Genomic DNA, 262578 nt, shown 5'->3' with positions numbered 1-262578 from the left:
GTCCTCCAGGTTGGAATCGCAGCCGAAAATTGGCGTGATGGAGCACTTGTCCAGGTTGAAGGCAGGAGCTCGAAAGCTTGGGGATTTGTCTGCTGTTTAGTAGTCTCCTGTTAGTTGGTTGTCTCTAGTTTATGTAAATGACAACCCCGTGTCAATCCAGCATGAGCGCGTGACGCTCCGCGATGTGTAAACTGAACTCTATCTTGTTAATGCAATGAAGCGTAGCTCTTCTGGGTTTTCGAGAAAACAGTGCAATGGTAAGTTGAAGTGGTTGACCTTTTGCAGTGGGAACGCCGACGATGGGGCGCTGGGTGGAATCATATCAAGTTGTGGCATGATTTCAGGATGGAGCCGTACGTACCTGACGGTACAATCCGAATCCGTCGGCCAAATAAATTCCCCGGCGGTCACGCGCCACAAATTCCTTCCCGCGCGCCGCGGTGTGCAGTGAGTCGGTGACTGCTTAGCGGGCGGTCAGCGGCGGTGTACTATATGCTTCCACTGGCAGTTAGGTGAGGGCAGGCAAGGCATGTGCTCTCGCGGATAACACGGCTTCCAGCCTTCTCCAGGTCACAAGAAAGCGTTCATGCATGCAGGCATTGGACTTGTTCTCCAAGCACACGATCCACTTGGTCTAAGCGATCCGTTTATGCGCCGATCATCGTAGAACGTTAATCATGGAAGCTCATCAGCAAAACCGTGTGCACACGCTACCATCCTCGCAAAAAGAAAGAAAAATCCGATCAGATCGATCGGTACACTAAGCATGCAATTCCTGTTGGGATTCCACACCAACCGAGTGGCGATGCTGCTGCCATGATACATTTTTTTCTAGACAAAGTATGCTACCACGATGCTTGAAATCCGATGCTCTGATTATATATACTGAACTAATTAAGACATCTGATCCAAATAAAAGCTTTATTTTGGTGCACAGCACAACTGCGAAAACTTCGCTAAGTGAAAGGAGATGAGCATTCTGAATAATGAGAGAACAATGCAACTTTGTTTAGCGCAGACGTACTGCCGCAAGAGTGGTTTCAGGATGTCCGAAAATTTCTCTCCGTTCATTAGACTACTACTTTGCAAGTCAACATGTGGTGCGTAGCTACACACATCGCCTCCGTTCTCTTCGGGAGTTGCTGGGTACCAAAGAACATGCCAAAATCCGTGAACCAAGGGCCGGCAAAGTCAAATGCATATAAACATGGCCAGGTTTCAGGTCAGACTGCTTACCATAAATTAAAGCAGTCACCGAAAGCAACATGTGCCATGCGTGCTAGTACGCCGGAGCGTACACCTCTATACAATCCTGCAGGATGGCAGTAGATGGACTCCTATCCTTTTCTCCCAAAATGCATTGTCAGGGCAATTACTACACATCCTTTTCCTTCAGGAAGAAAAAGCAACGACAGAGTTACAGGAAGTAGAGCTCTGCATGCTGAACAAAGAAAATGATACAGGAGCATGTTGACCCTCCCTAGAATGGTGCTGCCAAGAGAGGCAGGCAGGGAGACTCCACTTCTGTTTACAACAATGTTCACTTTATTAGTGATTATTTTCGATTTCAATCGTACTTGTTCACGAGGACGACATAGAGTAAACTTAGGCATGAGCATGGCAATGGCTAATAAGTTCATACTCAACTTAAGTTGACAGGTTCACAGCTATCCAGCTCTGCTTGCTTCCGGTGTTGCTTGGGTCTTAGTGCGGTCGAGTTATACTTATACCTGATCGTGGGCCGTCCGACCCAATTAACCCGGCACCAAAATTTGCGACCTGCTCCAAAAATCCGAGCAGGGTATGGGCCAACTTTTTTACTCGAAATCCAACCCGATCCAACTCGAACCCAACCTGACCACGTGCCGGGTTGGGCTTAGGCAAAAAAACTGACCCGATGGCCGGGTCGGGTTCGGGCTGAAGAAAAAACATCATTTTTTTTACCTGACCCTAACATCGACCTAACCCGATAAATGATCTATGTCGAGGGGCACCTAGATGATCGCTTGCTGTCATGTTTAAGTTGAATTCAAACAACCCAATAAATGATCTATGTCAAGCAGTGTGCGGAATCAAATGGGTTGTGCTGGACGGCGGCATCGGCGGCTTGCTAGGCCCAGGCTATGCCGGCGTGCAGAACGCGCGCGTGGCGAAAGTGCGGGCACTGGACCGCGGACTATGAATATGGACCCTTGCCACCTGGGAGCAAACCAAGTGGATGGCTAGCAAGAAAGTCCAAAAAGTTTTTGACAAAGCCAAGGAACTTCGTGCAAGCATTTATTGACCTTGATAACCATGAACTTTTATACTTCTTCATGGGGTTGACTCTATTCGGAGTAGAGATAAGCATGGAATTAAAAGAGTCGTGACACAGGCACACAACTACTACCGGGGACATCTGGACTTCCTAAAGTACACAATTCAACGTTGTTTGTTGAGGCATGCGATGTGCCCAACCCGATTCTTCCTTCAAGTGTCCACATGGGCCAAGTGAAGCTGCTTTGCCTACAGAGAGTATGCCTGTGCCTATGATTTTTCATCCGGTTAAGTGATCTTGGGCACAGTGTTCTTTTCCTCCTTTGCCGATTGTCTACCTAATGCATAGGACTACCATAGTGGTTAGTGAATGTTGATCACCTTGTTTCCTTATATCGTAGTGGAGCGGCAAGATGTCAAGTTCGAGGAAGCTCCAAAGGCATGAGCTAGAGTTTGCTAGCCGGACCAGGAACGACAAGCCGTTTCATGATAAGCGCATTGGATCAAAAGCGAAACGCTGCTAAGTGAGGTTCATCATCAGAGATTGTTGAGCTAGTCTTCCATTGGCCTCCCTATACACTTGTGTTGTGTCTAATCTTCCCAACATTTGCTGGCTCTCCTATATCTCCCTATGTTTGCATCTGCCCAGTGTATGACTATGCCCATGGTGGTTAGTAAGATTGTAAGAACATTGAGATCATGTATGCTGATAATTGATTGCAATGCTCTTCATCACTACTACGGTTCTTTACCATTACTATCTTGCACATGATGCTACTGTATTTACTTCAAAATAGATAGTGGGCATTTTCAAATTACAATATTGTTGACTGTCGCGGCAGTCCTAATGCTTGCCTCGACGTGTGTTCTGTTCTGCAGCTTTTTCCTGCATTTGAAGTTTCTTTCCTAGTTGTGCGCCGTATGTTCATCGAGCTGTCTCCCACACACATCACGGAACGGCCTTGCCACTTTTGCCTGCCAGCAGCCATCACCGATTGGATTATTTCCTCTCACCAAAGACGCGACCGCTGCGGCTTCAGCACATCTCAACGATTCGCTTCTGGGTCGTTGGGCTCTTCTAAATCCACACTACCATGCGCGCATGCTAGACTTCCCCATCCTAGTTCGGATTTTCGTATTTCTCATGGTTCATTTAAATTGAGTGAACTGGTCTTTGCTGACATAATTCATGAGTACATCTACATATCTAGATAGAATTAGCTTTTCAGTTTTCACGATCTTTTTCTTATAATTTTTAGGAGATTGTTCTTGAAGACAATGGGTTAAGGTGCACCATCCGACAACCCTCCTCCATATTTCTCCGTTAGACAACTCTTCTAGTCTTTTCATTGGAGATGTCTCTAAGAGTCGTTAAATGATTTGGATAGGAAACGGAAATCAAATCTTTATTCAGGCAAGTTCCCCGATCCTCCTACCGCTGGTATGTATATATACTTTTGAAACTAACAATGTATACTTGAGAAGGTTCTAGAAGAATTTAAAAATAGCAATAGAGAGGAGTTTCCATGCTTCATGGTAAGATAAGAATTCTTTAGAATGAGATATTTAGCTTGGTTGGATAAGGATGGGAAAAATTCTAGAGTTGGATATTTTGCAAAGAAGAGTGTGGAAGTTACCACATGGCAATACTACACCACCTATGAGCACTTATAAATAGAGGTGCTCCCCTCCGCTCTTGCCATACCATGATATAAGAGGTCACAAATAGGAGGTGGTATGGTAGCCATGAAGTGTAGTTGTGTTATGATAGGGTAGTCACATAAAGAGTATAAAAAGTTTTATATTATACTAAGTTATTGAGAATAAAGAGTTGTGTTCTCTTGTATAGAGTTGGTCTCTTGTGTTTGTGTTGGTGTATAGGTGAATGTCTCGCCAGTGTAGTGTGAGGTATAGGATCTGCAGAAGGTGTAGAACCATACTACTTTGATATTTTTTCTCGGAAGCTGGTGTCAAGGTCAGCGGTATCGATTTCCCAACATATATTGTGTTTGATTTCTGACTCCACTAGTCCAATCGTCTAGAAGTATCTACCCAGACGGTGGCATCATCGATCCCAGGTTCGGCGAGCATATCCATGGAGTCCTCCTCGTGGGGCACGCCAAGGCTTGGCGAAGCTAGAGACAGGATCAACGCTCTCCTTGCTAACGATGTGTTGCTCGACATCGTGAAGCACATCTACTTGAGCATGACAGTGAGGGTCGCTGCCCTTGCTAGAAAATGGTGGCACATCCCTCGCTCGCTCTCCAACCCCAGAATCGACGTCTAAGACTTGATACCCCACGACGCTAGTGCTTACTCTCCAACCCTCCACACTGTTGATAGAATCATGATGGCGTACGTAGTAGCGGCGAAGTGGCTGCTGTCGTCGCCCCCTAGCGGACAACGCATGACCATCATCAAGACGATGTCTCTCGAATTCTACCTGGCGAACCCTCACCTCCACTCGATCGGTTGCGCCGTGGAAGGTACTGTCAGAAGTGGCAACATGGAGCGGCTTAGCTTCAAGATCTGGGTCGACAACGCATCACTATTATGTATCTTACATTCACAATTACTTTTAGTTTGTTTACCATTACATTTCTATCACCTAACACGTTAGCTGGTGTGCCTGTGTAATTAAGCAATCATTTCCAATTGTAATTTTTGTGAGGATTTCTAATAGTATTTTTTCCTATGCATTCCCGTCATATATGCGGTTTGAGCATACACGGAGGAAGACAAATAATGTGCCGTGGGAAACAACGTAGTTTGAACACCACAACTTGAGTCTACCGTAGATTGCAGGCTTTGCAGTAGAAAAGAAGATAATGCAATACATAAGGCTCATCATTCAGCGTGCTGCATGCTTGAAGAGGATTTGCTTGCTTGAGCAGCTCTCGTGTGAGAGTTGTGATGCCGTCAAGGTTCATAGTCCAAATTTCCAGTTCATGAAAGATACAGGAAGCTGGCTATGGAGAGGCTCACTGATGGCCTCTCCTCGCTATTGAAATAAGCATATGGTGCTAGGGGCCCGCTATTCCTATAAAAACGGCCATTACGTCAGCTCCACCGAATCATAAGTCAAGATGTCATTTTTCCTTTTGTTTTCATCACTCTAGTCTGCGAAGAATGAGCATGATATGCGACGATATGATATGGTCCAGAGCTCGCTCCAGCAAGGGATAATCTTCTGCAAAATCCAAATATTTTAAATAGCGAGCTATAGCATTTAGCTGCAGCACTAAAAAGATACTGATAAGGACATGACCAATGTATATTGTTGAAGTGGTAAGCAAGGGTGTGACCTAGTCAAGCAGTTAAGTGAAACTCCACGATGGTTATGTTTTGGAGCGGTAAACAAGGTGGGTCCCGCTGAGATAAAAAATCATCCTTCTCCAACCTCATGTGATTCTACCCGCGAGAGTTTTCCTCATCCTATCCTCACGAAGCGCACAGCCTCGCCGCGGCCGCCGCCCCTAAATCCTACAAAATTTCTCCATCCCAGCTCTCTAATCCAGGCTAGCAAATTATCTTCCTCAATCCCACGGCTTCCTTCGCGGTTCGCGTCTTCCCGGACCACTTGCTCTGATTGGAGGAGGGTCAGGAGGCCAGCCCAGGTAGTTGTCCCATTCAACTCCTACAATGCTTACTATCAGGCAGTAAGCTAGCATTTATTGCTTACTACATAATTTTTCACTATATTGTGGGTGCTCTAACACTGCTATAGCCGGCATAGCTCTAGCAATTATTCAGAACATTGTTAAAATTCAAACTGGAATTTCAAATCTTCGTTCGAATTTCCTTCTAGTCTCCCGGTCGACTTTCGAGGTTGCTAAATCAGCCTGTGCTCTAGCCTGTCGATTTTCGCGCTTGCTAAATCAGCACCGGTAGGGACGAAGCAGGCGCGCGGGGGGTTGTTGTTGAGGAAGACACCGATCGAGGACCGGGGCGCGACGCTGGCGGAGGAAGGATGGCATTATCAACCATAAGTTAGACAGATGATTTGGAGGCATTGACCTCAATCATTTGCTGAAGATAAAGCATGGATTTGATCCTTCACGCTTCAGTTCAGGCTTCAGAGACTCGTTGATTCAGAGACAGGCCCCTCCCGGTGTCAGCAGATAAGATACTGTACCCGGGCAACAACCAAATCATGCAGATCATATGCAACGATGTGGAATCAAGCAGATCTGCGCTAGGATCGGTAAATATTTAAAAAGCTGTGTAATAGTAATAGTTATAGTAATATGAGATCAATATAAAATAAGATGAGCAGTGCAGCTTATTACAAGAGACACATACTAATGCATGCTGCAGGTCACACTTATGGGCCAATACATATCAATATCATCATCAACGACTGATGACCAGACAAATTCCTCTGGATCATCCTCATCTCTAGAAGCTGGCCTTGATACCGTCCACCACCGCGGCGCCGACCCGGAAGGCCTTGGCGAGCACGTCGGTGGGCACATCGGGGGAGGCCCCGAAGAGGGTGCTGGGGATGAACTGCGTCCCGGGGAGCTGGCTGTTGAAGGCCGAGATGGCGGCGGCGGACACGTTGCCGGGGTTGCTCTGGAAGTGCACGAGGCCGCGCGGGAACACGAAGAGCTGGCCCGCGGAGATGGTCTTGGCGAAGAGAACGTTGGCGGTGGTGATGAAGCCCACGTCGAGGGTGCCGGCGAGGACGAAGATGATCTCGGAGGCGCGCGGGTGCGTGTGCGGCGGGTTGACCCCGCCGGGGGCGAAGTCGGTGCGGGAGAGCGAGACGCCCTGGGTGTTGAGCCCCGGGACCACCGTGACGTTGGCGTCCGTGACCACGGAGCCCACGGCCGGGACCTGGCCCGTGGCTCTGGTGCTGCCGCCGCCGTTTGGCGGGGGGAGTGCGAGGAGGTCGGAGAAGAAGTCGTCGGCCGTGGGGACCTCAATGCACGGGAACCCGTTCACCCTCACCCCGAGAAAAAGAGGGAGAACCTGTTCCGCCAGTGCTCCCGTTCCCGCCGTAGCTAGCCTTCCCGACGGCGATCTGAGCCGCGTTTACCTGCTGCTGCCTCACCCTTCGCTGGGGACCTGATATGCAGATCAGATTGGGATGAGAACGATAGAAGGCAACAAATAATAACAGACAAGAACGGAGAAGAAAGGGATAGGAAATCTCAAGTGGCAACAACATATATATATAGCTCAGCACGTCAACTCTTTGTTTGTCTCGCACTATTACTGATACTGGGACCCACCGTGTGTTTTTTTTCATTTCTTTGTTTTGTCGTTGCATTCCATCCGATTCTTGTTTTCTCCGGTTCCTTTATTTTATATATTCCTCCGTTCCAAATATTCCTTAAATAAATAGCTACGCGCACAGTCACGCAAGGCCTGGAGCTTACCGAGGTCGGCGACGCAGATGTCCTGGAGGGGGTCCGGGTCGGCGGCGAGCGCCGACGGTGCAGCGGCAAGGACTACAAGCCCCACTGCCACCGCGAACGCTCCAAGAAACAGGGGTGAGGAAGCCCGGGGCCATGGTCGGTCGATCGTGTTCCGCTCGCTCGCTCGCTAACGGACGATGGCGGTCGGTGGTTGCCGGATGCTGCTGGGCAGGCAGAGTGGAGCCCGCTACTTATAGAGCCGGTACGGTGATGCAGTCTGGGGGCGTGAGACGGGGAGAAAAGATGTGCTGGAAGCGGAGCCGGTGCGCGCCGCGTCAGTGCCTGATGCGGTGCAAGTACTTCCGGCTCAAGCAAAGCCACATGGAGGTGATGTGGGCAGCTCCTGGACGTGATCCGTATTAGTTTTGAGTTCTGCTCGTTTATTGTGCTTCTGTATGATCGATGGCGGTAGTAGTAGCTTATCTGGCATCAGTAACAGCAATTTGACAGTTTCTTCAGTTAATGCAGTTAGCTTATCTGAATTTGTTTTGAGAGCTTCAGTTCAGTTCAGCTTCCCAATTCAGCAGCTCATCGTGGGTTTAATTCCTTAGTCCTTGAAGTGTCACTTTCATGATCTAGTAATGCAACTGTTTATTCCGTCATTTAATCATTGCTTTCTCGCTTTGCATGGGCTGGTCAATGGAGTAGTTGATTAGCTTGCTCTGAAGATGAACTTGAGCTCCTGTGTTTAAGCTCATAGCTATTTTGCCTGGCAAGTTTGCTTGCTAGCTCTCTGTTTCATGCACGTGCTGGTTAGCTGCAGTAACTAAGAACATATTTTTTTGCAAGCCTGATGCTTTAAGATATATTCTTTTACCGTTTTTAGCAGCAGCTCGCACTTGTGCTTATGATTTGTGAAACGTTGCAACAGTGAATCCCAGTAGCTCAATATTTGTTTATTTGTTGCATTTGTCAGCAGAGAGCAAGCTAATTACTTCTCATTTGTTTATGTTGGCAGTAGCAATGATTCTAGCAATCTTTGTAGCTGGTATTGCTCGCTTAATATTTCAAAAGATTAAAGAGAGCTCCTGTTTTAATCGATAATTAGTGAGTAGCTTTTTCACTTTGCTTCCGCGGAGCTTTGAGAAATGTCTAACCTGTTTCTAGAGCGAGCTGGTCAGTATTTAGCTTATAGCACCTTTGAGAAAATTTTCAAAGGCTCACATGCACCTCACTTCGGGCGCCAATTCGATCCTTCAAATTGAGCGGCTGCGTGAAGAGATCACAGTGGCAAGGAGTTGCTGACTTGCTGTGTGATCACAGGGTCGGAGCCGGGAGAGTTCGTCGGCAAGAAAGGTTCCAGGAATTCAAAATAGGCTGTTATGCGGCTGTGGGGGCCTGTTATAACAAACAAATCATGTGATCAAACGGACGCGTTCCTGGAAGGAAAGGTCCGGTTTCTTATCTTGAACTGTGATTTTTTTTAATACTAATTATTACATTGTCTTTTCTCTAATACGCAGTAGAGCTGCATATCTTTATATATAAATAGAGAGGAAAAAGACTAACCCACTCCGTCTCACTAAAACAGAGGAGTTGCAGTACAAGATAAAATTACAAAATCACCAGAAAAAGGTAAACAAACACAATCCCAACAAGGCTACTTATGGTCTATTGGGAATGAAGGAATAGAAAACAGAGGAATGGGCAAAAAAATGTAAGAATACGATGAGTGTGTAGTAACAAAATAGAGGATTGGAAAAATACAGAAATAGATGAAAAGAGATGTTTGGAACACACAAGGTTAAAAAGAATATGTCATGATAAAAACATACTAGTTCATAATGATAGATTAGCTACATCATTTGTTTAACCTGCTGCACGGAGGCAGGGGGCTCTGAGTTGCCATCGCGTGGCCATGTTCAGCATGTTGATTTTTTCTCTTACAGAGTACTGTATCCTTATCTCTTCGTTGTTCTCATCCATGCAAGCATTCAGCGTTCTCTCATCTCGTAGCTATCTCCCATCGCTCTGCCTCATCTCTCTCCTCTGGTCAAAGAGTACGACCAGATCTTAGCTAGTTAGCCAGCTAGGGGAGGCCACGGTAGGGACTAGGGGAGCCATGGAGACTCGTCGGAAGGCGGCACATGCTGGCGGGAGGCAGTGGCCGGGCTGCTCGGGAGGGGTCGTCGGCGGGAGCAGCTCCCGGTGGATGCTTTTTCCTGCGTTTTGTGAAGGAGATAAAAACTTTCCTCTGGAATGGGAAGGTCCGATCCTTTGTTCCAAATGCCTATGACATCATCTAAATGTAGGAAGAAGAATCCTATGGAATCCCTTTGAAAATACTCCATTCCAAACAGGCCCTTAAGTTAGCCCCTCCATCCGACCTAAGCCCTGGATCCCTCGATTTTTCGAGCTCCAGCAAATTCCCAAATTATTACATTATTGTAAATTTGTGATTTCAGAATTTATTTTTATAAATCATGTATTAAAACTAGTATTAGAAAAGGAGTTTTGATTTTCGGTGGTCCTTCCAATGAAAACTGCTCGGATCTTAAAGCAAACTATTCATTAATTTTAAATATTTTCGTCATGGGTATTGTTTGGGCCCGGCCCTACCTTTGCCCAGACCAAGATTAACCCTATTTTTCGGATCCGCTATTGTTTCCATATCGCGCTCGTTCGTGTATAGCATGCGGATGGCCGGCGGCAGCGCTGTTCCTTGTTGTGTGCTGAGTTTGGAACTCGTGAGGGTCGGTGGGGATCCACGACAGCAGTGGCGCCCCGGCCCCCAAGCACGTCGTTGTCTCGTGCGAGTGCCGAGCTGAGTGCCCACCCACCGTCTAGCGGCCGGAGCTGGCCTGGCCTTTCTCTATACACTGCGTTGCCAATGGCGGCTTGGTTGGATGGCCATGGAACATGGAGCGTTTGCTCCAGCTCCCAACTGATAGATTCACTAGAAAAACATCAGATTTCTGTTACTTCGAAAGTCGATCCTTGACTGTATTCTCTTTCCAACACCGTTGAGAAAGATTTCTTAATCATCAGGTAGTAGCATGCTGCCATGCTGGTCCATCTTTCCGTTATTTCGAATCCCAATCCCAATCGTGAACTGGGCACGTGACAACAAGGAATGCAGCCGAAGCAATTGGGTGGGTAATGGGCCGTTTTGGTTTGGGCACGGGTAATGCTAGGCCCAAGCAATACCCATGATAAAAATAATTAATTTTAATGAATGCGAAAAGAGCATGTACCCCAATGGTTACAGGAGTCTTGGTAATATCTCAGGTTCTGGGTTTGACTCTCTGTGGGAGCGAATTTTCATCAAACTTCGAAGATGCTCATAGGGGTAGGGTTCGCGTAAATACGTTCATAGGGGTGAGGGTGTGTTTATTGTGAGTATCTGAGTTGTATAGATTGCTTCAAGATTCATGCAGTTTTTACGTAAAGGATCACTGGAGCAAAACTTGTGCGGAGAGAGGGTGCTGGCTGGACGGTCCTGTTCTTACACTACACCATTTTATTTTAAAAAAAATGCAGTGAGGATCTCAAAGAAATCTTTGTTTGACTGCAGGTATAAGAATTGGATTCTAGTAGAGTGCATGTATTATCAGCTCACACATACGTTAGCGTTTCTTCACCATGTCGCTCAGCTTCATTTCATGACTCCTCATCAGCTCCTTATACAAGGACGACTGTCCAAAGAACAGTTAGCTGGGAAGTAACTCGTCACCGGTCTCTGCTTTGTGGCTGTGCACAGCGAAGCTTTACGCTCCTACTAGGAAATGCTGAAGCATTGAGGATTAAGGAAATTAAGGTGAGACAGACTCTACAAGGAAGACCGACGCGGGCTCTATCAAGAACTTCAGAACTGTAAAAAAAAAGGAGCCACAAAATATTGGTTTTAATTTGTTTGTCATTTCGTCCTCGCTTCCGCTTAATATGATGTCATCTGATTCTGGAAATCGAGTGAGATCACATGCACAGTGAAATTCAGGAGAAAATCCTGAAAATGAAGGGTCAATGATCCTAGTGAAAAGGAACCAACGATGAGACTGGGATTGGACAGCTAGATAACCCCACGCCTCTACTTCCAATGAAATCTCTCTTTCTCAACCTACCTCTGATTGATACATGCATGTTTCCTAAATAAATGGAGGACCATCAAACAACAAATATTTACATTATTCAACATGTAATTCTTTATGTATTCCATGAGACTGACATGATTACTACGGGTAAAACATGCTTCAAGCAAGAGAGCACTTGATAAGGTGAGAAAAACCTATACGGAGATAAGAAACACAATTTTGTTGAATATACTCTTCTATTCTGGGAAGGATTTTAAACTAATGCTAAACTTCTAGTCTTAAGAAGAAGCTAAGTGATTACTCGTCATGAACATATCCAAATTGTCGCAAATATAGTTAATAATGCAACTTATGAAGGAAATTCTATTTATTTATGATTATAGGGTGAGTATGAAACTTCTTTATCTCGATGCATCCCCCTAAGCCTAAAGAGCCTGACATTTCTTCTAGAATGTACTTTATTTTCTTCCACTTATATAACTCATGCATTTTCTGATTACATAAATATTTTCTACATTGAGTTATGCACATTGTTCTTGATTTGATAATAGCCTACGTGGCAAATAATATGATTCATCAAGAAAACACATTAAATCTGCATAACTTCATGTTAAGTATGAACTCAAATAGTTGACATATATAGTTATTGAGAATTTACTGCTATTGTAAAATCATAATGTCGTTTTGGAAGTAGATGTGTTGATTTCAATTAGCTAAAATAATTTTTAGAGTTATTAGCATTTCTTCAAAAAATCATATGGTGCATTTTTTTCAACAAATAATGGACTTCATATCACACCCCTATGTAATTCTCACCCGTGAGAGCTTACTTTTTTCCACCACGGTGAGAGCTTATTCGGGCTTTGGGGTTTTTTTTCGAATACGCAGGAGATCTGTGCATCTTTGTATTAAGGTAGAAGAGTAGAGTTTACAACGCGTCACGACTTCATGCGCTCGCCCGCCTTAAGCTAGATTACACGTTGTAGCCCGGGCTAAGATAGGAATTACAAAGGCGATTACTCACTAGCTAAACAACCTAGTTTTACGATCGTCGGAGGAAGGCCTCCCGGTAGATCAGGCCGGGCTTTGGTTTTTATTGTGGGTGCATTGGCACCTAATACCTTCTACGTTACTACGCAGCTTCACCCCTAGGTAATTCTCGTTCGTCCAACACAGCAGCTTTGAGCGGTGCAGCAGGCGGTACGGCTGCCGCGAGCTGCGACTTTGGAGCATAGGTTATGGTATCCCTTGGAGTGGCAACTCTCTGATGCAGTAGGCAATGATATGCAACAACTGGTCACTCAAAGCTGATACCGATTGCTGGCTTGATGGCGAGTTTGGCAAGATCAGAGACCTACCTAGTGTGATGGTGAGTTGGTGCATATCCGATCGCCGGCGACATTGATGTAATCGATATCGTTGAAGTAGTAGATGACAATGTTGGCAAGATCACCGTCATCGAGTTTGCTAGTGCCTCCTTTGGCGTATTTAGTCGACTAAGAGCAGTCATGCAGACAGCATGTTGGGAAATCTCTCGTGATAGGCATAAGAACAAACAAGAAGAAATAAGTCTCTCACGTCATTAGCGTTTGTGAACGGAGGAAGGTGCCAGAGTCGGAGGGAACCGGCCGTCATCACAGCTAGATTCGATTGGCGCGGAGATAGGAAGACGGCTGGAAATGGAGGGGTTGGAGGGAGGAGTCCGAGGACTGACCGCGACGAGATAGGCTGAGATGTTAGCGTGGGAAGGAGGAAAAGTTGGAGTGCACCATGGAATCAAATGGCAGTGAGTCGAGGTTCTCTAGACGCCTGCCGGCTAGTTAGGTTGGGGGCTGCGAACGGGCCATCGAGCGCGATTCGAATTTTGATGTGGAGGAAACGAGAGGCGAGGAGGTGGCTATTCGCAGTCAAGTTTGTTTGTTACGTAAGCTAAGTCACTCACTTCTCACCCCGCCCCTCCGCGTCGCCCCCAGGCGACACGGGGGCGATTTTGCCTCGCCGCATGAGCCCCTCCCCTAGGTCGCCTCCGGCCGCCGCTGCCGCCGGCCAACCGGCCGGGTGGTGGCAGCAGTGGCCCGCTGGTGGGCCGAAGCCGGTCCAGTCCGCCCTCCTCCTTCCCTCCTCTTTCGCTTTCCCCTCACCTTCACAAGCCTTGACACCGCTGTTGTCTCTTGCCACCACTAGCCTCTGGCCGCCGCCGTCAAGGGCCTGCTAGGCGTCCCTTCGCCGGATCCGGGTCCCCACGGGCTGGATCTGGTCGAGGCGCCCCTCCTTCGGCTTTGTCGGCTGCCGATCGTGGCGTCACCACCGGCCGCCGCCGCGTGGGGCCTGTTGGGCGTCCCTTCGCCGGATCCGGGTCCCCCGGGGGCGGATTTGGTTGGGGTGCCCCTCCTTCGGCTTTGCCGCCTGCCGGTTGGCGGCGCAGGCGCCGCCGCCCATGCCATCGGCGCCTCGGTGCTGGGCCGGTCGCCCCCCGCACCGGTGTCCTCTCGCCTCCTGTTCGGGTGCGCGGTGCGGTGCGCCGCCGCCACCCTGGTTCTGCATCCCCTGTCCCCTCGCCCCCGGAGGGGGCATGCCTGGATGCGCCTCGGCTGCCATGCCCTAGCCCTATCGGGGGGCTTGGCCAGGGTGCCCTGCGGTGTGGTGCTGTGGCGGCGCTTTGGTGACACCCGACCGTTGCTTCGGCTCTAGGGAGAGAACGGAGTGTAGGTGAAAGCCTTAGGCCTGCTGACGGCGACACCCTCGGACACCGTTTACCTTCTTGAAGGCGTCATTCCTCCCCTTCTTCCCTCCCCTCCGGCGAGCTTTCCGGGTGAAAACCTTGACCACGTTGGTCGGATGACGAGGGCGCTAATGGCGTCGCTCCCTCCCCTTGAGGTGTCGTCTTGGAAGCTCTGCTGGATGTCGTGGCCGGGTCGTTGCTGGTATGTGGCCTCCCTGTTTCTTATCTGCTCCATCAAAATAAGCTCCACTCCACCAGCTCCACCTTTTAGCAGCTCCACTCTAATTTTTCTACGAAAACTTAGAGCTGATGTATGTGTTTGGGAGATTGTGGTGCTCCAGCTCCAGAAATATGAGAACTTGGTAGAAATAGTCTATTTTGCTCATGGTGGTTGGATGAAGGGTTGGTTTGTTTTTTTCTGCTACTGCAATACGCTACAGTAGCCGCACACTGTTCATTCCAAAAAACTAGCCCAGTAATGTTCCAATGTCATTGTTCAACCAAATAATGTTAAAGATTGCAATAATTATGATACAAAATCAATATTTTCATTACAAACTAATTCCAAGCGATAGAGAGTGATGTGGCCAACTTACCGTGAAAGGCATCCATAGTTGGGGCGTTGACCGCGGAAGTTGAACCATCGCGCGCCGCTTGTGGAACGGTATATTTGTTGTATCTTTCCGGTATTGTAGCAATAAAATTAGGATCATGATCAAATCGAGCAAAGTCTTCATCTTCACCTCCATGCTCACGAATGAAATTGTGAAGGATCATGGTAGCCACAACAATCATTTTTTGCTTGTACATGGGATATGTTAGAATCTTCCAAAGAGCAGGGGTCGGCGGCGGCGCGTTGGGGGAGGAGCAGGGGGTGGCGGCGGCGCTGGCTGGGGGGAGCAGGGGGCTGCGGGAGGGGGAGGGGGGGAGAGGCGACGGGATGAGGAAGGAGCAGGAGATCGATGGAACCGTTATGTTGTAACCAGTGGGTATGGTGGGTAATTACCTCGCAACTCCATGAGTTGGTACGAAACTAGTAATTTTGAAGCACCTCTTGAGGTACTCCACAAAAAATGTGGATCTGGCCCTCAACTCCATTTTTTTCTAGAGCTGGAGTTGGTGGAGTTGTACATATTGGATGGCAATTTTATAGAGTTGGTGGAGTGGAGCAATTTTTTATGGCGTGGAGTGCTCCTAGACATACCCATACTTCTAATACTTGAGCGCTAATAACTCAATTGGAATTTCTATCCATCCTCTAGGGTAAATATTCTGTGTTGTTTCTCACTCACTTTTCAAGGGTTTACCGGTGAACGTCAGCTGTCGGGGCTCCTGCTTCTTCCACCTTGCGCCGCTAGGTGGTGATGCATGCGCGGCTGTGTTGTCAGGTGCATTTCAGTTCCTGTTTCTGGGGGTGAGGGGCAGGATCTTCCGGACGAGGGTCAGGTGACGTAGTCACTGACTGGCGGGCCCAGGTACTGGACTGGCCCACATGTCGGCGACGACGTCACCGTAAAGTCGACGTCAGAGGAACTCGTTCCGATCTTCCCGCCGTCTGTTCAGTTCGCCGTCGCTCATCACCGAGACATTACCATAACACCTGAAGGCTGAACATAGAGGCACGAGCACTTGAAATAGACTTGTAATTCCTACGCTAGCTGACCAGGTAGATCGGACCGAAGGCCCCTCCCTTCCCACCCCGTTAGGTCACACGGGTGTCAAGGACGAAAGCCACGGCGTGTTGGCACGCATCGGCCGAACGGAATTCGATTGCCGGTCACCGTGGAATTTGTAGAAGAAGGTCGACATGGAAATTAAATTTTTGTTAAATGCACACTTAAAATATTTCAAAGTGCGCTTATTAAGAGGATGCGGTTTCTAATTTATCTTTTGCAAAGATCATATATGCACTATTTTTAAGGATTCTCTCCAAACCCCAACTCATGGGCTGATTTTCTTAACACGGCCCATTGAGTCGAGGCTTTCAAGCCTCCTTTGCAATCTTGGATCCGGTCCAACTAATTCACAAATAGCATGTGCGGCCACTATTCATCTCATCACTCTCTAGTAGAAGTTGGCCGAGGCCTGGTAGGTGCAGCCGAACTGCCAGTTCGCCGGCGCCACGTCGTACGCCACGACGGACCTGCCGTCGTCCGTCTGCACCTTGAACGACAGGCTCTGCCCGGTGACGTAGGCGCTGCTCTGCCAGTTCGCCCCCCAGTTGCGGCTCATCGGCAGCCAGTCCGTGGAGGAGCCCTTGATCCACGCCGCGGCCACCGCGCCGGCGCCGCCGACGTTGGTGACCAGCACGAGCTCGAAGTAGTCGTGACCGCTGATGCCGAACCTGACCCCGCCGGACCGCTGGCACGGAACCCGCCGGTAGTTCACGGGGACCACGCCGGCCTGGTACACGCCGATGGTCTCCCACGCCGGCTGCGACATGTCGAAGTGCTGCCGCGGCGAGTTGCACCACCCGCTGGGGTCGCCGTAGTTGGGCGGGCAGAAGTTGGTCGCCGTCACGGTCACCGACGGCGAACCCGGCTTGCAGTACTGCGTCCGCGACGCGTCGCAGGTGACCAGGAAGCACGCGCCGCAGGAGGCGCCGTCGCCGTAGAGCGCCGTGCTCAGCGCCGTCGTCTGCGTCCCGTACCCGGCGCTGTACAGGTTGCCGTACCCGCACGACCCGCCTGCGCAACGAGGACGCGCACGTCAATGCCACGAACGCGTGGGTCAGAGTTTCTTCAATTCAAAACGAAAATGGTCGCAGTAGAACGTTACCCATGGTGCCGGACGCGTCGCTCCCGCCGTAGAACGTCGCGGTGGCCGGCGTCCAGTACTGCTGCGCCACGGCGCCGTCGAGCCGGGCGGCGCACAGGCTCAGCAGCAAGAGCAGGATCGCCTTCTCCATCGTCCCTCAGGAAGACACTGCCTGCCTGGCAAGATCACTGATCACTTGCAAATTGCAATCCGTTGCGACTGCACAGGTCTTCTCTGCTACTACTACTTATAAGCCTGCAACTGCCGGCGAGCGAACGGTTGGCTGACGACGAGGTGACATGCACGCTGCATGTGGCCTCCCTGTTTCTTATCTGGTCAATCATGGGGTCACGGATCACGCTGATGCAGTAGTATACGTTGCTGCTGGTGGCTAATCATCCCTGAAGACAGGCAATGAACAATTAATTCAACCAAGGAATTATTTGTTTCGTTTGACACCAGGTGGTTGTTCTTCCTTGGAAGGGAGAGTTTCATCTCATGTGCTTACTTTGAAGCAGAACTCTGTCTCGTGCCCCCGTCGTTTTCGGGTGGCCGAATGGCCCTCAGTGAGATCAAGAAAGTATCTGAATCTGAACACGGTAAGCTTTGATGTTTGAGTAATTGATTCGTGTTTGTTTTGCCAATGATTCTTCGTTTCTTGCCATTGTTCATGCTTTCACTTCAACATTGTACAAGTATGTATTCCCTAAGTAAGAGTTCAGAAACGAAAAGATGCTCAGACACTTGTTTTTCTATATATTTACACCTTAAATTTCCGTTCAGTCATATAATTTATTTCCTTAGAAGATATGATTTTCGTTTGACCATCATGTTCCCAGCTGATTGGCAGAGTTTAATTTGACCTCGATCATTTGCTGGAGATAAGGATTTGCCATCGTTAATCGTGATCCTTCATGCTTAAGTTCAGACTAGATAATTCAGGCGCCACTCCCCCAGTGTTGCAGATAGGATACTACTAGTATACTGCGTACTCTAATCGGGAGACAACTAAATTACTAAACAATGCTTATCGATCATATGCGACATGATAAAATCAAGTACAGCGGTGACCAAATCATGCTAAGATGGTAGATTATAGAGGTAGTAGTTGTAGTAATATCATGTGGTTTATTACAAACAGAATCTCCCAAATGATTGGGCTAATAATATAGCCAACTTCTTTCTTTGCCCCCTTCTACAACTCAAATTTCTGTTCAACTGTATAATCTGTTTTGGGAAGGTTGCCATTATGAACCGTAAGTTAGCCAGATTATTTTGAGGCTTTGACCTCAATCATTTTCTGAAGATAAAGCATTGATTTGATCCTTCACGCTTCAGTTCAGGCTTCTGGGACTCGTTAATTCAGAGACAGGCCCCTCCCGGTGTCAGCAGATAAGATGCTCCACTCGGACAACAACCAAACCATGCAGATCATATGCAACGATGTCGAATCAAGCAGATCTGTGCTAGGATCGTCAGTAAACAATTAAAAAAAGTAAGTGCAATAGTAATATGAAATGGTTTACAAATGATTGAGCTAATAATATAAGATGAACAGAAAGTTCTCCATCAGGCCTGCAGCTTATTACAGAGAGGGACGCCTACAACCTCATTCTGCAGGTCACACTTAACCGACGATCATATCACACACAAACCCAACGACGCGTGCGATTGCATGGCACGCTCAATCACAAAGCAAACGAAGCAGCAGCAGCAGAATAATCCAACCAACCAATGCATATCAATCCCATCATCAACGGCTGATGGTCAGACCAAAACTAGTTTCTTCTGGGTCCTCAGCTCTTCTTGGGCGCGAACTTGGCCTTGATCTTGTCCACCTCCTCGGCTTCGATCTGGAACGCTTTGGCGAGCACCTCGTCGGGCACCTCGGGGGATGCCCCGAAAAGCGTCATGGCGATGGACTGCGTCCCGGGGAGCTGGCTGTTGAAGGCCGAGATGACGGCGGCGGGCTCGTCGCCGGCGTTCCTCTGGAAGTGCACGAGCCCGCGCGGGAACGCGAAGACGTCGCCCTGGGAGATGGTCCTGGCGACGAGCTTGTTGGCGGTGGTGAGGAAGCCCACGTCGAGGGTGCCGTAGAGGACGAAGACGAGCTCGGTGGCGCGTGGGTGCGTGTGCGGCGGGTTGAGCCCGCCGGGGGCGTAGTCGATGCGGGAGAGCGAGACGCCCAGGGTGTTGAGCCCCGGGACCTTCTCGACGTTGGCGCCCGTGACCACGGAGCCCATGGTGTTGTTGGTCGCGCCCGGCTTGGCCAGCACGCTGGAGAAAAAGTCATCGGCGGTGGCGTTCGCCTTGCACGGGAACCCGTTCACCTTCACCTCTGCACAAAGGCAAACGCAAACGCGGGCGTATCAGAGCCTCGCCGTGGCGTGGCGCGTCGCAGGTCGCAGCCGCGTGTGGAGGTCGTGATCGGGTCACATTCATTCAGTGTTGTGCAAGATGCCGGCCGGGTGAGCAGCAGCGGCAGAAATGGGCACATGGTATGTGGACGGAGCGAGGACCCATGCCATCGGCCATCGCCGTTGAGTCTTCAGTGGTAGATCAAGACACCCGGACGACGCTCTGGCAGACGCGGCCACACAGGCTCTGGTTCCTGACATGATATGATAATGGGTGGCGGCACGTGGAAACATCTGCTACTTGTGTGGCCTTACGCAAGAACCAGCTTGCTCGTGTAGGGTTGTGTGTGCCATCTAGTCTAGTAAAAAAAATGATCTGCAGGTGGCGGATCAATCCACTTGAAAGATGATGAATTTTTTAACTGAAAGGTGTTTCAAAAAAGAAGGTGTCACCACAAAAGCAGCGAATCTCGTAAAAACAAGATTGGAGCTTTATGTTCTTTTATTTCAGAAAACGATGTTGGAACCGAGAATCCATTGCTCTCTAGTCTCTACCCTCCCTGGACCGTTGGTGCTGAATTTCTCGCGCTAACCACCACCCAAGACGTGGATTCTATCCTACGCCAAAGCATCACAAAGGCGCGTACCCGTAGGCACTCGGTCGTTCGCCTTCAATGCGGAGCTGAGCAAACCCTGGCATCAATTTTGGGGTCTGAAAGAAAAAAATGCACCCATGCATTCAGCAAGCTCTGAACTTCATGCTGATGGCACGAACACCACGGGTATCTGTTCGATTCTCCATTTGGGTGGATTGTGATTCCATGCCTACCCTTCATTCTACAATGGTGTAGCACGCGCAAGGGGAAATAATTGAGTTGCTAGCTCTCATGCCTGTGTCTCTGCCCCTGAAAATCTGCACCGGGTATGGTCGCTGTGCACTAAACAGCTACGCGAACAAGTCTAAGTGTCGCGCAGAGATGTAGCGGCAAGGTGCTGGGCGAGGCCTGGAGCTTACCGGAGTTGAGGTCGGCGACGCAGAGGTCCTGGAGGTAGTCCGGGTCGCCGGCGAGCGCCAACGGCGCGGCGGCGAGGACTGCAAGCGCCACGGCGACCGCCGCTCCAAGAAACAGGGGCGAGCAAGAAGGCCGGGCCATGGTCGTGCACTCGTGCGCCGCTCGGAGCTCGCTCGCTCACGGAGTGACGGACTGTGGCCGGTCACCGCGGTTGGTTTCGTGGCCTGATGCTGCCGGGCAGGCGGAGCGGAGGTGGGCGGCTTTATAGCGGGCCGGGGGAGGCTGGGAGGGACTGAACTGCGGGAGTGAGACGGGGAGAAAAGATTCAGGGGATGTTTGGAACGTAGGAAAATCAAAGGAATTTCGTGGGAATTCAATCCAGAGGAAAGGAAAGTAAGATAGGTGTTTGGAATACAGGAAACCATCGTTCCTATCCTGAGGAAAGGAAACAATGTATGTGTATTTCACGGGAAAGAAATCCTTTGGTCCAAGCCAAGGGAATGAAACTCGCGCGCTCTCTCTCGGTCTGTCTCTCACACGAGCTCTCTGGTCCTCTCTCCCTCCCGCCATGGTTCCCCAGCCCTAGACAAGAAATTGGCGCGAATCCACCTAAAGATGGCGAATCAGCGGCCAAGTACCGCATGTGCTCAACGGAATCGCCCTCCTCTCCCTGGTCCCCTTCCATCCACGCTGGATTCGAGTGGTCAATCTGGAAGGGATGAAGAGATTTCTTCACAAGGAACAGGTAACAGATTAGATCCATGTTCTTATTCCCCTGCTCCATATCTTCAAGAAGAGGCCGGCCGGGTGAGACACAGGGTGGAATGGGAGGAGCGGTAGGAGGACTGGAGGAGAGATACGTGGCGCGCGCTGCCGATGGGGGCAACTTCGTCTCGAACGCGCGGCGTCGGCACCAGCCGGAGTCGGAGCTGCGGTCGCCATCATCGGCCTCGCTGAGACGGCGTACCGCGACGGCAGGGCCGTGACTCTTCCCCACGAGCAGCTCCTCCAGCTCCATCCCGAAGCCCCCGCGGCTCTTCCCCACGACGTAGGCTGATGAAGTCGTGGAACACCTCCCCGCCACTGTGCCGCTCCTCGCTGCCAGGGAGTGTCACCGGCCGGCCACCGCTTTACTATTCTTTGTACAGTTTATCTCTTTCAGAAGCTTTACTATTCTTTGTATGCTTTTAGTTCAGATACGTGTTTATCTTATTGGGCTATTATATGTTTCTGGTCAGGCACAAAAAATAAATCTGGTAGAGCAAACTGGAATCATCAAAGGATTGTTTATCTTATTGGGGTATTAAAAGATCATGATGTGCCTAGATACCGAACAAACAATGCATGGAGCAAGGAGGCATGGAAGAGTATTACAGCTCAGTTCAATACAAACTTTTCAACAGAGTTCACTGTATCTCAAGTAAAACAAAAGGAGCAGGATATGAAAAAGGAGTACCGAGTTGTAAAAGATTTGTCCGCAGAAAGTGGTTTTGGCTGGGATTCTGATAGGATGATGGTTACAGCACCAGATGACGTTTGGAAAACACTAGATTCACGTAGAAACAAAGAATCCCTTCTTCGGTGGCGAGACAAGTCATTTCCGTACTATGACGACCTGTTTGCTCTCTATGATGGTAAGTTGCAGTTTGTGAGTTTAAATCAGTTTTATTGACTGCACGCATTACTACTTGTATATATAATGGTTCATATCATTTATGCAGGAAGATATGCTGAAGGAAGAAACTGCCGTGGAATGGATCATTATGCAAACAGGGAAAAACAATCTGTAGGAGTAGCAGGAGCATCTACACCATCATTTGAGGTCCCTAACGTGCAATTCCATTCACCAGCACCTAGTATACGTGCTCCATGTGCATCATCATTGAATTTTGAATTTGAAGAAGGGGGAAGCAGGGATGAAACCAATTGGTTTGGTGCTGATGCATTTAGTCAATTCTCAGACCAAGTAAATAACTCAACATTTCTTGAGTCATTAGAAGGACCACAAGAACTACATCCTGCTGATCTTACATCTAGCTTAGACCATTGTCCAGAAACACCATGCATGAATTCCAGGCCATCTAGTTCTACTCCACAAGTACCAGATAAAAGGCGAGCAAAAAAGCAAAAAACCAACAGTACTAGTTCTGTCAATGATTTCCATGAGAGGTACCTAAGGCTAAAGAAAGAAGAGATTGATCGATTTACAGCTATTGAGGAGAAGAAAATGGAAGATCCATACAGCATCAAAAATTGTGTTTCAGCACTTGAGGGGATGGCTGAAGAACTCCTTATGGAAGAAATGATTAAAGCAGCAGACATTTTCAAAGATAACCCACCAGCCAGGGAAGTGTTTCTCTCATTTAGTACTGATCAGTTTCGACTGGGTTGGTTACGCAAACAACTTTAGTGACTATAACAAAGTTTAGACTAGCTTTTGCAACTAGGCAGGTACACGGCATGTTTATTTTGTGATATGCTGCTGTAGTACTAACTATTACAGCAATGGGTAGCTTGACTTTTGTAGAGTACTGACACAACAGTGCTCATAGTAGCAGAACTGATAATTAGTATGGTACAAATTTCAGAACTATCTCTACCTTTGACTTGATCGTCTTGTAATGTAATCTTCCCACATCCTCTTAGCTATGTCATCTCGCATGTCATTTCCTGCTTGGCGCACATTGTTGAACATCGGCACATCACTATTATAATGATCATCTCCTTGTGGTACTTGCATCATGTTCTGTTCATTGATATCTGTAGTGGCTTCTTGGGGCAGTGACAAATCCCCATTGTGTAACCGTATAAAATTGTGAGTTACACAACAAGCTACAGCAATGTCAACTTGTGTACTAATGTCATATAATGTGGCTGCTTTCAATATGGGATACCTTGTTTTTAGTATGCCAATAATTCTCTCTACATGATTTCTTAGCTGAGCATGTCGGAGGTTGAACAATTCCTTATAGTTCTGTGGTTTTTGTGCTGCTCTTCCCTGTTCTTGTAAATGATATCTTGTTCCGCGATACGGAGCGAGGAATTCTGGGGTGTTAGCATAACCTGCATCTACTAGATAAAATTTACCAGGTGGCACATTAAATCCATGGTTGAGTGCATCTTGGAGAACTCTTGCATCAGAGGCTGACCCCTCCCATCCAGCATGCACATGAACAAATTTTAGATCAAAGTCACAGGCCACCATGACGTTTTGTGAAAGCCCTTGTTTTCTGTTTCTATATGGCTCTTGTTGTCCAAATGGAATGGTCACAGGGATGTGAGTGCCATCTATTGCGCCAATGCAGTTCTGCACATATTATTCTAGAATTAGTATCATACTTAATTCAGAGTTTGTATTGCTATTGCAGTAAAAAAAATTACCTCAAAGTATGGAGAAAATTTTGGTTGTCTTAATATACGATGTGGATGTAGAGAAGGTGGACGTATATAGTTGCATGTCAATTGTGTTAGAGCATACAATACTGCTCCAAAGTGACGGCTAATTGTCTCTCCACTGTGCTGAAATTGATCTTGCAATGTTCGATTGCTAGCATTCTTTGACACTGCATATAGAAATATGCCTAGCTGTTCTTCTACCGATACATACCTTGAATCGGCAAGAAGATTACTTTCACGCATTCTTCTGGCTAATGCTTGAAATATCTCTCTCTCCATGTGGAATCTGTTTCTACACAAGATTTCATGGCCAGTCAGAGTTTCATGCACAAATGTGGCACCATCCCTACATGAAGTATGCACTGCTTGTTTTTGTGATGCTTGAGAAGAACTATCTTCTTGTAATGTGGGCCAAATGCAGAAGATGAACTCATCATCATTTTTGGATCTACGATGGTAGTTTGAATCCATGGGAAAAATTGTATTTGGTGTGCTGTCGGTGGGTGTGAGTGGCTGATGGCCTATATGATGGTGCATGTCGCATGAAGTGTGTCAATTATATAGGAAGAGGTGAGTGCAACGGCTAGTGCGGCAAGTGTACGCAGAACTGACATGCAACGGCTAGTGTACAAGCTAGCTTTTCCTTGACATGCAACGTTCATATGTGCAACGGCTAGCTTTTCCTTGATGTGCAACGGCTAGTGTATAAGTTCAAATATTATTAAACGTTTCCTGCAATCCAAACACCAAAAAATCTTGTTTCCTCTGTTTTCAATTCCTGTGGTTTCTTCACTTTCTCAATTCCTATGTTTTCTCTATTCCTGTACTTTTTCCTATTCCTGTGTTTTTCGTTCCTGTGTTCCAAACAGGGCCTCAGAGGCTGGAACTGGAAGCGGAGCCTGCGCGCCCGGCGTCAATGCGTGCTGCGTTGCAAGTACTTTCAGCTCAAGCAAAGCGACAATGGATGGAGGTGATGTGTGCGCCTCAGGCGGTTGGTGGTTCGTCACCAGGGCCCCCGGGGCACGCAGACCGGGTCGATCTCGATCTATGATAAGAAGTGACGGTGCAGCTCAGAGCGGTCGATCATCCATCGGTTTGTTCGTGGATTCACCGCCGTAACTACTACGAACTGCCTGTGAGAAGGCAAGCAGCAGCAAGAATTTCTCAGCTCATCGGGCAGCCGCGTGCAGGTCACAGTGGTAGGAACTAGGAAGTTGCTGCGTGATCACGGGATCGGAGCCGGGAGGCGAGAACCGAGAAGAAGACAGCGACGGCGGACCTTGCCGCTTGCTGCTCCGTCGATTCACGGCGATTGCAAGTTGTCGTAAACGTCAGGCATCAGAAATTCAGAATAGGGCCTTGTTTAGATACCTTCAAAATTCCAACTTTTTACACTCTTTCTCCATCACATCAATTTTGGGACACATAATGGAGCAGTAAATGTATGTAAAAAAATAACTAATTGCACAGTTTAATTGTACGTTACGAGACGAATTTTTTAAGCCTAGTTAGTCCATAATTAGATAAAATTTGTTAAATACAAACAAAAATGCTACAGTACCAAAAAAGTACCAAAAGTTATAAAAACTTGGAATCTAAACGGGGTCTAGGCTGAGAGCCTGTAACGCGGCTGTTGGGGCCTATTATAACAAACAAACTTTTTTGGAAAAGGCCCGTGGTCGATCCTGTGATGAAACGGACGTGTTCCTGTCTTGCTGAAAGGAAAGGCCCGGTTTTCTATCTTGAACTGGCGTGCAAGCACCCGTGCTGCACAAATTAAAGCTAAGAGAGGGTGATGGCTCTGGAGTCTGGACTGTCCCTGTTCTTACACTAAATCTTCTTTCTTCAGAAAAAAAAAATGCAGTGAGGATCTCAAAGCAATCTTAAGTTTTGTTTGACTGCCGGTATAAGAATTGGATACTAGCACAGTGCATGGATCATCAGCTCACACATACGTCAGCGTTTCTGCACCCTGTTGCTCAGCTTCATTTCATGACTAAATCCTCATCAGTAGCTGCTTGTACAAGGACGACACAAGATCTGCTCTCAGAGAAGACGGAAAAAAGTAACAGAAATACTGGTCACTGTGCATGCATGTCCTGACGCTGCCACGTACATCGCCGTCCTCTAGTTTCCACTTCACTTCACTTCAGTGGTTGGAGGAGGAGGACTGTCCATAGAACAGTTAGCTGGGAAGTCACTCGTCACTGATCTGCTTTATGGCTGTGCACAGCAAAGCTTTACGCTCCTACTAGAAAATGCTGAAGCATTGAGGACTAAGGAAAGGCGAGACAGGGACTCTACAAGAAAGACCGGCGGGCTCTATCAAACTGCACAAGAAAATGAGCCACAAAATCGTGGTTTTAATTTGTTTGTCATTTCGTCCTCGTTTCCGCAGAATATGCTGGCATCTGATTCAGAAAAGTGAGCGAGTGAGATCACAGGGCTGCTGGGTCAGGACTTAACAGGGAAAACGAAAGTGCAATGATCCTAGTGGAAAGGAACCGTCGATGAGACTGATGAGATGGGACAGCAAGATAACCCACCACCTACTTCCAAAGAAATCTCTCTCCCTCAACTACTACCTCCGATTGATCCGGGCATGTTTCCTGAATAAATGCAGGACCATCAAATAGTTAGAGCCAAGAGCATCATGGATCAGGCCATGGCCCAAGGCCCGTTACGACTTACGACTCTTGCACCCAATGGCTTGACCCGGAGGGGACCGGCCCACCCAGAAGATAAGTGGGCTTACCAAAATTGGGTAGGATACACACGCATCTTTGACAAGTCTTAACTAGTTCGTTGCTTCTTTTTTAAGAAAAGAAGAAGCATCCTTTCATAGAAGAAGAAGAAGAAGAGACAAGAGACATGGAAGAAAAAGAATAAATCAAGTGGTGCTAGTCTTCATCGTGAAACTTGTGTATTATGCAAGCACGCACAGTCCTTTTTCTCGTACAATTTAAATTCCTCGCAAAAAATAAGAATTTAATTTCGCAGCACTCTAATGACAAGCTAGTATAAGAACTTCCCTGTACCATATACAATTAATAAGCACGTTGGATTGGTTTGACGAGTACAGTATCTGCTCGTGCACATCGTCCCAACTACATCTCATATTCTTTCGCTGTAGCGACGTGCACTCATCGGGAGCTTCTAATGCAAATTGTTAGCAGCTGACATAACGGCCGTCCGCAAGACCCGCTCGCCTCCGCGTCATGCCCGCGCTCGCCACGCCTGCGTCGCTCGCGCTCACCATGAATGGCGCCTCGCGCTCCGCCTGCAATCCCGGCCGCAGTTGCAGCTCGGCTCTGTATATAAGCAATACTCTGGTGATCAATGATTCGTGCGGTCGATCCAACTCTCGTTCTCCTTCTCTCGGATTCTCACCTCTTTCATGGTATCAGTGACTGGACGATCACACCTGTTCGCGTCCTTCCGCTGCCATGGCTTCCTCGCCATCCCACTCTGATTCCTCCGTCTCCACCACCGGCGCCGTCGCCCTGCCCTCTGCCCTGCCCTCTGCTCCGGCCTCAGTGGTCCAGCAAGTGAACATCCGCTCCCACGTGCCTGTAGTTCTCGATCTCAATCAATCGAACTACAGCCAGTGGAGGTGCTTCCTCAACTCCGTCCTCGGCAAATTCAGCCTCGGGCCGCATGTCTTCTCGCCGCCGCCGACTGCCGACCGCGACGCCGAGTGGCTCCAGAATGAGCACAGCGTCGTCAACTGGCTCTACACAACGATCAACAAAAGCGTGACATCGTCTACAAGCCACACTCCTCCACCTACTCCATCTGGAACGACATCGAGGGCCTCTTCCGCGACAACCAGCTGCAGCGCGCCGTCTACCTCGAAGCCGAGTTCCGCACCCTGCAGCAAGGCGACTTGACCGTCACCGACTACACCGCCCGCCTGAAGACCCTCGCCGACAGACTTCGTGATCTCGGACAACCCGTCTCTGAACCCAGCCAGGTGCTCAACCTCCTTCACGGATTGCACCCTAAGTACCGCGACATCAAGCCTGTCATCACCTCCAAATTTCCTCCGCACACCTGCATGAGCGCTCGCTCATATCTCCTGTTGGAGGAACTCTGCGACAAGCACGACTCGGCGGCGGAGGCCGGCCAGGCGTACAACGCTGGCCACAACTCTTTCCCAAGCACCGGCACCATCGAGAACTCCGGCGGATCCGGCTCCTACCGCAACAAGCCGCGCCACAAGAAGCGCGGCTCCAGCTCCACCTCGGGCAGCAGCGGATCCGGATCGCGTGGAGGCAACGGCAAGACCGGCCAGACCGGCGGCGGCCAGCAGCAACAGGGTCCTCCCTCTGGTCAACCATGGGCCGCTAGCTACAACCCATGGACCGGACTTGTGCAAGCCTGGCCCATGCCCTTCCATGCGCCGGGAGCCGGCGTGCTGGGCCCGCGACTTCCATTCCAGCCGCAGTAGGCCATGACAGCCCAGCACCTGCCCAACAGCTCCGGCCTGCTACCTCCAGCGCCTCCAACCTGGGACCAGAATGCCTTCTTCAACGCGCTCTCTACCGCCGGCGCTCAGAACCAAGCTCCGCCAAGCTCCTCTGAATGGTACTTGGACACCGGTGCCTCCACGCACATGTCCAATAGCTCCGGTAATCTCCACACCCCCGTCCCAGCTCATCCCTCCACCTCTATCCCTGTTGGAAACGGTGCCAGGCTGGCTGTCTCTCACTCAGCCTCCACCTCCATTCCTACAAATTCCTCTCCCCTTCTCTTGAATAATGTTCTTGTTTCTAATTACCTTGTCAAGAATTTGGTCTCTGTTCGTAAGCTTACTTGAGATAATAATGTATCCATTAAATTTGATCCTCATGGCTTCTCTGTAAAGGATATTCCAACCCGCAAGATGACGCTTCGATGTGAAAGCACAGGCGACCTCTACTCCCTGCGCTTGCCTCCGCAGCTCGCTCTGAGTGCGTCCTCGGAGGTGGACCTCTGGCACTTGCGGTTTGGACATCCAAGGCATCATATTTTATCTCAGTTAGCTTTTGATTTCCACTGTAATAAGACACCGACATACCTGCCAATCATGCAGATTAGGCAAACATGTTAGGTTGCCGTTTACCTCCTCCACCACTGTTACTTTTCTTCCCTTCGAGATAATACATGCCGATGTTTGGACATCACCTGTGTTGAGCCTCTCCGGTTACAAATACTATCTCGTTCTTCGGGACGATTACACCCACTATGTATGGACGTTCCCCATGCAACAGAAATCCGATGTCCTCCTGATCCTCCGTGATTTTCACACTTACATTGGCACCCAGTTCGGGCTTCGTCTACTTGCTTTGCAGACAGATAACGGGCGTGAGTTCGACTCCACGGCGCTACGCTTGTTCCTGGCCAGCCACGGCTTTGCGTTCAGGCTGTCGTGCCCGTACGCCTCCCAGCAAAACGGGAAGGCCGAGCGGATACTGCGCACCGTCAACGACTTGCTGCGCACGATGCTCCTCCACAGCGGTGCCCCAGCTTCCTTCTGGGCCGAAGCACTGGCAACCGCAACCTACGTCATCAACCGGCGCCCATGTTGAGCCACCGGCACAAACATCCCATTTGAGCTGTTGTTTGGCGTCGCGCCCGACTACAGCACACTGCGCGTCTTCGGTGCCCTCTCCTTCCCCAACCTCTCGTCCACAACGACGCACAAGCTTTGCCCGCACTCCACCGCATGTGTCTTTCTCGGCTACCCGCCTGACCACCGCGGCTACAGATGCTACAACCTCGCCACAAAATGCGTCATCACATCCCGCCACGTGGTCTTTGACGAACACCAGTACCCGTTCTGTACTCCCCCGCCGGCGACACCTCCCCTAGCAGCAATCACGCCGTCACCAGTAGACGACGCAATGCCAGCAACCTGTGTCATTCCACCCCAACCGCGCCATCCGCGACATCGTGACCGTGCACCGCTGACGCCACACGAAGCTGCACCGCCGACCAGTGCCCACGACGTCGCGCCCTCCGGCGCCAACGATGCCACGTCGTCGGCAACGCCGCCACCGCCACGAACTCCTCCGCCCACACTGCAGACGTCTCCCCCACCCAAGGTTCGTCAACACCATATGGTCATGCGTGCACGAGCTGGAATTTCCAAGCCGAACCCAAAGTACGCGATGACGGTTACCACACCCACCATCTATCTGGTACCGACGTCGGTGCGCACCGCCTTAAAGGACCCTCACTGGCTCGCCGCCATGCAAGACGAACACAACGCTCTGCTCTGCAACCGGACCTGGATGCTGGTCGATCGTCCTCTGGGCGCACGGGTCATCTCCGGCAAATGGGTGTTCAAGCACAAGCTGAACACCGACGGCTCCCTCGAGCGATACAAGGCCCGATGGGTCATCAGAGGCTTCAATCAACGCCCCAGCGTCGATTTCGGCGAAACGTTCACTCCCGTTGTCAAACCGGCGACAATACGCACAGTGCTCACGATCATCGCCTCCAGACAGTGGCCGGCACATCAGCTGGACGTCTCCAACGCCTTCCTCCATGGCAACTTGAACGAGCGCGTCTACTGCCAACGGCCCACCGGCTTCACCGACCCTCAACGTCCCGACACCATATGCCTGCTGTCGCGCTCGCTCTACGGCCTCCGGCAAGCCCTGCGCGCATGGTTCACCAAGTTCTCCGAGTTCATAACATCCATCGGCTTCTCTCAATCCCGCTTGGACTCATCCCTGTTTGTGCTCCACTCCTCCACAGGCACAGCGTACCTCCTTCTGTATGTGGACGACATGGTTCTGTCGGCGTCATCCACAGGCCTCCTAGAACATATCGTGGCAAAGCTCAAGTCGGCCTTCGCCGTCAAGGACATGGGCAACCTCAAAGATATTTCCTCAGCATCGACGTCGGCGCACCGCGAATGGCTTCTACCTCTCCCAGGCCAACTATGTCGATGACCTCCTCGAGCGTGCTGGAATGTCGAACTGCAAGCCAGTCGCCACAGCCGACACAAGGCCCAAGACCTCAACGACTGACGGCAAGCTGATCGCCGACGCTAGCTTCTACCGCAGCATGGCTGGCGCACTACAATACCTTTTTTCACCGTCACACGACCCGACATCGCCTTCGCCGTTCAACAGACCTGCCTCCACATGCATTCACAACGGACGTCCACCTCGCCATGCTCAAACGCATCCTCCGCTACGTCAAGGGCACACCTACTCTCGGCATCGCCTCCGCGCCACTCCGTCTCCAGAGCTGACCGCGTACTCAGACGCGGACTAGGTGGGGTGCCCAGACACCAGACGCTCGACGTCGGGCTTTTGCGTGTTCTACGGCGACGCATTGATCTTCTGGTCATCCAAGAGACAAACAATGGTTTCCCGGTCTAGCGCCGAGGCCGAGTATTGAGGTGTTGCGAACGCCGTCGCAGAGTGCTCCTGGCTCCGACATCTCCTCGGCGAACTCCACTGCAGCGTCTCCAAGGCCACGATCGTTTTCTGTGACAACGTATCGACGGTCTACATGACTCGGAATCCAATCCACCACAAGCGCACGAAGCACATCGAACTTGACATACACTTCGTCTGAGAAAAGGTGGGCATAGGCGAGGTCCGCGTTGTCCAAGTGCCAAGCGCACGCCAGCTCACGGACGTGTCCACCAAGGGTCTGCCAACGGCCCTCTTCTCCGACTTCCGGAACAATCTCTGCGTCGACGTTGCCAACGCCGAGATTGAGGGGGGGTGTTAGCAGCTGACACAACGGCCGTCCGCGAGACCCGCTCGCCTCCGCGTCACGCTCACGTCGCTCGCACTCACCACGAACGTCGTTGCCCGCTCCGCACGACGCCTCGCGCTCTGCCTGCAATCCCGGCTGCAGTTGCAGCTCGGCTCTGTATATAAGTATATAAGCAACGCTCTGGTGATCAATGATTCATGCGGTCGATCCAACTCTCTTTCTCCTTCTCCTCTCGGATTCTCACCTCTTTCACAAATGACCACAGAGCACAAGTCATCCATCGATCACAACTGCAGACGGCTTCCAATGCGATCGTTGGGAGCTTCATTTAGCTCTCAGCGTCAAGAACACCGCATATTCTATCTTGTGGTGTATATCTTCCTGTCTTAGTTGCAGACATTTTATTTCTAGGTCAACTGATTTCTTTTTCTCCACTAGCAACTACATCTTTTTTTGCAAGACCAAGTGCATGCATACCACGGCAGGCTTCCCCTTTTCCTGAAAACAAGCGGATGCAACTCACTGAGAAACTCGATGATTTTGCCGTTATATCACGCAGAAAGTTAAAAAAAAAGAAACAAACGGAAGAACAATTATCTTAGAGCAGGCTGAATATGCTTGTTTGGACAAAAGAAAAATGAGGACTTGGTATACCAATTCTGTCAATGCATAATGCATCGCCTCTGCATCCCATACGAACATGCCTACTTGCAGAACTGAACAATCCCAGCTTAGCAGTACTGAAAGTCTGCCCCTAAGATTGGCAAAACAGTACGACCGCGTCCTTTCAACCATTATTCCACATTTCCACGTTCTAGCATTATTGGAAGTAGTACATGGTAGGCTCATCATGTCCTTGTGTCCACAAGGATTACTGTTAATCATGCGACCAATTCCTTGCTCTTGTTGTTGGCTCCCCGCTCTCTGTATAAAACGGCCAAGAATTGAGAGTGTTGGGCGAGCATTTCTCTCGTCACCGGTCACCCAGGGGGTTCAGGTCGAGTATGTCTAAGGTTAGTCATGCATTTGTATTTTGCTTGACTGTATATATGCTAACCATTTTCAGGCCTAATAAGTACTATAGTTACCATCATGTATTCATGTCCCGGATCCTTCTTGATCTGCCGTCGGCAATTCGATCGCCATGTATCTGCAGAAGACAGTGATCAGAGCTGATCTCGTCGGCAGCGGCTGCAAGATGGCCATCCTGTCGACCGTCGCCAAGCTAGAAGGTACTACTCCGGAACCGGCGTGAACAGCAGTGAACTTTACAAAGGGCCCGCTTGCCGGTCACTACGACTAACTGCCCGTGCCATCCCCGTGTTCTCCGGCCTCCTCCCAGGGATCAAGTCCATGGACATCGATGCCGAGAACTGCACGCTGACGGTGGTCGGGGCGGTGGACCCGGTGGCCATCGTGCTGGAGCTCAAGAAGGCGTGCCTGGCGGCGGCGATCGTCAGCGTCGAGGACGACAAGCCGCCGGCGCCGGAGGAGCCGGAGAAGGAAGACGACCCATGCTGCCGCTGCGGAGAGGCATGCGTGCAGGCCTGCGAGGAGGGGTGCGTGCGTGGCGGATGCTACTGCTGCTACTACACAGCATTCAGGCCCGCGCCGCATGGCTCTGGATGGTACTGGTAGCCTGGCATGGTACGATGAGATCAGGCCGGTCGGAGGAGAAAGAATGAAGCACCATCCAGTAGCCAGCTCTGGATGGAAATTGATCTGATCTACGTGTGATAATTTGATTGTATACCGTACGAGGCCAGTTTTCTTTTCTTCGTGTCGTCTCGCGTGACTCGTCGTATGGAAGGAATACACGTGGACGTTTGAGTTGCGCCATGCATCCACTTGTTGTAGCCCGGCCCCAAAGATGTGGCGGCGTCAGGCTTTTTAACCTTCACTGTTAAGCACCTGGTGATTGGATCACTTTCAGCACACGCCAACAGTCGTCGATCGAACGCTAGAAAGGAAAAAAAACAAGGACAGATGCAAACACATAACCTTCGTCGATTCGTGCGAGAGATCGAGTTCACTACTTGGTTTCGTTCCCGTGTAACTTTCCAACCATTTGCGCCTACAGATACCTGGTTAACTCCACCTAATCGATCCGTGTGCTAGCTCACTGTCTGCAGGTACAAGATGATGGAACAAGAATGACAGACCTCGCAGCCTATATGTACCGGCTCGATCCTTTGTCACGGGCCGTAAATTAAACGCAGCCTGTTTCAGCCGAGACCGACACCGCGGGTGCAGGAAACCGGCGTGGCACTACCGACCGAATGCGATCCTGCATCGTATGCAAGATCAGCCGAAAATGGCGCAGAAAATTTTGATACAATAATCTCTCGTTTGCGGCCCAACTTCTATGTGTGTTCAACTTTTAGAATATCTCACTATATTATTGAAAGATATTTATTAAAAAACTGCTGGAGATGCCATCCCGAACCATCCCCACCGAGCAGCTCCCCGCTCCTCTCTCTCTCTCTGTGTCTTTTGTGTGTGTTCATGCGGCAGGAAAGGTGATTTCGGTTGATTTGATTTGCTCTCTCCCTCAAGCAATCGCTCTCTCCCTCAAGCAAGGTATGGTTCCGAAATTCCTCATTGTGGATGTGGACTGCTATTACTACTCGTAGATCTAGGACTCAAATAAACGTGTTTAAATTGGTACCTCTGACTGCTTGTGCGTTTCTTTTTCTTTTTTTTTTGGTTTGCGAAGCCTGAACTAGTTCATATCAACCTTGTTGGCTTCAGCCTCAGTTAATTCAATATGGCTTATCCGTCTCGTTTCATGCTGATTAGTTGATAGTTACATACTTTCATGCGCATGTTGTAATCATCGTTGTGACTGGTGAGTTTGGAGAGGATTTTTTTTTTGCTGGGACATGCATTCTCCTATCTATCTGTTGCAGTAAAATACAAATTTCTCTAAAACGAACGGAAGTGGCTCAAATTGTTTTCGCTTTCGTTTCCGTATTTTTTTACCAATTTCGTTTTCGTTTAGCCCCCAAAAAAGGTAAATTCCTCGAAAACATTTGTTCCCGTTTTCACCCTTACTCGTGTTGTGCATTGTTTTTTTCTCTCCTTTTAGTTGATGCCTCTCTCCATCTCTCGTGCACTCGCAGAATCTAAGCGAATAAGTGCCAGCTTGCTAGGTATTTTTCGTTCAAGTCAGTTTTGGATAGGTTGATCTCGGCACTAAGTTGTTCCTGGTTCACACTTTCCTTGACATATTTTAATCTCAAATTGTCGGCTGATCTCGTTTGTGTTTTGTGTCAGCAGCATAATGGGTGCCGGTGGCAGGATGACGGAGAAGGAGCGGGAGAAGCAGGATCTGCTCAGCCGTGCCACAGGTGGCGGGGCAATGCAGCACTCACCGGTGGCGTTCACGCTGGGTCAGATCAAGAAGGCCATCCTGCCGCACTGCTTCCAGCGCTCGATCATCAAGTCCTTCTCCTACGTGGTCCACGACCTCGGAATCGCCACGGCGCTCCTGTACTTCGCGCTGGTCATCGTCCCGGCGCTCCCTAGCCCGCTCCACCTCGCCGCCTGGCCTCTCTACTGGATCGCGCAAGGCTGCGTGGTCACCGCGTGTGGGTCATCGCGCACGAGTGCGGCCACCATGCCTTCTCGGACTACTCGCTCCTCGACGACGACGTCGGCTTGGTGCTGCACTCGTCGCTGATGGTGCCCTACTTCTCGTCGAAGTGCAGCCACCGGCGCCACCACTCCAACACCGGCTCTCTGGACCGCGACGAGGCGTTCGTGCCGAGGAAGAAGGAGGCGCTGCCGTGGTACGCCCCGTACGTGTACGGCAACCCCGTCGGCCGGCTGCTGCACATCACCGTGCAGCTCACCCTCGGGTGGCCACTGTACCTGACCACCAACGCGTCGGGGCGCCCGTACCCGTGCTTCGCCTGCCACTACGACCCCTACGGCCCAATCTACAATGACCGGGAGCGCGTCCAGATCTTCGTCTCGGACGCCGGCGTCATGGCCGTGTCGTTCGGGCTGTACAAGCTGGCGGCGACGTTCGGGTTCTGGTGGGTGGTGCGCGTCTACGGTGTGCCGCTGCTGATCGTGAACGCGTGGCTGGTGCTCATCACCTACCTGCAGCACACCCACCCGGCGCTCCCCCACTACGACTCGAGCGAGTGGGACTGGATGCGCGGGCACTGTCCACCATGGACTGCGACTACGGCATCCTCAGCCGCGTGTTCCATAACATCACGGACGCGCACGTCGCGCACCACCTCTTCTCCACCATGCCACACTACCACGCCATGGAGGCCACCAAGGCGATCAAACCCATCCTCGGTGAGTACTACCAGTCCGACCCCACGCCTGTGGCCAAGGCGACCTGGCGCGAGGTCAGGGAGTGCATCTACGTCGAGCCCGAGGACCGCGAGGGCGTCTTCTGGTACAATCACAAGTTCTAGCCGATTGCGGAGCTGAGGTGATCGCTATGGTAATTGTGTCTGCTTGTAGTATGACTGTATGATCATTCAACAAGTCCTTGCTATCCTATTCCTAATAAATTTATGCATATTGTGCATCTGCATTCTGTGAATAAAGTACATGCATGCCAATTTAGCTTTCATAGGATTTGTGGACACTGCTGATGGGCTTCAGGACATATGTTAAAGTAACATCTTGTGTGCTTGTATTGCTAGTAGAGCAGTCTGTCTGCACATGGCTTGACCACCTAATGGTGTTTCCTGCTTTGTTCTGCTTTGGAACTGGCTGAAACATATGGATGTTTCTTTTATTTGGCTCAGGACTTCTTTTTGTTTGGGTCATTAAATATAAAGCCTGATGCTCAAGTTCTGATCTCAGTGGGTCGTGACAAGGGATGTATATGCTAATGAATCAATATGTACAGTAGAGAACATCTCTCATTAATTAAAATACTTCTTAGGAAGGTAAGTGCCACTGCTAATATTGTGTCTGCTGTTTGCACTGCCAATGCATATCATAAACATTTACTTGTTCTTGATCGTCTTATAAACTTTGTGGCTACTATTCTAGTAGTGATGACTACTGCTTGATTACTAATTTGATTATCTGAAGGGCTCTGTACACTGTAGAGAGACCCTTATTTGTTCTTTTACTAGTAGATCACGTTACACGGAAGTCATAATTTACAGTGCAGTACAAACTGCACAATCACAGAGCTGCATTTTTTTTAGATAGAGATGCTCCCAATCCCATCGAAACCTGTTGACCTGGGCTTGGGATTGCCCTTATCTTTGCTGGCGCAGGAGCTGGTGGTGGTCCCCATCCATTGTGAGAATTGCTTGGAGGGATACCCCAGCCATCGGTGTTGGGACTGGATGCATTTGGTTGAACATTGGGCACTCCCTCTGCAATAGCTGATTGAATGGACTAATGGAGGCATTGATAGACAGTGCTAATTCGACATCATCCTCCTTGCTGGGTGCAGATAGTTCTGAAGGTGCTACAGATGAGTTTGCATGTACTAGGTTTGGCATTGGGAAATCTGCTGGTGGTACTGGAACCGTGTTGAAAACCTAAAAAGAAGGTGATGTTTAGGCTTTAGATTATATTATTGTTTTCTGTATAATGCTAATAATTTAAATCCAGCAACTTCTGGTCCATTGAAACTCTAGGTCACTACTTCACATCATCACTGTTGTAGTTGTTGAGATATCTATATAAGCTAAAACTGTTTAAATGAATTTAGTTATGAAAATATATGAAAGAATATTGTTCAGATGCATTAAGGACATACCACGAGTGTTTTTCGAGAAAAAAAAAGGACATACCACGAGTAATCAAGAAAAATATCCTAGTTACCTGTGCCATGCCACAAGATGCATTACAAAACCTTTAAAACTGCTGTTTGTCACCTTCATAGGCCGTTTCTGTAAAGATCATCTCACTTGATTTTCTATTGATTTTAGAAAAGGAACGGTCACCTATTTCTTTCAGATGTACTTGACAGAAATCAATCTATGTTCGTAAAAGGGGCTAGATGATTGTCATGAGTAAGACAAGATATTGCAAAATATCAAAAGTAATATGGAGCACCCAGATCGCGCTGCATAAAAAAAAACTTTGCACAGCAATTAAAACAAATGGGTAACACACTGCTATTCTTTCAGGATAGCAGACTGAAGAACTACAGTGAGCAGATGGTTTCATACAACTAAGGAAATTTGTTCAAGTTGGCTGCAGCCTTGTTATTGGTGATAATGTTGTAAAATTTCTTCTAGCATAAAGTTGAATATTACCAACAGATAAGGGAGGTAGATAAGAAGACAAAAAAGATATTCAAGTCGTGAGATCCTGGCAGCATGATTTATGGCCCCTGATACAGATTCATAAAAGTAATTTGCTTGAAGTATTTTGATCCCAACGGAACACAGTAATAAAATATATTTTACGTTGTTCAGTACAATTTGTTGCTTATCATTATTTTCACATTTCATGTTTCTTTCTTCTTAAAATACCGAATAGTCTAGTAAATGAACAGATTGTGCCGTTTGATCTTCTGTGGGCAGAAGAATATGCAGGCAGACTTCATGACACATCATGTCTCCTAATCCAAACTCTAACTGGAATGTAATGAGTTGCAACATCTAACCTTCAGAAACACAAGACACTTCCCTTTTTAAAAAGGGAGTAAAATACTGTTATTCACCTAAAGACACACCACAATGTAAATCATATTGACAAGAGTGGCCAACCTAATCAAGCATTTAAACATGCTAAATATGTCAATTAAAAACTAAAACAGGGTACATATTCCCTTGTGAAAAATGGTAGTGGAAGGGTCAGCCAGATTAAGCTCTGGTTCCTCAATTTGAGATTTCCATAGTTTAACTACAGCGCGTGGTTTAGAAGCCTGCAGTTCACTAGGAAAACGCTACTCTAACGAACAAACGAAGGAAATTATTGCACATGTGCACTGTAACAACAGAAAATGGCAGCACTAGTTCTTCACTTCACTTTCCATCCCCCAGGTTCTCACTTATACTTGAAAGTTCTCAGCTTAGTTAAGCGAGGAGGAAAGGAGAAAAGACACATGCATGAGGATGTTCAAAATGGTCCCAGACTCACAGATGAGAGAATCGCATGAGGATGCTGACACATGCATGAGGATTGCATTTTTATTCATCATCTTTTTTTAGAGGAACTGTCCCGGCATCCTTTCTGAAGACAATGGATATGCAATCGACAAAACCCTCTGAAGTCGGCACTCTTCTGTCGAAAATAAAGAAATGAAGAGGTCTCCTTGAGCTAGGCTGGACGCGCTCAATTAGAAAACAAAGACTTGGTTTACCAATTCAGTCCATGCACCGTCTTGCAATTTGCATGCCAACAACTTGATGCCAACTGGCAGAACTGACCAATCCCTGCATTTCCATCAACGCAATGCGACCAACTACGGCAAGACAGTACGACCACGTCCTTACTCCTTTCAGCCAGTTCGCCACAAAGAAATGGCGCCTCAGCAGTTGAGTTGGGGCCTGTTTGGTTTCACTTACCTGAGAATCGCTTATCTGAGAATCAAGATTTTCTGATAATCCGCTGTCTGAAGAATCTGCTGTCTGAAGAATCTAGGGTGTTTGGCAATCATATTTCTTAAATTATTGTGTGTTCTTAATCTGTGGTAGTAGCTGCTTAATCCATCTACAGCACAAAAGCATGATATAAAGATCATTTTTTTAAATAGAACAAACACCTATTCAATTAAATCTTGATTTTAGGAGATGCCGTACGCAGAACCACTTGAATTCTTATGTCTGAAAACCTGAGTATATCTATGAGGAGGAAGAAAAATTACCTTGAAGCACCTCCAGCAAGATCGATCCGGCTGGATCTGTTCGGCGGTGACCCTGGGGAGGAGGGGCGACGACCAGGCGACCGGTGCAGATGGGGCGGCGGCTAGTGCAGAGGGGGCGGCCGGCCGGCCGGCGAGCGAGGGGAAGGGGGCGCCGCTCCTGGAGATGGGGAGGGGCGCAGAGGGGGCGGCGGCCGGTGCAGATGGGGCGGCGGCTGGTGCAGAGGGGGCGCCCGGGCGTCGAGCGAGGGGAAGGGGGCGCCGCTCCTGGAGATGGGGAGGGGCGCAGAGGGGGCGGCGGCCAGTGCAGATGGGGTGGCGGCTGGTGCAGAGGGGGCGGCCGGGCGTCGAGCACCTTATAGTCTCGATGCAACCAAGGAAGTACTCGAAGAAGACTTTCAAGAAGGAGTTTCAGAAGAGGCTGTAGAACTACTTCAGAAGTACTCGAAATGCCTGCAGTACTCGGCTATGAAGAGCTCGGGGGCTTGTCAGGGATAGATCCCCTGGGTACCACAAGGAAGCTTCCCGTGAGGAAAAAGAAGTCTGATTCCTACTAGGATTCCACTGTAATCCTACTAGGACTCATATCTTGTAATCCTACTAGAACTCCTACCTAGTAATCCTACTAGGAACCCCGTCCCTTAGGATATATAAAGGAGGGCAGGGTACCTAGATAGGCAGAGAACCAACATAGAGCAACCAACAGGCAACTCAACACCCAAGCGCAGGGCGCAATATACAACACCCCAAAACAGGACGTAGGGTATTACCCTACTCTAGCGGCCCGAACCTGTCTAAATTTGTGTCTTGTGTCCTTGCGTTCACCTTCAAGTTCCGGATCCGGCGATCCCTCACCAAATAATCACCTACCTTAGGGTATTCCTGGGTAGGCTGACGGTGAAAACACCGACAGATGGGGAGGGGCGCAGAGGGGGCGGCGGCCGGTGCAGAGGAGGCCGGCGGCAGGGAGACGCGCTGGCGGCACAAGAGGTGGGAGGAGAGAGCAAGGGGTAGGGAGGACCGAGGGACAGGCGCACAGGCGCACGGGGTGGGGAGCTGAGGGAGGGGTATGCGGAGGAAAATGCGTTCGCTTTCCTGCGAATCGAGCGAAAGGAGGCCGACCAGAAAAATCGCTCGATAGTTGTATTTTGGATTCCCAGAGAAGCGATAGTGGAAAAAATCAAGCTGGTGAAGGAAGCGTTTGGCGGGATTCTCGCTTTTTTTCCACCGAGAATCCGATTTTAATCGGAACCAAACAGGCCCTTGACCTCTTGGTTGGCAGCTGGACAAGAACTACAACTACTCACAAGTCGCAAGCATTTTCTTTGCTTCGGGGAGCTTTCCATGAGGTCACTTTCTTCTCCGGTTACCCAGAGCTTTCGACATGCGATGTCTAGTAAGGTCAGTCATATATTTTTCTTATTATTGTACATATATAATTTTTTTGGTTTGGTCTCTGCAGAGAACGAATACTTGGTTAAGTAAACTAGGCAAAGCATGTCGTCCATGAACTTCTTGCTGATTTCCTCTATGGCACATGCGGAAGTCAGTGATCCGAGCTGATCTCGTCGGTAGGATACGCACGAACGCTATCCTGTCAGCGGTCACCAAGCTCCATCGAAGGTACTAAGAGTAAGAGCGAACTCTGAATCGTTGTGAGCTCTCACAAGTGACTGATTTGACTATATATGCCTAATGACAATAGATCGGCCTGCTGCTGCTAAAGGAGAATGCAACCATCCAGTTCAGCTGCAGCCTTGTTATTGGTAATAGTGTTGTAAAGTTTCTAATAAGAATAGATCGGCCTGCTAGCTCCATAAATAAATCGTTTAATAAACCATTAAAAAACTAGTAAGCAAACGACTACTGAAAAGCAGTAAGTAAGACTGCATCCTTTCAAGTTTCCATTCTACGTTATTGTCATACCTCCTGAAAATAATAAAGAGTGGGTTAATCATATGACCTCGATCTAAATCATCTTGTTAGTCAATCATATGACTAGTTCCTACCCAATGTTACATTTGGCACTCAAGTTGACTTCTCCGTTCGCCGCTGTGTCCCAGAGCTTCCAACAAGGTCCCCTACATTCTTCCTCTGTTTCAGACTCGCTCAACACAGAATGTCTAAGTCAGTAACATTGTTTATGCCTCTGCCAGAGAAAACTAAAAGGCATAATTCTTGGTTAAGTAACTTGATCAATCATGCCCGTGACCAATTACTGCTAGCTTATTGTTGGCTTCTGTTGGAGGTATGCAGAACACAGTGACTAGAGCTGATCTCATAGGCAGGAAATGCTGGACTGCTGCTATATTTTGAACCGTCACCGTGCTAGAACGAAAGAGAGAACTTTCAACACCCCGCGCCACTCCCGCGTCCTAATCCCGCGTCATGAGTATGCTTACATGCATCGTCATGCAAGGATCAAGTCTGATGTCATGTTGATGCCACGCGAGCTGCACACCGACAACAATGATCATAAATGTTGACGAATACAAGGGTCCAGAGTCGAAAAGAAGAGGATCTCAGCCAAGAGACCAGTTTATGCAGTTCTTCATGTGGTTCTACATTTTTGCAATAGAGCTAGTCTACCAAAGGTTTGTCATTCCTTATCACCGGGAGTGTACATAGTAAGAGTTGCTTGTGATGTCCCGTACATGATTTTGTTTGGCTTTGTTTGGATATTGGTTTCAGTTTCGTATGCGTCGTTTTCATTTTCTGTCACTTGATCCATTGTTCATTCTAATAATTCAACTTAACTTTGCTTGAATATCGATTTTATTCAAGCGAAAACCACAGGTGTTGTCATCAGCATAGTTATTTTTTTTCGAGATTCTTTAATAGAGTTGAACGACAATAATGCTGCACGTCACTTTTGCCAGATTCCACAAGCAACTAGTGAGTAATTTATTATTAGTATACATATGAGCACCATGTTCAAATTAACGCGGTTGCCAGTGAATTTCACCATCCTCCAATCATTGATGCCAAGCAGTGGTCTGCTTAGGTAAATCACATAAAAGGTGAACAAATACAAAAATTAGTTTCAAGTTTTGCCAAGTTCGCTTCCAGGGAAGGTGTTATGATCAGGATTTCCTTATTTTAGTAAACTGGGGGACCCCCACTTTCTGATCACTGAATGGTGTTCGTTGGGGGTGTTGGGCGAGTTCAAACTAAAACAAACCCCTGACTGACGTTTCCACGAACGAACCAACAAACAGCGAGTAGGGGACCCGGTTTGATGAGAGAAGACACATATAGCTAGTGCCCCTTAATTACTCCCTAAAAATTCCCCGTCCCAACTAGCATTTGTACCAGCAAAAAGGCCGGCCAATCCTCATGAGCTAAAAGTCAGTGACATCTCAGAGCATGGGAATTGACTAAGCAGTGGAGCTGACAGTTGCAACCTCCAGCGTTCAGAAACAGGGTTAGGATAATCCCACGAGGGCAAGTTTGTATATCTTTGTGGAGCACAAGTGTGTGCATATTCCCACGACCAGGTCCCGGCCAATGGCGGGTCGGCAGTTGCTGCTGCCTCGCCGAGTTGACTTCCAGAGTTGCCGCCTATATGAACAGCTTGGAACTGGACAGAGATTCTGCAGAACATTCGGTTCCAGCAGCAGTGTCTCCTCCTCCCGACACGCAGAATCTGCTGCCCAGCCCAGGGGTTCCATCAGCTCACAATGTCTAAGGTTGGTGATCATGCATGCCTTTTCATCTTCTTCAGGTTAACTCTGAATTCCTGGCCATGAACCATTTGTGCTGAGTGCTTGTGTTGCCAATCGATTACTCACTGCAGAAGATAGTGATCAAAGCTGACCTCGTTGGCCAAAAATGCAAGAGCGAGATCCTGGCAGCTGTTTCCAAGCTCCAAGGTAACGATCTTTCTGTCCATCAAACAATGCTGCCTATTCACAGAACATCAAGGCTGATACAGTGATACCGTTGTGGCCACCATTCATTCAGGGATCAAGTCCTTGGACATCGACGCCGACAAGTGCACGCTGACGGTGGTGGGCACCGTGGACCCGGTGTGCGTCGTGCTGAGGCTCAAGAAGAAGTGCTTCGCGGCGTCCATCGTCAGCGTGGAGGACGACAAGCCCAAGCCGAAGGACCCCTGCAAGGAGGCGTGCGAGAAGCTCTGCAAGGAGAAGTGCGAGAAGATCACCTGCTGCAAGGAGTGCAAGGAGAAGTGCGAGAAGGAGTGCAAGGACAAGTGCGAGAAGGCCTGCGAGGCGTGGCTCGGGAAGGGCTGCTGCTCCTGCGGCCGCTGCAGCAAGCCGGGCCCCGGCTTCTACTGCAACCCCGGGCCCAGCTACCCCTACCACTACGGGTGCCCCAGCAGCTACCCCTACTACGCCTGCTACGAGGAGAGGTCACCTGATGGAGCGTGCGCCATCCAGTAGGTTCTGCTGCGAGTTCTGCTGCATACCGTTACTTCACCGAGACATGGTCTCCAGGGGTTGTATCTTGCTATGGCATGTTTGTGGATTCTGCTCTGCATTTTTCTAGTTTCTGTTCATTGCTTTTTCCGTTGTACTATGTGTATGGTTTGAGAATTTGGATGGTTAGTTCTCTCTCACTGAAGGTAGAGTATGGCAGTATGCTGCATTCCTGTTGTGGCCTGGTTGTCTGTCTACCTGTGCAATGAGTGTTCTTCTCTTTCATCATCTGTAAATTAAAGATAATGGATCACAAAATTTGGCTCCACAACTGCTGTGGAAAATGAATCGTGTTGGCCGCACAGAATGACTCAAAAATGTTAAGTGCGTTTTCTTTTGTGGTTTTAAAAAAATGTAGATTTTATGATCAAGAAAACAGGGAGCAGAGATGATCGCCACACAGTGCAGACCAAACAGAAACCTTGTACCAGGACTACAATTCAACCAGCATATATAAAATAAACCAAGTCATAACCAACTAACGTGGGAAGAAGGGCAGCTATAAGAAGAAACTCTCCAGGTCCACAAAAAGACAAGGTAAGGTGCTTTCTTAACAGTTAAAACTGGTCAATGCAAATAGTGAATACCAAAAGTCACCAAGGATAAATGAATCTAAGCATCAGCTATCACCAACTCCAAACAGCATAAAGCATCAATTCCTGGTAACATTAGTCTTCAGTCAAAACCAAATACCAACCACAAATAGTAAGTCCGCGAGGTAAACTTAATTAAAGCAGGGCCTTAGGGAAATTTCTTCCCTGTGCAGTTAATGGCTATTGGATCATCAGATTTGGGCCGGAATTCGATAGCTCTATTAGGAGCAAATTCATCGATCAGCACACGGTTTTGATAGGAGCTCGGTTTCAGGAGCCAAACATGATCCGATTTTTGGCTGAAATTTGGTCAGCTCATGGGGGACTTACTGATCTACGGTTCTTCCAATTTTGAAGGCATTTTCCATTTATATCTTTGGTTTGCTTGAGGTGATATGAACTTCGAAGGAGACATAAGTTTTCACTGCAGATGAAAAAAGAGGCCGGATTAACTGTTGGACGGGCCTGGGGAGCAGTTTTGGAGCTCAAAAATTAGGCCCGGCTCAAGCCTGATCTCAAATAATAAAATGATTGTTTTACACGTAAATAATGGGTGTCCGCCCCAATTGTGTTAGGTTGATGGGTTATTATTGGGCTGCCAGCCATTGATTTTATGCTCAATTTTTTTTTCAGGCTTGCTCGCAAAATACTCGTGTCTAGAAGGGGATAATGGGATATTGCTACTGTCCGTGCTCTGTCTCGCTCTATATTGGTGGATCTTCTCATCTTCGACTATGTACAGTACAGACGCACATAAGGATCTTCTCATCTTCAACTATGCTCAGCACAGACGCAGACACTTATATACATGTACGCACACTCACCTCTACGAGCACCTTCGAGAGATTGGGCCGGTATCACATCGCTTATGAAAGAATAGTGTCGGTTAAATTCTGAAATAATCAGAAAAAATGCGAGCATCCATGTCGAGTCTAGAATTAGAACCTTGTATGCAATTTCCACCGCAAGAAACCTTACCAGCAGCTGAGTTACGCTCAGTCTCCAAGAATATCATTTCAAGTCATAATTATTCCATATTAAAAGTCTTGAAAAAAACAAAAGAGAGGATAATCATATGACCTCTCAATCATATCATGACGTCAAACACCAGTTCTTAACCCTATCCAATGGTACCTTTGGCTGCTAATTTAGTTTTGAAATCATGATATCCCAAAATATAGGTTGTTTTAGACTTTCTACAGTTATAAATATTACTATGCACTTAAATATACGCTATATACGTAAACTTTACTGTATCTTTTAAAACCTCAAAACAGCCTATAATTTAAAATAGGAGAGAGTACAGTTCTAACGTTTTATTAAAGAAACAATCGACGCCTCCATCTCCTTGTCGGCTCGTCCTACGTCAACCGGTCTCCTCCATGGAGAAAATTAAGCTCTAGTGCTCCATACACGAACAAAAGCTTTACTGGTACTTTAGTGACAATACGACTGCCTGTGAACCACGCCGGCCTTTTTCTGTAAACAAGTCCATCTAGTAAACGCTCAAACCAAGCCGAGACAAATTGAGCAGGCAAAGAGATCGCTCGAATTCCAACTGTTCCCAAGTATTCTGCTGGGGAAGGTGTTTTCATCGTCCGGATCGCTTACTTTAGTGATCCGAAAGAATCATACGTGCATGCTCATCGATCGAATTCAAAACTAAAGCAAACATGTGGCCTGCTGCTGGTGTTTCCACGACGAGAACCAACCAACAACCCGGTTTTATGTGGCAACCGTATACAATCCCAATCCCTTGATCAAAATTCCACACCCTAACTAACATGTGTACAGTGCCACCAGCCGGAGCCGGCCAATCCCGGTGAGCAGAGTCACTGACATCTTCAGAGTTCAGAGCAAGGATGGATGGTGCAACCTCCAGCATTCAGAAACAGTGCGACCGGTCGTGATGATTCGTGGAGGAAAGGTGTCAGCATATTCCTAAGACGGTAAGACCGAGGTCCCAGGTCCCAGCCAATGGGGCATCGGCAAATGCTGCCTTGACGAGTTGACTTCCAGAGCAGGCGAGCAGCCACCTTATTTGAAGAGCTCGGGATTGGGGAAGGATTCTGCACAACCTTCAGGTCCAGCAGCAGAGTCCTTCTCCGGGCACTCAAAGTCTACGTATCCCCAGGGCTATCATCAGCTCAAATGTCGAAGGTCTCTGACCATTTCTGTTTCTGCCGATATTGATTCTGAATCTCTGTTCTCTGATCAGGAACCATTTGTTCTGACGGGGTGTTGTGATGTCCAATTGTCCGTTACTCCTTGCAGAAGATAGTGATCAAAGCCGACCTCGTCGGCAAAGCATGCATGAGCGACATCCTGTCGGTGGTCGCCACGCTCCAAGGTAATCTCTATCCGTCTCTCCAGCAATAAAGCATCATGCCTTTGCCAGGAAAGAGTCTCTTACTACACCATGTCTGGGTCCGTGCCCTGCTCCAGGGATCAAGTCGATGGAGATCGACGCCGAAAAGTGCACGCTGACGGTGGTCGGCGCCGTCGATCCGGTGCGCATCGCGCAGAAGCTCAAGAAGAAGTGCTTCGCCGCGACCATCATCAGCGTGGCGGACGACAAGCCCAAGCCGCCGGAGCCGAAGGACCCCTGCAAGGAGGCCTGCGAGAAGCTCTGCAAGGAGAGGTGCGACAAGATCGCCTGCTGCAAGGAGTGCAAGGACAAGTGCGAGAAGGCGTGCAAGGAGAGGTGCGAGAGGCGTTGCAAGGCGTGGATCGAGGGGGGCTCCTGCTCCTGCGGCCGCTGCTGCAGGACGAGCCCGGGCTTCTGCTACACGCCCGGCTACCCCTACTGCGGGTGCGGCCGCGGCTGCGGCGGCTGGCCCGGGCCCTTCGGCTGCTAGGAAGAGAGTAGTAGCAGGGAGGAGAACGCATCAGCAGCAGCAGCAGCAGCAGTGTGGATTCTTCCAGCATGCTGCTATGGCTCGTCCATGAATTTCATCATCATGTACCTTTGTGCATTTTCACTGCTTTGGTTTCCTTATTACTATGCACATGTGGTTTGAGACTCTGGGATGACTAGGTCAGTATCTTGCAATGTTGTTCGTGTATTTGTTGTGCTCATGTAAAATAATGCGTTATACTCCCTCCGTTTTAAATTATAGGTCATTTGGCATTTTTAGATGTATAATTTTTATTATGTACGTAGATATTATATATATCTAGGTGCATAGTAAAATCTATGCATTTAGATATATCAAAACGACCTATAATTTGGAATAGAGGGAGTAATAAAAAAGTAAAGTCTTATGGATAATCCAATTCTGAGATCTTAAACTGATGTAGGACAATGAATCACATCAGTCACAAGACTGAATCGCATGCAAGAATTCCCAAATGTTTTACAAGAAAGCGATTGAGTTTCACCATCATACCTGATGCTCACCAAAACTGGGAGCAGGTTACCGGCAGAGGAAGCTGCTAGTGATTTGTCCTGCGTGCCCACACGGCCACACAGGCGGCGCAACCTTCTGCTCACTCTGACACTGCTTACTGCTTACTGCTTACTGGCAACTGTGGAAGCCCAGGAACGCTATTGTCTTTCGTAGCGAGACGATGAATTTTTGCCACGCCGGCCATTAAGGGCCACTGAAATGAAAACTTGAACAGGTGGGGCCGTGGGGGATCCTCTCCCCCTCCATTGACCCCTCAAAAAAAACTGTAAACTGGATGCTCACACATTGTATCAGGTCGTTCAAATAAACCAGGGACAGAGTTAACCAAGACGTTAACAACCAAATGTGAAAGGTCCTGAAAAAGAAAACAAGGTAAGATTTATTCTTTAAACAAGTCGATGAAAACGGTGAATTAACCACACTGTTGCAGGTGCATTTCAAGCAAAATAAAACACCAACCACCAAAGCAGATAGTAACATCAGTGAAGTTAACTTTACAAAACCAGGTGTGTTAATGATTGATTCAATAGTTAGAGGCTACTGTCTTCCCAATACACAAATGATTCTTGGATTCTTCTCTTGTTTATGCTCACTGCTCACTAAATAACGTACAAATGTGACACTAACAACTTGTCAGGACTACTGAATTTAAAATGATAAAAAGGAACACAAACTTCCCAATTCAAAGATAACAAGGTTAGCAACTTATCATGTCAACTATTCACTGCATTCTATTCTATCAAATGTGGGAATAAACATGTCTGACAATGAAGTGGTGAGTAGCAGGTAAACAATTCATCATCGTTCCATCTACAAATCAATGTTTCCAGCCTCTAATCTTATGACAACTACAAGCACCTAACTTAAAATCAAGTACAATTAGAATATGTTTTATAGCGAGCAACTCTGTATCTTTGATAAACAATCTCTCTGTTCCTGAGAAAATAATGTAATCTACGGGGCTCTGGCTCTGATGAGAACATCCATGGAAGAAGATAGCCAATCAACCTTCAGATGACCTGAGCTCTTGTAGAGCAGCGGTCACCTGCTCCCGGACAAGCTCAATCCTCTTGAGATAAACCTCAAGCTCCAGAATCTGCTGCTGCTTCCATTTCTCATCACCGGTCATCCCAGGGTTCGGGCCGGCAGTCCCGAAACCAAGAGCAAGAATGTCGAAGCCACCAATGCCGCCAAATCCCATGCCTAACCCCAATCCGAGTCCAGCCTGCCCAGCCGCAGCGACAGAGCTGATGAACTCCTTCAGTAATGGTGAGAGAATAGTCCGGACAACCTCCTCAGTGGCGCCACCGCCATTAGCTGGCATGGGCGAAGGTGTCGCCACCACTGGTGAGACAATCGGCAGTTGCACCGGATGCGGCGGTGCAAATGCCGGCGCCGAATTCTCGACAGAGACAACAAGCGGCTCCTGAGCCACGTCGTTCAACATCAGAGCGGACGTGGAAGGCAATGCTGGCGCCTCCAGCTCTTGCGCCGTCCTCCTCCGCACGCGGCGGCCTCCCCTGCCCCTCGGCGTGGGCGCGAACGCGCTCCCGCCGCCGCCATCCTCCATCGCGTTAGGCAATGCGGCGGCGGGGTTGATGTCGTCCTCGTCGGAGGCGTCGCCGGCGCTGGCGCCCTCGCCGCGCCTGAACGCGGGGCGCCAGATGTGGCGCGCGACGTCGTAGATGGCGCCCTCGTGCGCGCTCCGGAACGCGAACGCGGCGCCCTGCGCCGCCACGCGGGCGGCGCAGACGCGGTACTTCTTCTTGAGGCGGCGCAGCTTCTCGATGAGCTGGCTCTTGGTGAAATCGAAGGAGAGGCGGCGGCGGATCTCCTCGTAGAAGGGCCCCGTGTCGTACTGGTGCGACGCGAACGTGGTGCCCCGGCGCGCCGTGAAGTCGAGGAAGCCGCGCAGGATGAGGAGCTCCTCCTCGTCCGTCCACAGCCGCTGGAACAGCCGCCGCGAGTCCTCCGCGGCGCCCGCGCCCTGCGTCTGAGGCGGCGGCGGCGGAACCGCGCCGGAGGGCTCGGGGGCGGAGGCGGCCGCCGCCGCTGGAGTGGGAGGCGGGGCCGAGGTCGCGTCGGTGAGGGTTGGAGGGTCCTGCTGGTTGGCGAGGTCGGAGTTGGACGCGTCGGTGTCCGTGCCCTCGTCGTCGTCGCCGGCGGAGGAGGAGGCCGCGGCGGCGAGGGGGTGGTGGTCGTCGACCTCGGCCATGGCTGGGCTGGGTTTGGGGTCGGGATTGGATGGGGGAGGGGTTTGGTTGGAATCGGTTGCCGGATAGGACTGGGTCCGGCTGCGTGGCGTCGCGCGGGACGAGGCGTCGCCCGCCGCCGCCGGGCTGCGGGTTTTGGCTCGCTCCCTTTCGCTGGCAGGTGGGTCCGATATGCTAGTGGGAACCACTCGTCATGGACTGGTGAAAGCCTGGAGACAGGTGCGGGCCCGGCCTCCGAGGGCGCCGTCGAATGATGTGGTTGTGCTGGATAAACTGCGTGCACGCATGGTGGGCCCGGGAAGCACCGGTCCCACATGTAAGCATCGCATTCATCTTGAGGATGGTAATGTGGATGATTGATGATGAATGCGATTGAGGCCCTTTTTCTATACAGTTTAGTTAGCAGAAGAGAGCTAATAGGTGTTAATAGAATTTTTTATTTTTCCTACTTATCTAACTAAATTTTAGTCATTAATCCACTTTAGCATGTGCTAAACTTTAGCTTTAGACGATCCAAATAGGACTTAATTCTTGGACATCTTGAAAGTTGGGATAGATCATCACCACAGAAATAGCCGTCTGGCAGAACTGTTGAACTGTACAACGAAAATCCCGCGGTATTGTAAAATCCCACAGTATTCAACGAAAATCCCGCGGTATTATAAAATCCTACAGTATTCATCTTGAATAGAATGGCTCCCCAACCTCACCGTAGTCTTAACAAAAAATATCTCGGTAAGCAATGATATATTGTTAGCAAAAAAAAAGAAATTCCTATGTATTAACTTCTAGTTTCATTTTTCCTTTGTAAGATCGTAGAAAGGTGAAAACTATTCCTTTTCTAATTGTTTCAAAAAACAATATGTAGAATACTGCTATAGTCTACACACCACTCTTGTCATATGGTTTTTTTTCGAGATAAAAGGACGGAAGCACGGGGGCTCCTATATATCTTCTGGAAGGTGGCTAGCGTTTTCATCTTTAAAGTCCAAGAGCAGCCCATCGAACAGGCCCACGGGCCAGGATTCCTTCTGCGCGCCAGCATCGAAAGACAACAGCTAGCAAGCGTGGGACAGTAGCCGTAACCGCAGCTCAGCCCAGCGAGTAGCTTGCGCAAGCGCAGAAGCAGAACTGCTGCTGTCAGGAGCGGAGGAAGGCCCATCTGCCCATGCATGATCTTTTTTTTACTATATCTCGTTTCGTTTTCTCTACACCAATCCTTGTAATACGGGATTCAACATCTCTTATCAGCTGATTCAATATTTTCAAATAAAAAACTCAAAAACTTTGGACAAGATAGTTCAACATTTTTTAGAAAAATGTTGAAATAGTATATTGTATATGTTGGAATGACATATTAAAAAAGTTGAACTAGTACGTTGAGTTGTTGAAATGCTGCTAAAAGAATAAAAATATCATGTAGCATCTCATTTTGTAGCATTAATTCCAACAAATATTATGGTTCAAAGGGGCTTTGAATTAAATATGTGGTCCGAGAGAAAAGATCATTTCAATTTTGGAGTCTGTTTCTCTTCCCTTCCACCTCCCTCCACTAGCGTCACGACACGTGGACAGCCTACGGTGCTGCCCGCCTGCCGGTTCCCACGGCGAAAGGCTTATCCTGTTCGTCTGCTTCGCGCTGTGGCGTGGAAGCATGGTCCAGATATCGCTCGATGCAAATCTCGACCATTCAACTAGCCGTGCACCAATCTCAAACATTGGAAGGTGTATATTTACAAATCTAGTGGAAGATGTATAGGATTTCCACGGTTATAGGCCAAAAAAATTGACTAACCCAACAGAAAATTAGCGATACCACAGAAGCGGAACGCGATGGGCTGGTACGCCAGTACCCGCTGTCAGTGGGCTGTTCTGGGCCGTGCGGGCTGAAGAAGCCGAACGTGAGCATAAAGGAGGCCCCCAGCCGCTGGCCCTGCCGCCTCCCCCCATCTCGAAGGCTCGAAGCAGCGCCGGAGCGAGGGAAAGAGAAACCCTTGCCCTCTCCCCCGAGTCCCCAGCGTCGCCGCCGGCTTCAGCCGCCGCCGCTGCTCCGGATCTGCCCCCGCTGGTCTAGGTACCTGCCTTCCTCCCCCATGATCCGACCTTTCCAGGCCACTGGTCTCGGTGCCTGCCTCCTCCTCCCCTGCGATACGACCCTGCTGGCGCCGCCACTGGTGCTGGAGCCATGTGTTCGCTCGATGGGTTTGCTCACTTCAGCTTTGCCTCGTGTCCGCGCAGATGGAGAGGCTGTTCAAGGATGACGCCATCGAGGAGAAGGGCGAGCGCGCCCGGATGGTGAGGCTTCCACCCCCCAGCTCTCTGTGATCCGCGCAGTTTTTGCGCCGAGCTATGTTTTTTTTTTCTGTTTCTCGTCCCTCCCCCCTTCTAATTAGTGGTAGCATGCGGGAAGCCTCGAGTCGAATGCCTGGGTGGTAACTGCTTGCAGTGGTGTAGCATTTTTTCGGATCTGTTAAGTTGCAGCGGCCAGGCGCCTTGCTGCTGCACATGTGCTTCAGTAACTTTTCAGCTTGTTCAGTTAGTTCTGTAGATGCGCGTCTCTCATGTGCAGCTAAACCAGTTAAATCACTAATACTTATTTATTGTCTCAAGTTTTTATGATCTGCTGGCATATTAGATAGCAGAGTAATGAATTAATCTGATTTGCACTTTCTGAGGGTAGAATCTGCTAAGAACTATGTTTTGCATTTCTCTTATGTGCCCACCATGTAATGTCATCTCCTTGTAGGCATCTTTTGTCGGAGCCATGGCAATTGCAGATTTGGTCAAGACCACATTGGGACCAAAGGGAATGGTATGCTTCCAAATCTTACACATGCTAATTACATGTTGGTGCAAATATGCTAACACATTCATATTTTAGAGATATCTTCTCTTTTACCCTAATGGCCATTTTATGTCCAGGATAAGATCTTGCAATCAACTGGCAGAGGCCGGAGTGTTACCGTTACAAATGATGGGGCTACCATTTTGAAGTCGCTTCACATTGACAATCCTGCCGCGAAGGTCCTTGTTGGTATCCTTTCATTTGAATATTGAAAAAGAAAGGAGGTAGGATGTTTTTTCTTTAATTTACATTTTAAAAAAAAATACAAAAGATTCCTCAATGATAGCCTTGCAACTGTGACAGTAAATCACTGTTGAAGTTGTATTGTTTCTCCAGATCTAGCAATATATTATTCTTCATATCTACTCCTTGCGCCATTTGATCTGTGTGTTGTACGTAATCTCTGTCATGCAAAAAAAAGAGCTATTCCTTAATGAGTGTCAGACATATCAAAAGTTCAAGATGATGAAGTTGGTGATGGAACAACTTCTGTCGTTGTTTTGGCTGGAGAGCTTTTGAGGGAGGCTGAGAAGTTGGTTAACATGAAGATTCATCCCATGACCATTATTGCAGGTAATTATGATTGTTTGAGGGATAACATGTGTTCAAGAAAATTTGTTTTGATCAAACATGATTAATTTGCCATGCCATTACCAAATCAAAAAGCCTGGTTACTTGAACAAGATCTTGCCTTCATTAGTGGCATAGTAAATATCAAATCATTCAGATACAAGGAATGAAAGTTGATTCAACTGGTAAATATCAGATTTAAATTTTGAGGTGTGGTTCACTCAGTTCATATTACTTTTGGAACTAAGATTTCCCAAGGATTGGCCTGTACCCAAGTAAAAAGAAACATTCGAAATATAGTGAGTTAGGGCACTGTTCTGATGATAGACTTCTTTGCTTACATTTCTGTGCCTTCATTCTAACCGAGTCTGGTTTACCTGGTATATGTGATATGTCTATATTCTGGATGAGTGTCTGCAAAGTTGAAGGTATTATTGAAGTTACTTATCTATATTTGTTACTTCTTCCCTAAACATTAGGTTTCAGAATGGCTCTTGAGTGTGCAAGAAATGCTTTGCTACAAAGGACCATGGACAACAAAGAAAATACAGGTGAATTGTTTTCTCAGTCGTGGTTATGTAACTGCATATCAAATTGCATTTCTTTATGAAGACTATCATTCTGTTCAGTGGAGGAAAAAAATTGTATTCATCAACTATATTTTTTCTTAACATGCAGATGCATTTTGCTTTTCTCACCTGTAACTTGTCACTTCCTGAACTACACATTATAGGTTATAACACATATGATATGGCATTATTGAAATGTAGTTTAGTGCAGAGTGATTCTCAAGTACATCATTGATATGTAGTTTAGTGCATAGTGATTCTCAATGTGATGCATAAAATCAAATGTTTTCCCTCTTTCACATGATGTTATCTCTTGTATATGCCATCCACCACATTGATCTTACTACAACTTCCTTTTGTGCTGCAGATAAGTTCAGAGCTGATCTCATGAACATTGCTATGACTACCCTTAGTTCAAAAATTCTTTCCCAGGATAAGGAGTACTTTGCTGAACTTGCAGTTGATGCTGTCTTAAGGCTTAAGGTATTTGAGTTATCATTGGACTTCTAATATTCTTAGGATGATGTTATTCAGTCATGTTGTCACAATGTGATTCTTAGAATATTGATTAATGTTTGTAAATTGTGACAGGGTAGCACCAACTTGGAAGCCATTCAAATTCTGAAGAAACCTGGAGGATCTCTTAAGGACTCCTTTTTGGATGAAGGGTATGTTGTTCCTCTTCATCCTTATCCCTGCATTCAATGGCCTTTATTGTCTTGGCTTCTAATTACTTAGTAGTATCTTATAAGTAGTTCAATATTGACACTGCACACTGCTCCGCAAATGCTGAGTGTACTTGTAAACTCTTTTTCTACTTTACCAGACACAAAAGGATTGTAGTGCTGCTTTTCCTTTCTGAATGGACGATTTATGTTTTCTAGGTTCATTCTTGACAAGAAAATTGGCATTGGGCAACCTAAGAGAATTGAGAATGCCAAAATTTTGGTTGCAAACACTGCTATGGACACAGATAAAGTTAAGATCTATGGGGCACGTGTCCGGGTGGATTCAATGTCTAAGGTTGCAGATATTGAAGCTGCTGAAAAGCAGAAAATGAGAGAGAAGGTGCAGAAGATTATAGCGCATGGGATCAACTGTTTTGTCAACAGGCAGTTAATCTATAACTTCCCTGAAGAACTCTTTGCTGATGCTGGCATACTCGCAATCGAGCATGCTGATTTTGAGGGCATTGAACGGCTAGCTCTTGTCACGGGTGGTGAGATTGCATCAACTTTTGATAATCCGGAGTCTGTTAAGCTTGGGCACTGCAAGGTTATTGAAGAGATTATGATTGGGGAGGACAGGCTAATTCATTTCTCTGGGGTTGAGATGGGACAGGCTTGCACCATTGTCCTGCGGGGAGCGAGGTATATCTGATTTACCTAGCTTTTATCTTGCAGGATTACTGTGTACCATCTATGCATTTCAACTTGACATATATTCCCTGAATGTATATGACTTTTGTTGTCTGCAGTGAGCATGTGCTTGATGAGGCTGAGAGGTCCTTGCATGACGCCCTATGCGTGCTGTCCCAGACAGTGAACGACACCCGCGTCTTGTTTGGGGGTGGATGGCCTGAAATGGTGATGGCCAAAGAAGTTGATGAGCTTGCAAGGAAGACCCCTGGGAAGAAATCTCATGCTATCGATGCTTTCTCCCGTGCCCTGCAAGCCATCCCAACAACCATAGCTGACAATGCTGGTTTGGATAGTGCTGAGCTCATAGCTCAGCTCCGGGCTGAGCACCACAAGGAGAACTGCACTGCTGGAATTGATGTCATCACGGGCAGCGTAAGTTCACTGAGACGGGAAAAGTATCATTCGCTCATTTAGATTTATGCAGTCTCTAAAACTAGCCACCCCATATGTCCACAGGTTGGAGACATGCAGAAGCTGGGGATTCAAGAGTCATTCAAGGTGAAGCAGGCCATCCTTCTGTCCGCGACGGAGGCGGCAGAGATGATCCTCAGGGTCGATGAGATCATAACCTGCGCCCCACGCAGAAGAGAGGACAGGATGTGACCGCGCACACGCGTATCTTTGAATTAGGGTGTGTGTTTCTCCCCAGTTGCAGGGGTCACTGTGATTTTATTAAGTTTGGGGTGCTCTTGAGCCCCCGAGCAACTGGGACCTGTTATTTGTGCAACAATGCGAATGTTACGACTTGCAGCAGTCTCCCCCTATCTAGGCCTTTTGTTTTAAATCCTAGTTGGTGTATCCCCTTGGTAGCTAGTGCCAGCAGTGTGCTTGTATTGTGACTGGAGACGGTGTTGCTGCTTCTGGTGTTGATGTGGAATGGCATGGGCCTTTGGACCTTGTATGGTCATTTTTGTTAGCAGAAGTTGAATATTCATTATACAGTTTTGCATGTTGGTGGCTTTCGACAATTATACGTTGATCCAACCGGTTCCAAACTTTCAATCCTGACACGCAAGAGGACTAGAGAAGCAAAGGGAACCTATTAGAATATCACACTGAAATCTTCAGGTTTTCGCCTCACCTCGCAGCCCTGTGGCAAGCCAGCCGATCTCTCCGAGGGAGCCGGAGGAACCGCTGGCACACCGAGAACGGGTCATCGGGGACGGGCGGCCCATTGGCTCAGGCTGCTAGGCGCTGTGTGGGAACCAGGTCGGTGGAGGAGGCAGCACCCCCAGTCCACCACCCACGCGGCGAGAGGTAAACTCTGGTCGGCAGTCGTGAAGCCACGGGCGCTGTCACACGGAGGTGGAGTGAACAGCGCCTTCCAGCGCGGGTGCGAGTTGCGACTAAATCAGTCACCAGATCCAACAGGTAGAGCCGTAGAGGTTTGGTTCGAATTCTATCTGATAGCAAGCCCATTCATTCCCTGCTATTTACAGTTCGTAGTTTCGCAAAGTAAAATGCGCGCAAATGTTGCCGCTAAGGAGGCGAGGCGGCTTCATAACAGTCCCGCCCATAAGATGTTCGACGCAATGTCTGAACAAGCTCCGATGGCTGCTTAGCATTGGCGTTGCTGTCGACCACAGTGGGTGCTCGACACAACGCCTATGGATGCCAACACGTGACATGAAGCCATGTAGGATCCTCTGGATTACTTTGGGACTTTGGGTTGCATGGTCCGAATATGTTTGGTTTGGCATTTGAAACTTCGGGGAAAGGTTGCTATTACTTGAGTTGGGATGCATTTTCCGGTTTGGAACACACTGCCATGGTGGTCTGAGTGGGAGGGACTGACTGTCCAATGCCTTTGTTGCCAGCCGATAGGTGTATGTGTAAGGCAGAAAACCCAAATACCCATACCAAAGTACTTAGTCAGGAGCACAGGTCTAGGCCCTGCCCGAAAGAAAGCTACCGAGAAACATAGCAGCAAAACAGGACCAACACTAGTTTAGGGACTGCTACTCTGTTAATGCAGGAGTGCAGGACCAAACTTGCCCGTGCATAAGCATGTCTGCAATTCTGTGTTTTCCCTGGGCCATTGCAAAGCTTGTAGGCTGTAGCAGCTTGGAGGGGGCCAACCATGCCGGGCTAAGTTGTCAGCTGTTGAGTATTCCTCATGGAGTCATGGACCACAAGTTGCCTGAACAATCTGCATTCAGAATACTAGATGGAGCCCCAAATTGCCATATACGAAATTATTAGCTGACATGAGATGCGTACTGTAGGCCTACGAGTTAGTCAGTTTCCAGGATACAGTATCTACTATACCATACATGAGTGCTGTTGAAAAGATCCCATACTCTTAAGAATTCTTGCAGCTCCAGGAATAGTTAGTGATTACTTGTGTCTTTTATCCGTCTATTGTTAACAATCTGTCATTTGGAGCTAGCATGTTGGTTCATGGATTTTCTGCTCGAAGATTTGGTATGGTCAGAGGTTGTCAATTGTCATTTATATTTTCTTGATCATGCAGTGTCATGACTTGTGAGAGATATCAAATAAAAGTTCTAGGAACAATGAACATTCCACTGTCTTTGAAGGCCAAGTTTTACAAGTGTGCTTTGCTTTTATGACTATTTTCTGCCATATTTCCTCTTTTTACTTTCCCTGGGACAAAAGAGGTTTCAAATTCCTTTGTGAATTTTTGTTTTTGGCAAACTGTTTGGTTTCTTTAGAATTTTCTCAATCATAGGCGTATAGAAAAATATACAATCAGTAAATGAGATGAATGCATTAAGTTTGCTTATGTTGATGTCTTGATGAATCTAAACCTCGTTTAAGGTCTGAGATCCAGCACTCCAACTCAAGAATGGAGTCTGGAAATATGTTAATTGACTTGCATTATGTTCAGCATTTAGATCAGGATGACGTTTACATGGTATCAACAGAAAAAAATTTACAAATAGGCAACGTGCTAAGACTGCCATTTTCTTCCTTATAACATACTGCTTGATTCTTTTGTTGATTTTGCACATCAGCATTTGGATTTTGCTGCATAGTGTCTTGATAATTCCTCACAGTTATATAGTGAGTGAGGAAGTGCATGTTGCTCGTATATTGATTCTCTGCTCCGATACAAATGGTACATCAAATGATTGTCAACTGTCATTCATTTTTTTTCTTGATCATGCATCGTCATGAGAGCTTGAGCACCCGAATCCTCTCACCAGAGAAATCAAGGAAAGTGATGGCACTCCGGCAAGCCCTCAGATGGTCAGAAGGGGAGGTGATGCGGCCCGAATCCAAGCCTTGCTCGCGGTTGATGCGACAGACTGCTGGCATCTTCTCCGTTGGGGGCGCCCTTGCTTTCTGGGTGCTCTGCCGCCTGCACTACGGTCACAATTCATATCCATCCAATTCTCTGCTTTTCAGTATCTTTGTACTGCCATTCTATGAACCGTACCAACTACTAACTGACAAAGCTCATCTCCTCGGTGTACTGAGTTCAAGTACTTTGAGCAAATCAGAGGTGAGACCATTTTGCTGCCTAATCCCATGCTTATCCTGCAGGTCCAAGAATAACAGTTCCAAGGAGCCTCAGGTGGGCGTCATGCGGAGCAATCTCAACGAGCTCAACATCATCCCTGCTCGTGCGGCTCTTCAGCCCGGAGTGCGAACCGCAGAATATAGCAGCTTTTGACAAGCAAGAACACAAGACTGAATGGCGGAAGCTGTGATGACAAGCTCAGAATTCAGGCCACATCACTCTTCCCTATCAGTATCAGATTAGGGGATACTTTTCTGTCCTACTTCCCTGTGATGCGTCTCCATCGTTTTGTCCCAGAAATTACCCTCGCCTGCATGGCGGAACCTGTATGATCCTGGTTGATCTGTTGTTCCAACACTCGCAGATCGATATGCTGTCACTCTGATAATAACATGCAGGCAATGACTTTTCTCATCTGACTTGATGGCCGTAGGGTGTGTTTTGAAAACAGCCCGAGTCCTGTCAGAGGTGGAGAGATTGATTGTTTACGATTGGAGTGGAGCAAGAATTGGAATTTGAAGCCGGTTACGATTGCCCTTGGCAGACAATATAGTCGGGTACGGTTCCTACTCGCACCGTCTCGTGTCCTGGGACTTTGGAATCTCCAGTTTAGTTGCTCGTCCGGTCGTGTCGGAGCCCACGAGCAGCGGCGATGGCGCACATGCTGTGCTGGCCCAACCTGTTCTGCCGGCCCGGCGCGGCGGCGCCGCCGCTGCGCGCGGACTGCGTCGACGGCGGCGGCTACGAGGAGCTGCCGGTCTCGGAGGCGCCGCACGTCCAGCGGGGGCCGTCCAGGGGCGGCGCGCCGGGCGCGGGAGGGGGAGGACAGGCCACGTTCGCGGTGGAGCAGCAGGTGGTGCCGCCGGCGCCCGACGGCGGCGTCGGGGAAGGGGCATGGCTCGCGCTGGTCTGCGCGTCCATGTACGGGAAGGTGGCCGGGCCGTTCCGGTCCTAAGCTGGCGGCCGGGTTTGGTGCAACGATTTTGCGCGTCGTGTCCAAGTGGGTCCAGCAGCCGATTGGCGATCGCTTTTATGGTGCCATCGCTGTAACTTCTCTTTTCTTTTCTTTTTAACCTTGTCATCCACCAATGACGTGAACGTCTTCTTTGTTTTAGTCGGTGCACGGTTTGCCCCTGGTGCGAGGTAAATACTCCTAGTCAGATTTGGCCAGAAAAAAGTCGGACTAGTGGTGGGCGCCGCACATGGACGTGGCGCTCGGCGACCCGGTGCACGCCGGCGAGGACGAGTGCGGGCGGTACTACGAGCTGCTCCCGGTGGTGAGGTTCGAGCACGGCAACTGCTTGCGCTGCGGCGGCGCCGTTCCCCGGCTGCCCAGTACGTTCTGCTCCGACCTCTGTAACCGAACGCACCACCGGGAGACCGAGGAGCGCCGCCGCCGCCGGGAGGCCAGGCACGCCGCTCTGGCCTCTGGGGCCATGCAACGACAACTAAGGCATCTGTCCATCAGCTAGTATCTACTTCTAGATTTAGATTTCTTTTAAGTTTCGGGCGGAAATTCCGTTGCTGTGCAGTTTGTTGCTTACGAGTAATTCACAGTCTGTGAAGAGAAATAGCCCCGAAACATGTGTAGGTAGACTTCATAATTTCAAAGCTAGGGAGAAGAACCAGTTTAAACAACTAGCTGTCAGTTCATCAGTCAAAAGTTCTATGAATTATCATGAAAGAAGTTTTATGAATTATGAACCTCGTAACTCTTTTGCTCGTGCGCTTGTTTGGAACGCGTAAAAGAAGTTTTCTGAAGTATGGAACTCGTACTGTCAGGAAGATCGAGAGCATTTTGTAGCAATGTTAGGTGCCATGTTTACAGTCTCTTGAAATATTTTACAGTCCGGCCAAAAAAAAGAAGTGCTTTTGATGCTTCGATCATATACGAGGGAAGCACTGAAGCACACATCTCTGAACCTGCGAAAAGGGAGAGAATAAACATGGCAAGCAAGAAGCTCTGCTGAGGGGTTTCAGGAAGAGTTAGTTTCCAAGAGCAAAGACCAAGGTTGCTGGCCAGTATTGTTTGATATCAGGATACATAAGCAATGATATGCAGGGCGAGAAAGATACTCTCTTTCAGAAAATGTTAACGGTAGGAATGGAAATTAACAGAATGCCCTTACGGTTTGCTACTTTACCATTTTCAAAAGAAACAAGAAGACACTGTCACAAAGTAGCTATTGACCAATGACCAGGCCTTCAAAAAAAAAAGATAAGTAGCTCTTGTTGACCCGTGGCTGCGACACCTAATTAAGCCTTACATACGCCTCACATGTTACGATCAGATATAGCCTATCCGTGTGTCATCTCGGTAGTTCTCAAGAGGGAGAATCGATGCTCCAAACTTAGAACAGAGAATTAGAGAAGCATATACTCGCGGCATAGCATAGTGTCGTCCTGCATCCGATCCGAACCAATCTGCACGGAAGGCGGCGGACGTAGCTAGCTAGCACGTGTCCGAATCCTCTGATATCTTTCCAGCGCTCGACACTCCGGCAGCATCTCTTGAAACCCTTGTGGCGACGGGGGAACATATGCCACGTGCTTTATTCCGAGTTTGGTCGACTGTTTTAGCTGCTATTTGGGAGCGGGAGGAGGGCCGGGGGTTAGTTTGGGGTGTAAATTGGTGACTCTTAACTATATCTTGAATCTTTTTTATTCAAATATTTATACTATTTCTTTAAATAGGATCTCAATTTAAAAAATTAGCATAAATATTTGAACTAAAGAGGGTTGGAGGTGCATGCAAGGGTCACCAATTTACACCCGTAGGTTAGCTGCTCCAGCTTTGGCGTAAGCAACCCGGATTCGAATCCCATGGAACGTGCTTTTATAAACTGAAGGACGGTCCGACTGGGAGCAACTCCGGTGCCCAGCGTCCAATGATGCAGGGGCTACTCTAACCTCTGGCCCTCTGTTTTAGCTGCTATTTTGATCCTCGCAGACTATGCAATCAGAACACTGTGTATGTGATCATGTGAAAACATTAATAATATAATCGCATATATGTACATCCTACGCTACCTTCTTGACGCTGCTCACATGTGCATTAGGAGACTCAGCGAGCAAACATTGATAATATTGGCGGTTTGATATCAATTGGCACACCACCTATATTATTACTGATAAAAAAATAAATATAGGCACATCATCTATCATAAAAAATAGCATCACTAATTTCTGAATTGAATCTAGAAAAATACAATCACCACCCATATTAATAAGAAGAAGAGAATTGACCCAGTTTATAGGTAAACCGGGCCCGAAAACCGTACAACAACTATAACACCTGCAACTACACCACCTACAACTAGCAAACTCGCACAAATGACCAAGCAGCTCCGATTTGCAACCTAGCCGAACAACCTCCATAGTTTAACACACAACAACAGTCGGTTGGATTGGGATCTCAACATGGAATCTCAACTTTAGCTGGTCGGATTGGAACATCGACACTAGCATCAATAAAAAACCTCCATCTGGTCGGATTGGGACATTGACCCGAGCCTTCAGGAACTCTGCCCGGTCAGATTGGAACGTCGACATGAGCCACTACACTCAGCAACATCAGCCGGTTGGATTGGGATATCAACTCACGCTGAACACACTCAACTCAAACAAGCAACAACATCCGGTTGGATTGGGAAATCAACCGGATCACTCTCAACTCTGCCGACCCATAGTGAGTGTAGAATTTGACTAATATAGGGTAATATCATAACTAACATCTTATCCCCACTCCACATCTTATTTTTGGGCTCTTGGGCTTGATAAAATCTTTATCCAACGGCGGTCATTTTTATCCGCTTTACTCTCTCGCTCACTCCCTCCCACGGTCCCATAGATCAAGCTCAACCATTACATGGCATGTTGCTCGCTACTGGATCTGCCACCGCTCTCATCAAAACCCTGAATTCCCAACCATGGGTCTTTTAGAGATCTACAAATGCTTAACCCTAGCTAGCCGAAGAAGTCTAATCTTGCTGTAGAGTGTAGATTAAGAGGTCGCCGAATCAACCAAAGGTAGAGGAAGAGGTTGCGGATTGAGTGAAAATAAAAATTTATGATGCTAGAAAGTCAAATACATGATAACATGTACGTAGCAATTTCAAGTATGTTACTTCTTATTTCCTATGAGATTTATTTATGTTTAAGTATCCTTTTCATCAGTGCAAACGTGGGGACAAGATCCGAGACAAATTTTGCAGAAAAAGACATGACGCCACCCCGTTTACTTTCCCGTCGTCATTTTAACCGGGCCCACTCCCCACTTCCCCATCCAGTCCTCGCGCAAGCTCTCGTCCTCACCAAACGGCTAGACCCGCCGCCGCCGCCGCGCGCGAAGCAACCAATGGCGGACGCCGCGGAGCTCGTGCGCCTCCTCCGCCTCCGGGCCGCGCCGCGGCCGTCGCCTCCGCAGCGCTCCGGACCGCCCCCGCGGCCGCAGCCGCCGCGCCTGCTCAGAGGTCTCCCCTGCCGCCGCCCCCCTCCCCTCTCGCTCCGGTGCCGCGCGCTGGACGCCAGCGGTCCGGCGGCGGTGGAGGGGGAGCGTGGCGAGGAGGACGTGTTCGAGGATGAGGAGGAGTCCTACTTCTCGGTCACCTCGTCGGGGCTCTCGCAGGTGGACTACCTCGGGCAGAGCACCAGGGGGGATTTGAACGTACGGAGGGAGCGCCTCGAGGCGCTTGGTGAGCTCCAGTCTCCTTAATTTTGAGCTCATACGGCACTTGATGTTGTTTCGTGGATGATATATACTACTGTACAATTTCTGAGTAGGGCAATGTGCGATAAAAGCATGAGCCACTATATATTCTTATGTGATTAAGTAAATGGCTTTTCGTAATGGCTAACGGAATATACTGCAACAGCATCAAAATTATATTATGATAACTTCGTTGTAATGGTTCCCAAGTGCTTTGATTTTAGGTGGGAATGGCGAGTCAACACTGCATGGTCCTATTGAGGAGATTGCTTGGAAAGAAGCGGGAGAGGCTGAAACATTGCTTCATGACTTGGGAATTGCAGTAATATTCTATCCTTTTTTAGCATGATTTTGTCCTCGTTAATGTTTGGTTTTTATCTTTTGTTTTATTCAGGTTCTTTTAGAGAAACCACTGATGTTGTGTCCAGTGTAATTAGTACTCAGTGTCGGTATGATTCCAGCATGACCATCATCTTAATTACCATAATTATGTGTTTGTTAGAGAAATTCTAAGATTTTCCACTTAAGGAATCAGTGTTTCCTCTTATACTGTTGCAGCAGTAACTTCTCACCCAGAGTCTGTTAGACGCTTGTTTCTTTTTGTCATATCTGCTAGAATTCCATGAAGCATCGATGTTTGATCACCCACGGATTTAGACTTTTGTCCACTAAGACCCAGTTGTCCTCATGTGTGATGTGTCAGAAGGTGGAACAAAGAAGTCTGTGAATCACTACTCTCGTATCAGCGTTATTTAGCTCTGTTGAGTAAGAATTAAAGAGTTGGCTTGTAGCAGAAGCAGTCATCCGTCCCATCGACAGTCGATGGTCTCACACTCTGGCACAGCTATACATGGGTCCTTTAGTATTTATCAGAAATTGGGATGCCAGTTGAGTTTGGTGATGTTTGGCCATCAAGTAATGGCTAACGGAAAGAGATGGTTATGGAAAAGTTGTGAAGAAAAAACATATTCTTTTTTTGGTTGCTGGCAGAAGAGAGAATGGGGGTTCTCCTATTGGTGAAAGGATTTTTTTTCTCTTGCATTGGTCTTTCAACTTACAAAATCAATAGTTGTTATATAGCTTTGAAATTGTTTTGTGCCCTTTTTTCTTGGGAAAGGACCCAAACAAGACTGTTAGGTTTTTGATACTATTTTCAGACAAATATCATTTACTGTAAAATGCATCCCAACATAACTGTTGTAAATGGCTTGATAAAAGTTTTCGCATGATGGTTCTCAACAAGGCTTGCTTTTAAGTTTACAAAATCAATAGTTGCACAATATCTTTGAAATTGTTTTGCGTTTTTTTTTTCCTTGTAAAGGACTCAAACAAGACTTAGTTTTTTCTTTTTACTATTTTGAGACAAATCTCATTTACTGTAAAATGCATCCTAACATAACTGTTGGAAAGTGGTTCGATAAAAGTTTTTGCATGATGGTTCTTGACAGCATTCCCTTTTTTGTAAATAACCTTTGTAGCAACATAAGCTCCAACTTCAGTGGTATATGACTTGAGCGGGTATTCATGGAAATGCCAAAATGTTCCAAGGAAACAAGGAACAAGAAACAAGCATATCATGTTGAAAGACAACCTATAATCACACAATTTCTTCACTGTCAAAAGCAGAATTAGTTTTGCAGTTATATTCTTTTCTGCTAGCAGCCTAACATTTTGTTGTGCAACTTCCATTTTTGCTTGCCCCTTTTCCAGTTATATCTTGGTTGAGTATCATCATGATGTAAAATCAGTCAGCTTTCAAACAACAAGACTAATGCCAATTTCCTACAAATGCAGGATCCATTTTCAGTAAGACACTCTCCTCGCGGAATTTTCTGCACCAGGACACTAAATCTTCGATCTATCAGTGTGATTGGCTATGATATGGATTACACATTAATTCATTACAACGTGATGGTACTTCATTGCCCATTTTCTTGATTTGCCTGCAAACTGTTCTGATACTAGGAGTTCTGGTTCAATTATAGAAAATTCTGTAAACATGTTAAACTGATATGACTGGTAATTCCAAGGTATAATATATGTATGATCTTAATTCTCAAGTGTCCATTAAAGTTGATTCTTTCTTTATCTTTTGTTCATAAAGTCTGATGTCAGGGATAATTGATGTTAGTTTCAACGTGTTTTGTAATGTAGATTTATATGAATATAAATGTACTGTTTCGCTACAACTACTATTGTAGTGACAAAATATTTATGCAGGCCTGGGAAGGGCGTGCATATGATTATGGGATGGACAACCTTAAGAGCATGGGTTTCCCAGTTGATGACCTTAAATTTGATCCTGATCTGGTAGTGCTCTGCTGTGTACTTCATCCATAATACCTTGAAGCACATACATCACCCTTATTGATGCAATTACTCTGTCACAGGTCATAAGAGGTCTTGTTATTGATAAAGAAAAAGGAAACTTGGTCAAACCTGATCGCTTTGGCTACATTAAGAGGGCCATGCATGGTACCCAGATGCTTTCCACTCCTTTTGTGAGGTAGAGGTAACACATTTTGTCAAAGTTTCTGCACTCTAGAGATGAGAATTCTAAGTCATGTCTTTGAATAGTGAAATATATGGAAGGGAATTGGTGGACCTGCGGAAAGAAAGTCGATGGGAGTTCCTTAATACCCTTTTCTCAGTTTCAGAAGCTGTCATGTTTATGCAGGTTCATTACCTTTTTCTTTCATATGATAGTCATTTCATGTGTATGTCACTTGATATCTAGACTATTTAAGTCTACGTCCATCTTTCTCATTTGCATACCCGGACAGCTAATGGTTTCTCTACTGATTTATATATCTAAGTGATTGAGTTATATAACTTCTAGAAGCTAAGTGTTTGTCTGTATTAGTGAAAAACTTGGTAAAGAGAGCAGAAATGGTAAAATCTCAGATGAAATACTATGCTAAGTACGCCAGCTGAAATTCTGCAAGTGGATTTATGTTCTCTTCACTTTTATCCTTGAACACTATGCCTTTCCTTCCAAGGACTTGGAGTTTGTTCATATTTACCTCATAGATTTGGGCATTAATTTAGTATATTGATGTAACAGTAGATATGCTATTCATTGAGGATGTAACAACCAGATTGTTATCATTATGTTTAGTAGTAGCGAGGTTTTTAGTAGCATCAAATTGGACTACTTGGTGGTACACTGGCATTTGGCTTGTTCTGAGAAAAGTTCATCTAACAAACATGCTGTTTGTTCAGAAGTCTGACTATTTATTCTTATTCCATATGCACTAACACAATCAACCCCGTTTTGATTCATTCGGGGAATAGCTGTAGTGCTTTTGAAATGATCATGTAGACCTTCTAAATCTTAAATGTGATCTCTCACAAAACATTTTCTCAAGTTTGAATTGTACTATCTTAATATGAATATTGGCCTTTTCTTCAGATGGTCGACAAGTTAGATCAGGGGTTGGTGCCAGCTGAACTTGGACCACTGGATTACAAAGGGCTGTACAATGTAATGAACACTGGTGCTTCCTTTTCTTTTCTTTTAGAAGGGAATACATCAGTGTAGAGACCTCTATTAGTAATATTTTATTAAAAATAAAGGAAATGAATAAAAGTGCATCAATCTATACAGAGAAAAAAACCTAGCTGCCACCAAGCAATGTCTCTGCTGGCTTGTTGAACTTTTGTTCTTGACCACTTTTGCATGTTATAAAGTTTGGAGTCCTTTTTTCCAGGCTGTTTCCAAAGCACTTTTTCGAGCACATGTAGAAGGCCAACTTAAGGTACTATTTGGTTTATAATGTATGATATATGACTATACTGTTTCTGAAAATTTCTTTAGCTGGTTGATATGTAGAGAGAAATAATGGCTGAGCCTGAGCGGTTTGTAGAGCCTGATCCAGAACTGCCTTTAGCTCTTCTTGATCAAAAAGAGGTTAGCAAAGTGCCACCTTATCAGCTCATGATCAACTAGAATTAATAGAACCATTGTACTGCTATGCTGACTTCCCCCTTTCAAATCTATCAGGCTGGAAAAAGGTTGCTTCTTATTACTAATTCAGATTACCACTATACAAACAAAATGATGAATCATGCATTCAATCGCTTTCTTCCTAATGATGTGGGTTGGAGAGATCTTTTTGAGATGGTAAGTTGTATCCCTCCTTTATGCCAGCTATGTAGAAGTGACTGCTTGCCAGTCATTGCTTACTGAACATACTGGCAACTTTTCCTTAAGATTGTTTCATTCTTTCTTACTGTAGGTTATGGTCTCTGCAAGGAAGCCAGAGTTTTTCCAACTTTCACATCCATTTTATGAGGTTGTAACAGATGATGGATTGATGCGCCCCTGTTTTAAAGCAAATTCAGGTTGAATTCTTCGCACTGTTACTATATTGTGAACCAATATTTCATAGAACCTCTAGTAATTCTTCTTTTTGTCGCTGTGAATGAACATGTTCCTTCCATACTGCAAATATGTATCATGGTCTAGCTTTATGTTTATTATTGTTCAATTGTTCAAAACTCAATGGATGGAGATCAGAATATATCCTCGAGACAACCTTTAGATTGATCAAGAAGGGGAAAAAGGGCAATTTCTCTATTCTTTCATGGTAGCAGAGAAACAGAGAAGTATTTTGCATATCAATTTCAACTACACTAGTTTAGTAGTTTATGACTTCATAGCTAAGTACACATCTAACTTATTACAGCATAGAATACAATGTTTATTTGAATCCTGTTGCCTAGGTGGGTTATATATGCCATAGCATCTATCAGTCGTGCCTGCTATTGCATAAGAGGCACATGCATGTGCACATTGGTTTGAGTTTTTTTTGTTTGGTATAAAAGCTTCCATATCTAAGATGATTTGTAGTTATAGTTCCATTGCTCATCAAGAGGGGAGCCACCTGTTCGTTTTTGTTGTGCCAGATGTTTAGGTTCTCTGAGGTGCAGCCACCGTGTTGTCCCTCTAATTTTGCTGCTTGGATCTTATCTTTCTCTAGTGCGCACATGATTTTCATTTCATGACAAGATGGAGAAGGGGGAGTTTGATTTGGGAAAAAAAAAGAACAGGATAGCTACCTTGTTTTCTCTGCAGCATTTCTATGTCTATGTCACTATATCCCGACATTTTTGTGTGTGTGTGTGTGTGTTGGGGGGGGGGGGGGGGGTGTTGGGTCTGTATGCTCTTGTCTATGTTTCACTGCCAGCTTGAATGATGAATTGTTGTTTTGTGGCTGACTTGCTACCCTTTTGTCAATTGGGCATTTAGGTGGATTATACTCCGGTGGCAGCGCTCAGATGGTTGAGAAGTCACTAGACATTCATGGGGATGAGATATTATATGTTGGAGACCATATTTACACAGATGTAAGCCAATCAAAAGTTCATTTACGATGGAGGACAGCATTAATCTGCAGAGAACTAGAAGATGAGGTTTGACTGCTTACCTTTTCTCACTAATTCAAACAAAATGGTAATGTGTACATCATTGGGCATTAGCATTTTAATTTCGAGCTAGAGGGATTTAGCCTTCTCTTGACCATTTTACTGATTTTGTCTGTGATATTTTTCCTATCATACATTTTATTTCTGATTTCCAGAAAGCCTTTTTGAACAATGAAAAGGTTTTTGTTCTCTAACTACATATTTAACACAATTTATTTTATTGTGAGTAACTTGCAGCAGAACTCCTTAGACTTTCCTTGTCTTACATTCTCACATGGGTTCTAGGTCAGTTTTAGTTGGTTGCTTGCTATACTCACAAGAATACCACTATCTGCTGGTGATATGATGGTAAAATTGCATGAACGTTCTGTACCATTTATATCATTTAATTCTGATTTGCTGCTGAAACACTTACACCGATCACTATCCAAGTTAATTTAAAGTGTTTTTTGCATCGTTTGATTCTGAATTCATCTAAAAGCAAACCTAGATAGGACCACAATTAGTTATGGTGTATGTATTATGTTGCTGATCAAGCTGTACTTTCTTGTTTACTAACTAATTTCTTCTTTCATATTTGAAGTTTGATGCGCTGGTCCAAAGCCATGGTCAGAAAGAAAAGCTTGTTACACTTATACAACAAAAAGAAATTGTGGGGGATCTTTTTAACCAGCTTCGCCTGGCTCAGCAGAGACGCTCTAATTCACGTCCTGCACAGGTAATAGAGTGAAGCAAAGCTTTAGTGAGCTCCAGCACGTTCAATTTCTTTCTTTTCAGATATTTGGAATTTTAACCTTTGTATGTATGAATTTTACTATATCTTAGTCAAGAATGAAGGTAGTCTTGTAGTTTTGGCTTATTTTTCCAGGCCTCAACAGAGATAACAGTAATTTTCATTATCAACGCTATGATATTATAGATAGATATTTGTGTGCTTTTGTGTGCACTGTTTCATACACGATCTCCTTATATCTCCAACAAAAAATTTGTTCAAGTACTTGATATACTTGTACTGTTATACACATTTTTCAGACACTTGCTGCAACTTGCATGGATGACCAGGAGCTTACAGAAAGTATGCAAAAGCTGCTCATTGTTATGCAAAGATTAGATGAAAAGATTGGACCTATGCTTGAATCGGATGGAGAGCTTTTTAATAAGAGGTACATTACCTAAATTCTTATTCTGCTAGTGAATTTTGGGAAATCCTTAAAATTTTGGGTGTTCAGATCATTTATTTGAAATATTTCTGGCAGGAGTGGCCTTTTAACAAAATTAATTGCTTTAAAACTTCACTGAACCCATTTTGTGCTTCTCATTTGCTAATGCATATGATTCAAATTCCATGTCTACGGAATCAATTTTTCGCTCTAGTTTAGCTCTCCTGCTGCATCTCTTTATTTAGAAAAGTAAGCTAAGCAAGTATTTTTTTTCCTCTTAAGATGGGGTTGGCTGTCACGTGCTGGCCTATGGGACAAGAGTCATCTGACCAGGCAAATTGAGAAGTGAGTGGCTATGATTGTTGTAATGGTGAGAACAATATTGTATGGGCCCCAAACTGAATGTAACTGATTTACCTTTGCTGTAGATATGCTGATATATACACATCAAGGGTTTCAAATTTTCTACACTATACTCCATTCATGTATTTCCAATCTCAAGAACAGGTAAATACACAGCAACATACTATCTGCATTGATTACATCACATTGTTAAAAACTTCATGACTGCAGGACACTCATCTTTTGTTTGTAGGATACTAGATATTGTAAAAATTAAGAGTGTCCTGCAAACAGGGTGCATTTTATAAGTGTCCTGTCAGCAAATTAACTTGTGATCACTATTTTCACTTTTTAACTATTGACTTGCTAATCCTTGAAATGTATTTCAGACGTTAGCTCATGATGCCCATTCTTATTTTCGGGAAGAAAGCATTAAGGTTCAATGAGCATCTATTAAAGTCAATGTGGAGAGAAGACGGAGGGAAATGAAATGATTTTGAGTATGGCTATGGCTGCTAGGCTGCAACAGTTGTCCATTTGGACTGATGAGTGATGACCCAGCAAATCTTGTATAACTGTATGCATGTACAAGTAAAATCATTAGCTGATAGTACACTGAATAAAATCATGTAAAATGATTAGTTCATAGCATGCTGGATAAAATCGTGTAGCAGTTGTTTTGTCGTGGCCAACTAAAAGGGTTTGATTTAGTGAGGCACAACGACCCTTTTTGTGTAGACCTACCATTTGCATTGTATATAAATCGTGAGGTGTGACAAGGTGAAGATCAGTAGATCGCATCACTCGACGTTGCAAAACAGAGTGCTTTCTTTTTGGGGGTTTGCTTCTTTTGTAACGGGTAACTTTGTTTGTTAATTTATTTATTATTACTGTAAAAAATTAACCGGGTGCCTGCCCTGATCGCTTGAAGAGACTCGTGGAACGTCGTCTGTATCTGCTTGTGACGCTATGTGAATTCAACATCTCGTGGGAAGGAATGACGCTGTAGTCTCTTTAGGCAAGACCAACGCAGGCAGTACTTCCTGTTAGCCCCAGGATAAACTCATAAAATGCATACTCCCCTTACAAAAGAAGGCATAATGTAGCATTTGAGATCAAGCATTTTGTGTGGAAGTTTGGCCGCAATAGTCTTGCTTCGTGTCAACTTACAACAATAGAGGAATGGAACTTGACACCAGGCGCGTAGCCTGCCAAAAGGCTCGATGAAACCTATGGTTTGAGGTACTCAGAACTGGCATTCGGGATCCCAGTTTGACGACCAGCCCTGCTTTTTTCTACCGTCCGGTTCCACCACGTTGCTTTTTCCTTCCTCCCGTCGCTTTCACCCTTCCCCTTTTGCTTCCTTGAACCAAGTTTTCTGCCCTTTTTGTTGTCTGTGTTTTCGAAATCCCTTGGTGACACTTTGGCATGCAGGAGAACACCAGAGGTCCAGCGTGCTAGCGTTCTGGCAAAGCAGGTCTCAGGTTCCTTCGGGGAGGTGGTATGAAGAAATCCCCAAGTGCGTGTTTAGTTCCTTTTCCCCACAGCCTGCATCGCATCAGAGAGCCAGGCTGCCGCTGGACAGGCGCCGGTACTAGGTGATGAATGAATATCCCTTATCTTAAAAAAATAGGGCTAAATATTTTTTAAGAAAGTAAGCCTAAACAATTTTCACAACCTTAAAATTTGTCATTCCAACCTTTCAAAAAAAAAAATTTGTCACTCCAAACCTGGCCGGTCGCCACCCTAGTGCGTTGAGGCAGGCGCCTGCGTGGCACGTGACGTCACCCCTATCCTCGCCTCCTCGCCCAGTCGCCCGCGTGCTGTATTCCAACTACGCCGACGCCGACGCGAAATCAAACCACCCACTCCGAAAAAAGCGCGGCCCGGCGGCGGCTGCGACGGCGGCGATGTTGTTGCGGCGGATGCGGTGGATGTCGGAGGGGGACGGGCGGTGGGAGCTGGACGCCGAGACGCCGGCGACGATGGAGGGCACGGCGCGCCCCGTCCCGGGGGACCCCTTGCCGCTGGGGCTCTCCCGGGGCCCCCGCGTCACCCGCCCCAAGCAGCTCGACTTCTTCCACCGGTTCATGGCGTCCCCGCTCGTCCCCACCTTCTCCTCCGCCGACGGCGGCCTCTCCGTCCACCACGCCCACCTTTTCCACCTCACGGACAACTGGTAACAAGCCCACATTTGTGCTGATATTCTGTTTGCGATCTTAGTGCAAGGCGCCAATGACAATGTAGGCTTGGTTTGCATAGTGTAAGCCCACATCTGTGCAAAGAGCATGAACCTCTCTGGTCAATATATGTTAGTAATAATGTCTCGATGGATGAAATGTGAGTAGATTTGTTTACTACTTAGATTTTAAGTGCGGCTATCATTTTATCCTGTTGTTTATTATATCGTGCTCGTCTCAGTGGGAGAGGGAAGTCTATTTTTTTGGTTTATCCCTGATTAATATAATAGCCGGACTAGCCTGCCCAATTTAGATTTCTAGGAGAGATTATAGTATTATACTAAATGTTCAACAAGCTTCGGACCAAACTCATGTTAACTAACAGCATGATGTATCTCTTCAGGTCTTTTACCATCTTGGAGAAAATTCATGTTCAGAAGCTTGTGTCTGTTGTGAAAGAGAAATTAGCAAATCGACAGGAAGAGGCCCCATGGACCAAAGATCTGAAGAAACACTTGCATGATGTTATGTCTCTAGGTGTAGGCACAGAACTCTTAATCACACCAGACACCACTTTGCTGCTGGAGTTATATGATATCAAGAAGGGAGATCGAGGAAAAGCGATATTTCACCACAAGGCAAAAAATCTGGATGCTCTTAAGCTATTCGGTATACAATTAGTTATTTGTGGGTATTCTTGTTGCTTGCACTACAATTTCTCAACAAAAATGAAGTTCTTGTTTCGGTTTGTTGAATTAGAGCACCTAGTTGTCAATAATGGTTTGTGGAAATTTTTTCCTGTTCTCTCTTTCTTTTTTGTTTTGGGAATATTCACTACTTAACTAGTTTCTGCTGTTACTTTTCTAAACATTTGGACTGAATGGATGCCTCTTTACCTATTGCAGCTTCCTCATCAAAATATTACCTTCCAAGCATCTTGGCCTGGATTATTTGTTGATAAAAAAGGACTGTATTGGGATGTGCCATTGTCATTATCTGCTGACCTTGCTTCAGTTGGCTCCAGTTCTGGATTGAGTTATCATCTACTTTTGCAGCAGAATAGTGGGGAACCAAAATGCTTTGGTGGAGATGAAACCAGTGAAGTTCCTATTGCTCTGCTGCCTGGCTTATGTGCCAAAGCAGCTGTTTCCATCAAGAAAAGTATTGATGCTTGGAGGAAAAAAGAAGATAAGCTAAAAAATGTTCAGCCATATGATGTATTTCTCTCGGATTCACATGCTTCATTTACTGGTATCGTTGGTAAGTATCCACTTTCATTTGATGTTGACCACAGCTTTTTGCCGGTTGAAGCAGCCACTGAGCTGTTTGCAATTTATTACCAAGCTCCTTTAACGAATTCTCTGCATCCACTTGACTGGAGGTTCTGTTGTTGCCCCTCAAATTGCTTTGTAAACCTTTTCATTCACACACCATGTTGTGATTTTTCAATTTTCAGATATCCAGAATATATCCCAACAATAACTTAGTTCATATGTCTCCTGTTGCTGAGCTCACTGTTTAAAAACTTGACCACCTAGCCCTTGCCTAGGTAGCAAGGTGCTAGGCACCTCCCTCAAGCCTTGTGTCTAATTTCCGCCTAGACTGCCTAGAGGGGCACCTAGCCGAACACTTTGCTACTGGATTATTGCCGAGTGCCTTTTTTTTGTGATGTATCTTAAGATTTGCAAGACAATAATATCCTGTAACTTCATATGGATACTGACATACAGTATCATGAACGACTTGGCTTCCCTGTATGCTTTACTGCCTGGTTTTCCACTGATGAGAAAGAAGACAATTAATGCATCTCTGCATGGATATGTGAAATGATTATCTTTGGAGTTTTGTAGCAATCTTTTAGATTTATAGGTCATAAGCAATGCTCCAGATATTTCACTATTTTTCTTCTTTTCTTTTGTTCAGGTGCAGTAGCCAGTGGATATTTGGGGGATTGTTCAAGGAGAGTGTCTATACGAGATGAAACACAAAGGAGTAATGCTTTTAGGATGTTTAACGAGAGGAATAAATTTGCTGCCTTTGCAGACCTCTTTGCTTCTGTTACCTTTACTGCTCAATATGGGAATTTTCAGAGGCTTTTTTTGGATTTGACAAAGGCAAGTGCCCGATTTGATATTGCCTCGGGCTCATTGTTCTTATGTGGTGCTTCTCGCCTTGCACAAGATTTCTTCTTCTCTAGAAAACCTGACATTGAGACATTCTGTGACGTTTGTCCAGATGTTACTATTTCTTTTCAACAACAGGTAAATTATTTCTTTGTATTTGTTTCAGTGTGTACTGACACCTGTTGACTAGAATATCATTCTAACTGGTGGTTGGGGTATTGGCTTATTTCCTATTGTTTCAGTTACTGCTTACATGTCAATCGGCAAAAAGATTTTGAAGAAAACGGGTTATTGTGGACTAACCACAATAATTCAGGAAAGCTTCCACATATATTAATAATACTAATGAATGCATTGCAGGAGAGCTTAATCTTATCTTGCGAAGGCTAGCTATCCTTAGATATAGAAACACCTTAATTCTTGGTCTTCTATGTCATAATGTAAACTATAGCCAAATTATGGCTTATTTCTTACAATTTTATGCAATTCCTAGTGCTTATGACTTCAGCCACCAATTGAGTTGTTGAGGAACAAATTTCATCTACTGTGTCAGGGGCTAAACATGTTATGATATATACAGCATAGGCAATAATGATTGATCTACTGTATCAATAGAACATAGGTGCTTATTTCCTTTTTGGCCATTTTTCTCTGATTGCCTGCGTTAGATAAATTCAGAGCAGATAAACAAGATGGTCATTGCGTGTGAAAGTTATTGTAGTAGAATTTTCTTTCATATTTGATAAGGCTCTTTCTTATTCTTGTTACAGATAGTTGGGCCTTTCAGTTTTCGCGTTGAATCCTCTGTTGCCATTGATCCTAGAAACCAGGACCATTTTGTCCGAGTGGATGATTCGATATTTGCAATCGATTGGGCTCTGAAGGTCCTGGGTTCCGCAAAGGCAACAGCATGGTTTTCCCTCAAGTATCAGGAAGCCATGGTGGAGCTTCGTTTCTTCGAAGCATGAAGACTTCAGCTTGCCATGAATACCATATAAAATAATTCCAGGATTTCATGGTCATACTGAATCACTGATGTCACTAGGATCAGATCACATAAACGGTTGATGCTGTGATCGTCAAGCCAACCGATCCCCTTGTAAAATCTATTTAAGATGTCCTCTTTATTTACCGGCTGAGTCATCAGTTTTCTGCATCAGGCTATGTAGCTTTGTGCTGTTCTCGGCATTACCGAAGGGAGTTATACTGTTTCGAGTCTAGATTAGTGCAGCTTGTTAGGTGAGCTTATGTGAGAATACGTTTCTGATTGTCTCGTCGGTGTACAAACAAAAAGCCTTTTTGAGACATCCATTTTCTTAATCATTTGAATGATTTCAAGCGATTCTCTCTTTTTTGGTTAGCATGAGTTCGTGATATGCCGCATGTCATACTCAAACCTTTTTCGCTACCATGAGTTTGTGATAGCCTTCATAGGAGATGCTCCCAGCCTTGTAATCTTGTATTAAATTTATTTTTTATTCTTGTGACTTGCCCCTCAAAACTTTGATATTGGTGCAACTCAAGTTCAATTTTTTTTGCTTAAGTGTTTAAGTATGGCATCATTTTGGTTATCGCAAATCGGAAAAGCGGAAGAGATTAAAAAAAAATCGGGAAATCGGAAACCCCAACTCCGTTCAGGCCCACTTGCAAATGAGCCCGCGCGCGTGCTCGCTTCGCCCCATTGGGCCATTTCCTCACGGGCTCCGAGCTCACTAAACCCTACTGCCCAGCGCGGCAGCACCCACCCATCTCGCCGCGCCGCCGCGTAAACCCCGCTCCACCCATCTTGCCGCCCCGCCCCGCGCCGCCCGTCTCCAGGCGCAACCATGGCGGCCGCCTCGAGGGGCCTGCTCGCGCGCCTCCGCGGCCTCTCCCTCTCCGCGGGCGGTGGCCCGCGCCTCTCCCTCCTGCCCCCTTCCCGCCTCTTCTCCGCAGAGCCCATCGTCTCCCACTCCGACGACGACGACGCTGCGGACGGCGGCGGGGGGCGGATCATCGAGGCTCGGGCCGGTGTCATGGGCCCCACCTCGCGGCGAACCGGCGTGATCGGCGTGAAGTGCGGGATGTCGGCGATGTGGGACAAGTGGGGCGCAAAGGTGCCCATCACCGTCCTCTGGGTCGACGACAACATCGTCACCCAGGTCAAGACTACCGAGAAGGAGGGATTCTTCGCCCTACAGGTGCTGTGCAATTTCCCTGATTCTCTCTGCGAAACGTAGCGATGATAGGTAGGGATCGCGAAATACTACGGCGTTCCACCGAAAAAAATGAAATGGAGTATCAGGGACTCTTGGTCTAACTAACTCGCTAGAATCGATATCAGCCAGATCATTTAAACCCACTTTGGAGTGAAATGTTGTAAATTATTGTTGGGGATCAGTAACATTTGGGTGTTGATTCATTAGATCTCAATATTTCCTGCTGTTAAGCGGTAATTGGTTTATTTCTAAACCCGTGTAGCAGTGTTCTGGCCACGGCTCTTCCTGCAGTGCCTACAGAAAGAATGAAAAGAAAAATAAGGGAAGGTAAATGAGTAGAACAATGATAGTACTTTTGGTGCCAAATTTCTTTTGTTCTTGCACCATTTTACTCTCCTCAAGAACATAATAGTGGTGTATGCAAGTATCCTATCAACTTAGTCCAAGTTTACTTCTAAAGGAACAAGTCAATTGTAACAATATAACTGGGGAGTATAAGGTTTTGGTAACCATATTGCATATCATGCACTTAGCACCATGAACAAGAAACTAGTGAGAAATGAGAACTATTCTGCCTTGATTTTCATTGTTTTCTCCATTTACTTTGCAAAATAAATATTGCTAACTTCCAAAATTCTTCTCCTTGTGCTTATTAGCTTGGGGCAGGTCAAAAGAAGGAAAAACACCTAACAAAGCCTGAAGTTGGCCACTTTAGAGCACAGGGAGTGCCTCTGAAGAGAAAGTTAAGGGAATTTCCAGTCACTGAGGATGCACTGCTTCCTGTTGGGACAACCATCACAGTTCGTCATTTTGTGCCTGGACAATTTGTTGATGTCACCGGAATCACGAAGGGCAAAGGTTTTGCAGTACGTATTCTTTCCTATCCATAGCTATTTCCTATAACTTCACTTCTTGAGAGAGTATCTACATTGCTGTAAAGCAGCTAAGCATTCATCAGGGTTTTAGCTTGTGATTCTTTCAGCAACAACTCCCTATTCGATTAGTTGAAAGGAAAATAAAGGGAATTTGGAAATATGCATGAGATACTTGTAATACTAACTTAGTTTCTATTTGATGCGTTTTACATAAGTTGTTCCATTTCAAACATATATTTGATTAAAAATGTTATCTTGCAATTAATGAGTGACTCTTTCTGATAATAAACGCAAACGCTGTATGTGTTTCTTGCAATTGGACTATGTAACTATAGTGCTACGATATGACCAGCGGCAATTACAAATCACTAGTGTTATGTGAGAGACCAAAGACGATTATTGAAAATGTTCACCTTCTTTTCAAATATTGTATTCTGATTCTAATTTTCTGAGAGTAAAAGGACATAATGCCAGAGTAGTGTGCATCTTAGTAACTAGAGTTATCCTTAGTGTTATTGTGGGTTCAGTGCCTTTTTGGTTCTTGAGTGGCTTTTCTGTAAACTCTTAGCACATAAAAGAGCAGAATTTGACTGTGCATGTGAGAGGAGTAGACAGTATCAGTGACCCTGTTTTCTGTGCCGTTTTGCTAGTTGCCAATATCCACATAGGAAAAAATGTATCGAGATTTGAGAAACTTGGAGGACCAGTATATGAGAGCTTCTTTGCATGATACTGCAAGTTCTCTCCGATTTTCAAGATCCTAGATTGATTTTCTTTAAGAAATGTGTTAATGTTACAGAACTCGTCAAAACTGGTCAATTCCACATTAAGACATTGCAATACAGAAGTAATACAACTCACATTATTGCCTATTTTTAAAATGGCAATCCTTCTAGAACAAAGCAATAATGTCTATATTATCAATCCTCAACATTTTGACCTTCTGTGATCTTGTAGGGTGGAATGAAAAGACATGGCTTTAAGGGGATGCCTGCATCGCATGGTGCATCTTTGTCACATCGCAGTATCGGTTCTACTGGTCAAAGAGATGCTCCTGGAAGGGTATGTTATATAACAGTATCATATTTATATAATGCAAACATGTTATACATCTCCCTTCTCGGAATAGTGGCATTGTACTTTCCATTAGGATAGGCAGCAGTGAAGTTTTGCTATAAATCACACATCCTATTGACAAGATGAATAATGGATTTTAAGTATTGCTCACAGATTGTTTTGTGTTCCTTAATAGGTAACCTGATAAGACCTTAAGTATTGTTGCCTTGTTGGTATGTTCTCATGTTTTTTTTTTCACTTGGGGTGTACCATGAACAACGAGTCTATTAAATGATGTGATCGGAGTTCAGTACATTTAAAAGTGTTAAATAACTGAAGAAGTTGTTTATTCAGATCTGGGCATTCTTTGGAGAATGGAGATGCGTGTTTACATCTACAAAGCCCATGAACTTATGGTACTTGAAATTGCTTAGGTCATATGTGTTCTCATGTAGTAAAATGTATGCTGCCGAAGTGATTTTGGTTTCCTGGCTTATGGTACTTGAAATTGCTTAGGTCTATATTAGAACTTAGGAACAATTTTCACATTGGTTAGAAATTGGTAACCGGTTATTTGACTGAATGGTGGAATGGCAAGGCAGCAGCTGCTTTATTCATCTAGCCCCATATATGGTCCATTTTACAGCCTTCTTGATTGGTGCTTTCCATGGATGGTGCATAACACTAATAAACCTCTTCTCATAAGTTTGTTCAGGTGGAAGTGAGGTCATCTTAAGTCTTTTGCTCACTTGAAACCATATTATAATATCTTTCATGCAGGAAGACACTTGATTTAGATTTCCATGGCAGTTGTGGACTTGCTAATATTTGCAGATAGCAGTACTGCAACAACTAGCCTTCCATATATAATGACATAGCATTGGAAACTTTCAGGTTTTCAAAAATAGGAAGATGCCTGGACGCATGGGTGGTGTGCAACGCACAGTGAAAAATGTATGGGTTTATCAAATAGACCCATCCAGGAACTTACTATATCTGAAGGGCCAGGTGACTTGATCATTTCTGACGTTACAGCATATTTTGTTCAAGCATAGAAGCTCAGATATGTGTTGTGTCGTTCTATTTATCTCTTGTTACCCTTTTTGCAGGTTCCTGGCCCTCAAGGTAGCTTTGTTTTCGTTAAGGATTCTATATTCAAGAAACCTGACACGACTTTGCTACCGTTCCCTACATATTTCACGCAAGAAGGTGTGCCTGAAGTCTTGGAGCCCCTAATTGCTGATCTTGGTGACGTCGACCCGTTCATGGCAGCAGATTAAAGACAGTGGACAAACTTGGAGGACTCATTTTGTGTTTTCTGCACTCCTTGAGCTCGCCTATTCCACAAGATTGTTAAATTTTGTATGGATATGTGAGCAGTTCCTGAATCACAAGCTTCATCCGGTTACTGGCCAGGCTGATCAATGTTGTTCCATGTACATTACCTGGCAAGTAAACCAGGGCCCGAAGCCCCTAACTCAACTAGGGCTTTTAGCTGATCGTTTTGATTGATCCGAATGGAACTTCTTTTGTTTAATAAGTTGTGTAAGCGAAGCCTCAGATAGATATATATAAAATCGGAATATTTCACTCCTGAGACGAGGAGCTCCGCCTCTGTTCAAGATGCTTATATTTGGCCATTTAGGGCCCGCTGTTAGCTTCCCTGCACATCAACCTCCGCTTTTGTTTAGTCCGAGATATCTGTTCCCCGAGGTTGTCTGCTCTTCAATTTTTAATATTGTTTTTCTTTAAAATTATGTCTAGTGTTACTATGGTGCCTTGCTTATTTTTTTGAACTTAAGTTCATAACACAAGTTTGGTAGGGGTATGATAAAAGTTTAAGAAAGCATACCATATGTCATAAAGAAATTATGAAATATGTCATATATATGCTTAGAATGTTAAGAAAAAATGAAACCATTTATAGGTACAGTGATAGCAAAGTATATGGCATTCAAAGAACAAATAAGATTTAAAACACTGAAGCTACACAAGTACTATCTGCTCCTGTGAGTTGAACCATCTTAAGCAATAGCGTAAGATTACATCATGACAATAAACGAACACCGAGGCAATCTCCTTCGAGATAGCCCGAATGAAGCCTTGAAGGCCTTGCTATCTCGTCTCCCTCGCGATTTGTCGACCCAGCAACACGGCGGCGACAGCGACAGGCCGGGATGATAGCCGCCAGAAAAAAGTTACTTTTACCTTCTTAGAATTTTAGGACGAGTCCGTATTCATAGATAATAAAACTATCCGTTTGGACTTCTCGGACTCGTGATATAGTTTAAAATTTAGTTGCTCAAGCATACATGATCTAATAAGTATGAAATCTTTATTACAGTTCAAGAATATAATAGTTAGTCCACCATAAAAAATTTACCATAATTGGACTACAGAAAGGAGAAAAACCACCGAGAGAAGCCAGCCAGAAAAGTCATATGTCCGGTATCGCGAGTCCGAGGAGTTTAAGCGGACGGTTTTATTATCTAAAGAGAAAATAGGACTCATCCTAAAATTTAGAGAGATAAAAAAAAATTTCTCTAACCGCCACGAAGCGACCAGCATGCGAGCCTAGAGGGGAAGAGCCACCCCCAACCGGCCGTAGCGAAGGCCGTGAGCTTCAAGCCTGCAAGAGAAAACCCCAGCCATCAGCTCTTCGGGCTGCTGGCTGCGGCTGCTCTCACACAAACAGTGCACATTTTAAGTTATCAATTACTTTTTAAAACACTGAGATAATGACATGTCAATTGAAAAGGTAAAATAAAAACTGAGTGACAGAGCTATATTTTTTCAACCAGAAGAGCAAGGAACAGACTATAACAAAAACCAAGTGATAGAGAACCAAGTGATAACAAGGAAAGAAATAGCTCAAATTTACATCCACTTGAGAACCATCCTACCAGGGAGTGGTAGAATCATGTTTCTTGCATTTGCATTTAGCAATGTTTTAAATAGCGGGCTATACGATTTAGCGGCAAGATAAAAAAACGCTATTAGCGCCGCTATAGCCTGCTATTGCCCGCTATAGCGTGCTTTTTCTACTACAATGGGCATAGCAAGAGCTCCGTGAAACCGCTATAGTGCCGCTATAGCACTGCTATAGCCCGCTATTTAAAACATTGGCATTTAGTATGCTAGCTTTACTGCACATATCTGCTGGAACAAAATATTTTATATATAGTCTGCTTGAGTAAGGATGGACTGTTTTTAGTGGTAGAATGCTCGCCAACTATGTCATAGATAATACCTTCTGAAACCTAAGACTGAATAAATGCATATAACTGAAAACTGAACGAACCTATTATCTGAAACCTATATTCTTCTTGGCCAATAGTTGGTGTGCTCAACACAATAATGAGGAAGGGACAGCAAGTCTAAAAGGCTCATCGAAACAACTGACTAAAACTGAAATTGATCTTGGTTGTCCCTCTGGCAAACACTCAAACATGACAATCGCAACTGAACACTGGTCACTTAAAAATGCACACTGCACAATAAGCAACATGAGTGATTGAATCACAGCCCTACAAACATGAGATAGTAAACTGAATAGGACATTGAATTAGTGTTGTACTCTGCTAAATATGAGATCCAATAGGAAATATGATTGTCTTTTATATCCTTATAGTCCACAACAATGGTTTGTCGCAAAGTTAGGGCTTCGAGAGTAGGGTTTGCCATCTAGATGATGATAGACAGGCCTAGAGGTATCCTTCGAGTGGCACACGGCCGGATTCGTAGTATGATATGATCTGGCTGTGGCGCTATTACCACATGTGATAGGAGGGCAGTGCTAGTGGCAAGGGAGTCACATCTTTGTAATTCGGGCTTAGAATTGCAATGGGGATAGAGCATAGGGGGAGTGGTGCTGATAGAATATGATGTGGCAGCTAGAGAATTATAAATGGGTACAAGTGTAATACCACATTTCATTAGTTTTTTTTTACTATGTTGGTTCACGTGCGCAACCCAAGTGTTCATTGGTATATGTGGTGAGTTCGGATGAGCATCAGTGGTTGGGGAGCCTAGCTTTACATGTCATGCACCTGTGTTTCAAGTATATTCCATAGCACATAGTAGCCTCAAAATTATGGAGGCATTAGTTTAAGGTGATGGATACTATGTCGTGGTTTTAGGTTGGGCCATGATAAGATCATATTATCATAGTATATAGAGGATTAGCCAAAAGCTAAGCAATTGATAAGCATGAAAATTCATGCATTGCATACGTAGACTCTTGGATGAGGTGAAACCCAAGGATAAATGCATGTTGCGGCCACTTTTCTTGGTAAAGCTAGGGTACCGTATGGCTTCAATAGGCCTGGAAAGCACATGGTCATTTGTATACAAGGACAATGTGAACCGACGGATTGGAGCACACCTTTATTAAATCATTTCCAAAAAGTGAAAACAGAAAAGGAAAAAAACTCATGCATAGATGCACAAATCAAGCAGTAGCCGCCACTTGTCTCTCCCTATAGATTACTAATAGGCAAACTACCCATGGTTTTTGGAGCTGGCGCGCAGGTGACCTCAAACATTTTTGCATAGTTGTACATTTATTGGTTTGATATTGATATATCACAATTACTGTATGATAATAACCATAGGCCAAACATGACCCAATAGATATATGCATCAAGTGTCTACATACACAACAATAGATAGCTCACACACACAGTAAACCACATAGGACGATGCAACACATATGTTCTCTTTACATAGAGACTGGTCGAATGAAGAACACGACACTCTGCAATGACGCGAACCACATCACAATGACCCACCACTGCCCTTGTCTAGATGGATGTCCACATACCCCTCTAAGAGCAATGTGAAACCCACGCTAGATTGTTTACTTTTGCATCACGAGGGCCTTGCAGCAGCCGAAACACCCGATGATGCGTGCACATCTTGATGAGTGGTTGGCCGCCAGCCGTGTAATACAGCTCTACATTCATGCAAATCATGATATGGGAAAACATACATGGACGACTCATATGTCCACCGGAATCACAAACTGGGGCAGGCAAACCGGAGGAGGATCACAATAGCCACGCACCAAAGAGCTTCGAGATGCGGGGTACCTGTCGCCAACAGCCGCAGTTTCTGCGCGAAAGTGACCTTGTGATGTGTAGGACAAGCATGGCACAGTTGGAAAGAACAAGCGTCCAATGGCTAGTAGAAACATACAAAACTGAAAAGGGTGAAGTTGGTGAGAGCCTTCTGTAGCAAGTGTCTTTCTCACGCACGCCTCTTACCTATTTAAGTTGTTGTTGCCTCTTGCTAGTGTCACAGTAGCTCGGCATGCATCCTCCTCTGAGCTCCGTTTGAGAGATCAGGATTGATTGTTAGATCAAGAAGTGTTTGCAAATGTATGGTTAACTGCTTTCTTTTTTAGTATCATTCAAATTCCTTATTGGTTATTATAGTTTTTTGCTTAGCTTGAGAGTAGTTCTAATCATTGAAGGAGCACCAGAACCATGGGAGACCACCAGGAGCGAGCAACCGAAGGAGATTAGCGGTGGTGGTGGTAGCCTCGAGCTGCCTCCAGGGTTCCGCTTCTACCCCAATGATGAGGAGATAATCACTTTCTACCTTATGCCCAAGTGCACCAAAGGAACTTCACTTGTACCGCCATGGGAGAGGTCGATTTTAATAAGAGCGAGCCATGGGAACTGCCTAGTATGCACTCTTTGCGCCTATGCATGCATCTTGTACCTAAGCATCTCATTTATATGGTCCATGTTCACATGCTTATGAGTTGGGACTTTAATTCCACTGTGTAGATAAGGCAAAATTAGGGGAGAAAGAATGGTACTTCTTCCACCAGGACCGTAAGTACCCAACTGGGACGAGGGCAAACCGGGCTACGGAGGGTGGCTACTGGAAGGCCACTGGCAAGGATAAGGAAATCTATAGGGATGTAGTAGGGGTAGCACTGCCAGAACTTATTGGCATGAAGACGACGCTCGTATCTACAAGGGTAGGGCACCCGGGGGTGAGAAAACTGACTGGGTCATGCATGAATTCAGACTCGAAGGCAGTAGCAGGCTCCCCTACCCCACATCCAGCTCAACCTCCACCACCACCATCAAATCTTCTAACTCTAAGGTTGTAGTATAGCACTAGCATATACATGCATCCATAATACTTGTTTTACTTATCCTAATCTAATTTTGTTGTGGGTTTTCATATATCAAATTTATGCAGGATGATTGGGTGGTTTGTCATGTGTTCCACAAGACCGCTGGAAGAAAAAGGACACCTGCATTGCCACAGTACAACCTGGACACGACTGGCTGTGGGATTGGTGAAAGAAGCACCCCCATGGCTATGCCGCTACAATTTCCTATGCTACCAGACTTCACAATGGACCCACAAGTGTCCTACTACTCCACCACTAGCGCAATCTCCTCGTTGGTGTCACCTATGATGCCGCCAATGCCAGACATGGGCGGCATCGGCCTTCAGATGAACAACACCCTATTTAGGAACTCGAAGACCATTGTGCCGCCAATGTCCTACCACCAGCTGGGCATGGGAGTAGCAAGTACTGACGGCTTCATGGCTGCACCGAACAGTGGACCTTTGTCGATGGTATCACAAAACGGCAATGGGATGAATCCTGACCAGACCAATGCTATCGAAATATCATCCATGGTGCCTGCAGCCCTAGAGTATGTGGCCAACATGGACATGGGTAGCATCTGGAAATATTGAAAGAGTGAAGAAGGAAGCAAAGACAATGGATCGCATAAATGTAGTACCTATAATTGTATTGCATTTTGCCAAATAATATGTGGTGTGTGTATTTTCCTTACTAGCTAAGTTATTTGTGTGTACACCCGTATCATTGAATGTGTGTATCTATGTGTTTGTTCTTACTAATTTGTGGGTATGCGTGCAAGTATGTGTTTGTATATTTCAGAAACTAGCTAAGCTATATTTTGCTGCAGGTAATGTAATGAGCATATTGAAGTTGTGGCATATTATAATATGTGAATAAGTACGAACTCGATTGTGTAATTTACTTGGAATTGCATGCTCTTTATATTTTGTGAATTTTCTTTAGGATATTGTGACTTGTGAGTCTATAAAAATTACACAATTGTATTCATTTTTTATGAAAGTGCACTACTTTGGTTTGCAATTATAAATGATATATTTAATAAAACAATGGATTAAATAATTTTAGATACAAAGAAAAAAACAAAATTATGTTTTCTATTCTTGAACGGAGGAAGTATTTGCATTTTTCTTCCTATTCTACGGGCGTGGTCTAGGAGTGCATGACTAGTATCGTGGTGACCTTTTCTTTTATCGTGTGGGCCAATATTCTTATTTGAAAATATTTTCTTTAAAACCTATATGAAGTTCTCCCAACTTTTTCTAAAGAAGTTCTCTAAAAATCTTATCTGAAAAAGTTCTTCTAGGTTTTCTGAAGTAGAAAATTGGGAGGGAGTAAGCATACTACATACTACTTAAAAGCCTTGCCTTCATGCTCACATCTCGTCACCACCAGCAGAGGCAAAGCTACATAATAATTAGGGGTGCTAATGCACCTCCCAGAAAATGAAAAAATAGTAATTATATTCAAATTTTCATCATATTTGAAACACCCCTTTAAAAAAAAACTCTATGCACCCTTGATTTTTCTCTAGCTTCACCATTGACCACCAGCATCCCCTCCATCATTCTTTTAAGCAGTCGCACATCACCTCCCCAACTTGAAACCCTAGACCTAACCTTAAAACCTAAACCAAATTGAATCTCACCTAATTTGAATTCGTAGTTGAAGAAGATGGTGTGCTTGTCAAAGAGTAGGTGGTCACAAAATCCAAACTTGGATTTACTTCTTTTCCTTTATTTTATTTTTTAGCTTTTGTTTTTACTTCAAATATGTCAAGCATCAAGGTAAGCTAAATGTTTATTACCCGACAAGTTTTTAAGGTGGAGGTTTGTGTTTCTAGGCATTAGTTATTGTCATTGCTACAATATTGAAGTCCGCAATGGACTAAATATATGTAGGCCACCCTTCGTACCTGGCATCGCGCACAAACGCCACCCCTCCTCCCCCACTCCGCCACCAACATCAACATATCAAGCATCGACCAATATCGAAGGCCTCTTTGATCGAGTCAAGAGCCATGTTACCGGATCGACCTATCCGCTCCCAAAAAAATATAGCCCCAATCAGGATGCAGGCGTAGATATCCTACCCTTCAAAGCTGCACTGCGCAACCCTTCCTTTAATTACACTTTCATCCTCGCTTTATGTAAAAAATTTAACCTGAAGGTACCATGGCTAAAAGATAAAAACCTTTTAAATTGGTTTAGACCTACTTATACTATCAAGATAGGAGTAATTCCCTCGAATATAAATGTAACGGCCTAGTACAGGAAAACGGCTCAGACCCACTCTGCACACCGAGTACCAAATGTAACGACCCAACCTAGGAAAACTGTTCATACCACTCTGCACGCTGAGTGGACCACATCTACACTGCAACCTGCTTACGCTTTCGTCCTCGCTTCGCGTAAAACGGTTAACCTAGGATTGCAATGCTTTCTAGAGCTAGCTATTTAAGTTGGTGTTCCCCACTTTAGACTAGCAAGGTGGGACTAAATCCCACACACACTTGCTACCATGGTGGAGTAAGCTACCCATGACCATATTTGGTCTATGGTCCTTACAACACTCCCACCCTTGAGGACTCGACGTCCTTGTCAAGCACCAACTTACTCTTATGGGACAACTGCCCAGGATACTTTCTCTTAGCCACGTCTGTACGTTCAGTGCCGGCGTATACCATACCGTGTCCATACAGGACCCACGCGTCGTGCATACCATGCCCACACTTCTGACCCGCACGCGCCCGTGAAACCACAAGAGTTGGCTCTGATTACCACCTGTAACGACCTAGTTCAATGACCTAGTTCAAGAAAACGGCTCAGACCCACTCTGCACATTGAGTACCAAATGTAACGACCCAACCCAGGAAAACGGCTCATGCCACTCTGCCCGCTGAGTGGACCACACCTACACTGCAACTTGCTTACGCTTTCGTCTTCGCTTCGCGTGAAAGGATTCAACCTAGGGTTGCAATGCTTCCTAGAGCTAGCTATTTAAATCGATCTTCCCCAATTTAGGCTAGCAAGATGAGATTAAATCCCACACACACTTGCTACCATGGTGGAGTGAGTTACCCCATAGCCCCATTTGGCCCATGGACCTCACAATAAAAGACCGGGTATTGCATTCTTCCCTCCGTCAGGGCTGACGCCCTCGGCAGCTTGCCACATTTGTAAAAAACAAATATCCAAGGATCTTCTCTCAGTTCCACCGTCATGCCATGTCCCTTCCACGGGCCAACATGTATGCACTCGTGCATTAAGAGTGTTGGATTTGATACCACTTGTAATGCCTCATTTTTGTAGACCCTATTGTCCAGTCCTTCCGGGGATGTATTCGTATACACATAGCATCCTGCTTCATGCACTTCACTCAATATTTTGTAAAACAGATTACCTTGAACATGCTACGATTAAAGGATAAAAGATTATTATAAGTTGGTCCGGACTTACTTAGACTACGAAAGTGTGACTAATCCCATCCAAAACTAATACGATGGGCCGAGGTATTACAGCGTCGAACTCGATATACGTCCAGAGTGCCACGCACCAGTATGCTCTTCGTCACAGCGCGGCGTGGCGCCTCGCCTCTCCAAGCTCGTGCCGCTGGTCCATGTTCCTCAATCTTGGCTAGGTTTGGATGTATTTGCTGGAAGCCATAAAAAAGAAAGACTTTGCCAAAAAAAAACGCTCTTCAAACATGTTAATTTGCCCCTGGACACTGCATCTCATATTTTACTCATTTTAATTATAAGGAAAAATTCATTTTACTTTCCTCAACAATTCACTTTATCCACTTAACCCTAAATAAAATTTAGGCTGAAACTACTGTCTCAAACTATTTTAATTGGTCCAATCTATCCCCTAATGAGATTTCTCTTTTTTTATTTCTCTACTTACAAGTGTAATTTGAACTTTAAATTTTGCAATGTAACTTATAATATGATGCCCTAAGCTAGAAAAATATATTATGATTTTTTTATGAATATTTTTCACGCAGAATTGTATTTTTTGATAAATTTCGTGTTAAATATTTTCAAAATATGAAAATAACCATGGAAAAATTTTAATATATTTTTTAACATATGACATCATGTTCTCTATCCACTCACAAGATTTGAACTTAAAATTCAATTCGTATACGGAGAAATAAAATAAAAGAAATATCATTAGAGGGTAAATTGAACTAATTGGAATTGTTGGGAAAGTAAACTGAGTATAAATTTTGCTCAAAGGGTTAAGCGTATAAAATGAATTGTTGAAGGAAGTAAAATACATTTTTTTTCCTAATTGCAAAGCGCTAAAAAGGACTACTTTGCCCCTGCCCCTGCCCGTGCCCGTGCCCGTTCAGGCGACATGGGCGGACTCGCGCAGACGACTGTTCCACCGGCGTTCATGCCTTCCTTGCAACATGCGGCGGCGGCAGCCCATCGCGCGGAGATTCTTCCCAGCGCGCAGCCCCTGAGCTAGTTCCGGTGGAGGCCCCCCTCCTCGCGGCTTCCTCTCCCGGCGCGCTTTCCCTCGCGCGGCCACGCCCGACGCGGCGATGACCGGCGGAGGCCTTAACCGGCACAGGACCAATGCCGGAGGGGCTGCTCCAGCACGCGACCCCTCCTGCGGGTGATGTCGCCCGGCATCGGCCCCTCCCGGCGGCCAATCCCGCCAACCTCAACCTTCGCGGACGTCACAAGCGAGTTCTTCTTGATGTGCTCCCCGTGGCTAATATCTCCTATCTTTTAATCTCCTTTGCAAACAACAGCTGTACCGATCCATCTCTAGCTCATGCACAACCAAATTCTAGCCGCAATTTTGCTTTTCTATCCCTACATATGCAGTTGCAGCAGAGCTGCTAGCCTGGCTGCTCCTTGCCAACCCCATCCAGCAGCGCATCTTGTTTCTTGATTCTCGTCCATCAGACCAATTCATATGCTCTTCTTCCCATAGCAGCTGAGCAACAAACAAGGAATTGTTTTCTGCCCTCCTCCAATCAGCTCACAGGCACCATCTCTTCTTCCGTTACACCTCCACCAGACATCTCTGTCGGCATCCATGCAGCCCGTGCCGCCATCACGCCCAGCAGGGCCAGGCCGGCCTCGGCCCCGGCCTCACCACCGGCGCCCTTGAGCGCTGTGGCCCCGCGAGCAGGCAGCGCGCACAGTTGGGAGAGGCGGCGGCCGCCGGAAACGGGCGCGTTGGGAGTAGGTGCGATTCGATTTGGAGAGCATGAGATGAGGGAGAGATACAGGTAAGGGTAGGATAGTCAATTTCAGTAGCGTTCCTTTAAAACTGAGTATAATAATGGGTATAGTGTCCCAAGCAAATTGCCACAGATTTATAGTGTCTCATAGCAAAGATAACATTTTTTGATGGTCTGCAGTCAAACTCATTTTTGAAGAAGAGTGTCCACCAGCCAATTTTACTTTGAGCCCATTTTACTTTGGATACGAGTCGTCTTCGCCACATCGCCGTTCCCAGTCGTCCTCACAGAGCTCGTGTCTTCACTCGGTGAGGGCGTGAGCTACATGGGAGAGACTAGAGAGGCAAGAGAGATCGAAGCGGTAGAAAGAGAGTTTTTTTTTTTAATTTCATATGCCCAGGCCATATCCATATGGGTAGCTCAATCTGTGGCCACTAGTATATTACTGGGAAAATACCAAACATTTTTACTTCACGTCAGATCGATTTATCTCATCTAACGGCGTGGACAGATGTGAGGACACAGAGCAGTAACTGCACCACCTAGAGCAGTAAATTGCTGCAGCAGTGGTGCAGTACATGCATGTCCTTGGCTTAAAAGCTTATTGATCATTAATATTACTGCCAGGATTTAATTGCTCCTTTTCTTTCTTTGCTAGAGAATATCGTGAACTCTGATACCCAGCTCGGTTGGTGTATCCATTTGCTTTGAACTTGTGTTCAGTGTAGTAGGTGTAAGTGGCAAGAGAAGTCCTCTCAAATGAGGAACAACGCTTTCAGGAATCCCCAAACCCACAGATTTTAAATCTTAGCAACCCAATGCCAGCTCTTTCTTCCAAGCGGTGAGCTGTGGTTCAAATTTCAAATCTTTCCCCAAGAGCCCAAGACCAAACAAGAAGTAACAAATGTGAACCATTCATATCATATAATGACAACAAAAGCTAGCTTAGTGCATACATTACAACAAATCCCACAGCACAAACATCACATGCAGCATTATTCATGCCTCAAGAACACATCACCAGTACAACACCAAGAACACACAGACACCATTGACGATAATAACCTAGTAACCAAGCAACAAATCAAACACAATAACCAACACATCCCCAGCTCTCTCCAATGCAATGCGAGCAGGTAACTAGAAGCAGTAGAACAGAAGCTATAGCTAGCTAGACGTAGTAGGGTGCAAGCCTAACTGCACAGATAGATGAACGGGGAAGCCGACCGGCCAACCAAACCAACCACGCATGCACGACGACGTACGAGGCGCTATAGCCCGGGCTCCGGCGGACGGACTTCAGGGCTTGTTGGCGTGCTCGGGGACGGAGCCGCCGGCGGCGGGGGAGCCGGGCAGGCCACCGAAGCCGCTGAAGCCCGGGGAGCCGCCGCCGAAGAGGGGCATGCTGCCGATGCTGCCGGAGCCGGGGAGGCTGAAGCCCGGGGTGAGCCCGCCGCTGCCGGGGAGGGAGAACCCCGGCATGCTGCTGCCGGGGATGCTGCTGCCCGGGAGGCTGCTGCCGGGCATTCCGCCGCCGAGGCGGTCGAAGGGCGGGAAGGTCTGCGGCTGCACAGCTGGGTCGTCCTGCTTCTTGTCCGCCGTCTTGATGTTCCTCGCCTCGGCGGTCGCCGCCGCCACGGCCAGGACCAGCAGGGCCGCCGCCGCCATCATCTTGGCAGACCTCGCCATCGCTGCTGCTCGCCTCCTCTTCTCGCTCCTCGCTGGACTGGAGATGTGCGTGTGGCTTTCTCGCTGCTGCTGCTGCTGTGGGAGTGCAAGGATGGAGTGAGGAGAGGAAGGTGGCGGGGCGGGTGTTTTATAGCGGGGGTGGCAGTGCGTGGGCATTGAAGACGGCGCAGCGAGCTCATCGGCCGGCCGGGTCGCAGTGACAGGGCGCGGGGCGGGGCGGCGGCAGCGACGGTAGGTGGTGGGCGTTAAAGGAGACGCTTAAAGGAGAGGCAGGGGTACGTACCTGCTGCTGCTCTTACTGCCATCCTGTGAGGCTGTGACCGCCATTAAACCCCCCTCTTGCACTCACAGGTCACTGCTGCGCCCTTGCTGCATACGCATGGAGCCACGGAGACGAAGGAAACTTAGGGCATCAGTAGTGTTGGAAATAACAGTACCAGTTCTAAAAGGGGTCGTAGTGGTAAAAGGTAAAGACCCGGCCTCAAGCTAAAGATCGGGCCATAAGCAATAAAAAAATTAGCAAAGGATGACGATGGGATGAAAATACATGCATGGTGCAGCTTTACGTGCAATCGGCAGAGGATTGAAAGATAGAAAATTGATTTTTTTATTTGGAACAGGGCCCACCTCTTATGCTGGGTCCTGTACACTAGGGCATGCAACCATATGCTGGGTGGGGCCCAGCTTGAGGGTGGGAGCGGTCGGATACACTCAGGATGCATTACAGCTAGTTTGGGAGAGCTCCGGGCGCTCCGGCTCCGTACACTAGTGTATTGTAGCAGCTCGGAGCTGGAGCTGGTGGAGCTATGTTTTCCACTCCACCTCTTTTCTAGTTTATTTTAAATCTTGATTTGTGTTCCGGCTCCTTACAGTATTGTTATAGTATAATTTACTTTAGCACGGAGCTAAAACTGTCTCCGGCTGAGGTCATCCAAATAGACCCTTAATTTGTGGGGAAATTTTTCACATCTCGACGCGGTTGAGCCGTGGCTTCAAAATTCGGCGAATTCAGTGGAACCATGGCTTGCTGCATGGCACATGGGGTTGTGATGGACGCCGGGCCGTAGTAATGTGCGGGAGTGTCGTCGTAGCTAGCCTTACTACTGTGTGCAGCTTCACCAGAGAGAGGGAGGGGGACAGAACCACAGAGGAGAGATGGTTTGTTCATCCGGAGTAAACTTTAATTCTGTCCGTATGAAATATTTAATACTAATTAGAAATATTAAATATAAATTAATTATAAAATTTATTGCATAAATGGAAGCTAATTCGCCAGAGATGAAAGTGAAAGGCGGAGGTATCCTTGGACCCCAGAAGCTAGTAAATATTGTGCTACAGTAAATATGTGCTAATAATGGATTAATTAAGTTTAATAGATTTATCTCATGAATTAGTCTCCATTTATGCAATTGGTTTTACATGCTTATATTTAATCTCCCTAATTTGTATCAAATATCCGATGTGATTCGGATTAAAAATCAGTACGGAACGCCAACACCTCCAAAGTGTTCAAGATCATTTCCGTTTCCGTTAGCCTGGAATCGGACATTGGAGATGGGAGTGTCCCTGCTGCATGCTGGAACGCATTGCAGCAGGTAGAGGAATTGAAGTGACCGTGAGAGGACGTGAAACTGTGTTCATCTTCGTCATCCCAGCAAATGAGGGCGTGGTGATGCTATTCATTCGCCGATCGCCGTGGCAATTAAGAATAAGTACGGCGCGGATCCGGTGAATTAATCCGACCCATTTTTACCGCAGCTGCCAGGTACACTCAATTTGTCACTGTGCAGTTCTACTGTTGAAGGGGGCCAAACTAAAAGGCTATATGATGCTCATTGTCTTTTTTTTTCCGAATATATGCATTGAAATGTATTTCATCAGCAAGAAGGATAAAATATATGGAATTACTCGTCCAAAAGATACAGCACCTTTTGGGTCAAGACCCGAACTAAGTGAACTTACATCTGTTATCATCAACTGGTTATCACAATCGCTGATGAAATGAAGAAGGTGTTGAGAGCAGTTTAGAGCATCTCCAACAGATTATTCGTACCTCGTACCCAAAACACACGCTCTCTCTATTACCAATAACTAATTTTATATTTTTGGTAATGGTTGCTGCAGCAAACTACTAAAATCCAATCACCAAGAATAGGATAGAGAGATTAATCACCTTCATTTAGGTGAAACCTTTAGGTAATGGAGATCGGATTGGTAATCTGCCGGAGCACCTCCAATCACCAAAATATTAATTTTTGATATTGAATAGAGGGATGAGTAATTTGTTGGAGATACTCTCGTTCAGTTAATCCAGGTTTTGGGCGGATTGAAGAGAATTGGAGACGGATTGAAGGGAATTGAGGAGGATCGATCATAAACCTATCAATTGCCTCAAACTGGGAGGATATCATTAAGGCTTCATTTGGAATCTTGAAATTGAATTCCATTCTAATAATTATAATTTAAATATAAATCTATTAAGCTAATATAATTATGTACGGGATATATTTGTATACTATTATTGGTCATATGAGGGAGATACTTATGCGATATATTTCTACTATAGAGGAGTGGGTCAAAGAGCGTGCTATAAGTTACGGAATAGAAACATAGGTTGGTGATATATAGAATCAATTTCCATCTCCCGTCCTATGAATTTGGAATGGGGTTATATCTAAACTTTGGAAAGTGGTTGGATGTCAAATTCTAAGTCAAATAATCTAATTTATTAAATAGATTTCAATTCCTTCAAAATAAAAGGATCCAAATAGCCCTTAACAGAACGAGCCTTGAAGGGGAACATTGTGTTTTTTGGGTTCTCCTTGATTTCCATGGCGGCCGGCTCCAAATAGAAATACTACTGCTTCTAGTATCTCTTTATTTCCGCCGTTGTGCTTAACGGCACCGTTGGTGCATGCCAGTTGCAAGATGGTTGGGCCGTTGCACTCGCATGAACATTAAACGGATGCATGGTTAGTTTGTGGAAGGGGTGGTAGTCGTTGGTGACATAATGTTATGGGCACGGGCAACATGCCCTGCGAGAGGAAAAAAGGGAAAATAACGCAGCACCTTCTATAATAATTCTTTTAGGACAAAAGCTAATAAATCGTGTCATCACGTCTTTTTAAAGTGGTGGTACATGTTTGGAAAAATAGATGAATTCATGTCTTATTTCGCCATTTATTATTGTGAATAGGTTCTTTCATAAAAAAAAGGGGCACGGTTCTTCCCATCCAGCTGCATAATTACATTCCTTTTGTTTTATTTTGTTACTACCTGCTCCCTCAGTCCCTCTTTTGATTATATTGCTCACTGTGGACTTTCTTTTTTTTTAAAAAAAAGAAGGAAACAGTGTTTCTCTGTGCTTCACGTATGTGTTATTGGGTTTATTGCCAATATTGACACTTATGTTTTGACCTAATTATTTAGCTCTCTTTATAGTTTTTCCTCATGTTTTCTTCCCCGGAAAGCAGGGATGATGCTGGACAGATAAATCAGGTAACAACAATGTTGGTGGGGGCTTGCTCTCCCGAATTGCTTAGAAAAAAAATAACTGTTTTGACCCACTCATTATTCTAGTGCCACTAGTTGTTGTTTTTTTTTTGCAACTTTAATCCCATGCCAGGCCTGCTCCAAAAACCCTCAAAGCTACTCCTTGCTGCTTTTTATCAAGGTTATTATTACCACAACTGGTGGCTCGAGTGGCAAAGAAATGCATGGTCCATGTCCCACCTCTGTAGTCTGTGAACGAATTGAAAGGAGAATAATGCCGTATAGAGTTTCAGAAAAGATCGTACATGCATGCAATGCAGTGCGAGACGAATGGCACTCTCAGAGCACCTCGTGTCCATCGACCCCTTCTCTTTCCCGCGATGAACTTTTCTCTGAACTTCTTTTCGGTGAACTGCTCAACCGCAGGCATCCATCCAGCATCCTGGATTACTTCATTCGTTAAAAAAAAAGTAAAGCATTATTATGCACTGGAGTAACGTGAACATTTATTGATAGCTCGAAAAATCAACCTAGATACATCCAGCCCAGCCCGTTGTACGATTGAATTGCTGGCTCGCTGGCACGCGTACGGTGCATTGCATATGCCGCAGCAGCGCGTTGTTGTACACGCGCAACAGCTTTGCCTTTGCGCCATACGGGTCACGACGAGATCGTGCATGCGCATCTCTGTACTGTATCCACCGCCCGTGGATCGAATTAACTCTCTCCTCTCTGGACGGAGATGGATGGGCGATGGACATGGACGACGAGCACGGCAAGCTAGCTGCCAGAACCCTGAAGCTAGCTTGCTAGGCAGCATTGGCGGCATGGCGTGGGCGCTAGCTTGAGTGATGACGACTGAAGAGTGAGTGACAACTGCATGCACTGATCAGCAGCGAGAGGAAACCAATGGCGGTTACTTTCATACGGTGACTTGGTGAGCAGTGGCTGTGTGGATGAACGCGCTGCCGCCTTCAATTCCCTCACCGGCCGGCCAACCACCCCGGCCCTCGATCGGCTGGCCGGCCGCCTCAGCATCAGCGATGAGCTGAAGCTGATGATGCTTGCTTGGCGTTTCACTGGGCCAGCAGGGCAGCAGGCAGGCTGGGTCAGGTCAAGCTAGCTAGGTAGCTCTGGGGACTGGCGTTGGCATGCATCTGCCTTCACTCTTCAATTTCATGGCTGCCAGTAGCTAGCTGGTTGACCTAGAAGCTACCAGTTCCTCCCTGGGGTGCTGCTTGCTGCATGTATTAACAATTTCATAGTGAGAGTTGCGATTGGAACTGCATTTAGCTCACTACTACAAAAAGCAATTTTATGAGCGGGTAAAAATGTATTTTTAAAGATGGGTAGCGCACCCATTGCTAATTTTCGCAGCTAAAAATAGATGTTTGTAGGGGCGAGTGAGGGGTTGATCCATCCCTGGGAATGTATTTGTAGGGGCGGGTGAGGAGGTGACCCGCCCTGGAAATGGGTTTCCTGCTATTTTTTGCGATTTGGATTCCCGCCAATTTTGATCTCTCAATCTAGTTCGCGATCGTGACGCGGAATATGTTCGGTAACTTAAAACATACAAAATTAAATTATATGGAAATCAAATATCATTAGAGTACATCATTATACTTATACATACAAAATTAAATTATATGAAAATCAAACATCATTAGAGTATATCATTAAAGTGCATATTGAATATATATATTTTTCCTCTATCCCTCCCTAGGAACGCTGCTAGAGGCGGCATGGTGCCATTGATTGTCCCAACCTATGTCCTTCCACCAAGAAGCGTCTGTACCCAGGGTAAACTACCTTTCGAGAACCTTCAAAGGCAAGACGATATGGTGCTATCCACGCACACCGTTCATCCCATCCTACATTTGATCTGTCCTGACAGGATAAATAATGCCTGGTAATCATGGATGGTGATGAATATAATAGCTCTAAGATTAAAGGGCTGTCGTGCAAAACCATCAAAAATATTGATACCCTCCTTCCATAAAATTTTCATTTCTTGCAAAACCATCAAAGATATTGATACTCTCCTTCCATAAAGTTTCCATTTCTTGCACAGAGGCTCAAGATAAACATCAATATCAATGCCAAAATGCTAAGGGCCCTGTATAAGGACGTATAGCAAAAGATACTTTCTCTTCTGGCACAACCATGTAGGCAGATTGTACATCATCAGTATCACTGGCCATGTGCTGTGGGTGCTACTTCTTTCACCAAACGGATTCATTCCATCCGTACTCAACGCGAACTGAACATTTCTCGGGTCATTCCCAAATTCTAGATAGTACTTCTCATCGAATTCCTTCCTCTGCCGAGCATCAGCTAGATGTCGGAGCTTTCTGTCACCCTTCTTACGCTTATCTGAATCCCACCATCGCATTAGTTCAGCATCCTTTGGGTTCGAGAAGAAATGCCTCAGGCGATCGGAAATTGGGAGGTACCACATAACCATGACGGAAATTCTGCTATGCTTCTCAGGAATGCCTAAAGTAGCGTCATCCAGCTCAATAGAGGCAACACTATTCTTTGACACGTTCCTTTTATTTACATAGGTTGAACCATGATTATCGTCACCACAGTAACCAGCATTGTTTTTGTACCGACTTGCAGAACATACAGGATATTTCTTCAAGTCCTGAAAGTATCCCCATGATACAAAATACAATAATTTAAACATGCATGAATTCTTTCCACACCCATCGTGAACGGGCTCATAAGCTTTTTTGCTCGGTATGTGTTAGCTGGTACTTTATTTGGCTTTAGAAGCAACCAAGATAAGATACATACCAGATCATTGAAACTAACATCTGACCAACCATGTTTAGCCTTCAGAGAGTCAAGAGCTCAAGTATGAAACGAAGCACGATCCAGTGTTTCGCGTATCCCTTTGATCGCTCATATATATTTTCCTCTGCTGATTTTCTCATCGTCTCAAAGTTTGCTAATCCCCTAGCACTAGCAACCAATACCTCCGCTTTGGTGTGGCGCAACAACTGGGTGAGAAAATCACCATCATCAAGTTCATTGTCACTACTATCACCATCCATGGGATCGTCGACGTCATCATCTTGGAATCCACCAACCCCATCATCATCATCACCATCATCATCTCTACCACCATCAAAATAAGATGAAACATTCTGTCAAACTCCTCATCTTGTATAATTTCATCCAGTAGATTATTCGTCGGAGGGGGAGCATCCGTCTCGCCGTGATACTTCCAAATCTTGTAGTCCTTAACAAAATCACTCACCATCACATGCGATCTGATTGTTGGATCGCTGAATACTCTCAAATTCTTTCAAGCTGCATTGCATGGGCAATGCATCAATCGTGTCTTCTCATTTCTTGCGTGGTACTCCGCAACTTGAATGAATTTATTAAGCTCTCTATGGAAATAGGCGTCCATCCTTTTTCATTGTACATCCATGTCCTATCCATATCTTTAAAAAAATAGAAGAAAAAATAAATCAAATTATTTTCTCGCAAGAAATAGAGTCCTAAATTCACATAAATATATAATCTATATATGTATAACTGTTGGAAAAGGTCAATTTAACTAATATTAAATAAAAAAATTGATGTCCAACCTATTATTGTACCACTAAATATTAGGAAAAAAATATAACATGCATGTATGTAAATATAGAAAAAAATCAAATATTTTTCTTAAAAGAAATGGAGCCCTAAATTAATATAAATATATACTTCTATATATGAATAGATGTGGGAAAAAATCAATTTAACTTGTACTAAATAAAAATAATAAAAAACTCAACATATTATTTTACCACTAAATGTTGGGAAAAATCTAACATGCATCTTTGAAAAATAGGAAAAAAACAAATCTTGTTCTTTCTCCTCCATAGATCTAGAGCATTATTTACTTAAGAGTGATGCTAAAAACTATAGATTAAGTAAAAATAATTAAATAATCTTGTTCTCCTACTAAAATAGCACAACTTCATCCAAAAGTTCGAGACAAATGGTGTCTCGAATAGCTAATCCACACCATGGAGATCTAGAGCTAATTAGATGCAAAGAGAGCTCCATTTGAGCCATAAATCTAACAAAAGAGCTTAGAAATGGTAAGAAATTAGCGTCAACTTACCTCCAAGAGCCCCCAACTTGAAGAAAATCAAGTTGAAAAGCTCCCGCCCCTTTTTCTTTTTTTCGACTCTTGGGGAGCTCCTATCCCGAGCAAACAATGGGGTCGGGAGGAGAAAGAAGGTGCCCAGATTTTTATAGATATTTTTAGAGCCGGGTTGGAGGGCCCCTGTTGTAGGGGCGGCTCACCCCCCCCCCCAGCCGCTCCTGCAACTTATTTGTATGGGCGGCTGGGGGGTGAGCCGCCCCTACAAATGGATCTATAGGGGCGTCTCGGTTGCCACAGTACTTACGCCCTATTCGTAGAAACGGGTGATATTTTGGTCTGTCTCTAAGAAAATTCGAGATGTTGTTACAAATCATTTTTTATAGTGTTTTCATGTTTAACTTAACCTTACTGCAATCGGCAGTTGACGATGCTCTAGAGCTCGTTAAGCAAGTTCATTCGTTCTGTGTACAAAACGTTCTCACGTTCTGTGTACTAATCGCTGCAGTGCCCTGGCCACTACTACTAGTAGTACCAGGGAAAACACCACGTTCTCGCGTGCTGTACTTGCATCGGCCTTCACCACGCAGCGAGTATTTTCCTGGTACTAGCTAGCGGCCGGCCGGCCGGGAACGCGTCGCGGTGGTCGGCGTCTCTGCCGTACCCGCCGGCCCGCCTCCGCCCGGTAGAGCAGTTAGTGAATGGGCCTAGCTACCCCTGTTGGCGCATAGGGATCGAGGACGCCGGTGAGCAGCTGCGGAGGGAGATGCTGGCCACCAGGCGATGTTGCCTGGCATTGCTGGAACGGGCCGGGGAGGACCGGACCGGCGGGACCGGCGGGACGGGACGGGAGGGGAGAGGGGACTCGATCTCGACCGGGAGCGCGTCGAGATACTGCTCGGGAGTTAACACGGCGGTTGCCGGCCGGGCCCGGCGGCGGTACGGTGGCCCCGTCTGTACGTGCGTGCGTGCGTGGGGAGGACGACGGCTCGTCTCGCCGGCTGCAGCTGGCACCGGAAATAATCAGAGACCCCGGCCGGCCGGCCGCCGCGCCGGGCCATGGTCACGCATGTCCACACACACACACCTGCAAGGCTGCAACCCTTGTTGGTGCCTCACTGTTGCCAGTTAACGCTGGCTGTGCGCCCCAGGGCGCGGTCCTCCTCCTCCTCGTTGGTACTGGTAGCCCACGCTACTCCGTGTCTCCGTAGGGGACGAACAGTGGCTAACGAATGCAACGACCGTCGTCAACCGATCGACCGGACCGGCCTTCACTTGGTCACCGTGCGCTCATAACTCGTAAGCCGTGTGTGTGTGTGTCAGCAGCACCAACTTGGGCTGGGCTCGGATACATGGAGGAAAAGCTAGCCCACCCCGTGTTACAGTACAGCAGCTTTCCAGGAGGGTCCTCAGGCCCATCCGCGTCATATGCAGATGGGCCACAGTCAGCCCACAAAAGGAGGAAGACAAAGAAAATGGGGCCGGCGGCGGCCCAAGGCTCTCTGGACGACGTACGACGCCCAGGAAGATTTTTTTTTTCCCCGCAGACAAAAGACAAAAACTCTGGGCCAGTGGGCCTGGAGATCGCACCCGCGCTCCCCCCGCCGGTGCAACGCCACCATCGCCGTGGCCCTACAGCAGCGAGACCACCGCGAGCAGCGGAACCACGGCGGTTGGCCTCGCCCGGCCAGGCCCTAGCTACCCCTGCTGCTACTGCAGCACAAACGACGAAACGAGCAGGGCTGGCCGCTTGCCCGTCCGCATCGATCCGCTTGAAGCGGAAGGCAGGCGGCGCTCGCCTCGCCGGGCTCCGGCTCCGGCTGCCGGCAGCGCACGCACGCAGGGTCCGGTCCGGTCCAGGTCCAGTAGCTCGATGGCACCGGCGCGGCGTGTGCCGCGCCAACCATTGCCGATGCCGAGTCACAGTGAAGGAAGGAGCGGCCGCTCTGACCTGGCCGCGGCCGAGCGTTCCGGTGCGCATCAGGTGCTGCTTATTGCGGGCTAATTTAACCTTCCTGCGATCCTGCTGCTTAATTGGACGCGTGCACACGTTGATCACACGTCCAGGGAGTGGAGGATGAGGCTGGAATTTGGAAGGAGGCACGAGAGCCAGAACGGCCCCGGGCGCTCTCTCAGGCTTTGTGTACGCGTGCTGGACCCCAAGACAAGACCACACACACTTGTCGATCTGCAGAGAGAGCCAGCCGAGAGTCCAGAGGTAGGATACACACTCCTGCTCGTACGCTACCACTGCCCTCAGTACAAGCTGACGCCGGCTGCCGGTGTACAACGGAGCAGCAGCACAGCGGTGCCGGCCGGCCGGCCGTTGGCTGCGCTGCGCCTGCCGCCTGCAGCCAGCGCGGCCGGCGTGGCAGGGACAGAGGCTCGCGTGTCGCGTCGCCTCGCCTCGCCACGACCCACGACGGCCGGGGTTGAATGGTGATCCGAGCGAGCATCGACGAAGAGAAAGAGAACCCTCTCGCTCCTGGCCCTGGGGGGAACAGCGGCCGCGGGGATCCAGGGCGCTGTCCCCGAATCCACGGCCACCACCACACAAACTCCACAGGCCAGCCAACCCAAACAACGGCCAGACCTTTTCCTTTTCTACTCCTGGGTAACTCGAGCGACGGTGAAATCGCAACGTTAATCACGGGTTGACCGGCCTCAAAGTGCGCGCCCCGTCGCCGTCGGCGAGCCCCAACAAAGCCACAGCCGCGGCGGCATCTACCGAGCGCGGGGCCCGAGGCACGGGCCGCCGTCTCTCGCTGACAGGTGCGTCGCGCCCTCGCCGAGGGGATCCACCGCTGGTGCGAGACCAGCCGCGGCTGGCTGGAGGTGGAGTGGAGTGGAGTAGCTTTAGCGGCTTAATTAATGTAGATTAATTTAGGCAGCGGTGTCATCATGAGCTCCCGTGGTGATTGGCCGGGCGGTTTAGTAGCGTTGGCTAGGGCCGCGGGACGTCACATGGGAGGTGGTCTTATCCATAAACCATCATTGGTTAACTACTAACTTAACCGGACTAGATCTAGAATTCTAGATGGAGGTGGACGGTACTACTGGTACTACTACCAGCATGCTGGCCGCCTTCTTCCCGGGCAACCCTCGGCTAGGTTTTGTATACTAGCCGAGCTGGTGCTGCGTCATTTCAGGAGCTTCTATTTTTCGATCTCCAGCACGACAGGCTGGTCAGCTGAAGGCGATGCAACTCGAACGGAACAGCACGGTCTGAACGTCGGTTATGCTAGCGACCAAAACAAGAGAAGGACCGTCGGATGTGGATCGTGCGGCTGGAAAATCCAGCTGGTGATAGTAAACACCAACATGCCTCGGGACACATGCGTGATCGGGCCCAGCCCATCGACATCATGATGATTCATGCACACGAAAGCTTGTCCACAAAATTTTCAACTGCAAAAAAGCAAACATCTGAATCCGATGATGCTCGGCTCGATGGAAATACCCGGCGCAGATGCAGTTCCTTCCATGTCGACCGCGGGGTCTCTGCTCTCTGACCGTGGCAACCCCAACCGCACCAAAGTCCACAGTCCAAGCCATGCACGCGCTGACGGGTCCGCGACGCCTGTCGTCCTCCTCCCCGGCGGCTGGTGGACTCGCGCCGGCGGCGGGCGGGCGGCCTGCCGGCCAGCTAGCTGCCCTCTCGTCCTCCCCTCTCGCGATCGCCGCGCGGCAGCCACATCCCCGGCCAGCTGGCGGTTGGCACGGCCCTTCTCGTCCGCCAGCAGGACGAAGCCAGAGCGTTGAATTGAATGGAGGTGCGCCGGACACGGCGCCGGGGCGAATTCTTCTTCGCAGGTGGGCGCTCGTGGCTGTGCTGCCGGCACGCGGCACGTGTTAAAATGGGTTGGGTCAGATATGAATCAAACGCGGCCAGGCTGCGGGTTCTCTGGTCTCATCCCTGCCGTCATGTCGATGCGTACTGGAGCGGGTTGATCATGACCGAGGACTTCGTCGTTTTCCAGCGCCACGGCGGGGACCCGCTTCAGTTGTTCGGTGGCGCCGGTGCCATCGTCAGGGGTTGATTTCTATCTTCATTTTATTTAAAAAACATAGATGATCAGTGAGGTTGTATGCATGTGTAGACTTGTCACGCTAGGCCTTTGTAAGCAGGAAAATACCGCTTGCGCGAGGGTTATTTACAATCTTAACTTATTTTGTCGGAAAAGGTACTGTCTCACCGGTTCATTGTGTCCATTTAACCTCTGGATAAAATTTAGTCTCGATCCACTCTTTTGTACTATTTCTGAATCTACCCAAATGAGATTTATCTTTTTTTTTTCTTTTGTTTCTGCACATATTGATTTTTAAGTTCAAAATTGGCCAGATAACTTGTAACCTGATGTGATACGGTGAGGCTGATCTCAATCTTTCGATGATAATGGAGGATAACTCGATTTGAAGGAGGATTGATATTGTGCTGTACGACTACAACGACCAGCAGGGACACCGCGCCTTAGTAGTAGTTACACCGCTTTTAATTTGTAATGTTCTTGCTGTGCTAAAAATAACCTTGAATCTGCAAGAAAATCAAAGAACAAATTGACAAGCAAATTGCACGTAGAACTTGCCCAAGGAATGAATCAGATACACGCAAAGTTGGGGTTCTGGATACAAGTAATCGAATGGTCTAGCCGACATACGCGAATTACAGGAAATAGCGAATGCTAAACTTTCATCTAAACAAAACCCAACCATAAAATGGCGGTTGCTCCTGATTTTTATAGAAGATAGAGCAGCCAGGGGGTGCTAGGTTGGAACCCTAAATTAGGACGCGCTTCTAATAGGCTCTACTTGATACAAGACACACGCCCATGATGGAAGGTCCCAATGATATTCTGTAAATTTCAGGAGTTGTACCATGAATCTGGGTCTAAAAGTAGAATTGATGACCTTTCCAATAAACACTCGTAAGTCTCCAACAACCTTCTGAGTCAAAGAGTTATGGCTGGTTGAAGTTAGCACTTCCTAGAGGTCCTAACTTGCGGTCCAAAGTGAAGTCCAAAAATTGGATCCGATCCTCCTCTTGTTCATTGTCCTTATTTGCTTCTCTATCAATATGGTTCATATCCCAAGTTCTTAATCATAAGAAAATAACTACAAGACTTTAGTAGTATCTCATTCGAAGAATAACTTGTTTGGACAATAAGGAACGATTTTACCTGATAATTTAGTTGCCACGCTAATGCTCGAGTAATTTATCCTTGCTGTGTGTAGGTGTGGTGGTATCAACGGCAGGGATGCGCTCATCATGTTATATGTATTAAAAAATATTTTAGATATTTTTACGATTACTTTTCATACCTTTCGGTATCTCTAGGACCGGTTTCATATTAAATTATACTAACCTCTAAAAATAGCCATGAGTATTTTCTTAATATTCTTTATCTGCTCGCAAAAATCTAAACTTCAGGTTTATTTAGGAGAACTTCTCCACATAATAGTGCTTGACCTGACATAAATATAATCATACAGTACTTGATCTTGACAAATTCGACCTAGCCCACTTGAAAAAAACAATAACCTGCGCCCCAACCCACCATTACAGGAGGCAAGCTTAGGCTCTAATTGACAACGTGCCATGACGATCCGGTTAGGTTCTCGTTTCAAAATTTATATCCCCAAATCTGATGTTTGCTTAGGTCTGATTTGACGATGTTATGTATGTTGTGCTAATTACATGTCTAAATATGATCGCCTGCTTAAGTTTGGTTGGAACAAAGGTCCTTACATGATTAGGTGGAGGAATTTCTATAAGAATCCCATAAATATTCAAGTATATCCCGAAATTAGAGTACCGAACTAGAATCCATTTATCTCCTAGACATAAAAATATCTATAATGTGAACACATATTGATTTAGCAAAGAAAGGAGAGGATGACGCACGCTCAAAGTAGCATCAACATATTATGAATTTGGGTTAGGGGGTATGAGAATAGTACCTCGTCGAAATGATGTTGTCATGTTAGTGGGCATGAAATTTATAGTCCGTCGGATTGATCTTTATTGTAACCACCAAACTCTCAATTATGTTTCATAAAATCTCGCTCTGCACGTGGATCAACTTCTACACCTCCTCTAGAAACTCACACAGTTCCAGTGCACAGTTTTATAGCACAGCTATCAAGATCGAGAACTAGATAGCTGTGCCGGCTGAGTTTCATGGGGATGAAACTCCTCTCTCATTCCATGAAACTCCATCCTTCTCTCTCCTCGCTATATCAGCAAAAATGATGATGTGGTATACAATTTAATGCCATAAAACTCTCATCAGGATTGGTCTTATGTGGTTTTACCTTGAGTAAAATGTATCAGCGATCTCGCGATCCCTAAACTTGTAAGGATGTGTCACTTAGGTCCATCAACTCTGAAAGTGCATTTCTGGATCCATAAATTTATAAGGATGTGTCATTTAGTTCCATCAGCTCCGAAAGCGCATTTCTGAGTCCACAAACTTTTTAAATAGTTTACCGCACGTATGAACGTAACATTAACATGGCATGCTTACTGTACGTACCCGATACCGCCAATATGGATTATGATAAGAATTGTCGCTTTGCCCCCAAAACTTTCTTCTTCATCACGCCATCTCCCTCCTTTCTCTTGGCCGACGGGTTGCTTGTCGATCCTGCCACTTCCTGGGCCGCCTAAGGCCACCACTCGGGGTGCCTCCCGCTATGGTTGTTGGGACCACGTTCGCGATGGTGCTACTGTATGCCATATCCGTTCATCCGGTGGACACAGCAGTGGCCATGGTGGTCGGGTCAGAGAGCGACACGGATGACACGACAGCCCGTGCGGGGTTGGATCGGAGAGATTAAGAGAAAAGGGAGATAAATGAGATAGTAGATATACATGCACCTTGTCGTGTCAGTATTACGTGCACATATGGATACATATAGACCTGCGGGGAATAATTTAAAAAGTTTATGGATCCAGAAATGTACTTTCGGAGTTGACGGATCTAAGTGACACACCCTTAAGTTGTGGATTGAGAAATGCACTTTCGAAGTTGACGAATCTAATGATACATCCTTTAGAAACCACCGGTGCATTTTACTCAATTACCTTTGTGTCAAGGTATAAGAGGGTATGTGTCAAGCTATAAGAGGGTAGGAATTGCTATAGCTCAAATCTCAAATCTCAAATCTCAGAGCCCCCGAACCCTCCGGAACTAACGCGAACTCCTCGTCCTTGTGGGAGGATGGATTGAATCTCGCCCGAATCAGACAGGGATAAAAGAAATTGTCGGATGGCAACGGGAAGAAATAAAATTCCGATGCGAGGATGGTGAGGAAACAATCGGTATTCAAATTGCAATCTCGAAAAAGAAAACGGGCAAAACCACGGTGCTCCAAACGTGCAACGGAACCGATTTCGGCAAAGGTATAGGTCGTAAATTCTCCAGCTTGTTTATGTTTGGCGTCCAAGTCGTCCGTTTGTCCCATGTCCTCCTCCGGTCAGATTTCGCTCGCGAGTTTGAAAATTTCGAAACCGAACGCACCTGCTCGGCTGCTCCTGCGGTCCCGGGTGGGACTGGGAGGGAGGGAAAAGCCCGGCCCACCCCACCCCACTCCACCAGCTCACCCGTTCCAGTCAACAGTCCCCCTCCCCTGTTGCCGGTGGTCCTCCGTCCTCCCCCACTCGCCCCCGCCGATTACCGTTCTCGCCTCGACTTCAAAACAGGAGCCCAGATCTAACCACGCCCGGGGGCACGACCGTCTTTTCCCCGTCCCCCAGTATTCGAATCTCGCCCGCCCAGATGCGGTAGAAATAACGGGCCGACGCAGAACCCTCCAGCCCCCGCGGATCCTACCCACCGGATGGCGGGCCCCAAATCCTCCCGGGTCCACGCGGCAGCGGGGAGGGCCGGGCGGGCGAACTGTGGCCGAGGCCAGGCCCCCGACGTAGTCCGGGGTGCGGGCCCCGCGGATTTGACCGGTCAAAAGGCGTGGCCCAACCAAACCCCAAGGGATCCGGCGCTCTCTGCGCACTGCACCCGCAGCCAGATGCCTTCGTTGACAGGTGGGCCTAGTATACTTGGGACCCACATATCCGTGGGCATAGGGGGTGAAGGTGGGAGTGCGCGCGGGCGTCATGTGGTGGTGGTGGGTGCTTTGACTGCCGGCCTCGGCAGCAGGCAGGCAGGGAGGGGCAGGCACAAATCATTTCGGCCGCTGCGTCGCGTTGGGAGCAGTATTCTGCTTTGCTTGCGTCCCGACAAGCGGAAAGAAGAGGCGGGGGAGGGAGGTAGAAAGGGGGAGGAAAGGAGGAGGGGAGCGAGAGGGCCGCCAGAGGGGGAGGAGCGGGGAGGAAGAGCCGTAGAGGAAGGGGGGAAGCAAATCTTGGAGGGGAGTCGAGAGATTCCTGCGGCGGAGGAGGAAGCGCGAGAGGAGGCTAGAGAGGTATGGACCGTCCGGCCGGCCGGACGCCCATCTGTTCTTGCTCCTGGATTTGGCTGTTTGGTTTTTGGGTGTGTTCTTCTGCGTTGGTGGTTTGTGACCGCGGATATGCGCCCTCGGTCCATGGTTGCGGGCGCCGCTGGCGTTTCTTGGTGCGCTGTTCGTGCGTCTCCGTGGATCTGCGTTTTCCCGGCGTGAGGCGTGGGCCTTCCGCAGTCTGTCGGCTGATTCGGCCTGTTCGTCCCGCGGGTCAGCTACGGTTTATGGAAGTTCCCGTGTTCTTGAGGAGGTCGACATCGTTCTGGGAAAGATGCGGCCTTTCTCTGGGTTTGTGTTCATGTTTAGTCGGCCTGGAACATTTACGCGGATCTTAGGACTGCTATTGCTGTATAGGTTTCGCTCTAGACTGCTTATCATGCGAAAAATTGGTCCCTGATGCAGTCGATTCGTGCCCAATTTTTTGGATTATTTATATGGTTTGCTTGTTCCCCTTTGTTAGAGGCTCAGATACTTGCGTTTGCTCCTGAACAGACTTAGGGGGTTCATAAATTAGGATTATTTTCTTTGACTTTCCAAGAGTTAGCAGCACGTTGGTACGATATGCTGTAGTTCTGGCCAGGAGATATGCATCCGAGCTTTTCCTTTCATTTCAAGGTAGGCGATTTAGGAGGGGAAAAGTTGCTTCGGGAATGAACATGGCGTCATGTGAATCCCTGCGATCTGGCAGTCTATTGAAATATATATTTGGAGCGGGGAGCCCGAGGATAAGACGGCCATTCTTAATCTTTACCCATGGCTAAACTCTGGCTAGTAAATACGAAGGACCTACCTTTCGAGGTTTTGATCAGTCTATGCGAAAATGTTCTCTTCTTGTAATGCGTGTCAATTATTGGGTGATTCTGGGCGCCCTGGTTTTCTGCTTGCATCATGATTTGCAAACTTGGGAAGAACTTATTCCCACTTCTCGCATTTGCCTAGATTCGAGGGATGATTTTTTACTTGTTAACAAAGCTCAACTCGTTGATGTAGCCATTGCAATATCTATAACCACCCTTCTGATCAATTTTATTGCTGATGCACTCACAGGAAGCCCAATAGATCTACTACAGCTGTTGTGAATTGATGCAAAGCTGAGTCGTCATTGGTGTAGCCCCGTCTTCCTCAGAGATGGCATCAGCAGGTGTAGCCCCATCCGGGTACAAGAACAGCAGCAGCACCAGCATTGGTGCTGATAAGTTGCAGGATCACATGAACGAGCTAAAGATTAGAGATGATAAGGTGAAGAACTGAAGATGCATTGACATCTTCTTTTGGGCTAACCATAATTGTTCCAGATTGTGTGAAAATGGGATGTTGTTGTAACATTTGACTTGAATGGCAAATGCAGGAAGTTGAAGCAACCATAATTAATGGGAAAGGGACAGAAACTGGGCACATAATTGTGACTACTACCGGTGGCAAGAATGGTCAACCGAAGCAGGTGAGTGATTTCACTGCATTTGACAGGGATTTAGCAACTATCGAACACGTTTTTAGTGTGTGCATGAATCTAATAATTCAAATTCTACTTGACCATGGTCAAATGTGCTTCTGCTTTTGAATATTGCCAATGTCTTTGTGATGCTAGCATATAAGATGGTGCAATCTAGTTTTCCAGATCAATTTTGTTATTTACTTTTTGTATAATAATATGTATTTGTTGATTGAACTTGCAGACAGTGAGCTACATGGCTGAGCGCATTGTAGGTCAAGGTTCTTTTGGGATTGTCTTCCAGGTTAGTTGCAACAACCTGTGGCTGAGATATGTTATTTAGATCTTTCATCTATTGCATGATATAAAGTATTGTGCTGTATACTTTAATGTGTAATCAGGGGCTGCTGCTAATTTGATTTCAATCTTTTGTAGGCTAAATGCTTGGAGACGGGTGAGACTGTTGCCATAAAGAAGGTTCTTCAGGATAAGCGTTACAAGAACCGTGAGCTGCAAACCATGCGCCTTCTTGATCACCCTAATGTCGTCGCTTTGAAGCATTGCTTCTTTTCAACAACTGATAAGGATGAACTGTATCTAAACTTGGTTCTTGAGTATGTGCCTGAGACTGTTCATCGAGTCGTGAAGCATCACAACAAGATGAACCAACGAATGCCACTTATTTATGTGAAACTGTACATGTACCAGGTAATAATTTGTCCTTTTCCATTTTGTGTATTTTTGTTATGGTTTTAGGAATACTTGAATACCTTAGGTTTTCTGGATAATGTTAAATAATATTTGATAAACTTAGAGACAGTTCTTTTCACCTAATTATGGACCGCTGTTGTATGCTGATTTTTTTATTTTTTGTTATTGGTTTTTGGCAGATATGTAGGGCACTGGCTTACATTCATGGTAGTATTGGCGTTTGCCACAGAGATATCAAGCCACAAAATCTTCTGGTATGCTGGAAAACTATCTTACTTTGCTCCTGATCATATACTAGAAGACATGTTTCATATGTTTTAATTGATTTCTGAACTTCACTACAGGTGAACCCACACACCCACCAGCTTAAACTATGTGACTTTGGGAGCGCAAAAGTTCTGGTCAAGGGGGAACCCAACATATCATACATCTGTTCCCGATACTATAGGGCTCCAGAGCTCATATTTGGTGCCACTGAATATACTACAGCAATTGACATTTGGTCTGCTGGATGTGTTCTTGCTGAGCTTATGCTAGGCCAGGTAAACTGTCTTCATTTCATGTGCAATTCAAAAAAAATTTTGTGTTCTTCAAGTGAGCAGAGTTTGAGTTTGTACTGACTTAGAAGAACTTCTGTTGCACAGCCTTTGTTTCCTGGCGAAAGTGGTGTGGATCAACTTGTTGAAATCATAAAGGTAGGTGTCGATTCTGGTGACTTGTGAATTATCTTCCTGCACAGGCATAAATTCTTAACATCCTCAATATTGTGCATTTCAGGTCCTTGGTACCCCTACAAGGGAAGAAATTAAATGCATGAACCCGAATTACACAGAGTTCAAATTCCCACAAATCAAAGCACATCCATGGCACAAGGTGCAAGTCTTTCTACATTTGTTACAATGTTGTAAAAAGTTGGTCACTATTGAGTTACTAATTGGACATTCTATCTTTCAGGTATTTCACAAAAGGCTGCCACCGGAAGCTGTTGATCTGGTATCCCGGCTGCTCCAGTACTCTCCGAATCTGAGATGCACTGCTGTAAGCAAATGTCATTGCACATTACATAGTGGAAATACACAACACCAGAAATGTCATTGCACATTTCCTTGTTGACTTTATGATTTGCTAAGATCTTTTTGAAACTTTTGTCCAGGTTGAGGCACTCGTTCACCCATTCTTTGATGAGCTTCGAGATCCTAATACCCGTCTTCCAAATGGACGCTTTCTGCCACCCCTTTTCAACTTCAAGCCGCACGGTATATTTCATGCTTACTTGTTTCACCATTGGTATTATAAGCTTGTAGCTGTTCAGTTAGCACCAGTGTGTAGCCCCAAGTTTGTTTTTTGGATGGATGGTATCACCAACTTACGTTTGCCATTTGTGCTATCCTACAGAACTGAAAGGAGTCCCAGCAGACTTTGTTGCGAAATTGATCCCAGAACACGCAAAGAAGCAATGCCCCTATGTTGGATTGTAAGATGATCGTGCCTTGAGGCAGGAACCCGCCACGGCAAGTGTGCATTTTCCCTTGGGATGTTGGATGATTGGCGGCATGCACACCTGGCGGTTGAAGATGCTAGGTTACCTGTTTGTACGACAGCTGTGACCTGTGTAGCTGAGTAGTGTATGTCGCAACGACATGTAACGGCACCCCCTTTCTACTAACTGACGCTCACCTGAGATTGCCATAGCTGATCTTGTAATATGTTCTAGAGCAGTATGAATGTATTTATGGTAGCTTGATCTATGTATGGATTCACTTCGTTTTTCCTAGTCCCCTTTGTCTCCAGACCCAGACTGCTACCTTGTTTTATGTTTCTGAATTGCTTGCTACCTGTGGGCTACCAGCTTACTCCTATCGGTTACTGCTATATGGTGATCAGTCGATTGTTGATAAACTTTTTTGGTTGACATGATGCTAAAATTCGATTAACTTGAAAGTGCGCTCTGGAACAGCTGACATGAGTCGTGGTGCGCTTGGGGTCTGAAGGTTTGAGACGATTCAATCGAATGCGAATGTCTGTTTCACATGTTAGATCTGAGGCGTTTGAGATTCGTTGGAAGACAATTTTCTGTGAATGTGAATAAGTGAATTGGAGTGCTATGTTTGTTTCCCGTATCGTTCTCTAGGGTTCGGTTGGTTTGGGATTAGCAAAGGAAATTTTTGTGTCTTGCAAATTTTTTAGTAGAATTTGTTGCTGCAACTGCAGAAGCATGGCTTGAAGGCAGCAAGAGATCAGAAGGGAAAGTGCGCCGAGAGGAGAGTTGCCAAGAGGATGCCGTTGGGGAAATACTACTGCGATTACTGCGACAAGCAGTTCCAGGACACCCCCGCCGCCCGGAAGCGCCACCTGCAGGGCACCCAGCACCAGCGCGCCCGCGCCCTCTGGTACGACTCCGTCCGCCACCAAGGTCAGCTCCCGATCCCTCCTCTTCTTCTTCCCTCTTCCCGGTCGTCGCTGCCTCTCCTCTGGTTGGCAAGTTTCGTCGAACATCTTGTCTGCCACGGCCACCGCGGCTGTTTCGAGTTCAGGGTCCTGCTGACCCGTCTTCTTTTTCCGTCGTCGGCAGACCAGCACGGCGGCGCTTCCTCCCTCCTCCTGCCGGACGGCACCCTCGCCAAGGGCGTCTGCCACCACTTCGTCCGCACGGTGAGTCATCTCGGGTTGCCTCGGTAACTTAGCCGGTGTCGCGGATACGCCAAGAGTAGGCCGCTCTTAATTTTGATGCCGATTCCTTCATGTCGCAGGGGACTTGCAAGTATGGGGATTCATGTAGATACTTCCATCCCAAGCCAGATGTTGCTAATCCATCGTTAGCTGCACCAGGTAAGGGTTTGGACAGGATCGTTTGAATGCAATTGGTACCGGAATTGGGTGCAACTTAGGGACTGTTTTAACATCTGCTACTCCATACTGATCTTTTTGGTTATTTAAGTGAATAACATTGAATTATAAGTTGCATTTGGGCTACATCCTGTTTGAATGAATGGAACACTTCTTGAAGGTCATGACATGTTCATACATTTGATTTAGCTACTATTTGATTTACAATTGCTTTCGATTTAAGTGAGGAACTGCTACTGCAATTCGTTGTAGACGATATCTGCTGGAGTGTTGAAACCTATTGCCTTGTTGGGTATAAAAATGCTACTTATTACTAGTTAGCATTCAGGGCAAAGCTCATCTTTTACGTTTTTTTTGGCTACCTTGTGGTTGTTGTAATATGGAAAATAATTGATTATTAGTTCAGTCAGTGCTAAACAATACTTAGTTTTAAGTTGGATTTAGTCCATGGATAGGCCTTATATCTTCAAACAACTTCTATATTCAGGGCCTGGGCCTGGAACCATGGTGCAGCAGTCTAATTTTCTTGGCAGCCAACCCAATTTTGTTGGATACCAGGCAGCTGAACGAAATTCTTTCTCAGGTGACCTTTTTTCTTATCAAACAGAATATTGTTTTAATTTACTGTCTGCCTAGTCCAGAAAATTGCATGAAACCATGAATGAATAGCTGGGTTTATTTTGTAAACAATCATTTTCCCGCATTTTAGTTAATTTTAGAGATTTCTTACAATATCCTTCTGAAATCTGAACTTAAATTAAGAATAGGAAAGTACGAGTGATCATATGCAATCCAGTCAATCAGGCAACTATTAGAGATGACATTTGTGTCTTAACTATAGTTGTCTCTCCAACCCAGAATAAACATGGCACCTTTAATTTCAGAAATTTAGTTTTAAGATCAAAAGGTTGTGAGGCAAGTTGGGCACTGGGTGCACTAGTTTTAGCTTCCACCCATGCTCTTCAGTGTTTAGATGGGGGCTAAGAGCCAAACATTCCCTTAGCACTTCTAATTTTCTCACACTGGAGCTGTCACAACATGCTGCTTGCTTTTTCTTTATCATGGATAATGCTCATGTGCTTAGCATGCCATGAATCAACTTTTGGGCTAGAGAGAAAGGCAAGTCTGTTGATACTTTCAAGTGAGACCAAAAGTACTACTCACTATAGATGTAGAGAGCACTCTGAAGAAAGAAATGAAAGATGCATAGGATTTTTATTTTGGTTTCTCTGAAGCTACCTCAAACAGCCAAACTTACACAAAAATTCTTCAGTTCTGCCAGATAGCTGCATTTCTAGCAAAAATTACACTATGCAACAAGCTAACGGGTCATCATGCTTTTGTTTCGGTTAGCTGTCATGCCATGAATTGGGTCCCTTGTTATACAATCATCAGCGATATCTAGTCAGTCAGTCATGTGCCAGCGGGTCCATTGGTTGGTGACTTGGTGCTTCCCAGAGACTGATGAATGATGATGAGCTGCCATTTGGATGTTTCGAGGCTATTCGATTGCAAATGGGCCTGTCGGTTGGTTCCTTCAGATGACCAGGGAGGGAGGCCCTACAGATTAAAGACCTTAAACTTGTTTGGTTCAGAGCTGTTGTCAGCTTCCTGTGTCTGCAGGAACCATGCTTGCTGTCTTTACTCCGAAAAACTGCCATGCTTGCAAGTGCATAAGCTGCCACTGCCAGGGTAGCATAGGGTTCACCTTGTTGCAATTGCGCCATCATGCTCTATCTCCTTAACGAGTTTCACCACACCAATCTTTGTAGAGTTTCCCGTCGGTAATGATCCGTTTCTTTCTGTCATGTTTCCACAGGGAATGTATCCGGGGCCCACACCTCCTGGTCCTGGGGCAACCTACCGCCGTCGCTGCAACCCCCTCCTGAAGTCGGCTATCCCCCCCTTCCTTTTGTCGACTGGGGCTGAAGGAGCTTCGCCCCATGCTCAACACCGGTTGCTTAATGCTAAAACGCCTATGTTCGGTATCGGTACATGGTAGAGCGAAGGGGATCCCAGCTCCAAGTTCCAACCGCAGAGCATGCCTGTACGTCATTTGGATACTGTGTCCCGTGGGGTTCTTCTGGCAGCTGGGAAGTTGCCATCCATGTACAAGTAGCACTTGTTGAGCTTAGGTGGTGCACAGCACCTGGCTTTCTCAGAAGATTTTGTAGGAGTATGACGCTGTCTTTGCTGTGTTGGTTATTATAGCACCGTTGTTGTGCCGCCTTCTTGCTCATCTCATTTTGGATTCAGAGATCATTGTTGGTCTGTGGGAAGGAGACAATTGGTGTGTGGCGCTTGCTGCTCGTCTCCGGCAGGCAGGCCGACGATGATTCGCCGACCTGCTCGGCGCATTTCCGCCTTCCGCTCTGAGCGGCCGGCGATCTGGCGAGGCTCTGTCGACTCCCCGGCGAGCGAGGGTCGTCTACGCGGTGGGGGGCGGGGGGAGAAAGGGGACCATGGACGATGGACCCGGCCTAATCCATGGGAGGTCGCTCCCTCGGTCTAGGGGGCACGCCACGTCTGTCTGGTAGCACGATTGCAACTGTGGCCGTTGCATTGCAACGTCTGGTGTCGGCAGGGACAGGCCCGAGCCGTCAGGAGAGCCAAGTTGGTATCGGACGCCTTGGCGTCCGGTGGTGTTCAGGCCGGCAAGGCAGCGGAACAGGCTCGCGAGCCATTCATTTGGGCAGCACGAAATGTTCGCACGGATTTCATCCAAAATTACAGAAAACACATGGCAAGCATCATCGAGTTGACGAGTTGCTGCACACAAGTTATCCCGGAGTGTTGTCAAACGAGCTGCATCCACGCGGACTTGCGGTCGACGCGCGGCCACTCCAGGCAGGCGACCAGCCACCGTTCCTCCTCCTCCACGGCGGCGGCGTCGCGGCGGTCTCGTGCCGCCGCCGGACGCGCCGGTGGGAACGTCCTCGTCTCCAGCCTCTCTTCCTGCGCCGCCGCCTCCTGCTCGCCGGCGAGTCTCTCGTCATTGCCACTGACGATGACGCGCAGGAACAGGAGGAGCGAAGCCATCGATCAATGGATCGATCGATCTGCACAACGCGCATATGGTAGATGGCAATGCTCAAGCATGGACCAACGGCAGTGACAGCTACTACATATAGTGAAGACGACACATGAGCTCAGGTGTGCACGATCCTTTTCTTTTCTTTTTTTTTACTGGTGTCTGGTGAATCTGCATTTCTTGCAAGAAATTTGTTGCGTTCCCGCACGATTGTTCTGTCAGGTGGATCACAGAAAGGTCATGGTCGGGTGTTTGGTCGTGTTGCTGTCTGCTGCAGCGTAGGTGGCCAGTTGGGGTGTGGTTGGTGCTTGGCACTGATGTTGTGAAGGCATTCTGCCTGGCCGGCCGCCTGGTTGTTCTTCTGTCGGTGCTCACTCACCCAACATTCTGGTTTGGGCTTTCAGGGTGTTTTCTTTCTAAGTTTTGCACAATTTTCGCTCACCGCATGTGGTTCTGCAGCGAGTATGTTACCTGACTGAATTTTGTTTTTTGTAAATGCTACCTAACTGAATTTCGAATGGGCGCTCGTTAGATTCGTGCACTGCGTTGGCCTATGGAGTGTACGTCTTGCCTAGTGCCCTTTGGTCATACCAACTGCTGAACTGTTCCAAGGCAATTCGAGTTTCTTCAGTCACCGGTACTGTTAGTTTTTGCAGAACCTGTCAATTAAGCACGTCACTCGTAGCATAGGAGTCGAATTCAGGCTTTTATACCAGAAATTCAGGTTAACCTAGAGTAACAATAAAACATATCAGTCCGAGTTAAACAGACAGAATGACAATTCTAGTCATTTTTACGTTAAAAAAACAATTCTAGTCATTTTCAGGTGAAGATGGATTTTATCTCGATAGAAATTCGCCGTTTTGGAAATAAACAAAGTTTCGAAAAATGGTTGAAAATTAACAAAATTCTGACCGTTTTCTATTTATGGTGCTAAGTGGGCCTTTTTATCCTGTTTTTGGCATTAACTTTCTGACTAACTCTGGGCAGAAGTGTCAATGAGAGAGTTTAGTGGCCAAAACAAAGTTTGAACTGGACCAATGCAACAAATGAAACAGAACGTCTGAAAAATAGGGTTAACACAATCAAGAAGCAGGGAATCCCAAACACAACAGAATTCAGTAGGTGGTTTGCAGTATGCTTCAGTTTTAAACAGACTTAAAAGCAGAGTAAAGTACTGCTCTTCCAATCTGCCGCTGCATACATCTCCCTGGACAGTCTTCCCTGAAGACAAATCCTATTAATCATCAATTCGGCATGCTTTCAGACCATTATCACAAAAGTTATGCGCAACCGCGCCCGTCGTTCTCTTCTCCCTCCGGCCGGGATCCGCGCGGCCACCATGAAATCAAGGCCGCGTCGCCGTCAGACGCTTGCCGGAACAGCCCGGGCATACGCTCCCAGCAATCTCGACATGCCCAGAGAACCTTCGCGCGGCATGATCCAACAACCACCATGGCACCATGCCACTTGGCGCCGCGCAACGCCGCGAATTCTGAATAATCGTGCAACTGTACATCGACGATCACAATGTTTTTTTTTTCCATTCAGTCTGGAATCCTGCAAGGTGAACGGAGCAGGATGCCACGAGCGTGGTGATGTTCCCGGTGTCACGACGGAGGTGCTGTGTCGTCCCCCTCGGCGCCGGCGCCGCCGTCCGCCACTGACAGCCGCGCGTCGAGCCACCTCGCCAGGTTCGCCAGGAACGGGGTGTAGACGAAGTAGCACGTCGTCGTCCAGCTCACGAGCCCCTGAACAACCGCGCACGCACGAGACGACGTGACGCGCGCTATCCGACAGAGGACGAAGGAGACGCGCCCGTCGCCGGGAGGGGAGGAAAACGTACCTCGCCGAGCAGGTGGACGTCGGCGTTCGGATAGCTCCAGCACCCAAGCAATCTGCAGATGCAATGCAACACCGGCAGCCGGCAATGTCAGCGAAAGCCAAAATAGAAATGCGCAGGCGAGCAGAGAGCAAGTGCAGAATGCAAGCGATAAATCTGGGTAAAGACTAAAGACTGGTGTCACTTGATCAATGGGATCTCGGCGAGGGGGCAGACGGTGCCGACGAGGCAGGCGAGGGCGAAGCCGAGCCAGGAGCCGTCGAGGAACAGCCACGCGAACTCGGCGCCGGCGAACAGGGCGTAGGACTCCACGTTGCTGGGCACCCCTGCCCCGTACAGCTCCGCGCTCAGCTCGATGAACAGAGCAAGAACACTGCGAACACGCGCAATATGAATCCACGTAATCGACGAATCATCGGTAGATGGATATGAGATCGGCAGATGATGCGTCGTGTAGCTTGTGAACGCACAGAAGCGACGTCGCCGTCTTCTGCGTGCTCCCGGTGGCCTTGGACTTGGGCGGCGCCCTCCCGTCGATGGCTAGGTGGAGCAGACCGACGGTGAGGTAGAACGCGCCGAGCAGGGGCGGCACCAGGACGTGGGTGTGGAGGGGCCCCACGTCGAGGGCGCCGTTGCCGTAGACCTGGAGGCCGACGCGGGAGTGGATCCCGTCGAGGATCGGGCCCAGGAGGAACCCCGCGCCGAAGAGCGCCGCTGAGACGGCCGGCAAGGCGCGCCGCCTCGAAGCTGGGGGCGGGGGCGGTCCGCGTCCGCCGCCGGGCAGGGAGCGGGTTGTTTTCAGCGACCGGCGGGGCAGTCTGTGGCGCAGGCGATGGCGCGGCGAGCGGTACGGGGGACGCGGCGGCGGAGGGGCGCCGGCGGCGAGCACGGCGAGCTTGGCGCGCATGTCTCTTATCCTGCGGGCGAGCTCTTTGGGCCACGCGGCGTGGTGCGGTGTTCGTTGCCAGTTGAACGGCCGTGATCCGTCCTTGGCCCAAGGGGCTTGCCGTTCTTCTTCCAAAGCCGTCCGATTAGCTATATGTGTAATATTTAGTACATACTATAGTTGGTGCTGTTTTGCATAGAAGTAGCAACACACTCTTTCTTTATTTAATAATGGTCACGTCAGCTTATTTGCTAGTAATATGTAAACACGTATAACAGTAGTATTTTCCCGTAGTAGCAACGTACGCCGCAGGTATCAATGCCGCAAGATACTTTTGAGTTTCGAGGAGTAAATATGAGATCTTTCTTCCCTTCAAAGAGAGTGACATCTTACGACAGAATCGGACAGAGGAACAATCCAAATTGCTAGCAACATAATCTCAAGCTGAGAGTAATTGCCCAACTGTGACCGTGCAATGGTAATCGACTAACTAATCCACCGTTAGTAGCCCCTCTTCTTTGACTACATTCCACCCGCTGACTACGAGAACGTAGAATTTTACGCTTCAATCAGCCAATCTTATAATGTGCTAAAATAGGAAAGCTGAGGGGTGAAATTGGCTGTTTTGCCTAGCATCGTGAACGGCGACTAGCAGTTTTTACAGTCCATTGTTTGCCTCGTTTTATTTGCCCTTTGCAATCAGCCGATGTGTCAAAGTGCTCATTGTCAGACCTAATTTCTGCAACTGCCCAATTGAATTTGATGCGCTATATGGAGCATTGGTCATTGTCCAAGCCATGCATTCCTCGCCGTGTGCACAGGCACCTGGGGAAGCTAGATCTGATAGTTGGATGCTACTCGACCAGCGATGACGAGCAAGGTTAAATTATTTCGTCATGGTCTCATAGATTTATTTTGTTATTTTTATTTCCAGATGGTACTCCCATGCACGCCCTGACCAATGTGTTCTCCATTTCTTTGTTGTAACTAAAGACGACGATGGCTTGCCACCAAACAAATGGAGCCGGTGTCACTGAAAGTGGGCCCGCTTAGGCCATGTTCGGAATGGCCATATATATCCGTAAGTTCCTGATTCTTTGTGACTAGCGCAGTGGCGTGAGTCATTACACGGAAACTTTTGGGCAAATGGAAGAGAAACCGATTGGATGGTACTTTTGGAGTTCAAAGCCGCCTACAATGAGTTAACACGGTAGCGCTCCGTCTAAAATTTTATCCCCTCTTATATACTTGACCTCAAGCCTTAATATATAGGTGAAGAGAAGAAGTTGGAAGGGTTTAGATAACAAAAATGGAGTATCATCGGTGTTACGTGAGAGTAAATTACATCATTTTCTTTCAGGAAAATAAAGCAACATGAATAATACAAAGCAGGGATATATAGAGGAACCCAAATAAAAGTTAATAAAAGTTACACTAGTATAGAAATAGTTTTTTTTTGCTCACGGTCTAATTGGGATTATGCTGGCGGTTCAAGTATCCACCAAGAAATCTCTACCAGTAGAAATGATCAATTATGCTGGCGGTTCGTGACCGCTAGCACAAATCGATCTTTGCTGGCGGTTGGTCAAAGCCACCAGCAATGATTCATTTGTGCTGGGGGTTGCTGACCGCCAACAAAGATGATAGGCTATAGGCTGGCAGTTGATAACCTGCCGGTATAAATGCTTGATCAATCCTAAATATATATAAATAGATTGATATCCATATACAACCACATCACATTGCATGACCCTAAATATAAAAGCAATTGAAATATTCGATAAAGCCGATACATATTACATTGTGATTGTTCCATCCAAGATGCCAATATCAAATTGCATGCCAACAATATATCATCTATTTGATATTATTCTTAAGCAAGAGGTACTAAATAAAGTTAACATCGCCAATCTTATATCCTAGGCTATCATCAATAAAAATCAAAGCACGGATAAGTGCACTATCCTTTCGTTCACATCGATAAGGAAGTGCTTTGCCATAAATGGTGAACATTGGTTTCGTAGCAGGAGACAGGATATATTGAACCTCAATAGAAGTCCGGTACGGGCCTTCCCTGGTACAGGCTGTCCCAGACTTGTACCAATGATAACCCAACTTCTCCAAAGCTAGACATAAAATATTTTGTAAAGTCATCGCCGTGAAGGTGTTGCCAAACATATCCTACAATGGGGATGGTAGACAAATATTATGAACTGTTTCACACAATAAAAGAAAGTACCATAATGTTATTAAATTGGTAAAAACTCACATACCATGTCAATTTGGTTTCCTTGTGCAAGTCTCTCACAGTGACTAACAATATCATGTTCATTCTGTCGAAGTGCTCTGATTTTGAACCATGACAAATCCCGAACTAAATAACCATGCCTTTCAAGTTCTGCCAGGCAAGCTTCCATAGCACTTCTTTCATAAGTCATCTCCAATAGGTGATTCTTTACCACTAGCTACTATTGGAATCATGATTTCTAGATCTTCTCTCGCCGGTATCTCGAAAGTGATTGTTAATTTCTCGTTCCATGGTTTGCACCTGAGGAGGTGTACCATATAAACCGTTTACTACGTCGGCAAGCCATATAAACATCGATCCGCTGCATTAGAGGTAGTGTAACATTAATAAGGATTAAAATAATCTTAATAATAAAAAAAGATCTTACTATTCCTGGAGCTGGTATGGTTGATTGAGGACATCGAGTTGGTCTAGTTCGATTGACTGTGCTGAACATGATGCCTGTAGGGCGAGCCACGGGTAAAGGGTAATCCTGATGCCCCGTACCACGATCGAGGCCACAACCGACACTACCACGACTAAAGCCACAACTTGCCATATGCCTATTCATGAACAATTTCATAGGGTTTTTATGCAGATTTCATACAAATAACAGAACCTAATCATAGTAACAATAACACATTCTATCAAATTTCATTCAAATAACAAGTTGCAATCGTCACACTCACACATTCTATCAAATTTTATTCAAATAGCAAGTTGCAATCAAGTCACACTCACACATTCTATCAAATTTCACTCAAATAACAAGTTGCTATCAAGTCACACTCACACATTCTATCAAATTTCATTCAAATAACAAGTTGCTATCTATCAAGTCACACTCACATATTCAAATAACAAATTCTACACTATTTATAAACAAAATGACGCATTCGAATAGATAAATTGTAGTGCACTTGACTAAAATCAATTTACCCGGGTGAAGAAGAGGCGGCGGTGCAGGAGGAGGTTGTGGCGGCGCGGAGGATGAGGAGGGGCCAGCAGCGTGGAGGATGACGTCGTAGCTGCGCAGAAGACGAAGAGGGCCCAACGCGGAGGAGAACACGGTGGCGCAGAGCGGATGGGGGCCGGCGGTGCAGGAGGAGGACGAGGTCGCGGTGGCGTGGAGGACAAGGAGGGGCTGGCGTGGAGGACGAGGTTGCGGCAGTGCAGGAGGACAAGGCGGCGGCTGGCGCAGGAGGATGAGGAGGGGCCAGCGTGGAGGAGGATGCGGCGGCGCAGAGCGGATGAGGGCCGTCGCAGAGGAAGAGGCGGCGGCAACGGGGATGAGGGCTAGTGGAAAAAATCGGCAGCCTGGCAGCATCTGTTCGATTGCGCGCCAGGAACGAGGAAAATTTCGCTCCATCCCGCCAATTAATGTTAACATAAACCAAGTTTGTATTTACAAGTCAATTCAAAAAAATTATAAGAAATCTTGTATATGCTCAAAAAAACTAAGACATTCCAGGATACCTTCGCAGGTCAATGACCATATATAAAAATACTAAGCTTATTTACAAAATATCAATGCATACATGTGTATCAAATTGACACATCTCCCTTAAAGTTACATAAATATTAAAGGAAACATGCAAGGGTTCATTAAATTAAAGGTGTTTCAAGTGATATGGACTTCAACCAACTTTTTACAGGTACTGTACAAGAAATAAAGCTTGGATTAGGGTATTCAATAATTTTAAAACTTATTTACCATTTTCTAGGGATTAAACGATTTTCTATACTTATTCTAAAAAATATTTGTGCCGGCGGGTCCTTAAGCCGTCCGCCAGCACAATTGATTTGTGCTGGCGGACGGATTATGGAAATCGCCAGCACAAATGACTATGCTGGCAGGCGGCTTAAGGACCCGCCAACACAAATGTGAGATTCAAACTAAAACTTACTGCGTACGAGTTTTTTGTCTGAACAGCATAACACACTTCCTCTCTTAGCTTGCTGTGTTCGAGCTCGTCGCTGCCGCATCCACCGCCACCACTTCCCCACCGCTTGCCACCGTTGCACCGCATCCTCCATCGCTCCGCCGCTTCGCCACTGCTTTCCCACCGCCGCATCCACCACCACTTCCCCGCCGCCGCTCCTTGCTTGCTCGGCCCATTCCTCACTTCTTCACCGCTCGCCACTGTGCCGCCGCCTCTTCTTCACCGTGCTGCCGCCACGGCCGCCGCTGACGCAAACCTGTCGACCTTCTCTACCACCTCTAGTTCATCGACATCACTTGAGTTTCAAGGTGAGGTCCATATGGAGAGCACCACAGGAAATTCATCCGCGGCGTCGAGCAGCTCCCAGTTCGTGGCTCTCCCCCTTCCTGACTGTCCCAACCCGTCATGTCAAACCAAGATCATTTGTCTAAGGAGCAGGGCAGGCAAGATTTTCTACAAGTGCCCAAACCACTACAAGCTGAGTATTTACGCATTAAGATCATATTTTGCTAGTTTGACATCACTTAAGTTGTTTATTTTAAGTTGTTGGTCTAAAATTATTTGCCTTAGCTTCCTTGTTAAGTTAGATTCTGGTTAATCAATGTAATGTTAGGTATTTATCTTAGCTTGCTGTCTTATTTGTCTTAGGTTATTTTGCTAGTTCACTAATGTTACATATTTGTCTTAACTTGCTTATTTAGTTAGATTATTCCAGTTAGCGTATTTCAGCATATTCTTAGATATTTGTCAAATTTTGGTATGAGGATCCGATATCTTGTCCATCAGTAACCAATGCTTGAGAGGTCTAGTGATCGGTCTCAAAAGTAGTGGAGTGCGATGGGGGACTTGGAATGAAAACATTACTTGAAGTGGTTGATAGGCAAACACCCATAATTGTTGCTTAATCGCCATGGAGGTAGTGTCGGTGCACGCAGTGTAGTTGATGCTCAGACTACAGCAGCCGCACGAGGACTAGTTCAGCCACGTGTTGTTCTGCCTCAAAGAGTTGAACCAGCTACCAGTAGTATGAGCATGAACTTTCAAAATCTGAAGATGCAAGTGTGTGATATGAGGATGGAGATGTGTCAAATGAAGATGCAGAATGAAGAAACATCTCGAAACATTGCTGACTTGGAACATGACTTGAACAAGAATGGAGTTGGATTTGTTACCCTCGTAGTTGTTTTGGGTCTACTTACAGGTGTGTTGGCATACCTCTTTGCTTCTGGTCTCTTAGGGGTTAGACTCGTGTAGTTAGATTGTACCATTATTTTAGGCTTGTTGTTTCCGTTCTAATTGTGAGATGTAGAACTTGGTTCATTTGTGTATACGACGGATGAGACTTGTGTTGATAGACTTTGTGTTTGATTTATGTTTGATAAATTTGAACCACATGTGGTATGTGAGCATAGTTTTGAATGTTTTCTGCTTGAATTCAGACATGCTGAAGTAATGCTTGATGAACTTGGGTCCTCCTAATTTGCATGGGCAACACATATGTGCTGGTGGACCACCTAAACAACCGTCAATAAAAGTTGGAACCATTTTCACCGGCGGATGCTTATGTAGCCAACCAGCGCAACTGCATTACTATAGGCGGTTCATAAACGGGCAGCCCCTAGAGCATTAGTGTTGGCAGCGTCCGGTACCAACCGCCAGCTGGAGGCGCAACAGAAACCGTTTCCATACCAGTGTTACTTGCAACAAGCTCACTTACTAGTAGACTACGATTGGAAACAGCAGCAGAAGAACTAATAATCACCTTACTAGCTTGCATCTCTTCTTTGACGACATTCCCATTATGGCCCTGCACTAATTGTTACAACTTACAAGCTCAGCTGTCAGCTCCTATCAGATTCAGCTAATCTCACTGTCAGCACTACTTGGCCAATCAACCCGCTACAGAAAAAAAATCATGAACGACTAGCAGTATACACCTCGTGTTAAGGAAATTGCTATGCGTACGAGTCCATTACGATCCAGCTGGTCTAGCTTGTTGCTGACTCAGGAGTCACGCACGTCGCGCTGTGCGTGGTTCTCTACTTCTCTGCTGATCTCGTCATAAGTTATGTGCGTGTGTATAGTAGCGTTATTTCCTTAAATAGTTAATTAATTTTGCCAAGTGTTTATCTATATTGCAAGTCACAAGTCACGTGTTTTTGGTACGAAATACGCTTGCAGTTGCCAGCACGGCAGCACGGACGGAGCCAGGAAATATATACATCTGGCTACAACAACAATGCCACACAAACCGTGTAGGCCCCTCTCCAGCCAAGCTTCGAACTCACAACCTATAAATATACACGTGTAGAAGTAGCTATAAGCGCGTGTAGAATAATTTTTTCATATATATATCATGATGTAGGGCGTATCTGACCTAACGAAAGGTATATACGAGGTATATGTGATCATACTAGATCATATGTCATGGTATATATACTTTAAGTATGTGACCATATATGGAGTATATGGACATACTTAATTTTATATACCAGTACTAATGTATAATTATGATATATTTAAAAGATAGGGATACTTTTAAAATTTTTCGTACATATCCCTCTGAAGTATCTTAGAATTAGTATATGAACATACTCAAAGTGATAAATGAGTATATGGATATAAGTACGGTGGTATAATGATAGTGAGAGTAGCTACAAGCACGGTGTTATATACATTACCAAAACTGAGTTTTCATAAATCACAATTAAATATTAAAACGACACATTTCATATAAACACAACAATGCTGTCAGACCCAGGGCCACGGGACTACGCATATGACGTACATATTTTAGGATAAAAGGTGGGATATGGCTCACATCCTACACTAATTGTAACTACTTGTACTGTAGTAGAACTAGTTGGAACAGAAGAAAACTATCCAAAAAGTACTCGGATAGGACTCCTGAACTCGTATCCGGCTAGGATTTCCATATAACGCTATCCCACCAAACTATATAAGGGCGGGCAGGGACCCCTCCAAACAGATCAACCAGATCAACACCTAAGATAATACAAATCACCACATAGGACGTAGGGTATTACGCTCTTGGCGGCCCGAACCTATCTAAACTTTATGCTCCTTGCACCTTCGAGTTTCTGATCTCGGCGACACCCTACCTACAACACACCACCTTAGGGGTATCCCTCGGTGGGTTTCGCGATAAAACACCGACAAATGCCAAAAGGCAACCGGCAGTTTAAGCAGAAACAAAAATAAAATGCATTTGAAGGGAGCTAGTCTCCATACTCCCTACTGAGACATCAACAAATTTGACCAAGCAATAAATAAATCTAATTAAGACACAACCCATCTATATAAATAGCCGGACCTATGCGCATTTGTGGCTCATGATCGATGCAACTTTACACCTAGCTCCATCGATGCGAGAAGAAGACAAGTCCGTGCAAGTTGAAAGAAACACCAGCAATATATACCTCTTCACTGAGACTAGGAAGAAACACAAAACGGGAAGGCGGCGACCTCCCAGCAGCTGTCCATGGCCATGCATGGAGATGGAGCTCTCATCATTGTCATCCAAGCTATTTTCATTTTCAATCAAGGAAAAAGACACAACGAGACTTATTTGGAAGGAGCTAGCTAGAGACGTCTCTGGCCTCCAACATTTTTGTAACGATGAAGGGAGGAAGTTATCTAGGGCCTGAACTATCGAGCTAGCTCTAGCTATTTGCTCTAACTAACGACGTACATGATCGTAGCACGACACATGCATCTTGCCAGTTGCCACGTATTGGCCTTGTGATGCTCTTAGATTTATGATTTCAATACATCAAGTGGTCTTGACTCGGTCATTGCCCGGGCCTTGATGCAAACATCACACATAATGAAAGGTTTGCATGCATCATGCAAAGCCCGGGCCATTAAGCATTGATAACAACAACTCCTAGAGCAGGCGTTTATTTCCTTTCACACGGGAGATATGATCGGGCACGACATGTGCATATATGTGTGCCTATTTAGGACTCTTTTCTTTCCTTATTTGCTATACTAACACGTTAGGGAAAAGTATCCATACCAATCGGAAGCTGTCTAATTTTTTACACTTACTAGCTAGGATAGTACTTTACTTTAGCCGAGCTTAATCTCAGACGGAAGTTGAGCACTTGTGTTAATTTGTGCCTGTGGCTTGAGAATAATCGGCTACAAACCCTCATTTTTAATTTCTTGCTATACATTTGGCTGAGACACATGTCCACAATCCAACTACTACGCTTATTGATGGACGACGTTGATCTGACAAGCTAGAGAAATCTGAGTTGCTGGCAACAAATCAATCTCTTTAGCATGTGCCATGCCGTTGGGTCCCATGCATATCATGTGTGGTGTGGTCGCCTTTTGTTTGTTCGTTTATCTCAAGAACAACAATAAGTTGATGCTGTGAACCCATCATAGTTCTATTTCTCATGTGGTAGAATGTATCGATCGAATTTGTTAAGAGTACTAGACTCAGCATACGTGCTCTTATTTTCTAAATTTATATTAAAAATTAATTGCTCTACTTTTTTTTAACTAGTAGCTGTCTACCCGTGGATAGCAAGGTGCATACGTTGACCTCATCAGTATCAAGAGATCCTCCGGTCTAGTCGTTCAGAGAAGCTCATCGAGGTAGAGCGTGTGTGTACCAAGAGGTGGCATCTCACTAGGTACAGAAATAATATTTCGTCCTTCTTATTTATCCTGGATAGTTTTGGACCTGAGACTAATAAAGGCTTTAGTCTCAGGTCCAACGGCTAGAGGGCAGTGGAGAGCTTCACCAACCGGGACTAAAAGTCACCCTTTAGTTCCGGTTGGTGGCTCCAACCCGGACTAAAAAGTTCTTCATGGGTTAGTTTAAAAGGAAGGCATCCCATTCAAAGTCACATGTAATGTGTAGGTGGAGTGTTAAAGAAGTTGTGCATGAGGCAAGTGGTCTCGAGTTCGAGTTCTAGCACGGAGTAAATTTTCACTAGTACGGAAATGCTCAATAGTACCGTTCTTAAAGCTCTTTATAATTCCGGTTCCTCAACCGGGACTACGAATCCGGGACTAAAGGTTCCAGTTCCAGCAAACGAGACTAAAGGGTCTGCCAGCCTAAAAAATTAATTGGCGCACGCACAACCAATCCTGCGGTCCACAGGATTCAAACTCAAAATCTCTTACCTCGCGGACAGCTTCTTCACCACCCTACTTACACACCATATGTGACTTTGAATGTGATACTTTCCTTTTAAACTAACCCATGAAGGACCCTTTAGTTCTAGATGGAGCCACCAACCGAGACTAAAGACCCTTTTAGTCCGGGTTGGAGCCACCAACTGGGACTAAAGGGTCATCTTTTAGTCCCGGTTGGTGTTACCAACGGGGACTAAACATTTGTCTCGGTTGGAGCCACCAACCGGGACTAAAGGATGACTTTTAGTCCCAGTTGGTGGCTCCAGCCGGGACTAAAGCTCCCCGCCGTCCCCTAGCCGTCGGATCCGGGACTAAAGCCTTCATTGGTCCCGGACCCAAATCTGGCCGAGATAAATAAGGAGGACGAAAAATTGTTTCTATAGTATTTTTATCTTTTCACGGACCTTTAGTTCCAGGTGTGGGAACCGGGACTAACAATCTATATCCTTAATCCTAAATTCGTAGTTCGGATTCCATAATAGGGACTAAAGAGGTTTGGGAACCGGGACTACTAGGGGATTCTGTACTAGTGCCTGGGTATGAACCTGTATATGTGATCGTCTGCCTCAACGTATATACTATATTGCAAAAAAAAAGTTGATGTTAACTTATGGATAATTTGGGGTCGCAAATACATACATGAGAAGTCAAGGAACCATAATTGGCAACGGTAACTGGCGAACTTTTTTTTCGCGAATGTGCCTGAGCACGTATTTTATTAAGAGGAAAGCAATACGACCGTTACAAACCTTAATAGACAGAGGCTATTAAGACGATTACAGAGCACCACCAAGCAAATAGCAGGCGACCCCAACATCGAACACGAATAGCAAGAACAACAGGGAGGGAATACACACAAACTCACGAACCTAGACATGTCCACACCTCTATGCCTGCTAAATGATACAACATAGTCAAAGATGCAAGAAGTCTATAACTCAATAAAGGTGGCAAAGCATCCACCCGACCAATACAACCAAGGCGGCCAAGCATCCGCCTGAAGCGATCACCAACCAACGCGACGGCGGTGGCAAAGCATCCGCCATAGCAAGCAATAAATCGGCGGCAAAGCATCCGCCAGACAACGATCTATGCAACCCGGACCATGGTGGACGAAACAAAGCGAAGGCAGGCGTAGAAGTGAAGAGCAGACGATCACCGCCAGGCCAAGCGAGAGAGGCCACAAGCAACAGCATCGACAACCAGCAGAGCTTCCAAAACGACGCCTCAAGGGAGGGGACGATGCTACAAGCGCCGTCATCGTCCGACCAACATGGTCAAGGCTTTCACTCGGAAAGCCTACCGGAAAGGAGGGAACAAGGGAAAGAATGACGCCTTCAAGAAGGTAAACAGCGTTCGAGGACGTCGCCGTCACTGGCCCACAAGCGGGTCCAAGGCTTTCGCCGTCACCCCGTTCCCTCCCATTAGCCTAAGAAACTGCCGCGGGACCGAAAATCATCGGCATAGCGCGATCTAGGACAGCCCGCCGGCCGGCACCACACTGCAGAGGGCCAGCGGCAGGGGGCGGCTAATGGAGGCAGCAACAGACTGCCCAGGCGCGCCGAAGGCCAGCCACCAAGGCGAAGCCGACCCGAGCCCCCAACGCGCCACCGCAGACTGGCGGCGCCCGACGACCCGAGGCGAAGCAGCCTCCAGACCCACCACGAGGCAAGAGCAATGGCGTGGCCACACACCCACGGGCCCACAACAGGGCAAGCGCGGCAGCTCGACCGCATTCCAGAGGCCGCACGTGGGGCAAGTGCTGGCATGGCCGCGCCCAGCGCCACCGCAGACCGGCGGTCCCCGGTGACCCGAGGCGAAGCAACCTCCAGCCCCCACCGCGGGGCGAGAGCAACGGCGAACGGCGCAGGCCCGCACCCACGGGCCCACCGCAGGACGATGGCAACAACAAGGCCGTGGGACGTGGCCACCCGCGGGGCGAGCGCCGGCACAGACCGCGACCACTTGTGGGGCGAGTGGCGGCACGGCCGCGCCCCCACGGCCTCTCGCGCCACCGGAGCCCACCCCGCGATGAGAAGCAGGGCCGACCGGAGAGGGGGGGAGGGTAGGGTGGCGACACCGGCCGGGGGTGGCCAGATCCGGCCAGGCGGACCCCGGATCCGGCAAGGAGGAGGCCGGATCCAGCCCCGGCGGCCGGGGGTGGACCTTCCGTGACTAGATAAGAATGTCGGGGGAGTGGAGGCGTAGGGAGAGAGAAGGGAGGGGAGAAGAGGCAGACAGAGCCGGCTTCGGCTCGGCCGCAGGCCGCCGCTGCCGGCGGCCACCGGAGGTGGTCTTGCGGAGGGTGGGAGGCGGCGCGATGCCCCCGGATTCGCCGGGAGAGGGGGGGGGGTCTGAAGATTTAACCTCAGGAACCGGCGAACTAATCCTTCATTGACCAGATCTCACTGTCACATACAGTCAAGTTCACCTTACCTCAACCTACCGGCGAGCTAATCCCTCATTGACCAGATCTCACTGTCACACACACTCAAGTTCACCTTACCTCAACCTGCCCCTAAAAGCTCCAATCAGCCAACCTTAAAAACCTTTCATCACTCTGCAACATAAGTTAATACCAGTCATATCCGATCGCAAAAATTTGTGAACACTAGCATCATATCATCAGAATTATTAGCAAAGAGCTACTAGTAGAAACCACGCATATAAATAGACCAGCTCTCCATTTGTGGCTCTTGAGCAGATGCGAACGCCCATCGAAGCGAGAGGACAACTACATGCAACACCTAGACAGAGACTAGGGCGCCCCGAGCTTGGCAACAGGTAGCTACCCGTCCACGGCCATGGCCATGAAGCCTTTATCACTGTCCAAGCCAGTCCTCTCCTTGTTCTTCCTCCTCCTGCGGAAGCTCGCCGGCCGGCACCACCGCGGCCGGATGGCGGCGATGACGAAGCCGAGCCCCCCGCCGCCGCCGCTGCCAGGTTTGGACAGGCTACATGGCCGGACCCTGGTCGTCGACGTAGAGGCGTGGATCCTGCGCCCGCCGGTGTGCGCCTTCCCGTACTTCATGCTCGTCGCCATCGAGGCCGGCGGGTTCCTCCGCGGGCTCCTCCTGCTGCTGCTCTACCCGCTGCTGTGCCTCCTCGGCGACGGCGCGCGGGCGAGGGCCATGGCCACGGTGGCGCTCGTCGGCCTGGAGGAGAAGGAGGTCGCCAGGGTCGGCAGGGCGGTGCTGCCCAAGTTCTTCCTGGAGGCCGCGGCCGCGGAGGGCGTGGCGGCGGTGCAGGCGGCAGCGCGGGTGGTGGCGGTGAGCGCGACGTTCCCGAGGGTGATGCTGGACGGGTTCTTGAGGGAGTACGTCGGCGTGGACGCCGTCGTGGGGCCGGAGGTGAGGTCGGTCGGCGGGGTCCTCGCCGGGCTGGTGGATGAGGAGCACGCAGCCGAGATGGCGGCGAAGAGGCTCCGGGCCTTGTTCGGCGCCGAGTTGGAGGAAGCGGGAAAGAAGGGCGCCGTGGGGCTCGTCGGAGCGGCGAGCAGCGGTAGGGTGCACTACCTTTTCTCTCCTTACTATTGCAAGGTGAGAGCATACGCCGCCTACTCTCATAATCAAGTAATTACGCCCTTCATTAACTAATTAGTTTATTTAATTGAATAGTGAAAAAGGAGAATAAAAACGTTAACATTTTGATATATGATATGTTACTTGTTCTTATCACAAATAAAAGGCTGTTTTAGTTTTTCCCTAATTCAAACATTTTAAAATTTGTCCATCAGCATTTTAAATTTTATATAGATGACAACTCCAGCTTTATAAAATCACAAAAAAACCTCCAGCTTTATACATTATGAAAGTAATTATTTTGCTAAATTTGGATACGTAATTTTTACCATAGATATAGATATATTGTATATTTAGGTGTATAGCAAAAATTATGTATCTAGAAATCCTAAAACAACGAAATTAGGAGGAGTAGTTTTACTATAAATCTAGTGTTATTAATTTTATGTTGCTAATCTATACAAAAATTTAGGTATTAATTGCCAAGTTGAAGAAAATTTAACATAGAACGAATATATTTAAAGTTTGCTTTTCTCACGGTTGGATGATGTTTGGCGAGTTTGCTAGTTGATTGTTGGACTTTAGTGGAGGAGGTGAGAAGGTGTGGGAACCACTTTATCGACTGCTGTTTAAATCCTGGTGCCTACGAATTACGCATACACATGAGTGTTGTTAGTTGTCTTGTATACTTGTGCGTATATATGTGTCGTTCTTATAATTGCAATAAAAATGAGCAATGGCGTGGCATGCTTTTAGGAGGCAAATTAAAGGTAAAGTAAAGCCTGATAGTTGTGTGGGTAGTAACATGGTATTTTAAAACATAGACGCTCCTTAAGAGTATAATTTTTTTAAAAAAACAATCGATCGGAGGGTACGACGGTTTCCACCATTTTTCATTATAAGGAAGCAACCAGCTTCTCGGTCGAGAAAACCTCCTGAATCTTGGCCGCTCGAGTGAGGAGGATTTTTTTAACTTCAACCTAAAATTGGCTCCCACGGGAAGTTGAACCTATAACCTTAGAAGTGCTACTAGATTTATCTAACCAAATCAGTTAGAGACCAGTTCACCTTAAGAGTATAATTTTGAAAGGAGAGAAACCAAATCATAGCCATACGATGGGCAACACCTATTTTTAGTATACAAAAAGTTTTACTGAACTTCAAAAGGATTTTTTACCTCATAAATATAAATATATTAGTCAGCAATATATATCATAGTGAGATTGAGCATATCAAGAAGACAGTAGGAGTGTATAAGTGTAACCATGTTTCCTTTGGTTCCAAACCTTAGGCTTATCATGCATGAAAGGGTGTCCTTTTGCTAATGGTTGACAGTACTCAATCAGGTTCACTCGAAGTGACGTACAACAAAGTGCAGCCACGTCACTTATAGTTTTATTTTGACGAGTTCCCATCACATCGGCAAAGGTCATTTTTAAGCATATTAATAAGGACGGCATTTGCAGTTGCTACTGAAAAGCACGTATTTCAGGTTTGACTGCCGTTGTACTAGCACATGTTATGCTTGGCTGGCCTAGTGCAGGCTATAGCATCAGTGCACGTATTTGGAAATAATTAGTGGTGCTTCTATAGTTTATCCATTCTTTTATTATTGGTTTGGCCCAACAATGGACACAAGCAACATTGTTGCAAAAGAAAATTATAAGGTTTTTGATTGGGGCTAATCGCTCCATGTGATGGTACATCGCAGTGTTTGTCTGATCCGCGTACCATAGCAGCATAATGTTTGAGTAATGTTTAATAAAAATGGATGGCATTTGTGCTTTCCCAGTAGATTAGTAGTTGTTCTTCTATCCAGTACGACAAAGAATCATTAAACTTGGTATTTACTTAGTTCTTTTGCCTCCTATTATATGCGTGCATACCGTATACATATTATGAAACAGAGATACCTCTCTGTTTAAAACTCCAAGGCGTATTATATTTGACAAACAATTACACTGTTAATACATAATTATTGCGTCACAAAAGTCTCATGTCACTGGATTAATATTCGTATATAAAAAAATGTTTTCTTGTAAATAAATTTTGATTGAGTATACTATTGGTGAAAGTCTTCTTCTAAAGAAACAAAATACGCCTTGTAATTTCAAAGGGATAAATGCAGTAGTAATTAACAGTGTGAACCTGATACTGGTAGCATATATATTATATAGACATGTGAAATTTATTCATTGGCATTATCGGCATTCAAGATGTTCCTCACCGGATTAGTGACAAAAGAGCAGGCTCCTTTTCTTTCGGAATTAGCAGGCTCATTTTTAGACTCGTGTCTCCCAAACTTGGACGAGTGCAGTTAGCTAACACCGTGCTGATCCTTCCAGACGCGGCACACGCCAGCGCCCTTGACATTACGTGCAACGTGGATCCTCTCTGTCCCTGCAGGAAACTTTCGCTGTGGGCGAGGCCGACACGCGGGGATGGCGACCACTGCCGCGGGACAGGTACCCGAGGCCCCTCGTCTTCCACGATGGCCGCCTCGCCTTCGCGCCGACGCCGCCCGCCGCGCTCGCCATGTACACCTTCCTCCCCTTCGGCATCGCGCTCGTCGCCTTCCGCTCCATCGCCTTATCCTTCCTCCCGTACCGCATCTGCTTCCCCGTGGGCGCGCTCACCGGCATGCACTACCGCCTCGTGGCCGGCCACGTCCCTTGCGGCGCCGGCGGCGGCGGCGGGCGCCTGTACGTGTGCAACCACCGCACGCTGCTGGACCCGGTCTTCGTGGCGGCGGCTCTCGGGAAGCCGGTGACGGCGGTGACGTACAGCCTGAGCCCGGTGTCGGAGCTGCTGGCGCCGATCCGCACGGCGCGGCTGACGCGGGACCGGGAGAAGGACCGGCGCAACATGGCGGCGGTGCTGGCGCGCGGCGACCTGGTGGTGTGCCCCGAGGGGACGACGTGCCGGGAGGAGTACCTGCTCCGGCTCAGCCCTCTCTTCGCCGAGCTCGGCGTCGACGTGAACCCCGTCGCACTGGACACGCGCGTCGGCATGTTCTACGGCACGTCCACCAAGCCGGGGGCCAAGTGGATGGACCCCTTCTACTTCATGATGAACCCGAGGCCGGCGTACCGGGTGGAGTTCCTGCCGCGCGCCGCCGCGTCGCGCGGCGGCCGCGGCGACAGCATCGACGTGGCCAACAGGGTGCAGCGCGAGCTTGGCAGGGCGCTGGGGTTCGAGCTCACCGGGCTCACCAGGAAGGACAAGTACATGACGCTCGCCGGCAACGAAGGCGTCGTGCCGCCGGCGCCCTAAATTAAATTAAACCACTGACATTATTCGTCTGATGAGCACATAATACTCTGGTACCATGTGGTTTTTCTGGTGAGCGGTTGAGGACCTCTCTAAGCACACGGCTATTATGGTCAAGTGGTTTTGTGAATATATATATATATATGCGTGTAAAAGTGTATATTTTATTTTGCATGTCAAGAGTTCTTGAGTAGCCATCGCAATGCTTACGTAAAATTCATCAACCCATTCAAAAGCTTAGTAAAAACAAAGGGGAAAAAAACAAAAGGTCATGACAAGTGCAGGGAACTACAACGATGCACACTTGGCGATTTGGAATTGCTATCAGCTATCTTAAGTGCAACAAGAAATAGACACATGTCGCTTTTGTCAGTGGGCGGATATTTGCAGGGAAAGAACTACTCAGACTCAAGAAATAGATGCGTATCTCTTTTGTCAATGGGCAAAAATTTGTTGGAAAGAACAACTCTGATTGCATCTTCTCTGCTTACTTGTTCGTAAAAAAAAATCTCTTACACAAACAAAAAGAAACAAATTACCTTGATTGATCTAAACTTAATGTATGTGGTTTTACTACATTCACAAGAGAAAAAAAAAAAGAGAGAACAGCTCCAGCTGCAACGGATTGAGACAAAAGACCGTTATCGGTTAGCAGTCTAACTTAAGTAAAGCAACATCAGCTGTAGTAGAGAGATGCCAAACAGATTAACAAGTCTGTCAGGAGAAGCCCGATCGCATCAAATACGTATTTTGGAGCAAACAAACCCCAAACCTGCAAGTTTGACGGATGAACTGTAAAGTCAAATGCTTGATAGCAACTACAAAGCAGAAATACAAAAGGCCAAGGTGATTTGTTCGATAAAGGGAAGCAACAGTTACCATTAAGTGCCGCCTTTGAATAGTAACGCATATGATTGTCATTGTAGCAGTGATTGCTGTAACAAGACCATACATTAAAAGCACCTAAGTTTGACCAAAAAAAATATATTAGGTGTGATGTGGATCAGTGATCAAAGCACCAGACAGCAGGTATACTATCCCTGTACACAGTGAACATTAGGGACCTTCAATGTAGTTTTTCTTTGTTTAATTGTCCAGTAATTTAAATTTGGCATCAATGTGTACGTTCACAAAGTGGATTATGTACCGGTTCATTTGTTGAATTTTTACATCAAACCTCTTTCAGAACATACACATATTTGCCTTGATTGTAAGAGTACCCATATATAGTACCTGAGTTATATTGTTGAGAATGACGTCCTTCAGCCTGCTGTCCTTGGATGTGCTATTGTACCATACTACGGCAATAAATGGAAGGCTTAGAATTGGCAGGATATGAGAAACACCAAAGGTGTCGATGGAAAGTAGAAGCCCTTGTCGAATGATGTGGAAATGATCAAAACTGTGCATTGAAGCATAGCAAACATCAGTGCATGTAATGCAAGGAATACTTTTTTCTGGCAGTCACACAGTGATACTAGGAACACAATCACACTTACCCGATGAAAGCTGCACCATATCGGAGGCCATCAAATGTACACCTGAAATTTACTTTTTACATTAGCAATGGTGAATCTCTAGCCACCTCATCGACATCAGTTAAACCAGAAATTCCCAGAAAAATGCATATTAGCATAGACAATAATGTGTGCACTCTCTATAGATCAGTGAACAAAATGTGTTATAGGTATGTCAAGTACTCTAGTGTCTCTGTCGTAACATGCATGCATATAAAAATTTCTTTCATAGAGAAAGGCAGGAAAACAGCATGAAACTTTTTATCCTGAGGTGAGGCCTCAACCCTATTTCCATTCAATAACAGAAATACAAACGAAATGAAACTTACCAGTGACCTGTTAGATAAAATAAACAAACTGCAAGAAAGCTCCACTGAATCACCGAAACAGGGTCAGCAACAGAAAGTCCCGACTCTCTCTGACATTTCTGCTGTAACTTTATGATACACCAAGCTACAAAATAGAGATCAACAGAACAATTAGTGATAAGAATGTAAAGTGATTTCCACATTACCTTCTGTCATGCAAAGTTGTAATTTTTCAACCTGAGCATAAAGTGATTTACACAGTACCTCCTGTCATGCATATTAATGCCACAAATGGGCCTTGCCTTCCCAGCAGGACCAAGATAGTTGGACTCCAAGAACATAGCATGATAGCTACTAAAATAGTAATCCTTTTGTTCATCTTCAAATGATCACTTGGGCTAAATATCCGATAAAGCACAGAAATAGCTAGTGACAGACCTCCAATAGCATAAACAAAGCGAGGAGCTAAACTTCTTCCGAACTCTTGAACAGGTTCAGTATGAGAAAACAATGTAGTCTCGGAAGCCCAATGAAACGCTATAGATACATAACTAACCATTGTTCCACACAAAACAAAGTACTTCAAGAATTTCTGACAGATTGCATGGGATAGGCACTTCAATATAATGTAAGCCACAAAGGCAAGAGATGCTATGGGGAATATCTCCAAGAGGATGTTGCAAGAATTAACACCAAAGATTTTACAAATGGCGCTCACAGAGTGATCCTTTGTAATTGCTGGGGCAGGCAATTGTTTTGACATCCCAATCTCAATTCCAAACCGCGAAAAAATATTTAGAAGAAGAAAAACTAAGTTCTGTAGGTCAATAGAGTGAAGGATGTCAGAAGATGATTGCGCCAAAGAATAAATAAAATAATAAAAAGAATTTAAGTCCAGGAATACTAACTTCTATGCTGAATTCCCCTTTCACCATTGAGTGCCACACACTGGTGACACAGCTTGTGGCCAAAAGAAAATTTGCAACTCTACCTTCTGCCACTGGGCAACAGAAAAAGAAATTAAGAATCAGCAGATATACATAAATTGAAGTGTGGACAGTACAATTAGTTTATCTGACTCACATATATAGCTGTTTGATAAGAAACTAGCTGCTCGAATCGCAACTAAAGCAAAAGCAAAGAAAAGTTTGCGAATGATGCTTGAGCTGGCAGTCTTCTGATCTGAAGGCTGACGTATGGTGTTCAGCTTTACAAGCATATAAGCTTGAATGATAACTGACAATATCATAAGTAAAAGACCAATGCCCATCGACCATAAATCAAACTCTGTCCAAGCAGAGCGAGCAAGCTTTGCAAAAGTCTGCAAGAAGTCAGTGTATGCATCAATTTGCTGTGGCAGAACTGAACCTTCCCCCTCAAGTTTTTCTTGACTACCCGTCTCGGATGAACAGGTAAACCTCAGAGAAGCTGACCAATTTGCCTGAGCTCTTGAATACATATTTGTGATATGTTGCAGGTCTTCTGATGGAAATCCAATAACAGAAGTAGCAGAATATTGATCAATGTATCTTTTTACCTACAAGGTAAGTTGAATGTCAAAGAGAATATCCACATACCTACATGAACTGAACAAGGGATGTTGAAGGGAACAAGAAATGCAGCTTCACACTACCTGCCAACAATTTACACAGAGAACTTCAGCATATCTCCTCATCCATGCTTCTAGATCATTCTGCAATGTACAAGCATCGGTACCCATCCTTTGATTAACCCATGTCCCGGTACTCAAGGCATACAACTCTGGGTTTACACGCCCAATGCTATGTAAGAAACAGGAGACCTATTTAGCAGCTAGTGGATTGAGATAAACAATCATCAAAGGATGAAGGAACAGAAGCAGCAGCAGCATGTAAAGAAGAAAAGGTAGACAAACAAAGGATACGTGGCAGTTTACAATCAAGCAAAAACATTGAATGACAGCTAAGTCGTGAAAAAAGCACCAAGTTAAACTTACACACCTTCCAAAGGGAAAGGGTATGCCAAGAAGTGCTGATATAGTCGCTGCAAAATCAAGCTGAAACCAAGAAGAGAATAAGCAACACCGAATAAAACTGAACACTCACATGGGAGAATGCAAATAAATCCTGACCTGCTGCATACTGCTGATGCACACCTCTTCCCCGTGCTGGATGTTAATTCATCAACAAAAAGGAAATGAATTTGTGGCGTTAGTATTTATGTCGCTGCAAATACAAATTGAAGCAAGGAACCTGACCGATTTGAATACCTTTAAATTAACAGATATATTATGCACAGCAACTAAATATTAACATAAGAAGCTGCTGCATTTAATTTCTGTTCCAAAAGATATAGTAGGACTTTTTAAATCAGAAGAACAGATGATTTACAGGTGCAAATGAGATTGATAAATATACCAGGTCAACATTGCACGAACTATGATCAAGAACAGACAAGACTGCATCTGGTGGGGTCTTTGGACTCCATGCAAAAAGTGATGTTTCAACCTACATTTGACACGGGATTAGCTATGGATTTTCATGTACTTTGCAGCAAAACACAAGGCAGATCACCTCTTCAGCAGTTCCCCCTCCATGGTCACCATTCAGGGTTTGACCATGATCACCCATTACCAAAAGCAAAGTATTCTCATGGGTGCCACCAGGTTTGGATAGAGTTCTCAATGTGTCAATAACACCCTGTAGAAGAAAATAAGAATGGATTGCACAACATCCAGAACCTTGGAATATGAATGTGAAGAGCATATGTAAGGTAACGCCAAATGACTCCTAAAAAGAACAGGAAGATAAGAATATTGTATGCATGAGCGTACTGACCTCCAGGATCTTATTGTATTGCTCCAACTTCTGGATCATCGGGGTTGAGTCAACACCAAATATATGCCCTGCATGGTCCTAAACAAAGTTGATCTCACAAGATTCCAGCTCAAAACAGGAAAGGATGAAAAATGGCAGGTTAGGCCATAATGAATCATAATAACTTACCACACCAAGAAAATGTGCAATTAGAACATCCCAATCATTATTGTGAAGAGATGGAAGCAAGTGCTCGATTACACCATTATCTACCTGATACAATCACGATTGATAATTAATCAAGCTTAAAGGGAGGCCATGTAAAAGAACTAAGAAGTACATCAAAAAGGAAGTGCAAGAATTTGATTTGACAGGATTACATACTGTGTCAAGGTCTTTAACGTTAAAGGAAGGGTACGGGAATGACTTGTTGAAGTGTTCAGGGTACAGCTGTATCCATGTATCATCCCCCATCATAACTACTCTCTTCCCATTTTTAACCAACTGATTGATCACGAAGAAACAGACAGCACAGCACCATCATGGCTACTAATCCAGCATGAGCTATAGACAGATAAGACCAAGTCATTACTAAAATTGAACGTGGGGTCAGATGAACCTGATGCATTATATTATCTTCTACTATTGCAGGAGCACCAAAGCTATTGCCAACATCGATAAAGGTAGGGAGACCACCCGTGGTGAGAGCCTGAGTATAGCATTTTGCAAGAATTCTGTTAAAACCATGAAGTACATTTTGGATCACATCACATTGCAATATTTGCATATGAGATAACAGCATTCTCAGGAGAAGCTCTATCTCATGATATGATTTGAATGCCACAGTCACCTTAAGGCGCTGGAGGCTAGTGGTTGGTGGATCAGCAAGTGCTTTGAAGATCCTTGCGGACGTCTTTTCATTGGCAGCAAGCTTCTGCAAGACCTGCAGCTTGTCCATCCATGGGTGCTTCTCTGCAGAAAATCTCTCGGTTAACTAACAATTAGAGTACAGCATCGGGGAATTTTGCAGCTCGGAGTTACGCACCTGGAAAGAAGGTACTCGGCGCCACGAAATCGAACCTGCGAGGCAACAAATTGCACAGCTGCATAAGCTAGAAACACGAGCAGGGATGTGGATGATGAGGGATCCAAAACGGGTCACCTGAGCGCATCGAGCACGACTATAACGAGGCGGTCGACGGCGGGCGGCGGCCAGGAGGTGCACCCGGCGGAGACGTCGCCCTGCGGTGGGCGGTCGTCGCGGCTGCTGTGGAGGTCCAGCTCGGTGCGGGTGAGGAGGAAGCCACGGGTGAAGAGGTAGACGGCCAGCGAGTGGAACGCGAGAATCGCGACGAACAGAAGCGGCCAGCTAAGGAGCCGAGAACGTCGGCGCTGGCTCGCCGGCGGCGACATCGCCTCCGATTTCGATCTGCCGGGCAGCAGGGCGCTACGGCGTGGCGATGGATGGAGGGCAAAGTGGGCCTCCGCTTGTTAAGCCCGGGCGACCACCGCTACCGTGGAGAAGATGGGCCCATTCGTCCCAGACAATTGGTTTTTTTTTTAATTTTTTTTATCTCGCCAGACTTTGAGACGAATCCGCGTTACTTACCTGCACAATAAAATCGTCCGACTCCTGAACTCGTGATACCGGACTCAGAACCTCCTCTTACTGGTTTTTCAGATTTTCTTTTATATTTATTTTAGCCGCATCTTTAAAAAATCATAGTAAATAAAAAAATTATAAAATAAAAAATTCAATTTTGTTAGACTTCACGTGAATAGATCCATACAGTAAACATATGATATATAATATGATATAATTTAATAAAAAATTTATTAAATTTTTAGATATATAATTTTTTTCTATAATTAATTTATAGGTACAGTTTCAGTGATCCAATTATAGTGAAATTTCCATGATGGGCTAATCATTATATTCCAATTATCCGACTTTCATGCATTTCAAATCGAGCGTCCATCTCAATAGTTTCAGTGATTTATAACATATATAAATATAAATCAATCCATATCAATGCAAGTGCATGACACGTGAGGAACCTTTCCTCGCAATCCAAAGGAACTGGTCCAAACAGTCAACTGTCAACATGATCTAGTATGATACACTGATATCCCTAATGAATGTTATCGGATTTTGACCAAATTTCAGAAAATCGCTCTGCACAAGTTGGGAGTAACACAAAGATCAACGTCGCTACTAACATGTTCCCCACTGGATAATTTTCACATTGATTACCAAACCAGATGTCAGAAACCTTTCTAACAATCGATAAAGATGTGATAAACCGTAAACTGCCATGCCAACAGATCTGGCATAGTGACGCACAATTCACGATCACGAGAGCAAGATAATAGACTCGCACAAATGCAAACCAATATGGGAAATTTCTGAGGAGCAGATGAAAAGCAAGAATAACCGATACCACGTTTATGTTTTTACCAGTATTTCAGAAAAGATAATTGAAAAGCAGCTTTTTACAATAATCTGTTGATTCCACGGACAGTTTCCACAGCCCGGTTTGATGCTACTAGCTGCAATAGAAAGCAACTGGAGGACAGTTCTGCCCAAAAATGAATTCTTACCTTAAACTACATGACAGCAAATAGGTGCTAAGAGGGTCTAAAGTTGCACACCATTGACACTGATTCCTCACACAATCGCCCTGAAAATTCAGGAACCGCTTTTAGGACTCAAAAATGGATGGGAACACTTTCGTAGTAAGATGGAGGCTACCAAGTCTGCATCTATTGTCAGTCGCAACCATAACTAACAGAACACTAACTTACCGTTGTGTCAGTTCGGCAAACCACAAAAATGCTACCTCTTAATACATTCAAACTGCACAGCTTAACGTCAAAATCTAAAATGTGTGTTAACTCACCACTAGTCAAGATCTAATATCGCCCATAGGTCCTCCCAACATCACCATGTCTGTCATGCTGAAACTCGCCATATGCAGCATGAGCCTTCGGGGCTGAATAGTTATCAGAAGCATACGGATATGTGCTCTTTGAATCCATTGATTGAAGTGCAGCTGAAATATGTGTAGTTCTCTGCTCGAAACCTGGATAACCTATCTGGGTGTAAGAAGTCTGTGCTTGCTGTTGCCTTTTAAAGGTTTGCTCAAGAAATTCTTCCCACTTCCTTGCATGCACATTCCTCATGGTAGTCATTCTGCCCATGTAATTTTCTCGCATCACTCTCAGCGACTGCATTGGAAAGAAGATCGATATTATGGCATAATAACGCAGACACAAATATGTCAAATTACTATGCCACGCTTGGTACTTATCCATTCATGGATATTTTTGTCGCAAAGTGGAATGTGTTACAGGATTTAAATTAAGAAAATGCAACGAAATGTGCAAACTTGAAGCTAATGATCATACTCCCTCCACCCAAAGAACAAGTCACCCAAGAAATTTTAGGACAAATTAACAAGAAGGTAAAATGACCTTGAATGCCCCCGTTTATTAGCCACATTTAGCGCTAATTGACAATTGCATGCCTACACGCACCATGCGCACATGCCAAATTGAGGATAATGACTTGTTTTCTGGGATGGAGGGAGTAATTATTTGTTGTGCCCCAGCTGTTACCATAAAAGTAAAACAAGTTCTTTTTCGTCTATAACCAGAATAATATTGTAACTAAAGGATCAAACATAATAAGTTGGCAGGGCCTGGAGCATAAGTAGATGAAATTGTTACAAAGATAAAATAAACAATTTACCAATGCTCACTGCACCCTGCCATCGAGTAAGGAAAATAGTGCATTATGTATCATGTTCATTCAGTCCATACATGAAACAAGGTAGGCTAGAGCTAGGCTAGATTTAGTCATCCAATTCTGGTATTTAGAAGCAAAAATGAAAAACTAAGATGAACTGAGAGAAAAGCTTCTACTTCCAGCTACACCCTATTCAAAGTAGATATGGACAAGTAATTCAAGAATGCAAAATTCAGCAGCTATTTGGTATTCTATTATATGCTTTATATGAGAAAACAGGGATTCCAAATATTCGACCGAAAATGTGAGCATAACAGAGAACACCCTGAACTTCCAGTTTTAATGTTGGGGTAAGATTAGTGTTATGATATAACTTCTTTCTTCATACATTAAAGTAATGGTCATACAGATAATATGATACTACAGAAACTTTCGTAGGGAAAAATAGGTAAAGGACTTTGTCAACTCTTTCTAACCATGGACATATCACATCAAACGATAACAGGGGGTCAAAATTAGATATCACCAGTAACCATTATGTGGTGAAATATAGATAGAGGAACAAAGTGACATTCATGGTAACAAAATACACTTTACCTCTCGATGCTTGTAGTTCTCTTCATCCTCCTCTTGATCATGGGCTCTAGCTAATTCTGTAGCTTCCCTCTTAAACTCCATTTCAAGATCTTCCAAGGTCTGTTGGTGGGGTGGCATGTCAAACTTAAGGCTTGATCGGACATCTGCTCCATGCCTCTCAATGCCCCAGTTATTGGCCACGTGTGATGCAGCAAATTGGTTATTCTCGCCATGTGTTCTAGGGGAAACATCAAGATAAGAAGAATGGCGTGGAGATTTTGATTGGCCTGGACGACCTTTTGCTCCGAAGTTGGCATAAGCTTCAGCAAAAGGAAGAAGATGCAACATGTTGCATTTTAGTTCCAGATGGCTAAAATAGTTTGACACCTAAGTAGACTTAATTGTATACGGAAAGGAAATGCCAGATGCAATACACAAATTGCAGGCCATCCAACTCAGATGTCTGAAAAATCTTTCAACATATAGTACACATTGCATTCAGGATAGTCTATCTGATCAATTAACAGGCAGAAACACTTCATATTCGGGCATATATTCGAGATAGTCTTGGCCGATCAATAATCAAGTAGAAACACTTCATATTTGATCATAAAAGGCTTGAACTTACCTTGAGCTGCAAAAGGACCAAACAAGTTATACACTAGCACGACAACAACCAACAGAAAGGGACCGAAGGTATTTTCTTTAGCTCAAATTGTTGTTTTTTCTTGCTCCTAATGCTGATACAATAGATGATGAGACGCCTGAGCCCCCTACCTTGTGGAGATCCTTTTGAAAACTTGGGCATACTGTCATGTAATCGGCCATCTAGATGCCTTTCATTATAGTATCCTTTACTTTGAGAGCGGGATGCATTTCTTGGGCTATGGGACCGTTGAGGATCAGGATTTCTTGGGCTATGGGGCCGGTGAGAATCAGAGTGCCTGGGACGAAACTCAGTGGTGTTCCGTACAGGTGACCTAGAGCGATCCCGTTTTGGACTGCTTGGACTATATTTACCTTTACTCTCTTGAATAATTTTATGCACAGCATCTACACCTTTGGCTAATATTAACCTATCTTTCCCACTGACAAACAGGAACTTCTCATCCATTCTGATTTTACACCCCACATCCTTCTCAATCTGGCTTATCATCCTCTCAGTGAAAAGATTCCTGACTTGCTTATCTCTAGCTGGAACTCTTTCAAAAAAGTCAGCATTTCTCCTATTTGCCCCAAGTGTGGATGGACAGCCCTGTTCAGAAAGGGGGGGAAGTTAAATGAAGAGAAGTCTTTGACATTTTTATGGTAGCACTTAACAGGGGAAGATAACATGAAAATGATGTCATTAATTACAGTATACACCAAAACAAAAGGAGTCCAGGATACATCAAAGAAAAAGGGTAAACACAAAGCAGATAACAAAAACTAAAACTGCAGGATTCTACTGGCAAAGCAACATGGCTTACTTTCTAATCTTGCACTAACCATGTAGGACAAAACACACAGGATAAAGATGTCAAAAGGTGAAGTGCGATCTTGTGCATCAATTCTTATGACTTGCATTGCCATATATTGCTAATAAAATTTTGAAGCAGTTTTATACTATGCACTGTGAATCGCAGATAATGAATAGAAAACAATGCCACCAAATAATCCCAGCACTTCTTTGTAGTAGAAGCATCATATGATGCTGATTGAAAAAGAAACCTGCTGTTTAAATACCATAGTATCAGTACACCATTACTAATAAATCTCGTAACACTACGAATATATGACAACCACAAGTAATTCATGTATATTCATCACAAGCCTATATTTCGATCTGCTTCCATGCAAGTTGTAATTTCAATAGAAAGAAGAGCACCTGAGTAAAATGGCCCGAGTCTCCACATATTTTACAAATCATTTCTTCCTCCTTCCTCTTCTTCCAGTTCCTTTCTGTGGCCTTAGCTTTAGCCTCCCAGACCTTAGCCTCTCTGCTAGTGAAGTCCGTAGGAACAGCATTAGGATCTGGGGCCTCATCTTCATCATCTGACGTATCACAAGTCAAGGGCCTCTTCTCATCATTTACTTTAGGCATTACACTATTTGTAGCTGATGCAACTGGACCACTATATGCTTTCCCATAAACTTCATTGAAAAGTTCATCATCTATTTCAGGACTAGGTTCCCTTGCCATTGGCCAAAAAAAGATATTTGCTCAACCTACAGTAATTGCAAGCAGAGGAGGGGAAAGATAAATAAATTATTTAGCCAAGGGAAATGAAAACATTTCCATGCTACATTGAAGCTTTGGAAACCAAAGGACTACAAATGCATTAAGGCACCATTGTTGTAGCAGATAGACGAGCGGCTGAAAACAAATTATGGTAGTTCTAATATGATCTCAAGTCCTCGAGGATATAGGTTGCATCCTTAGAATAGCATGCTATTATAAGATATGTCTCAATAAAACCTAAGCCTGAGAACAGATTCGGACTCATTGATTTCTTTTGCCCTCCAGATTACTTTAGAGGAATTGCACATACTCCCGAATCCCGACACTCGATCAGGATTGATTTCTCAGGAAGTCACCCAAAGTAAACCAGTAAATGTCCACTCACAGGCTTACATCTACCACCATACCACATATAAGAATGGTTTCCACTTGTGAATGAATTATGTGTCAGGGGCAGGTATATTCAAAATTTTGAAAGGGTGCAAAGAAAATTGACAGCCTAAAGTGCAGATTCATAGCAAATAATTGAGTGCCGACAACATAAAATTGTTCATAACTTGAAACTGTTCGACATATTGATAATCGCTTTGAATTCTTCACAAATTACAAGGACTTGCAAATTGCAATGGCACATTTTCACAAAACATGGACAAATTTCTCAGACCTCACCTTGGTGATTCACTGGTTCCGTTGCTTTGCTTGATGTCTTGGCGTCTTGCCGGTTGCCGCGCTCAGGAGTCAGGCCGCGCTGTGCCCGCCGACCGTCGCCGGACCCGCGCCCCAGCCCCTGCCGTTGCGCTTGCGGAGCCGCGCCCGCCGCTGCGAAGCCCTGCACGGCGCGCGGGCCGCGGAGCGCTCGGCCGCTCCGCCGCAGCGCCGCTGCCTGGCTGGCCGCCGACCCGCCGTTCGCCGCGGAGGGTCTGCGGCCTGCGGGGGTGCGGAGCTGCGGTCCGCTCGCTCGCAGGTGGCCGCCTCGCCCCGGCCGCCAGTGGCGTAGCCGCGCCGCTGCCTAGGGTTCGGGGTTCGGATACGGCCGCGCGGGGCTGGGGCAGGGGAATCGGGAGGGGCGGAGGGCGAGTGCGGGTCGGGGAGGAGCCGCTTGACTCGGTCAGGCCATGGCTAAGACCTGGCTGGCCGCCAATGGGCCATGTGTGGGCCGTTGGGTAGGGAGGACTTTAACATGTGGTGGGCTGCTACGTTTTTTTCCTGTTATGTTGTGCAATTTTCGTTTTTTGAATCACATGCATGCGTTATACTTGCAGGAGCGTCGGATCGGTGACGGGTGGTTGAGATAGACCGTTGTGTAAATCTAGGCGGGCCCGCTTTTAGTTGTTCGTTGTGCCCGTTTACGCCTTATCGGGCGGGCCGTGTGAGAAGTGTGTGACCTGAGTGTGTGAGTGATGAACAAGGGTTTCGACCGGGTTCCCTCAGGCGTCAGGCCGTCGTTTTCATCGCACAGCCTGGGGGAGCTGAAGAGGCGATGGCGATTTCGGCGATGTGCGGTGATCTCGTCGTCGAATCAGCGACAACTGGCGGTGAATCGGTGACCTCCTCGTTGTACCTCCTTGTCGGCGGCGGCACATAGGTCTTGACAAACTAGATGTGATTTTTCTGGAATTCTTTTGGGCGTTTAGGTTCCATTCCCGTGGCGGATTTGGATTTGGTTCATCTGTGGGCGGGGGATGGGGGTGCGGCATCCGTTGATCTATCTGCAAGTCTTCGATTTGTGCAGCACAGTCTGTTGTTCAATATTTTGATTTGGAGGGAGAGGGTTGCTTTAGTTTTGTTCTGGAATTGATGTTTGTTGATCTGTTTGTTCAGGCCTCGATGCCTGGGTCAGATAGTGGTAATTGCTGATTTAGGGGCTCAACTATTTTGGGGCATCAGGTAGTGGTAGGGCATGGTTCCATTCGTGATTCGTTGGTCATCAGTTACTGCTCAGTTTTAGTAAGGATGTTGTCAGGGCAATCTGTTTCCTTTGTTGCTCCCATGGTGTCCGACACCCATCATCTCTTCAGTTATCAATGGGTACTCCATTTTTTATTTTGTTGGATTTGCTTGAGAGGTCGAATCCTTTAGTAGTTCACTGCTGCGAAGGCAGTAGGCTGCTTTGTTTGTACTGAACTTATCCTCTCCAGGAAACTTCGGGGCTGTTTTGGAGTGCCGCCTAACCCGCCACGGCGCGCCACACTTTTTCCGCCGCAGGTGTGGCGGCCGTTTTGAGCGCCACAAGTTAGGCAGGGTGTGGTGGGTTAGGCGGCACTCCAAACAGCCCATTCGTTTTGCTTGATTTGTGGGCTCGGTGCTCTGGAATTGAATTGCGAGATGAAATCTTGTGGCTTATTGGAGACAACTGACTATGTTCAGGGTTAACCGATCTAGTAGCTTGTGGATTAATTATTTGAATTTTTCTTTAATATTGTTGTGTGATTTACCACCTGTGCTTCGGTTCCTCTAAAGCATTGGGAGTTAGTAGCAGATACATTCAAATATGCATGTATACCTGATTTTGGTGCATCATTTGCTAATTTTGGTGTTTGCATGTAGAGTTGTGCTCCGTATTGATCTCCTCTGATCCTGTCTGTGCTTTCGTCCATACTGTGATTTTGATTTTGTCTGAAATCTTTTGTGCCACTTCCATCTCTGCTCCCCTTCACGATTTGGTTCTATTATGCTATGTTGCTCAAGGCAGGTGGACAGATAGCGTTCCCATCTACATAGTGATTTTATTCAGTATAGTTTTATCTTTTTATCATTGTGTTCGCATAGACTGGTGAGTAAACGATTCAGATTTGATATGCTTGGACCTTGGCCATCAGTGCAAATGTAAACCTTGCATTGTTGGAACTATCCATTTTGCTCGATCTTGATTGCCCTAATAAAATAATCCAATTGGTACGCTAGGTCTGAGTCTAACAATTACCATTTCTGCCTCTTCTCGGTGCTAATCCAACAAAGGCTCAGGTTACTAATCCAACAAACTTATACCAAAGCATTGCATCTAATTTCTTATCAGGCCAATGCCAATTTGTTTTCCTGACCTTCAATTTTAGTGCACTAGTGTTCCCAAGTCCCAATAATATAGCTACTTTTAAGTTCCCAAGTAATTTTTTTTGTGCGAGGTCGAAAATATCCCTCCTTGCATGCAAATTAATTATGGCATGCAAATTTGCATGCAACCTAAATAGGAAAGATATAATTATTCTCTACGGTAACTAAAGAAGGGTAATGTACACTTTTACTCTCCATCCGTAATCTTTCGGCATGCATATAAGCTTATAAATTAAAAAGAACCTTAACATTTACACGATATTAAGACAGCCATCTTAACATTTACATGATATTAAGACAGCCATCCAGACCTTGATCCCACCTTCTACTCTACCGCACCGGTGCACATTGATTAAATCCTTAAAAACTAAGAGCATCTCCAGCCGTCCCCTAATAAATATTTCCTAATAATATGTTATTGGGATAATCCCAATACCACTTTCATGGAGGAGATGCTTTTATATCCCAATACCACTTTTATGGAGGAGATGCTTTTACAGTTTTCCAATAATCTCATCCTAACACAATTAGCATATTGGGAGAGTCAAATTTCTACCCTTATTTGAGGTGAGTTGTGGTGAAATATTGGGACAACCCAATAATTATTAGGGAAAAGGAGAGATATTGGGAAGCTATTGGAGCATACTTTTTTCCAATATTAATAGATTATTAGGGAAAAGGAGACTGTCGGAGATGCTCTAACCCATATCACAACCACATCGAGCTGCAATTCTGACAGTCTTGCTTTTAGTCGCGAGATCTCAAACATCTACTTGGATCCTACATACGATGTTACTATTATGGTAATCAAAATTGTCGTACGACTAAAACCCTAGGTCATTTCATCCAATCTCCCAAGGGTGTGGTAACCCTTAGATCCAAGTCTAATCAAGCGGTCCGATTAATTATTTCTTCTTCCTTGCATACATATGTTGCATTAATTTTGCCTTGTCAATTTCGGTATGTACCTGTATGGGTGTTCCGGGGAGGTGTGGAAAAACAGAAAAATGGATGCCAGCATGGCAAATCGGTGGAGCGTCGTAATTGGCGATGATCGTGTGCACCGACCATTCTCTCTCCATGACGACGGCGGCGCTCAGCGGATGACCATCCTGTTCATCTAAAAACACCGGCAGACTGTTAATGACATGCTAACTCTCTAACCTCAAAATTTCCATGTCCTTGGCTACATACATGAATCCACTAAAAACCAAAATAAATTTACTAATTTAGCATCACCAACGCGGAGCAGATGCGCTGTTGCTATTGCTAACCAAGCACTATACGAACGCGCATGCATGGCATATCGGCATCATCCCGGCACTAACTGGATCGAAATCCATTCCCAGAGGGCATCTCTGTCTATGTAGCACTAGCAGCTCGCCGGCCGCGTGTCACCGGCCGGTGGGGCGCACGAGCTGCGAGAACGCCGCGCTGTTGGCCACCTCCTCGTCGTCGGTCTCCTCGACGATGACGACGCGCGGCCGGGACGCGGACAGCGCCTCCACCGCCGTGACGCTGGCCGTGGTCCCGTTGCCGTAGTCGAGCGCCGACGAGCGCGCCACGCCGCTGCCCTCGCCCATGGGCCGGCGCCCGCAGGTGGTGCTGGCTCGTTGTCCCTCGAAGGCATCCTGCAGCTGCATCGCGAACTCGAGGTTCCACAGCACGTCCCCCATGGACGGGCGCTCGATGCCCTGCTCGCCGAGGCACTTCTCGGCCGTGTCGGCGAACTTCTTGAGGCACTCCGGCGCGATCTGGTCCTTGATCGCCGGGTCGATGACGTCCAGCAGCGTGCTGTTCCGCTGGCACAGGAGCGCGTAGTCGGCGAGGCTGACCTTCTCCCGCGGCAGCGCCGGGTCGAGGGCCGGCCGCGCGAGGAGCACCTCGAAGAGCACGACGCCGAAGGAGTACACGTCGGACTTGTCGGTGAGCTGCTGCCGCCGGAAGTACTCCGGGTCGAGGTACCCGAAGCTGCCCTTCACCATGGTGCTCACGTGCGTCTGGTTCACCGTGGTCGGCCCGGACTTGGAGAGGCCGAAGTCGGAGACCTTGGCGACCCAGTCCTCGTCGAGGAGGATGTTGGTGGTCTTGACGTCGCGGTGGATGATGGTGTACTTGGCGCCGGTGTGGAGGTAGTGCAGGCCCCGTGCGGCGCCGATACAGATGTCGAGGCGGAGCCGCCAAGACAGCGGCGGCTTGCCGCCCATGTAGAGGTGCTCCCGCAGCGTGCCGTGCTCCATGTAGTCGTAGACGAGGATCATCTCGCCGGCGTCCTCGCTGAAGCCGATGAGGGAGACGAGGTGCCGGTGCCGCAGCTTGGACAGCATCTCCACCTCCGTCTGGAACTCCTGCACGCCCTGCTCCGACGACGGGTTCGACCGCTTGATGGCCACCTTGGTGTCGCTGTCCACGACGCCCCAGTACACCTTGCCGAACCCGCCCACGCCGATCACCAGCGACTCGCTGAAGTTCTTGGTGGCCACCTTGATCTCGGCGAACGAGAAGTGCCGGCACATCCCCGCCAGGTTCGCCGCGAGGTGGCCCGACGACTTGCCGCTGGTGTGGGAGTGGTACAGCGGCAGCCACCCGGAGGTGTGCGACCCGCCGGCGGTCTGCAGCTCCTTCTTGCTCTTTTCTTGGTGCCGCACCACGCAGATGGCGGCGATGATCCCGAGCGCCGCCGCGCCGCCCGCCATGCTGCCCATCACCGTGGCGATGTAGCGGTGCCTGTGGATCTTGGGCGTCAGGTGGTCGCCCGCGCCCAGCTCCGCCTTGGCGAGCAGCCTGGAGGGGTCGGGATCCGGCGCGGCCAGGTTGCCGGCGGTGTCGTTGATCTTGAAGACCTCGAGGCCGTTGAGGATGGCGTCGTAGAACTGCGGGCGGAGCGCCACGGACGGGTGCAACGCCACCCACATGGCCTCGTCCCCGGGCTCGTCGGCCACGTACACCGCGAAGTCCTTGTACATGGGCACGCCCTTCTCCGACGTCATCCCGATGATGTCGGCGTCGGCCTGCGCCGTCTTGTTGTTGACGTAGATGTCGAAGGCGCGCTGGTTGGGGCGGTTGAGCAGCAGTTCGCAGAAGTGGAGGCGCGCGACGTAGGTGAAGTTGCCGTCCACCGGCATGATCCAGGTGAGGTTGTAGTTCTGGTTGAGGCGCGGGTCGGAGCCCATGGAGCGGCTGCCCAGGTACACATCCGGCGGCGCAGCGTACTCGGCGAGGTCGCTGGGGTACTTGAGCTGGAAGTGCGGGCCGGCCTTGTAGATGACGCCCTGCGTCGGGCCCAGCACGTACGGCGTGTCGTCGTACCAGTGCCGGGAGAGGCCGGAGTCGTTGGACGGCGGGATGTACAGGCCGCCGACGTTGAAGCGGTACATGGTCTGGAGCGCCGCGCCGGCGATGTCCACGGTCTGGTCCGCGAACCCGACCATGGTGGCCGGGTCCGCGAAGATGTCGGGCATGGAGATCACCTCGATGCCGTTCACGAAGGCGTAGGTCTCGTTGCCCGGCGTCGGCGTGAAGGTGATGGTCAGGAACCCCGCCGGCGTCGGCGGCAGCGAGAACTCCCGGATCACGAACGCCTGGCTCAGCGCCTTGGCGTAGTTGTACACGCTGAAGTTGTGGAGCAGCGTGATGCCCGTGGACGTGACCACGTCGAAGTGGAAGACCTCCGGAGGGAGCCCGTTGTAGGAGGACGGGTAGAAGTGGAGGCGCACCCAGTGGCGGTCCCGCGGGTTCACGGTGATGTTGTACGCGGACTCCGTCGGGAACACCCGCGACGTCATGTAGGGGACGGTGGACGGCAGCCCGTTGTCCATCATGTCGGCCGCCATCATCAGGGACGACTTGCCGGAGTCGGTCAGCCACATGGCGTCGTTCGTGTCCGCCACCCACCTCCGGCCGTCCGAGTCCAGGGCGTCCGTCGTCGACCCGCAGTTGAGCAGGACCCGGTCCGCCGGGGCGTACAGCTTGGACTCCGCGACGGCGGCGACGAGAAGCAGCACCAGCAATGGGCGCCGAGCTGTGCCAGCCATGCGCCGAGAGAGGACGGCGATGCAGAGGGCGGGGTGGGAGCTTGGCAGTCCGGCGGCCAATGGGGACGGTAGAGGAGATGGGTGACTAGGACAAAGCGATTGGTGAGAGGGGAAGAGAGAGAGAACGGGATGGGGGACGAGAGTGAGAGTGTTCGACACCCGCCGCGGGAGAAGGGGTTGAAGGCACGCGTACGGCGGGCCTGGGAGGTAACTCCGGGAACGAAGGCAACCCAAGGCGTAGGGGCATGCGGCTGAGAAATCCTACAAACATGTCCACCCACACATGGATGTGCTTGGCTGCATGGTTCTCCATAGTCAGGTCCAGAGGATGCAGGATCCTGCACATGATAATTCTGGAGCTATGGAGAGTGAAGAAACAAAAATTCTGAACAAAATCATTTCAAGCCATCGAACGTCCTTGTAACAATCCAGTCTTTTGAGACGGTGAATAAAAATGGAATTTACATGTACCTCTTCCCAAATGACTGGTCAGGCCAATTGCACCACCAACCTTGCAATGGGTGACTACATCGCTACAGGCTCTAGAGAAACAGCTCGGCAAGGCAGCTGCCCCCATCAGTCAGTCATCGGCCTTCATGGAGATCTTCTGAGAAAACAGTGGTTCTTGGAATGGTTTCGGTGTCAAAGGGGCTGAAGCCTGAGAAGGGGCCGGAAGAGAACATGGATGAGGTACCATCAGATTCGTAGGTCGTCGAAGACTGCCGGATGTTGGGGCGGGCAGCCGGTGTCGGCATAGATTCCTGGAACTCCACAGATCGTTGCACCATCTTGAGTGACTGCACTACCTCGCCCATTGTTGGCCTTTGGTTTGCCTCTGGTGAAACACAAGCTGCTGCGATTGTGCACACCCGCACAAAATCATCTTTCGGGTACTGGCCGCCAAGCCTGGTGTCAGCTAGTTCGTCTAATCTATCTTGATCTCGAAGAATCGGCCGTGCCTGCAGTCAATCAAGAGAAATAATACCTTCAAATAAGTGAAAAATAAATAAATAATCACCAATATGAACAAATTGCCACATAGGTTCCTCATGTCAGCTGCCTACACATTATTATCTATGAAAAAACTACCTATACACACTCGATTGGCTGTCTGCTAATAGTCACAGGGTACAAAAGATTCTGATTCAACGGCAAACCATGCAAGAAGAACTGTGACATATAGTATATAATAGAACAAAGTATTACCCATGTCACTAGGTTTTCCTGCCCAGACGGCTGTGACATATCAACAGGCCTCCTCCCAGTTAGTAGTTCAAGAAGAACGACTCCATAGCTATATACATCACTTTTTACAAGCAAGTGCCCTGTCATGGCATACTCGGGTGCAACATACCTGAAAACATGCCAGAAGGCAAATTTAGAACAGAAATAGCTGGACCGTAGCTCAAGGTAAAAGGCCATTCAGATTACCCGAAAGTTCCCATGACACGAGTTGAAAGATAATTAGCCCGACCTTCAGGCGCCTGTTTTGCCAAACCAAAATCGGACACTTTAGCATGAAAATCATTCTCAAGCAATATATTAGAAGCTTTGAAATCCCTGTGGATTACACAGGGCTGCGAATCCTCATGGAGGTATGCTAATCCCCTGGCAGCATCAAGAGCTATCCTCATCCTGGTGTCCCAATCCAAGGGGCAGTTAGCACCTAGTGCGCCTGATAAAATGCAGTTCATGGTCAGAATTATGTTTCTTATGTCTGGGAATTACAATATAAATTTATTTTGAAATAATAGATTCAGGTGGTGGGACTAAAATGGGGCTCTATGCAGTTCAGGAAAAGGTTGCAATTGATCGTACCGTGAAGCCAAGCCTCTAGGCTTCCATTGGGAACAAGCTCGTAACAGAGAAGGTTCTGTGATGACTCACGGTTGCTATAGTAACCAATGAGTTTCACAAGATTTCGGTGGTGCAATCTGCTCAGCATTTCAACTTCAACTAAAAACTCCTTATCTCCTTGGTGCCCTCCGCTGGTAAGCTTCTTTATAGCGACAGCTGTACCGTCACTAAGTACACCCTTAAAGACGCGGCCAAAACCACCTTCTCCAAGCACACTTGAAGGCTCAAAGTTATTTGTTGCTGCTTTCAGTTCTTCATATGAAAGGAACCTTGTGCTGGTGGGGCGAGGAAGTGACTCCACTGCAGAAACTGCATCTGGCGTCTTTTGCATGGCTGTATAAAAGAATTATGGGGTTATACGTGCATAACAGTGTTCCTAAAAACACCAGAAAATAACCCAGACAACTTCATTTCAAGTTGACTATGAACTCGGACACAACGCCCATCTGCATTTAATGTCATTGCTAGGGTGTAGACTGTACAGGTTGGGATCCTGAATACCCCTTTATCTAAAAAAACTCGTGACACTGCTTCAGAAATGCATTATATTCCAAAAGGCTACAGAGTATATTCGAGATGCATTTCTCTTAACATGACAAGCATATGAGTGATTACTGCAAATAAATTAATTTACTGGATCATATCAACGAAGTGAAGCCACACATTACAAAAGCCCACAGATACCTTAGTGCGAAGTACAGTCATAGGTTACTTCATGCTTTATGGTTTGGACAGTTATATGCAGTGCTTTAGCTAAATAGTAGTTACATAGTATACAATAGCTAGCTATCAATCTAGTCAGGACTTGCAGCACCTTTTGCAACTGTTGCGTAACATTTTTTTCAATAACTAATTCACTATCAGATTAATGAACACACCAATCATGTATTGGTTCCAAGAAAATAACACAGTGGATAGTAAGATACATACGTGTTTCAACACGAGGCACTTTCTTTTTCCCTTTCCTAAATGTGCAGAAGCAAATTGTTAAAACGATCAGCAAGACGCCAATTAGAGCACCAACACATATGATAATGACAGTAATCAGGCTTGTATGTCTATTGTTGCTGGGATCCTCACTCGATCTTGGTAACTTATGCGCTGTAGATGGAGAGGCCTTAGGTGCTATTGTGAATGCTGGAGCTGCCAATCATACAGATAGCAGTATTAAGAAAAGAAATTCAAAAAAGAATCAAGATTGAGTGATACACATTTAAAGGTCATTTATATAATACTTAAGAATTATCATGCTCACGAGCTTCATTTTTGTATCATAACATCAAGGCATCCAAAGTTCATCAAAGAAAAGAACATATTGTGATAAAAATGTAAATTTCAGACATGCTTGAAGGGGAAACAAAAGGAACTTCATGTACAACTTAGGACATACAAACAGACAAATTGAATAAATTATTAAGATGCAACATAAATGGTAAGGGGCACAATACATAGTTATAAACAAGAAAAGGACAAAACAATAACAAAAGTACATAATAAAATTTTAGAAGGAAAGAAGAGAATAATGAATGCAGTTGTTCCTTACTCTTCTGCCTTAAGTACCATTTTTAACTCTTCATATTGAAAAAGTTAGGTAGGATAAGGGATGAGTATGGTACGTATTACCAAATGGTGGCTTTTCTTTTCATTTTAAGACTCTTGAACTAATTTCGTATATGAAAACTCCAGATTTACATAACCTGTTGATGTTTCACACTACATCTACACCTCTAATACCTATCTCACATTAAGTACAAAATAAGAACAAAAACAAAACAGCATTCGTTCTCTTCGGACAGTAACAAAACTGCCATCATTTTAACAAACAGAAAGTATAAGATATTAAGATCAAAAGCTATTACCTGGGGATGGGGCCAATGGCCTGAACCATGTTAAATTAAGAAGATTATAGTCCCCGACCAACACAGGATCAATCCGAACTGTATGCTGACTAAGTGAATAATTCATCGTGTTAACTTGATTGGCTGCAAAGCTAATTCCAGTGTGGGGTGCTATATCCATTGTGATATTTAGTCCAGAAGCTCCAACAACATAAAAATTTACAATCTCAAATTGATTAACACGAAGGTTGAGCTGAGAAGCAAGTTCTTGAAGAAATTCATTGCTCCAATTTGAAGTCAAGGAAACATTACGAAGGAAGAGCTCAACTCTCACTGGATAAACACAATGGCAGTCTTGAGTCCCTCGTTTTTGTACCATGTTTGGTGCACAACAGCCTAGAAAACAAACGAGAATTACAATATGGTCAACAGCATTTACAGAACACCTCAGTACTGCAGATACTATTGGAGTCAATGATATCCGTCACACAAATAGCCTACCTTTCAATTAGATTATGTAATTTGAAGCTGTGTGAGAAATCATTTACAGTTTCAATATTCCAAGGCTCTGGCAAGTAGACTTACCATTGTGAGGGGATACTGGAGGTTGCACTAATCCAGAAGGAGCTGCACTAGAGTTTGAAGCTGCATCTGGAGCGTCAGCATCAACATGAGCAGGAGCAGCCATTGCTATGCGTCTGTCACGGTGCACCAAAGGAAGTGATAGATCTGAGGAATAAATGGCCAGATCTAAAGCACCAGGCATGGAACTATAGCTAGGCGCTGAAATAGGAGGATGTGTGGATGACAGAGCAACTGTTGGTGAATATAGCTTCTTTTGTCTTTGTTGGCCATCCGCTGGTTGCACTGAAACACTTATGAGGACTTCATCCCGGAATGCCATGTAGTGAAATGGTCTCCGACCTTGAGATGGAGGCGTAGCAGGAGCCACTACTTCCAGAGCTGATGTTTGAATAATCAAATTGATCCCACTGAGAAATTCCAGCATCAACACAGCAGCCAAGAAATTGAACGAAAAATTTCTCAAAGTATCTTCAGAAATTCCTGAAAAGAAGTTGTACAACAACCTGTCAGAATATTCTTTTAAGACATATGTACAATGTGCAGATGAGTATATAATATTAGCGCAGACAATAGATGCCGGATGACCATGGCTCATTGGCACCTCAGAAACAACATATAAAAGTTACAAAGAAGAAATCATCTAAGGTGGCAACAAAAAGGTCACATGTGCCCTTTACACATGCCTCAAATGTAGATAGACACAGAAATGTCCATGTCATGTGTATGTAAAGATAGATTTGTATTCCATCTAGCACCATTCCAATGAACCAACCATTATTTACTGACCCAGACTTTAGTATCTGATCTTCTCACTCCTTTTAACCTATTAACATATCTTATGATAAATGCACAGCAAACTAGATTCTAATATTGTCGAGGTTTGCCGTTAGTAATTTAAACAGGATATCTATGCCATTTATATGATTCATTATCCAATGGATCATTTCAACTCATCCAGATTTGTCTACTACCAGTATTCGTTATTTTTAATATGCATCCAATTAAACAGTATCTTTGAATTAAAAATATAAGCATCAGACCACAAAGATTACCTTCTTTTCCTCAAACACGCAGGCTACAAAGATTTTGAACATGAAACTGCCTATTATCTGCTCCAGTGTACATTGGATCGTTATGCTGTTATGCACAAGCTGCTCAATATCTAGTTATCTACCAAATTATACATGGCAGCTGGCTCCTGGAAGAGTACTGGTAAAGATTACAACTCTCCTTTAAGTCCTTATCTTCTTAAGGACACAAGATGGTGGTTTAATTACATGCTGAAAATGTTGATATCCATTAATATGTACGCAAGCATAATCATTATTATTATGGTGGTTTGAGTATACTTAAGAAAGTTTTAAATACATATTGCAGGCAGTAATTAGTCCTATAAAGATAGGATATATTTTCCAGGAAAAGAAGAGCTTTTTTCAGCATAATATTAACATTTCTAGGACACTCTCCAAACAAACGTTTCTTAATTAAACTCGCAATCTAAACGAGCAGCACATGCACCGTAAAAGAATGTTGTACACATACGAGCCAAGTTGCCAATACACCTAATGGACAAAGTTGAAGACTAGTAAAAGTAGCACTCTCATAATTTATACTGTTGCAACCAGCCTACCATGTATTTTTCTAATACCAGGCCCCCACTGGCAGCTCGGTACAAATAGACAGTACACCTATCCCAGCGGCATCTGATAGTAAGGGCAAACAACTAGAGTTTTCATCCCATGGCGACAAAGGCCTGTGAGAGAGGGAGGAGCCAACAACGAGGGGATGGAGAAACAAGCACAAGCCAGCAACAAGGCTTGTGGCAACAGTGTAGTGGCTAATGTGGCAGTAATGGTTGGCACCTAGGGGCTAGGGTTTTGAGTTTGTCTAGGTTTGTGCCTGTCACCTAAATTGAGTCTCAATCCCTGTCCCTATTGATCTGGACCTGATGGCCGTAAGGGACCAAGTACCCAAATAAAGTGACCAGCCTGATCTGTCTAATACTAGCAACCCAAGTCGATAACCAAGATATCAGGTCAGCAGAATTGCCCTGGTAACTCAGACTCAATCACTCCACCTTGGTGCTGCCAGGTCAACAGGACGACTAGTGGACAACGTAATGATAATGAACAAATATCGGGACACCCCCAACAAAGGTAGGGGAAGAAGTGAAAGGTGTCATTCACATAAATAAGACAAGTTCTGAAGCATAGAGCAGTACTCTATCTAAAATCTGAGGAGCGTCCCTTTTCAGCAAATAGTAATCCGTTAGCAGGATTTCTTTTAAGTGTGGTAACAATTTTTTAGCCCAAGACTCATATATAGATTAGGCAAATAAAAGGACAGAAACCAAAAACAATGTACTTATATATCTAAATACGGAAACATTGCTCGATAACAACAGCTAACTATCTCAATCCGAAATCCACAGAGCAGCAGATGTTCCATCCAAGGCACGGATTCAAGTTTTCAGGTTGTCTATGCTCTACATTCTGATACCGGACTTCAGCTTCCAGATACCCTGCAAAGCAAAGCCTACTAAGAAGGCTGCACCTAGTTACCGAGCTGTACATGGCCCCGAAACCGCGCTCCCACGACCCCAAGCAAACCCGATTTCTCAGGCGAGCTCCCAATTCTGGTAGCGTAGCAGCAGTAAGATCCTGGAACAAATTCCATCGCGGCTACCGAGTCAGCCGCCCCACGCGTCCTCCCGAAGCCCAGACCCTGCCGTGGAATCCCCATTCCCCCACCGCCGAAACCTCGAATCGCTCTACGCCACCGCGGCACGCCCCCCGAGTGCTCGAGTCCACCGCACAGCCCGGCATCAAGGGCCCAGATCAGGGGAGAAGCTCACCTCGACCGGCGCGGCAGCCCGCCCGCCCGAGCAGCGCCATCTCACCGCGGCGGCGGCGGCGGCAACGGCCCGCTGCTGCTGCTGGAGCTACCGGCGCCTCACCGGCGGGGGCCGGTGCGCTCGTCGCGTCGCCGGCGAGGCGGGGCCCATGCGCGCGGGGGTTAGGGTTTGGGGGGACGGCGGCGTGCGGGGGTGGAATGGATAGGTTTCACTTTCCTTTTCCCTCTCCTCTCCTCTCCTCCCGCGGCGCGGCCTCGGCGGCTGCCGGTGGTGGTGGCTTTGATTTGCTTTTTGCGCCTGCGCTTGCCGCTGCTTTGCCTTTCCCTCCCTCCCTCCCCTACCCCCTGCTGCGACTTTTCTCCCCTCCTCGCCGTCGCGGACGGACCTGCTGGGACTCCGAACTGGCTCGCAGAGTGTCCAGTCAGTCCAGTGCGGTTTACCTCGAAGGCCGAAGCCGACGCAAGTGGCGGCGGTCAAACCGTCAAAAGTCCCCGCCTGACCGAGCGCTCACCCACTTGCGAAATGCTGCGAGGGAGCACAGAACTGACACGATTGAGATATGAGGTGCTTGGTTTCACCCGGATTTTACTGGGTCTCTCGGGGTGTGTTCGTTTCCTGTAAAGTGTAGTTTAGATCCCGTCACATCAAAGACAATCTTACTATTTAAAAGTATTAAATAAAATCTGTTTATAAAATTTTTTATACAGATGCTAATTCGCGAGATAAATTTAATGAGACTAATTAATCCATAATTTGCCACAGTGATGCTACAGTAATCATCCACTAATTATGGACTAATATACCTTATTAGATTCGTCACGCGAATTAGCTCTGGGATTCTGTAATTAGTTTTGTAATTAGATTTTATTTAATACTTTTAAATGATAAGATTCTTTTAATATGATACCTCTAAACTTTAGATCCTTGAAAACGAACGCACTGAGAGTCAGGAGGCACAATTAACCAGCCGATACCAGCGATCTCAGTTGGGCCGCCACTGTGGGCCAAAGTACTTGCTGTTGGGCCGCCTGTCGCGCGGAGCCCGTGGAGATGTAGCTTCATCAGATTCTTCCTGCTCGGCTTCAGATGCAGCAGACGAACTTGGAACAGCAGGTGACTTCTGGTTCATAACAAACACCCCCCCCCCCCCCCCCCGCGAGATCCGGCTTGACCCCAAGTCGGTGCAGCTGGGAATTGCCGTTGCAGCTCCATTTCATCCTCCCATGTGGACATGGATTGAGGAGGACGACCAATGTATCAGTACTTGGGGAACTAGCACATCGCCACGTTTGATTGTGCGATGTTGCAGTATAGCCTGAGGAATTTGGAACTGATTGGAGTTTGGGGGCAACGTAGGACTGACCTGGTGGTTAGTGCCCACGGCACGTTTCAGCAGTGAAACATAAAAGACAGGATGAATAGCTGACAAAGAAGGTAGCTGTAAACGATATGCAACTGCACCAATCTTCTCCAGGATGGTGAAAGGCCCAAAGTAGCAAAGGATAACTTGTAATTGGCCCTTGGCATGACAGACTGCTGTATGTATAGTTGAACCTTCAGAAAAACTGAATCTCCCACAGCAAAAGTTCTTTCAGTTCTATTCTTGTCACCTTTATATTTTTAGCGTTGCTGAGCTCTTACTAGCTGTTGCTGCATAAACTGAGTCATTAACTTCCTGTTAGACAGCCATTCCTTGAGATCATCCACAACACATGATTCAATTTTGTCAATACCCAACTGTCTCGGCTCATGACCATACAACACTTCAAAAGAAGTTTTAGAGAGAGATGAATGGTAACAAGAGTTGTACTAAAATTCAGCTAAAGATAACCAGTCTTTCCACTTGAATGGACATCCATAAACAAAGCATCTCAAATAGGCTTCCAGGCATTGATTTACTCTCTCAGTTTGCCCATTTATTTAAGGGTGGTAACCAGAACTGAGCCTTAAATCAGTACCAGACAGTCTGAATAATTCTTGCCATAAGGTGCTGGTGAAAATCTTGTCTCTATATGAAATTAGCACTTGAGGAAGGCCATGCAACTTGAACACATTTTCTATATATATATGCGCTACCTTCAAAGCTGTAAATGGGTGTGACAGAGGAATAAAATGGGCATATTTAGAGAATTTATCAACAATCACCAATATACAGTTGAAGTGTTTAGAAATAGGGAGACCCTCGATGAAATCAAGTGTAACAACTTTCCATGCATAATCAGGTACTGGTAGTGGTTGTAGTAATCCAAGGTACTTGACCCTCTCAGTTTTGGCCTGCTGGCAGATCAGGCAATTTGCAACAAAAGACTGAACCATCTTTTTCAATCCTGGCCAAGCAAAAAGATTCTTAATTCTGATGTATGTAACTTGTATACCTGAGTGTCCGCCTACTGGACTAAAATGTAATGCTTGCAAAATGCTATTCTGAGCTATGGGGTTATGAGGTACCCAAATTCTGGATTTATATCTGACAAGACCATGTTTGAGAGAATAATCATCAATAGGACTTTTAGCAGATAGAGCTGCTAACAGTTGCTTGGTTTCAGGATGTAGCAGGTAACCATCAGCAACTTGTTGAAGCCAAACTAGTTGCAGCTGGGACACTGCCAGAACTTCTTGGCCAGCTGTGAGAGGTAATCTGGAAAGAGCATCTGCAGCTTGTTGTCATGACCTTTTCTACGGTATATTTTATATTGCAAACCCAACATCTTGGTTAGGGCCTTATGCTGTCAGGGAGTTGTTAACTTCTGATCATCCAGATGCATGAGGCTTTTATGATCTATCAATATAAGAAATTTTCCTTGCATCAGATACTGCCTCCAATGATCAATGGCCATTAGAATAGCTAAACATTCTTTTTCATTAATAGGCAAGCCTTGATTCCTGGCCCCTAATGCCTTGCTGACAAAAGCTATAGGATGTCCATTTTGCTGATGGACTGCTCCTACCCCTTTATCTGAAGTATTAGTTTCAACAATGAACTGCTGTGTGAAATCAGAAAGGGCTAAAACAGGATCCGATATCAAAGCTGATTTCAGGGCAACAAAGGCTTCTTCGTTAATAGAGGTCCACACAAATTGTTCATACTTCTTCAACAAGTTAGTCAGGGGCTTAGAGATGATGGCAAAATTTTTAACAATTTTTCGGTAATAACCTGCTAACCCTAAGAAACTCCTCAATTCTTTTGTTGACTGTGGTGTTGGCCAATTCTGTATAATTAGTACCTTTCTAGGATCTGTGGAGACTCCTTTGTCATTGATAATATGCACCAAGTAAGGCAATTGATGCTTAGCAAATGAACATTTTGACAGTTTAATTCTGAACTGATGCTGCTGCAGAATAGAAAATACTGCTGCCAAATGATTCACATGATCCTTCAAAGATTTGCTATATATATAAGAATATCATCAATAAAAACAATGACACAGACCCTAAGCAATGGTGCAAGAACATTGTTCATTACTCTTTGAGAAGTAGCAGATCCTCCTCCAGTGACCCCATGGGCATCACTTTGTATTCAAAATGCCCATGGTGGGTCTGAAATGCAGTTTTGAACTGGTCAGCTGCCCTCATTCTAATCTAATGAAAACTAGATCTCATATCTAAAGAAGTGAACCACTTTGCACCGTGAAGCTCATCCATAAATTCATCAATAACAGGTAAAGGAAACTTGTCCTTAACAGTGAGAGCATTAAGCCTCCTAAAGTCAACACATAATCTCCAGTCTCCTGTTTTCTTTTTAACCAACAAAGCTGGAGATGCAAAAGGGCTTGTGCTAGCCTGAATCATCCCTTTTTTAGCAGTTCAGAAACCTGATGTTCAATTTCATCTTTTTGTGCTGGAGTATATCTATAGGGCCTTAACCTGAAAGGTTGTACACCTGGTATTAAAGGGATGGAATGATCATAGGGTATGTTTGGTGGTAATTTAGTAGGTTCTTCAAAGAGCTCAGAAAATCTTGAAAGAAGATCTTGAATTTCTTTAGGACAACTATCCATAGCTCCCATGGACTGGACATTGTACAGTTGAAGGACATATCCAGAAATTGACAGTGAGTGAGGTTGAATACATTGTAACTCAATCCTCTCTCCATTATGAACAGATGACATCCACTTAGATTTCCAATGAACTTCCATAGGGCTATAAAAGCTCTAGCCAGTCCATACCAAGAATAATATCATAACACTTTAGTGAGAGAATTTTCGGTGACACCACAAAGCAATGGTCTCCGATAAGCAACTTGCAGTTTCTCAGCTCATGAGTACAGGAGATCACTTGGCCATTGGCCACCCTCAGTTGCATTGGTGTGATCAACTTTGTCCAATCAGGCATTCTAGCAGCCATTTGTTCACTTATGAAATTACCAGAACTGCCAGAATCTGCTAATATCACCACAGCCATACCAGAACTTCTGCCCATGAACCAGATTGTTCGAGGTGCGTCAGTACCATTAACAGCAGCCACTGACAATGCACAAAGATCTTCTTCTGAATCAGAAATCACCTGATCCATGTGAACTGGCACATCAGTTTCAGACCCTTGAACCATCTGGCAAAGTTCTTCCACAACATGCATAGATACTTGAGCAGCACAACGATGACTAGGATTCCACTTAACTCCAAGGATTCCACTTAACTCCACACTTGTAACATAATCCTTTAGCCTTTCTGTAGGCCATTAAGGCAGCAAATTTTTCATAAGATGTTTGAGAACCAGTTGTCTTGGCAGCATCAGTATGTCTTCTTTCTTCAGAATGTGGTGAAAATCCAGCTTTAGCAGCACTTGAATGACCACTCGAGAAGGTAGAAGAATTATATGGAGTGGAATTCTTGTGCAAATGCCGAGGTTGAATGATATGATCAGAGCTCTTGTAATCTTTCTTGGAAAACTCCCCAATATCTCCTCCTGCAAAAGGGCAAGCGAGCAAGCAGCATCGAGGTCGACAAGGCGATGTACAATAACAACAACTTTTATGTCATCCCTAAGACCATCAATAAAACGACTAGTGATAAGAGCAGGCTGCATGTTAGGGTCATGGGCTAGGAGCTGATGCAGAATGCCATCAAATTGCTCCACATAATCTGCCACATTACCCAACTGCTTAAGATGGAAAAATTGCCTGATCAAAAGGTTGTGCTGCTCTTTCTCAAAGCGAGCACAAACAGCAGTACAAAACTCCTTCCAAGAGCAGTCTGCAACCTTAGAGTCCATGGCTTGCAACCAAAAGGCTGCTGAACCAATAAAATACATGGTGGCTAACTTAACCTACATTTCACTAGGCACAGAGTAAATATCAAAGATGTTTTCACACTTCTTCCAAATTTTGGGGCTAGTACCATCAAATTGAGGGAAACTCAACTGGGGTAAAAGGGAACCCCAGTTCTGGGAAGGAACACTACTAGCATTACCAAAGGAGAACGGTACAGGAGTGAGGTCGGGAAACAACTTCTCACCTTTGACCGGGGGAGGCGTTAGGGTGGTGGCCACCCCATAGCCAGAACCCCGGTGATGATGAGCAATGACGTGGCCAATTTGCCCTGACGCCGTTATGAGCAATGACGTGGCCAATTTGCCCTGAGGCCGTCTCCGCAGAGGGAATGACTAGATGAGCGGTCGTCGGCTTCGTGAAGTCGATGTCCTCGGTGTCGAACACCTTGTATGCAGAGTTTGTAACTTCGATCGGGAGCAGCTCCTTCCCCGACAGAACCAGCCGATCGACCTTGCCTTGAAGATCTTGCAGACCCAGATGAACACGTGAATGGCTGTATGCGGTGAATTTCTATTTTCAATGAAGAGATCAAATATTACCTGCACTAACTTATACTATAAAATAAAAAATTAACGTGCAAAGTTCTCGTGAAAGTTCTCGAAACCCAAACAAGGTCCTGCATCTGCTTATACACGATCTCTCTTGCGCATTTAGCAGCTACCAAGGTCTGTTCTGCAGTTCTGCTGCACGCCAGCCCACATGCACACCGGCCAAAAATCAAATCAACCAAACACAAAATGTAAAAAAACGAACTGTCCTAGTCAGGCTCCGTTGTTTACTTGCTCATGTGGAAAGCAATAAAGGATGGTCACGCGCCTAGGCCAAACTAAATCAGTCCTACTCTGTACTAGCTCGGGACAAGCTAATCTGTCAATCTACGGCGAGTTGTTTATTAACCCTGCCGAGGACGAGACGAGGCCCGGTCCAAGCACAGTGGCCGCGTATCGGATCCGCCGCGGGCAGCTCGCCGGGGACGACGTCGACCTCTCATGTGTGCGCCATCATGGCGCTCTCTCCCCCCTTCCCGTGTTCGCGTCGATCCATCCACCGCTGCTGCCAGGTTGACAGCGACGCTTTACCTCTTCTTTAATCAACGGACAGCGGCCACAGCCCTAACGGGGCTCCTCCGCTCGCTCGTCCCCGCGCCCCCTCCTGGAGTCAGCATTCAGCAAGTCGTTGTCCTTGGCTGAATTCAGGTGGCTGCTTTGACCTCCGCTGCAGTTGGCACCTGTCTTCTTCACAGCTTGCGACTTTCTTTTAAGCTGTCTGACCATATGCTAGCACGGCAAATCCGTCTTGTTCTTTCTTGCAGTTGCAGCTGATGGAGGTGAATTTCAGCGAAAGTTATTAGGGCCTAACTGCAGATGTGGTTGTGGGAAAATGCCTAACTTGGTATGGCAACAGAGCTTTCACTTCTCGAATAACAAAGGTTTCATTTCAGAAACTCGAAACTAAGTTCTGAGGTTACTAGGTTCTTAGACCAAGAAGAAGACCGGAAAGGTAGATCGATCCCTCTGCTCGCTCGCACAACATCATGCGCAAAAAGTGCAAGGATTTATTAGTCAATGTCTAGCCAGCATCATTAGTTCTTCCTATACGTAGCTTTCGGCATGTTCTCCTCTCTCTCCGTCTTCCTCGTCCGTCTTCCCTGGCTTACCACACACCGACCAAGCAAAAGGGGCCTACCTTGTGTGATCAATAGTGTGAATGATCAGTAATCGAATTATATATATCCGGGTTCTCTTATATAGATGGACATGGACCAAAGCATTTGGATTGGACATTAGATAGTCTTTTTTGAACTTGGATTGGATAATGAACTTTTTTAATTGGATTTCAATCAGACCTTTTGCATTTGGATTTGGATCTCAGTCCATTTCTACCGCTAATCACAAAGTTTACCGCTACTGCAAATACTCTCTTCTCATCCCCTGTGACAAATAGTTACGTTTTAAACAAGACCAAATTGGACTTTTGAAACTTGGCTGTAAATAATCGTAAGATAATTGAACATACACGTAGAATTATCTTGGAAAGTATCTTCATAATTAATAGATTTATTAGATTTTATAAACATATAATAGAAAGTGATGTTCAGAAATTAAAAAATAATGGCGATATGGCTTCCATGCAGTCAGCTTTGTAAAAAAAATGATTATCAAACATTTTATGTTATTGAGATTGGACATTATTGAAATGTTACAAGTATATCTGTCTAAAATAATATAATAATGACCATAGAATTTCCTGTGGTTTATTGTAAATATATTACAATGGAAAACTGAGACTCTAAATGGTTTTTAGGAATCATGCGGTCATGTCTATCCATTACATCACTTTTTTTATGACTGGAGAGAACAGATAGAGAGATGCTTGCGTTTGATTAAGCTTTCGAATGGACAGATGAAACGGCCATAATCGTCATCAACATATTTATATATATATATAGATTTTCCTTTTGCGTCTCTTTGATTTTTTTATGGCGGTAACTTAGTTCTACTCCAAATTCCTTGACAGATATTCTGGTAGGAACGAAGACAGTTGAGTTATAGGGGAGAATGTAAAGCTCTGACATGGAGAATATATATGAGTACTGCACTGCATAGATAGGCAGCTTTGCAGCAGCATGTTTCCATCAACCTCTCTAATCACCAGATTGGGACTGGGAGGAAATAGGCAGGTCTCAAATTAGCGAGAACGAGCGAAATTAACAAAGCAGATGGATACGAGGCTGCGAGCTTCCCGCCATTCTTTAATTAGGGTAGCTGCTTAGCTTAGTAATCGTCCCAATAATAATAATGCCAGCGGCGGCAACGGAGGAGAGCCGCCATTTCTGTCGCCGATGCATGCAACCACCCACTGCCACCAGCCTCGCGCAGTATTTATCTCCCTCCGTCGACCCGTCCGACCGATCGTTTCCACCGCGAGAGCCGCGACCAGTAAACCAACCAGCTAGCTAGCCATGGCCGGAGCCCGCGCGGCGCTCATCGTCCTGGCGGCGGCCGTCGTCGCGCTCCAGCTGGCGTCGCCCGCCACCGGCAACGCGGCGGTGGCGGAGGTGTGCAAGAACACGCCGTTCCCGGACCTGTGCACGGGGTCGACGACGAAGCACGCGGAGAAGTACGAGACGGTGGACCCGCTGACGGTCCTGGGGATGCAGGTGGACGCGTTCAAGAAGCGGGTCCGGGCGGCGAGCCGGCGCGCGAAGAAGGAGGCCAAGAAGGCCGCCTCCCCGGAGCAGAAGAGGGCGCTGAACCTGTGCAAGACCTTCTACCTGGACGCCGGCGACAACCTCGGCGCCTGCAAGCGCGCCATCGTCTTCAAGGACGGCGTCACCATCCGCGCCACCATGAGCATGGCGGCGCAGGACATGCAGAACTGCGACGAGGAGTTCAGGAAGGCCGCCGCCAAGAACCCCGTCTGCGACCTCAACAGGTCGCTCGTCGAGATGGCCGAGAACTGCCGCGTGCTCTCCAATATGATCCCCACTACTAGCTGAAGCGCGCTCGCTTGATTCTTTTTCTTCTTTATTTATCCTTTTTTTCCCCTCTTGGACCCGATCGATGTCAGTCGTCGTCGAGCTGGACGTACGCATGCCCCTGCCCAGTCCGTGCGGCCGGGGCGCGTGTCCTTCTTTTTCCCGTTGCCTCGTGCGCGCCATGGCTTGAGATCGATCGACCGTGGGCATGGCACGGCTCGTCGAGAGGCGTGGCGCGCATGAAGGGCGCCCTAACCGGCTAATTATTTTTTGCTTCTTTAAACCAGTCATCAATCAATATACAACTGAAAACGCTGCTCAATTCTTGGCAGCACGAAAACCCCGTGTCCTAGTGTTCCTCGATCGTGTTCGCGTGAGTTGGGACGCAGGATCAGATCAGCGGCATATTGCCGACAAATTTTAGTATCTGTTAGACGCTAATTAGCGGCACCTTAAACTCTTGAGCACCTTGTGTGCAATTATCGGACAGGGATCCCCAATCAATGATTGGAACCTCTCGCCATGGTCGTTTGAGGGGCGCAAGCCGATTGGATCATCCACAATCGGAAAGATGATTCGATCGGCCTACACCCTCGGAGGTAATAAACTTATCCAATATAAAATACGGGCCAAGAAAATTTTAAAACTGAATAGATCTCGGAAACACTAAATTATACACTACAATTAAAATCTAGACCGAATTGATTGTCATGTACAAAGGGTTACCTTCGAGATGCTTAGTGTCTTCTTGCGACGAGTGATTGGACTTTCCATCTCTACAGATCCATATTATTATTTCCGAATGGATATATGTCGGGGGCGTGGCTATATATCCATTGGAGTAAAATGCATGAATGGTCATTGTATTTGTCAATGTGTATCAGTTTGGTCATCATACTTAGAAAAGTATAAATTGTGGCCACTTGTCTGACTGTAAGGATATGGTCATTGAGGTCCATAATTCTACGTATTTGTATGATGTAGTGTATGTATATCTTTTGTATGGTGCAGTGTATGTAAGTCTGATTGTGGCCAAATTGCAATAAACATGTTTCCTTTCACCTTTTGTTTTCCATTTATGCCTCTCCCATCCTTAGTTCTTCCACCTATAACCTCCTCTATTGCCCCTTCTAATTATTCTAGAGGGAGAGAGCTATCACTCATCCATATGCAAATATGGGCTGACTGGCAATACGGTGATTAAATCAACCAAATATTATCTTCACACGCTCACCTGCTCAAGGGCCACTTTGGATGATTAGGCATAGCCAAACTTAATCCATGTCATCAAAATATGTATGATTAAGGATCTAATGACCGTATCCGTACAGTTGCACCAGTTTAATGGCTATGATTTACACTTTTCTGAGTATGATGGTTAAATTGAAACACAAAGACAATTGCAATGGTGATTCATGTATTTTACTCTATCCGTTGAGTAAATTATAATCATTGCATCATGAAAAAAGGATGAATAATGACGAGATTGAAATCTAATAGCACAATGCCACATGTACAGGGGGGAGTATACCAATACAACGCTATTCTGAGTTGGCAAATGCACGTGAGCAATCAAGACTGTAGCGAGCATGCTGTTCCAAACTACCGATATTCGCAAAGGTGTACATAACATCCTCCAAAAGTAGTCTATAGACATTAAACCATTTCTTACATCCTACCTGAATCATTGTACAAGCAGTCAAAGAGGGGGAGGACAACAAAAGCCGTTTATAACACTATGACCATAACATAAGACATTAACAATGATTATATATTTACATTGCAACTGTACATAAAACACTAAACAAATAAAATCAGCCAACAAGAAGTGAGGCCGGATGGTTTCTTACTCTGACAGGAGGATCCATGGGCCCTTTCGACACCTAAGGAATGCATGCCGTGGAACCTATTGCGATCATATGGATTGGATTGGTTTGCCAAATACATTGTGGCTGCCATAATAAAGTACTAAGGCTATATGGAAAGAGAGAAGATCAAATAATGAGAGTGGTTATGTGAAGAATGCCGAGTTATCTTAGATAACACATTCGCATATTTTAGAGAATGGAAAATATTTACAATAATAATATGTTTAGTATAGTATGTTCATTTAATTGAGAGGGTATGACTAGAGGGTCAACTAAAGTTGACTTTCTCATACAAGCTTGTGAAATACCACTTCAAATAGTAGCAATTCAAAGGATGTTGTCCTAAAATTGATACTAAAAAATCCACTTAACAAGGTAGTGCTTTCTTAAAATGTAATCATGCTCCTATTTAACTTAATTTTTATTTTTTATCCTAATACCAATGCGGTGGAATTTTTTGCCCAAGGTTAACACCACCCATCGAGGTTGAGTAGAAGCTAGTAACAACTTAGTACAATTAAGATTGTATATTGAAATTTGGTCATGCCAACTAAGGGTTTTTCATATTTTTTCGGGCCTCGGGCGTCTTTTTGCCTCCTCCCGCTAGAATTTTTTGAGCTATTAGGTTGACATCTAAGGATCTAATGGTTAGAAAATCATCTTCCTTTTCTTCTTTACGAACTTCTTATTTCTAGGTCTCCTTCCTCATGCCAATCTGTTTGCTGACAAGTTTGTCCTCTATGTGATGCCCTCGTCTTGTCCTCCTCTTGCTTTTGGTGCCTCGTGCTACTTTATTCGATACTAGTGGCCCCTACTTCAGTGGGCAAGCTTGAAGCTATCTTTCATATTATTCAGTTACAATCTAGGAGGAACTTTTATGCAATGGTTCTACTTAGGGTAAGTATATTGGTATTGTCTAATAGACAGTATCATGCATTGACATGTAATCTTAAGAGGATTTAATAAATAACCTCTATAATATATTGCCTTTTAAGCTGTTTCCTATGATGGCTTAATTTCTTAATTTATACATTAAAAATAAATTTTAAAATTTTATAAGTTGCATGGCAACAACTTGTACAATAGAGAGGTACATAGTTTTTAATTTTAGTTTATGAGGCAATACTCATCTTCTCTTCTTCCTCTTTCTCTTCTCCGCATCATTAAAAATTATACATAGAATAGTACAATAGTATAAGATAACCTATTAACCACTTGGCCCGTTTTAAACTCATAATAGGGGATCTAATGTGATAGAACGCTTTGCATTCATTGCTTTCTTTAAATAATGAAATTCTCGGGTTCATCGCGTGGTGGAAAAAAATGTGCACGACACTAGTCAAGTTTGTGAAGGCAAACTCGAGCTCTGTTTCATTACTCTCAGCCACTCTTGAGAGTGTTTTTCTTCAGGGAATTCTCGACATGGAGATCGAGCTGCTTCCATGCAAATTACTCCCATCAGGGGCTACCAAAATTAGGAACTTGAGCTTGGCAATGGCAAACACGCCAATACCAATGGACGGACAAAGGCAACCTGGCCATCCGGGCAACGGAGGACAACCGCCATTTCCGCTGCTACTGCGACCATGCGCGCCACCCAACTTGCTACTTATCTCCTCCCTTCCCCCGTCCGAGCAGGCCCCCCTCCTCCCCTCACCGGCCTCCCCCGACGCGCAGCCAGCCAGCCCGGCCACGCTCGCACCTGCACGTAGCACCGCCTCGGCGCAGCCAAACAGCCATGGCGGCGGGAACCCGCGCGCTGCTCCTCGTCGTCGCGGCGGCGTCCTGCTGCTCGCTCCTGGTGGCCGCGAACCCGCCGGCGGCCACGGTGGCGGACGTCTGCAAGCGCACGGCGTTCCCCGTCCTGTGCACCGCCACGGCGGGGAAGCAGGCGGAGCGGTACCACAACGTGGTGGACCCGCTGACGGTGCTGGAGATGCAGGTGGACGCGTTCGCCAAGCGCACGGAGGCGGCGCGGGCGCACGTGGCGGAGGCGGCCCAGACGGCCTCCCCGGCTGCGCGGGCGAAGCTGGACCTGTGCAACAGCCTGTACCTGGACGTGCTGGACAACCTGGGCGCCTGCCGCCGCGCCATCGGCTTCAAGGACGCCGTCACCATCCGCGCCACCATGAGCATGGCGGCGCAGGACATGCAGAACTGCGACGAGCAGTTCAGGCAGATCGGCGAGAACAACCCCATGAAGCGCTTCGACGAGTCGCTCGTCGAGATGTCCGAGAACTGCCGCTCGCTCTCCAACATGATCTGAGAGCTCGCCGCTCTGCAACCACCCTGCCCTGACACGGCCGCCCGGTGGGCCCAAGCTCCTCGCACTGTTCGTCGCCGCGGCTGCGAGCGACATCGATGCGCTGCTGAGTTTTTTTTTCTCTTTGACCATTGATCGCCGTCGTAAAACGTCAGTACTAATCCCTCAGGAGAAATGTGTTAGTCTGGTCTCGGGAACGGGGAGGCGCATTGAGGTGGAATCGCCATTGCTGCTGGTTCCATCTGAATCGCGGTTCACGTTCTGCACCGATAATCGTGCGGTACTCTCGATCTCTCTCCCCGACTGGATTTTGGCCACCAATCATCTTGTCATCACCCGTGCAATGATACTACTATATATAACACACAACAGAACATACGATCTTTCCTGATTTTTTTTATACGATGGGCGAACAGTTTTGGTGATTCTTAAATTTTTTTTCTGAGTGATCGACATTTTCTCTTGTGTAATTTGCATACTATTTTAACAGTTTTATCAAATTATTACCAACAGCACAATTCCTAACAAATGCATTTCCCACCGTTATGGTAGTTACTCCACTAGGTATCTAAATAGAAATCGTTGGCCACTAATAACCAAATTGTTAGGGGAAGTTAGTAGTCTTGTAGTGTAAACACATGCATTCCGGTGTATTGGCGGCCCCGTTGTTGGTTTATGCCCATTCTTTTTTTAGTGAAAACGTGCCCCATTAGATCACATGCTCAGCTGTTTTTGTGGCCACAAAACTGATTACAAAGTCCGGAAAACGATGTACCCTCTGGACCATCCCCAATAAAACTAGAGCCATATCGGCTATTGAATTACATTCATGAGGACGAAACACGACCTCGGCTTCGCTGCATGCTTCGAGCTTCCACCGCCAAGTAAAGCACCAAGAGGAGATTTATGTTGATGGTTCGAATACGGATGGTTTGAATCAAATCATATTAACAGCTAAACTTAGAAAACATGTCAGCAAATACTTATTAGACATAAAATAAGAGAACTGATGGAGATTTGATCTTATTTGAGGGTGCACACAACTAGGGATGTTAAAATATCTCAAATTTTAGCCTGGGCCGGTTTTTTTTAAAAAATCAGGCTCTTATTTTATCTTATATAATTTTAAAAATATATAAGGATCAGACTGAATTGCGGAGAAAATATTGGATAGTTACTACCACCCAGCACACGATTTTTTTTCTTCGGGGAGCAGAGACGCTGCGAGCATAGGCAGCGCTGAACCCATTAGTTCAGATGGGCCACACGATTGGCGGGCTTACAGTTCCGTATCTCCCCCCGGAATCTCGCACGCAATTTAGCGGCCTAGAAAAAAAAGGAAAAAGAGAATATTTCGATCGTGGTGTGAGCTTTAACTTCCCTTTCCCACCCGCCGCTAGGGTTTCTCCTCTCTTTTTTTCCCCCTCTTCCCGCTACCCCTCCACTCCCCCGACGCCCGCTAGGGTTTTGCCTCCTCCCCTCCGCCGCCACCGCCGGCGCCGCAGCGAGCGAGACCGAGGGGGTAGAGAGCGAGCGGAGCGGAGGCAGCCATGTCGCTGCGCCCGAGCGAGCGGGTCGAGGTGCGGCGGAACCGCTACAAGGTGGCGGTGGACGCGGAGGAGGGGCGGCGGCGGCGCGAGGACAACATGGTGGAGATCCGCAAGAACCGCCGCGAGGAGAGCCTCCTCAAGAAGCGCCGCGAGGGGCTTCAGGCCCAGGTCCCCGTCCCCGCCTCCGGGGTCGAGAAGAAGGTGAGGATACGCAGCGCGGCCCACTCCAACTGCTTTCTATCTATATGTTTCGCGTTCTGATTTGTAGTTGCTCTACTGCGACGAATACTGGAGTGTTGGGATTATGTCGCTCTTGGACAAGTGTTCAGTATTAGTGTCAGTGTGTTAGATCGGTTCGATTGTTAAGCTATACCCACTGGATGATTTGATTACTTTCCCTTCGTTACGCTCGCAAGTTTGTAGCTTGGAGCTCTTATACGATTACGGTGGATGTTTGCTGCAGACGGCTGCATGCTTGTTTGATTACTTGTATGTGAGAGTATTGGGTGCTTGCAGCTGAGCTTTCAGATGCCTGAATCCTTTTCAGATTCTGACTAATATGGGCCTTTGGATGATTGGATTGACTCTCGAAATTAGATTTTAGAGCAAAGATTAGATGGTATTTTTTACAAGAGTATGGTGTTGATTTAGGATTTACTATATGTATTGCTTTATGCTTGTAATTTATTAGGTATACCTGACATCCATAGCACAATGGCTTTTCAGGGGAAAACGTTTAGGCATATAGCTCTAGAGAAGTGGATTGTTAGTATTTCAGGATGGTGTTTCGCTAGAATATCACATAGGTGATTTGCCGAGTTGTTAGTGTCTCAAATACATTGTTTATTTATTTATTTAAGCAAGATTTCTTATTAATGTTAGCATTAATGTTGATGAATTCGTGCTTTGTACCTAATGACCAGTACTTGCTGCATTTCTGAGTTTGTCATCCTGTCTCGATTTCAATCACTAGACCAAGGGATTAAAATTCTTTTCCTTCTACGCTTTATTATTATGTTGCAAGGTGGTGGCATAGAACTTCTTCCTTGTTATTGATTGATTCATTATCTTGCTGGGCTTACATCACTGCATAATTGATGTTGTTTTAATATTTGCAGTCAGCTTCTATAGTCAATGTCATGCATTTTTCAGAGCCACCCTTGCCATGTGCTGATTTGCTTGTTATATATCTAATTTTGCACATATTGTTCAGTTTGATAATATGTACCATCATGATCTGATGCATGCTTGCTGCAGTGAGCTGACATCATAGTTCTGAACTCACTTGGCTGCTTTCTAGGGACCTAATGCTTTGTCACACTAATTTTTGTTCTAGCATTGTGGGCAAGGATGACAAAGGAATTATCCTTGTGCTTAACAACTGAAACATGAATTATATTTCTATAACCACACGTGCCTTTCTCACAGTTCACAACTTCACATTATTTAATATGAATTACTTCTGTCACTTGGTGACCTAGGCCCCATGAGGCTGTTGAAGCTAGTTTTAGTTTTTTTTGAATATTTTCATAACTTCTCTGGTTCCTTTGAAATTAGCTCTGGTTTTGAGGGTTCTGTTCGTAGTTGTGCTTATTATTATGTCTGTAGAGTATTTTCACACTCACACTGATACCATTTATATAGGCGTCGATATTTAATTCTTTTGAGAAGTTTTAGTTTTTACTCCATCTGTATGTTTTGAGCTCTAATCAATATATTTATTGAATGGTTATTTCAATCCTTTTATCTTAGGGCAAAAAAATACTAGCATGGTACGATGCTGCTTGTGTCCTTGTCAATTATCTTAGGGGAAAAAAAGACTAGCATGCTGCTATGCCATGGTGTCCTTGTGAGGTTTATTGTGTTGGCCCTGATGTGGTTGTTGTACAAATAAATTGCTTCACCTCTTTTTTTCCAGCATTTGTTTTGGTGGTTCTGGTACTGGCTATGCTTGATTTGACATTTGACGTGTTGAATTTGTAGCTTGAAAGCCTCCCAGCTATGGTTAGTGGGGTTTATTCGGACGACAACAACCTTCAGCTTGAGGCCACAACTCAATTCCGCAAGTTGCTCTCCATAGGTACTAACTTGTTGGATTTTCAATTGTTTTGTTCCTTAGTTTATTAAAGATAAAGATGACCTATTCTTGACATTTGGTAAACATTGGTTGAACTTGCATCATTTCTGAATTAGAGAGGAGCCCCCCGATTGAAGAAGTTATTCAGTCAGGCGTCGTTCCTAGATTTGTGCAGTTCCTCACCCGAGAGGATTTCCCTCAACTGCAGGTATTGATGCAGTCTAAACCTTGTATCTTGTTGCTGCTGGATGTAAATGATCTTCTTATCATTGAGCTTTGTAATTTTTTTTGTAGTTTGAAGCGGCATGGGCACTTACAAATATTGCTTCTGGCACTTCGGAAAATACGAAGGTTGTCATTGATCATGGAGCTGTTCCGATATTCGTGAAACTTCTTCAGTCTGCTAGTGATGATGTTCGTGAGCAGGTATTTGTTCAGTTGGTTGGCTGCTAACTTTTATCCTTTCTATTTCTGATTGTGGATTGCATCATGGGATATTAATGAGTCTCCTTTTTAAAACAATTTGATAGGCTGTGTGGGCTTTGGGCAATGTTGCTGGTGATTCTCCAAAGTGCCGTGACCTTGTTCTCGCCAATGGTGCCTTGATGCCTCTGCTAGCCCAGTTAAATGAGCATGCTAAGCTCTCCATGTTGAGGAATGCTACCTGGACTCTGTCAAACTTCTGCAGGGGAAAGCCGCAGCCATCATTTGATCAGGTTTTTAGACAAGGCTGTTATTTTATTGTTTTCTTTTGTGCCTAGCAACAGTTACTAAGCCTGTTGTTTTTTGGTTGTATAGACTAAGCCTGCTCTTCCAGCACTTGCGCGACTTATTCATTCCAATGATGAGGAAGTTCTCACTGATGCATGCTGGGCTCTTTCATACTTATCTGATGGCACTAATGACAAGATCCAAGCTGTGATTGAAGCTGGTGTGTGTCCCCGGCTTGTGGAGCTCCTCCTGTATGTGAATCTTGCACACCAGTTTTATGCTGATTACTTTGATAGTTGTCTGTTGCTTATGTTGATTTCTGTTCTGTGTGATGTGTGCTGGTACCACATGCAGCCATCCATCACCTTCGGTGCTTATACCTGCTCTACGAACTGTTGGAAACATTGTCACTGGAGATGATTTGCAAACTCAGGTCGGGCCTTAGTTTTGGTAGTGCAATCAATTATATAGTATTTGAATTCTCACTTTAAGAGCGAATGTGAATATGATTATTTAAGGTCATGCTATGTTTTATTATCTTGCATGTTTTATAAGACAAGCTGATCTGTCAATTTGTGTGGCTTTTATGTGCTCAGTGTTAACTGTCCCAAGCATTTATGGAGCCAGCATGAAAGTTCATTGCAACTATGTGTGCATTGTATCCATTCTACTAACTTTTCTTCTACTTTTGCAGTGCATCATTGATCATCAAGCTCTTCCCTGCCTTCTGAATCTATTGACACAGAACCATAAGAAAAGTATTAAGAAGGAGGCTTGCTGGACAATTTCAAATATTACTGCTGGAAACAAAGATCAGATACAGGTATACTTTCAGAAAGCCCTAGACAAATTGTTTGTTTTTTCAGTTACCACTAAGTGGATGACCACAAAATTCTCTAGGGTAGTGGTTATTGCAAATCGTCCGTAGAGAGTAGAGTCCCTAGTACTGCAATGCAATTAGGCCAAGGAGCTAATATTTTTGAAAGCGTGCAAGGACTGTTTAGTCAATACTTGAGATGTTTCAGACTCAATTTTGTCAAATTTCGGAGCAGACCAATAGATCTTAACTGGAAGCAAGCACCTCTTAACAATAGTTACCATCATGTTCTACTTTTGTGAGAATGAAACATATTCGGCGTTGCTAATATAACTTAACTAGATCCTATGTTTCCACAGATGGCCCATGCCATACGTCAAGCATAAATCTTGTTCATAACATACCTTCTAAAATGTTAACCATTGATTTCTAACATTACTATACTGTTGAATTTTTAGGCTGTGATAAATGGTGGAATTATTGCTCCTTTATTGCAACTGCTCCAAACAGCAGAGTTTGATATTAAGAAAGAGGCTGCATGGGCTATCTCAAATGCTACCTCAGGTGGTTCCCACGAGCAAATCAAGTATGTTCACTCAACTTGCTGCACTGCTATTCAGCTTGCGGGCAATGCAACTTATTTACTTATATTTTAGGCATCATTGAGAACTTATTGTATCCCTTGTGTAGGTATTTGGTGTGTGAGGGCTGCATCAAGCCATTGTGTGACCTTCTTGTTTGCCCCGATCCAAGAATTGTAACAGTGTGTTTGGAGGGTCTTGAGAATATTCTCAAAGTGGGTGAGCACGACAAGGCTGCAGGGGCAACAGGTGACGTCAATGTCTTTGCTCAGATGATTGATGAAGCTGAAGGCCTGGAGAAGATTGAGAACCTACAGAGCCATGATAACAATGAAATCTATGAAAAGGCTGTGAAGCTTCTTGAGGCATACTGGATGGAGGAGGAAGATGATGCAATGGCTACTGCTGGGGAAGCTGCTCCTGCTGTTTTTGACTTTGGCCAAGGTGGCAACCCTCCAGCTGGTGGTGGTTTGAACTTCAATTAATTACAGGTGTGCTCCAAACACCATCAGTGCATGTTCATTATTGTATCAAGAGCATTTGACTGATTTTACATGTGTTGTTTCTGCAAACAGACTAACTGTTTCTGATATTCACTTTGCAGTCTTTTAACCAAAGGGTGGTAATGCCCTTGGCGATGGCTCGTCATGATTAGTCAATGTAGTTTGTTTGGTTCCATGTGTGGGGATAATGGCTGTGGTGGGTCCAATAAGCTTGAGATTTGGTGGGAGCTGGGTTACCATTATTCCCAAGTGAGTCATGGATATCAATATCGCAGGGTCTGTAACAGGATTATAACTGTCAACCTGAGTCTGGATTTTTGAGAAGGCTACTCTCTAGAGTTTGCGTAGTTTGGTGTGTTATATCTGGCTACTGTATAGCCCGTCGTCTGCAAGGCCGTTAGACATTCCTGAACAGTTTGGTTGAGATTTTTCAGGAATTGGCTGCGTTGCAGTTTGTCCGGAGTTGTAAACCTTTAATGGTTTCTGAGTATATTGCTAGGCCTTGCATTACTACGGTCAATCGAACCTGTTGGAGCTTAAAACAGCTTACATACTCTCTATAATCTGTCAGTTTTCTTTTTCTTCACATTTGTGCTATCCAAGTTTAGCTGGGTGCTTCAATTTGTAGCAAATACAAGGGTGAGGCTGATGCAATTCAAACACCGAAATCTCAGGATTATTCTTTGAAAGGTCAATTACAAAGTCCTTTACAACTCAAAGCGCATCTAATCCCACTTCACAATGATCCCTTGACATTTACAACGAAATAATCTTGGTGCTTAATCTTACATAGTGGAAACTTAATAAGGCGGCAAAGAATGTAGAACTTAATATGGCGGCAAAGAATGTAGCCGTTGCTGTGCTCTTGTTTGTGCTCCGTTTGACCCTTTGCAAGCGTTTCACACCTCGGCGACCTCCTTGGTGATGAGGGACGCACGGCTGGGTTCCACCTGGCACGGTGCCGCCGTAATCTCCGGCGCGGATGGCGCAGGATGAGGGTGAGCGTGTGGGTGTGGGTGTGGGTGCGGCACCGGCGGGTGCGGGTGCTGGACGCCCGGGTGGGGAGCACCGTGGCCGACGAAGTAGCCGCCGCCGTAGTGCTGCTGCCCGCGCAGCCGCAGCCGCTGCGCCTGCACGGCCGTGACGTAGACGACGAAGCCGACGACGACGGTGATGAGCCCCAGGATCCCCGCGGCGGCGAACATCCCGGGCCGCACCCGGTGGCACACTGGCCGCGGCTTCCGCCAGTCGCTGATGTGGCCGGACTCCACGCCTATGCCGATCATGAGCAGCACCTCGGCGAGCCCGAAGCAGATCCTGCGAGGGGGTGTTCGACGACGACACAGACACACGAGCATGTCATCACCTTGCCATTTCGAAATCAACCGCCGAGCGGCAGCATCTTGTTCGACGAAATGAAGCTGTGTTCCGATCAAGTGAGAGGTGACTGTCTGTTACCATGTGAGGAAGAAGAGGCAGCAAGTCTGCCAGGTGAGCGTGGCGGCGGTGGACGCGACGCGCGGGTTGTCCTGCGCGACGGCGAGGCCCGCGGACGCGGACTCGGGGGCCGCGACGGCGACCAGCATGTAGGCGTGCTCCGCGAACATGGCGACGGCGAGCAGGACGAAGGCGCCGACGGCGTAGGCGAGCGCGGCGCGGCCGCTGCTGCCGTAGAAGCACACGTCCAGCTGGTCCCGGCTGCCGCCCACGCTCATGAGGTAGTAGGAGACCTCGGAGCGCGACCCCTCGGCGGCGAGGCAGAGGACGAAGGCGACGAGGCCGCAGATGACGGAGAGCGCGACGAGCGCGACGGCGGCCTGGCCGCTCGACCGCGCGGCGCGGCGCTCGTGCGCCTTGCGCAGGGACAGGTCGTCGTGGGTCACCGCCGCCGGCATCGCCACGGCCGCCGCCGTCGGCGCCGCGTGCATGGATGACAGGCTACCTTGGCAGACAGCTAGCCCTCTGCCCTCCTACTAGCTAATAGCTAGCTTACTCGATCGGTCGATGGCTGCAACGTGCACCTAGCGAATGGAGGAGAAGAAGAAGAGCCTGTGGGTACTTGCAAGCCGGGCGTGGGTATATATGGGGCGGATCTGTTCGTACGCGGCCGTGCTACCTACTTGCAGGCGACGCCTGCCGGTGGACGCGCCTGGAGGAGGCGAGGCGAGGGAGAATATGGCGTTGCATCGGGGGAGAGAAAGGAATTGCAGTGCCGGCGATCGAGAGGGGGCGAGAGGAGGGCCTTGTGCCTTTGGGCGGGGCAGCACGGGAGGAATATAATCCACGGGGCCTGGGTGGTGGTGGTGGAACTCCCCGTGCCTTGCTGGAGGCGACATTCCGATTCCTCGCTTTCGCCTTTCACCCGCGGCTTCTTTAGCTGCTGGCCTCTTTTACCAGCGGCACGACCGGAGGAGCATCGTCATCGTCGGCCGCCGTCGATCCCCGTCGACGCCGCGGTGCCCAGCTTTTTCCGGGGAAAGGGACGCACGCAAAGCGCCGCGCGCTTTTGGGCGGCCGGGGAGTTGCAGGGGTGCCTTCCGGAGCGGCTGCAGATTCATGCAGCACACAGTGAGCCGCACCACCATGCTCGATCTCGGTCTCCATGCTGGAATGGACCGTGACACGAGTCGGCTAGAGCGAGTTCCCGTGCGGCCATCATCCGAGGGGCTGTCATCTCCACCCCATCGGCGCACATCATGGCACCTTTCCTGAAGAAACACGCCTTTTTAACCTCATCTTTTATCATGTCAAAAGTTGTGCGTGAGGACTCACCAGGCACCCCTGGGGACCGAGGGTAGCAGGCCGTGACTCACCCCGCCCGGGAGGAGAAGCTAGCTCGCCCGACTTTTTTTAAAAATGGGGATAAAAAACATTAAATTCGGAAAAGGGGAGCCGATTGGGAATAATTCGAAAAATGGGTACCTCCCGCCCGTTGATCGGGCGGGAAACGTGGGGCTGGGGACCTCCCGCCCATCCAGCGTGCGGGAGGTCCCCCGAGGGCCTCTTGACAAATAAGAAAGTTATCTTATTCGCGAAGAGATCCCTACGGGGGTATCCCGCCCGTCCAACGGGCGGGAGGTGGTGCCGAGGGGCATCCCGCCCGTTGGTCGGGCGGGAGGTCCCCCGGCTATATAAGCCCCCACGTGCCCTAAAAATATCATTTTATTCTGCAAAAACTAGAAAAAAAAGAAAGGGAGGAGAGGAAGAGAGAAGAGGAAGCGGCGAAGCCCTGTTCACACGTCGATTTGGAGGTATATTCTCATTCTAGCCGTATAATTACTTCAAAATAATTATAATCTAGGAAATATTTCTTAGAGTAGTTATGTTTTGAATAGTTTTTAGTATTTTCAATTGTTTTTAGTATAATTTATATTCTGAATAGTTTAGATTCTGGAAAATAGAATCTGGGAATCGCTGAAACTTAGGGTCGTTGTGTATTAATATGTAGTATAACTAGTTTATTAATGTTTGACAGATATGTCTTCTGAGAAAGGTATTTTCAGTATATATTACGAAGAAGGAAATGTGATTTATGGGCTGAATGGGGTAGATTTAAGTGAATTCAACTGTGCGGTCAAATGAATTACCAGACCGCACGAGAGGACATTTGAATCCCTATGCAACTAGTTAATGAGGGGATTAAGGATTAATCAGGAGACACACACTGTGAGTGTTTAGTGCGTCATAAATCGTACCACTCACGCTTTGATCTGGGAGCTGATGCCACTTACAAGCAACGAGGACTGGTTAACTTATCTGCAAAATGCAAGCCATTGGCAGTGGCCATTGGTACTTCTTGTCAGTGTGCACCAGAACCCTTTGATAAACATTGAAGCTGCTCCGGGGATGAAAATATTGATGAAGAACTTGAGGAGGCAAATATTGAGACAGGTGGCACCGCAGCACCTCAATGCGTGGCGATGAGGGCGAGAACATACCCTTTATTGTTGAACAGCTGCAAGACGAAGAACGTGAATTGGATGAAGCAATGAATGCCGATTCGTCTGATGATGATGATGATGTGTCTGAAGAATGGGTAAGCAGCGACTTCAGTCATCTTGTCGTAGATGACGGATCTAGCGTGCCTTCGGATTGCAGAGAGAATGAAATTGTCCAGGGTGCGAGGTACCACTCAATTGAAAAGGTCAAGGAAGCTGTTAAGTGCTGGTCTCTCTCTTATGCGAGAGTTTAAAACAGTCGAGTGCAAATCTCGTAAGTACGATGTGGTATGTGTGAAGGAGGGGTGTCCGTGGCGGGTGCATGCTTATAAGGGTAAATGAAAAAATTATTGGGAATGCTCAATTGTCACTCAGCACACATGTCATTTGCCGGGGGTGCAGAAGACCCATCGCAACCTTACATTGCAATATATCGCAAATGAGATGTACGGGATGATAGTAGAGAACATGTCATATGAACCAAAGTCTATTATCAGGTATATTCAGGAAAAGTACAAGTATACCATCTCGTACAGCAAGGCGTGGAGTGCAAAACAGAAGGTGTTGGATATGAGGTTTGGTACGTTAGAGACTGCAAATGATAATATTCCTCGATTGCTGGCTGTCCTATGTCAGAGAAATCCTGAAAGCTATTATAAACTAAAAAGTCTAGACAGAGGAGAAGGTCCGCCCTACATATTGCAGCGGGTCTTTTTCAGATTGGATCCATGCATTAACGCATTCCAACACTGCCGGCCTCTACTATGCATCGATGGGACCTTTCTCACAGGAAAGTATAGATTGCAAATGCTGACAGCTATTGAAGTGGATGGAAACAATTAATTGGTTCCAATTGATTTTGCTTTTGTTGAGAGTGAGAACACAGACATTGCTTTTGTTGAGAGTGAGAACACAGACAGTTGGTACTGGTCCCTGAAACGGGTTAAGTTTGCAGTCGTTTGGGATATGGAAGATGTCTGCCTGATTCATGATCGTCAGCCCGGCATACTGAGGGCAATACTAGATTTGCAGGAGGGGTGTGTGGAGACCGGAGAGCTGCCCAAGTGGCGTGATATTCGCAGTAGGTGGTGCATGAGACATATCGGTGCAAAATTTTTCAGGCAATTTAAGAACAAGCACCTTATGGATATGTTCAAGAGGCTATGCAAGGAAACAAATCAGCAAAAATTTAACAAGCAGTGGCAGAAACTTGATGAACTGACCAGGAAGAAAAGAAGCAAGGACGCATAAAAAAATAGAACTGCACAGGATGAAGCAGAGGTTTTGTGTACTTTGCCAACAGGTACTGCACGTACTCGCAGAAGGTCTGGATCAGCGGTGAAAACCTTTTCTGAATGGATTGAGAATGAACCGAAAGAGAAGTGGGTGTTACTTTACGATACCGATGGTGCAAGGTACGGCATAATGACTACCAATTTCGCCGAGATTTACAATTAGGTGCTGTGTGGTGTTCGTGGGCTTCCACTGGTTGCAATTGTGGAATTCATCGTCCGCGGGTGTACCGATTACTTTAGGGATCGGTTCACTAAAAATCAGGCATTCATACAAGATCCTGACAGATATTTTGGGAAAATGATGACAGAATATATGACTAAGAAGGCAGCTAGCGCCCGACTACACCACGTACGACAATGTGGTACACAGGACCTCAAGTTTGAGGTATCTCCTAAAGACAGAGCGCGACGTGGCATGAGACATCAAACTCCTGTAAAGGAGTGCATTCTCAAGTTTGATGGAACTTGTTGTTGCTCATGCATGAGGCTAAAGTTGCTGCACGTACCGTGTTCTCATGTAACGGCTGCTTGTGCGGATATTCGACATCCTGTCGATATATATGTTTCCCATTACTTCAGAAAGGAGATAATTGCCAGCACCTGGCAGTATGAGATCTATGGCTTCCGTTTGGTTGGATCGTTTACTGAGACAGCGAATGCTATTATATATATTCCAGATCCAAGATCAGCACGGGTTAAGAGAGGGCGCCATCAGACACGGCGTATTCGTAATGATATGGATGAGTCAGAGCTCCGTCCGAGGATACAGCGCTGCAGTGCTTGTAATCAGATTGGACACACGTATAAACGTTGTCCAAACAATGATGCTGGCCCCAGTTCTGCTGAAGCTGGCCCTACAGGTGATGCTACAGATGGAAGACCTCCGGTTGCATCAAGGAGTGGGAGACGTCGCCGATTGAGTGCTACTACGTCATCAGGCATCATTTAGTTGTAATTTTATTTGAGCGTTTTTGCTCATGTGTAATATTTGCCGCGTTGAGTTTGTATCAGACCTGGATGTGTATTTGTAATATTTGCCGCATTGACTAAAGACATATCAGTATTTGTGTTTGTAATTATAACTGTGACTTGGTATTTGTATATTTAAACTTGTTTGTTATCATATTATTTTATTTTTAATGGATTCATGTATCGTACTATCGTAATATTTGGATTCTACGTTGCAAAACGTTATCGTTTAACCATCTTCGTACGATTTTTAGATACCGTAATCTTATTCGTAAAATTGAATTAAAATTTTATATGCATATATAAGAGTATGGCGAATAAATCTTGTATTTGAAAAAAGTCTGAATTTCAAATAGTTTGTGAAACATAAATTCTAAAAAAATATAACAAAAATCATAAGCAGGGGCACCTCCCGCCCACTGGCCGGGCGGGAGGCCTGCCTTAGGGACCTCTTCGCGAATAAGAAAATTTTTTTATTCGCGAAGAGGCCCTCGGGAGGGGCCTCGAAATTTTTTTGGACCTCCCGCCCGCTGGGTGGGCGGGAGGTCCCCGGCCCCACGCCTCACGTCCGATCAACGGGCGGGAGGTACCCATTTTCCGAATTTTTGCCATCCGGCTCCTTTTTCGAATTTTATTTTTTTATTTTTTTTAAAAAGCTCCGCTCGCTCGGTCTAAGTTTGCGGGCCGGCCCACCGAGAAAATCACACGAGGTGCTTTCGGCCCACAAAGAAACGGAGAATGGTTTGCCTTTCATGGGCCCAGCTCTAACTTCACTCGTGCACATCATTTTGAAGCTGCTTCTTTCTTGCCAGGACAAAGAAAGCTTCAAGATGCGCAAGCGCTTCCTTGTAAAGAAGCCCAGACATCTGCATGCCTCCTTTTTGTACTTTTTTTTTTTGCTCGACTATAAGGTGACTCAAAACGTTACACGCTATCATGAACACATGCATATCAACAAACAGCCAAAAGTACTCACGCCTGTACTACCACTCTCGTAGTTGATTTCCTTACCGCACCGCACGTCTCTGTAGCCAAGCTTCACGAGTCACAAAATAAATCGTTGAAAATTCTAATAATTACCGAAACATTCAGAGAAGCTCACTGACCACTGATCTAACGTTTTACTGCCACCAGTTGGTTCGGTCGGTCAGCAGATTAGGCTTAAGTGGGATTCACTCCCGAGTTTAAGCTGAGCACTGCTCAGTGCTCTGTATTCGTTCATTCTGATGTGAGACTGACCCTCTCTCCGAGTTCTGTTTTGATATTTGTAAGGATAGATAGAAATGAGTTGGTGGCAACTTGCGACCAGTACCCATTTTATCCTCTGAATTATTTTTTTTTGCGAATGCTTATCCTCTCTGAACTATGGCCCACACCAATCGATTGATTAGCTTCGGGAGGACGTGTGCATCACTACACCAGCAGTTGCCCCGTAGACTCCTGGATGTGCCGAGAGCAGGTCGCCAACCAAATCTAACCCTGGCCTCCAACAACCACCTTATCATAATCAGCCTTCACATAGTTTTCTTCGATCCGTTATTCTTTTTTTACATAAAAAATGGTTCTACTTTTGTACTTTACAATTGCATAAAAAATGTTCTACTTTACAATAAAGATTCTTTTTCAAGAACACGCAGGAGAACTGCGTTTAGGATTGCACACATAAAACCGAAAAGTCAAGGAGAAAGATGAAGAAGAATACAACGAGAACAATCACCGGGAAATAACAAAGGGAACACGGAACCATAAACTGGCGAGCTAATTAGCAGTGCTTCGGATTCCCTGCTCGGAGATTAGGGGACGATTTGTACATGCTTGATCAGCAGGCGCCCGGTAAACATGCCGGCGGCACCGCCATTAGGCCGACAGGGCCCGAGATCATCGAGCGAGCCACCATGGCACCGTCGTCTCTTCTCGTGCAAATCCAAACGGACTTCTTTCCTTGGATTCGTAGTCCTTTTCTTTTCTTGAAGCGAAAACCGACGAGGCAATGCATCCAGGAGCCCTTTTTCGGACTTGCAATCCAATGCAAGGAGTGTGTACTCTGGCTAAGATTATTAGTTGGGGCTTCAAGGTCCCCCGGAAAGCTGAAAGAGGCTATCTTGCCGACAAACAAATGGACAGATGTAGAGAGAAGCGTGTAGGAAAAAAAAGAGTTTACAAAATGGAAAACGGACTTTAACGATCAGCATTAACCAATTGAAGGCTAGTACCATCAGGTAGTGCATACAGTAGTAGACAAGAGAGATAGATAATTGTTTAGGACCTTAAAGGAAAACATTAGGACATGCTTAGAGGGCAGTAATCTTGCAGGAAGTCGAACAAATCCCGAATAATTTTAACGTGAGAATAATCCTCCGTTCCAAACAATCCTTAAGATGAATAGATCAAATTATGTTAGCTCCATTGCTGATAACAAAAAGAAAATTGAAAAGCCTCCCGACGAGTTTAAGTTACTGCAGAGGGCTGATCCGTCACCTTACTTATAGTCTATCACCATGGCCACCAGCGCCCACCTGCCACCGTTTCGCCTCGTCTCGTCCCCGCTCATCCCCGGTGCTCTCCAACCAGGAGAGGAGAGCCATCAGCGCGTGCCGCTGGTGCTCCTCACGTCCGTCACCTCAAGTCTACCGAACGAACGAACAAATTAACAAACAATTAAACAAGCAAACGCGTAGTTTGATGATCGGAGTCGTCGGGCAATAAATTAATTGTTGACCCGCCGGGGCGTCAAATCGCGATCGCACACGCCAATCGATTTAAGGCATGTTTAGAGAAGCTAAAGTTAAGCGCTAAACTTTAGCACATATTAGCATTTATACGCCTGCTAAAGTTTACGAGCACTCCCGTTTGAACGAGCCAGTGCTAAAATCTAGCATTTTTTCATTAGCACTTGGATCCAAACGGATCCTAATCCTCGGTATTGATTTGGTTTTTTCAAGCCCGTTGTTGGGAGAAACTTCGAAATTCAAACTGCGTTTCTTTTCAAATTGACGAGCAAAAGAATTGAAGGCCGCTTTATGAGCTACCAGCTGTAGCTCTGCGTTCGACGGATTTTTCCAAACCCTGCGTTATTGGCGCGGTGCCCACCAAGTGCTCCCATTTAAACGAGGTGAAATCAAGAGGCTGGTGCTTCCACGATCCTTACACCCACGAGTCAGCGCGCAGGAGCGCACCACGGACAATATAATGATACAATATTCTACCTGATGTGCCCGTTGGAAACTAACTTCTGGAGCCGCTTCGACCAATTTCAGCTGAACAAAGTCGTGCCAGTGGTCGAGTCATTACTAATTAACCGCATGCATCTTGTGTAGTAGGCCGATCGATCGGCCAGTTGGTGATCGCCGAGGGAACAAACTTGTTGTGCAGAGTGGAGGCGAAGTTACGCGCAACCCCACCCCGCGACGGCAGCAGAACGCACGCGGCAGGAGACCACGTCCCGGCACACGATCCATCGAAGATGCAAACCACCCCCGCCGTTACGCGTGCCCTCCCTCCCTCGCCCATGCACCTCGCCGCCCGCTTGCCTTCCGCTCCCTTCCCTTGAAAACCCCGCGCGCCTCCCCGACTCCTGCCCCTTCCTCTCCCTCTCCCTCTCTCTCTGACTCCCCGCTCCGCCCGTTGGCCTCCGCCGAGGATGCAGGGCGACGCGGACGACGACGCGGGCGGCAGCTACTTCTTCTTCAGCGCGCCGGCGAGCCCCGTGCACTACATCCTCCGCTCCCCGCCCTCCTCCACCGCCGCCTCGTCCCAGCCCCAGTTCGCCGCCCCCGCCGGCGGCGACTCCTGGGCGGCCGCGGGGGACGACTTCGAGTTCGCCGCGCGAGGCGCGACGGGGCCCGGCGGCGGCCCCGAGGGGACCGCGGCGGTCATGAGCTCCGCCGATGAGCTCTTCGTCGCCGGCCGCATCCGCGTCGGCTGCGGCGGCCTCTCCCCGATCCGCCAGGAGGAGGCGGCCGAGGGTCTGCAAGAGGAGGAGTGGGAGGAGTGCGACGATGGCGGCGGGGAAGCGGAGCGGGAGCGCGACGGCGGACGCACGCCGCGGGCCGCTCGGCGGGCGAGGTCGGCATCCCCGCCGCGGATCCCGCGGGCCGCCGGGGGCGCGGCGGAGACGTCCGACCCCTCCGCGTCCTCGTCTTCCTCCTCCTCCTCGTCCTCGGCGAAGAACATCCGGCGGCGGATATCGCTGCGGGACCTGCTCGCCCGCACGGGCGGCGACTGCGCGGGGGCGGACCAGGCGCCGGGCGCCGAGATCGGCAGGATGGGTTTCTGGCCGGCGTCCATCTGGCCGTCACGGTCGTCCAGGAAGGCGCTGCTGCCCGGCCCGGCCCCGGCGCCAGCGCCGCCGCAGCCGGGCCGCCGGTCCACGTCGTCGGACAGGGCCGCGGCGCCGGGGCCGGCCAAGAGGGCGCCGGGTGGCGGCGGTGCGCGGCGCACCACGTCGCTGCCGTACCGCCAGGGGCTCGTCCTCGGGTGCCTGGGCTTCGGGGCCCGGAGCTACGGGCTCGCCAAGTCCATGCATCCCCTCTCCTCCCGGTGAAAGCGCAAGGAAGAATTCGAAGAGGTGTGGTTATTAGTCCAAAAGGAAAGAAAAAAAATCATGGCGTGTCGCATTTCACGGCGTTTTCAAGAAATCGCAAGGGTTCGATGGAAAATGATTCGATTTCAAGTAGTGCTTATCCATGAGACAGAAATCAAGTATGTAAATTGAAATTTTGTTATTGTTGATGATATGCTATGGAGTATGATTAGGTTTTTATTTTAAAGGGAACAAATGCAAGATTTTTTCGGGCTTTTGTCGTCCATTGGTGATTCCTAGAAAACTCCATTTGTTCTTGTGTCGTTTGGTTTGATAGACGAAGCTTTATATCTCTTATTAATGAGTCTTAACTAACTGATTACTGGGTAATCGAGACGGCCTGTATAACAAGTTGAGGATAAATTATGATACAAATGCTACTACTGACGCTTGTTCCGCTAAATAATAGGCTAATACTGATCCCACAAATGGCGAGTAGAAAGGAGTTGGAAACATGGGAGGGAAAGAGGTAGATAAGACTTGCCGCCTGAATGTTGTTAAACCATTGTTATCACCATCACCATTATTCTGCAAAGCTTCGTGTTCATTTTCTCTAGGAATCCGAGTACTTCGTTGCAGAAGCTGAGCTGGGTAGTGACAATTGCAGGACTCCGGATGAAGCCGAAAAGAACAAAAGAGACCTTTTCTGTTCTTTTAAGCGTCTTGAATTTGTTCCTGTTGCAGTCAGGTGAAAGATGGGGTATCGCTGTCACAGGTTTACACTTTTATAGTTTAGATAGCAGCATGCCACCAAACCATCCACTGTCAGGCGGTTTTGATACTAGTGTTGAAACCTCGAAGGATCTCGTTGTAGGAATCATTCAGCGTAGCTCGTTGGCCATCAGCCTTTTTTGAGGAAATCTGAAGAACGAAAAACTGTAGGCGCATGCAACTGAAAAACTGTCGAGAGATAAAAGAGAACGATGTCGTCGAATTGGCACTGGTTTAGTTATCCCTAACATGGAGAATCTAAATAGCAAGAGCCACTTTTGGTAGCTCTTTCCATACCAAACTAGCTAACACTCAGCAAAACAACACTCTTCAACTAAGAAACCACAACCCCAACAATCGAAGAATCACCAGCATCATCATATATGCCACTACTGAGTAACCATCACGTATACTGAGTGCATTTGAGGACACATTTGCAGAATCACTTACACGAAAACTTAAATCACAAGCATTAAACCAAATAATTTCAACTGAAAATAGGGTTTCAGGATCTAGCAGCTTTGATACTACTGAAGTTTAGTAGCTCCTGAACATGAAATACAGATTCGCCTGTATGAATTAGGTGACAGACCACATCAAACCACAGAATTTTCAGGTATTGCATGCAATTAGCACATTAGAATTATTTGCCCCTCTCATTAAGCTGCATGACCATTACGGCAACTTCTCAGGATCCAAATGCAAGTGACAGCAACATAAAGCTTAGGTTTGCTTTGCTTAGAAGCAGGAAAGATCATAAGTTCTTCAACTACATGATAGATTTCGCTTGTCTTCATAGTCCTAACACTGCTTGGGTTAATACGTAATAATAGCTGTCCAATACTGACTATTAAGTAACAGTACTGGGCTGAATGCTGGAACATTTAGCAAAATCTTAAATCTAGAGACGTCATCAGCTTCCAAAAAGCTTTAGTCGGCCAAAGGTCCTCCGAACAATGATGACCTTTACAGGAACAGGTGCTTGAACTTGTCACTTGCGAGCTTGCACAACCCATCAAATGCCTTGGCATCTGCCAGATAAACATGGTGACGACAAAAATTGTGTTATGGGTAGGGGTAAATGAGTATGAATGTTGTGTAGAATAAAGCTGTTGCAGCAAGAGGCAGCATGAAAGAGAGCCTAAGTAAAATTATTTATTTGCACCCAAAGTGCAGAACAAATACATCTAAACAAACTTCACACCATTGATGAGCTCCTCCTATTGTTATTGGAGATAACATGATTAAATTTCCCACCAGATAACATGGTTCTCATCCTGAAATACATTCTAAGATGATGGTTGAGAGATTTAACACCACTTGGGGGATAAGACTAAAACTTGCAAAGGTAGCTAGAACACATTAAAAAAAATAACAAAAGAAGATCCACATTCCTTGTAACAATTTGAGCCAATTTTGCTCTAGGTCAAGAAACACCCAGCATCTAATTGTAGATCTAATTTCCATATACACAAATACTGAGGGCAGTTTGAATAATTGAGAGGAAAAGAACTTCTTAATCTGCAATTGTGTAAACACATCAATCACTCAGGCTGCTCTGATATGCTAAAAATCAGATCAAGTTCTGGATGGCAAAACAAATGTTTGCTCATGCTACCCAGGAATAACAAACCCAAATATTTAACAGGTTAAGGGAAAAAGGGGACAGAAAGTACTTCTTTTTCACTTGCTCCTTATTGTTCATAGGTTACTGTAAAGAATGAAATAGGTACACTACAATCATGTGATTTCATGGAAGATATAAGAGCTAAGAGCATCTCCAACCATGAGTCCTATATTTGGGTCCTATAATTTGTATTAGGGATATATTTGATGTGTTTAGGGCCCAAAAAAAAAAGCTTATACTCCAACAGCGGGGTCTCAAATCATGTCATTTACAACTAATTGGGGAAAGATTGGAGCGGAGACATTGGGGAAAGAAGTCTCTGTTAGTTAGATTTCGTGGCAAAAGGGAGATAGGACCCAACCAATTGAGTCCCATATCTAGGACCCGGGAGACTGAGTCCTAAATTGATTTGCCAGTTTTTTGTAAAATAGGACTCTTGTTGGAGGCTATTTTTTTTTTCTCTTAAGCCCTATATTTCAAGATAGGACCCAATTTAGGACTCCTATTGGAGATGCTCTAATGAGCTTGAATGTGGGAAAGTTTAAACCATGGAGCAAGCAGAGTATGCTAACAGTTCACATTACTATGATCCACAGGGCAAAGACAAACACTATAGGCATGTCAAATCTCACCAAAGTTGGGACCAAAATCTGTGCAAACTTCAGCACGGATGGTCTGGTCGTTTTCAGCAATTCCATAAACCTCCATGAAGTGCGATACAGGAATGTCCATGGCACTTTTGATAGTCAACGGACGCCCGTCAGTGGACTGGCCGAAAACCATTCCACCTTCAATGCGTTGGACTTGAACCACCGTGCGCACTCTTCGCCCAAGAAACATTCTCAGAATCTCTGCATTGACGAGTGCTGCAGGGCTTGATGTGTCCATTTCTGCAAAATTTGGAATTCAAGATTTCAGAACTGTCAATGTAATTTAGTACTACCATCTAGCAAACAGAGAAGCAAATAAATTGTACATATCATCTAGTCACTCTATCACATCAAACCATTATGTCAAAGACTGCACTATGATGAACAGGTGCTCGGAGAGGTTCTCTACAGCCAAACATGTATGAGACTTTTGGTATTGTCACATTAACCATAACACTACCAAGTCTCTGATGCAGACATTAGCAACGTGACTTGTAAGTGGCCTATAATATTCATGCACCCTGAGTTGAACATTTTGGGCGTTATGGATGTGATACAATAATATCTGTATGGCTAAAAATTCACAAGAACTGTCTTCAGAATTTCTGTCAGCACAATTAGTGTGAAAAATCACAGCAAGCAACACATGCTTGTTCGAAGTACACTAGACGGCAGGCGCGGACCCAGCATAGGACATGGGTGTACACATGCACACCCGATAATTTTTGCAAACAAAATCGAACTTAGTAGGTAATATATTGCAACTGGGACAGATCCGAATACAAATAGCTTTGTTAGGGTTTCGGGTGCTCCATTCCGCACGGCAGAAGGGAAGAGAAGGGGCGGGCAAACCTGGCGGGTGCTCGTCGCCGGCGAAGGTCCTGGCGAAGACGTGACGAATGGCGCCGCCGCTCGCCCAGTCGTCGCCGCCAGGAAAGGAAGGCCAAGGGAGGAGGGAGACAGAGATGGGCCGGCGAGGGTTTTCGTGTGATTCCGAGAAGTAAACCACCGCCGCTGTTGCCAAATTTCTACCGGTGACAATACCTGGTGTGATGGGCTGGGCTGGGCTGGGCTTTTATGCTCAAGAAAACCACTGAAGTAGTAGAAAGGGTCCACTTGGCCCAAGTCCGATTTTTAACTTTCCACCACACAAAAAACAGAATTCCATTTCCCGTAAACTTTTGAAACCATAAGGGTGGTTTTGACGCAGTTTTGTAGCGCCACGTAAGGGTGTCTTAAGTGACCGTACGTCACATGTGAGATGATAAATCAGACGGCGTTGGTAGTTTAGTAGTTCAGAGAAATGTACTTTATTCCAAGTATAACATAAAAAATATCTAAATATTTTTCATCTCGGGTGTCAGTGAGAAGGAGAGAGAAGAAACGGAGCTGGGCCGGTGCTAGGCTGATGTGTCGAGATCCTGAAACAAAATCAAATAAATTCTAAATAATTTAATAGTATTGAAATTGTGAATTTTAGGGTGTTACATAATTCCATTGCATTTCAACGTAAAAAGTAAATGCTGCCTGCCGATGGTATGGTATAAGTTCCATTTTAATCCAATACTCCAATCAAATTCTCTTTCAAATTCTAGGGCTTTGTTTGTTCCTGAATGGGAATATCTTATACCTCACGTCCTCACCCCCGACACAAACCTTGCTTTTAACATCAACTCAAAAAGATTCCCCCCCTCAAAAAAAAAACTCAAAACGGTTCGAACACTGCAGCTCAAACTGGTAATGGAAAATAAGAAATCAGGAATCATCGATAACATATAGTCTTCAGAACTGACTATCACGGCAAAAGAAAAAAGACAATAAGCAAGATGACCAATGCAAATTTGGCTAAGTTGGGATCATGCCACCATGGACTAGTCAGTGTCAGTGATGAACACATAAGCAGCAACGGTAGTAACTTGGGCTCTTACTGGAGATCAGTCATTTCTTAACATATACTAGTAGTTTATAAAACAGTAAAGCACGCATGCCATCATCCCAATGTATTCTGCTCAGTCGACGCAACTAAAACAACCAAAAATTACGGTCAAGGTCCTGCTCATCTACCGCATGCAAGTAGTCGACTGCTTACATATACTACTAACTGCAGTTAACAACTTGACAGTTTCTAGCAATTAGTAACACAAATTTCTCTAGAGGACACCCTCCACCACCAAAATGAAACTAATCAAGGCATCCTTCTCCAGCCTAGTAAACATATGCAATCATCTCTGAGCTGTGATGATATTGCGTTCGTCCCACAGCAAGCATGCGCAGGTTGCCTTCTTCTCCTTCCATTCTTTCCCACAAGTGTAGCAGAATTCATGGCCGCACCTGAAAAAAGCAACAAGCAAATTTTCAGAAGCTGGAGTTAACAGGAAACCATGTAAAGCATATCAGTTAATGAATCTTTCTGCATGACAACTAGAGTACGGAAATTATGCAACCAAGAGCAAAGAGAATGGACCATACATGCAGGTCATGTGGAAGCAACCCTCTGCAAGCTCAATCATGTGCCTGCATTTGACACATTGCCGCCACAACCGCGTCTTTGCAAGGTTCTCCAACCTTGCATCTTCTGGATGAGCATAGGGGTACTGCGCCTTGTACTCATCGCAAGTCATCATGTCATGCCATGGGACCACACAACTCATGCAGAAAGAGCCTCTGCATTTGACACACTTCCTCAATGTGGCAGCAGCAGCAAGTGTGTACTTTGAACAGGATTCTTGCATTGGATGGATTACTTCACTCAAGGACATCAAGGCTGAACACTTGGGGTATGGACAATAAATCTTTTGACTCGGTACGATCTGTTCTTCCCTGACACGTTGCACCATAATCTCCAACAGCAGTGGCGATAGGAATGCCTTTGATCCTTCCACGCTTAGCTTTGTGGTGCAACCATCTTGTGGGCAAGCTGGGAGCATTCCATGGAGTAGCTTAACTTTCACGTGCTCCTTCATGCAGGAGAAGCAAAAGCGATGTGCACAACCTTCAACTGCATGAATCTTTGTGATGTCAGCGTCTTCCAAGCAGATAGTGCAGGTCTCTCTTTTTTCGTTGCTGGCATTGGCAGCAAGAGCTTTGGCAATCTGAACAGCTATTGAATCTCTTGCTAATTTTACTATATAGCTGACTTGGCTAGGCTCAACAAATGAGATTTCACATTGCTCGAATTTCCTCCGCACTGTCAGGACCTGATTGATAATATCTGCTAGCTTCTTCCCTGATGGACGCCAAATCCCAAGCATCTGACATTGTAAAGATATTAGGGAATAATCACAAGAATGCATTATTATATTTGAGGAGCACATACAGGGAGATACAATCATCAGACCATAATAGAAGAAGGCATTCGCACACTGGATTTGAATTTACATGTCGTTCATGCATTCACATATCACAGATGATGCACAAGGAGAACAAACACGTATTGCGTACGCAACATCAAGACCGGCATTGAACTAGACACTAAACTGTGATACATCACCCTTCAAGGTTCCAATTTTTGCTGAAAAAGGAAACCGTAAAACTAAAAGTCATCATAAAGTTGTCTAGTTGTAGATGCGACATTTTAGTCTTGACCTACATTGAAGTGTTTGCCTGTACTAAGTGATCCTAGACGATCCGTTCAAGAAAATATATGGTGTTTTGGACACTATACGATCTACTGAAAACAACTTTGATCATCACTAGTAGCACTAGACTATTGTCTTAGCTTCAGTCGTAGCGCCGGGGAAATGCAAAACATTTGTGTGGTTGGCTATTCGGAACTGTTGTTGGACTGCAGATTGTTTGCCAAAAAAGAGGCCTACCACACCCGGAGCGCTGCCCTCTCTGCGACCAGGAGGAGGAAAACATTCAGCACATCCTCACTTCCTGTGTTTTTGCAAGGCAATTCTGGTTTGCCATTTTGCAGCCCCTAAATCTGTCTTGACTGACACCCACAAGGAGTGTTATCTTTGCTGACTGGTGGAAGAAGGCTGAGCGGAAACTTCAGAAACAGCACAGAAGGGGTTTTAAGTCCTTGTGCATCCTTGGAGCCTGGACCCTATGGAAGCATAGGAATGCATGTGTTTTTGAGGGGGCGTCTCCAAACCTGCAGGTGGCGGTGCAAGCCTTCAACGAGGAATCCCATCTTTGGCAATTCTCGGGGGCTAAGAGGCTTGCAGCCCTAAGCCTCGAGATAGTGGTGGTGCAGGTCTAGTAGCTGGGTGTGGTTGTGGTCTGGTCCTAAAATGAGTTTTTTATGTAATAATTTTTGCTAGAACTCTACGTTCCTCACTCTGGTCCAGGGTGTGGAATGGTTTTGTAATTGGACCACTCATTCTCTCTTAATACAAAGATACACAGCTCTCCTGCGTGTTCGAGAAAAAAAAAAGTCAGTCCTAGAGGAAATGAGGCTATGGGGTTTAGCTGGTCTAAGGGCATCACCTTGTTGACTGCCCTGCTGCTTGGTGGTGTTTAGCTCTTGCCTTGGTTGATCCAGTTATTTTTCCTTTTGTGCAAAGGTGCTACTGGTGTTATGTCTTATAAGCATGTGTGAGTGAGTGAGTGAGTTTGTTTGTGCGGGTTGGTTTTGTTTCTGTTGGGGCTCTTTTACCTCTTTTCTTCTTAATATAAAGATATGCAGCTATCTTGTGTGTTCGAGAAAAATAAGTACTCCTAAACTATCTGTTAAAGAAAATATATTTGTTTTGGCTCCAGTAAACAACTTTATTTATGAGATACTGAATTTCAAAATTAGTTATCATAATAACAGAGAAAATAGAAAACCACCCAAGTTCAAAGATAACAGTTAACCACCTTCAAGTCTCAATTCATGTTGAATATCCCCGCTAAAACACAGATTGCACCCTTCGGCTAATGTGGCTCAAGCTTGGCATCCAACATGGCTCTTATGCTATCTCTATGAATGATAAAGGAGCTCGACCCACTTGTTGTGCCTATTTCTTGTTTGTGCCAACCCAAAAGGAGAGGCCAAAAGGAGACAAGAATTTGAAGCGAAGAAAACAGCCAAAGCAAGTGGACTAGGCTCTATGTAATATGTGTAAACAAGAGACCGCGTCAGAACCCAAAATGAGCTAAAGTCTAACTTAGGTATGTGACCTCCCAAATGTCGTCCTGCGTACAAACTACAAACCATGGTACTGTATTCCTCTCCTATTTGCTTTCCAATAGGATTAGCAAAAACGAGCAGGCACTGCAACAGCGAAATATCCTAATTCCTAAACACACGAAAGCACCATCGCCAAATATAACAACTACAAGAAACATAGTTTTCATCATCAGTTCAATCAGAGCATTCTCTATTGACCATCTCGCTTCGGGCAACTCGGGAACAATGACATACATGGTTGTGCAGCATCTTGTGATCGGTGATGACCTTGACGCTGCGGATGTCCAGCTCCAGCGCCGCGTGGAGGCCCTCCAGCAGCGCCATCACCTCCAGCACCTCGCCGTCGCCCACAAACACCTCCTCCACCGGCTTGTGTATCCTGAGCACGACGTTCCCCTGCGGCCCACACAAGGCCACCGCCAGCACCGCCAAGCCGGGGTCCCGGTCCCTCGGCCCCACCGCCTCGCTGCTCGCCATGCCCTTGAAGAAGACGCTGAAGAGCGGGCTGGACGAGGACGAGGCTAGCTCCAGGGGGCGCTCGAAGTAGTCGCCGTCGTGGGCCCAGCGATCCTCCGGGATGGCGGCGAGCTCGCGCGCGAAGAGGGCGTCGTGCGCGGCGATGCGGACGGAGGCTGCAGCTTGGGAGTGGGCGGCGCGGCAGGCCAGGGCGTCGCGGCGGTCCTGCTCGGCGAGCGCAAGGTCGGTGGCCTGGAGCTCGAGGGCGTAGGCAACGTCCGAGGAAGGCTCGGGGAGCGTGGGGGCGGCTTGCGTCCAAGAGGATGAAGCGGCATTGGGAGAGGAAATTGAGGTATGGGCACGGAGGGAGGCTTGGATGGCTTCGTCGAGCTGGAGCTGAAAGGCGTGGTCGAGGTCGCGGGCGGAAACAGCGGCGGAGCAGGCGAGGGCGACCTGCTCGCGCAGCGCGGCGAGGTCGTCGTCGCCGGCGGCCGTCATCGGAATTCGGGATGGGAGCGGGGGATGGAAAGGCGAGGGTTTTGATGTGATTCCGGAAGGGTTGGCCAAACGAGCCGGGCTAAATGCGCGGCCCGAAATATGGTCCGGAAAAGCACGGTCCAGATATGGTCTGGCATGATTGCTACATGCGCGGGCTGGCACGGCACATCGAGCGGACCGTGCGTGACCATCACTCCGGCCCGTAGTGCCAGCTCGGGTACGGTCCGACTAAGGACTAGGCCCGATAACAACATGATATCAGGCCTGCTAACTTCCTACCATTCCATACAAAATTCAACATTCTCCTCCTAAACCCTAATTTTTACTCCTGCACCGTCCATCCGCATCGGCCGCACCTTCCCTCCCACTCCCGCAGCGGTGCCCGCCTCTCCTGGGTCCCCTCCCCTACCTCCTCGACGCACCACCGCCCCTACCTTCCCTCACGTGCAGGCCTGCGACGGCGCGGCGGCGCCCTGCCCCTCCTGCATCCCCGCCCCCACCGTCCTCCAATCTGGTGCTCGACCTCTCCGCTCGCCGGCTGCTGCTCCAGCCTCTCGCTGTCTCTCCGCTCGTCGGCCGCTGCTCCAGCTCTCAGTCCCTCCGCTTCGCCGGCCGCCGCTCTAACCTCCCGACGGCCGCCGTCCGGCCTCTGCTCCGCCCGATCCGGCCTCCACGAGCTAGCACAGGCCATCGGGCTCGCCGGCCCGGCCCATCCTGGCCCGATTAGATGGCCGTCGTGCCGTGCCTAGGCGGGTGGTGCGGCATGTCGGGCGGCCCGGCACGGCCCGTTTACATGGCCGTGCCGAAACGGGCCGTGCCAAAACGAGCCCGTGCCGTGCTTGGCCGGGCGGTCCATTTGGCCATCTATAGAACCATGCACCGTCGCTGCCCGCTAGAGCTGAAAGGCTGGACTGGACTGGGCTGGGCTGGCTTGGGCGTTTATACGCTTTAAAGACTGGACCGTGAAATGAAGGTGGGGAAGTCCATTTGATCTCTCACTTACCGATTTCTCACCTCACCTCCAACCGAGAACCAGATTTTAGTTGCCCCTCAACTTCGGAAACTTGTGGGGACGTGAGCTAAGTGTATATTAGTTGGTAAGGTTTATATAGATTCAAGTTCTCAACTAAGCACATGCACTCTTTCTGAATTTAGATCTTATTTGGATCGTATGACTAAACTTTAAGCCTAACTTTAGTTTACTAGTTAATATACAAAACAAGGGGATTAAAAGGTGTGCTAAATTTAGTCATACCACAACTAACCATCAGTTCTCCAAATCCATTAAAAAAACTAACCGTCTGATAAATAACCAGATTACCCACATCTACCTTATCCGTCCATGCATGCGGAAAGAAAGGGTAAAATGAACTTTCTTTATCTCTCGGATAACTTTTAGTCCTGGAATTCAAATAAGGTATGAATTAGTTTGGCCTGAACTTTAGTTTTAAGTGATTTTATTTTAACCGATGATATTCTTTCGGTGATAGATGATATACATATTAACAGCGAGCGAGACATCTGCGGATTAATAGGGATAGAGTTGCATACCTATATTCGTAGGTGTAAGTATATTTGCATATATATATATATATATATATATATATATATAAGCATACGTGTCTATACTATATATATTGAAACAAAACAATCTACTAGGCGACGCTATTGGATATGTTGGCCGATTACTAAATTCTGTAGCTGTCTTTCGGTGCTGGTGCTCGTCGTCCTGCTCTTGGATATCAAATTGTGCCAACGCTAACGCTCCCAGACGGTCTGCTTAAACAATACTAATAAATTAGAAGAGGCTATTGGGTTTAATTTATTCTTGTATTTATCTGAAGCTTTAATTTTCATCTACTTCTTGTCAAACAGGTAAAGAAAACAAGAACAACTCCTATTCATGACTTTCCACGCAAGTACTAGCTAGCGTACCTAACCTAGTAGCAGTGCAGATTTTGCACTTTGCTGTAGCAGCAGTTCTTCTCATTCCACAACAGGTCGAGTGGTCGATCACAGGCTTCCTATTATCTCGATGCATCAAGTCGATCTCATGCACTACGGCTAATAACTAGTTATCACTGTCACAGTGTCACTACACTATACTTGATCAGAGCAACTGGCACCAACATGTGCTTCGTTGATGTGATCGATCACGCCCACGCGAGGACCGCGGCGGCCGCGCCCAGCAGCAGCGGCGGCGCGAGGCTGCCGACGAGCGAGGCTGGCCGCCGGCCGCCGGCCGCGCGGCCGTAGAAGTACCCGTCGCCGTAGTTGTCGCCGCCGCCGCCGGCCCCTCCGAGGCGGCGCAGCACGTCGAAGTCGCCGCGGAGGCCCGAGCGGCCGCAGCCGCTGTCGAGCGCGGAGCGGACGTCGGCGGCGGTGGCGCCGTTGTAGAAGCGGAAGTTGCCCATGATGCCGTCGACGCAGCGGAGCACGAGCTCCGTCTCGGCCAGGCAGGGCCCGCTGCAGAAGGCGTCGGCCGACCCCGGCGGCACGTCCAGCGCGCCCTGCGGGCCCAGACGGAACGAGCCCTGGCACCTGCTGTAGATCTGGTCGCCGCGCGCATGGGCATGCCATGATCATCGATCGTTTCAGGAGGAGCTCGAGCTTTAGATCTTATCTAATTAGACAGCGAGGTGATCGGTGCACTTACGTAGCGGTCGTCGAAGCAGATGAGGGCTCTCCCGACTATGTCCGGGGCGTCTCTCTTCTGGCCATGGAAGGCGGCAGCAGCAGCAGCTGCGGAGCCATCTGCATGAGAAACGAAGAAGAGATGAGCCGTGTCGAGGAAAGCAACACAGAAGACAGCAAGGGAGTGAAGTAACGGTACCTGATCGGCAGCAAGGGATCAGCAGGCCGCACCAGGAGATGCACGCCAGCAGGAAGCAGCACAGCGGCCGGCTGGGAACGGACGCCATGGGAAGCAGGCAGGCTCCTGGCAAGCAAGCTCTCGACGCCGAGGGGGATGGAATAATGGTGTGCCGGCGTGCGAGGAAGAAGAAGGGTGAGCTGAACACTGTTGATTGATGATTGATCACTTGATCTGAATATATAGTGCAGCGTACGGTTACACGGCAACGCACGCATGTTGTTGCCTTTCGTTGTCAGGCCAAGCGTGATAAGCCGCTGAGCTTGCAGCCGCGGCCACCCGGTGTCCCGGTCAGTGCACGACCGTTTCCACCAAGCCCCTCCGCTCCGCTCCGGGGTTGGCGCTGGTTTCCTCGGGCAGGCCAACCAACCCGACCAAGATCGCACGAGATGCTCCGCGCACATGCCATCTTTTATAATTTCTCGCTACCTCACTCGTGTCCCTTTCACCGCAACGACCTAGATCGAGAGCCCCTCGATCCGTGTGCTCCTCGTCCTTCTGAAATCGTTTTCTGCACGTACTCTTTCCTGAAACGACATGTTGCTTCGCCGGTGAATCCTCTGACACCTGATCGAGACTTTGTGCCTTGTGCGTGTGCGTTTTCAGCTAAGGTGCGGGCGGTGTGTGGTGAGGGTCTGGTGGCCCGGGAGGAACCTACCCGTGCGCGCCTGACGTCCGTCCCTCCAGGTTCATTCGTTCTCCCGGAGAGGTGGAAAGGGACGGGGACGACGACGACGCGACCCGTGCAAGTAACCACCAGCCAGGGGCACGCCGCGAGCACGGTTCACCGTCTGCTGGGCTACCTAGGAAAAACCTCACCAAGGCAAGGCCGGCCAGTGGTAACCAGCAGCTACCTCTGTTAGTTTCATCAGCCAGAGACATGCAATCTGAAGGAAGGTAGCACGATGAGTCATGGGTCGACACGTGCACAGCTGCTTCTCTGAGAGGAGTATTGCCAGAAAAAAAAAAAGGCCGGCACAGCTGCACGTGCTCGATAGCTAGCTTGTCTGCAATTGCAATTCTCGAAGGTGGTGGACAGGCCGAATTCTCGTCCCGGAAACGGGTTCGTCGTAGGAATACATGTAAGGCCTATCTATTTCCGCGAACAGGAAAAAAAACATTTAGGCCCGACTTGTGCAGGCCGCCGAATCCCCCGGCATTTCCACCAAATTGGGCTTGGTAGTGGTACCCCCCCTACCGGGCTTTCCTCAAAATTGCTTCTGCGGCCCATCTTCAGCCCACCGGTCCGTTTCTTCTGGACGTCCGCCTCGTAGTCGTAGCGAGTTTGAGCCCGCTGCATGCGCCCGCGCGCGCGCAGCACGTGTACGTCCTCACCAGCGGCCTCATCCGCTGACGTGTCGCCCCCGCTCCCGCCGGCCGACGCGTCCACGCAAGTAACTCCCCGGATCTTCTGCGCCTCAGCCAGCCCCAGCCTCGTGGTTCACGACTACCCCCGGGGCGGGAAGGAAACGGACGCGGCGCTGCCGTGTCACGCTGACCCGCGCTAGCTTACCGAAATCGCAAGCGTGGTTTGGCGGCCAGCGCTCATCTTTTGGCCTCGGATCGCGTCACGGCATTGCGATCTCGTGCCACGGACACAGATGCCTCGCAACACAACAGTACAAAACTCCACCGCAGGGAAGGGAAACCACGAGGCCAATGCTCTCACTTTCTTTTTCTCTCTTCTTTTTTTTCCCCCTTCTGTTTTCCGTGGAACAATGTTGAATCCAGGTGACCACTCCAAGGTCGCTTCGTGATCGATATTTTTTTTATTTCGTTTTATCTCCCACAATACAGTTTGACCCTTGGTTGGGTTTGGTTACTAGTACTGCTGCTGCTGGCTGCACAGAGAGGGTTTGGGTCTCAAGAACACAGAGCAAGCGGCGTGGGACACCACCAGCTGGAATCCGCAACCAAAAAGCACCACAAGAAAACGAGAAATATCCGCGTCAAAGGGATCCCTACGGGCAAGCAACCAGGAGACTTTTCCTCCTCCGCCCACAAACGATCCGCAGTCATCGCCGACCTCCACCCACCTCCCTCCCTCCTCCATGTCTCCACGTATATAGGAGGAGCTCTCCTCCAATGCGCCTCCCCCCTTCTCCTTCTCTTCCCTCCCATCCCCGGCAGCCAGGTCTCACAATCACGGCAGCTGGGCAGCCACTGTCGGTCATCGAGATCTACTCAGGTGACCCGAGGTAGAAGAAGAAGGGTTAACCACCTGTCCACCCAGCCGGCGAGCGAGCCCCACAGGCCACCACGGCGTCAGCCGCCTGAGTCCCGTCAGCCCTCGAGGAATCCTAAACTTAACCGCGCTATTATTAATCAGCGGACGCTTAACCGCGCCCAGGTGCTCGTGCGCACGGGAGAAGGCGAGGAGGAGGCCACGTCTCGGAGGCGGGCGCGGCCAGGGGGTGGGCCAAGGCCATGGACGCGCTGAGGTTCCTGAGCGGCGCCGCGGCGCCGCCGCCGCAGCCTCCGGTGGCGCCGGCCTCGGTGCCGCCGCCGACGATGACGGCGCAGCAGCGGCGGCAGCAGCACCACCCGCCGCGCGCCGCGCTGCACGCGCCGCTGCTGCGCCTGTGGCCGCGCGGCGGGGGCGGGGGCGGGGGAGAGAAACCGGCCGCGGCGGGCGGCGCCGTCCGCGGCGCGGAGGCGAGGATTCCTCCGCCCGAGGAGGAGAGGGAGGCGGAGGCGGGCGGGCGCGGGCAGGGGAATTCGAACTGGGTGCTGCAGATGCTGCGGGTGCAGCCGCGGTGGGCGGACGCGGCGGACGCGGAGGCCACCGGCGGCGGAGACCGAGAACCGGAGGAGGAGGAGGAGGCCGCCGGCGGTGGCGTCGAGGACTGCGCTTCCTGCAGCGCCGGGGGCGGGGACGAAGGCTGCGCCGTGGGGTACGACGAGGGCGAGGTGTTCGACCGCGCCTCCTTCTCGCGGCTCCTGCGGAAGACGTCGCTCGGCGAGGCCAAGGAGTACTCCATGATGTCCTACCTCTGCAACATCGCCTACATGATCCCCAGGATTCAGGTAACATCTTCATCGCCAGCTAGCTTCTGCTGTAACTTCACGCGTCAAATCGCAGTTCGTCTTTGGTGAATTTGTTCTGTTTGTGATTACTTTGGGTAAATTTGTCTCATGAGCCTTTGACTATGCCAGAGCCAGACAGGTGCCGTGTTCTTGTTCATGCTGTAAATTTTCAGCGTCAATGCAGGTGCCGGATGGTGGTATTTTTCTAGGAATGTTCAAGCGAAATTTGGTCTGTTTTGGATTTTACTGTTTACTTTTATGTGAGTGTAGCTTTCCATAAGCTACTCTTGGATTAGTCCATCCTTGAGTACCATTTGTCTTGTTGCCGATTGGTTACTTGTCATGAAATGCTTTTCTGGCTTATGGATAGTAGATGATTAAATTTGATCTGAAGAAGGACAGATGATCATGCATGTGATCCTTCAGAACTCCTATTTGGTTCTGATGCGGTTTTAGTCTTACTAGTTGCAGGTTGTGGCATTACCTCATTGATCTAATGTAACTGAATTGCCGCTGCAAATATCCTACCTGTTTCTAGTAAGTCACCTTTGTTGCAGCCTAACTTGGGAATTGTTTGCTTTTGTGCCGCCCATCTCAGCCAAAATGTCTCCGGAGGTACAATTTGCGGTTTGTGACTTCGTCAGTGCAAGACAAGGCCAGAACTAGCCCTGATCAGAAGCAGGAGCATAGCAATGCGAAGGATGAATCTCAAGATGAAGTATCTGAAGCTGTCGGCAATGCTGCGTCAGCAAGCAAGGAGGAACACAGTGGCCTGGGGATAAACCCCTTTGGTGCATACCATGTTGTGTCATCCGCTGCATCTTATTTGCATTCCCGGGCCATGGGCATTATGCCATTTGGTTCTAGGAATGATGTCAAGGAAGATCCGACGGCCATCATGGCATTCGTGAACGGCGAGAATGGTGAAGGGTTAAGTATGGACGAAGCCTCATTCGTTGCCACAACGAATTCGGTAACTTCCATGGTTGCAGCAAAGGAAGAGACAAGGCAAGCTGTCGCAGATGATCTGAATTCTTCGAGATCTTGCCCCTGCGAGTGGTTCATTTGTGATGATGATCAAAACACCACAAGATACTTTGTGGTTCAGGTAATGCTCATGCCCAAATTCTCATGATGGTTCGATAGTTTTCTGTTTTTAATACTTCTTAATGCTGTAGCTTATCGTGTGCCACTCTGGTTTTGTATGTAATCTGCAGGGCTCAGAATCAATTGCTTCTTGGCAGGCCAACCTTTTATTTGAGCCTGTCAAATTTGAGGTATGTTGCTAGCTGTGGCTAAAATTCAGTTTCATGTAATTCTCACCTAGGATGAAACCAATGCTGCACAAATGTTAAAGTATGAGCAACCAGATTGAACGAAGCAAGATCATGAACTAGTGCTTTATATAACATCTGTACCATTTTTATTTTGTTCCTGCAGGAACTCGATGTGCTGGTTCACCGTGGCATATACGAGGCTGCAAAGGGGATATATCACCAGATGCTACCATACGTGAAATCCCACCTGAAAGCCTGCGGTAAATCTGCCAGGCTGCGGTTCACCGGCCACTCCCTCGGCGGGAGCCTGGCCCTGCTCGTGAACCTGATGCTGCTGATGCGGGGCGAGGCCCCCGCTTCGGCGCTGCTGCCGGTGATCACGTTCGGCGCGCCGTGCATCATGTGCGGTGGCGACCTCCTCCTCCGCCGGCTCGGGCTTCCGCGGAGCCACGTGCAGTCCATCACCATGCACCGGGACATCGTGCCCCGGGTGTTCTCCTGCCACTACCCGGACCACGTCGCCAACATCCTCAAGCTCGCCAACGGCAACTTCCGCAGCCACCCGTGCCTCACAAACCAGGTAGATGCTCGTGTTCTGATCATGTTACATTTCTATAGCATTTGTGTTGTGAACTATGGATTCATCTTCAGAAATGTTGTTAATCCAATTCCAACTGCAGAAACTTCTGTACGCGCCAATGGGTGAGGTGCTGATCCTGCAGCCGGACGAGCGGCTGTCCCCGCACCACCACCTGCTCCCGCCGGACAGCGGCATCTACCGCCTGGGCGGCGGCGGGGGCAAGTCGTCCTCCTCGTCGGGCGCCGACGATGCCTCCCTGCTGGAGCTCCGTTCCGCGCTGTCGGCCTTCTTCAACTCCCCGCACCCGCTCGAGATCCTCAAGGACAAAGCCGCGTACGGGCCCCGGGGCTCCGTGTACCGCGACCACGACGTGAACTCGTACCTCCGGTCCGTGCGCGGCGTGGTGCGCAAGGAGGCCCGGCGCGCGCGGGAGGCCGAGCGCGAGCGCTGGCGCCTCCTCCTCTGGTGGCCCTTCGGCGTGCACGGCGCGCTGTCGTGGGGCTCCGGCTCCGGCGCGGGCCGCGGCGGGTTCGTGGACGCCGTGGCCGAGGCGGCGCGGCGCGCGCACCTGCTGGCGGTGGTGCTGCTCCCCGCGGAGCTGCTCGCCCTCGGCGCGCTCCAGGTCGTCGCTAGGCTCAGGTGATAGGGGTTCGATCCGTCCGTCCGTTGGTTGGCGATGGTTGGTCCACCGCCGATAGATTCATGCACACGATTCTTTTGTAACAGAAGCGCGTCCCCAGGACGCATGTGAAATGGAAATAGAAACTTTCTTTCATTATTTCAGAAACTTTTCTCTGTATTCCCGTTCTCAAGACCCCAGCAGCAACAAAGAAGCGAAAAAAAAGATCTCCGTTGCGTTCACATACTTAGGGCGTGATTGGTTTCCCGTAGAACACGGAAGAGAGGCGCGCAGGCAATGTGGTTCCGCGCACGTGCTACCGAGAGCGAACACGCCGGCGGAAAATGAAGGCTCGCCGTTGCTATCGGCACACCCACTGCTAGCACACCTCTCCACAGCTAGCACAGGCTCGTTTCGCCGTCGGTCCGGATCGAGACACTGGAGGTGGGGAAGAGGAGAGCCGTTGGCCGCCGAGGAAGCTCGCCGGCGACACCGCTACGCCGCGCCATCTCGGACGCCCGCGGGTTCTAATTAGTTACGTCCCAGAAATGCTTTCGAAATCGGCCGTCCTGTCCGAGGTTTTGCCTTGCACCTGCCTGCCCGGCGCGTCCGGACCGCTGGCGAGCGGCAACCCCGCGCGCACGCGGGGCGCGCGAGAGGTGCCAAGGCGGGGGGTCCGCGTCCGCGCTCGTGCCTGCCGACCGGGCTGTGCGGGGTCGCCGGCGCGGGGGCGGGGCCGGCCGGGTCCTCGGGTCGGATACGACGGCGCGTGGACGTGCCGAGCCGATCCCCATCCGACGCGGCGGTCTCGGCCCCCCTCCGGGCCTATCGCGGCCGGCGGAGAGCGACCGCCGCGCTAGGCGACGCCGGAGGTGAGCCGGCTACAGCGGGAACCGGTCGGCCGCAGCGAACGAACGAAGAAGCCTGCACGGAATCTCGCGCCCCGTTCCGTTCCGACTCATCCGCCGGAGGTCGGGTCCAAGCCGGAAACGGAACCAAGTGCTGCTGGCTTCTGACGCCGAACACCTGGGTGCCGGAGGAGGAGCTAGTTGACCTGCACCATGGCTTGTGGTTCCAAATGCTTGGAGAGGCTTCCCGTCCCGAAATGCAAAGGCTCAGTTCAATCGATCGATCGATCACCGCGAGTTATGGAAAACCCTCGCGAGTGACCGCCACGTGATGGGTGCCGGAACGAGGTCGTGGAGCGAAGCATCGTTACGAAAACCCTCTGGTCTGGTGTTCTTGTCTTTGCGCTGGGTCAGAGGAAAGGAAGGAAAGATCGCTTCGTTTGGCATCGCACCTGGAACGGGTGCGTGCGTCCGGGAGGAAGCAGCCGGGGGGCTGCACGGCCCGCTCCCTGGCCGCAAGGGTCGCTCTCTCGCCTGGGTCTCGAGAGATGGAAACAGTCGGATAGGAACTCCAGCCCAAAAATCCAATGCCATGTCATTCATGATTTATTTATCCACTTTCCAGCCATTTTCATGTTCCTGTGCAAAAGTGCTATCTCCTTTTTCGAATTGACAATGATGGCAGCGTTCAGATTAGCGTGCCGCTTCGTTGCAGTAGAAGCTGCAAAGTTTACCAATGCAACCTTCATCAAGCATGCTAGGAGTCACCACTGCAGGTCTCAAAAAATGCACGATTTGTTCTCAGTTGAGACACCACTACCACAGCCTTACAACCATGCTTTCAGGAACCACAAACTGCTACCAAACATTTCACTGGTTAGCGACGAAAGATCACCAAAGCTGCTACCAAACATTTCACTGGTTGAAGTAACGTGATTACATAAGCTGGAATATTCCTCGCTGCGTTGAAGCGGTTCCAGCAACCGCATTTTTTGAACTGTCAAGAACATCACTCACAAACAATCAGAAAAGAAAATAGACCCATCACATATCTAGGATTAACACCAACTTACAGGATTTCCCTATCACTAGCTACCATAACCTTTTCATACAGCTGCGGATTTCTCCATAGTGACGACCAGACCTGACTCCCGACCAAGAGCAGCACCCCGTGCCCAGTGCTATGGACAGAGGGGAGGGTGTAGCTTCACTTGATGTACTGAGACATCCATTTGAAGCCTTCGCCGTAGCCCATCTTGCGCACCACGCTGCACATGAAGATCTCCAGGGGGCGAACATTGGAGTCAGACAAGTTCACGTTGCCCTTTCCGGTTGTGAAGTTGCTCAGCCCGAGGTAGTACCGCAGCTCCTCCTCTGAAGCCGCGTACGGGATGTCAATCTTATTGCCCAGTATGAGGAAAGGAACGTTCGCAAGCGAGTCGTCTGCTAGAAGAGCGTCAAGCTCCTTCTTCGACTCGGCAAACCGTTCCTTGTCAACAGCATCCACCAAGTACACGACAGCATCCACCTATAGGACATATACTAAGAAATTAGAAAGAGCTAGACAAAAGGATATGCCAAAACAATAAACAATAAAGCATAGAACTTATTAAGTTTACAGTTAATCGTTAAAGCCTGGGGTATTGTTCAGCCAGGGGAATAAAGTAGTAACTTAACTTGGGTCCTAGTATTAAATGCCTAGTGCTAAACAGTCACATTTTTCCCCTGACCAAACATTGGATCAAAAACTGAATCAATTCAACATGGCTCAAACATGGTGTTCTGAAAAGATAAACAGAAGCCTTAAGCAACTTGTGTTAGACAACAGTCATGCAAATAAGATCTTTTGAGATGCAGTTGGGTGTGGTGTGGTGGTGGTGTTTTGGGGGGGGGGGGGGGGGGTGTTTGGCGCAGTTTTATGTGGTTTACATGAAGATGAGTACACGAATTCAAGTTTTGAATCATCTCCAGCTGTTGTTGTAGACGAATTTCCATATTCCCTCCATGTTATTCACTTCCCTAGTTCTCTTGTAGCAAAATAGCAAAACACAATGGGTAAACGACATAATGTACAGCATTCTTGATTATTCCCTCAAAACTACCATGGTTTTTGTTGTTCCGCACTGTTTTAGGCCAGCAGGGGCAAGTGACTTAACAGTACTTCAGCAAGTCTAATCCAAGAACAGTACAAAGCGCCAAATCTAGGATTCCTCTAAAGCCCTCCAGTTTTCCAACATGTCAAAAAAAATTGTGACCATAACCTGTTTACCACTAGGAGCTCTACCTTCCTTTCTCAGCCAGTCTGTCTCCAACTCAACTGCATCCTACGCACATGTAATGGGCTGCAGAGCCTCAATCCAAGGGCACTGCCATCACTCGCACTGTGGAGTCTGTTCCTCCCAAGGTTGATGCCTTGGAAGTGAAGCAGCCAGGCTTGACAGATAAGAAGATGCAGCAGTAGAGAAAGCGTAGTAAGGGCGCCAGAAAGAGCAAGGTGCTCATCAGAGTTCATATGCTCCCCAGTGTAGATGGAGGACCAAAATCGTCCAATAGTAATAAGCATGGATAGTACATTTGAAATGCTCTCGATATATTTATATCAGACTGTGATTTGCTGAAAGAACTGAAAAGAACGTCTGTCTTATTCCCACCATATTAGGGCATCTGGGTTTCAATTCAAAACCCTGAGATGAACTCAGGTGTTCTCAGCAAGTCTCATCCAGAACATACAAAGCATAAAGTGGAGGATATCGTTAAAAGTCTTTTAGTTTCTTTTACAAAAGATTGACCAAGAACCAGTGTGTCTGAAGAGCTTTGCACCCATAGCACTCAGACTTCCCACATTGCCAAATTACCACAAATACTGTGACATAAACCTGTTTATCAACTATCACAAAAACCAAAGGATGAAGGAGCGGAACTTCACAATAGTTATAAACAGGCACACTTCATAGTCTTATTAGTGGTAATTTGGTCAAGAGGGAAGCCTGAGTCATACATTTGGAAAGCTCCCCAAACACAGTGATACATGCACAATTTTTCCATATTTTTATTTCAGACTGTGCTTTATTGAAATGAAGAAATATTAGAATCAGACAGGATACTTATCTTGTTCCCTAATCCCTCCGTCCCAAAAAAGAATGCAACTTTCGCATATCGAGAAGTCAAACAATTTCAAGTTCGACCAAATTTATACAAAATAGTATTAATATTTATATTACAATATGAGTATTACTAGATTAATCGTGTAATATATTTTTATACTAAATTTATTTGGAGACATAAATGTTACTAAATTTTTTATATAAATTTGGTCAAATTTGAAACTATTTGACTCCTCAGGATGCGAGAGTTGCATTTTTTAGGATGGAGGGAGTACATTCTAGGTCAGATGAGGGTTTATGAAAACCCACAACTGAACTCAAGACCTTTCAGAGATTCATCCAAGAACAGTACAAGACATAAAGAGGATTTCTGTTAAAGCAGCTCCAGTGTACACACAGAAATCGAACTATAGATGACCGAACTCCTAAGACGAGTCCACCCATGAGCTACCAGCTGGTTAAAATATTCCACGCACAGTAGGACAGGGCATGGGCGTCAGGCATGTGAAGCTCCACGCCTCCATCTGGCCAACAACTGAGCAGCTCACAGTTTTTTTATATTTTCCTTAATGATAGAATGCAGCAATGAAACTCTTGAACTGAATTACACATCAACGATTTTCCAATCCAAAATTAAAACTACTAGGGCTGCTCTTAAAAGCCTAACATTTCTTTTAGCAAAAATAGACCAAGAAAACAGTGTCTCTGGAGAGCTTTGCACTTATAGCACTCAGACTTCCCACATTGCCAAATTACCACACGAACCCATTCACGGCTAATGGGCAGCTTTACCTCTCCATATTCTGCATGTCAGACTCAACCACAACTCCAGCAAGGCGCTGACCAGAGGTCTGATGCATGGCAGAGAAGATGGAGGAGCAAAATTGCTCAATAGTTGTAAGCAGGTATCTCATAGCCTTATGAGTGGTAATCTGGTCAAGTGAGAAGCATGAGTTGCACATTTGGAAAGCTCTTCAAACACAGTGATTCAGGGAAAATTTTCCACATTATTATTTCAGACTGTACTTTGCTGAAATAAAGAACATAGAAGACAAAGGAAATATGTCTTGTTCCCACCACTCCAGGTCAGACTATTTTATTTTTTGAATGAAAAAAAAACAAAGAGTGGACTCAGGTGTTCTCAGCAAGTCTCGTCCAAGAACAGTCAAGTGGAAAGCATGAGCTGTACATTTGGAAAGCTCTCCATGCACAGTGATGCATGGACAATTTTCCCATATTTTTGTTTGAAGCTGTGTTCTGTTGAAATAAAGAATCGCAAAAGAATTAAAAAAGACTAGGCATGCGTCGCTAAAGTTTGTTCAATACTTCTACTAAGGTTAGGTAACATCCTTGCTAGGAAATACCAACTAGTTCCACTTGCACATGTAGATTGTGTACTCTTGTTGGATACAGATATCACATCCTATAAACCTCTGAATGTTTGATGTGAAGAATCAATGGCACCAGTAGGTATCCCCACCAAAATTGTAGTGGGCCATTGCAAATGGGCAGCTAATCTGGATGTCGGAGCTCAAATAACAGCATAACAGGTTGTCAAAATTTCTCTGCAGGTATGTTGTCCTTGGTTACCTGAGGTGACTATCTCCACAAAATCATAGCTCTGGGCACGCTGTGACATTCTACAATTTTTCTACTCCTACAGCGCTTAACTATTCGGCTATTCAGATGTAGTATGTTTAATTAACCCCAGATACTATATACTAATATCTAAAACCCTATTGTTTCTGTCTCAACCAAAATTTACGCCAAATCACACAAAAACACATGGAAGCAATCTAACAATAACAAGTAAAGAAATTCGGACGTTTCTAGTTTAACTCGTGACAGTACTTGCAATATACTAATATCTAAAACCCTATCGTCTTTGTCTTAACCAAAATTTACGCCAAATCACATAAAATCACATGGAAGCAATCTAACAATAACAAGTAATGAAATTCAGACGTTTCTAGTTGGGACCTTTCTAGTTTAACCCGAGATACTACTTGCAACTAAAACCCTACCATCTCCGTCTCAACCCAGATTCCCACACCAAACCTCTCGAAAACTGTACAGGGAAGCGCTCTAACAATAATAGAAACGAAACGAGCAGCAGGAGAAAGGAGAGTCAACCTTGGCGTAGTAGTCCTTCCAGACGCGGCGGGCGATCTGGTGGCCGCCGAGGTCGAAGGCCTTGAACTTGATCTTGCCGATGCTCAGCTCCTCCGACGTGGGGTACTGCGTTGGCTGGTGCTGTACGAGCCGCTGCGATCAATCCAACCAAACCAGATCAGGAATCCGCGTCAAGGGAAAAATCAAAACAATAGGACCGGAATTCGCAAGGGGAAAGCGCCGTGGATCGGAGGGAGAGAGGGACCTCGTCCTTGAGCATGTGGAGGAGGGTGGTCTTGCCGGCGTTGTCGAGGCCGAGGAAGAGGATCTTGGCCTCCTTCTGCCACAGCCCCAGCGACGCCAGCACCCCGTAGAACCAGTCCACCAGGAACATCTCTGCTCTACTCTCCGGCGATCTCCTCCTCTCCGCAGCAGATCGGCCAACGCTTCCTACTCTCCTGCTGCCTTGTCGCTCTTTCCCTCGCCGGCTTTCGACGGGAGGAATATTTCTTCCTCTTTTCTTCTTGCTTGTGGTCCGCGTGGCCTGGGTGCTCCGTTCTAGATTCTTCGGTGGCGTCTACTTGTTTCTAGAAGAACCTCCTCCTATGCCGTCAGATCAGGAGCGTTGCACGTTGGCCAGCTCTGCGGATTTTTTTTTGAAAAAAACATGACCCTTTCATTAAAAAGGCACCCCCAACTAACACATGACGGGATATCTAACAAATCCTCTAATACTTTTCTCGTTGAAAATAATCAGCTCTTTTTTTACCCAGATAGCTACAAGGCGCGTTTCCGCACGTGTTTTGGCATCGAGATGAGATCTCATCCATAGAAACTCCTTATGAGGGCAAGGAAAGTACTCTTTTTCTTACCTCTACCCTACGCAAGTGGAAACACCGGATGCAATGTTGATTGTTAATTGAATAAGAGGTTGTCAATATTAACCTACACCAACACTGATTGAAACGATCGTACCCTCAATGTAGAAGTTGATATTTTTGCATCCAAGGTGGATACACCATTAAAGCATAGGCGGCGGAAGTAGTGTGAGGCAAGGGTAGGGTTTGGAATGTTAGGATTGGTGCTATGTGTTTAAATAAGAAAATAAGAGTGATTTGGGACCGTGAGATCTGATCTGACGGATGAAAGAGATTGAGGAAACGTGCATGATAAGGTAAGGTGGTGGCGGCGTTGATAGGGAAGAGGATTTGAGGCATTAGGGTTAGTCTATGTATTTTTAAAATAATAGGTGATTACAGCCGTACGATCTCATCTAACGGCGGAGAGGGCAAAGACAAATATGGGAAGAAGAAAACATGTGATACGGGTGAGGTGGCAAAGATGGAGGTGTGGATGGAATTAGCATCTTTTAAAAAATTTTAAGGTAGGCATGTGAACTCTAAAATCAAGAGAAGAAATAACCACAACCATGAAATTTCATCCTCTCGTTAATGTTTTATCGAACAATAGAATATGAAACTTGTAATATATATTATGTTTGGAGTCCAGTTTTGTACCACTCAAGCTACTTAATACGCAATCCATTTTTGTTAGGAATGGACCATACTAATGCAAGACCCAGTAGTTGAAACATTACCGATGTTGGAAATATAGAAAATTTCCGTGCAAGTATTACTGGCTTATGTTATGTTTATATTATTGATACCGAATGGTTCGTGTAATTTACCCATGTCTGTACCTCTAGGACATCGTGTCTTTTAAAATAATACCCACTGTGTATTACCGATTTAGATTTAGCTTAATACGATCCGTTTTGACCCATTAATATAAGAATATAGTTATATTCAGTGGCCTTCCTGGCCTTTTGCTAAACGAATTTTCAAGGTGGTCATCAGAATAGGTTCAGTTTCTGAATCTGGTTTGACAGGTCTTTCAAACTCCAAAGCGAGGGAGCATTTCTAAATCTGATAACAAGAATTGGTCTCCGGAAAATTTGTGGCACGACACATAGGCAGGCAGAAACAAAAACAAAACAAAATGGGTCAAAAACTGATCGCAGGTACCTCGGCTCACTCAAACGTGCAACGTGGTGGCATTTCGAGTATTCACCACAGCACTGCTTTTCCTTGTCCTTTGTAAGGATAATAATAACAAGAGAATATGGAACAGGCGAGAACGGGATTAGAGCAAAACTATGTATTGCTTTACATGCATTAAGGAATATAGCTTACATCATCATTCGATCTAAACCTGAGAACACCTAAGCCAACACACTTTATGGACACTACTGTCCCCTATTGCAAACATCTTTCATGAGAACCACTAAGGTAATGACATCTGGCAAGTCCCAGCACACAGCATGCTTTTTCCAACAAATGCAACAATAATATCCTAACGACATTCACATACAAATAAGTCAGTTCAATTAGAAAATTTACAGAGAAAGCTTCAGCGATACATCTATCTTTGGATTTGATCTGCGGCTGGGTTGCTTGTAGCTGATGATGCGGGTGTCTTGCCATTGGGAATCCCATTGTCTGCCGGAGCGGGCGTTCCCCACTTCCCATCAGACTCCAAGGGCTCAAGCACTTTAACACACCCATCTGACAGCCCGACCGCGAATTGGTTTGGCTCATGGGGATGTGCAGCGACAACAAGAGGGTGAACAGGTGGATTGCTGGAACCAGGAAACAAACATGCCTTAGGTGCTAGGAGCTATGTAACAAGATCACATGGCATTATGGCAACCTATGTAACATGAACGAGCATTCAAATGTAGAAGTATATCTGAAAGTTCATTATCCGATATTTTCTTAATTTGCCATAATGCTCCCAATCCAAGAACAGCAGCACCAGAAGCAGAATAGTACCTCAGCTGCCTGAAGCCCTGAATCAGCTCAATGGCGCTACGAATACTTAGGGCTGGTCTATGCATGTCAACAATTGTCCCTCAAGTTTAACACAATAATCTCAAACAGTGATGATAACCTATGCAGACTTAAATCACCAGCGAAATCCAGAATATGCATGATACTCAACTCGTAAGCTAATAAACCACAGAGAAGCCCCCATCAAAACTTGGCCTCACAAAAATGCCAGTTATTTATTTTAGCAAACTTGGCTTAAGGATCATCTATTGTCCTCTCTCTCTCTCTCTCTTCTTCTGAATCAACTAAGCTTCTAATTACAGCAAGAATATGCATTGGCTGACTTCAAATGTTACCAAAGTGAAAATAGAAAATGCACCAGCACATCAAACTTCTCATATGATCAGCTAAATAATATGTACTCGGTGTACAAAGAGGGTAGTACCTGTTTATGGCTGTCGAAGACATGTATACTGATGGCGCAATCCGGCATCTTAATCTCAGGTTCTCCGCATCAAAGACACCTATGTTACCATCAGTGAAGGCAGCGAAAACAAGCTGGCTGTTGCATGAGTATGATGCATGCGATATAGGAGCTGACAACGTGTCCTGGGGTATCCACTGAATCAAGAAAGAGACAGATTTAATAGGCAAGGCTGTGACAAAATAGTTTGACTTTTGACAAAGTATACGAAGAGTCACCTGATAGATCCTCTCCATTTTTGATGCATCATATATAGCTAGTTGAGTTTCATGTACTACTAGCAAGTGACTTTGGTCAGAACTAAACTGGACCCTTGTATCTCCTGAAGGAGTCTTTCCGGCTGGCATTTGTATAGAAACAGTTCTCCTTTTCTCCCAGGAGTCATTGGCCCACACACACAGCTGAAAATATGAAAGTGGGTGACTACTATCAGAACAAATTCAGAGACAGAAAAAGGGCAAGATGTAGGGATGTGGGGGTTGTTGAAAACATGGTCAGCTTGTGACACAACAAGAAATGCATTACTAATAGTAACCTGTGCATCAGCGCCTGAAGAAACAAGTACACCAAGGTTGGTGGAGAAGGCTAATCCAGTTATCCTTTTCTGATGTCCTTTGAGTCTAGTTTTTACCTGAAAAACCAAAGGTCAGAAGTCTGAATGAAATGATTCAAAAAGACATAATCTGTACAGATATTAGGTATTTATTACCTCATCTACCCTGACATTGTATATGTGGATGGTTGAATCTTCCATTCCTATCGCTATGATGTTATTGTCTTGAGGGTGAAATGCTAAAAATGTTGATGCTGGTGGAGGTGGCATGAATGTTGTCATCACCTGCATGGAAGATGCATGATCAAATCTTCTTGAAGTCTGAAAAATGCATCAGAATAAAATAGTTAAACATTACCTTAAATGTCATCATGTTAAACAATGAAACCTTGCCACCACAAGCAGACATCACATAAGAATCATTCTTGGAGAGTGCAATGCATGGAACTGCCTCCTCTGGATTGGTATCTGCTGTATCATTTGTCATGACAAGACCGCTATTTGGCTGCCAATGGTGTGGCACAACACCAGCTGTGGCCTGCTTAGTAGAATGGACAAAAATTATACCACAAACTTGATTAACCTAAAAATAACCAACAGAAAGTGATGTACCTTTCCACTCGGATTTTGCTCATTTCGACTCCATTTCCATAACCTTTGAATGGCATTAGACCCTAGTGCTAGCAACCCAACACCAGAATTTGTGTACAGAAGGCGGACAACCTGCAAATAAATGTTGTTAAACCCTCTCACATATCCCACAATGAGAAGTATGAAACATACATCAAGATAAAAGAACCTTTCTGGGCTGATCGGGAGTTTCTGGCATTGTTGCTACACGGCATTGCTGGGGATTTAAAACCTCCATCAGCTCCCAAGGTTTTGCTTTTTCAGGTTTTTCTTCTGAGATTCTTGGCTTTATATCTATGCTTCTTGATGCCGTATCTCCACCATTCTATTCAAATTTATATTGTCAGATGTTGTTTAAATTGTTGATAAATAGGTAAGCAAGGAGAAATCAATCTCTATTTGTCTGAAAATATGAATCACAATACCAGTATAGGAGTTGGCTTTGCAGGAGAATTCCTATCTAAGTGATCCATTCGGCCTATGTTAGGAGAGATGCTAGCAACAACAGGAGCACCTGAGACCTGTAAATTCAAAATTAGTGTCAGGATCAATCTAAAAAAACATGAAAGAAAAAAAGCAGACAAAAAAGTCATGTACGAACCTTCATAGAAGAAGCTTCATATTGCGGCCTAAATGCTTCGAAAGGTCGGCTTCCAAAAGAACGTAGAGTTCTAAGTCCATCAGCATTTGCAAGTATCTTAAAACCATTGTCCACTGTCGTAACAGCAAGAAGATTGCCTTCTTTATTGAACCTCAAGCGAGGAAGAGCCTGGTAATAATGTAAAATGGTTAGATTAGAACCCGACCCCACCCCACCCCACCCCCCAAAATCAAGGATAAATATGACAGGGAGCAGAGACTAACTGGGAGGCCTCCGTCAGCTTCAGTACAAGTCAGCATATTAGTATTATCAACATCCCAGAATTTAATCTGGTTATCTTCACCAGCAGCCAAAAAGTGATTCTGAGCTGTATCAAACTGCACTACACCAGCAACACCAGCTGATCTTTTACGAAATCCAGTATAAGTCCTCTTAATAGATCCTTCACTTTCATTCCACTCAACCAAATACGAGTCTCCCTCTTTGCCCGTTCCACATGAGAACAACCTTCATATCCACAGCAAATTGTTTAGTTAGTAAAAACTGGAACCACTTTTGGTGGAAAAATAAGGGCTAACCTGTCTATTATTACCTAGTTCCATCAGCACTATAGAGCATAGTAGTACACCACTTCCCAGGAGCATCATAGTCCACCCTAGATCCCACATTGTCATAAAGCCAGGCCTTAATTTTTCCATCGAGGGAAGTTGAGAAGATGAACTGTGTTAAGCATAAGAAAATCATGTATTAGACTTGATTTTGATCACGCCCTGAGAAGTGGAAATAGAAACACAGACTTGTCTGAATAAGTGAACATTATAAGGCATTTTAGATTTAGATAGGACCACTCTTCTACTAATCAATTAAATTATAACAAAATATGGAATCATGAATTTGATACATAATGATAAACAATATGGAGTTATGTACACGCTCTAGGACAAATGTAATATGGCGAATAAAAGGGAGGTACCCATAAATACTATTAAAATCAACATTTGTCTTAAAAGTCATGCACTTGCAGACCTCCCTCTTTTCCACTTGAATAGGTAGTATATCATTAACTGTGTGCCATTATGTAAAAGTAGAAACACAATGATTGCTTTTCTAATTTTAAACTGGAGAAAAGTCGAACTCGGCATAGAAAAAGCATAAACAGCGAAGATTAATGCATCCTGAGATATTGATGGCCACAGAGTATGAAAATGCACCTGAATACTCTCTTTATGATGAGGACAGATAGAATACACAGGCGCCTCATGTCCTTCAAATGTGAATAGTTTCTGTCCGTGCATATCCCAAACCTACAAAACGAAAGAGAAGTTCAAGAGGACAGCCCAAGTATGAGTATTAACCATCCGAGTCACATCATACCTTTATTAGTTTATCATCTCCACAGGTGACAACACAAAGTTGCTTATTTGGTCGGGAGAAAGCTATGTCATTTACTCCTCCAGAATGAGCCTCAATCTGACACAATGAATAAGATATTTGTAACACAATTGATAATATCTCATTTTTAATATTTGTAAGAGTTTGTTGCAGTACCTCTAGAACATGGCGTGTCTCATTTGGTTGTTGATATGCATGTAGATGGATCAAATGTTTTGTGAATGCGACTCCTGAAAAACCACAAAGGTAGGTTTAAATGAAAATTGTTCCCAGCCAAAGTATTAACTGAAAAGTTACAGTATTGAACACTGACCAATCAATTCTCCATCAGGGCTCCAGGTAACTCGATTAATGGATATTGAGGAGTCTTTGACTACAGCATTCTATACACCGGATAGGCAAATAATGAGTCTCATAATAAGATGAAAACACACAGACATCTAAAGGATAAGATACAAGAAAACTACAACTATGACTTCAGCTTGTGTATAAATACCTGAAACTGTGGTGAACATGCATTTATGTCCCGAATTTTGAAGGGCTTTGAAAGCAACATCTCACGCAGACCAATCTCATAAAGTGTGAATTCACCATTAGCAGATCCAACTGTGGAGTCAAACACATAAGAAAATTAATATATTGTTGTATATCAGAATTCACACCTATTACATGAAACAGTACATACTACACATTTTTTAAGATAATCAAATAACATAGTTATCGCAATTAGTACCTAGAAGTAGTGTATGCCGAGTCGGGTGGAAATCCATGCTAGTTACATTAGATCCATGTGACAATGAACAAGCAACTGTTCTAGGAAGATCATCCACTGACCATGCAGGTTGAGGGATGGGGGCAGGATAGGTGGCCTGCATAAGCATGATTGATCATTAAAATTCATACAAAATAAAAATGTCATGTTTTTTGAGTGTAAATAGCCTACCCCAACTTGCTTGGGACAAAAGGCTAAGTTGTTGTTGTTGTTGTTGTTGTTTTCTGAGTGTAAATGCAATATTACCTCATCAACGCCATGTCCACTAGGCCTCAGTCGCTTCATTAGTTGCTCGGACTCTGCACTTTGATAATCTGTTATAGTTGGCCGTTTCAACATGGAGACAGCTGAGGAAAAAATGTAATATAAATCGCGTCATTTGAAGTTTTGAAACATGCAAATAACTGACAACATAAATACATTTCCCATGACAACATACAAAACGGTTCTAAGCAAAATTGAATCCTCCTTTTTGTGAGCTTAAGCTTTACAGTATATCTTAGCTGCAAGAACAAACAAGATAGCATTACTAACTAATTGCTGTATGTAATATCATACTTCTTACTATATGGACGAACATGAAAAACACAAAAGGACAAGAATATGCAAGGAACCAGAGTAAACAGCATAAACTACCAAAGAGTAGTGTTATTTTACAGCAACCCATATATAGAATAGGGTAGGGTTGAAGCTTATTTTACAGCTACCCATAAACTAAGATTGAGACCATCAATTCCTACCAGCTACATCATATTCATCACTGAGTAATGCGTAAATATAACAAGTTAGCAGCATCTGTTATATGTCTGGAACTGAAGTTTCACATGTCCAATTGTTTCAGGAATGTTCTGATGCAAAGTACAAGGCATACCAAACCACACGCTACAAATTTTGGTGTTCAATGCATCCACCAAATTGCAAAAAAGAAAAAACAAAAAACAAAAGAAAATCAAGAACATATATTCATGCAGATATGCTTAAAACAAGCAACCAGACGTATTTCCAGAGAAACGTGGCACCACACTTCAATACCTTGATTCGGTGGAACAGGTATTGATGATGCTGCTACAACAGCAGACTGAACAGATGAAGAGGCAGCAGCATTTGCCATCCAACCAGCTAAAGACGGACCAGGTGGAGGAGGTTGAAATGGCTGCATGAATAAATACATAATGTAAGAAGCAAAAGATCGTAGAAGCCATGCACAAGCAGAAAATGATCAAGCAAACATACAGTATGCGCTGTGAGTGGTGGGTATGCGGCACCAGCCTTTGGAACAGCTGCTAGTGGTACAGACACCGGTGATGCACGAGCTCCATTGGGAGGAGTGCAAGTATGATCAGTGAATAAAGTTTTGATATCTGGATTTGGACGAGGGTTCTTACAAAGCTGATGCTGCCAATTCAAGCTGCACATATTGCCAAAAAAACATAAATTCAACTTATATGAAAACAGAATGTCTGGTAATGTAATGATTGTTACTTTCAAACCTTTGGTTAATCAGAGTTCGCAGGCGTGATGCCTTAAGAGTCGGAAAGACAAGTTTTTCCCGGAAAAGGGGGTTTGCTTCAATAAGTTTTTTTAGCTCAATCAGCATAATACTGCGAGCTGATTTAGTATCCCCATACTTCGACAACTGTTCATTTTCCCTGCAACAAAGCAACATTTATTTGACGATTTGAGCTAAGCAAACAGAAGCAGCAGGTTAAGGAATTCCAATAATTGGAATAAAACATTCAGAGGAAATAGCAATAATTTTTTAGTGTTAAGCAACCAACATTTTCCATAAAAAAATACAGGAAAAACCAGCATAACATAAAGCTATTAAATAAATATCTTGAAGAAACTTTAGCTATTTTTGCAAATAAGCATCTGGCTTAGCTAACAGATTTATGCTGTTGTCAGCTTGCTATGCCTGCTCAGTTAACATATATGTAGTTGTTGCTTGCCATGATTTCCTAATGGTTCATGATCTATCAATACATGTCCTATTTTCATCACCTTTGAAGATACATTCGTTGCAATGCACAAAATAGAAGAAGCTTTTAATGATTACCTTAATAAGATCTAAGAAGCTCTAAGAAAGATTTCATTTAACTGCTTCTCAACAATCTGATGCCACAGTAAATGATGACATAAAGCAAGACGAACAAACCTAAAATTCTCAAGAGTGAGAAGCTGAGTTATCTCCTTATATAACTCCTCATTGAATGTCGAGAAGACTTTAAGATCCTTGACAAGAATATCTACAGCCTTTGCTCTATCATGCCTGTTCAGAACATGTAGAACGAAAAGTCAGTAAATTTTACAATATCAAAAAAAAGTGGATGGAAAAACCAGCTCCTCTTTCAAATGAAGTGAAATATTAGAGAACAGTACCTATCAAGTGCTTCCAAATACTTCTGCTTCCTGATCTCAAAGAATATCTTCATCGAATACCTATTGTCATCTACCTTGGTGAAACCTGACAAGTATTTCTCCACCTCATCCCATTCCCCAGCATGTACCTTCTCCTCAAAGTACTTCATATTGAAGAAGAACCCTGACTCTTGCTCAAGCCTACAGCACAATGTGACATAGGAAATTACTACATATCGATGAGCAGACCACAGATAATTCTAATTGTTGGAGCAATGAACGTGATAGAGCAGAGTAGCCAACTTTTCCAATCAGTACCAGAATGAGTACACTAAAGTGCCCACAACTCCAATGGTCAAAGCATAAACCACTTAAACAGCTAACCACACTGCAAGTTTTAAGCTTGGGAAACTGATCCTAAACCACCAAGTAAGTCCATACCATTTATTGCAGAAGACTCGAAGTCAGACAGTCTAATTCTGACAACCCTCCGGTGTGTGTGTTCTGCAAAGCAGAACGTGGAGCAGAACAGAGCAGAGCAGAGTGCGGAACACATTAAAAACAGAACCTGCTACGAGTTAAAAGAGACCGAATTGCCAGGCCAAAGTTCGAATTCCTCCACGAATTGTCTGTCCGAAATGAAGCAATCCAGCTAAACTGCCAGCTACCGCAACGTTTACCGATTACCCCCAGGACACGACAAGGGGACCAAAGCGGCAGTACACCAATCAAAGAATTAATCACACTAATCTATGTGCTCCGACAGAGAAGGCGCAGCCCAGTTGACAAAAGAAGAAAAAACACCAGGCACGCGATTGGTGTAGGAAACCGCACATGCAAGCTCCATAATTTCAAATGCGCCCCTGAATTTTTCCGGAATAAAAGAAAAACTGAGACCACGAAAATCGATTTTGACCGGATTAAATAAATAAAACAACGACTATCACGGAGAACGGCCACGAGGACGGGATAAAATGTTTTGACCGAAATAACCCGAAACTTCCACGAATTTACCGCGCATAACAAATCGAACAGAGTTGGAGAGAAACCCTTTTTTTGGCAGCAACCATGAAAGCCCAGAACCAGAAAAGAAAAAGACCTAGAAAACCGCCGAATTCATCACGGAGAGAGAAGCGGAAAACGAGACGGGAGGCGTGGCAAATCATCAAATCCCCTAAAGCGCAGAGGAGCCCGATCGATCCCAACCACCCACCAACCGAGCACGCGCAGGTAACCACCGGACGAGGCCGGAGAGAGGGAAGGACGGAGGGAGGGGCGACGACGCACTTGTGCACGGTCTCCTTGAACTTCTCCTCGTCGAGGAACTGGAGGATGAGGAAGACGAGCTCGCGGCTGAGCGACGACATGGCGGCGGCGGCGGGAGCCCGCCCGGTGCTCGATCCGCGCGGCCCGGAGCTCGGCTGGCGCCCCCTGGCACGGAGGGCGCGGCGCTGGTGGCTGGGCCGCCCGGGCGGCCGCGAATCCTAGGGTTCCGTCGTCGGCCCCCTCCTCTTCTCTCGCGAGCGAGGCGGAGACGAGAGAGAAGCGGAGATGTGGAAGAGGGGTTGGGGGGGGAGAGAGAAACTTTAGTCTCGCTTTCTTCGATGCGTTGCAGACCTCTCGCCCTTTTCTCTCTCCCCACGCCACCCACCACTGGCTTATCTGCGAGAAGCAGGTCCTCTTATTGGTAAGGCAAGCTGCCTATCGATACGCACGAGTACTTATACGATAGGCCGCGAGCGGCGGAATCGAAGGGGCCGGGATTAAATCGGGTGGATATTCGTGAGCTGGCGTCCGGTCGTGAGGGCGACGTGCGCGCGAGACGAGACGCTAGAGATCGCGCGGAGGGAAGGGGCGGTTTCGCTGCGCGACCGGGAGGAGCAGACGGGACGGGACGAGACGAGACGAGATGGGGGGGCTTCCATTTATCGGGTTGCGCGTGGCTCCGGCTGCGCCTGCTGGAGAGGGAGGGAGGCGGCGGTTCGCGTCCGATGCGCGGTTTCTCGGATCGGCCGCTACGCTCGCGCAGCCGCGCTCGCGTCGCGTGGGAAAGCCGTCGCGTGGGAAAGCAGTGGCGCACGGCACCGACTGCGGGAGCGGGATGGGCCAGGGTCACGTGTCCCTGTGATTAATGGGGTGATGCGCTGGTAAACCTCTGCCGGCCGGCCGCCCGCTTTTACGAGGCTTTTGCCGGTTTTGTTTAGTACAGTAGACCTCCGGCTGAGCTGTCGCTTTTCGCATTTCAGTAAGCCACATGAGTACTCTCTCAATCCAAAAACAACGCTCTCAGTTTATTCTAAGTTGAATCCATACTGAGTTTGACGAAGTTTATAAAAATAGTTATAATATTTTTAGAAAAGTTTTCTTCTTTGATGTGATATATGTAAACTATTTTTTTATTAAAATTGTGATGGTTTGATTTGGAGAACAAAATATATTATGCCCTAATACTATATATGTTGCATGGATAAATCTAAACAATCTGTGGATGATTGTGAGCCGAGCAAAGTAGACAATATGCGTACTATGAGGTTTTGCCTGTCTTGTATCATACTACGTTTGATCGAAATATATCGTTTCTATTTTCTTAGCATAATATGAAGATTTGGCGTAAGTTTATAGTGAGAATTTTATCGGATTAGAGAGCCGCCATGCATTATCATCCGTTCTTGGGGGTGCATCGGTGAGTATATACAAGATAGCAATAACCACAATTTCAGGTAACGGCAAACCATATTAAATTCATTAATGATGTAAAAGATAGAGTCGCGTGGTGTCTAGGTGTAGCTCAACAATATAGATGGTTGTCCCTTCTACACATCAAAAGAGATAGGGCTAATGGAAATTCTTGCCTATAATACCTTCCATTATTGTTATGGATCGAGTTTTAGTGTAACGTGAAGCTTTTACCGCTTTTGTTCATTCCATATTTCCTCCGTCCAAATAAGAACGTGGCTTTAGGCGTTTGCTTATCCACAACTAATTTATTTTGCATGTGCGCACCTAATAGGTTGGTGGTATTTGTCTTGAGACAACTCAAGGAAGGTAGTGAATACGTACGTGCTGTCTGGAGGAAGATAAAAATGGGCATGACGTTTTGTGGAATATTAATGAGTGTTGATTTATTATGAACACGTTACAAATCAACAATTTGTGGAGGGCAAACATTTTTAGCCACAAAATACATTTTTTTGGGGAGTATACACTTCCTCGTCATTGCTCGATCCAGAATGACATGAAAGAGTACTAAAGTACGCACCACCGTATATGAGCCAAATCTAGAACACATCAATCATTCATTTCACATGGTTGCAAAAAGACAATTGGTCCGATACATGCAAGGATTTCTTCCTTAAACGGAAATGTGCAGAAATTTTATTGACAATTCAAAAAGCACTGTGCTAGAATTCTTCTTCCATCAATACCTAAAATGCAAGCAAACATCTCATCACGTTATCTTTTTTAATAGGACACACATCGCATACAATATCTTCCTCAACTTGAACTTCGCTCAGAGCACGAATGTTCTGCGGCGAGGCACTTCGAATTTTGATCGTAGCTTGTGGCACTAATCTCGCCGAGGTTTCACCCTGCAAGCAAGGTAGGAGTAACCACTAACCAGATGCTTCCTCGGCAAGTTGCGACCGCTTTCTCCCCCCAAGTGAGGGAGCGGGTGTGGCGGTGCACCCAGAAAACCGAAAAGGCTCATCTTCCCCCTGTGCTGGCTGCTGCTCGACGCCTATAAAGCGGGGCTGGCTTTCGCATGTGGAGCCTAAGAAAAGTTGTCAATCAAAGAATGGGCAAGCCAAAAAAAAGAATGGGCAAGCCAAACCAAACCCCCCAAACCCCGTCGCCTCTCGCGTCCTAAACAATGTCGCGTCGCGTACTCGCGTCACGCGCGCAACGCGCAGCGCGAGTAGGAGCGCACGGGAGGATTCGGAGGAAGATCTCGCAGGGAAGAAAAGGCGCGAGAACGGGGGCGGAGGTGAGCCGACAGCGACGGGTGTGTGGCGCCACCCCGGGTGTCGGCCTCTCGACGGGTGGTGCTGGGTGTCTCTAGAAACCACGCGACGCGAGGGCGTTCTCGTGGGAAACTCGTGCTCGAGCGGCGAGAGGAAGCCAGGAGGACTCGGGAGAGAGGGAGGGTCCGGGTCCGTTATGTGTTGTTTGCTCGCGGAGGCAAACCCGCACTTGCTTGGGATAAAAAAAAAATCTCGGCGCGGGTGGTGAGGTGGACGGGAGATGGAGTGATCGACACAACAAGACGCCGGGGGGGGGGGGGGGGGAGGGCAGCGGCAGTGCCCCCAGTAGGTGTGTGGGGGGGGCTGGCCGCCTCTGGCTGTGGCTGGGTTTGAACGAGCAGAGCCACCGCGGGCTAGGCCGGGCCACTGGCCACCGTAGAAGGCGCGGAGACAAGAGGGAGGGCACGGGCACAGGCACGGGCTGACGGAGGAGGATTGGCCGGCCGTGTGGCTCCGGTCACGTGCGCGCCTGTGATTTTGCCAAGAGGAGATCGAGATTCCTTTTGGGGGCGTCCGACAAGGGGTATAGTCACCTGCAGCGAGCGTTGGGCGTGGCAAGTGTTTTTTTAACAAGATAAGGAAACTTTGGATGTGATGCGCCACTTGGAGGTACTTGCCAGACGTGATGTGTCTCGTCGTCGCCGTTTCTCATCTCTCTCGCTAGTCGCCAGCGATGTCGTGCGCGCGAGGGGAGGGGGCCTCGGATCGGATTCCTCCTGCTCCCCTCAGCGCTAGCGACCAGTGGCCTGCGACCCTAACCCTAACCCTTGCGCATATTAACTTCCACTTCTCCTTTCGAACTCCGAGATTTGACTACTAGTCACCCTAATTGCATGGACCCCGGTGTTAGCAAAAGGAAAAGAAGACCAAGTGCTCGCACTTCTTTTTCAATCGCAAACAGTACACGGCTGCTCGCACTTCCAAAAAAGCAGGAACAAAAGATAGGTTCCCTTTCGGGAAGGCATTCGCGGAAAGTCGAGCGGAGGAGAAGGAATCCGTCCTGCGCCAGTGTACCGGCGCGGGTCCGCGACCTCCCGTCCTCCTCCGCCGCGCACGCGCGGCTGCCACGAGCGCCGAAGCTAGCGCGTCGGCAGGCTGGACCGCGCCGCCGCGTATGGTCGATCTCGCCGGTGCAGGGTTGCTTGGCGCAGACGGCAGCTCCGATCAACATTCGTCCCTTCCTCCCTTGCCTACCTGCGATATGATGAAAACCTCTCGATGATTCTATCGGTCGCCATGTGGACGTGGATCAAGCAACCTCGTACGGACCGGGAGCCGTTCAGGCCACCACCGGCTTCCCTTTCCACGCCTTCTTGGTTCTCTCCTTCCCATCTTCTGCATGGAGCTTTGACTTTTCTGTGACAGCAGAGTGGATGTCTGAAAAAACTGAACGAGGCGCAGAGGATTTGTCTTTTCCCTAAGAAAAATGCTGTCAGCTGCGTAGCAGCTGGGGCCACCGTCAGTGAGCGTTCGTCTATCAGTCGCATCATTAGCTGTACCCATAGGCGATTAATTTACTACACCACTACTAATCGGTAGTGTACCTTTCGGTACTTGCTTGCCCGTGGACGTATTATCACCCATGCGTCTCGTCTCATCCATATATGCTATGCCAATGCCGTCGCTCACCAACGCCATGATTGATCGCGACCGGGTCGGATTAATGGGAGCTAGTCAATTGGGTATGGACATTTAATTTATATATATTCTGCCGACCAGGTAAATGGCTGAAACTGACCTTTGGGATAGATTTTTGAAACCTGGCAGCAGTTCAGGTCATGGTTTTTTCTTTTTGCTTAATTGGCAGCGTTAACCCTAGTTAATTTTTGTGGAGAGACCTGCGAGCGAAGCTGTGGAGCGTGCGGCGTAGTTTCTGGGTTACGACTAGTTGGGAGTCGAGTTGGTAAATTGCTTGGTATCAGCTCGATCGATTCTTCTCAACGAGACATGATAAACGTGATCTCCCCGTATTAAAGGCCTCTATATAAATGGCAATGGTCTATATAAATGGCAATGGTCAGTCACGGAGCTAGAATTTCTGCATGGAGTATGCAGAACCAAAATATTTATATGCAAACCGGTAAAATCTATTTAGCAATTCAGTAAAGTTTCATAAACTTACCCAACAATTCGGTACACAACTAGTAAATAGCATAGTAGGTCTTAAATTACAATCCAGATAGTTTAAAACAGCACACTAATAGTTTGAAATATAAACGACACAAGCTTAAATAACAAATAAGATCACAACACTATTTTTCAAGCCTACACTTTCTCGTAGCCATGAATGTCTTAACTACATCATCTTCATCCGCAGCTTCCAAAATGTCTCTCTCAAATGAACGTGGCAAGGCAATCTCCAAGAGACTACCACTCATCTTATTTCTCTGCTTGGTTTTGACAAAATCCATACCAGAAAATACCCTCTCAACGCTTGCCGTCGCCACCGGTAGAAGCAATACCATTTTGAGAAGCAAGTAAACCAAATTATAAACATTGTGCCTATTTGTTTCCACTAGCTTAACTGAGAGGTCAACAACGTTTTCTTTACCACTGAATCTATCATCATGTCTCATGACATCAATATAGGTATTGACCAATGCAATACATCCCTAATTCCTACCGCATACATCTAAAAGCTACATCAATTGAACTAAATCATGGTAAAATCTAACAACAACTAGCTAATAAATTAGATGGCAGTAAAGAAAAGTTAGGGTTAGGAATTTGGGGAAAATTTGCTAAGACTAAAACTACGAGGAGAGAATGGAGGGGGGAAAGCTCTCACGGTCTCACCACAAAGCGCTGCCGCGCTGGGGCCGGACTGGGCGCCGTGGCGGCGTGGCCCGTGGCCGGAACATGGGAGGCGGCCTGGCGCCTGGCGGGAGCGCCCGAGGCTCGAGCGGGAGCCGGAGCCGGGGCGGCGGGGCTGGGCCCGAGCAGCCGTGGCCGGCCGCCGGGGACGGGGCGCGCCGGGGGAGGGGGAGAGGCGCAGAGCGTCGCCGGACGCCGGGGCGGACAGAGCGGGCGGTCTAGGTCCGGGAGCAGGGAGCGGACGGCTCACGGCCTCACGGGAGCGGACGGGTGGTTGGATTTTTCTTTTTCACATATGTAGCTTGTTGGGCTGGGCCGGCCTAGGGTATGCCGGGCCATACCCGTGGAGCCCACTGGCTCCGCCTATGGCAATGGTCCTCCACATCTCATTGTATTTGCAGAATTAATGCTACCGTCCATGCATATACGTCTACTGCCTCCGTTCTAAAAATTAATTATTCTAAAAATTTTAGAATAAACTAATAAGAAGCTAAGATGACCATATTTGCCCTTTACTTATATTTAGCACTAATTGGATCTTGCATGCACATGCACTTTCTAAACAAGGTAAGATGATTTGTTTTTATGGGATAAATTTTGAATTGTAGAATGATTTGTTTTTTGGAATAGAGGAAGTACAGTCAAAGTAAGCGCTAAATCTAGAAAGAAAAAAAAAACGCTGACCAACAACGAACGACCCGGATGACCTAGTTGATGAGGTGCCAGTACATTTGTTACAGCTACTTAACCATTTTCACACCACTGAAGCTAGCAAAAAAAGGGCAGAGAAATGGACTTACGTGGAAGCTATAGTATATGTAGACGCAACTTGTGACAGCATAGCAGTCAACATTCAACGGTAGTGACTGGATCTGAACTAATAGTTTAGTATTTTAGTGGGGCCGAGTGATCAGTAGGCAACGTTGTCGTATCCTTTGGGATGTCGGAAAACGTTATCCTAACTAGACGAGCAGCGATGCGATCGGAAAATGGCAGAGTGCCAGAGTCCACGACCATTTTCAGCTTTCTCCCCCTCTTCGTTTTCTTCTTCTTCTTCTTTCTTTGAACAAAACGTTTTTTCTTTAAAGAAACTTTGAGCACAACGTGTCTACCACTAAACTAATACCTAGCCGTATCGATGAGACGCGCGTGACGTCAACGCTAGGGATTCATGGTGTGCAGAGGTATGCAACCACACAAAATAATTAATTTTCTTCTAAGTTTTGATTTGAGAATAGATGGCAAAGGCTGTCTGAAACTCTGAATCTTTTTATCCTGCGTTTGCTGGCGTGCTGCTGACAGCGAAACGCGTGGACGATCTTGGGAAGACTTGAGCTCCCAGTCAAAAACGGACCGTGGGATCACCAGTCATATCACGGCACGGCAACGCCCAACGGCCGGCGGCACGGTACGGTCGCCGCTAGCTCCTCAACCGTGACGACTAGAAAGAGAGTGGAGCTCCGTCGCTGCTGCTTGTCCCGTCAGTGGCCGCTAGCACATCAGGGGATGGGCGAGAGCGACGGCAACTCGGGTCCCGATCGCCGGGCGGTCACGCCATTCACAGTCGTGCCTTCTACTAGTGAGCGAGCGCCTCACCAGCGATCCCGTCAGCCTCGAGCCCTCCGTTGATTTTTACTGCTGGTGGTGGGTATGGACGATGTTACGTGTTCGTCGCTCGTCAGTCGTCGCTGTCCCTGTTACCTTGCAGCTTCCACAAAATCACTCTTCTTCTCTTTTTTACTTTTTTATAACATTTTTTTTTTACTTTTAGGGCCATCGCAGGAACAGAGTAGAAGAGAGCGCGAGAGAGTTACAATCTCAACAACCGAGAAGTGTGCGAGAAAAAGCAAACCCTACAATACAGATTTCAGACTAAGGGACGACCAGGTCTATTTCTAGTAGAAAAGTTTGACTCGTGCCGCATGGGCATGTACAAGACCAGCACAAAAGTAGCACGACGTGGTAGGATAAGAAAGAAAAAAAAAATGCATCCGGGGGCCATGAGTCGGGCGCACCAAACGTCACCAGCATCGGTCCCGGCCCGTCAGGCAGCCCAGGACGGAGAGCGGTCGCAGTCACATGCCTTGGATCTTCTCTGGTGCGTCGCGTCCTCACTAGTAGGCAGTGGCCGGCCGGAGATCGGGATGGGTATCACTCGACGCAAACGCCACGCGTGTGGCCCTGTGGAATCACGTTGCTGAATCACGAGACGTGGTATCAATCATTGATCCCACGAGACCTGAATGAAAGAATGCCCACAAGATTGCAGCAGCGTTCGTACGGGTGGGGGCTGCCTGCCTTTGGAAACAAGGGCCGGTGTGTCCGTTCCACACGCTTGTGACGAGGATCCCTCTTGAAAAATGCTACTCCCTCCCTTTTTTTTTGTTTCCAGTACTTGCATTGGGATTTCAAAAGACCAAACCTCGTAAATTTTGACGAACAGTTCATCAAACCACATGCAGCGTTCGATGTTAAAAAGCTTTATGAATATATTCAGATTTCAGAATACGGCAATTGCCTTTGTTTGATGATATATTGCAAGAGAAATTGGTGGTTTTGTATAACTTTTTTCAAATCCTAGTATGCCAACTATAAACGAACGGAGGTAGTACTATTCTCCTTTTGCACCACAGTACACTCTTTCCGGTTTTGTGCACAGTATATGTATGATTCCGAATTCTTCCCACTGCCATCATGAACATGTAAGGTTATCCTGCTTTCCTGTGTCTTCAACCACGAAGAAGAGATCCCATACCAGCACCGAGTACCATCACAAACTAGAGGTAGTCCCAGGCCTCCAGCAGAGACATCCATATCCAAGAAAGGGATTTAGCAGACACATATCAATACAATGTACCCACGGTCTACAGTAAAACTGTAGCAAGATACAATCTATCCATGTTCCTTTTATTGCGCTGCAGCAACCAAAATTATCCAACTGGATGATACAACAACAAAAATCAGTTGCATAGTTTGGGGTTTAATCCCCCTCGACGCCTGCTGCTGTCATCGCTGGTCCTTTGCCTACCCTGTATTTGTAAGCAGCGTAAACGGAGGACACGACTACGACGCCGAGGACCAAGTAGGTGAAGATCGTGGCCACACTGATTTGGCTAGGGCCCTTCTTCACTTTGCTTTGTGCCAACAACGCCTCTGGCTTGATCTTCGCCATGCTGCGCTTCTGATAATGCCAAGAGAAAAGAGCAGAATCAGTGTAAGCAAGTTGTGATAGTACCAAAATGAAAAAGACAAGCATGGTTTTTGTCGGGCCAGTGTCAATCGAAAAAAAAATACCAACAGTAAGTCCGTAGCTACAAAGCATCAGGTTGTCAAAATAAGAATGATGTAAAGGTGATTGTTTCTTTCAAGCTAATAATACCTGATTCATAGTGTAAAATAGGTAGCAGAATATGGTAATCTGAAAATATGAAACAGGTATATAACGGAGGCAATGGTGGGATCAGAACTTCAGGTTGCAAGTGTTCCATGTGGGGCACAAAATGGAACTGCTGGCAAACTTTGCATCTTGATTGAACCAAATTTCCAATGGGCTACAAACATTCACAGAGTACAGTGTCTTGATCTTATGTAAATAGCAATATGATTCAAAAGAGGAGCTTAACAAAATAACAAGTGATGAATGCGATTAGGTGCAAATAGCGTAACAGCATTTAGATTCGTGCCCTCAAAAGTTGCTGACATGCAAACTATTGGATTATTCATTTATAGCTGAAAGACTTGTTGGACAGGACAGATAAAAGATGATAGTCTCATGAAGTTACATCGGAGTGATTGATTAAAAGATGCGCTGGTTTCCTCTCCTCTCCGGGCTTCACGGGTGGAAATGGACACATGTCCATCAGCGCGGGAGGCAGAGGGATTTGCTGCAGCTCACCTGCCTTGATTTCCGTGCAATGCATACATCAAAAAGAAAATACTCTGTTTCACAAACCAGTTATCCAAATTAAATTTCGATTGCACGGTTAATATTTTTCTGTTGAGATCTTTAAAACTAGACCACACTTGCCTATATTTAGATAATATTTTTTCTAAAATATTTTTATTTGTTCCAAAACAATTTTATTTTCTAAAATATTATATCTTGTTCTGGAATATTTTTTATTTTCGAACCAACTTCTATTTTTTATGAAATACATTCGGAATAACTTTTTCTGTTGAACATTGTTATTTATTTTCAAACAATATATATTTTTTAAACACTAGTTGCTCCTGCAGCATATAAGATGTGCATGCAATAGTGGTGGGAAACATGCTCTGTGATAGCATAGCATTCGATCGCGGAGGCTGAGAATACAAGTCCCTTGGAAGAGCGGGGCTGCAGCTGCTGGCCCGCACGTCAGGAGGCACGTGATAGGCCCCACCTTATCTCTTCCCATCCATCGTCTTCTCCTCCGTTTCTCTCTCGCTCGGCTGCTCTCTCTTTCTACTCTTTCCCATCACTCGAATTTCTACCGCTACTCAAATTCGCTGTGGGCAACGGAGGGTGCCATGCTGAGGAAGAGGTCGTCGTGCCACCTGTCGCCGCTCAAGCTAGCACCACCCATCGTCCCTTTTGCTCTACTTCTCGAGGGCGCCATCAGGGCCGTGGTGGGTGGCGGTGGCGGTGGCCAACGGCAACATCGGGCAGATGATTGAAGGTCGGAAGACTGTGCTGCTCCTAACACGCTGGAGTCATGAACCTCAAGAGACTCAGTCACCAAGTAGGTGACTTGCTGTCCAGGTATATGCCCACTTTGTATTTGGCAATGGATGTTTGATGATAGACAATTTGTTTATCGGGTGTTTTATGATTGAGATGCCGAACAAGACTCCTAATGGATAGAACAAATATTACAGATGATGTTTTTTAGCATATACTATGATTTTGTGATCGATTTTTCATATAAATGCATCTATCATCTGAAATAGATAGAACAAGCGATTGCTACCTTTCATTGACTTGAGTAAATTTAGTTGTCTAATACTTATATTTGATTGTTGAAATGATAGGACGCGCGCTTCGTTCACGACATTATTGAAACAGGAGGCAAAGAACCCACTTGAAAACTCCATCCACAACATAAGTTTCAGGTAAGTGTTACATGTATGATATGGCATAGCGGACAATTTGATGGACATAAATAAAAAAAATCATGAATCAGTTTCTACAACTTTGCAGCCTAAATTGACTTATGCACTCAATCAATTTACTTGCTTGATAGGAAGCAGCAACTAGCTAATCAAACAAGCCATTGCTCCTTTCCATCCTCCTCTCTTACTACTTCAGAATTCAGATATGGCCAAGGCAAGTTCATACTTTGTTTTAATTGAAGTTTGAAATTTCAGCGACCATACTTTACTACATTAAAATAGAAAAAGACCATCAGGAAATCTAAATGATTAAGTGTTGACACTGTTTTTTTAACGCGGTCTGGTCAAAGATAAGGCAAGGGAGGAGGCCAATGGGACTGGCCGATGCTCAAGCAGAAGAGGCGGTTGATTGTCCAAGATGACGTCGCAACCGATGGAGCGGAATTGATGCCGATGGTCCACGTCAGCAAGTTATCGTATGGAGTCCAAATTATTTATTTTAGAAAGATTGTTTTCTTTTTGGTCAAGTCATGTTGTGTCGTGATCGACTAGGGTTTGTTAGCTTAGACTATAAATATTAGTCTACGGGCTTGTAATCAGAATAATCACACATCAATACAACAAACTCTTTTCTTCATTGTCGGCGACTTCACCAAACTCTAGTTTCGTAGTTTTTTTCTTTTCGACGAGTTCTTCCGGTAGCAGGGCTGTATCGCTTCGATCTCCAGCTTGCTGGTAAGTTCTGTGTTTATCGAGCAAATTAGTCTTTGATGGACGGCGCATCAGCTTCCTTCTCGATCTATTTACTCACCAGTTATCGATATTTGCTATACTTTGCAAATATATTTATTTAATCTTGTGCAGTTTAGTTTTTATCACAAATTATCTAGCTTAGATCTTAGATTTTCTATCAGCTGTAGTTATGTTTTATTATTAAGTTACTGCACATAGCCGATTAGATCTGAATCTAAGCATTGTTCATGAAGTATTATTGAGTAATTGGTATTACCTCATAGTAGAATCGGCTGCTTCTTAGCCGATTTCTTATTACATCTCGATATTTCTTTGGAACAGTTCGGAATCCAACCGATACGTTCTAGTATTTGATGATTGCATTATTTCTTATCAATTACATATCAATTTGACTGGCACGTCTATATCAATTACATATCAAATTGACTGGCACGTCTATCACCTACACGTCTAGCACCTACGCGAAGCTAACTGGAGCCTGCGCCGGAGAAAGACAAATCTTTCAGATCCTCGTGTGTGGCCACATAACAAGCCGATCACCGTTTTTTGCGTCAACATTAAGGAAAGATAATTCAATCATGAAACATAGTTCTCAACAAGAACAACTGTGGACAGCATATTTTCATTTTTCTCTGTAAATGGTACAAAAAGCACAAGGATACACCAGCTTTTTTTTAAGAAAATATTATATCATGAACGGTGTCTTAAACTGAAGTATATATTCACTTGTCACCTCAGAGCACCTTCCAAGCCAATATTGTTCATATGAAAAACTAAATGCAAGATTGGAGAGCATATCAACCGCTTATTATCTAAAGCAGCTTCCTTTGCTAAATGGCACAATGATTCTCTCTGTCTTACTTATGGGTACAGCCTTCCAAACAAAAAATATTCGTGTAGCTCGATACACCCCATTTCCGACTGGGTCAAAGACGACAACCGGACTAAGACAGCATGACCAGGGAGGGCAGACTTAGCGGAGGGTGCAGGGATCCAGATGCACCACCAAATTTTCTTGGGGGAAAGAATGCTATCAAGTGGTCCACCACACCCAAGACAGGAGTTGGGTCAAAGGGGATTGTCGGACTAAGACTGCCCAAGGGCAGAATCAATGCGGTTTTCGGGGACCCAGATGCATCCTCAAAAAAATTTTGGGGAAATTTTGCTATCCAGTGATCCACGCAAACGCAACGCTGGATAACAAATTCTTAACACATTTACAGGTACCATGACAAATTTAAAGATTAGGAAACAATCAGATAGCAGCATAAAAAAGTCTGATGCATTGTTTCCTCATATTTTGCCAAAAATTGCAAATGTTCCACCAATTCAAATAATAGAACTATTGACATAGAACAGAATGAAAAGGTGCATTAGCAAACTCTGGGCCCCATTTGTATAATTTAGTTTGTCAACTACCAAAAAAGGGGGAATATATGCTGCCCTTTTCCAGATCATAACTTTTGCAGACTAGTGCTAGCAACGGCAGTTACCTAAACCAACAAGATAGAATGCACGAAGTTGGCAAGAAATATATGGCTGCTTCACTAAGCATAGATGAAGATGAAGTGGCATGATTCAATGATCCATACCTCTTGGGGCTGCGTTGAAACAGTAGCATTGTTCATGGACAAAGACGTTGTACCATGCATCATAGGAGGGTTAGTGAGCAATAGTGAGAACGCTGGATCAAATTCGCGCAGTGGCCGGATTGCTGGTGGCAGGAGACCATTTTATATTTGCTGCAGATATAGAGTAATAAAACAGTTGTTAGTACAGAAAAACGGGCATTGTCAATAAATTAATAATATCGCGTGAATTCTTTTAGGAAGGTGTGTTGTTGTGTGTGTGTTATGTACACCTGGGTACGCTTTTTCTTCTTAATAAAATGGCAGGCAGCTCTCTCTCCTGCGTGTTCAGGAAAAAAATGCAAAAGGAGAATCAGGTAGACTTCTCTTTTTTAATGAGCTATATCAATGCAAAATATGAATACATACAATAAAGCTTGAGAGAGGAGAAATATTCTGGAACTGTAGGTTTTACTGAAGATAATTGTGTGAAGCAGAATCTTGCAGCGCTGCACTTGAAGCTGCAAAATCTGAGGTTGATGATAGGTTATATCCAGTATTGTTTATGACATCCAGGAAACTGACTCTTGTCACTTCAGATTGTTGTACCGATGTAACATCAAGATTCTCCAGGTTGCTGTGTGTCACAGAGGCAGCATACTCGTCAGCAGCTGGAGTTGCTGTCGCCTTGCTTCCATCCTCGTGGATTCTGAAAAGAAAAAAAGAGGGCTTATAAATGCTACACAATAAAATGGGTGCGAAGAATACTAAAAAATAGAAAACATACCTGACATCTGTCTGGTCCATTGATTGGTCATCAGGAACTGTCGCAACATCACCATGACATTCAAGAGGTTTTGTGGTCAAAGATGCATCAATTGTTCCAGAACTATCAAATGTCAAGTGTGCGCAGTCAGCATTTGAAACCTGAAGATGATCAGGGATTATTACTGTCGGATTATCATCAGATGATTTTGGTCTCTCGTGCAGAGTCAACTGGTCAAATTGTTTCGTAGTGGCAGACATATCTCCATTGAAATCTGCCATCAAAGCGGCAAATGATAATACAAAATGAGAAACTTGATGAGCAACAGCAAAAGGTTAAGTACTAGAAAGACAGTTCCAAGAGATCCACAGACCACAGTCACTGGTATTTTAGCACGCAGATGTAAAACAGAAGGTCAGTAATTAATGTGTAATTGGGTATTATGGCATGCAACAATGCAATATATAAATACACGTACAGAGACGAACGGAGAAATCTAGAAAGAAATTTCAAGTAACTGAGCATCATGGTGGCCAAATGGGGGTGTGATAACCATAGGGAAAGAAAATCATTCACATAAATAAAATAAGCTATCTTCCAACTTAATAATTTACCAAATAGTCTTCAGAATAATAGAAGCTGACCAACCACATGCACAAATACAGATAACTGAAATGAGCTTCATTTTGACTTACTTTGGTTATGCTCATATGAAAGGCCATTGGACTGAAAGACATCTGTTCTCTATCGAGCCATCATCCTAATGAGCAGCAACTTCAGTGTAGTCTGAGTTATCTTTACCAAAAGCAGAAAATTGTGCAGACATTGTCAGACTTTCTGTATTGCCCTCTTCCAAATTTGTGTCTTTCTCAATGCCATCTTCATTGACATCTGGCGTTGATGAATCTTCAAATTTGGAAGGAGCTGGCACATCTGTTCCCTCAGCTGGAGGTAACATGTCAACTGAGGCATCTCTAGGTACAGGATACACCTCAACAGCACCATTTGGTAATTTATCTGCTGCGCCAAGTAGGTCTCTCACATCCTGGATGGCTGTTTAAAAGCCTCATCTATACAACTTCTAATGAACCCATCTTCAGAACTTTTAACTCAATTCTGAACTTATTCTCACTCAAAAGGATTGCAATGGCGACAATACCCCTTTGAAAAGAACTAAGAGATCTCAGACACAAAACAAGGGAGAACGGTAAGGTCTATGAAAAGAACTAAGAGATCTCAGACACAAACCCTTTATACTTTTCCTCACTCCTAGTTAAACTCATTTAGACAAGTCTAGCTACTCAATATTCATGCCGTTGGGTTGGGACAAACATGTAATAGAAGTTCTAAAAGTTTTATCAGCAATGTCTTTTTAAATGTTAAGGTTGATATGAAGTTGTAATGTGCTCTCGATTTGACTTGAAAAGTACTTGTACGTAGCAGTATTGCTCTATTGGATTTCTAAAATATATTACAACAGAAGCTAATGGTCAAATTTACATTTCGTGTACCATTTTTGAGGTCGAAAATGAAAACAGTAAACATTTATGACCATACTGGTCTAACCTATGGCATATCAAGCGTGGCCACTTACTGTGACCACTAAAATCTTGTGTCTATCTTACCATTCTTACAGAATAGTAAGAATGCTTCGAAACTCCTCTCCCTCAAAAAACTCTTTGATCATCTCCCAACCTTTATCAACCATCCACCCATCCAGCGGAGGACCCCCAATTCTTCTCATTGGATCTAGGATCATACATTCGAGTCTATTGGCACTCCGAAGAATGTAGTATGCCAGCTCCATTAGCCCCTCCCATTCAAAGGCTCCTGAAATAAGGACCCTCTTGAGCTTATTGTGTGGGTATGGTAACATATTCCGTCTGAGTGCCCATCCAACAGACACATCACCGCCGTTCGCCTGCATGCAAAGATACCGGACTCTTTAGAGATCCATCATATCAATTTTTCATAATGAATGTGGGAACAAAATAATAAACAAGGGGAAATGAAGCAAACACAAAACTACACGTTTAGAATCACATCATACATATGGGAAGTGGTAGCTCAATGAGCAACAAGAACAGGCCTATGAAAACAAGAAACATGGGATAAACCGTACTTAAAAGGTTTAACGAAGCATTGTCTTTGAAACACATGCTATCCTAGTCCTAGTGTCCTTTGGCAATGTAACTCTAACATCACAATAAGCTTGGTCAACAGATTACCTCTGTTTTCTTAAAAAAAATCCATTCCGATCATGAAGCTGAGAGCATCAAACCACTCAACAATCCTATAGTTTCCCAATCCAAAATAAAGGCACACAGCCGTAGCTTAAGCATAGAAATTTTTGTGATTGTCATGGATATATTATAAGTTCTCACTGGATACTACTGACATTTGGAAGCCGTCATAAACTTTGAGATTAAAAACAATAAGTTTAACATTATATAGGTTTTCTGACATAAAAGGGACAATACCAATTGACATCCATATGAAAGTACTACTTATGGCCATTATCTTGTTGGACATTATATTTGAAAAGGAAGGAACATTCAAAGGTTAGATTTGGACATAGTGCCTTCAAGAAATTTTGGGCTACTTTACAGTTTACATTTCACATATAGAACATCATTGCCAATAAAAAATCCAATTGGCTTCAAAAATGGATAAAACTGTATTGTATTACCCAAATAATCATACACTACTTAAAAAGTGACAGTGGTGGTGGTATGTTCTACCACAGCTGTGCTGACAGGTGGGACCGCCACACTGTACTGCCTCGCAGCGGCGAGCGCCCCTCCTTGGCCTCTCCCATGCAACCACACCGCGGCCCTCCTACCACACTCCAACGCCTCCCCGAGCCATCCTCTCACAGCACCCACATTGATTTCGCAGCAGGAGACATAAACAAAGGAACAGAGGAATAGGAGGAGAGCATGAAAACCAATGGAACAGCAGTATATAATAGAAGAAAGAAGAGCGGCAACGGTACACTAAAAGGCTAGAAGTTCAATTTTTTAAAGGGGAAAAGTCCATTTTACTCCCCTCACCTATTCAATTTTGGCCACATGCCAGCAAATGACTGTTGGGCACATGCTTAACCAGCCAGCCCAATGACACAGGCCCATACATCGTTGTTCGTTGTTCCTTGTGTTTTTTGTCTACATCACCGGTGAATGTTATGAAAATTGTTTTATCTGCGAGCTCACCAATATGTGTTTATTATGACCTCAACCACACCATTGTTTTCTTGGCATCAGCTTTAAAAATTATAAATAGTCTTCGAGGTATAACACTTTTCTGACTGTCAAAGAGGGATAGTTAGGCTTCTTGTCGCAATGCTCAAGGCCTAATTGTTCACTACAAAAAATGGCAACATTATTCTAGATGCATAATGTTGGTTGGGTGGTCAGATCAACTCTGAGGGAATTCTCTAGACATGATCAAAAGAGAAGCATGGCTTGCGCGTAGTCTTTCCATATTGTCAATTAGTGCTGCTTTTGTAAAACAAAATGTTTAGGCAGTTTAGTTGGTATTAATCGTGTGTGCGTACATGTATTCTTGACTAATATTACTGTAGAGCTGAATCTCATTATGACATACTTACATCCTGCTCGTAAAACAAGCATCATTGCTTTTAAATTTAAAAGTCATGTATTCAAAGATCTCAGAGCAACGCATAGGCACCTCAACTCGTAAGGTAATAAAGTATGGTAGTGTCCTTTTTTCAATTGATTGTGACTTTGCTACTTTTTGTGTGTGTTTTTATCCTTTTTAATTATAACATCAACACTCAAAATTTTTTATGGTACTGCAATTTTAAACTATCAAGTATTCGAGACCTTGTAGCAAACTAGCAACACATGGGCACCTTGGCTCGTATAGTAATGAAGTATGATAGTATCCGATGTTCAATTGATTGCAACATTGCTCCTTTTTTTGTCTTTTTTAATCTTTTTTAACTATTCAGACAACTTTTATGTTACTGCAATTTTAAACTATGTAGTTTTAGATAATGAGGGATAATAAATATTCAGGCAATTCAAAATTAGCAAAGATGATAAACAATATGCCTGGTACACTAGTGCTGCAATCCCTCTACAAAAATATCTACAGATACAGCATACCTTGAGAAAATGTATAAGAGATTATAGAGTTAGTAAGCCACTCACATGCAATTCCAATTCTTCTAGAGCTGGGGCCAACTCCAGGAGGTAGGCCAAGCGAAGAATCCCGTCAATTGACTCAAGGTCCCCGTAAAGAGGCAAATACATGGTCAGATGCCTCAGATTGATGAATCTGGCTGAGATTTTGGCAAACCCTTGCAGCTGAAATATAACCATGAGAGTCAAAATATGTATGAGATGAGGAACAAACATGTCAGGTGCAAATAAAGGTCAGTAATAGTTGAATGAACTTAAGTACTTTCAGAAACAGACAAACCTCATCAAAAATGCAGAGAGGCGAGGTTATGGAGAGTTTATGCACATGAGACAGTGCAGCAGGAAGCTCAGTGTAAATGTAGTCCAGATTATCATCATAAGAGAGCAGTTTAATGTTGGCTTCCATTACCTTCAGAGATGCACCAAGCACAAATGGAATTGGTGGGTTGGTCAAGTCAAACGATGTTAGATTTGGAGCTTCCAGCTCAATCTTTTTCAGATAGCAGTAGTGCAAACGAACACATCGCAGGCGTTGCAGCGGCTGGCATGTGCTTAAACCGGGCAAGGAACAGTAGCTGATGCTCAGCCACTCAAGAGAATTGAATTCTGGCAGCATCAGGCACTGGAGGCCTCCCAAAAAGGAAATTTTGTGCAGAGTGAGCTTCTTAAGATTTGCAAAAGCCATGAAACCAGAGGAGGTTGTGTCCAGACAGACATAGCCCAGATGAAGAAATCTGACATGTGTAGAGGAGCCGTCTGGACCACTAAAAACGTTCAGGGGGAAGATGTACTTGCTGTTGGCTAGACCCATGGCAAAACCTTTCACTCCAGGAGTGAAATCAATAGTGATGTGCCTTGCTCGCGACGCAGAGCAGAAGCGAATCCATCTGTTGACATGGCAAGTGTGCTTCCTGCGCAGCCCGAACTTAATAACAAACTTATCAAGAGGAGAATGAGTGTGTAGCTGCCGCAAGAAACTGTCGACTCTCATGGCAAAGTTGGTCCTTGTACGTTTGATGCTCTTATTTCTGGGTTGGAACATTGTAGCCCTGGTGAAGACCAGTTTCCAACAGCAGCTTCTCCACAGCCGCCGCCAGATATGAGAAACAAGGCCCATCCCTGAGGATTCTCTGAATGTCAACCGTGATAGTATGCTACCTAGGATGTCCTGCACATAGTAAGTGGCGTGAGTAAGCAGCCGAGTAAACTGAACCACTGATTAACTGGTCCTAGCAAGCTCTTTTGAATTATTTGACATATATGCTTACTGCGAAAGGAGGATTGAACTATTTGGAATTACTCTTACAGTCGGCAGATCGTGAAGCTGCACGGCGTCTGATTTGTTGTTCCTCTTGAAAGTAATGCTCTTCGCACAGCCTTCCGTAGACCGGATCATCCTCCTAGCAGTTCCCTTGTCCACACCCTCTTTTTGTTTGGCCATTGGAACAGGTTTATCTACAGTACATATGCCAGACTATGAGAACAAAGAAATAGATATACCCACATTATTGTGTACATAAGCAGATTCGTGAGGTCTTGTTTGGATACTTCGGCAAAAAATCAAACTTGTTTTGATACTTAGCAAAAGAAATTTTAGAGCGGATAAACCCCATAGAGAATTCAAGGGGTTCGTCTTGAACTCCCTTCAGAACACGTGGTGGGGTGGGGATCCGCATCCCAGGCACACAAATGGAGTAACGAAAAATCGGTAAAAAAATGAAATACTTCTTACCATGCTTTTATAGTTATAGGTGCTTATCTAGAATAATTAATTACGTAGAACTGGAAAGCTAAAATTTGAAATTAAGGATCCACTCTTTGTTTCTTTTCAGCTGAAAAATTTACCCGTAACCAGTAAAGTCATCATAAGTCTAGCTACATGGCTAAGTATACCATGAACGGGTAAGCCTTGCTGAGTATCAGTATACTCAGTCTTGCATTGTCACTTTTGTTCAGGTAATCCCCCTGACGACCATGCTATGCCTATGCCATGGCCTTAACCGCTACCCGAAGGTTGGTCCGTGGAGTGGGACCCGTCCCCGGCCAACACAGGTCCCTCCGAATGATGTTGAGCTTGGGCTTAGCTCAAACATCCATTATGCGACGTCTGTAGTGTCGCGTTTGTTTTCCACTGCAGAAACTATAACTCTGAAAAAGTCTTGTATAGATTCGAACTAGTTAGGATTTTATACTATGGATGTATCCCATGTAATATTATAGCTGTAATGTAAAAATTGGTTGGCATTTGTATCTCTGTAGAATACCCACCAAACATGCTGTTCTATGCGGAATACCCAGGATGGTTCTTTGACACCAACACTCAACAATGGCAAACACTTGAGTCATACCAGCAAAGTGTTGCACAGGTTGCAACTACCGCAGCAGCCTCAGATGGGTTTGCAGGGGCAGGCCATAGTGTAGCTAATTACACCGAGGATTCCTATGCAAGTAGCTATAACCAGAAGAGCCAGTGGCAACCAAATTCGTTGGGTAACACCATGCAGCCTGATGTTTCGGGGGGCAATAGCTTGTTAGGTAGTTCCTATAGTTCCATTCAGCAGGCTGGGAATCAGATTGGGCAGCAGGCCAATGCTGAGTCTTTGCAGTCATCAATAAATTACGAGTCTCATATAGAGACATTTATGCCTTCTACTGGTCAATACACTGGTAGTGAGGGAAATCAGGCTAGCTATAAGGGGTTTGAACCTTTTACAGGGAACCAGAGTCGGTACAGGGGTTTGGAGCATTCTACAAGTAAGGAGTTAAGGTACAAAGGGTTTGAACCTTCAACAGGTTTCCAGAATAGTCGCAAGGAATTCCAGCCTCCTAAAGATCACCAGGCTGGCCACATGGCAGATGAACCTTTGACAAGAGATGGATATGGTGGTTCAAATGGGGTTGCCAATACACAAAGTTTCGTACCGAAAGAAAGCATATACAAGACACAAATGCATGATGATTCCACTGCACATACTCATGCGGCAAGCAACTATTGGGGCACTCAGACCTCAATGGGCATTGCTCAGCAACAATTGACTGGTACAAACGGTCCATCCCAACAGTTTGGTTTCTCACCACATGAGCAGAGATCATCAGCTGGACGTCCACCACACACTGTGGTATCCTTTGGATTTGGGGGGAAGCTTGTAGTTCTTAAAGAAACCAGCTCCATGGCTGCAAACTTTGACAGCGGAAATCAGGTACCACAAAATTATTTCCTTTTAATACTCTTGTTGTAATGAGTTGTAACTAAAAGCTTTTTGTTGCTGCAATCCAAGGGCAATTCTGGTCGAACGGTATCAGTTCTTAATATTCCAGAGATCGTAGCTGATAAAGTTGATCACTCAAGCATCACAAACGGTGGTGCATTTAGCTACTTCCATGCTTTGTGTCGCCATCCTATTCCTGGCCCTCTTGTCGCTGGAAGTGCTGCATCAAAGGATGTGAATAAATGGCTTGATGATATGACTGGAGTATATGAATCTTCTCAGACGGAATTCCAGGGAGGGGATGTTCAGAAGGTGCTTATTTTGTTGTTGAAAATATTGTGTCAACACTATGGAAAGCTTCGTTCACCCTTTGGGTCTGACCCGTCACAAGAGGTATTTTCTGCCTGTCAATGATCCTGTCCTTGGAATTAATATTTTGTTAGAACAACATTTTTCATTTGCTGTATTGCAAATCCTCCAATAAGTGAAATATATACCAGACACCACTGTCATTCACTGTCAGTGCTTCTCTATGATTGCACATCAGTGATACCCTGGTTTCTGATAACTTGAAAGGAGACATGTTAGGTATGTTCAACATTAATATGTTAAGGTGTCACTCCTAGATACTTGAAGATTTACCCGATGTCATTTATCTGAATGCCTTTTGCGTCTCTTTTTAGTCTAATCTTTAAACTGGGATTTGCATTCTTGCTTGAATGACAGTATCTTGATGCTTAAGCTGGCCGCGTAGGAGAAATACTTAATGTGTTCTGTATCATGATTGTGCTTTGTTTATTGACTGACCACCAAAATATCAGCTTTTAATAGAAATTGATTGAGCTATGACAGTGAAACAACAGAAATATTTATGGAAGATGATTATTAATCAGAAATTCAGTATGATATTGCCATGTATGCAAATTAAGTCATATAATGTGTTTATGCATATATTCTGACATCAGAAACGAAAAGATATATTAATCTCTTTATTCTCTTAATTAAATCCAGCCTGATCAATCATGTGGTGGGAAGGGCTGTTTTCAACAAGATGCTTCACTCTATTCTGATTATTTTCTAATGGAATACTGATTCTGTTTGAACTATTTGCTAAAGGGTATAGATGGTCCAGAGATGGCAGTGACGAAACTTTTTTCATCTTGCAAGAGCAGTGCTAATATGAACGGATATGGAGCTGTTGTCCATTGCATGAGAAATCTTCCCTCGGAAAGCCAGATTCAGGTAATTCTAATTTGTCTTCGTCTGTGGTGCGTTATTTAGCAATGTATAGCTGTATACCCTTGTTTAGACAAATACCCTATTGCAGACTACTGCCCAGGAGGTTCAAAATCTCCTGGTTTCTGGTAGAAGGAAAGAGGCTCTTCAGCATGCACAGGAAGGTCAGCTTTGGGGCCCTGCACTGATCCTTGCTTTACAACTTGGTGATAAGGTCTGCTGCAGAGTTGAAATATTCACTCTAGTTAGTTGGATGACATGTAGGTTTCTCTTTCCTGAGTTGTTTCTCATTGTCTTGCTACCTGAAAATGCAGTTTTATGCGGATACTGTGAAGAAAATGGCTCACCGCCATTTTGTTTCTGGATCACCCTTGAGGACATTGTGCCTTCTTATTGCTGGACAACCTGCAGATGTTTTCAATTCTGATAATCCTGTTAACAGTGGTTCTTTGTATTCTCCCCACCAGCCTGTAGAGGTAATATTATACTAATGCTTCCTCCTGTCCATAAATGCTGTTTTGAGCATCAATGTGGTTTATAGCACTCTACTTTGATCACTGGTTTTTATATGACCTTTTTTTCTCAAAGATTGTAAAACTGCTTTTATCATAAAACTATTTTTTTAATTACAAATCCATTTATTTATTGGAACAGTTCTTTCAAAATTACAGGTCAAAGTTAGAGAGGTTTGACCAATTATTTGCATATAGAGTTAATTGTAATTGAAATAGTCTTGAATAAATAAATGATGCAATTTAAAATAAATTTGTCATCCATGACTTTAGTGATTTACTTTGAAGCAGGAGCATCTACATTCATTTTTTGTACCTACTTACATTTCTGTATTATAATCATGTGCTGTTATCTAAAATTATAGTCACATCTTGTATGTATCCTTAAATGATTTTTTTCGATTCACCACTCCCCTGCTCTTGTGTTTTGATTCTCATATTTTGAGAAATCTCGTTAGACATGCCCCTTTTTTTCATTGTAATATTTGTAACTTACTTTTGGGTTTGGACAGGCTGCTCCTAAGGGTATGCTGGATGACTGGCAAGAGAATTTGGCTATTATAACAGCAAACAGGACAAAAGGTGATGACCTTGTAATTACCCACCTTGGGGATTGCCTTTGGAAAGAGAAAAATGAGGTTCGAGTCTTGTGTGATGTGATGAATACAGCCTCTTTTCAGTTTTAGGTTGAGTCTAATGGGCCATTGATTTTATGCAGGTTGCATCTGCTCACTCATGCTATTTAGTTGCTGAACTAAATATTGATTCGTACTCTGAAAATGCAAGGATGTGCCTTATTGGTGCAGACCACTTGAGATGTCCACGCACATTTATTAGCCCTGAAGCAATCCAGGTCTTTTTCAATATCAAATCTGCACCATTTGTTTCGTAGTTTTCTCTGAAGATTATCTTATTCTGGTAGTGCAAGTGTTAGGTTCCTACTGAGGATGCTATGGATAACATCATGCTTTGGTGCCAATTTTAATGGCATGGATCAAATTAACCCCTAGAGCTTGTTTGTCTGCACACCAGTCCACCCAATCCACATGGTTTGGGATACCCATGTGGATTGGTGGTTTGGTGTGTAGCCAAACAAGCCCTTAGGCAATCACGCAGATGCATGTAAAGGATATTTCATGACATAATGCGATATGAGCATTTCTATATGTGCTTGAAAATTCAAATGCTCTATAGGTGTAGGACAGATATATTACCAGATCTGCCAAATAGGATTTATCATGTACTCCAATAACTTGTGATTTTTTTTATCTTACTCTTGTTCTATTTTGAAACTCTCCTTTTGGCCATATCTTTATTTTGCCCCATTACTGGTTTCCATACTCTTGTGTTTTTTCTTGGTTTTTCATTCCCTGATTAATATCCTCCTTATGCAACCAACAGAGAACAGAGGTTTATGAGTATGCAAAGGTTCTTGGTAATTCTCAGTATATTCTCTTGCCATTTCAACCATACAAGCTGATATATGCATATATGCTTGCGGAGGTTGGGAAGATTTCTGATTCACTAAAGTAGGTTGTTGAATTATCATTTCCATATTTGTCCTTGGTTCATTTCCTTATCTCTCCTAGGTTCTTAGTTGACATTGAATTGCATTATGAAGGTATTGTCAAGCATCTCTGAAGGTGCTGAAGTCCTCTGGTCGTGCACCTGAACTAGAAGCATGGAAGCAATTGTTTATGACCCTGGAGGACCGGATACGTACACATCAACAGGTTTGCATATATTGTAGTTGTTTTTATTTTAATTGAGCATTTTTTTATTTTCACTGATAGTTGACTCACTGCTATTTAGGGTGGATATGCAACAAATCTTGCCCCTGGAAAGATTGTTGGGAAGCTTTTCACATCACTTGATAAATCTTTGTCCCGCATAATGGGTACACAAGCTCCACCATTGCCTCAACTGCCACAGGGTGCGGCAAACGAGAGAGATGTTTATTCTCCTCCTAATACAAAAGTTGTAAATAGTCAGTCAGTGATGTCCATGGCACCTTTAGTGTCTTCTGCTTCAGAGCAGTCTATGAGTGAAATTGGAGGAAATAGTGGCTATGGCAGGGAAGTTGCGCATAACAGAAGTATTTCCGAGCCAGACTTTGGCAAAACCCCCCAACAGGTACTTGTCTCTTGGTATTGTTTTCTGAAGATTTTTCAATTCTTTTTATACCTGTTGTCAAAACAAAAAAAAATCTTTTTATACCTATACATATACATATGATAATGCAGCTGAGTGCTGTATCAAGTAAGGCACAAAGCACATCAGGTTCAGGCAGTTCACACTTTGGATGGTTGGTGCAGAAGACAATGGGGCTTGTTTCGAAATCTCACCGCCAGGTACTTGTTAGCACATTAAGTACTAGGTTTTGTTGTCTTCTATGCCTCTGGTTCTCTGCTTCCATGGTTAACCTCCTTTGATGTTCTAAAGGCAAAGCTAGGGGAACAGAACAAGTTCTACTATGACGAGAAGCTGAAGCGGTGGGTGGAAGAAGGTGCTGACATCCCTGCTGAGGAGCCCCCACTTCCCCCACCTCCGTCAAAAGTGCCATTCCAGAGCAGTGTTCCAGATCCCAACTCGAATGCTCCTCCCACTGGTGGAGGTTATTCCCCAAATCCCCCGGAGCCTAGTTCCGGGATGCCACCGATGCCACCCACCCAGAACCAGTTCTCAGCACGTGGAAGAATCGGTGTTAGATCAAGGTGATTTGTTTAGTTCTTTCCCCTAATTCCTTTTTATATCATCTGGTTTCAACTGTATAACATTTCCTTCTGTAGATATGTGGATACTTTTAAAAAAGGTGGTGGTGGTGGTGGCGGTGCAAATGCCTTTGGAGCAGCGACATCATATAGCAAACCAGCGGCTCAATCTATGAATCCAATGTCTGGTGCGAAGTTCTTTGTGCCAACTCCTGCTACTGTTGCTTCAGAACAGAAGGCTGAGCCAGGTGCCCACAGTGAAACCACCCGACAGGATGAACCATCGTCCTCAGCAGCAATGGAGACAGCATTCAGTTCGCCGCCACCACTGATACAGATGCAGTCAACCATTCAGCGGTACCCAAGCGGTGACGGCATTCCGCGGTACCCAAGCGGTGACAGCATTCCGCGGTACCCAAGCGGTGATAACATTCCGCGGCACCCAAGCAGTGACAACATTCAGCGGTACCCAAGTATGGACAACATTGTGTCCCCCTCAGGCAGCGTTAACAGCGCAATGTCAAGGTCAAGAGCGTCGTCATGGAGCGGAACATTACCAGAGCAGTTGAGCAGCACTGCTGCTACCAGGTCACCTGATGGACAGATCATGCAGTCACCATCGATGCCTGGAAAAAGACCTCCACACAGCCGTTCCAGCAGCACTTCTTCCGCCCAGTTCAATGGTTTGGGTGAGGAACTTCACGAGGTGGAGCTCTGACACTTGGCCGCAGATTTTGCCTTTTTGACCATCATGTGATTTATTACTAGCTGGGATGTGTGTCTAGAAAGCAAAGCAAAGGAAATTAAAGGAAGAAAAAAAAAGAGGGGTGTCCCTTTTCAATTTTTACATGAGAAGCCTGTGGATGCCGCTGCATTGTACAGATAGTTCACTCGTTCACCGGATGAAAAATGTATAAGAAGAGACGTAGGTTCAAGATAGGAAGTTGTAGAAAGGCTGACAACACCTCTTTTGTTTTGTGCTAAACACTTGAAGATTAAAACCATGATGATTCATCATTGTTAAGATGGAAAAACTTGGACAAATAAGGCCTTGTGGCTGGTAACCCGTAACCTCAATAATGTTGGTTCGCATCTTGTTCATCCACCCACGTGTACTGGATGAAACTCTCTTGTTCATATGCTTATTTCTTTTTCCCTGTATCGACAAATGAGCGGAATATATTTGGAATGAAACCCGATGTTAAAACTTTTTTCATCCCATAAATTTGTAAGTGACATTCTAAGGATGATATTCGAACGAGTGTTATTCCTTTTAATAAAATGGTAAATATGTAAAATCTCCCCGATCGCTAGGAGTACTAGCAATCGTGGGGGAATATCAAATCAAATCCAATCAAGCGACACATCCATCAATGGACATGTATAGATTGAGCAAAGAGAGCCTTCATCCACCAGCCGTCGTCGCCGGCGACGAGGAGGAAATCCCTTGGGTACTCATCGAGAACGAAGCCTACGCCGACCGCCGCAACAGCACCACCGCCTTCTCAGAATCTGAGATGAAAATTGGGAAATGGTCTGCTGCATGGAATCCATCAAGATGGACACTGAAGACAGCCTCAATTTTCATCTCCTTCCGAAGCTTGACGACCTTGATGACAGGCCTTTCTCACCCTTAAACGATCCTCACATATCGCAACCCACGCTCAGCTGGGATACTGATCATACTGTTTGCTTCATGGCCAAAATTGAGGTAGATGATGATAAAGCTTGGGTGATTACTGTAGACATGGAGAATAGCAGACTGATAGAGGTGTCTGAGTTTGACGCAACTAGTAGATACTCCATGTTGCGTATTGCCTACCGGCATAGCAAGATATCCAAATATCTCAAGATGGCTCAAGGTAACTTTCTTTTACTGCTTCCCTAATTTCATTCTGTGGTTATGGCAACAAATATGTTGGTTGGTCTACTTTAAAAGAACAATCCACACAGATTTTCCTTGCAATTGGTATGTAGGGTGATTTTCATCATCATCCCCATCTCGTGTCTTCTGTGCAATGTTCATCATCTTTGTTGCAATTGGCTATAGCGCGCTACTAGCGCTGCTATAGCGTTTTGGCCAAGGTCCACGCTCTTATCATGTAGTTTTTCTTTTTTTGAAAAAAAATCAGTCTACTTTATTCTTGTTTTTTTTTTCATTTGTATTTCTTTTCTCCAAACGGTCTTGCACTGACATCCTGCTTCCAGCAATTCCAGTCCACTTGAATTCTTCTAGCGATTTCATTCCTTTGTTCCAGGAACTGACTGACGGAGCATTTATTGTACAAGACCAGGTTTGTTGCTGGATTATGTACGATGATCATGATTCATGTGTCAGAGGCATTGAGAAAGCAGTAGTTTGGTGCTGGCACGAGTACATAAACAACATAGAACGTCCGGCGACGCCAGAATATGGAGGAGCTGATAATAAAGGCACAACATTATATTCCTGTCTATCATAGTAGACATTATCAAGGTCCGGGTAAAATCATGAGCTTGAGCCTTGAGGAGCATCGACGAACAAAACACAACGACAAATGCTAACTTTAACAAGAACACGCTAAGAAACACACGCATGAGCTTGGTTGCTCACACATTACAGTTTGCATCACAAGATCACATCATAAGAGCGTGGTGGATTTAAACGCGAGCTCACCCATATCAGCATCGAAATGGGCCTCCACATGCCATGTTTTCTGGTCGGACGATCGTTTTTAATCGATCTGCTACCGATCAGGACGAGCAGGACGATTAATCGACCTCTAATCGTCCAGCATATAGCAGGACTATATATCATATATGTATGGTATATATACCATATACTATATATTTATATAGTAGACATGGAGCATCAAGACTATCAATCAGCATTCAGCAGCCATCTAAATCCAAATAAGCAAATGATCATCCAAATTGAAGCCCAGTAACTGAAGCAGCATAATGTCTATATAGTTCTGATCGACCAGATAGCTAATCGGACGATCAGGACGATTAATCGGATGATCAGGTTTCTGATCGCTCTGATCTGATCGGAGGGCCTGATCGAGTGCCCAGTACCGATCAGGACGATTAATCGTGATTAATCAGACGATCAGAAAACATGGTCCACATGCATCACCGAATTCCCTCGATTCACTTGTACAGGCCTGCTAAGCAGCTGCACTCCTTGCTTCCAGTATCTACTCTCTGAGCTCAACATCCACACGTCAATAGCAGGTGGCCGTCAGATTCCGTTGCAAATCCCAGGCTATATAGTATTATTCATTTTTTTAAACAGCACCACATGGATGTGCATCATCTTTACCTGGTCCGGTGCTTATCACAATGGAATTTTCCTTGTCAAGTACCCAGTCGATCCAAATAGCGAAACCATGGCATGTTCCATCGTGGGCAAACTCAATCTGCAAGATGGTATGTATAAAGGGGTTAGGAGACCGGGGGGAGAAAACAGCAAGAAAACTACATGCACATTTCAGTTGAGAGAGCAAAGCTGCATCCAAGGATACAGTTATCTGGTAATAATGGGAAAAGACAGAATAATAGCTTCCATGGTTGCTGAACATGTGAAGAATATCATTCCTGTATCAAATTTGCGCATGGCCACTATTCTACTAATCATACTGCCTTGAGGTTTGGTATCATTATGATTTGCTGTCTGAATATATATATATATCAATCCTGGTTTCACTGGTAAGACTGCAACCTTTCATATAAAAAAAAAATACACCAGAATTCCACCAAAAAGACATTGAGCAGACTGTCAGCATTAGGGTCTGAACAACTGAAATCCCGTACACTCAATTTTCACAATATTTATCAATTCCGTCAGAATCACCTAGGCTAGTACTCAATATCTTGCATATTTGAAGTGACTAGCACAGCCAGAAATGCAAACAGTATACTTTGTCCAGAAAAATTAAAATGATACCTTTGTTTCACCAAAACAAGAGTGAATAGGCTCAGAAAAGTTGAAGTCTATGAGAGAGTAAACTTCACTTAATTTCTGTAGAAAAGAATGACAAATTATTAGTTGCTTTTTAGTGAACAAATATTTGTCATGTGTTTACAATGTGGAAGTGACTTTACCTTGGTATAACCGCACTGCCACACATAATAAGGTAGGCAGGGGCCTTGCTGCTCTCCAGGCAGGTCACCACAGGCTCCTAAAGTATCATTAACAACTGAGTGGTCAAAACCCTCAACATCTTTAAGGCCACAACGGCTTTTCCACAAGTCCTGCAATATCATAACTCTCAGGACACAAAGAAGAATTTTGTGCCCAAGCGAAGACAATAGAGCCAATAGAAACAGAAAGGTAGATATATGATAGGCTAACCGGAAGTGACATGGCACAGAATCTTAATATTCCCTTGCAAGGCATGATGAATGCACCCTCAGATAGCAATGGATCAAGCAGAGTCCTTTCATTCCTAGTGTCAGAACAACGTATTTTATTAAACTAAAAACAATAAAAAAACAATGAAAAAACACAAAAGAAGTTACATATAAGATAAATAAGCTTCAGGTTGCCCTTTGACTTGAAGGGGAAATTCCATATTAGTAAAATGAATTGTTAAGAAATTTCATCAATGTGGACAAGTGAACCCTACAAAGTAGGTGTAACACCCTGACTTCATCCAGCCCGTACAGAGTCTCAAACTTTTGCTCTTGCTTCTCCAAAACCGGTTAACCCGGCTGGTATGGATGGTTCTCCATGGGTTGTATATGCAACTATAACTAACCATGTGGGACTTAGACCACTACTTCCAGCCAAACATGGACCAACTTGGACTAGGGTGAATGGGTGACCCCTATAGCATACAACTGGAAGGGAAGGAAAATAGGGAAAATAAAAAGTGGTAGCCATTAGTTAAAGTATCTTATACGAACCAGAAACGCAGATTTTGCCATGGTAACATCCCTTCACTTCCAAGATAAAAAGGCTCCCCCACTATCAGATTAACCTAGAGTGATAAAGGATCAAGGATCATTCATGATTCAAAAACACTATAGTATGGATTTTGGAATTAAACGAGGATGACAAATATCGGACTTCAACAGTCTTTACCTTTTCATGATTCAAGTCATTCATAGTAAGGGATGATGATTTTCTACCAATCACTTTAATCCGGTCCATGGATAAATTATTAGCATCTGCAACAGCTTGAAGATAGTTGAAGCCCCTGTCTCTAAGACTTGGAAACATTGTAAAAACTTTTGAAGACGGTAACAGAGACGAAACTATGAGAGCTAGGAACACGCTGTCATCAGCCACAATGCAGGTCGGAGAGGATCTTTCACTCATCTGAGCAGAGAAAAGTTAAACATGAAAAAGTTAAGGTGGGGAGATGCACAGGAGAATAGCTACAAATAGTGTCAGATCGCAGAGTTGACCAATATGGTTCTGTACTCTTATAAATGAGGAAACTGCATCACAGATTGTAAGGTTGCACAGGCTTTTGAATATTGGGATACTTATTATAATTCTTAGGAAGTTAAAGTAAGGAATCATAGTATGATGGAAAAACTCATGGAATACTAGTTGGATAAGAACATATTATACCAAGTAAATCGTGGGATTACTTACAGAATTCCTGATTACACTTATCGACGCTGATCTCCAACCTTTATCACCATAAACTGCTACCTTTTCTGGCAACAATGTGAGATGGTTATTTTTGGGGCTTCTACTTCCTTCACCATTCCAATTCAACTGATATGAGATGCTAGTTTGGTTATGGCTAGCGCTCAAAGAAAGAGCTTGATCTTTCTTTGCAGGAGCCCCTGTCCCTTGTATAAACCAAACACACTGCTTCCAATGATCACACCAATCCTTTGTGCCTAGCAAAGGAAATAAGGGAACAAATACTGTAAATAAACTTACAATATTCCAAGCACCCTGCCCTAATATTATTACCCTTCTGGAAGGCTATTCTATTCCAGTTTCTAGGTAGAGGAATGAACTAGGTGAAGTCTTGAAAGCTTCAAATGGAGAAACTGCCACTTCCACAGTCTACTTCGAAACGATTTCTACATATTAAAAATATCAAAAATAGCATTCAAACTCTTAAAACAATACATCATGCACCAAATGATAATATGGCAAAATCAATTACTCCTCACAAAAGATGCTAGGCTGAACAGTACAGTTTGCAATATGAGCATCATCGCCATGCAGCCACATTAACATTGTGCTTTTTTCTCATGCAATTATGACAACCTCATTACTTCCCATAACAATGCTCAGCATCTCAGTTCCATTTATCAGATATAACCTCATGACAAGTTGCTACACTAAATATATATCAAGACATAGATGCAGGAAGGATATACTGACACAGGTACCCTGAAATTTCTTTACTGTTTTACCTCTTATATTATATTAAGAAAAAACAGCAATCAGAATGAAATAAATTACATTGCAAAGTACCAAAAATAACCACCAACCCCTATCAACTTAACCAAAACCAACTCCAGCCTTTCTTAAGTGCCATGAAACATAGAGTGCACAGAAAAAAAAACAGATACAAAATGCATACTTGATACATCTGAGTAACCAGTACCAAGAGATGACACACCAGGATGCATGATTACATCATATATAGTTATGAGCAGATCTTAGGATAGTGCATCACAGACAAGACACTACAACTTAGGAAGCTGACAAAGGTAACTCATGAATCAAGATAGCATCAAATCCCTAGCACCAAAACCCTGCGGCCAGCTTCTAGCAAACGAACACAGATTATTCTGTCTCGTCGTCGGTGGCATAGAACTGGAGGACTGCGGAACCTTTGGTGTGGTACTGCTGGAGCACGTTCGCGTTGCGTTCTATGGACCTCCTACGTAAAGCATAAAATTTGGCCCCTTTGTAGGGATCATCGTAAATCCCCAGGGCTTGCCGGAAGTTGCATTCTCCAAATGTGACCATGGGTTTAGCCACCATGTAGTCCAAGACCTCATGGAACAAATAGTGCTCCATCAGAGCCTGGCTCAATTCCACCGTCAGCAGCCTCTTGTTCTTCTTCTCTTCCTCCGCCAGTTCGGCATTGATCTCCTCCTCCATGGTTAAGAACTCCATCTTCACCTTGTTCTTCTCCTCGGTCCTCTTCTCCTGGTTGGATCTCTTGCTCTCCTCCTCTGCCCCCTTCTCCTTCTTGGATAGTTTCTCAGGCTTCTTACCAACAAGGATCCCTGAAACACAGGTAACCAACAAATTATTATTAAGCTAGCCTGACTCCTTACCAGCAAGGATCCCTGCAACCTGTGAACAAGCATATGGTATTTCTACTCACCATCTGCCTCCACATCATGCTCTTTGTCAGAGACTTCCTCATCAACCTCCTCATCCGAGACCTCCTCTTCGATCTCAACGTATCCCTCGGTGCGGTACTGGTACAGGACGTGGGCATCGAATTCTCTGTTCTCCTGGAATTCAGCAGCGATTCGTTCCTTGAGTGGGATTTCATCCTTGAGGTCAGGGTCCTCAGGGTTAGGATCCTCTGGGTTGGGGAACAGCTCTTCTGTCATCTTGTTTGCCCAGAGTGGGAGAGACGCCTCAGACGCTAGGAGGCCCATCAGCTCCTTGGCGCGCAGGTACTCGAGGAGTTCCTGGCTCAAGCTCCACGTCACAACCTTCTTCTTCTTCAACCCACCAGCCTCGTTGTCCGCCATCTCTCTCATCACCTTGTTCTCTCTCACCTCGACGCCCTCGAGCTTCTTCGCCCTCTTCACTTTTGTCATCTTCTCTTTCTTCATGCCATCACCGGCCACCTGCTCCTCGATCTTGGAGGCAATCTTCTCTATCCTCATCAACATCTCCTCCATCCTCTTCTCCTGGTCGGATCTCTTGCTCTTCTCCCGTGCCATCTTCTTGTCGAACTCTCTCTTCTCCTGTGCCATCTTCTTGTCGAACTCTTCTATCCTCTTCTCCTGGTCGGATCTCTTGCCCTTCTCCTCTGCCATCTTCTTGTCGAACTCCGCCAGTTTGGCCATGATCTTCTCCTCCATGCTTAAGTTAGGGGCCACCTCCACCTTGTTGGGCTGCTTGTTCTTTTCCTCCGCCCTCTTCTTCTTGGATCTCTTTCTCTTCTCCTCTGCCCCCTTCTCCTTCTTGGATGGTTTCTCGGGCGAGATGCCGGCGCCGTCGGCAGCCTCGAGCTTGGGGGAGCGCCTGGTGATGCCGTCGGCCGCTTCAGCCTCCGGCTCCTTAAGCTTGGCGCGCTTGGTGATGCTGACGGCGCAGATGGAGCCGTCGCCGGCCACGGGCTCAGTAGCCCTCTTCATCGTGCCGTCGCCTTAACCTGTCCCTCACGAAACCCTAGATGTGTTTGCGGCGGCAAGGAGCGAAAGAAAAAGAGGAGAGACCTGCTAATAATAATCGAAATGGGCCAAATAGGTCAAATGGACCGTACGTAACCACAAGGCCAACTCATTGCTTAGGTTGGGCTTCTTCTTTTTACTAGTTGATGAGTTGATCCCTCAAAAAGAAAAATGAGTTGGTGAGTCATGTGAAAATGCAGTGTCTAGGATAAAAAAGAAAATGCAGCGTCACCTGCACCCGTGATTCACTCTGGCCATAAAAAGCCGTGAACCGAGAATCAAACCAAACTAACGGGAACCGAAACCAAAAAGTTTGGTTTCAGGTTCGGTTCTAGGTCTGAGGGAACCAAAATTATTACAGTTAATTCGGTTCTAGGCATCGATTAACCGAATTATCCGAATTATCTCAAACTAACTGAATTATCTATAAAGGCCCATAGAAATGTAGGCATATACAGCCCAGTCTGGCATACAGTCCAGCCCAACAGACGTTAACTCTAAAGCATCCACTCGGCCAGCCACACCATGCCCCCTCCCTGCCACGTCGTCCATGCACGGTCCCCCCGACCCCTCCTCTATCCTCTCCCCGACACGGCGCCACCGCCACGTAGGTGGCGGAGCGGCGCCCTTCTCCACTCCCTCTGCCACGGTCACGGCCAGCGGCACTGCTCCCTCTCTCGCGGCCTCTCCCACGGTTGTCGTCTGCTGCGACACACAGGGTGCGCGGAACACCCAAAGAACGGTTCGGGGGGCAGGAGTGAGCGCAAGAGGGTCAGGGCAGAGATGGATCTCGCCTGTGGACTATAGACTCAAGAGGATTTTTTAAGAGGTTTGGGCCGCGCGAGCGCGTAACACCTTACGTCCTCTGTTTTTGTATTCTGGATCTGACTTAGTTTCTCTTTCTCCGAGATGGAGTTGTCTCGAGTTATCTGTCCTAGAGTTTGCCTCCTGCTCCCCTTTTATAGGCACAAGGTGGAGTGAGGATTATATGTCCTCCGTACACCATGTCACGACGCACAGGAGTCAGTCATGATGCACGGGTGTTCTATCCTATCGCACAGTTCATCATTCATGATCATCATCGGTCTGATCTCTGCTCCTTCTGCCGACGCTTACTGCGCTATCGCTGACCAGGGGCGGATCGGTTCATCATGATGGGGTACAGCAAGAGGAAGGTCAGAAGCGTGCTCGCTCGCTCTGCAGGGGCCATGATTTCTTCTGTCTTATGCGGTTGACGGGGAGCGAGGCCGATGGACGGGTCGTTGTACTGCATCCATTAGGGGTAATGATGCCCGTAGCTGCGGCGCGTAGCCGCGACGCACAGCTACGCCGCAGGACTGGCCCCTGTATATTTGACCTTCCTTCGTTCCTGTGCTCGAGCTGTCGACGTCGCGCCTGGGGTAGCCGGAATAGTGGCCGGAGTAGCTGGTGACGTGCTCCGCCTGTCCCGGGAGTCGCTATCACCATCAATGCCGGCCCAGCGGCGATCACCCCATGTGAGGACACGCGGCTGTCCCCTGGCGCCGAATGCGCCTCTGCCTTTTGAGAGAAGCCGTCTCTCACCACGGGGTGACGTCATCCCGAGGCAAGGGCTGTATCCCCTTGGCTCGGGGCCTTGGTCTTCTGGGGGCCGGGGTGACGTAACCTCGGCCCCGGGGTCCTGTCCCGCGCGGTGGCCGGAGAGTCGTAGCCCCGGCCTCGGGGCCTTGACCCATCAGGGGTAAATCCACCTGGCACGTGGTCTTTAATGGGCTTGTCCTCCGGGGCCCACAATCGTGTGCCACGGACCCCGCTTTTACGCCTTTCCTCTATCTCCGCCTGATAGCAGAGTTTTGAGTCCGCAGTCCTGGGGTACCCCTCCCCAGGGACGCTGACAGTGGTCCCCGGGCCCCCTGGTGAGTAGGGCCTCATCAGGGGGTCCAGATTCAAAACGGTGAAAAAACTCGCAAAGCGGTTCACGCTTCCCCACGTGCTGCCATCGTCTGCGCGCCGCCTCGGCTTCTCTGGTTCATGGTAATGGGTGTAGTGGGCGAGGTTGATTCCTATAAATCACTGCCTCAACCGCACCATCGCACTTCACACTTTCACGCTCCTGGCTTCTGCTTCCTACGCCTTCACTTCTCCTTGCCAAAGCAGCCTCAGCCTTCTTCCTCCTCAAGTCTCAATGGCGCGCCGTGAGCCCATGAACTTCTCCGACACACTCCCCCGCTCAAAACTGCGCAACCAGGAGTCACTGGACAATCTGCGGAACGTCCTGGGGTGGACCGATGTTGCGCGCAGTTAGCGCGTGAGGCCGGCCGTTGATCCACCGGAGCCGCCAGCCACCGGGCGCAACCAGTACATCATCTTCTACGGCCATGCGCAGATGGGTGTTAACTTCCCCCTCTCTACCTTCTTCAAAGCCATCCTTGATTTCTATGGCGTCAGGGTCAATGACCTCACCCCCAATAGCATGCTCATGCTGTCGACATTCGCCTACTTCTGCGAGGCGTTTGTCGGTGTGCCTCCTTCCGTTACCCTCTGGCACCACTTCTTTATCCTCCAAGCCAAGGGAAAGGGCCAAGTCTTTGGCGGCCTAAGCTTCCAGCGGCGCAGGAATCCGCGGACGAAGTACCTGCCCAGCGACTTCGAGGGGAAGTGGGAGGACTGGCGGCAGAGCTGGGCGTACATCACCCTGGAGGAGCCGGAGCCAAGGATGGAGGTCCTGCACGGCGTCCCCGAGCATGATATAGACGAGAGCAACGTCGTGCCGGAGATGCACTCGGAGTGGGCGCTAGTGCTAAAGCGGATTTCCGACCTGGCAGAGCAGGGACTCTACACTTCCATGCTCCTGGCAGACTTCGTTTGGCGGCGGTTCGCCCCGCTACGGGAGAACCCGAAGCGCTTCTGGGCGTACTCCGGTCCTAGTGACATCCTGAAGGTCTCCAACAACAAACCAACGGGGCAGCAGGTGCAAGACTTTCTGCGGGGCTGCATCCTCCAGAGGTCTAATGACCGCATCAGGATGCCGGACAACCTCAGGATGTTGTTTGAGGACCAGAGGACGCGTGCGGACACCCTCCGGAAGATGCCGGGGGTGAACGCCTTCGGGCTGGTCTCGCTTCCCGGGGACCATCTGATGAGCCGTCTGGATCTGGCCCTCGTGCTCCAGCCAGTAGCGGCCCCCACGCCTGAGTCGGCGGCGGACCAGGGAAAACGCAAGGGGCGCGAAGAGAGCGACGAGGGGGGTTCCAGTGGCTCGGGACCGACGAAGGTCGCCCGCCCCCAAGGCACGAACCCTTTCTCCGTCCAGTGGGGTTCCCGGCGAGGCCTGATAAGGTAAGTGTCACTTCCTGTAGTTTTCTCCTTTCACTATTTCCTTCGATTTCTGACACCCTGTTGCCCTTTGGATAGGCAAGCCAAGCTGGGGAAGGCATGGACAGGCCCCCAGGCGCAGCCGGGGTCTTCCAAAGCTCGGGGAAGCGCCGAGCCTCCTGCTTCCACCGAGGAGGCGGCGTTGCTCTGACCAGCGCGACCTCGAGTGCTGTGGCCCTCATCGCAGTCCAGTCTGCGGTTCCCGTGGGGTCGATAGTTGACCTCACCGGGAGCGAAGACGAGGCTGTCGACGCAGAGGGCCATGAGGACACTCGTGGTGGCGTGGAGCAACCGGACGCGCCGTCTGTCGTCACGGCCGAGGCCCCCGAGTCACACTAGGAGCCCAGCGTAACAGGTACGGGGGAGTCTCGCAGCTCATACTTTCTGTTTGTCTCCTCACAGCGTTAACTTGCCTCTCTTAATATGGTTGCAGCAGGGTCCCCGTCCAGGACAGGCGCGTTGGTCTCCTCGCCAGACCCCGCCGTTAAGCAAATCGCGGAGGCAACCCAGGCCCCTGTGCCTCAAACCGA

General features: G+C 46.3%; 34 protein-coding genes, 1 long non-coding RNA gene and 3 pseudogenes across 43 annotated transcripts; 19 read left to right on the top strand and 19 right to left on the bottom strand.

Annotated features, from left to right (window-relative positions):
- Positions 1–5729: 5729 nt before the first annotated feature.
- LOC112892769 (germin-like protein 5-1) lies at positions 5730–13169 on the bottom strand. The gene is made up of 2 exons (XM_025959884.1): positions 13069–13169; positions 5730–7282 (listed from the first exon to the last, which is right to left on the bottom strand). Exons 1-2 carry the CDS (start codon positions 13167–13169, stop codon positions 6655–6657), a joined length of 729 nt encoding a protein of 242 aa, XP_025815669.1. The 3' UTR covers positions 5730–6654.
- Positions 13170–16294: 3125 nt separating this feature from the next.
- Positions 16295–17371, bottom strand: LOC112893616 (expansin-A9-like). Its single transcript, XM_025961040.1, has 2 exons — positions 17211–17371; positions 16295–17119 (listed from the first exon to the last, which is right to left on the bottom strand). Exons 1-2 carry the CDS (start codon positions 17338–17340, stop codon positions 16497–16499), a joined length of 753 nt encoding a protein of 250 aa, XP_025816825.1. The 5' UTR covers positions 17341–17371; the 3' UTR covers positions 16295–16496.
- A 1304-nt stretch (positions 17372–18675) lies between these two features.
- Positions 18676–20806, bottom strand: LOC112893617 (germin-like protein 5-1). Its single transcript, XM_025961041.1, has 2 exons — positions 20562–20806; positions 18676–19527 (listed from the first exon to the last, which is right to left on the bottom strand). The coding sequence occupies exons 1-2, from the start codon at positions 20698–20700 to the stop codon at positions 18986–18988; spliced, it is 681 nt and encodes a 226-aa protein (XP_025816826.1). The 5' UTR covers positions 20701–20806; the 3' UTR covers positions 18676–18985.
- An 11875-nt stretch (positions 20807–32681) lies between these two features.
- On the top strand, positions 32682–33315 carry LOC112892768 (heavy metal-associated isoprenylated plant protein 2-like). Its single transcript, XM_025959883.1, has 3 exons — positions 32682–32690; positions 32834–32909; positions 33020–33315. Exons 1-3 carry the CDS (start codon positions 32682–32684, stop codon positions 33313–33315), a joined length of 381 nt encoding a protein of 126 aa, XP_025815668.1.
- Positions 33316–34960: 1645 nt separating this feature from the next.
- On the top strand, positions 34961–37155 carry LOC112895542 (annotated as a pseudogene).
- A 5943-nt stretch (positions 37156–43098) lies between these two features.
- LOC112895633 (heavy metal-associated isoprenylated plant protein 43-like) lies at positions 43099–44136 on the top strand. The gene is made up of 3 exons (XM_025963610.1): positions 43099–43170; positions 43278–43353; positions 43445–44136. Exons 1-3 carry the CDS (start codon positions 43162–43164, stop codon positions 43882–43884), a joined length of 525 nt encoding a protein of 174 aa, XP_025819395.1. The 5' UTR covers positions 43099–43161; the 3' UTR covers positions 43885–44136.
- Positions 44137–46479: 2343 nt separating this feature from the next.
- Positions 46480–47643, top strand: LOC112895276 (heavy metal-associated isoprenylated plant protein 43-like). The gene is made up of 3 exons (XM_025963221.1): positions 46480–46673; positions 46788–46863; positions 46959–47643. Exons 1-3 carry the CDS (start codon positions 46665–46667, stop codon positions 47369–47371), a joined length of 498 nt encoding a protein of 165 aa, XP_025819006.1. The 5' UTR covers positions 46480–46664; the 3' UTR covers positions 47372–47643.
- A 985-nt stretch (positions 47644–48628) lies between these two features.
- Positions 48629–50222, bottom strand: LOC112894009 (probable transcription factor At3g04930). The gene has a single exon (XM_025961563.1). It carries the CDS (start codon positions 50136–50138, stop codon positions 48927–48929), a length of 1212 nt encoding a protein of 403 aa, XP_025817348.1. The 5' UTR covers positions 50139–50222; the 3' UTR covers positions 48629–48926.
- Positions 50223–52053: 1831 nt separating this feature from the next.
- Positions 52054–56480, top strand: LOC112893413 (T-complex protein 1 subunit beta). The gene is made up of 11 exons (XM_025960724.1): positions 52054–52210; positions 52375–52431; positions 52883–52948; positions 53059–53170; positions 53426–53554; positions 54031–54102; positions 54488–54603; positions 54712–54788; positions 55005–55490; positions 55598–55913; positions 55998–56480. Exons 2-11 carry the CDS (start codon positions 52375–52377, stop codon positions 56142–56144), a joined length of 1578 nt encoding a protein of 525 aa, XP_025816509.1. The 5' UTR covers positions 52054–52210; the 3' UTR covers positions 56145–56480.
- A 6859-nt stretch (positions 56481–63339) lies between these two features.
- Positions 63340–71499, top strand: LOC112894787 (5'-nucleotidase domain-containing protein 4). The gene is made up of 17 exons (XM_025962598.1): positions 63340–63722; positions 63961–64058; positions 65531–65650; positions 65957–66046; positions 66127–66242; positions 66314–66413; positions 67149–67220; positions 67447–67494; positions 67569–67646; positions 67740–67859; positions 67975–68080; positions 68988–69151; positions 69747–69881; positions 70196–70326; positions 70606–70668; positions 70752–70830; positions 71055–71499. The coding sequence occupies exons 1-17, from the start codon at positions 63386–63388 to the stop codon at positions 71109–71111; spliced, it is 1914 nt and encodes a 637-aa protein (XP_025818383.1). The 5' UTR covers positions 63340–63385; the 3' UTR covers positions 71112–71499.
- A 933-nt stretch (positions 71500–72432) lies between these two features.
- Positions 72433–76311, top strand: LOC112891566 (protein TRIGALACTOSYLDIACYLGLYCEROL 4, chloroplastic). Its single transcript, XM_025958461.1, has 5 exons — positions 72433–72844; positions 73249–73483; positions 73751–74105; positions 74769–75106; positions 75739–76311. The coding sequence occupies exons 1-5, from the start codon at positions 72576–72578 to the stop codon at positions 75934–75936; spliced, it is 1395 nt and encodes a 464-aa protein (XP_025814246.1). The 5' UTR covers positions 72433–72575; the 3' UTR covers positions 75937–76311.
- A 362-nt stretch (positions 76312–76673) lies between these two features.
- Positions 76674–80707, top strand: LOC112891595 (50S ribosomal protein L3-2, chloroplastic). The gene is made up of 5 exons (XM_025958493.1): positions 76674–77148; positions 77823–78032; positions 78999–79103; positions 79992–80105; positions 80207–80707. The coding sequence occupies exons 1-5, from the start codon at positions 76795–76797 to the stop codon at positions 80375–80377; spliced, it is 954 nt and encodes a 317-aa protein (XP_025814278.1). The 5' UTR covers positions 76674–76794; the 3' UTR covers positions 80378–80707.
- Positions 80708–84245: 3538 nt separating this feature from the next.
- Positions 84246–86099, top strand: LOC112892767 (annotated as a pseudogene).
- Positions 86100–91330: 5231 nt separating this feature from the next.
- Positions 91331–92199, bottom strand: LOC112894896 (MFS18 protein-like). The gene has a single exon (XM_025962739.1). The coding sequence runs from the start codon at positions 92119–92121 to the stop codon at positions 91732–91734; it is 390 nt and encodes a 129-aa protein (XP_025818524.1). The 5' UTR covers positions 92122–92199; the 3' UTR covers positions 91331–91731.
- Positions 92200–107905: 15706 nt separating this feature from the next.
- On the top strand, positions 107906–112152 carry LOC112892272 (shaggy-related protein kinase alpha). Its single transcript, XM_025959425.1, has 12 exons — positions 107906–108139; positions 109223–109414; positions 109524–109616; positions 109852–109911; positions 110043–110315; positions 110498–110572; positions 110663–110860; positions 110963–111013; positions 111096–111191; positions 111273–111356; positions 111472–111574; positions 111714–112152. Exons 2-12 carry the CDS (start codon positions 109304–109306, stop codon positions 111794–111796), a joined length of 1227 nt encoding a protein of 408 aa, XP_025815210.1. The 5' UTR covers positions 107906–108139; positions 109223–109303; the 3' UTR covers positions 111797–112152.
- A 157-nt stretch (positions 112153–112309) lies between these two features.
- Positions 112310–115404, top strand: LOC112892273 (zinc finger CCCH domain-containing protein 3). Its single transcript, XM_025959426.1, has 5 exons — positions 112310–112731; positions 112891–112970; positions 113069–113147; positions 113653–113748; positions 114985–115404. Exons 1-5 carry the CDS (start codon positions 112596–112598, stop codon positions 115092–115094), a joined length of 501 nt encoding a protein of 166 aa, XP_025815211.1. The 5' UTR covers positions 112310–112595; the 3' UTR covers positions 115095–115404.
- A 2256-nt stretch (positions 115405–117660) lies between these two features.
- Positions 117661–119031, bottom strand: LOC112891662. Its single transcript, XM_025958574.1, has 4 exons — positions 118510–119031; positions 118224–118412; positions 118043–118094; positions 117661–117947 (listed from the first exon to the last, which is right to left on the bottom strand). The coding sequence occupies exons 1-4, from the start codon at positions 118944–118946 to the stop codon at positions 117807–117809; spliced, it is 819 nt and encodes a 272-aa protein (XP_025814359.1). The 5' UTR covers positions 118947–119031; the 3' UTR covers positions 117661–117806.
- Positions 119032–130937: 11906 nt separating this feature from the next.
- Positions 130938–135281, top strand: LOC112893182 (probable glycerol-3-phosphate acyltransferase 3). The gene is made up of 2 exons (XM_025960379.1): positions 130938–131869; positions 134258–135281. Exons 1-2 carry the CDS (start codon positions 131135–131137, stop codon positions 135122–135124), a joined length of 1602 nt encoding a protein of 533 aa, XP_025816164.1. The 5' UTR covers positions 130938–131134; the 3' UTR covers positions 135125–135281.
- A 289-nt stretch (positions 135282–135570) lies between these two features.
- Positions 135571–141326, bottom strand: LOC112893180 (GPI ethanolamine phosphate transferase 3). 2 transcript variants are annotated; one of them, XM_025960376.1, is made up of 20 exons: positions 140904–141299; positions 140787–140821; positions 140592–140713; positions 140361–140450; positions 140126–140245; positions 139931–140014; positions 139763–139840; positions 139499–139624; positions 139343–139432; positions 139057–139092; positions 138926–138981; positions 138580–138727; positions 138030–138483; positions 137855–137946; positions 137211–137763; positions 136968–137091; positions 136621–136662; positions 136355–136523; positions 136001–136084; positions 135571–135893 (listed from the first exon to the last, which is right to left on the bottom strand). In XM_025960376.1, exons 1-20 carry the CDS (start codon positions 141152–141154, stop codon positions 135798–135800), a joined length of 2850 nt encoding a protein of 949 aa, XP_025816161.1. In that variant the 5' UTR covers positions 141155–141299; the 3' UTR covers positions 135571–135797. The 2 variants fall into 2 exon arrangements, with proteins under 2 accessions (XP_025816161.1, XP_025816162.1); XM_025960377.1 differs by lacking the exons at positions 135571–135893; positions 136001–136084; positions 136355–136523; positions 136621–136662 and having other exon boundaries at positions 137184–137763; positions 140904–141326.
- An 833-nt stretch (positions 141327–142159) lies between these two features.
- Positions 142160–147397, bottom strand: LOC112893185. Of its 4 annotated transcripts, XM_025960381.1 has the most exons (7): positions 146956–147396; positions 145933–146273; positions 144843–145320; positions 144694–144699; positions 144087–144385; positions 142642–142969; positions 142160–142422 (listed from the first exon to the last, which is right to left on the bottom strand). In XM_025960381.1, exons 2-6 carry the CDS (start codon positions 146245–146247, stop codon positions 142655–142657), a joined length of 1413 nt encoding a protein of 470 aa, XP_025816166.1. In that variant the 5' UTR covers positions 146248–146273; positions 146956–147396; the 3' UTR covers positions 142160–142422; positions 142642–142654. The 4 variants fall into 4 exon arrangements, with proteins under 4 accessions (XP_025816166.1, XP_025816168.1, XP_025816170.1 ...); XM_025960383.1 differs by lacking the exon at positions 142160–142422 and having other exon boundaries at positions 142646–142969; positions 145933–146099; positions 146956–147397; XM_025960385.1 differs by lacking the exon at positions 142160–142422 and having other exon boundaries at positions 142646–142969; positions 145933–146044; positions 146956–147397.
- A 3244-nt stretch (positions 147398–150641) lies between these two features.
- LOC112893193 (receptor-like protein kinase ANXUR2) lies at positions 150642–160987 on the bottom strand. The gene is made up of 9 exons (XM_025960392.1): positions 160506–160987; positions 157652–158131; positions 157088–157462; positions 156159–156371; positions 155190–155561; positions 154803–155046; positions 154578–154725; positions 153963–154330; positions 150642–153330 (listed from the first exon to the last, which is right to left on the bottom strand). The coding sequence occupies exons 1-9, from the start codon at positions 160543–160545 to the stop codon at positions 150732–150734; spliced, it is 4839 nt and encodes a 1612-aa protein (XP_025816177.1). The 5' UTR covers positions 160546–160987; the 3' UTR covers positions 150642–150731.
- A 7749-nt stretch (positions 160988–168736) lies between these two features.
- Positions 168737–169546, top strand: LOC112893189. Its single transcript, XM_025960389.1, has one exon. It carries the CDS (start codon positions 168737–168739, stop codon positions 169271–169273), a length of 537 nt encoding a protein of 178 aa, XP_025816174.1. The 3' UTR covers positions 169274–169546.
- A 3308-nt stretch (positions 169547–172854) lies between these two features.
- LOC112893190 lies at positions 172855–173695 on the top strand. Its single transcript, XM_025960390.1, has one exon. It carries the CDS (start codon positions 172859–172861, stop codon positions 173384–173386), a length of 528 nt encoding a protein of 175 aa, XP_025816175.1. The 5' UTR covers positions 172855–172858; the 3' UTR covers positions 173387–173695.
- Positions 173696–174784: 1089 nt separating this feature from the next.
- On the top strand, positions 174785–180147 carry LOC112893184 (importin subunit alpha-1a). The gene is made up of 11 exons (XM_025960380.1): positions 174785–175134; positions 176917–177013; positions 177127–177218; positions 177305–177436; positions 177541–177726; positions 177809–177972; positions 178076–178154; positions 178416–178544; positions 178997–179124; positions 179229–179610; positions 179724–180147. The coding sequence occupies exons 1-10, from the start codon at positions 174934–174936 to the stop codon at positions 179602–179604; spliced, it is 1584 nt and encodes a 527-aa protein (XP_025816165.1). The 5' UTR covers positions 174785–174933; the 3' UTR covers positions 179605–179610; positions 179724–180147.
- Positions 180148–180276: 129 nt separating this feature from the next.
- LOC112893187 lies at positions 180277–181855 on the bottom strand. The gene is made up of 2 exons (XM_025960387.1): positions 181081–181855; positions 180277–180939 (listed from the first exon to the last, which is right to left on the bottom strand). The coding sequence occupies exons 1-2, from the start codon at positions 181548–181550 to the stop codon at positions 180522–180524; spliced, it is 888 nt and encodes a 295-aa protein (XP_025816172.1). The 5' UTR covers positions 181551–181855; the 3' UTR covers positions 180277–180521.
- Positions 181856–189033: 7178 nt separating this feature from the next.
- On the top strand, positions 189034–190665 carry LOC112893186 (translation initiation factor IF-2-like). The gene has a single exon (XM_025960386.1). The coding sequence runs from the start codon at positions 189465–189467 to the stop codon at positions 190365–190367; it is 903 nt and encodes a 300-aa protein (XP_025816171.1). The 5' UTR covers positions 189034–189464; the 3' UTR covers positions 190368–190665.
- A 1050-nt stretch (positions 190666–191715) lies between these two features.
- On the bottom strand, positions 191716–194389 carry LOC112893191 (replication protein A 14 kDa subunit). Its single transcript, XM_025960391.1, has 3 exons — positions 194247–194389; positions 193377–193634; positions 191716–192148 (listed from the first exon to the last, which is right to left on the bottom strand). The coding sequence occupies exons 2-3, from the start codon at positions 193630–193632 to the stop codon at positions 192084–192086; spliced, it is 321 nt and encodes a 106-aa protein (XP_025816176.1). The 5' UTR covers positions 193633–193634; positions 194247–194389; the 3' UTR covers positions 191716–192083.
- Positions 194390–195298: 909 nt separating this feature from the next.
- LOC112892766 lies at positions 195299–202624 on the bottom strand (the record flags this gene model as incomplete). The annotated part of the gene is made up of 6 exons (XM_025959882.1): positions 195299–195725; positions 195864–196645; positions 198748–199546; positions 201625–202019; positions 202124–202300; positions 202556–202624. Coding segments are annotated over 6 exons (2331 nt in total), but the record flags the coding sequence as incomplete, so codon positions are not given.
- Positions 201301–202473, bottom strand: LOC112893188. The gene is made up of 3 exons (XM_025960388.1): positions 202301–202473; positions 202124–202221; positions 201301–202019 (listed from the first exon to the last, which is right to left on the bottom strand). The coding sequence occupies exons 1-3, from the start codon at positions 202386–202388 to the stop codon at positions 201621–201623; spliced, it is 585 nt and encodes a 194-aa protein (XP_025816173.1). The 5' UTR covers positions 202389–202473; the 3' UTR covers positions 201301–201620.
- A 1735-nt stretch (positions 202625–204359) lies between the features above and the next one.
- LOC112893181 lies at positions 204360–208006 on the top strand. Its single transcript, XM_025960378.1, has 5 exons — positions 204360–205366; positions 205965–206474; positions 206584–206643; positions 206807–207223; positions 207324–208006. Exons 1-5 carry the CDS (start codon positions 204767–204769, stop codon positions 207864–207866), a joined length of 2130 nt encoding a protein of 709 aa, XP_025816163.1. The 5' UTR covers positions 204360–204766; the 3' UTR covers positions 207867–208006.
- Positions 208007–209567: 1561 nt separating this feature from the next.
- On the bottom strand, positions 209568–214503 carry LOC112893317 (GTP-binding protein SAR1A-like). Its single transcript, XM_025960569.1, has 3 exons — positions 214172–214503; positions 213928–214059; positions 209568–210218 (listed from the first exon to the last, which is right to left on the bottom strand). The coding sequence occupies exons 1-3, from the start codon at positions 214298–214300 to the stop codon at positions 209898–209900; spliced, it is 582 nt and encodes a 193-aa protein (XP_025816354.1). The 5' UTR covers positions 214301–214503; the 3' UTR covers positions 209568–209897.
- Positions 214504–216048: 1545 nt separating this feature from the next.
- Positions 216049–225142, bottom strand: LOC112893173 (protein TPR1). Of its 3 annotated transcripts, none has more exons than XM_025960366.1 (25): positions 224812–225142; positions 223546–223725; positions 223322–223435; positions 222657–222815; positions 222400–222574; positions 222199–222319; positions 221413–221513; positions 221128–221263; positions 220891–221000; positions 220708–220777; positions 220551–220624; positions 220377–220472; positions 220214–220306; positions 219595–219722; positions 219266–219509; positions 219003–219170; positions 218827–218922; positions 218571–218726; positions 218384–218494; positions 218130–218309; positions 217928–218056; positions 217754–217849; positions 217437–217619; positions 217180–217355; positions 216049–216544 (listed from the first exon to the last, which is right to left on the bottom strand). In XM_025960366.1, exons 1-25 carry the CDS (start codon positions 224889–224891, stop codon positions 216328–216330), a joined length of 3393 nt encoding a protein of 1130 aa, XP_025816151.1. In that variant the 5' UTR covers positions 224892–225142; the 3' UTR covers positions 216049–216327. The 3 variants fall into 3 exon arrangements, with proteins under 3 accessions (XP_025816151.1, XP_025816152.1, XP_025816153.1); XM_025960367.1 differs by having other exon boundaries at positions 221413–221465; XM_025960368.1 differs by lacking the exon at positions 224812–225142 and adding an exon at positions 223966–224762.
- A 9686-nt stretch (positions 225143–234828) lies between these two features.
- On the top strand, positions 234829–236048 carry LOC112896025. Its single transcript, XR_003229316.1, has 3 exons — positions 234829–235101; positions 235371–235451; positions 235583–236048. It is a non-coding gene; the product is annotated as an uncharacterized LOC112896025 (long non-coding RNA).
- Positions 236049–237751: 1703 nt separating this feature from the next.
- On the bottom strand, positions 237752–239496 carry LOC112892765 (annotated as a pseudogene).
- A 556-nt stretch (positions 239497–240052) lies between these two features.
- LOC112894733 (F-box/FBD/LRR-repeat protein At1g13570-like) lies at positions 240053–244145 on the bottom strand. 2 transcript variants are annotated; one of them, XM_025962535.1, is made up of 4 exons: positions 244011–244145; positions 242985–243872; positions 242714–242869; positions 240053–240459 (listed from the first exon to the last, which is right to left on the bottom strand). In XM_025962535.1, exons 1-4 carry the CDS (start codon positions 244143–244145, stop codon positions 240169–240171), a joined length of 1470 nt encoding a protein of 489 aa, XP_025818320.1. In that variant the 3' UTR covers positions 240053–240168. The 2 variants fall into 2 exon arrangements, 1 of the variants encoding a protein (XP_025818320.1); XR_003229035.1 differs by lacking the exons at positions 242714–242869; positions 242985–243872; positions 244011–244145 and adding an exon at positions 241280–242690 and having other exon boundaries at positions 240328–240459.
- A 1977-nt stretch (positions 244146–246122) lies between these two features.
- On the top strand, positions 246123–251477 carry LOC112894732 (protein transport protein SEC16B homolog). The gene is made up of 12 exons (XM_025962533.1): positions 246123–246306; positions 247086–247155; positions 247241–247363; positions 247464–247625; positions 248174–248299; positions 248380–248514; positions 249063–249190; positions 249283–249394; positions 249474–249794; positions 249905–250012; positions 250104–250375; positions 250451–251477. Exons 1-12 carry the CDS (start codon positions 246263–246265, stop codon positions 251088–251090), a joined length of 2241 nt encoding a protein of 746 aa, XP_025818318.1. The 5' UTR covers positions 246123–246262; the 3' UTR covers positions 251091–251477.
- Positions 251478–253230: 1753 nt separating this feature from the next.
- On the bottom strand, positions 253231–256652 carry LOC112892764 (protein arginine N-methyltransferase 7-like). Its single transcript, XM_025959880.1, has 9 exons — positions 256593–256652; positions 255960–256301; positions 255441–255677; positions 255263–255336; positions 254709–254802; positions 254459–254608; positions 254301–254375; positions 253677–253773; positions 253231–253558 (listed from the first exon to the last, which is right to left on the bottom strand). The coding sequence occupies exons 1-9, from the start codon at positions 256650–256652 to the stop codon at positions 253464–253466; spliced, it is 1224 nt and encodes a 407-aa protein (XP_025815665.1). The 3' UTR covers positions 253231–253463.
- Positions 256653–256883: 231 nt separating this feature from the next.
- LOC112893210 (nexilin-like) lies at positions 256884–258712 on the bottom strand. 2 transcript variants are annotated; one of them, XM_025960414.1, is made up of 3 exons: positions 258275–258712; positions 257668–258241; positions 256884–257566 (listed from the first exon to the last, which is right to left on the bottom strand). In XM_025960414.1, the coding sequence occupies exons 1-3, from the start codon at positions 258656–258658 to the stop codon at positions 257118–257120; spliced, it is 1407 nt and encodes a 468-aa protein (XP_025816199.1). In that variant the 5' UTR covers positions 258659–258712; the 3' UTR covers positions 256884–257117. The 2 variants fall into 2 exon arrangements, with proteins under 2 accessions (XP_025816199.1, XP_025816198.1); XM_025960413.1 differs by having other exon boundaries at positions 257668–258712.
- Positions 258713–262578: the final 3866 nt, after the last annotated feature.

This window comes from Panicum hallii, chromosome 5 (genome assembly GCF_002211085.1).
Source record: "Panicum hallii strain FIL2 chromosome 5, PHallii_v3.1, whole genome shotgun sequence".
Taxonomy (NCBI): domain Eukaryota; kingdom Viridiplantae; phylum Streptophyta; class Magnoliopsida; order Poales; family Poaceae; genus Panicum; species Panicum hallii.
This window is presented reverse-complemented; position numbering and strand designations above follow the sequence as displayed.

Bases quoted from the DNA above. Each gene is read 5' to 3' on its own strand.
- LOC112892769 (XM_025959884.1), bottom strand. From the start codon at position 13,169: ATGACGGTGATCTTGCCAACATTGTCATCTACTACTTCAACGATATCG. The intron at 7,283-13,068 runs GTAGGTCTCTGA...AACGCGGCTCAG, and splicing joins CCAACTCACCATCACACTAG to ATCGCCGTCGGGAAGGCTAG.
- LOC112893616 (XM_025961040.1), bottom strand. From the start codon at position 17,340: ATGGAGAAGGCGATCCTGCTCTTGCTGCTGAGCCTGTGCGCCGCCCGG. The intron at 17,120-17,210 runs GTAACGTTCTAC...CTCGTTGCGCAG, and splicing joins CGACGCGTCCGGCACCATGG to GCGGGTCGTGCGGGTACGGC.
- LOC112893617 (XM_025961041.1), bottom strand. From the start codon at position 20,700: ATGGCCCGGCCTTCTTGCTCGCCCCTGTTTCTTGGAGCGGCGGTCGCC. The intron at 19,528-20,561 runs GTAAGCTCCAGG...GCCTTTGTGCAG, and splicing joins CGTCGCCGACCTCAACTCCG to AGGTGAAGGTGAACGGGTTC.
- LOC112892768 (XM_025959883.1), top strand. The intron at 32,910-33,019 runs GTACTACTCCGG...GCCTCCTCCCAG, and splicing joins GACCGTCGCCAAGCTAGAAG to GGATCAAGTCCATGGACATC.
- LOC112895633 (XM_025963610.1), top strand. The intron at 43,354-43,444 runs GTAACGATCTTT...CCATTCATTCAG, and splicing joins AGCTGTTTCCAAGCTCCAAG to GGATCAAGTCCTTGGACATC.
- LOC112895276 (XM_025963221.1), top strand. The intron at 46,864-46,958 runs GTAATCTCTATC...GCCCTGCTCCAG, and splicing joins GGTGGTCGCCACGCTCCAAG to GGATCAAGTCGATGGAGATC.
- LOC112894009 (XM_025961563.1), bottom strand. From the start codon at position 50,138: ATGGCCGAGGTCGACGACCACCACCCCCTCGCCGCCGCGGCCTCCTCC.
- LOC112893413 (XM_025960724.1), top strand. From the start codon at position 52,375: ATGGAGAGGCTGTTCAAGGATGACGCCATCGAGGAGAAGGGCGAGCGC. The intron at 53,555-54,030 runs GTAATTATGATT...CCTAAACATTAG, and splicing joins TCCCATGACCATTATTGCAG to GTTTCAGAATGGCTCTTGAG. The intron at 55,491-55,597 runs GTATATCTGATT...TGTTGTCTGCAG, and splicing joins ATTGTCCTGCGGGGAGCGAG to TGAGCATGTGCTTGATGAGG.
- LOC112894787 (XM_025962598.1), top strand. From the start codon at position 63,386: ATGGCGGACGCCGCGGAGCTCGTGCGCCTCCTCCGCCTCCGGGCCGCG. The intron at 67,647-67,739 runs GTTAGCAAAGTG...CAAATCTATCAG, and splicing joins CTCTTCTTGATCAAAAAGAG to GCTGGAAAAAGGTTGCTTCT. The intron at 67,860-67,974 runs GTAAGTTGTATC...TTCTTACTGTAG, and splicing joins GGAGAGATCTTTTTGAGATG to GTTATGGTCTCTGCAAGGAA.
- LOC112891566 (XM_025958461.1), top strand. From the start codon at position 72,576: ATGTTGTTGCGGCGGATGCGGTGGATGTCGGAGGGGGACGGGCGGTGG. The intron at 72,845-73,248 runs GTAACAAGCCCA...GTATCTCTTCAG, and splicing joins TTCCACCTCACGGACAACTG to GTCTTTTACCATCTTGGAGA. The intron at 75,107-75,738 runs GTAAATTATTTC...TTCTTGTTACAG, and splicing joins CTATTTCTTTTCAACAACAG to ATAGTTGGGCCTTTCAGTTT.
- LOC112891595 (XM_025958493.1), top strand. From the start codon at position 76,795: ATGGCGGCCGCCTCGAGGGGCCTGCTCGCGCGCCTCCGCGGCCTCTCC. The intron at 78,033-78,998 runs GTACGTATTCTT...GTGATCTTGTAG, and splicing joins CGAAGGGCAAAGGTTTTGCA to GGTGGAATGAAAAGACATGG. The intron at 80,106-80,206 runs GTGACTTGATCA...CCCTTTTTGCAG, and splicing joins TACTATATCTGAAGGGCCAG to GTTCCTGGCCCTCAAGGTAG.
- LOC112894896 (XM_025962739.1), bottom strand. From the start codon at position 92,121: ATGGCGAGGTCTGCCAAGATGATGGCGGCGGCGGCCCTGCTGGTCCTG.
- LOC112892272 (XM_025959425.1), top strand. From the start codon at position 109,304: ATGGCATCAGCAGGTGTAGCCCCATCCGGGTACAAGAACAGCAGCAGC. The intron at 110,861-110,962 runs GTAAACTGTCTT...TCTGTTGCACAG, and splicing joins CTGAGCTTATGCTAGGCCAG to CCTTTGTTTCCTGGCGAAAG. The intron at 111,357-111,471 runs GTAAGCAAATGT...ACTTTTGTCCAG, and splicing joins CGAATCTGAGATGCACTGCT to GTTGAGGCACTCGTTCACCC.
- LOC112892273 (XM_025959426.1), top strand. From the start codon at position 112,596: ATGCCGTTGGGGAAATACTACTGCGATTACTGCGACAAGCAGTTCCAG. The intron at 112,971-113,068 runs GTGAGTCATCTC...TTCATGTCGCAG, and splicing joins GCCACCACTTCGTCCGCACG to GGGACTTGCAAGTATGGGGA. The intron at 113,148-113,652 runs GTAAGGGTTTGG...TTCTATATTCAG, and splicing joins TCCATCGTTAGCTGCACCAG to GGCCTGGGCCTGGAACCATG.
- LOC112891662 (XM_025958574.1), bottom strand. From the start codon at position 118,946: ATGCGCGCCAAGCTCGCCGTGCTCGCCGCCGGCGCCCCTCCGCCGCCG. The intron at 118,095-118,223 runs GTGACACCAGTC...TTGCATCTGCAG, and splicing joins GCCGAGATCCCATTGATCAA to ATTGCTTGGGTGCTGGAGCT. The intron at 117,948-118,042 runs GTACGTTTTCCT...GCGGTTGTTCAG, and splicing joins ACGTCCACCTGCTCGGCGAG to GGGCTCGTGAGCTGGACGAC.
- LOC112893182 (XM_025960379.1), top strand. From the start codon at position 131,135: ATGGCCATGAAGCCTTTATCACTGTCCAAGCCAGTCCTCTCCTTGTTC. The intron at 131,870-134,257 runs GTGAGAGCATAC...CTGTCCCTGCAG, and splicing joins TCTCTCCTTACTATTGCAAG to GAAACTTTCGCTGTGGGCGA.
- LOC112893180 (XM_025960376.1), bottom strand. From the start codon at position 141,154: ATGTCGCCGCCGGCGAGCCAGCGCCGACGTTCTCGGCTCCTTAGCTGG. The intron at 140,246-140,360 runs GTTCATCTGACC...GTGATCAATCAG, and splicing joins AAGATAATATAATGCATCAG to TTGGTTAAAAATGGGAAGAG. The intron at 137,947-138,029 runs GTGAGTCAGATA...TCTGTTGCCCAG, and splicing joins CTTATCAAACAGCTATATAT to TGGCAGAAGGTAGAGTTGCA.
- LOC112893185 (XM_025960381.1), bottom strand. From the start codon at position 146,247: ATGGCAAGGGAACCTAGTCCTGAAATAGATGATGAACTTTTCAATGAA. The intron at 145,321-145,932 runs GTGCTCTTCTTT...CTTTCTGAACAG, and splicing joins ACTCGGGCCATTTTACTCAG to GGCTGTCCATCCACACTTGG. The intron at 142,970-144,086 runs GTAAAGTGTATT...TTTCCAATGCAG, and splicing joins AGAACTACAAGCATCGAGAG to TCGCTGAGAGTGATGCGAGA.
- LOC112893193 (XM_025960392.1), bottom strand. From the start codon at position 160,545: ATGGCGCTGCTCGGGCGGGCGGGCTGCCGCGCCGGTCGAG. The intron at 156,372-157,087 runs GTAATAGCTTTT...TATGATTGGCAG, and splicing joins GCCATTGGCCCCATCCCCAG to CTCCAGCATTCACAATAGCA. The intron at 155,047-155,189 runs GTACGATCAATT...GCATTTTATCAG, and splicing joins CCTAGAGGCTTGGCTTCACG to GCGCACTAGGTGCTAACTGC.
- LOC112893189 (XM_025960389.1), top strand. From the start codon at position 168,737: ATGGCCGGAGCCCGCGCGGCGCTCATCGTCCTGGCGGCGGCCGTCGTC.
- LOC112893190 (XM_025960390.1), top strand. From the start codon at position 172,859: ATGGCGGCGGGAACCCGCGCGCTGCTCCTCGTCGTCGCGGCGGCGTCC.
- LOC112893184 (XM_025960380.1), top strand. From the start codon at position 174,934: ATGTCGCTGCGCCCGAGCGAGCGGGTCGAGGTGCGGCGGAACCGCTAC. The intron at 177,973-178,075 runs GTATGTGAATCT...TACCACATGCAG, and splicing joins CGGCTTGTGGAGCTCCTCCT to CCATCCATCACCTTCGGTGC. The intron at 179,125-179,228 runs GTATGTTCACTC...TCCCTTGTGTAG, and splicing joins GGTTCCCACGAGCAAATCAA to GTATTTGGTGTGTGAGGGCT.
- LOC112893187 (XM_025960387.1), bottom strand. From the start codon at position 181,550: ATGCACGCGGCGCCGACGGCGGCGGCCGTGGCGATGCCGGCGGCGGTG. The intron at 180,940-181,080 runs GTAACAGACAGT...ACCCCCTCGCAG, and splicing joins TGCCTCTTCTTCCTCACATG to GATCTGCTTCGGGCTCGCCG.
- LOC112893186 (XM_025960386.1), top strand. From the start codon at position 189,465: ATGCAGGGCGACGCGGACGACGACGCGGGCGGCAGCTACTTCTTCTTC.
- LOC112893191 (XM_025960391.1), bottom strand. From the start codon at position 193,632: ATGGACACATCAAGCCCTGCAGCACTCGTCAATGCAGAGATTCTGAGA. The intron at 192,149-193,376 runs GTGAGATTTGAC...TTTATCTGGCAG, and splicing joins AGATTTTGGTCCCAACTTTG to ATGCCAAGGCATTTGATGGG.
- LOC112893188 (XM_025960388.1), bottom strand. From the start codon at position 202,388: ATGGCGTCCGTTCCCAGCCGGCCGCTGTGCTGCTTCCTGCTGGCGTGC. The intron at 202,222-202,300 runs GTACCGTTACTT...TTTCTCATGCAG, and splicing joins GATCCCTTGCTGCCGATCAG to ATGGCTCCGCAGCTGCTGCT. The intron at 202,020-202,123 runs GTAAGTGCACCG...CGCGGCGACCAG, and splicing joins TCTGCTTCGACGACCGCTAC to ATCTACAGCAGGTGCCAGGG.
- LOC112893181 (XM_025960378.1), top strand. From the start codon at position 204,767: ATGGACGCGCTGAGGTTCCTGAGCGGCGCCGCGGCGCCGCCGCCGCAG. The intron at 205,367-205,964 runs GTAACATCTTCA...CGCCCATCTCAG, and splicing joins ACATGATCCCCAGGATTCAG to CCAAAATGTCTCCGGAGGTA. The intron at 206,644-206,806 runs GTATGTTGCTAG...TTGTTCCTGCAG, and splicing joins TTGAGCCTGTCAAATTTGAG to GAACTCGATGTGCTGGTTCA.
- LOC112893317 (XM_025960569.1), bottom strand. From the start codon at position 214,300: ATGTTCCTGGTGGACTGGTTCTACGGGGTGCTGGCGTCGCTGGGGCTG. The intron at 214,060-214,171 runs GTCCCTCTCTCC...GATTGATCGCAG, and splicing joins TCCACATGCTCAAGGACGAG to CGGCTCGTACAGCACCAGCC. The intron at 210,219-213,927 runs GTTGACTCTCCT...TATGTCCTATAG, and splicing joins GGAAGGACTACTACGCCAAG to GTGGATGCTGTCGTGTACTT.
- LOC112893173 (XM_025960366.1), bottom strand. From the start codon at position 224,891: ATGTCGTCGCTCAGCCGCGAGCTCGTCTTCCTCATCCTCCAGTTCCTC. The intron at 221,514-222,198 runs GTATTGAAGTGT...TTTTTTCCTCAG, and splicing joins ACCTGTTCCACCGAATCAAG to CTGTCTCCATGTTGAAACGG. The intron at 221,001-221,127 runs GTACTAATTGCG...TTGACTCCACAG, and splicing joins TCGGCATACACTACTTCTAG to TTGGATCTGCTAATGGTGAA.
- LOC112894733 (XM_025962535.1), bottom strand. From the start codon at position 244,145: ATGGCCAAACAAAAAGAGGGTGTGGACAAGGGAACTGCTAGGAGGATG. The intron at 243,873-244,010 runs GTAAGAGTAATT...TACTATGTGCAG, and splicing joins AGCTTCACGATCTGCCGACT to GACATCCTAGGTAGCATACT. The intron at 242,870-242,984 runs GTTTGTCTGTTT...GTTATATTTCAG, and splicing joins CTCTCTGCATTTTTGATGAG to CTGCAAGGGTTTGCCAAAAT.
- LOC112894732 (XM_025962533.1), top strand. From the start codon at position 246,263: ATGGAAAGCTTCGTTCACCCTTTGGGTCTGACCCGTCACAAGAG. The intron at 247,156-247,240 runs GTAATTCTAATT...ACCCTATTGCAG, and splicing joins CCTCGGAAAGCCAGATTCAG to ACTACTGCCCAGGAGGTTCA. The intron at 250,013-250,103 runs GTACTTGTTAGC...GATGTTCTAAAG, and splicing joins TTTCGAAATCTCACCGCCAG to GCAAAGCTAGGGGAACAGAA.
- LOC112892764 (XM_025959880.1), bottom strand. From the start codon at position 256,652: ATGAGGTTATATCTGATAAATGGAACTGAGATGCTGAGCATTGTTATG. The intron at 254,609-254,708 runs GTTAGCCTATCA...ATGATATTGCAG, and splicing joins TCTGTGCCATGTCACTTCCG to GACTTGTGGAAAAGCCGTTG. The intron at 253,774-254,300 runs GTATCATTTTAA...ACCATCTTGCAG, and splicing joins CTTGTTTTGGTGAAACAAAG to ATTGAGTTTGCCCACGATGG.
- LOC112893210 (XM_025960413.1), bottom strand. From the start codon at position 258,658: ATGAAGAGGGCTACTGAGCCCGTGGCCGGCGACGGCTCCATCTGCGCC. The intron at 257,567-257,667 runs GTGAGTAGAAAT...CCTGTGTTTCAG, and splicing joins GCATGATGTGGAGGCAGATG to GGATCCTTGTTGGTAAGAAG.